Below are 288,358 nucleotides of genomic sequence, written 5' to 3'. Positions count from 1 at the left end.
ATTTTTCCTAAAGGATATCATGCGAGCAAGAAACAGTTACTTAGTGCATATGGCATGCCAGGATCTGGTATAAGGAGTGGAGATGCAACCTTGAATAAGAGAGAAAAGCCTCTGCCTTTGTAGAATTTACCATGTAGTCAGGAATACAGGCAAGTAAAGAAGACATTGTATTTACAATATACTAGAGTGTGTTAAGTATTCTGATATAAAAAGTGCAGAGTTCTAAAGGATCATATATGAGAAAAGCCTGAGTTTCCTGGATGATTGTATGTTTAGCAGTGGTTAGGAAAAGATGTTTGAAGAAAATGCCACCAAAGCTGAGATCTAAATGATAAGGAGGAGTTAGCCAAGACATAAAAGTGGGGAGCATGTTCCAAGCAAAGAAGCAGGGAGCAAAAGGCAAGAGAATGTGATTCATTCAGGGAACTGAAAGTCATTACATACTGGTAAATTTGAAGGCACAATTGCAGAAGAAGTGATCAGAGAGGAAACTGGGGATTTGAATAACCTCGGATCATATAGAGCCTTCAAATTCATATTAAATAATTTGAACCTTATTCTAAAGTCTTGGAGCTAAGGATATATGGTTAGATCATTCTGCCTGCAGTGTACTGAAAAGATTCAGAGGGGAGTAGAATGGAAGCGTGGTGACCAGTTAAGAGAGTCCTGCAGACATTTGATACGTGGCCAATAGTGGCCAGAATCATGACTATAGGTAATACAGTAGGTCAAATGATAACCCGTCAAAGATGTCCACCTCTTAATACCTGGAACCTGTGAATATATTATGTTACATGGTAAAGGCAATTGCAGTTACAGATGAACTTTAAAATAATCAGCTGACTTTAAAAGAAGAACATTATTCTGGATTATATGAGTAGGCCCAGCATAATCACAAGGGCTCTTTAAAGTAGAAGGGAGGCAGAGGAGGAAGTTTGAGTCAGAAACTTGAAGATGCCATACTACTTGCTTTGAAGATGTAGAAAAGGGGCTATGAGCAGAGAAATTTAGGAAGCCTTTAGAAGCTGGAAAAGGTAAGGAAATTATTTCTCCCTTAGAAACTTCAGAAGAAATGCAGTCATGTTGATACCTTGATTTTGGTCTAGTGAATCCCATTTTGGATCTCTGACCTTCAGAAATGGAAAGAATAAGTATGTATTGCTTTAAGGCACTAAGCTTGTAGTAATTTTCTATAGCAGCAGCAGGAAACTAAGAAGGGATGGAAAGAAGTAGAGAATGCTGAGAGATACTTAGGTGGTAGGAATGAGAGGGCTTAGTGTTCGATGTAACATGCAAGAGGAAAGTGAGCTAAGAGGGATCATCTTTTCAAAAAAGGTTTTTTGTTATATTAATCACGAGTAGAGAAGTCTTCATACCAATGTAACCTATAACATACCAATGTAACCTATAACAATACATTCAACTACTAGATTTGACTCAAAATAACAGTAAATAATATTACAGATATTAAAGGCAGAGATGGAAAAAAATTTATACAATGATCAGTGACTTGTTTCTCTGGGTATTTGATATCAATACTTCTCCATTAGACTGATAAAGGATTCATAAAGTTCAGATATCAATATTCAGCCAAATGTCACTTATAAGTAAATAAAATGAAATGTTGAATTTCAGACACATTATATAAATAACTGCTGCCATAAAGTTGTAACATGTTACATGTTCTAGAAAAGCCCAATATGCCTCTCAAGAGTGATGGATATAATTTAAATACTAAAATAAAACTTTTCGAGAAACTTGGTGAGATTTAATTACTAAATTGAAAAGAAGATAGAAAACATAATATGAAACACAGAAAGCAATGATTAGTATTATTTTAGAATTAGATAAGCATGACTGGCAGCTACACAACCCCAGAGTATTTGTCAGATCAATGGTCTTCTCTTCAAGTCTTTCATGCCCATCTTTTCTCTTTCCTCCCAAAATTACTCTTTGTCTTCTCTGTGGTTCAATGACATGTACCTCTATTATATCAGGTTTCATATTCTTCACTAGATTACAGCTATTTATACGTGTGTCCTTCCTTTTCACAAGCTTTCAAACACTTGAAGGCAGACAATCTTTTATTTTTGTTTCTTCTTCTAGCACAATGCCTTCTATGAAGAACCTAGTGAGTGATGAAGAAGGTAGATTCAGTAGAACTGGGTCCAGGATTTAACTTCATGCTTCACTAATTATCAATGTAAGCTTGGGAAACATCATTTCACATCTTGGCGCCTTAGTTTTCTATTTCAAAACTTCATGTCTCAAAATATAAGGCAGAACATTTTAAGTGACCAAATTGTTCAGATGAACTGAGTTATGTTACAACTGCGCTTAAAGTATTACTGTTCAGCTAATTACGAATGTTGATGTGCTGAGTTGTGGATACCACTGAACTGATGAAAAGAAGTTCTATAGGTTATAGAAGGAAAGAAAAAAGAAAGAAGGAGAAGGATGAAAAGACCAGAGGGAAGAGAAACATTGTGGGGGAAAATTGAGATATCTAAAGGAAATTGGATCAAATTTCTTACATGTGTTATGCTATGTAAATTTCCTCTGTCTCCCCATGCAGTTTCATTATTTTTCTTTTAATGCTTTGTGGAGTTGGATCTATCTTTAGAATACCTCAGAACTCTGACTGTGACCTGGAGGCAGGCCCTGGGCAAGAGTAAATGACAGCAGAAAACTGCTGTACACAGCCTAAAGAGGCAATAAATATATGAAACAATTACCCATTAATTGTTCTTGCATTTTTTAAAAATAAAATTTTATAACATCCTCCATTTCTTTTTTTGATGTTAGTCAAGACATTGGACTCCTGAGCGTTATTTCAGGCAAATTGTATATTCACGTCTTCAGGGTTTCCTACAGGGGAAAGCTACAAGGATCTGAATTTCAAACAGTGACACAATGAGGAGTGGTATTGACACACAGACATTGTGATATGGATTTTACTTAACTCTGTTGATAAGTAAGGTAAACACCAACTGTCTTGTTGTTAAATATAATTCCAACTTTCTATTTTAGTAAACTGGGCACATTTTTACAATGTGAGCACACATAGGTTCTCACAATGCAGATCAAGAGAAAGACATTAGTAGCATCTCAGATACCTAGCTAGTGACCTCTCTCAGGCATTACCTGCCCCCTTCCTCAAAGGTAACCATTATTCTGACTTCCACTCCCACCTGATTAGTTTTGCTTGTTTTTGAGCATTGCATGAAGTAACTCATTCCTATGAACTCTGGTGTTCGGCACACTTCATTCCTGAGATTTGTCCATGGTTTGCAGGTAATAGTAAGCCATTCATTTTTATGGTATCTTCTGTAATACAAATAGTATGCATAATATATGTATGCATTCTACTTCAAACGGCCATTTGGATTGTTATATATTTTAAAGCCATCTAGTTCGATGTATATAATTTTCGAATCTATGTTTCTACTGAATTGCCTTTTATAAATCTGAGAATATTCCTGTGTATCTTTAATATGTTTTTCCCTTCAATGATATTTGTCTATAAGTAGAATCTTTTCCCCTGGTATATCTTTTTCATTCCTTTACTTTCATTTCTTTATGTTTACTTATTTAAAATTGTATCTTGTAAATGGCATATGGTTGGTATAGGGAAGGAAAAAATAAGTTTTCCTCTACCCTTCCAAGTTCTCAGCTAGGGACCCTATATAATAAAAGACAGATTAATAAGATAAAAACAAACAGAAGTTTATTAACATGTATATTGCATAGATACTCGAGAGATACCTATGAGGAAATCTCAAAGAGGTGGCTTAAAAATTCAGCTTATAGATAGCATCTTCAACAAAAAACAATAAAATTTTAGAGAAGTGACAAGACAAAGGGAAAAGGCCTTGAGTCTTTATGGTGGCAAAATGTGGGAAGGCAAATATAGAAATAAACTAATGATAGATAAAGGCTAATTAGGACAGTTTTGTTATGTAGATTTCTGTGGTACCCCCTCAAGGCATATAAGGGTCTCTGGTGATTAATTTTTGTCCTTTCTGGTATAAGAGGGGAGGAGGGATACCTTTGTAAATTTATGTTCTGCTTTTTGGCAAACAGTGGGCAGAAACCTGCTTCCTCTCAATTGCTTTCAATTTAAAATGATCCTATGCCAAAGTGGCATATTTTGGTGTACCATATTCTGTTGTAATGAGCTAATATTTTATTGTTTAATTTTCTAATTGGAGTTCTTAGTTCATTTATTGTCATTATTGATTTATTTAAGTGTAACTGTAAAATCTATTTGTTTTCTATTTGTTCCATCTTTTGTTCTTTATTCCTCCTTTTTGCTTAATCTTCTATTGACCAAGTTGTTTTATTATTATACACATTCTCCTCTTATTAGGATTTTAGTTACAATTTTACAATTTTTGTATTTCTCTTTTTCTTTTCTTCTTTCTATTCTTTTCCTTTTCTTTTTTTTTTTTTTTTTTTGTTTTGAGACAGTGTCTAATTCTGCCACCCAGGCTGGAGTGCAGTGGTGTGATCATGGCTCACTGCAACCTCTACCTCCTAGGCTCAAGCGATCCTTCCACCTTAGCCTCCTGAGTATATTATCTCCCTAAAACTAGTACTTATACCATTGTCTAGCCGATATAAAAATTTACAACAGTCTAACTCATTCAATCCCCTTATTATTTTCATATTTGTACAACTACATGTTACCAATCTCACAAGATATTTTTATTATTGTTATTTTATCAAGTCATTAATAATTTATATTTGATCATTAAATTTACCATATCTGGTGCTCTTTATTTCTTCTTGAAGCTCTGTGCTTCCATCTGGGATCATTTTCCTACAAGCTTTACTATATATAGAAGGTCAAGTCTTTTGATAACAAATTCTTTTAGCTTTTGTTTTTCTTTGAAAACATCTTTATCTTCATTTTTGAAAAATATTTTACTAGGTATAGTACTATCACTCTTTTTTCCCCCTAAGGAATGCTCTAATTTTCACTGTGGCTTTTAGATATATTTACTGTAATCTGTTCATTCATCTCAACTATAAAATCAAGCAAACAAAAAGGAAGACAGCTTCTGTTAGCCCCCATAACTGAAACTTGAAGTAAGAGACTAAAAGAGAGCTAGTTATTTTTGATGAAACAAGAACAGGAAATAAAATGGAGAAAGCACAAATTTATTATCAGAAAAGCATGACAATATCACATTTTTGAATTTGGATGTGTGAAGTTAAGGAAGTATAATACAGAATAGCCTGTAAATGTCTCTAAATTAAGAGGCAAGTTATCTGCTTGAGAAATAGGAAAATAGTGGTGGAATAGAGAGTATCAGGTTATTAGTTTGGTTTAAAAATGGCAAATATGAGAAATTAGAGAGAGAACAGAACCAGGGACTTGAAAAAGAACTGCTTAGCTATGCTGAAAACCCATCTGGAGACCAAATAGTTGGCACTAATTCATACAATTGCTTTATTTTTTTCTAACAGAACTCAGAAGTCTGGGTACAGCAAATAATAAGATGGATGGTCAGACAGATATAAGACAGATGATCTGAAAAATGTTCATGATTTTTAGGTGAAGGAATGAGAGTGTTAGAATGGCAAGAAAGTTTCTGAAATGAACTATCAAGGTGTCAAGGAAAGGGAGAAAATAAAATAAAACTATGAGAGGGGTTATGTGCTGTGAGTAACTGGAGGGAAAGAGAATTCAAAATTCTCCATGAATAAAAGGAACAGGAGTGGAGGACCCAAAAGAGCAGAAGATTTGGTAGGATGATGAAATTTTGAATTTCAAAATTTCAGGCAAAAGAATTTGAGTGATGACTATTTCAGTATTTCTGTAGCAGTGGTTTGTAGGATTGAAATAAGATCAGAATGTTGACATTAAAGTCAAGTCACTTTGAGGCTATTTGTTGGAAAGGTCATCTACACACTGAAATAGCCCAATTGGTGATGGTTGATTTCACTGTAGGAGTAAAGAAGACTAAGAGCCATATTTCAAAGTCCACAGTGAATAAATGTGAGCAGTCAAGATTACAAAGGATGACATCAATAAAGAGCAGTACATAATGGCATACCCAGTTATGAATCTTAATGAAAGTGTGATTTTTGGTTTAGGATAAAAAAAAATATTTAGGACCTAAGAAATTGCCAATGCTATCTCTAGGCCATCAGATTCTTTAGGGTGAAAAAATAAAAAGCTTTGCACTCAATTAGAATATAAGGAAAGAGGTACTTTCAGGGAAGATCCATGTTTCAAATAAATAAGTAGCAGAAGTTTTCTGTGAAGAGATTAAGGATATAGAGCAGTGTGGTAAAAGTATGTGGGGTTCTAGCAGCCACTGAAAAGAGAAATTGAGAAAGCCAATTGTGAATGGAGGAACCAAGGGCATAATTATGCAATGTGATGCTAAGTGAGAAAACAAGAATTGACCAAAGGCTTTGAATTTGAGTTGGTGGCTAACCAAGAGATATATAGTTGAAGTTAATATCATCTAAGTTACTGATCTAATAAAAATAGTAGGCAGCAGCCTTTGTTGACTATTCATGTAGATTGACACTGGGCAGTTAGGTTTGAAGAGAATTTTCTCTGGACATGCAGAAAGGAAGAATGGTAGTAAAAATGTAATCTAGAAGTATTCCTAAAGCAGTATTGTCAGGCTTAGGAAATGGCTTTCAACAGAGCTCTCCCCAAGATATTTCAGGGGAATATAGATTGTATTTCCCAGAGCTCACACTATAATTGAGTTTGGAGCTAATTCTTACTAATTAGTCTATTTTTACAGCATTAACATGGAACATGTTGGCTGAGGTTAGGAGGCCTCCTTTGAGTTCAATATTCTACTAGCAATATGGAGGAGTATATGTATTAATATACTTATATCCTCATATTCACCTCTTAAAGGGTCTTGTTGAAGCAGAGTGACAAGAATTTCTGTCGCTGAATTGGACTGAAGAGTTTCTAAATGTCCACTCAAATCTGTTCTAGAAAGAGAAGCCAAGGATTTTTTTTTTTTCACCCTACACAATGCGTTCATCTCCCTGCATTAGTCATGACCAGTATGTAGCCTTTTAGGAAAAAAAAAAAAGTGCAATATTTTACTAAATTTGTTATGTAGGTAGTTAGTGAAACATGAGCAGGGCAGGAGATGGCCCTTCCTGCACCAGGAATGTCAGGCGACCAGCAGGTGATGACTAGGTGGTTGTTACAGTGTCTCTCTAAAATAATAATTGGTCACAGCCAGTGCCAGGAAAAGGCAGTCACCCAATAAATAAAAACACCAAAACTGGTAATCAGTAGCTTCCCGATAAGATCTCAGGAGTTGGGTGAGTAGGCTCACACATGTGCATTAAGAGGCAAAATGGTGGCATTTAACTGGTATATGACCTTCCTCTAGAAACACTCGACTGGTAAAGGAAAAATGCCTCAAGTGAGCATGCATATAACTCTAGTAAACACACTGCACATGTGGCCCTTTCCAAGTGTTGGCAAGCGACTGTGCACGCGGAATACCAGCATGTAAAAACCCAAGACAAAGGTTAAGCCATCTACTAGATCTCTCAAGTTGCTCACTTGGCCCTCTTCCAAGTGTACGTTACTTCCTTTCATTCCTCCTCTAAAGCTTTTTAATACACATTTACTCCTGCTCTAAAATATGCCTTGGTCTCTCACCCTGCCTTATGCCCCTTAGTTGAATTATTTCTTCCAAGCAGGCAAGAATTGAGGCTGCTATAGACCCATAAAGATTCACCACTGGTAACATACTTTGATGCCACGACTGGGATGTGTTCCCTAATGGTAAAAATTTGGCGAATGCAGCCCATTATGTCAAAATTTGGAGTCAAAATGTAATCACTCAATGGATTCTTCTTGCCTGCTCTTCAGATAGAGCTGGATTATCAAGACAGGAGAATTGCAGTAGAAAAAGTTTAATGGACACACAGCCAGCTACATGGGAGACTGGAGTTTTATAACTCTATTCAGTCTTGCAGAAAATTTGGAGACCGGAATTTTTCAAGGACAATTTGGCAGGTAGGGGATGAGGGAGAGGGAAGTAATGATTGGTCATGTCAGATATAAAATTGTAGGGGGTTGAAGTGGGTTCCTTTTGCTGTCTTCTCTTCCTTGGCAGAATTACAGAACTAGTTAAGACAGATTACCAGTCTAGGTGGCACCAACTAGTCCATTAGAATGCACGGTCTGAAAAATATCTTGAACACTAATCAGGTTTTACTATAGTGATGTTATCTATAGAGGTAATTTGGGAGGTTAGAAATCTTGTGGCCTCTACTTGACTCCTAACCCATAATTTCTAATCTTGTGGCTAATTTGTTAGTTTTACAAAGCTGGTCTGGTCCCCAAGCAAGGAGAGGGCTTGTTTCAGGAAAAGGCTGTTACTATTTTTGTTTTTAAGTTAAACTATAAACTAAACTCATCCTCTAGTTAGTTTGGCCTACATCCAGGAATAAACAAGGGCGGTTTCGAGGTTAAAGGCAAGTTGGAGTTGGTTAGGTCAGATCTCTTTCAGTGTCATAATTTTCTCACTGTTATAATTTTTGCAAAGGCAGTTTCAAAAACAAATTCTTCCCTTCTCAACCTCTTTAACTAGCATGCCTATCTAATCAAGCTTCTCCAAAACAATAGAAAGACAACACAGTATATATAGTAATTAATTTTTCCCAGTATGACTTTGTCACCAAATTCAGAATCAAGTTTTTGTAGCCAGTTTTGAGCTGATATAACAAACTGGATAATTTATAACAAATAGAAATCTATTCACTCACAGTTCTAGCGACTAGGAAGTCCAGTATCAAGGTGCTGGCATCTGGTGAGGGAATTCTTGCTGCATCATAGCACAATAGAAAACATCACATGGCAGAAGGCAAAGAGAGAAGGCAAAAGGGGGCTAAACTCATCCTTTTATAATGAAAAAAGTCAAAATATTTTATTCCAAAATATATTTCTTTGACATGTTTTGAAATAGCTGCAATAGGACCAGCTACCTGAGGTGGGGGAAATTTGCCTCTGTTGAGAATCTCTGTTAAGGAAGCCAGGCCTTCCCTTTCTAGGCTTTTACAAGATCCAGGAGAGGTTAACTGAATGTGACACCTTTAAAGGTCTGAAAAGAGATATTAGGGTCTATTCTGAGGACTGTTATGTATGAGGCTTCATCTGCATAACAAGATCACCTTTGCTGGCCAGGTCTCTTCCTTTCTCCCTCTCATATCCTGTCTTGCCACTAAACCTGATTTATCAACATAACCTGTTTTTGGCCATGCTCTGAGCCTGCATTCTTTCTACAACCTCAAGATGGTATCTAAGTTTCTGTACCTCACTGAGAGACTGGGTCCTTATTCTGAAGGCTCCTGTGTATACATGATAAATAAATTTGTATGCCTCTTCTCTGTCTTTTGTGAGTTGATTTTTCAGTGAAACTTCAGAGGGCCAATAAGGAGCCTAACACAACCCATGGGGATGGAGCCCTTATGGCCTAATTACCTCTTAAAGGACCCATCTCTTATTACTGCTATAATGACAAATTTTAACATGAATTTTAGAGGGGACAAACATTCAAGCCATAGCACAAATTAAATCAATCAAGAACACAATGACTTTAAACAAGAACAGATTCTTTCTACTTTTCAAAAAATCAGAGAATTCCTCAAACACTCAGGCATGCAGTGTAGCACAAAGGCCATTTTATTAAAAGGTATAAATGAAAATAAAAACAGATTAGAGACATGCACCTCACTAATAAGTATAAAGCCCATATTTGATACCACATTAAAGATCAGGAAAGAACAAATCATAGAAGACTATGTTTGGATTATTAATGAAGTCCTGGAAGATTAAAAAAACATTATGTTTTTACACATTGCTAACACATTTTTATCAATTTGCACATTTAATTTTTTGCCCTACTTTCTTAGAAAGATGAAAATATATTTATTATTTTAGACTGCAAAGTAAAATCCCATGAGGAAAAATGCAAATACAATCAGATTAGCAATGGTATTTGAACAAGGCGGCTATGACTAAATAGACCGTGGACTGTGTACAACCATGACTGTGTGAAACATGATTGTCACTTCGTTTAAAAGAGAGAGGAATATAAAGTACCTTTGTTTTTTAACTAAAACCAAATAATTCCCCTTTTTCTTCTGTTGACAAAGACTTGTGTGTATTTCAAAGGTCTTTCTTAAAACTCAAAGGAAAAAGCACAAGGGGAGTCACATGTATTATGTCTAAGAAATAATCTGATCTTTTAATGATCGCCATTCTAACTAGTGTGAGATGGTATCTCATTGTGGTTTTGATTTGCATTTCTCTGATGACCAGTGATGATGAGCATTTTTTCATGTGCCTGTTGGCTGCATAAATGTCTTCTTTTGAGAAGTGTCTGTTCATATCCTTTGCCCACTTTTTGATGGGGTTGTTTGATTTTTTCTTGTAAACTTGTTTTAAGTTCTTTGTAGATTCTGGATATTAGCCCTTTGTCAGATGAGTAGATTGCAAAAACTTTCTCCCATTCTGTAGGTTGCCTGTTGATGGGAGTGTAAACTAGTTCAACCATTGTGGAAGACAGTGTGGGGATTCCTCAAGGATCTAGAACTAGAAATACCATTTGACCCAGTGATCCCATTACTGGGTATATACCCAAAGGATTATAAATCATGTTACTATAAAGACACATGCACATGTATGTTTATTGCGGTGCTAATCACAATAGCAAAAACTTGGAACCAACCCAAATGTCCATCAATGATAGACTGGATTAAGAAAATGTGGCACATATACATCATAGAATACTATGCAGCCGTAAAAAAGGATGAGTTCCTGTCCTTTGTAGGGACGTGGATGAAGATGGAAACCATCATTCGGAGCAAACTATCCCAAGGACAGAAAACCAAACATCGCATGTTCTCACTCATAGTTGGGAATTGAACAATGAGAACACTTGGACACAGGGTGGTGAACATCACACACCAGAGCCTGGCATGGGGTGGGGGGTGGGGGAGGGATAGCATTAGGAGAAATACCTAATGTTAATGATGAGTTAATGGGTGCAGCAAATCAACATGGCACATGTATACCTACGTAACAAACCTGCATGTTGTGCACATGTACCCTAGAACTTAAAGTATAATAAAAAAAAAATAGAACTAAAAAAATCTGATCATTTAGAAGAGAAAAAAGGCAAGTTGAGAAGAAAAGACTCCAAAATAAAGCAAAAAATTGGAAGGAGATCATGAGTTTGTCACACACATCAGTGTGAAGAGACCACCAAACAGGCTTTGTGTGAGCAATAAAGATGTTTATTTCACCTTGGTGCAGGCAGGCTGAGCCCAAAAAAGGAGTCAGCAAAGGGAGTTGGGGGTGGGGTAGTTTTATAGGATTTGGGTAGGTAGTGGAAAATTACAGTCAAAGGGGGTTGTTCTCTTGCAGGCAGGGGCAGGGGTCACAAGGTACTTGGTAAGGAGCTCCGGAGACTTATTGTCTAGGAGAAGGAATGTCACAAGGTAATGTCATCAGTTAAGGCAAGAACCGGCCATTTTCACTTCTTTTGTGATTCTTCAGTTGCTTCAGGCCAGAGGCCTGACAGAGTTGTGACTCATTTAAGTTTTAGTTAATTGAAATCCCATGGTATTGCACAGAATTTCAAATAATTATTAGAAAATACTGCTAACATATGGAAATTAGTATGTAATATTGTAACTAGTCTTATAAAGATATATTATGAAAAATAAAAAACATTTCTAGACCGGGTGCGGTGGTTCACGCTTGTAATCCCAGCCCTTTGGGAGGCTGAGATGGGCAGATCACAAGATCAGGAGATCGAGACCAGCCTGACCAATATGGTGAAACCCCGTCTCTAATAAAAATACAAAAAAATTATCTGGGCGTGGCGGCACGCACCTGTAGTCCCAGCTACTTGGGATGCTGAGGCAGGAGAATCACTTGAACCTGGGTGGTGGAGATTGCAGTGAGCCGAGACAGAGCAAAAGAGTGAGACTCCTTCTCAAAAAAAAAAAAAATTCTTGTTTAGGAAGTTTTCTTATTTGGTACTCTTAAGAGAAGAAACAACAAAATCAAAGAGGTAATATAGTATGATGTAAAAATACCAAGTAACAGAGTAATGCAAGTGGCTTTGAATGGGATGTGTGTGAATTAAAAACTTAACAGTGCAATGGCTTTAATAATTCATTTCTTTTCTTTTCCATTGGGTATCTAGATAATTAGCTATTATTAAACTAATACATAGAAATTTTTCTTACTTTTTTTTGTCAGTTACATTAATTCACAACACAAACAAATGGAAAAAACCAAATTCCTCAGACTACTTACAAATTGAGAGATAAAAATAAGTCATGGTGTTGAGAAAGCAGGCAAGAAAATGTCACAGATACTTAATCTCTAACAATTTATGTCATCTTTCTTAGTTACCTTTACCTATAAAATAGGGAGAATCAAACCGACTTTTCTGGGTAACATGGGATAACATAGACAAATCACTTTACTTGTCTGCCTAGTACAGAGCTAACTCTTAACACTATACCTTGCCCTTTTTATGCTCTAATTCTATTTTTCCTCATGAAATCTGGGAAGAAGAAGATCTGTAAATACCTGGAGGGCCTCATTGAAGGCCATTCATAGATTCACTGAAGTGAGGAAGAGACAGAAGGCTTCACTGACTAGGAAACAAGTCAGTCAGGGCATAGAATGAATGAGTTTGAGTCACTGTGGAGTGTCCAACCAAGGAGAGAAGATAAACAGAAAGACGTAGAGATATGAGAGTAGCATTCCAGAAAGAGGAAGCAAGGTGACAGAAAATCCAATCTCAAACGGATGTTTTTTCATTTCAGCAAAACCAAATCTTGCTGGGCTTGAGGCAGACCTTTAGAAAATATAAATTATAGCAAACTAAATGACCACTGAAACTTTAGTCTAGAATGAGAACAGAGTTTTCAAGTATTCTATCTGGTAAGTCTTGATGAGTGGAGCTTGAAATTCTTGCCTTTGGGTCACTCGGTACTGTGAACAGTGGACTAAAGTGTGAATTCCTTCTAGCAATCCATGACCCAGGAAGTCACGTTTCTGGTCATATCTTATGGGAAAGCATAATGATTCTAGATTCCAGCTTTGGCCATGTCAAGCAGTTCACTTTCAACAATGTTCAAATACCATTAAAAATCTTTTTATTTTTTTAAGACTGTAGAAATTTTCAGTAAAATGGAAACAAATTGCTATAAGTAAACCATTTGTCACAGTCTGATTACTTTGCAGCCACTCTGGGAACACCAATTTGTCATGCTAGATCAAGATAACCACAGCCTGACTAGAGGAAATGGCTTTTTGCCTACTAGTTGTGATTTTTTAAAAAATGTTCACCCAGAGAGACGTGCTCCATGGAGTTTTCATGTTCACTCCAGCTGTGTGACTGAAGAGAAAAGCTAAGGCAGTCAGAACAAATTGTACCATCTAAAAGCATTTAAAGGCAAAATAATTAACTATGGTTAAATATAAAACACAAGGCTGGAAGAAAATACGCATGTAAAGTACAATATTTTATTATATATGTTTAAGTTATTTAAATGAGAAAAAGTTAAGAAACTATTACTCAGTTGGAAAAAGAAGGATGAAGAATAATCAAATGTTTTCGGCTACATTAATTTCTTAGCATAAAGTAGGCACTTAAGAAATGCTTGATAATTTGTTAGTTGCTTGATATGGAAGAAATCATCAGTTTGTCCTCCTATTTTTACTATATATTAAAGTTGAGAATATTTTGAAATAGACTGTTTAATCACCTATATTTCTGAGATGGTTTAAGTATAATTTAGCCTCAAAGAGAGGTCAATTGTTCAAGACTTTACCCCCTCCATTTTTTCCTTACATAACCACTCAGAATATAATAAAAATGACACTAGGTAACTAACACCTACCGCTTGCTGAAATAGCTAGCATAGGTCAGAAAGGTATATTATAGCCTATCTCTAGGATGAGTTTTGCAGACTAAAAAAGGAAAACTCTTATAATCTCTAATAGTCTTCACCATGACAAATGTCACATTTTCCCAAGAACATTGCTAGTTCACCAATCATATTATTATTGACCGCAGTTAACTTTAGAATAGTAAATATACTCATTGCTTTGTTAATCTTGTAAGAGATCAAAGTGTTAACAAAGAAAGCCATCTTTTTGCAGTATGTCATTTGTCATTGACATTTTATGACACAGATATGCAACTGGATATCTTGACTGCATCTTACCACTTTCAATGTATATATTTTAAAAGCATTTTTATAAGTGCAACCTGAATGAGTGGTCTATAATGTTAAGTATTAGTATCTTTTAATCCACTTATTCTTACTCAAATTTTCTTCCCTCTCTCCCTCCCTTCCCTCCCTCCTTCATTCCCTCCTTCCGTCCTTCCTTCCTTCCTTCCCTCCTTCCTACCTTCCTTCCTTCCTTTTTTCCAGAGTTTCACTCTGCTGCCCAGGCTGGAGTGAAGTAGTGTGATCACAGCTCACTGCAGCCTCTACCACCTGTGATCAAGTGATCCTCCTGCCTCAGCCTCCTGAGTAGCCAGGACTACAGACATGCACCGCTATATCCAGCTATTTTTATTATTATTATTATTATTATTTTTGGTAGGAATGGGGTCTCACTACGTCCGGGTTGGTCTCAAACTCCTGGCTTCAAGCAATTCTCCTGCCTCAGCCTCTCAAATTACTGTGATTACTGGCATGAGTCACCATGACCAGCTTCAGATTCTTAAGGCTTTTGTTACACTTTAATTCAGAAACATGTCTTTTTGACATAGGGTGTACTTTCAAATTGTTTGATCTTTTGCTGTTAAACTCAAATATTATCATTTTCTAAGAACACATACATTTTATTTCATCAAATCTTAGGAATCGGTCTTTCTGAGAATCATAATAGGAGTTAACTTCCAAACCCAAATGTCCTCTAAGCCTTACCAGTTCATGTACCTTTAGTCCTGGGTCTTGGAACTCAATAGGAATCCAGTGGATAGAGGGTGGTAATGGAAGGAGAGAGAGAAATTGCTTTACATGAGAATTACTGCTATTAGCTTTGCAAACCCTCTTCTCTAGTGTCCATTATGTCATTCTATGTATCATGGAAATACAGCCCATTCTACAAAATACAGGTAGAACATTACCTATGGCTAGGGGTTCTTTGCTGTCATTGTCAATAGCCTAGAAAATAAATATATTATTTGATATTATTTACAGTAGTAGTTTACTTTTGATATCTCTCTACCTAATATCAGGTATCTAATATCTGTCTAGCTATCTAATATTTATCTACCAATCTGTCTATCATCTATCTAAATTTTTTAAGTATAATTAATTTTAAGAACATTATCTACATATTAGGAATATAGGAGTATTTATAGGGTTTTCATAAAGATTTAAAAAGTTAATGTGTGCAGCGCTTAGAATTGTGCTTAATATGTAGCAAATCTTCAAAAAATGTTAGACATGATGTTGATAATGATGATGATGAAAATGTAGTAACTGAAAATGTGCTAAATATTTTAGACACTAATTCATGCAATTTTTTGAACCTTCAATAAAGGGCTTACACATGTCAACAGAAATTGATTACAGACTTATTCTTAAACTACTGGTGTTTTCAGTGGAAAAAATCAGTCATCAGTAAGTTTTCACAAGGTTTTAAAAGTTCTCCAGAAGATCTTTGTTGTATTATCTCAGGATACACCATATTTTCTAGTGAATGTGTTAAAACTGCTTGTTGTCAATACTTTCACCTTAAAAGGGAGTTGCCAAGAAAGACTAAATTTGTTTTTCTTCTGGAAGCTTCTCCAACATACTAGTACCTATTAAAACTCACTGATCTGTAAAGTCTTTATACATACAAGCAAGGAGAGGCTTGAGGGATTAGCAAAAGTTTTAGGTACAAATTTCAAAGACAACCCTTCCAGATCATCCCAGCTAAATAGAACTTGATTGATGTACAGGGGGTGGTTTCCTCCCTAGTCCCCTAAAAAATGAACAAAAACAAAAACATCTATATTCAAGCATATACACAGAAGAAAACCAATTCAGATCTTCAGTGTTTTAGGCCCTGAGGGATGTGCCAGAGGTCTTGTTAATAAAGATACTTAATTTTTAACAATGAAAGAAAATACATGGACATTGCTCCCAGTTAGAAGATGTGGAATAATAATACCAACTTCTGGAATGTAAATGGGTTTGGAAGTATATTTTGGAGAACAGTCAAGATGATTGACCTAGAATGTTATGGGTGTTTTAAGGAACACCTACGAATTTTCAGTTTGACATTCGAAAAAACTCCCAAATTCTTTGATGTCTTTCTCAGTCTGAACGCTAGGCTGGATGAAAAATGGTACTTACTTGGAATGATATTGTCTTTATTCTCATGTTATTTAAAATACTTTCAGTTTCTTAAATATCCTATTCTAACATTCTTGATTTGTCAATAATCTAGAAAATTGGCATTCTCCAATAGAATAGCAACTTAACAGCGATGCTACTTGAATAAAACACCTAAATAGAAGCACCACCGATCCCACAGAAATACAAACTACCATCAGAGAATACTATAAACACCTCTACACAAATAAACTAGAAAATCTAGAAGAAATGGATAAATTCCTCAACATATACACCCTCCCAAGACTAAACCAGGAAGATGTTGAATCTCTGAATAGACCAATAACACGCTCTGAAATTGAGGCAATAATTAATAGCTTACCAACCAAAAAAAGTCCAGGACCAGATGGATTCACAGCCAAATTCTACCAGAGGTACAAGGAGGAGCTGGTACCATTCCTTATGAAACTATTCCAATCAATAGAAAAAGAGGGAATCCTCCCTAACTCATTTTATGAGGCCAGCATCATCCTGATACCAAAGCCTGGCAGAGACACAACAAAAAAAGAGAATTTTAGACCAATATCCTTGATGAACATCGATGCAAAACTCCTCAATAAAATACTGGCAAACCAAATCCAACAGCACATCAAAAAGCTTATCCACCATGATCAAGTGGGCTTCATCCCTGGGATGCAAGGCTGGTTCAACATACACAAATCAATAAATGTAATCCAGCATATAAACAGAACCAAAGACAAAAGCCACATGATTATCTCAATAGATGCAGAAAAGGTCTTTGACAAAATTCAACAGCCCTTCATGCTAAAAACTCTCAATAAATTAGGTATTGATGGGACGTATCTCAAAATAAGAGCTATCTATGACAAACCCACAGCCAATATCATACTGAATGGGCAAAAACTGGAAGCATTCCCTTTGAAAACTGGCACAAGACAGGGATGCCCTCTCTCACCACTCCTATTCAACATAGTATTGGAAGTTCTGGCCAGGGCAATCAGGCAGGAGAAAGAAATAAAGGGTGTTCAATTAGGAAAAGAGGAAGTCAAATTGTCCCTGTTTGCAGATAACATGATTGTATATATAGAAAACCCCATTGTCTCAGCCTAAAATCTCCTTAAGCTGTTAAGCAACTTCAGGAAAGTCTCAGGATACAAAATCAATGTGCAAAAATCACAAGCATTCTTATACACCAATAACAGACAAACAGAGGGCCAAATCATGAGTGAACTCCCATTCACAATTGCTTCAAAGAGAATAAAATACCTAGGAATCCAACTTACAAGGGATGTGAAGGACCTCTTCAAGGAGAACTACAAACCACTGCTCAACAAAATAAAACAGGATACAAACAAATGGAAGAACATTCCATGCTCATGGATAGGAAGAATCAATATCATGAAAATGGCCATACTGCCCAAGGTAATTTACAGATTCAATGCCATCCCCATCAAGCTACCAATGACTTTCTTCACACAATTGGAAAAAACTACTTTAAAGTTCATATGGAACCAAAAAAGAGCCCTCATTGCCAAGTCAATCCTAAGCCAAAAGAGCAAAGCTGGAGGCATCATGCTACCTGACTTCAAACTATACTACAAGGCTACAGTAATCAAAACAGCATGGTACTGGTACCAAAACAGAGATATAGATCAACGGAACAGATCAGAGCCCTCAGAAATAATATCACACATCTACAACCATCTGATCTTTGACAAACCTGACAAAAACAAGAAATGGGGAAACGATTGCCTATTTAACAAATGGTGCTGGGAAAACTGGCTAGCCGTACGTAGAAAGCTGAAACTGGATCCCTTCCTTACACCTTATACAAAAATTAATTCAAGATGGATTAAAGACTTAAATGTTAGACCTAAAACCATAAAAACCCTAGAAGAAAACCTAGGCAATACCATTCAGGACATAGACATGGGCAAGGACTTCATGTCCAAAACACCAAAAGCAATGGCAACAAAAGCCAAAATTGACAAATGGGATCTAACAAACTTACAAGAAAAAAAAAAAAACAACCCCATGAAAAAGTGGCCAAAGGATATGAACAGACACTTCTCAAAAGAACACATTTATGCAGCCAAAAGACACGTGAAAAAATGCTTATTATCACTGGCCATCAGAGAAATGCAAATCAAAACCACAGTGAGATACCATCTCACACCAGTTAGAATGGCGATCATTAAAAAGTCAGGAAACAACAGATGCTGGAGAGGATGTGGAGAAATAGGAACACTTTTACACTGTTGGTGGGACTGTAAACTAGTTCAACCATTGTGGAAGTCAGTGTGGCGATTCCTCAGGGATCTAGAACTAGAAATACCATTTGACCCAGCCATCCCATTACTGGGTGTATACCCAAAGGACTATAAATCATGCTGCTATAAAGACACATGCACACGTTATGTTTACTGCGGCACTATTCACAATAGCAAAGACTTGGAACCAACCCAAATGTCCATCAATGATAGACTGGATAAAGAAAATGTGGCACATATACACCATGGAATACTATGCAGCCATAAAAAAGGATGAGTTCATGTCCTTTGTAGGGATGTGGATGAAGCTAGAAACCATCATTCTCAGCAAACTATGGCATGGACAAAAAACCAAACACCGCATGTTCTCACTCATAGTTGGGAATTGAACAATGAGAACACTTGGACACAGGAAGGGGAATATCACACACCAGGGCCTGTTATGGGGTGGGGAGAGGGGGGATGGATAGCATTAGGAGATATACCTAATGTAAATGACCAGTTAATGGGTGCAGCACACCAACATGGCCCATGTATACATATGTAACAAACCTGCACGTTGTGCACATGTACCCTAGAACTTAAAGTTAAAAAAAAAAAAAAAAAAGAAGCAAAGCAAAAAAAATCTATCTACCAATTTTTATAAAATAATGTTACTTCAACCCTTTGGAAATTAAGTCATGCTTTATTTTCCTTGAAGGAGATAACATACTGAATCCCCTAAATTAATGAACATACTAAATGAGTAGGAATGCCCAAGGAGAAAAGATACATCAAAAAGATATGAGAAATTCTCAGATTCAGTTCATTTCTACCTGACACTATTTCCTTGAAAAATATTTCTGTGATAGATTTTCAGTCTCTCAGAATTACTGACATTTATTTAATGTTCTAAAAGTCTTTTTAACAAACTAAATATCAACTTAAAAACAAAACTTTCAGTTGAAAATCAGAAAGTCATCATGGAGAAAAAAGGAGTTGATGATGAGATAAAGTGTAATTAGAATTATATTATAATGTAAAAGAGGAGAATTGTATTCTATACATATATACTTGCATATATTGGTGTGATAAAGTAAAATAACTGAAAAACATCTGTGTTCTTTAAGAAAAGATCAATTTAGGCATAGGCATGATACATTTTGCCAAAGGTTTAACAAAGATAATTTAAATGCTATGCTTATAATGCCAGTGTTTATTCTAATACAAAGTTGACCATAACGAGATTTTTAATTGGTGCTGTTTTAAAGTGTAACTATGTATGATCATTCCTCTAAAACTAAAAGCAAAAAAATCTAAATATTGGTTTAATTTATACTTTATTAAAATTAAAGGAAATAGTTACACATAAAAAAGTAGATAACTAATTTTGTCTTTTTTTGTTGTTAAGTTTGGGATAAATTCCCCAGACTTTTCATTTTTCTTGTAATTCTCAGTTATACTTCAAGCTCAAGAAGAACTTTGCTATATCTGAGATCATATGAAATATTTCCCATTTTGAACATTGCACGAGGCTGGCAAAAATGATGAAGTATTCTGAAATAGCATTTGGCTTTCAGTCTACTACATTTGGCTTTGCACAATATTGATCAGTGTACTTGCTGGGTTAGCAACAAAACTTAGGATCATTATTCAGCACTATTTAAATGTAGCAGAAGAAGCTCATTTTATTTCTTTTCCTGTTTTCTCTTTTCTTCCCTGATGAGTTGTGCTAGACTACTTTTAAATTAGACAGGACAGCAGGTGGGACATTATAATACATCCGTCTGCATTTTAAACTACATAACTTGGGTCACAGGTGCCTTTTGGAAAAAAAAATGTGTAATTCTTTCAAGCTACCTGTTGAAAGCTGAATTTTCAGAATATCACTGTAAGATTTTGTCTTCATAGTTATGGGCTTATCTCCCTCATAGCACTCCTGATAATAATTTGATAGACTCAGCAGCTGAATGCCCTTAGTTTGAGATAACATCTACTCTATTCATTTGGAGTCTGACTGCCAACTATGCAAAAAGTATTACTGATAAGCCTATTCAAATCTTTCCTACAAAATGCTATCTTCCTTAATAGTTTCTTTAATTAACAATACTATCACTACTCTCTGCTCCCTCCAAGATCAAAAATCAGGGCAATTTTAGAATGTCTCCAACTAAAAGTTGTCTACTGTCGATGTCTTTTGCAAAAACCATTTTAGACTTAAGGAAGAAAAAAATGTTTTTCAACATGCAGTTTTTCTCAAACCTAAAATTTGGTATCTATTCATATTTGACCTTTGGCCAAAATTGAGAATCACATCTTTATAACTTGAAGTTGGCCTGTAAATTAATCTTGAAGATTCCACATCTGTCTTAGAATACTTCTTGTGCCCTCTCCCACATCCCCGGAGTCCGGGGTTTCCTCCTGCCACTGCCTTGGCAGCCTGCTTAGTGCAGGTACAACTGGAGAGCTCCTCAATTCAATTGTACCGGGGATCTGTAGTTTTCCGCCTGGGTCTTCTCTGGTGCATGAGATTCTTGCAAGCACCTGCTGAGCACTCAGACATGTACAACCTGGGAGTGGGATGAAGTTAACAACCCTCCACCCATAGGGAGGGAGCCCATAGGTTGATATTTTCTGTGGATAATCCTATAATGCATCAAGAGAGGTTGTGGTAGAATTTAGTTTGTATCCAACTTGATAATGCATATTTGTTTTGACTTTTCTTCTACTTTCCACTCTCTCATTCCCTTCCTCCTTTTCCTTAAAGCCACATCCTAAATAAACCACCAGCCTGAAAGTCATTGCCTCAGAGCCTCAGACTCTGCTTTTGTAGTGAAGTAAAACTAACACAGCATCCAAATTTTATTTCAGGAGACACAAGTCTCAAATTTAAAAATCTTGAGATTGTGGTCTTTCTTGATACAAAAATATAGACAAAGAATTATCTACTCAGCATACAGGAAATTGATGTTGGAATCTTCTTGGACCTATCAGTTTTATTGAACTTTAAATCAAGCATTAATTTTTCAAAGAGCTTTAACATTAGACAAGTTACTAGGTCTAAAGAAATGCTCACTGAAACATAGATAAACACTCCTTGTGTTCATAAATTCCAGATGCTTTTCCAGGTCCCACCAGGCTGAGGACTTTAAATCAAGGAGCACTAACCAAAGAAAAGGCAAAACAGCAAAACCCTGTCACTCAAACACCCATCAGTGGACACACTGGACCCCTAACCTCCTCCAGGTGTCATCCGCCCTGTGCCATGGCTCAAGAATCCCTGCTATTGTTGTCCAAGTCTTTTATCCTGGACCCCTGGGCAGAACTAGTAGGGCCTTCAGTCATGACCACAGGGCATGTTTCTTCCCTCTCAGCATTATTTTTACCTTACCTTCTGTAGTGGCCACTTTCTCTGGAGCTATGGTCACAATATGCTAAATTCGTCTAAGCCCCACACTACTTTCTGCATATGGCCCCTTCCAACCACCAAGGTCTCCAGCTCTCAAAAACCCTGTGCTTGCTACCCCTGAGCTTCATACGTAGGCTATACCCAACAATGACAGGCTAGCTCAGAAATAAGCTGCTGTTTAGAGTCACGCACAGCCTGCTGTTGAGTAAAGAGTTCTTTCCTAGTGGTTTTCCCATGTGTTCCTTTTTAAAATCCAGGTGAGCCATTGGAAAGGCTCATCAGGCCTCCACTCCCATGAGAAGGGTCAGGCTTCTTTGCCCACCCAGGCACTCTCTCAGATTCTAGGAAGCTAATGTTTTTCCCATGGAAAACAAAAAGAGCCTGAATATTTTTCTGACTACGTTTCAGTTCTTCCTGCACCGTTAGGGTCATGACAGATCAAACATTTTCAATTCTGGAATTTTCATGCCTTGGTTTAGCTGCTAAGTTTAGTTTATAAGTGAACTAAAAAGCGCTGTACATTGTCCCTATTTTGTCTGTAGCTGGGCTGTTTGTAAGTGCTTAAGTCAGCTCATTTATTTTAATTGCTTCACAGCATTTTATTGTACCTACTGTGCAAATACTTATATATGCCAACATGAATAAATCTTGCACATATGAATTGAATGAAAAATAAAAAATGAAAAGATAAACACAGAGAGAGGCCATTTAGGTAAAAACATACAAAGCCACCAAGAACACAACACTATGTGCTATCATGGATGCAAATAGACATAGCTAAATTGTACAATAAAAACATACGCAGAAAGAATATCTACAGGTAATTGATTACCCCTGGGCAGGAAACATACATATTAGGATGGGCAAGAAGACACTCTAAGATTAGAAAACAAATGAAACAAACATAAATCCTAAGAAAGAAAAATATCTGAAGCTAATAGGACCAGGTATTGTTAAATCTGAGTGGGTGGTACCTGCATATTATCTATTTCCTTATTAACATTAGAGTATGTTTGAAGTCCTCAATATTTATTTCATAAAGGGTTAACATAAAGAAAATAATCAAATATTGCAGATATAATATCAAAATTTTTCAAAAACCTGCTTTACCAACAGACAATATTTTAACCTCAGAATTATACTTACTATAGATACCTGTTTTAGAAATCTATAAATTGAAAGGCATTGCATATTCTCCAAAGAGCTAATTATACAATTAAAAAAATCTAGTTTGCTTCTGCTTTGGGCTTTGGTGGAATAAAAAAAGTTAATAATATATTCTATATAATAATCCATTATAATCCGCAGTTTCTTTTTCACTCACCTCCTGCCTAAATTAATGATTATAGTACCTTTAAGCCAGGGATCATCAACTAGGAGATATTTCGTTTCCCCAAAGAATGTTTGGCAATGTCTTGAGACACTGTAGATTATTACAGCTGGGGAAGTGGGGGTGCTATTGGAAACTAGTAAGGAGAAGCCACAGATGCTGCTAAATATTTACAATTCATAGCTCCCAAAACAAATAATTATCTGGTCTAAAATGTCAATAAGGCTGAGGTTGAGAAAATCCTGTCTTAAGCTCTCTTATTTTCCAAATATTAAAGCATTAAAATCTGCATTCTTAATTATTCTCAAGTTCTCCATCTCTCAAAAACTGATCATGGCATTCTAACCTAATAAGAATCTAGGCCAGGCACAGGGGCTCACACCTGTAATCCCAGCACTTTGGGAGGTTGAGGTGGACGGATCACTCGTGGTCAGAAGTTTGAGACCATCCTGGCCAATATGATGAAATCTCATCTGTACTAACTATACAAAAATTAGCTGGGCGTGTTGGCACATGCCTGTAATTCCAGCTACTCAGGAGGCTGAGGCACAAGAATCGCTTGAACCCAGTAGGCGGAGGTTGCATTGAGTCAAGATCGCGTCACTGCACTGCAGCCTGGGTGGCAGAGCAAGACACTGTCTCAAAAAAAAAAAAAAAAAGAATCTAGCTTGCCCTTTGGAAGGAAATCCTTTCTATCTTATTTCTTCCCTTTTTATTTATCTTCCAGTGCTGACCACACTTTTTCAAAGTTGCCAAACTAGTTTGTTTACTTGGGTTCTTCTGTGATCCTGGGCTTAAGGCCATTTAAGGCCATTTATCTTCTTGCTAATATTTATTTGTTCATTTTCACTTATCAAATAATAAATAAGAATCTTTCATTAACTTTTTCTTTCTGTTTGCTTTTCTTTTCTTTTTTTTTTAGATGGAGTTTCACTCTTGTTGCCCAGGATGCAATGGCGCGATCTCGGCTCACTGCAACCTCTACCTCCCAGGTTCAAGCGATTCTCCTGCCTCAGCCTCCCTATTAGCTGGGATTACAGGCATGCACCACCATGCCCAGCTAATTTTGTATTTTTATGTTTCTCCATGTTGGTCAGGATGGTCTTGAACTCCCGACCTCAGGGGATCTGCCCACCTCAGCCTCCCAAAGTGTTGAGCTTACAGGCGTGAGCCACCACGCCCGGCCTCTGATATTTTTTATCAAAGTCAAAACATTGTCTTCATCTTCATTCTTCTATTTTTCAGCATCATCAAGCCTGTTAAGAAGAGAAGGCATTTGACATTCTATATTTTAATTGTAAACTTTGCTGTATATGTTTATCCTTTCTAATACGTTGGTCGTTTATACCAACTAAAAAATATTGTGTTTGGTTATAATGAAAAACAAATAAAAATGTAAATGTTTGTTTCCGCAGAAGTGTGTTCTATCCAGTAGGGTCCTTTAGCTATGTTCATTGAGATGCAGAGGGCAGTTCTAAGTTTCTGAAGTAAAGCATCAGATTCAGCAAAGAGATTTACCCAGAGGATGTTTACTTTTTACAGCATCTTAAGGAAAAGTTGGAAGATTCATGAAATATCCTCATCAAGGAAAGGAGCAACGAACCACACTTGTAAAATATATACTTTGCTTGTGTATGCATGTGTGTGTGTGTGTGTGTGTGTTTGTGTGTGTGAAATTCCACTTTCTAGACATGGAAGATAAAGCAGTGGAATCATTTAAAAATATTTTAAAGGTGTGATAGCTACATTTAGGGAGGTATCACCAAGTTTTATATAGGACCTTTGATGCAAAAACGTATTTAACCACATAATACATATCAGATGAGGGCATAGTTTGCTCACAGAGCAAAGGTTGAAGGCAGCACATTCCTGTGTGAAACAAAAACAACAGGCTTTGGTCTGATCAATTTGGAGAACATGGAATTCAATTTGATATTAAATTTTTAAAAATGAGATGCTCCCTTTGAGCCTTGCCATAAGGCAATGCTTAAAGCATTATTAGCAAAAATGACATCCAAACAAAACTCTCCTGTGTTAGGTTCAAGTATGCCTGTTACAGACTTACTTATATCTTATACAATCATATCTACTCTACTAAAGAAGTGCTTTATTTTATTTATTTTTTGTAGAGACAGGGTGTCACTGTGTTGCCCAAGCTGGTTTTGCATTCCTGGACTCAAGTGATCCTTCCACCTCAGCCTCCCAAAATGCTAAGATTACAGACTTAAGTCACCATGTCCAGCCAAAAAGTACTTTTACATTTTTTTCTTATTTATAACAATATCATAGAACTCTTCAATAAATAGTTTGTACCAAAGGCCCTAAAATTTAGTCTGAGTGCATATGTGTATATATATGTGTCTATGCATGTTACGTGTCAACCTCAAGGTATAAAATGGGAGACAGGGAAAGGAAGTAGTTTGACAAACATATTTTATTTTTATATTATCTTATTTTATAATTCTGGGATACATGTGCAGAATGTGCAGGTTTGTTACATAGGTATACATGTGCCATGGTGCTTTGCTGCACCTATCAACCCACGACCTAGGTTTTAAGCCCCACGTGCATTAGGTATTTGTCCTAATGCTCTCTCTCCCCCACCCCCCAACAGGCCCTGGTGTGTGATGTTCCCCTCCCTGTGTCCATGTGTTCTCATTGTTCAACTCCCACTTATGAGTGAGAACATGTGGTGTTTGGTTTTCTGTTCCCATTCCTGTTTGCTAAGAATGATGGTTTCCACCTTCATCCATGTCCCTGCAATGGACATGAACTCATTCTTTTTTATGGCTGCATAGTATTCCATGGTGTATATGTGCCACATTTTCTTTATCCAGTCTATCATTGATGGGCATTTGGGTTGGTTCCAAATCTTTGCTATAGTGAATAGTGCTGCAATAACCATATGTGTGCATGTGTCTTTATAGCAGAATGATTTATAATCCTCTGGATATGTACCCAGTAATGGGATTGCTGGGTCAAATGGTATTTCTGGTTGTAGATCCTTGAGGAATCACCACACTGTCTTCCACAATGGTTGAACTAATTTACACTCTCACCAACGGTGTAAAAGCTTTCCTATTTCTCCACATCCTCTCCAGCATCTGTTGTTTCCTGACTTTTTGAGAACCATCTGTAGTACTTTAAAACAAATCTTTAATTGAAAAACACATAAACTGAATAGAAGTGTAACCTTGAGTAAATTACTTAGGCTCCTTGCACTTAAATGTTACCTTCTATAAAATGAGATTAATAGTGTTATTTACGTCACAGGTTTTTGGAAAATTTAATACATATAAAGTACATAACAAAATCCCAATATTTGGAAGGTAAGAAAACCATGCTAACTATTATTATTAAAAAGAGTTCTCAAACATGGAGTCCCAGTGGAATGATATTTCAACAATAATATGTTAAAAGTAATAATTAAAGTACACTGAATTTTCTTAAATTTTTAATAAAATAAATTAGAGTGAGTTTAAAATGCTCACTAAAATAACACCCATTTAACTCATTGGCATTCTAATAAGATTTCCTGAGTGAGAGGCGTAAAGGTGATGTTATGAGTCATGTTCTGTAAATCGTGCTCTCTGTCTGTGTCAAAGGTTGTGCTTACAGAAGTGTGCCATGCCCATGAATATCAACTGTCATGGGTGTTGTTGGAGAAAAGTAAGTTGAAAGTCTTTTACGTATATTGTTTGTAAGGTGTGAGGAAAGATCAGTGGGAGATGAATGAGACAGGCTGTATAGCCAGTTGAAAAAGACCTTGAGGTCATGGTAATGAATTTGAATTACATTCTATAAGAAATGTGAAACCATTGATTTTTTTTTAAGCTGTGAAGAACAATCCTTTATCCATTCACTTAACAAACACTGATAGCTAGGCACGGTGACTCACACCTGTAATTCTAGTACTTTGTGAGGCCAAGGCAGGAGGATCACTTGAAGCCAGGAGTTCGAGACCAGCTTGGGCAACATAGTGAGATCATGTATCACATAAGAGAATAAAAAAAAAAATTGAACAAAAACCCAAACACTGATTGCCTTTAGAAGCTCAGGCAGTGCCAGCTGCTGAGGACTGAACTATCAGCAAGATAGACGTGGTCATTGCCAACCTAACCAGTAGGGACTTGGGACAATGAGTAAGTAGCAGCACTGTGCTGAAATAGGTTACAAAAGGGAAACATCAAGCCAGAAAAGTTTACTGTGAGGATAATAAAATGGAGAAATAAAGTAAATGTAAAGAATCAGAGTATAATCAACAGAATAACAAAAAATAAAATAAAATCAGTGTATAATCAACAGAACAACAAAAAATATATACATATATTGATAATACTCTGGTTCTGTTGATATATATACACACACACACATATATATATGTATATCATTGCTGGTTCACATCCTTGGAGATTATAAGGCATTCATTTTTATTGGTCATGACACATACATATTACACCCATGTTATATGATAATGCTCATGAAAATAAGGGTATCTGGTAGACATGCCTAACAGAATGAGAATGACTTCTATAACAATGCATGTTCAAAGTCTTGGACAGAATAACTACATAACTCAAGTATATCTAATGACTTTTTCAGAACTAATCTTTTGTTAAGATGGAAAACTACCAACTATTATGATTGCTTAAGAGTCTTACATTTAGCTGAATATGTTGCTAAAATATTAAACTCTTACAACTGGCATACAGAGAAAAAAAACAAAAGCAAACTATGAAAGATGTTTCACCAGCTGTAGTAGTTTTGACATTAATTTGTTGGGGGGAAAATAAAGAAACAAAATATGCAAAATGAAATCAATCCTGTCCCATACAAAAAATGAAGAACTGCCTTGATGGAAGTCCATTCTTTTTTTTTTTTTTTTTTTGAGACGGATTCTCGCTCTGTCGCCCAGGCTGGAGTGCGGTGGCACGATCTCGAATCACTGCAAGCTGCGCCTCCCAGGTTCACGCCATTCTCCTGCCTCAGTCTCCAGAGTAGCTGGGACTACAGGCGCCCGCCACCACGCCTGGCTAATTTTTTGTATTTTTTTGGTAGAGACGGAGTTTCACCGTGTTAGCCAGGATGGTCTCTCAAACACTTTTTAATATCTAAGAATAAATTCCACTGTTATGTGAGCAATTCCCATTTTAATATAACAAAGTTAGTAGAAGTAACTAAATTTACTTGATCTCACCAATTTCTTTTATAATAAAAGTACCTTCAGTGTAAATCATTACCAGCTAAACAGTTTTAGAACCTATGCCCAAATCTTATCCATTTATTTCAACATCTTTTCTCTTCCACAGTTGAAGTTATTGAAATTCATTTTACTAACCCAGAGGAGAACAATATTAACTTTCATTCTGAACACTGTATAAAAGGAGATTTTCCCCATTATTAAAAAAGAAAAAATTGTTTAGCATATCTAAATGAAGAATATACAGTTTATAACAGAGTACAATAGTAATCACGAAAACTACAAAATGGTATTATTCTCTTAAGACTTCCATCAAACCAGCCATAGAAAGTAAAATATGAAATCTAAGCAAAAGTGTTCAGACAGCCATGCATAGATGCATATTGTAAATCCTTCTATTCAGCTTATTAAATGTTCCTGTATTGTCTATCTGTAATTTGCAGTTGTTTCATCAGCAGAGAGCATTGTCTTTAAGCTATAGTGAGCATCACTTCTAAGAGTTGAAGGAAATGGAGAGTGTGAAAAGGCTATGAAAGCAAGCAGACTAATTTGTGGTAATATTGAACTGAATAAAGGGCTGATTTCATCAAAGGCAGATGGAAAGATATTTCTGGTTTTTCAAATGTTAATGAATAAATAGCATTTAATTTCATAAATTTTCAAACTTATTCTGAAGATAATTATTTCATAAAATTTTCTCATTTCCACTGCATGCAAGCAGCTGCATTGAAGACGTGTGCATGCAATTCTGGGCAGGAGGTAATAATTCATTAGCATAATTCAGAGGCTACTTCTACATACTATGAAAGTTACCAAGGAAGAAGGCATACTGATGAGAGCATATGATAATTTATGCTCTGCAGCAAAATTTAACCTGTTCTGCCAAAGGAATCTGTCACCCCAAAGAAACAACCCTAACTCTTCCTGACCTGGAATTAATCAATACAAATAATCTGATCTCGGATTGTGCATGAGAACATTCTTCCCCTATAGCACACTGGCTCCTACATCCAGGAACAAATGAGGAAAAAAAGAATACCAGATAGTATGAAAAACACCTGATAGCTCAGTTCTACAAAAGGAAGTAACAAAAAGCAGTTACATTAAGTGTTCAGTATGCTGAATTTAACCTTGGCTTGTGAATGAGAGAGATTTCTTTTATCCCTCCATCTTGTCTCTCTTTTCTTTACTCCCTAATTCTCCAATTGGTCTTGCATTATATTTATTCTACTACATTTGGAACCCTTTCCTTTGGCATTCAATATATGTTGGGTTAATAAATATTTCTACAATAATAAAAAAACAGCTGAAATAGATGTTTAAAAATTAATTAGATGTGAAGCTATGACCCAAAGAGACCACGTGCCTTGTCCAATGTTACTTGGGTAATTTGTGATTGAGATCAAATACATACACATATCTCTGGATTGTTTAGACTGTATCTGTGCTTTTTAGTGGAAAACCTAAGACCACATGAATTAGAGTAAGCTGAGGAGACACTTAAGATACGGATGCCTAGATCTCTTCCTATATCAGTGAATTGGAATCTCTGGGGTATGGTCTGGCAATTTGTATTATTAAAAAATCCCAGGTGATTCTTATGAATGTTAAAATTTTAGAAGAATTGTGGTGTGCCATAGTGACCGTCTTAGATTCAATGGGATATTGTTAAATTTTTCTTTTGGACCTTAGAATGCTCTGTTTCAGTTTCTGCCCTTGTTTCCATTTGGTATGGACAGATCTAAAGTTGTTTAAAAAGAGAGATGAATCCAAGGAACAGATAGCTGAGTAAGAAAAGAGAATGACAAACATTGTAACTGGAAGATACAAAACATGATAATGAAAATGTCTTTGGTGTGGCATCGCAGATTCATATTTTGGAGGAGAAATATATTCCTTCTTTATCAGAAATACGGAGGTTCAATGACTAGGATAGAAAATGTCACATGTATGGAGAGCTGGTGTGGATGATATTTTGATGATAATGATTTTTATCTTGTTGTCTACTGTGAACCTGGCCTGCTGAATCATGAAGGTAGGAAGAACGGGCTGGGTCAGGACCTGAATAATAGGTTATAATGGTTGACCTGAGACATGTGCAGTCTACTGGGAGGACAGGAAATTGGGGATGGTAGTATGAACCTCTGCTAGTTGTGGGGTGCATTGACATCTTGAGGCCTCTGTGTCTATTCCACAACATAAGTCTCTTCTGATCCATGGAGTGCCTTCTGAGCTTAGATTTGTAAGTTAAATCTCTATTATTTTTGTCTCTTTCTGTGAAGATCTTAATAAAAAATTTAGCTTTCAAGACTCAAGCTTCAAGTCAAAGAAACATCCTTAGGAATTGGAGGTGTAAGGCTCTATTCACTCTACAGAGAAAAGAAAGCTCCCTACACTCTATTTTCAGAGACATGAACAGGGAATGATGTACCTCCTTGCCACTTAACTCCTGCAGGTCAGCAGCAAAAGCATTACATCAGCTGTGAGCTTGTTAGGAATTTAGAATTTCAGCCCTCATCGGAGACCTACGGATTCAAATCTGCATTTTTAGCTACATCTTCAGGTGATTCATAGGAACATTAACATTTGAGAAGCAACTAACTTGGGTTGGATGAAGATGAACTTGGACTCCAGTTTCCTCCTTTCTAGTTTATACAATTCAAGAGTCCCAGGTTAATTTTCTCAATTTAAAATTATTTTCATGTCATATTTCTGATTAAAGAAAAATCTCTTCCGGAGGCCCAGGTGGGCGGATCACTTGAGATCAGGAGTTCAAGACCAGCCTGACCAACGTGGTGAAACCCCATCCCTACAAAAAATACAAAAAATTAGCTGGACGTGGTGGTTCGTGCCTGCAATCTCAGCTACTCAGGAGGCTGAGGCAGGAGAATCACTTGGATCCGAGAGGCAGAGGTTGCAGTGAGCTGAGATCATACCACTGCCCTCCAGCCTGGGTGACAGAGCAAGACTCTTCCTCAAAAAAATTAAAAAAATAGAAATAAATAAAAAAAGAAAGAAAAAGAAAAGAAAAAAAATCTTCCAGTGTTTTTTGTTAAATTAGAACTTACATTCTAAAACATTCTAAGTTCTCCACAGTCTGGTTTTATTCTGCTGATTATATCTTCTCCCATTCTTTAGTCTTTACCAAAACTTTAGTGCAGTTACACTGATTGTTAACAGTTTTGCAAATATATTGACAGTTTCTGGCCTCATCAGTCCTACTCTTACTGTTCCCTAAAATTTCAATGCTCATGTTCCTTCTCTACCTATAGCAATGAATCCTGCAATGGTCAATTTAACTATTACCTCTTCCTTGAAGGCTTCTCCAATGTCTCCATCTTCACCTTTTGATAGTCACACAACATCCTGTTCATACCTCTTTTATTATCTTCATTTTCTTCTCCTTAATATATTTATTAATAACTGTCAATTTGGGTGAGTCAGATCACCTCTTCCAGCCTCTGTTTACTCATCTGTAAAAGAAGGATTTTTTTTTTTTTTTTTTTTTTTTTTGAGACACAGTCTGTAGCTTTGTTGCCCAGGCAGGAGTGCAGTGGCGCGATCTGGGCTCACTGCAAGCTCCGCCTCCCAGGTTCACGCCATTCTCCTGCCTCAGCCTCCCGAGTAGCTGAGACCACAGGTGCCTGCCACCACGCCTGCCTAATTTTTTGTATATTTAGTAGAGATGGAGTTTCACTGTGTTAGCCAGGATGGTCTCGATCTCCTGACCTCGTGGTCCGCCCGCCTCAACCTCCCAAAGTGCTGGGAAAAGGAAGGATTTTTATGTAGCTATTAAACAAACTTAATGTGAAATAATTTATGAAACATCTCTGAAAAATATGTAGTTTCATGCAAGTTCATGCAAGTATAAGACGCTCATAGCATTTATAGTCTCTTCCCTGAAGTATAAAGTGACCCCTCATTATCCCTTGGGTATCATGTTCTATACTTTCCACAGATTATGTAAAGTAAAAGCACACAATAAATTTCACACTGAGAAATGTACACTTAAGTACACACTGTATTTCCATTTTCCTATGTTTTATATATGTAAACAAATTATACGCAGTTATATTACTTCATTTGTTTCCAAGGTCCTATGTATTTATGTATCTCCACAAAAGCTTCAGTTTTTATGTCTGGGTTTCTTGTATTTCTCTAAGCATTGTCTCTGCAAATACAGTCTCAATCACCTACATCAGTTAAGTTCAATCATACGTTATACTGCTTCCATTTCTACCACAATTTCCTCAGAGTTGGAAGTCTTTTAGTTTCCACCATTCCCAGCTTCTCAACGGGAAAGTTATTAAAAATGCTAGATCATTAATCTAAACGGAGTCATCTTAGAACATTAGTTTACTCTGTGTTTCTTATACCTTGCTTTTAAAAGAAAAGTATCAGAACTCAATTTGTGGTGTTGTTGAGGAATTAAACATGTCAACTCATGTAAACTGCTTAAAACAAGGCTAGTTACACAGTAAGCCTACGCTGATATTAGCTATGATTATGAAAATTATGAAGATAATGATAATGTGTGCTATTGTCTGTGAAAAATCTTTATAGCTTAGAAATAACTGCACCAATTTTAGAAATTTGTAGTATTGCTCAACCCAGAATATATTTCTTATAGGCAAATGAAAAGATTTATGTGAATTTATTTATGAGTTGAATTTTAAAGAAATCTAAATTTCCTTTCAGCTAATAAATATATAGATTTTATGCATTTTACAAAATGTCAAAAAATAGAACTGTTCTAATTTCCAAGAAAGAGAAAATGCATGAGAGACTTTTATGGGCACTGAAAGTCCATTTTTCATTCAGTTATGAATTGGGTAATACTGTTGTCATTGTAGAGAGTGCTGGTGGCATCTATTATTAAAGTTATAGAATCAATCATGATTCTGATTAATTTATGTGTTCATAAGGGACAGTGATATAGAAAGTATAGAATGAATTATTTTCCTCTCCAATTTACATCAATGTTTCCAATAAATGTGTTTATTAGAAGACTATATTTGGTCCTTATAATAAAACTAGCATGGAAACATTGGAATTAGCTAAATGTATCAAGAATTTGGAATTTATTTCAAAAACAAAACATTATATATAGGACTATATTTCTGATATATGGAAATACTATCATGTGCCTATTTTATTCTATTGTGAGAAAGAACTTGGAATTCAATGAAAAAGACCTATAAGGCAGAGATGTGGCATTTAAGATTTAGCCAGATCCAGGTATACATTTTTTTAAAAACAATCAGTTTTTTTTTTTTTTTTAAAGGTTCTGGCTGCAAAAGGCAGCTACTGTTTGAAATAAGATTTCTGCATTCTGGGGGGTGACTCCTGAGAATGGTGTAACTGTTTGAGACAGTAACATGAAATCTATAAGAAAAGAAAATGGACCAAGTGCACAGTCCCCAGGCATAACTGATCACTTTCCTTTGTTCTGAAATAGCTGGACCTAATTCAGTGAGTACTCTAGCTTCACAACTGTCCCTCTGGCATTTGAAAACTTAGTTGCCTTAGCAAAATGGTGGTAGTTTTTTTTTTTGTTTTTGTTTTTCCTTCACATGTTCTACTCACATTGTGATTTCCAAAGAGAACGTGTCATTCAACTGCTACCCTCTGAGGAAGTTTAAGGTGTAATAGGTGAGAAGTCAAAAATAATTAAGGGAAGAAATAGTCTCCCAGAAGACAAGGTAAATCTTTTTATAAATAACTCCCGTCAGACTTCCTAGAAATACTACATTTGCAGCATTGTGTGTTAGCATTCAACTTTTACTTTTTTAGTGACCAAAAAAAAAAAGTGAAGTAATTATCTTGGCTTGATTTCTTAGTAAATACACAGGATTTCTGTGAATAGTACTGTAAGTGCTTCTTTTTTTCCCCCATCTCAAGAATGATATCAGAGTTTAAAGAACAAACCTGTTTAAGATAGAATTAAATAAAAGGCATTCTCTGCAGTCAACACAAAGCAAACACTAATAATTTTAGGGCTCAATTTCCTTAAAAGATGAAATAATTTTAGGTTAATGTACAACAGTTTCTGTATAAAGATTTCACTTGCAATTTCCCTATGGGGAAGTATTCATCAGCTCTAACTGGTTTCTCAACAGAGAAATGTACTAGAAAAACTGACAAATGATATACTATGGCAAAGCAGGGGAAAGTATGTTTAATAATAGAGAAAGGTAACAATGCATATTGTAGACTCAACGTATTTTCTATTATCATCTATTCAGTTTGAGTTTCTCAGAAGACAGAGTATATGTGAATATTGGCAAGTACAATACAGTGACATTAGCCCATCATAGTTTGTCACACGGCCATCAGCTGCCACCATGTTTTAATAAGAGAAGCAGTTGCCACTCCCAGACCTCATACTTAGCTGCGGAGAGTCGCTACTTTAACCTTAACTCTAAGTAATACTTTGCCTCTGTCCTTCTGGCTCTGCAGAGTTGAATCTTAGGATGACAGTCACATTGCAGTTTTGCTCCACCTTAGTTACTGAAGCAAACATAGTATGCTTCCATTCAACATTGCCTGCTGGATACCACACTGGGGTACAAAGCAGAGTAAGCAAAGCAGATAGGAGCTCATAACTTAGCCAGAATAAACAAGTAATGATTGAATAAGGATACAAACATAATACTTAAATATGAAGGACAAATAAGCAAAGTAAAGAAAGCATTCTTCTTGAAACCTTATCTAGTCTGTGAGAGTCAGGGAAGCTTGTCTAACAAAGGGAAATGAAAAGAAATTTGCAGAAAAAGGAGTTAGCCAAGCGAAGGGGAAGTTGGGTGGGATTAAACAACACATGCAAAGGCAGGAAGAAGAATATTGAAAGAAACTGAAAGAAAAATAGTGTGACTGGAAACCAAGGTTCAAGAAGGAAAGTGATATGAAATGAGGTTGGCATGAAAAAGACAGGGACCAGATCACACATTCACACAGGGACTTGTAGATAGGATGAACAGATGACCCTCTTTGCTTGGGGGGTAGGCCTGGGTTATAGTTATTGTCCTGGTATGAGTAATAATTGTGCCCTCTTTAACTCGTAAAGTGTCCTGCTTTGAATGATAAATTCTATAATCATCTGCTTACACATAATATTATGCTTTTGTTTATTAAATAAATCACGAGTCACTAGATGGTTTAACCAAAGGAGTAACATAATCCGATTTGGATTTTGTAAAAATGTTTCTCTAACTGCAATGGGGAAAACACATTGAGAAGTAAAACTCATAGCAGAAGACTTAGCCCCAAGGCTCAGGACAGAATGGACTTCTCATCTCTCTGTAGCCTGGCAAGGGAACCCAGATTCACGTCATTTCCCAGTGAAATAATTCAGGATACCCTTCTTGCCTAGTGTTTTCACAGATGTTTTCACTAAAAGTCTTTCCCCCATCCATGGTTGACTTCGTTAGCCTATATAATAAGAAGAGCTGATATTTAATGTACAAGGAATAGTTCTGAGAACTGTATATGTAATCACTTACGTAAGTAACACTCACAACACCCCTGTGAGATAAGTACTATCATTATTCATGTTTTGCAAATAAAAAAACTAACTTGACTAAGGTAACTAACATAATAAGTGACCGAGTAAGAATTTGAACTATGAAATCTTATTCCAGATACTGGCCACTTAACCACTATCCTATAATACATGTGGCTCCTCCTTTTAATCACTAAGTAGGCATCATTTTCTGAACTCCAGCCATCTCATTTACAACTAAATACACTGATTGGCTTTTACCTCCTGCTTCCAATATTTTCCAATCATTGCTAGAGGCTTACTATGAATGTCAAATAAAAAATCACAGCCCAGCTCTGACTCCATGCTCACAGCCTGTCTCCAGGGACACAGGGGAATAACTCAAAGTGAAAGCAGGATGTTCCAGGAGAATGGGTTTCCCTATGCCTATGTATTGTCTTTATGAACCCCAGCAAAACATGATTTATCATAGGATACTCTATTCTAGACTATCTAGCTACGCTTACTGGATACCATTCATTAGGAACAAGTTTAATTCACCTACTTGTATGCATATGAGATATTCCTTTTTCCTCTAAATCCACTATTCACAATTGCATAATCCTATGTGGCCTCAGCAAACTGGGTCCTGAATTGTGCCTAAGGAAATCGAAAACTGATTTCTTCCCTTGAAAAATACTAAGACAACCACTCTAGGGGCCATATTAACAGAACATTAGTTGGATGTCTTCAATGTCTCCAGTTTTATCCTTACATCCCTCTTCCTAACAGGTGAAAACCCTTTACTCCCCCTACCAATCTCTACATTAAATGTTTATGAGGGGCCTTCCTATTCACTCATTGGGGTTTATCTTTCTGGGCATATCTTTCTTGTCCTACTTATTTTCTCCCACTGTTAATAAATACTTGTTGACCTTCTCACAATAAATAGGGTTTTCATTGGAATTAGGGTTGCTTTTATGCCTTCCCTAGTTATACAAAAGAGATCTGATTACTTGTTTTTCTGCCTGTGAACTAAGAAGTTCGCCATCCACTGGTATCTGCCACAGGAAAAACTCTAAACACCTTGCCAATATCAAGCAGTGGCATCAATCCACTTGCACGAGTTTAGTGAGACAGAATGCTCACACAAGTTAGGTGAAGCAGCTTTATAACTCACAGATAAGCAGCAAGGGACAACAAAAACCTAAGATTCATGGAAAGCTAGTTCCCAAAGGCTCATGAAAGCTGCCCAGGGAACAGGGAATTTCATCTGTGCATGTCTCATGTGGCACTGAAGCTGAGGGATCCTGAAAGTCAACTGCACTGGGTTTATACCCAGGGGCACAGTGATTTGCTGAGCTAAAGTCTTATAGGACATCTTTTTCTGGAGAGACTGAAACAGAGCTTCCTAGGCTGTCCCTGACAGTTTCTCCTTATCTCAGGTTGTTATATTTCCAGCTCATTCTACAGTTATTCTGAGAACTATAAGTAGGAAGACAGAGGAAGGCCTGAGTTGGCCAACGTGATCTACAAACCATCCAGCAAGGCTTATGTAACTCTTATTCTGCATTGCCTAATAGTTACATAGGATCATTGTAAAAATCAACACTTCACTTTGTCTTAATATATGCTATGTATGCTACTTTCTCTCTTCAATACCCCTCCCCTCCAATCCCTCAAATAAAATGTGGTATTATTTGATTTTAGTGTTTTTATGATCTATTGTAGTGGAAATGGGTGAAATAACCAACAATACTTTTTGTATCTACCTTCACACTTCTACTTGGTGCTCATGGGCACCAAGAATATAACATGAAAAGATAAAATGAGGTCTTTCAGGACAATTCTCCAAATTGTGATGGATCAAACAGCAGATTAGCTGTCAGGACTCTGGTCTCTGGTCTCTCCTACTCATGCCCCTTGCTGTTTGTCATGAGATGCTGATTGCTATAGTGATATGAGAAGAGACATAAATTGGAAGGGACCTATGACATGGTTCAGTTTCATAAAAGAGCCGAGTTCAGATTCTAGAGTCAGAGTGCCTTGGTTCAAGCACTGGTTCCATCTCTTTTTTTTTTTTTTTTTGAGACAGAGTCTCGCTCTGTCGCCCAGGCTGGAGTGCGGTGGCACGATCTCAAATCACTGCAAGCTCTGCCTCCCGGGTTCACGCCATTCTCCTGCCTCAGCCTCCCGAGTAGCTGGGACTGCAGGCGCCCGCCACCACGCCCAGCTAATTTTTTTGTATTTTTTAGTAGAGATGGGGTTTCACTGTGTTAGCCAGGATGGTCCCGATCTCCTGACCTTGTGATCCGCCCACCTCGGCCTCCCAAAGTGCTGGGATTACAGGCTGAGCCACCGTGCCCGGCCGGTTCCATCTCTTATTAGCTATAAGACCTTGAGCAACTTAAGCTCTGGGGTCTAAATTTCTACATGTATAAGATGGGAATGATAATGCCTACCTAATTGGAATTGTTGTGAAGCTTAAATAAAATAATTTATCAGAGAAAAAAATACTCTGTAAGCACTATTTTAGTTATTACAATTGTCCAGTTTTTTTTGACTTATACAGATTTTGCTCTAATTTTACCAATCTGAGCTAGGTTTGAAATTTTCATCGCCTGTTGCAATATGGCTTATGGTCACATGAGGTCACAAAGCATATTTTCTAACTTCTCTGGGTTAGCCATAATCTGAAAGGTTTGGCCTTTAAGAGGTGGTAAGAAAATTCTGTTATCAGAAGTTTTAAATGGGCAAAGCTTTAAATTCCATTCCACTTACATTTTAGTTGTTCTGAAAAATTTTTAAAACCCTTGACACCAGAATCAATCAAAATTGGCCAATATCCACTGTAGTTCCATTAATTTTTTTCTATGAGCTCTGTTTTCAATATTTATAGACAACTAGGGAATCTATTCTGGTTTATTCCTGTTTTAAGTTATATCCACATTTCATCTTTGGTAGCACAAGATCTAAAATAGTCTGCTAAGCTTTAAGTCAAATACCATAGATATCTTTAAACAAATATTCCTAAAAAGAATTTTTGTGTAGTCTTATCGAGGTTTACTCTGAGTCAAAAACTGTGTGTGTGTACTTTTCAAATATATAATAAAAGATAAAATAAAATGAAATATGACATATTGCAATAGACTGCCATCGATTAATCTGTTACTTCAACACTGTAAGCCTTCTTATGTATAGAATTCAGTTGTTGGATTATAGAATTTCTATGTTCTTTAAAAGTTTACATTTTAGACATTAAACATATTATATCATTGTATCACTGATACGGTTAGGCTTTGTGTCCCCACCCAAATCTCATCTTGAATTGTAATCCCCATAATCCTTATAATCCCCATGTGTCAAGGGAGAGGCTAGGAGGAGGTAATTGAATCATTGGGGCAGTTTCCCCAGTGCCATTTGCGTGATAGTGAGTTCTCACAAGATTTAATGGATTTATATGGGGCTCTTCCCCCTTCACTTGGCACTTCTCCTTCCTGCTGCCCTGTGAAGGAGATACCTTGTGCTTCCCCTTCACCTTCCACCATGATTTTAAATTTCCTGAGGCCTCCCCAGACATGCTAAACTGTGAGTCAATTAAACCTCTTTTTTTTTTTTTTTTTTTGCTCATTACTCAACTTTAATAATCATCATTTTAACAATCTTATCTTTCTCTACCTACACACTTTAAACACAGTTGTCTTAGCAAAATTTTCAAACAAATCTCAGATATCACGTAATTCCATCTGAAATAACATTTCCCCTGAAAATACCTTAGTAGTCATCTCTAATGGATAAGAACATCTATATTTATGCAGAACCAACATGCTTTTATCACATATGAATAAACCAACACAGAAATTCCTTATACGCTTGTGGTATTTTTATCATAAGAATCTTATATTTCATAAGTTCAATGTAGTTCTTTGAAAGTCTGTTTGGTTATGTTTTATAGTTTATTGTTTCTATTTCATATTTTCAAGTTTGCAATTTGTTTCTTTAATATTACACATAATTTTTTAATAGCCTGTGTCTGAAACTTCCATGACCTCTTTTCTTTATAAATTACCCAGTAATTTCCCACTCTCAGGCAGTTCTTTATGGCAGTATGAAATAGACTAATACAATAACCATAACACAGTGTTTAAAACAGACATTTTACTCTGTGTCCCTAGAAAGCAGGAGCCACAGACATTTATTGAATACCTATTATGTGCTAGATAATGTGCTAAACAATTTTACTAACATTATTTCCAGAATACTCATAGCAACTATATCTCAAAGATGGCAAAATGAGACTCAGAGCCATCGAGTCACTCACCAGGGTCACATATCTGGAAGGTAGCACAGCACACATCAGGTCTGTCTGATTCCAAAGTCAATGCTCTATCACAGAGTCCCCTGATACAAAAAATCTAAGTAGCCCAAAGTAAGCTGGCCTTCTCATCAATTAGAAAATTCTCTAGCTCAGTATAGCTCTTCTCATCCAATTTTGAATAGACTAGGATATCTTTCTGAAGGTCTGTATCACAAAAAGACTATTAAGTGGAAAATTAGTGCATAAGGAGGCTTTGGCAATATTCCTTTAATAAAATACTTTGCCTTAATTCCCCTGAGAGAAAGGATCCATAGGATGGTGATGCTTTTGACTGCACTCCATAATATTCTAGACATAAGGAGTAGCTAATGAATCTGAACGCTAAGAGACGGCTAACCAACAAGTATTCATCTATTCAGTAAATATATACTAGCCCCCATAGTGTGGGTCAGACATTGTATGTATAACAGTGACCAACCCCCATCCTTACACTGAAAAATAGATAGGCTCCTATGAGCTGGGAAAAGGATAGCAATTCAGGTGGTGCAATAATATGAAGAAAGCTTTAAGGAGCAGCAAGTCAACCACCATGGCCAATAAAAGAGTTTACGTAAAGAGTAAGAAGAGGTCAAAATCAAACGTACATTGCCACAAGATTATAAAGGTCCTTGAATGCCAGACTAAGGAGTTTGGGCAATTCCTTTAAGAAGATAAATGTGCAAATCATCCTTAGTTTTATTTCTAAATTCAATTCAAAACAAGAAAAATCAAGGATGATTAGCACAATCAAGCATCAATCGTCTAGTGCTATTTTTGAAAGATAGATAATAATTCTTCTACTTTGTCAATTTCTACTTTGGAAAATAAAATTTCCTGTCCTCTTTCTCTTCACATATTCAGCATGAATAGACATTTACTCTGTTGATTTACCCTAAGGGGATCATTTGCTCCAACATAGATTGGGATTCAAGTCAGCAGCATTCTACTTTTAATACTGTCCCCTACTGCTCTTTTACAACAGCTCCCACCTCCTGGTGTCATCTCCACAGGATCTTCTCCATGGGGATCTACATCATGACACCGGTGACATGGGAAAGCAGATGCTATTTTTCAAATAGGAAGGTTTTTACTGGAAATGAAGGGATTTGAGGACTTTATTGGTTAGAATCTAAAGTTGATTGTGAGGCTCTGCATTTTTAAAGAATGCAGGGTACCACACAATACCTAGCAGGATTGATACAGCAACAAATAAAAATAAAAATCAAACTCTAACAACATACCCTTTCTATACCTTCATATTCCAAGGTCATCTATGAGCTAAGATTATTTCATCACTGATTTTACTATTAACTTACAGACTCAGAACTACGCGTTATAAGGTCTCCATTTGGAAAACAGTGAGCAAGCCAGGTTATATTCTAGAAAACAGTGGTAACACTGTTGGAAAACAGTAGAAAGCTTAAAATGAAAAACAATAAAAGAGACAGGTAATAACACATTCTTAGAAGTTGTCCTCATTGCAGATAGTAAGAGAGATTCATTAGGTTTTTGGCTTATTTTTATCTATTTACTTATTTATTTTTGAGATGGGGTCCCACTGTTGCCCATGCTGGAGTGCAGTGGTGAAATCACAGCTCACTGCAGCCTTGACCTCCTCCAGCTCAAGCCTTTCTCCCATCTCAGCCTCCTGAGTAGCTGGGACTACAGGGATTGATCACTATGCCTGACTTTTTTTTTTTTTTTTTTTTTGTAGAGATGGCGTTTTGTCACGTTGCCCAGGCTGGTCTCCAACTCCTGGGCTCAAGCAATCCGCCTGCCTATCCACCCACCTCGGACTCCCAAAGTGCTGGGATTACAGGCATGAGCCACTGTGCTGAGCCTTATTTGTTTTTTTCTATGTAGGTTTATTTTTGATATACTCTAAAACCATCTGACCTTCTACTTAGAAGAAGGAACTCTCTTTGTCCCCATTGCCACCTGACAAAAAGTGGGATCTTGCTAGCAGGACACATTTGGAGAGTAATGTGCCTTCTACATGTGGGTGGATAATTTAGAAAAATTTAAAGGATTTTGGGATCCTTTAAATTTTGAATCATATTCTTTGACGTGAGAGAGACTGTTTATATTACAAATTTTAGTACAGCTTATTTCTTGTGCATTTGTTCATTTGTTTACTCATTCATTCATTAGGTAGCATAATATTATGAAAAGAACAAGGACCCTTGGATTAAATGATGCCCCTGTTGAAATTTAGACAAAATAAAATTATTTGCTTAATCAACACAGCAATGAAGAGAGGTATGCCTGAGAAATGTCCAGTAGTCTATTTTATAAATTTATCTTAAAGATCTATTTTAAGCTTGATGTATTATGGAAATAAACAAGTTTTAAAAATGAATTATAACATAGTGAAGCAAGTAGTTTAAATGTGATAAGAATGCACAAAGGGGAAAAGAGACATACTGGGCTACAGATTCTAACATGAGAACTTAAGGATGAGAAAGAATTAGATAAAAGGGACAAAGAGATGAGGGTGCTAGAAGGAGAATGTATGCCTAATCCAAGGAGAGCTGCAGTACAAGGTAGAGGGAGGGAAATGGTGCATTAGGCACTACGGTAGCTCAGTATGGAGGGCACTGAGAGTGTGAAAGAGACACACCATGGTCATCCCAGCAGCTATTTTCAGCAGAACACCAAAGCTTTTAATTTTCTTAAGTGGACCAATAAGGACAGAACACTCTCACAAAGATCTTAGAAAATCTTCCTGGGCAAGAACTGGTTATTACTCAATTTCAGCACTTCAAAGTCGTGTTCAGAATATCATTTTTTTTTTCCCACCCAGGAGGAAAAAAAAACAAACAAAACTTTTTATATTAAAAGGAATCTTCTTGACTATTTTAATTTATATAATTTTTGTGAGATTATGAAGTTGAGATCTTTCAGTTCAAACTGTATAGAATGCCCCAAGAAAGATATCAAGAAGATGTTTTAGGCATTTGCAACTTTTCAGTTTCCTAGTAATCACTAAATACGTAGTTAACAGACAAATACTTCTGATTTTATTTGTTTTCCTTCTTTTATATAATTAGAATAATTCTTCCTTGAATTTAAGAATATTTTGGCTATCTAGTTATCATTATTTTAATTTTTAAAAATTTTTTAATTGAAAACTTCCCGCACTTTGAGAGGCCGAGGCAGGCAGATCAAGAGGTCAGGAGATCAAGACCATCCTGGCCAACATGGCGAATCACCGTCTCTACTAAAATACAAAAATTTAGCCAGGTGTGGTGGCGTGTGCCTGTAATCCCAGCTACTCAGGAGGCTGAGGCAGGGGAATCCCTTGAACCCAGGAGGCGGAGGTTGCAGTGAGCCAAGATCGTGCCACTGCACTCCAGCCTGGTGACAGAGTGAGACTCCATCTCAAAAAAACAAAAACAAAAACAAAAACCCAAAAAAACTGTGCTACTTTTTTGGCAATTTTTAAACTGTTTTTAACATCATAAAATATACTTGACATAAAACTTACCATTTTAACTTTTTTTATTTTCAATTTTTTGTGGGTACGTAGTAGGTGTATATATTTATGAGTACAAGAGATATTTTGATACAGGCATGTAATATATAATAATCACATCAGGGTATAAGGGGTATCTATTACTTCAAGCATTTATAATTTCTTTGTGTTACAAGCATTCTCATTATACTCTTTAAGTTATTTAAAAATGCACAGTAAATTATTGTTGACTGTAGTCACCCAAGCGCTCTTCAGTCAGCAGGTGGTGAATCCAGCCAGGCTTGTGTTCTTCCTTTTAGGATGGTATGCTCTTCTTTGGTGCGGGGCAGGACCAAAAATCTGGGAGCCAGGACCTGGAGTTGGGAACCTTAGGAACGTGTCTGGTGCACTATTCTACTGTGGCTGAGCTGGCACTCAAGCTGCAAGACGAAGTCCTTTTCCCTCTTCCCTTCCTTTCCTCATGCAGAAGGAGTCTATTCTTGTGCCACCACCACGCAGGCCTGCGGCGAGTACTGCCTGGCTACTGCCAATGTTTACTCAAAGCCCGAGGTCTCTTCAGTCAGCTTGTGGTAAATACTGCCAGGCCTCTCCCTTCAGAGCAGTGGGCTCCCCTGTGGCCCAGGGCAGGTCCAGAAATGCTTTCCAGGAACCAAGGCCTGAAATCAAAGGCCCTAGGAGCCTCCTTGGTGCTCTACCTCAATCTGGTGACCAAGCTGCAAGACCAAGTTCCCTTTACTCTTCCCTCTCCTTGCCTTAAGCAAGACGAGTTTCTCCCTGTGGCCACCAGAACTGGGAATGTGCTGAGTGATACCTGAAGCCAGCATGGCTCAGGGTTTTACCCAAGGCTCATGGCATGTACTCTCTGGGTACTGCTGATATTTTTCAAAGCCCACAGGCTCTTTAGTCAGCATATGATGAATCCTGCCAGAACTGGACCCTTTCCTTCATGGCAGTAGTTTCCTATCTGGCTCAGGGTATGTCTAGAAATGTCATCTGAGATCTAGGGCCTGCAATCAGCCTTAGGGACTCTGCCTGGCACCAAATTTTACAGTGGCTGAGCTGGTATCCACATTGCAAAACAAAGTCCTCTTTACTCTCCCCTCTAGTGTCCTCAAGCAGGAGGAAGGAGTCTCTCCCAGAGTTGTGTGCTGTGCTACCTGGGGTTTGAGAAGGGATGATGCGAGCACTCCCTTGGCTGCCCCAGCTAGTGACTTACTGGGTCATGTGCTCAAGTACACCAGCTCTGAGCTGAGCACAGCACTGGGACTTGCCCAGGAATTGCAGTCCTTGTGGCCTAGACTGCCTTTCAGGTTTATTTAGTACCTTAGAGCACTTTAGCTCACGGTGGTGGGGCTAGCCAAAATTCAAATTCTAACTGCTGGGATGGGTGACTGCCCTCTGGCTTGGGCTAGTCTAAATGTTCCCTTTGTGGTGCTGGCTGAATTCCGCTGTGTTGCTTTCTGCTGTGACAGACAGCACTGAGTTCCAGTGGAAAGTCCACAATCACCAATCACTGTGCTCCCCCACCATCAAGCACAGAGATTCTGTCTGTGCCAGGTAGCTACTGCCGGGGCTTGGGGAGGGGTGGTCTCAGCAATTCAAGACTGTCTTTCCTTTGCTTTTCAGTGTCTGTTTCCCTGATATGTTGTTAAAATCAGGTACTGTGATGTCTCACCTGATTTTTAGTTCGTATGAAGGTGCTTTCTTGTGTGGATAGTCGTTTAATTTGGTGTTCCTCCGAGGGAGACAATGATCACTGAAGCAATTTAATCACCATCTTACTCCACTTCCTCCTCCATTTTACTATTTTTAAATTCACAATTCAGCGACAATATTTATATTCACAATGTTGTGCAATGATCAGCATCATCTATTTCCATAACGTTTTCATCACCCCAAGCAGAAACTCTAAACGTTAAGCACTAACTCCCCATTCTCCACTCTCTGGAGTTTCTGTTAACCTTTAATCTACCTTATGTTTCTATAAATTTTCCCGTATGGGATATTTGACACCAAAATCATGAACAACTAAAGAAAAATTAAGGTAGACTTCATCAACATTAATAACTTTTGTGTATCAAAGGACATTATCAAAGAATGAAAAGACAAACTATAGAATGAAATAATATATTTTGAAATTATATATCCGATAAGGGTTTAGTATCCAAAATATATAAAGAACTCCTACAACTCAACAACAAAAAGACAAATAATCAAATGAAAAAATGGGCAAAATACTTGAATAGACATTTCTCCAACAAAGATGTACAAATGGCCAATAAGCAAATGAAAAGATTTTGGTCATTTGGGAAACATAAGTGAAAACCACAAGGAGATAGCACTTCACACCTACTAGGATAGCTATAATCAACAAAAATGGAAAATAACAAGTATTGGTGAGAATGTGGAAAAAGTGGATCCCTAGAACTTTGCTGGTGGAAACGTAAAATGATATAGCAACTGTAGAAAACAGTTTGGCAGCTCCTTAAAAGGCAAAACATGGAATTACCATATAACCCAGCAATTCTACTCCTCAGAATATACCAGAAAAATTAAAAGGAGAACTCATACAGATACTTGTATGCAAAAGTTGACTGCAAAATTATTTGCAATAACCAAAAGATAGAAACAACTCAAGTGTCCATAAATAGATAAATGGATAATCCAAATGCAGTACCTACATACAATGAATTCAGCCATAAAAAGTAAAGGTCTGATAGATGCTACAACATGGCTGAATTTTGAAAACACTGTACCAAGTATAAGAAGCCAGATACAAAAGGACTTATTTTATAATCTTGCAGTTTGACACTATTTCCATTGTATCATTTCATAAAAAAAATTTATTACAGAGAATAGCAAATGTTGTGTGATAATGTATATTATATCCTACCACACTTAAAACACACACATAAACATACATATGTATACTGAAATGCTCCATATATCAAACTTTAATAAAATGGAGTTTCCGTAGAGATGATATATAATTTTAAGAAAAAACAGGGACCACTTTTGGTGCTATTATTTTACAAAAGAGATTATTTCAAGGAGAACTAGAAAGTTTGGGAAACTTGACAAAATTATCTAAGAAAGAACTACGACCTTAGCATGAAGGTTCGTATTCAGTTTACACATTTACATCTTTTAGTGCTGAAAGAGCAATTTTCTCTTTAGCTTTAAAAACTCCTGTCTTTACTATAAATAGCAAGTCATTTATTGTCAACTTGCAAAGTTTATTTTTGAATTAACATTTATTTTAATTTATTTACATGTTTTGCTTGATAAAATGCAGTATTAATATGTCATTGAAATTTTATTTTGCTCACACATCGAAACTTGTCAGGAAAATATAAACAAAAGGGCACTCAGATTTTAGAATCTCTCTTAAGTTTCTTTTACTAAACGAAAACTAAGTATTAAATATTGTGATGTGAATGTAGAATAGATATTTTTTCTATAATAAACGATTTAAGTATAAATTAGTATATTTATAGAGTTTTTCACACTTAGCACAAACCTTAACATCAAGTATAAAAGTCACATCCTATAATTATATTGAAGTTAATTAAAGTCAGGTCAAACCTGTGTATAATAAAGGCTATTTTGCATTGCATTTTACCAGCAAGAAAACTCTAGAATTCAGTATTTCTGATTTTTTTCTCTAACTAAAAATCTCCAGTCACAGAACCACAGCTGATGCCAAAGATAAATAGAATTGATTCAAAAGCAGCCCAACAGGCAACGTAAAAACCATTTCTGCCGAACACATTCTTTCTACTTTGGGAATTCAAAGCCTAATCTTGTTACATTTGAATGTGTAACCCCTGTCCTGTCACATTCTGATAAGCATCTTTTAGTGCTGGAAGAGCAATTTTCTCTTTAGCTTTAAAAACTCCTGTCTTTACTATAAATAGCAAGTGATTTATTGTCAACTTGCAAAGTTTATTTTTGAATTAACATTTATTTTCATCTGTATGAATATTTTTGGCTTTTGGAAAGATATTGAAATTTGTTGTTTGGATTTGCACATGTGGTCTTGCTCTTGTTTACCTCACTCACCCTTCCAACAATAATTTCCTTTATTTATGTGTCGTCCTTCAAAAGGATCCTGCCTTGGACTTTCTATTGGGAATTATTTGGAGCTATGCTCTTGAGAGATAAGGTAAAAAAGTGACCACAGGTAGATTATCCAGACACACTATGAATTAATTATTTATCAATGGAATATTTTAATTATCTTTTGGTGCACAAAACTTTTTTGGAATATCTATGTTGCTTATGTAATCATATTGCATTAACTTCTCAAACACTAAGTAAAACTTTGGAATATAAATCAAAATAAAAATTTCAGTTGCATTTAAAGTACAAATCTTGGCCATGCATAAATACAATTCTCAAATGTATCCATAGCTACCACCATTTTTAACTTCCCATTCTTATACCCATACCATATTCACATAATTCCTGAAAGAGTAAGTGCCCAGTAAATTTGAGTTGAATGAATGAGATTCAAGATTTGTGATATCACTTTGATTATTGTCCAGTTTAGGGGAAAACTCTTGTGCCTCATTCCTCATGTTTCTGTAGGAACTTCTACCAGAAGAAGAATTTACCTTCTTACAAGAAAGAATTTACCTCCTTTATGACTTTAGAAGAAGGAACTGGACATGTTAATGTCAGCTACTTCTTTTTTCTCCTTTTAATTGTAATTTCCTGCCGAAGTTTACACAGGCTTATGATCTTGCCTGTTGCTGTTAGGAGCCTGTCCCTTTAGGGAGAGGCCTATCCTCATCTAGCTATATCAGTAATTAGAGGGGTAGAGTAAATCTGCTAATTCATAGGAAATCCTCACCTGCCTCAGTTATAAGGCCAATTTATTAGTAATAAAGATGGTATTTTGGGTTTCTATCTCTCTGGTTCTTGAATATATCTCTTATTTGTTCCTGAAGTCACATGCAGCATGGATATGTTGCTATTGGTTTTCTAAAACTCTAGTGGTTTATAGGCTACGTAAGAGCTAGAAAGGCTTCTCATATGTTTGATGATATTCAGGAAGTCATTCTCAGGTTCCTTTCTACAGTGAAAAATATCCAGTTCAGTCTCTCCTTAGCAACTCTTGAGGAAACTAGCATAGCCAGAAAAATAATTTGATGCAATAAACCAGATGAAGAAATAAGTCTTTGATTACATTAGCATAAAATACAATCTCTTGAAGTCTTTAAAACACAGATTAGTGAGCCTTCTCTCCAAAGTTTCTGATTCAGCAGGTGTGAGGTGGAGCTGAGAATTTGTATTTCTAATACAAATTCTAACTTCTCAGGTGATGCCATGCTTCTGGTTCAGAAACCACATTTTGAGGGCCATTGTGCTAGACCAGTGATTCTTAGAACTTCTTGGTGGCAACTTAAAATTAGCTGAGGAACTTCTTTAAAAATATCAATGCTTGAGCTCTCCTCCAACATATGTGGTTTTCCTTTGGAAGGGGTTCAACTATTAGTATTCGCTTTTTATTTTTTTTCTCCTTTTTTAAATTTTTTATTTCCATCGGTTTTGGGGAGTAGGTGGTGTTTGGTTAGATGAAAAGTTCTTTAGTGGTGCTTTCTGAAATTTTGGTGCACCCATCATCCGAGGACTGTACACTGTACCCAATGTATAGTCTTATTCCTCACCCACCTTGCATCCTTTCCCCTGAGTCCCCAAAGTCCGTTGTATCATTCTTATGCCTCTGGGTTCTCATAGCTTAGTTCCCACTTATGAGAGAGAACATATGATGTTTGGTTTTCCATACTTGAGTTATTTCACTTAGAATAATGGTCTCTGATTACATCCAGGTTGCTGCAAATGACATTATTTCATTCCTTTTTATGGCTGAGTAGTATTCCATGGGTGTGTGTGTGTGTGTAGGTGTGTGTGTATATATATATATATATATATATACACACACACAATTCTTTATCCACTCATTGATTGATGGGCATTTGGGCTGGTTACTTGTTTTTGGAATTGCTAATTGTGCTGCTTAAACATGGGTGTGCAAGTATCTTTTTCGTATAATGACTTGTTTTCCTCTGGGTAGAAACCTAGTAGTGAGATTGCTGGATCAAATGGTAGTTCTACATTTAGTTCTTTAAGGAATCTCCACACTGTTTTCATAGTGGTTTTACTAGTTTACATTCCCACCCAACAGTGTAAAAGTGTTTCCTTTTCAACACATCCCTGCCAACATCTATTATTTTTTGATTTTTTGATAATGGACATTCTTGCAGGAGTAAGATGGTATCACATCGTGGTTTTATTTGCATTTCCTTGATCATTAGTGATGTTGAGCATTTTTTTCATATGTTTGTTGGCCATTTGTATATCTATGTTTGAAAATTGTCTATACATGTCCTTAGCTCACTGTTCGATGGGATTGTTTTTATTTTGCTGATATGTTTGAGTTCCTTGTAGATTCTAGATATTAGTCCTTTATCAGATGTACAGATGACAAAAATTTTCTCTCACTCATAGGTTGTCTGTTTACTGTGCTGATTGTTTCTTTTGCTATGCAGAAGCTTTTTAGTTTAATTAAGTCCCATTTATTTATCTTTGTTTTCATTGCATTTCCTTTTAGGTTTTTGGTCATGAAGTCTTTGCCTAAGCCAATATTTGGAAGGGTTTTCCAATAGTATCTTCTAGAATTTTTATGGTTTCAGGTATTAAATTTATGTCTTTGTTCCATCTTGAGTTGATTTTTGTATAAGTTGAGAGGCGAGGATCCAGCTTCATTCTCCTACCTGTTGCTTGCCAATTATCTCAGCACCATTTGTTGAATAGGGTGTCCTTTCCCCACTTTATGTTTTTGTTTGCTTTGTCAAAGATCAGTTGATTGTAAGTATTTGGCTTTATTCCTTGGTTCTCTATTCTGTTCCATTGGTCTATGTGCCTATTTTTATACCAGTACCATGCTGTTTTGGTGACTATGGCCTTATAGTATAGTTTTTAAATTTAGGTAATGTGATGCCTCCAAATTGTTCTTTTTGCATAGTCTTGCTTTCATTATGCAGGCTCTTGTTTGATTCCGTATGAATTTTAGGATTTTTTTTTCTAGTTCTGTGAAGAATGATGGTGGTATTTTGATGGGTATTGCATGGAATCTGTAGATTGCTTTTACAGTATGGTCATTTTTACAATATTGATTCTACCCATCCATGAACATGGAATGTGTTTCTATTTGTCTGTGTCATCTATGATTTCTTTCAGCAGTGTTTCGTAGTTTTCCTTGTAGAGGTCTTTCATCTCCTTGGCTAGGTGTATTTCTAAGCATTTTATTTTTTGTTTTTGCAGCTCTTGTAAAAAGAATTGTGTTCTTATCAACTTAATCGCTGTTGGTGTATAGCAGTGCTACTGATTTGGGTAGATGGATTTTGTATCCTGAAACGTTGCTGAATTCATTTATCGGTTCTAGGAACTTTTTGGAGGAGTCTTGAGGGTGTTCTAGGTATATGATCGTATCATCAGCAAACAGTGACAGTTTGACTTCCTCCTTACCGATTTGGATGCCCTTTATTTCTTTCTCTTGTCTGATCGTTCTGAGTAGGACTTCTGGTACTATGTTGAATAGAAGTGATGAAAGTATGTATCCTTGTCTTGTTCCAGTTCTCAGTGGGAATGCTTCTAACTTTTCCCCATTCAGCATAATGTTGGCTGTGGATTTGTCATAGATGGCTTTTATTACATTAAGCTATGTCCCTTCTATGTCAATTTTGCTGAGGATTTTAATCATAAAGGGATGCTGGGTTTTGTCAAATGCTTTTTCTGCATCTATTGAGATGATCATGTGATTTTCATTTTTAATCCTCTTTATGTGATGTATCACATTTATTGACTTGTGGATGTCAAACCATACCTACATCCCTGGTATGAAACCCACTTGATCATGGTGAATTATCTTTTTGATATGCTGTTGGATTCAGTTAGCTAGTATTTTGTTGGGGATTTTTGCATCTATGTTAATCAGAGGTACTGGTCTGTGGTTTTTTTCGTTATGTCCTTTCCTGGTTTTGGCATTAGGGTGATAGTGGTTAAAAGCTCCCTCTGGTGAGTGAAATGTGCAACAAGAGTTGTGAATTACAACCACATACTAAGTTTAGTAAATCAATTATTGTGTAGTAATTAAACGCAATGCAGGGTTGCTTTAGTTTGTGCCTCAAAGTGTTCTTGCCACGGTGGAGCATTCCATCATTCTACTTTGCTTATTCCATTCTCATCTGCCCACATCAAGTAAGTTGATTTGTTTTACTATTATATCTCCTCTTTTTTTTTTAGGTTACAGTTGGGAATATTACACTGAGTGGGATGCATGGTAAGAAATGATTGGCAAGCTGATCTTATCAGTAATTAAATATGTGTAATTCAATAAGGATCACGGAATTTGTCTTTGTGCTGCCTGAAAAAGACGCAAAATAAAGCACCATGTTTTGCGAGAGAGAAAATCTTAAATAAAAGATGACATTTTATAACCAATTACAAAGCATATCTTTATATTTATAATTCATCAAAGTACTATTGGAGCATAGAGCCATAAAGGAATAAAAAATAAAACTCTTCAGAATAAAGCCTAGGTATTAGCCCACATAGAAATAAAAACATTAATTAATAGGTATTTTTTTCTTTTTGCCAAAGCAACAGGAAGCAATGCTTTTAAGACTCAAAATGTGCAAGCTTGTGTGTTTATGCTATTTTAAAGAAAGATCTGAATTAATAGCATGTTCCACCCAATCTTGAAGAGGCTTAACTTATTTAATAAACAAATTTATTTTTAAATTTATAAAACAAACTTTCTTATTTTTATAATGATAGAAAAATAGCAATTATTTTAAATGACTATTTAAGTAAGAACTGTAAGAGAACAATAGCATATTCCTAAAGCTTATTCATAGTTTTGTATTCTGCCAGAGTGCAAATTTTCTGGATGAATAGAAAAAATCGTGCAAGCTATTATAGTTTCCTCTATTTGAAATCCTTGTGCTCAAGAACTTGAGGTCTTCTGTTCAAATCATAACTTACAGAAATGGATTCTGTAATGCACTATGCCCTCTTTTCTCAGCAAGCCATTGTGCAATGCTTGGTTTGACTTTATAACATTCCTGATTGACACAGGACACAAATAGTCAACTGAGGCAAACTTCTTTAAGGTGAAACCCAAGTGGAATGCAAGCCTTTGTCTTCTGTGGGCAGGATTCTGCAGAAATAAGTTCTCTGCTCTTGGAACTTCTTTCCTTACTTTTTTGAGGTCCTGTCACTTATGTATTACAATTTGCATGCAACTTTCAAATTTAACAAATATCCTTTCCATTTTCTTAGATCTCTTGTGATAAATAAAATGAAAATTGTATTCTTACCCTTGCTAACCAAGGCCACATTTTATTCAGAGAGCCTCAAATGGTCTGGGCTTCTTCGCCCTGGTAGTTCTCAACTAAAGTTCCTTCAAATTTAGTTTAAAGTTCATTTCCTCAACCAGCTTCAAAGGACTACTTCATTCAAATATCTGCTTTTGTGGAGATGATTCCTTTGCACAGCCTTGGCCCTAATTAAATGGAGCCATATTCTTTACCTTCTTCCAGGAAAATGTTCTCTCACAGGAATAAACCAGGAAAATGTAAACTAATGAAAACATTTCAAGCTAAACAAAGGTACTAATAAAGGGCAGCCAGCCATAACACATGCACAAACTACCATAGGCTAGGATCTTCAGAAAATTACTTCAGTGGTAAGAGGTTAAGAGATACGTGTAGTCATCTGAGTAACTAATGCTAATTGTCTGCTATCGGATGTGATCTCTATTATCTATGAACCCTCATAATACTTGCCTTGAACCACCTCTTTGTAATTATATGACTTTGAATTAACTATTTAATCTCTCTAAAGCTTAGTTTTTTACCTGTAAAATGGGGCTAAAATAATCACAAAGGACTGGTCTGCTGATTAAGTAAGACAATCAGCATCAAATTTTCAGTGTATACTGAAACTAATGGCATGGTTTCAAAGCAATTATTCATTTTATTCAAACTATTGGAGAAGTCACATATCCAAAAGATGACACGGAAACTTTAATTGTCAAACCTAAGTGTGTTGATCTGATCTTGAAGGAAACATCCTAGAAATTTTGCAGACTGAGCTCTTTCTTCAAAGTAATCTACCCACAGTACAAATGATTTTACTACTTAAAATGTGACATATTCATAGTTTTATTTGTTTGCAAATGAGAAGTTATTATGGTACTACTAGTTATTTAAGTTTGCATGTCTTACTTGGGAGCAGCAGGCATTTCCGTGTGCATTTGTTGTCTTTTTGGTTTTGGGAAAGACACAAGGAGGACTTTGGGGTGATAGTTTAGTTCTCAAGATGATAACCATATTGAGAATCAAACTGTCACCCCAAAGTCCTCCTTGTACCCAAATGAGTGACAGGCTTTACTTCTCAAGATGATAACCATATTGAGAACCAAACTATCACCCCAAAGTCCTCCTTGTACCTAAATAAGTGACAGGCTTTACTTAGTAAGACAGGATGGTTGTGGTGGAGGACAGAGGAAGTGTTACATCTTGAGGGGAAAAAATCAAAATTGGGCCAAAGTAATGTCACTATCCCTCTCCCAGGCCTCAGAGAAGGATAGATGGGCTACGAGGTAGCATAAGCTGGGATTTTATGATGTGGAGTTTGGGAACGTCTGGCTTTAAGTTAGGATTTTACAATGTGGAGTTTGTGAATGTCTGGCTTCAATACTCTATAAAGGTATGTATACAAGGAATACTCTTTTATAAAAACTGGTAACACAAAGTAGTTGCCACTAAAAGTTGGACTCACTGATAGTGTTATACCTTTGTCCTCATTTTTTTCTTGCTAAAAGTAATAATAGCTAACACTTACAACAAATAGATTTTTAAATTTGTTCCTTGCATCCACCTTGAGAGGTACTTCTATCAGACTTATTTTATAGAGACAGAAAGCGAATATAAGAGGCAAAATATTTTGCTCAAGATTACACAGCTAGTGGCTTACATGAGATTTACACCTACATATGTGCAACTCCAGAGTCCTAATAATAACACCAAACAGATACTAACTCAGTTCTTCCCATCTTGTGTGCTCAGCCACTACCTTAGTTAGACCAAAATGGTATCCAAATGAATAATTTAAAGGTAAATGTATTCAAAGCTCTAAATTTCCCTCTAACTACAGCTTAGCTGTGTCCCACAAATTTACCATACAGTATTTTACTTACTGTTCAGCTTTAAATAATTCTTAATTTCCCTTTAAATACAATGATTATTCAGTGAGCTATTATTCAGTTTCTATGTATTGGATTTTTGTTATTAATCTCTAATTTTACTGAATTATAAACAAAAACACAATATACATGATTTTTATATTTTAGAATGTACTGAGTTTTTAATGACCTGATATTGTCTAAAATTTTAATATGAAATTACTGAGGACATACTTCTCATTTTCCTTTGTATTAGCTTTTTCTTTTCCCTGAGACCACAGTTAGCTGACCAAGTCTTTGATTATTTTACTTTCCATAGTCTTTTGTAGCAACTCTTAAATTGCGAAACTTGTTTCTTTCTCCAAAAGCATATTCAGTGTGGGTCTTTGTACACTAAAACTTTTGAGGCTGTTATTTCTAACTCTATTGTCTAATCTTTTACACTTCATATATTTCTTTTACATTTTCTTTTTCTTTGCTGCTGCTTTCAGGGAAATTCTTCTGTCTGATAGTTTTATATTCTTCAGTTAGTATAAATCTTTTGATTTGTTCCACCTGTTTCCCAGGATAGAGGGTCCCAGGATGACAGAGCCCTTGTTCATTGTACCTATTTTCAACCACCTCTCCAGGCATAGTCTCCTCAAATTTTCTTGTTTTTTTCTTTTCAAAACAGCAGCCTAGGGAGAAGGCAGTCCCTTGAGATTTGTAATTCATCAGGCCTAAGGTTAAAAGAAGACAGTGGAAGAATCAATGCCAGAAGGTGGTCACTCCGTCCGTATCTATTTTCTTCTACTTCTCCCATGAGCAGGGCATTTCTATTTCTCTAGGATATCATGTAAAGGTCCTTGTAGTCTGACTGTTTCTGTCAATATTTGAGATGAAGGGGAAGGCATTGTTTGTCCAAAGACAACGATGGCATGGAGGACGGATGCTAGAGCATAAATTAAAACTCTTTTCTTCTACTCTTGCCTGTGGTTATCTTTCATCTTGCACCTTAGCCTTTGCATCTCACAAACATATCAGATTAAGGCAGCTTTGATTCTTTCCATGCATGTTATAATTTTTATTTTATTATTTTATCTTGCTAGTAAACTCCAAGATTCTTTTTTACTGCTATAGTTAAGAGTTGATGTTGCAGGATGAAGTTAGAAGCTGGACTATTTTGCCAACTTAAGAATCCTTAAACTTCTGTATTAGTAACTGCCTTAATTTCCCAATCTCTTTGGACAAACTGGATCCTTCCTGTTCATCAGGCTATGTGTACACACATGCACAATTGTATACACGGATCATGGAACCAGAGTCCCACCTTCAAATCCCAGACATGAGCTTGGATTTCCATTGTTGGCTAATGGCTTTGTGCATCTACCTGCTTGGATATTTGAATGTAACTGGTGTATTAGTTGTAATCCAGTCTGGAAATTTTTTCATTTAATATAAGGAATTGGTTACACAAGTATTGGAGGGCTTTAAAAGTAAAAAATATGGTCAAAGTAACACAGAGATAGCAACTCTATCTAAGGAATAGCTACCACAGCTTAAACTGGGGGAACAAAAGAATAAGATTGGGGTTACCAGAACATAGAATATTGGAGAAGGAACACTCTGGAGCACATCCTAAGGCTTCTGAAAAGGGGGTATCCCAACTGGGCTGATACTCTTGAGGGGTAAAATGAGGTTGCTACTGAGGATATAGAAAAGAAATTGGAAACTGGACCAGAGGTTGCAGCCGTGGTGATGTATGTTAGGGAAAATAAACAGGAAAGAGCAAGCAAACAGGAAAGAACAACTTCCTTTTCTCTCCTCCACTTAACAGTGTTCCTCTGACCTCCCTACTGGCAGAGCTTAACAGGGAGCCAGCTGGATAGAGAAGTGTGCTTTGCACAGTATTGGTTCCAGGATCACAATGCAGAGCAAAGAAGAGTGGATATGGAGTTGAACAGTAGGCTCATTACTAACTGCACCTCGATTTTCTATCAGCTTGGCTGGGCAACATTTATCTTTTACCTATCTGGACCTGTTCTGGTCACTGGCCTACTTGCCTAGGTATAATGAGCCCTAGCCATATTCCAGGTTAAACACTCAGCAGAAAAGAAATTGACTGTGGGGACTCTATTGAAAAGAGCTGTTAAGCTGTAACTGCCAGAGGCTTCCAAGAGTAGTAGCTGCCATCAGTTAGGTTCTCCACTTACAATAGCAGCTGCCAGTAGACCATGACTTTAAGACTATCTGATTAAAGTTAGCATCAGCAGATATTTTTGCCAGAATAAAGGATCTTTATTTCTACCCACCTCTGAGAGAAAACGGGAACAGAGCTTATTGTTAATTTCATATTTGGGTGGACTATTTTAAAAATCATACCTAGGCTATTAGACTTGATGCTCACGAATGCCAGAGCCATATCAAACACTTTTACTCCTGAGTTTTTTCTGTTACAATACAGTATCAATTCAGTTTCACTTTACTATAGATATAGAAGATACACACCTTTGTTTATACAGTTATATATGAACCTCTAATTTCTAGGAATTTGGCTCAAATTAGAATATCAATTCAGTTTCACTTTACTATAGAAATAGAGTATGCCAGGAGATAGAAGGTTGAGAAGGGCTCATTTCCTCTTTGTAAACAGTTTGTAATCTGAAAGAAAATAGAAGACATGTACATACATTAACTATAATCCAAGGTAGAAAAAGACATGCTCTCCTGAAGCAAGGTAAGTAGTAGGAGAAATTACTAATACTAGGAAAAAATAGAATCTTTCAAAGCCGCTCAAAATGGCTGCTTTAAATAGGCAAGCAGTGACATCATATCATTTGATGCAGGAACTTTCTATAATTTAACTAAAAATATAATAAGTTATAATTGTGAAAAATTCTTCTCTTTCATCAAGTGTCAGTTACCTAAAACTTCTATTCAAAATTATTTTTTAAAATGCTGTTTTCAGTACAAACAAGCAAAGACAAAAAGATGAACAGAACAACTACACAGCCAGGGGATGAGCTCTCAGTTTTTCAAAAATGGGAGGGAGCCTGCACCCACAAGAACTGTTATGAAAGTGCATTCGTGTTTATCTTGTGTTAAAAACAGCTATCAATTGAAAACACAACTTACAGCTCAAATGTGGAAGAACGCAAATCAACTCCAAATAGTTGAACACAAATAATTCTAAATAACATTGCCATTGAGGTAACACCAATATGGATCTTGAAGACATGAGACGAAATTTTTTATCTTAATCATTAGGCTATTTTGTTAATAGTATCTAATATTATAACCTGCAGTGATGAGACTGAAGATATAATATTATTATAGGAAGATGATGGTTTCATAATTGACAATAGTAAATGAAAATCAGGAGTCAGTCCCAGAGCAGTGTCTTTTGAGTTATTTTATTTTTTATTTATTTATTTTTTGCTTATTCGGTGAACTGATATTTGTTATTCCCAGAGTGCCAATAATATTGTAAAAATTCTGAAATGTTTCCACATTTTCTCTGCTGCCTTTAGGCAGGAATATACCGAAACCATTCAAGAAAAATGCCTACATACTCTGGACATTTGCTAAAACAATTAGAATCATAAAGTTCTTCTTTTAGCTAGACAATATACCTCAGAAATTGAAGCTTATTTTCTTTCTGGTAAATATAGACATTGATAATTCACCCATGTCTTTATTACTCATCCACACCAAAAAGTAGTTTTAAGTTTGCTTTGATTTATGTCAGGGCTGCTACTCCTCTGCACTACTAACATTTTAGAATGGGCACTTCTTTGTTCTGCAAGAAGGCTGTTCTGTGTTTTGTAAGATGTCTAACAGCATTCTTGGTCTCTGTCTATTAAACGTGTGTTGCATCCACCCCTTCAGTTGTGACAAACAAATATGCCTGAGACATTTAAAAAATGTCCATTGAGGGACATGGAGTCCCATGGTTGAGAACCACTGCTTTATCTTCTCCAAGCTTGTCTCTAACTCAAAACGATTGGTTAGATTGGTGTCTCATACTAATTAAATCTATTTAAGGCGGCCGGGCGCGGTGGCTAACGCTTGTAATCCCAGCACTTTGGGAGGCCAAGGCGGGCAGATCACGAGGTCAAGAGATCGAGACCAAGGTGAAACCCTGTCTCTACTAAAAATACAAAAATTAGCTGGGCGTGGTGGCGGGCGCCTGTAGTCCCGGCTACTCGGGAAGCTGAGGCGGGAGAATGGCGTGAACCCGAGAGGCGGAGCTTGCAGTGAGCCGAGATCATGCCACTGCACTCCAGCCTGGGCGACAGAGCAAGGCTCCATCTCAAAAAAAAAAAAAAAAAAAAAAAGATTTTTCTGTGGCTAGAACTGGTACTTGATTAGCAGAGAAAAAAGAGCTCTATAAGTGATATAGGTACGGCTTCTGAGGACCCTAAGAGTCTTGAGTATTAGAAGGGGCCTTGAACACTATAGGGTTTTTGGTAGGGAGTTACATATAAGGTACAAAGTAATGTCCATTATAGATCTTAAAGAAGAGAAATGAAGAGATGAGTTTAGGATCAGAAGACTAAACATTAAGGATATGTGCACTGATTGAAGATGGCCGAGCAAGCCTGCAGAATCTTCTGTAGTGTTAGGAATCTCACTAAACATGGAGTCAATGACACGGGACACCTTGTTGTGCTTGCTCTTCACAAAACACTGTTCTGGAAAGAGTTTCTTACACAATTGCTTTGAGTGTATGTTCTGAGTACAAGGTAAGCAAAAGGTAAATATGAAGTAAGTTCTGTGTTATTATATTCTTCTTGTAGCACACTGACAACCTCAGAAACTTCCTCAGCCTTTCCTGTGACTAGATCATCACGATTTTTTAATCATATATAGAGAAAATGTTTCTTTTCCCTCTTATTTAAAAAATATTTTTATGCAATCATGCGTTTGTGATTATTTTAATTAGTTTCATTGCCTCTCTGCATGAAGAAAGCTTTATGATAATAAATGATAGCTATTATTTCACCTGCAATAAGAGGTTTTATTTTTAAAAAGGAAATGAGAAATATCACCTAATTGAATGAGAAAATATGGGTTTCAAAGATATTGAAGGTACAAGTCAGCATTTGAAAACAACTGTGCCTGGAGGGTGAATTGCAGTTTAAATGTCATGTCTAAGAGTTATGTCAAAAAAAGAAAAAAAAAAACAAACCCTTACCAAACACAAAGGATTAAAACATTTATTGGATTTTCAAGTGTTTTTCTAAATATTCAAAAGAGGTAGTGAAATCTCTTTTCTGACTTCGGCCATTTTCCCCCACTTATTCTCACTACGCAGCATACTATACATCTGATGCATCAGATGTATGTTACCAACACTTGAATGACTTAAATTCCCAAAAAGGAAAATGCAATCCATCTTATATGTCTTTAGATGTTACTTTTATTGTCCAATGAATGTACCAACCTCAGTTTTGAATATATTTCTATATATTCTACATAGAAATATATAGTAGAAATATATTCTACATAGAACTATATACATAGTTTAGAATATATTTCTATATATTCTACATAGAAAATGGCAACTGAAAAATTTGTAGGCATATACCATTGGCCTGGAGAAACTGTGCTCACATCATGATATACCACTGCATTTCTTTGATAGTATCATACTATTTTTGAGACTCTTTTATCATACTAATTAGTGGCCATGCTATTTACATTTATGTTTGTCAGTTTCTGTTATTAGATTAGAAATAGCAAATTCCATTTTTGTAGCCCTTTGACCTTCCCTGTGTTGAATATATTCATCTCGTAAAAACTCAGAAACTATCTCATGCTTTCCTGTGACTAGATCATTCACTTTTTTTTCCTTGTACAAGAAAATATTTGTGTTTGTATATCTCTTGTTTATGGAGAAAGTACTAGGCAGATACTGCTAAGTATTCTTATTCGGAGTCTAGAAAGAGCCTCAGAATCCGTCTAAAAATGGCATTTCAGGCAGCCGTTAATAATTTTTCAGAGTGGGAATGAGCCTCTGTGATGGTAAGTTGTATGTATCCACTTAGCTTGGCTATACTACCCAATCATTCAATCAAATACTAATGTAGATGTTGCCGTGAAGGTATTTTGTGAATATGATTGACATTTATAACTCAATCAGTTGAATTTTTGTAACGGAGATTATTTTGGATAATCTGGATGGACATGAGCCAATCAGCTGAGAGACATTATGAATGGAATTAAGGTTTCCTTGAAGTAATTCCACTTTTGGAATTCAGCTCCTTCAAAGTTTCTGCTCTACCCTTCCTGATGACTCACCCTATGGACTTCAGATTTGTCTGGCCAGTTCTAAGCAAATTTCTTGAAATTATCTATCTATCTATCTGTCTGCCTATCTATCTATCTATCTATATATACATCTATCTATCTATCTAATCTACCTACCTATCTATCTTCTACAAGTTCTGTTTTACTGGCATATACATTTACATCATCATGAACAAATGTCACTTTTGAGCAAATATCAGAGAACACTATGAATTCATTGTGATGTATCTGCTAAAGAACAACAAAATAGTAACTGATAAACATTAAGAATTATAATGTCATGAAAAAATATCGCCTGCACTGTACTGAAGTCTTGTTTTCAAATCCAAGGACTTTCTTTTAAAAGAATTATGGTGAAATGGATCATGTGCAGAGAAGGGCAACTGGCTGATGATGAGAAATAAACCATACCATATAAGGAACTACTGGAACTATTTGGATTGTTAACCCGGACATGAGGCTGAGAAAGCAGAAGGGCTACTTTCTAGTTGACTGGGCAACTAGTTTGACAGAAATATATTTTATAGGAGTGACTCCTACTTACAAATGAATTAGTGATTAGTAGTTTGGACAGGTGAATTCTAGTTGTGTAGCTGTCAGTAGTTTGGACAGGTGAACTCTAGTTCCTATATACTCAAGCTGCCCATCCCTTTTCAGAGAAAGTTCCCCATTTTATAGTCCTCTGCTTGGGTGTCAAGCTCTTCCTGCCTGAGGCTTAGGACCTGCTAGTACTTGCCATAGAATGTGTCTGGAGTTCTACAGCCAGGAGAATGGCAGTCCACATTACTGCAGATAATCAGAGGATATTGTCATTCACAAATGGTTATATGATATTAACCTAGCTAATTATGAATAATAATAAAAACAATAACAAATATATTTATCAAGTATTTACTATTAGACACTGATCTAACATTTTACCTATGCTAACTCATTTGATTTTACCACAATTCTGGAAAGTTAAGTCCTATTTTTATTGCCATTTTATAGAACAGGAGAATAAGACAAAGTAAGTAAATCTTCAAAGTCATGGTTAATAAGCCTGTAAATTTCATTACTATTATGGGTTAACTTATATCGTCCCAAAATTCATATGCTGAAGTCCTAACCCTTAGTTTCTCAGAATGTGACTTTATTTGGAAACAGAGTCTTGGCAAATGATCATGTTAAAATGATGTCACTGTGCTGGGGCCTAGTACAAATATAACTGATATCCTTGTAAAAAGGAAAAATATGGACATAGGATGGACATACACACAAGGAGAACACCACGTGAACATGAAGGCAAAAATTGAGGTGATGAATCTATAAATCAAGGAATGACAAAGATTGCCAGCAAGCCACCAGAAGCTGGAGACCAACCTGGGAGAGATTCACCCTCACACCTTCAGAAGGAACTCACCCCGCTGACACCGTGACCTCAGACTTCTCATCTCAAAAACTGTGAGACAATTAATTTCTGTTGTTTAAGGACCCAGTTTGTTGAACTTAGTTATGGCAGCCCTAGCAGACAAATACAGTTCTTCTACTCTGGTTGTATGTCAATCAGTCCCCACTATAAACAATGATTCAGATACTCCGGCATGTCTTTGTTAAACAGTCAATGAAGTAAATAAAATAACCTGCATATGCAGCTTTACTTTGCAGCCCTTGTACGTCATTCTTTTCTTCTTTGGATCCAAATGGGACATTAGTGCTTGCTGGCTCTCCTGACCTACAGGAGAGACTTGATTCGAGTCGGATACCGAAAGCATAATTAGGACCAATGGGAAGGAGTTACACAGAAGCAAATTTTGGCACAATAAAAAGGAAAATCTTCCCACTAATTAAGACTGCCCAAAACTATAATGAGAGTTCTTGTGAAGCTGTGGGGTTCTCATCGTAATAGATATTTGTCATCTCAGGAGGGATCTAGGCCTCTGTAGGGGATAGATCCCTCTAATCTTTATGAAGCAATTCCTGTACTGTCTTGCTGTCTAGGAAAAAGCAGGTCAAAGTTGAAAATTAGTTTCTGATAAGAAAAAGGCTGTCTAGAATATATCTACTTTTAAGGAAGTTATGAAGAGGCCCCAGAGGCTGGGAGAAATGCATCCAAGAAGATTACTTTTATAAGCTGAAACACAGTTCAAGAAAACGATTATAGCAACAAGCACTGAGAAAGACATTTAAGGAAGGGCTTAACAATTACCTGATGCTCAGAAAGAAAGGGCTGGCAAGAAAGATATAATGATGAGTGTTGTCATTTACTGGTGGTGACAGGGATACACGGTAAAGAATATCACAGTTGCGGAGATCTAATCAAAACTGAGGTACCCATCATTTTTTAGGTCATTAAAAAAAAGGTGCTCAGCTACCCAGGACTATAGATACTCCATCCCTCAAAACATACAGAGACCAAGAGCTGTTTCTGCAGTTACATGTCTAAGGAGAATAGGCATGGCATAACTATCATTTAAGATCAGTTTTTTCTTCCAGAAAAAGAAAACATAGGCTAATGCAGCTGTGTGGCTTCAGTGGCTAAAAGTAAAATATGAAATCATCTGCTCTGGTTATTTTTAAATTAGAGCAGTGGTAGGGTGCTATCTGAAGAGCTTGTCTATGTGTATGGGTGGAAAGGAAATGAAAATTGAAAATGTGGCACCCAGAGTAAAACAGATTTTGTTTAGTTTTTGGTATGGAACCCATCTGAAACACCAGTTATTTTCCTGTGCCTACTTAGTAATTCTGGCCACAGTCCAGACATTAGACATGAAAGTTTTATGATGTTTTATAAAAGTACTTCATTCCCAAGTCTTATGCCATCTTAGTAGCCAAGAAAGGACTTCTAATTCAGCTCATTTCTATTTTGAATATAAGCAGTGAATTATCAAGAAATTATGAACATGTAAAATTTCATATCCAAATTGAGGGAGACAAAAGTTTGGAAAAGTGTTTGGAGAGGTTATTTTCTGCCCTTGTTGTTCTTTAATTTAAACTAAAAAAAAGTTTAAATTCACATTTTTTACAATAATTGATCAACTTTTTTTTCCTATAACAGACTGTTAGTACTAGAGTTGTCTACCTTGTGTCTTAGCTGAAAAAATGAAATAATTTTCCTTTTCTCAAAAGAGCAAGAGAATAAATAATATTAAAAATAATAAAACTGAGAATTCATTCATTTAATTTGGAGATTCTAAGGTTTATTCAGATAAAACTAAAACAACCCAAGATCCTTGAAGCCTACCTAATTCTTAACTGCATAATTTCCTCTGGTCTTTTGTAAAAACATTTTTGAGGAATCATATTTAAAAACAGTTAAATAATGTACCTCACCCTTTCATTCAAATAGGACTGTTTTTCTTTCCTTAATTTTTACCTCTACTATAAAGCTCAATTGGAGGCATTGAACTTTGGTTGCTTTAATATTATTATCAATAAACAGCCACACACATGCAAGTCACATGTGTTTATTTAATGATTCCTCACTTAAAAGTAGAAGCACAGTAAGACATAATGAATGTTTCTATGCCACTACTATTTCTAAAAATTTTTTCAAAAGTAAAGACACTCAAAATAGAACATTCTGTAGATTTTGGCTCGAAATTGCTATTTTGAGAATTTTATCAAGCAGAAAAATGAAATTTCTTATAAAATATACTTTTTCCTTTTTCACTCTGGATTCAGCTAAACCACTGGAAGCAAATTGAGTTCTTAGAGTGTTTTGATGATAAGAATAGAAATTCTTCAGAGTACCTAGGACTCAATCTTTGAGTCTCTGATTAAGATTCCCTGGAAGTCAACGAGCAATTACGCTTTTCCTTCTCTTTGTACCACATATTTTGAAGAAACAAGACTAGTGAGGGGATGGCAATAGCATTCTTCCAAGACATCAGTTTGTGTTTTCTTCATAGTTTCAAAAAATTGATTTTTACCTTCTCTAGATAAGTTTTTTTTTTTTTTCATATTTGTCTCCTTTTAGCTTTTTAGACTTGTCTGTCTTTTCTTCTCTGAAATAAACAAGCATTTTATAAACTTAGTAGTTTGGAGAAAGTGGTAGTTGTTAATGTTATTTGACTCCCGTGATATGCTGACACATTTTCCCTCAATAAAATTAAATACAAATCCAATAGATTTGAATTTGAATGCAATTATTGAATTAAATTATAAGTTCTTAGAGGGCAGAGGTGAATGTTTTATTCTTTTTATTTCATGACAATGTGCTCAGACATCAAAGGAAATTCATAATTAATCAGAATTTCTTTATCACTTAGTTTAAGCTTTCTTTGGCAACAAACCTAGAATAATCTATAAATAATTATAAAATATCTCAATTATAAGTATTTATGTGTGTTTGATCTTGAATTAACTTTATAATAAAATCAACAACTTTTCTTTGGATTAAACAGATATTTAAATATATATTGACTTATTGGTTAATTTCCCACAAAGTTAATTTCATATAATGATAGCTACCAATTATTGAGTGCCTAATTTGTACAGTTGCTGTGATAAGCACTTTAAAATAATTATTCTAATTTTACTGATGAGGAAATAGATTTTCTATTAGAGGCTTAACTAGATTTTCTAGAGTCACACATAATTTGTTTGAGTATTAAGAATTTGAATTCTTGTCAGAAAATCCAGATTCTGTGTTCTTTAAAATTGTGTTAAACAATTAGAAGGATTCTTGTGATATGATTGAGAAATAAAAGCACAAACACATTTATAACAGCCATCTTTCTTCAGAGAGAATAGTCATTCTAATTTTTATTTGGTTTATTTCAATGTATATTTATTATTTTCTCTTGAAAACCCTTGAATTGAGAACTCTGAGTAATGTGGAGATTGCAATGACATGGCCTAACTTCTAAAGCAACTCTGAAAACAGTGGGTTCATATAATATTTGTAGTAATATTACTTACGATGACCAGCATGTAAAGTGGTAATTTGGTTTGTTGTATGCACAGCAATATTTCTCAATCTTGCTTGTTCCCCAATACTTCTGAGAATAGGGTGCATTTCAAAACATTGAGTCGTAACAGTGGAATTCTCTTCTCTTCTTTCTCTTTCTTTCTTTCATAGAGTCCTGCTCTGTCATTGAGGCTGAAGCACGGTGACACAATCATGGCTCACTGAAACCTCAATCCCTTCAGAATATCTGGGACTACAGGCCTGTGTCACTGTACCTGGCTCCTTTTTTTTTTTTTTTTTTTTTTTTTTTTTGATTTTTAGTTGAGATGAGGTCTCACTATGTTGCCCAAGCTGGTCTCTAACTCCTGAGCTCAAGAGATCTTCTTACCTTGGCCTCTCAAAATTCTGGTATTACAGGCATGAGCCACTACACCTGGTCTGACAGTGGTATTTCGTGATCTGGGAGGTGTTATGTGTACTTCTTCTCTCTACCCACCATATGCCAATTACATTTCTGAGCAAAAAATAATCAAGAGAGGGAAGATCCTTGTGTACTTGTTGCTTATAGCCAAATGGACATCAGAGTCTTTAAGGGAGATTTTCTGTGTAGTTAGGAAATGCTGCCGACTGATCTAGATATTATCTTTCTCCATAGTCTGTTGAAAATCACTACTTTTAATATGTGTTTCTTGTTAATGAATAGAGTCACAATAAGCAATATTTACAGGTTTTAGAAGAAACATATTTATTTGTTCCCATATATTACAAGTAATGGAATTTTAAAGAGGGGAGGACCCATGAAACTGGAAATATTGCTGCACTGCTCATCATGAGAATAAGTATAAAAAGAGAGGGGCAAAGTTATTTCTTAGGACAGCAGAAAGAAAGAAAGTGAGTTTTTAGATGAATTTAGGGTAAAGGAAGTCAGCACTGGTCTTCCTGGTAGAATCCTTTTTGTATTTGCTAGAAAAGTAAACTTCAGGAACAATGAGAACACATGGACACAAGGAGGGGAACATCACACACCAGGGCCTGTTGGAAGGTGGGGGTCTAGGAGAGGGATAGCATTAGGAGAAATACATAACGTAGATGACGGCTTGATGGGTGCAGCAAACCACCATGGCACATGTATACCTACATAACAAAACTGCACGTTCTGCACATGTATACCAGAGCTTAAAGTATAATAATAATTAAAAAAAAGAGCAGAAACAAAAGTAAACTTCAGACAGTCTACATTGCCAGGTCTTTATTATTCTTAGTACTATTTCTGGCCTCCATGATTATTTGCAGTCTTTGAACACCCTTTTCTAGGCAGATCAAACTTGATTTTCTTAAAACTTTTTTCTGTCATGGTCCAGAAAAGTGAAAATAAATTTATTAGGCATTATAATTTCTTTCTGTATACTAACTAAATCCTAGGGATAAAATAATATATATGATTATGAGGCAAAACATAAAATTTCTTCTTCATATTGAGACCTATAGATTTTAATTTATTGAACCAGGAAACTATTGAGTAGCAAACTTTCATTGTTGTGTGGAGTGTGTGTGTGTCTGTGTGTCTGTGTGTGTGTGTGTGTGTTAAGGGAATAGGGTTTGGGGTGGAAGGAGAAGCCAACAAGAAAATGAGGGATGGCACTGAAAATATATTTGCTATGGTGAAATTACATAACTTTAAATTTAACCAAGATAACCTTAAATATCATCATCTGTAAATTCTTTTTGGGATAATTTATTCCCTAAGAGATAATTTTTTTAAAATTTCACCTTAAATTCTGGGATACATGTGCAGAACATGCAGGTTTGTTACGTAAGTATACATGTGCCATGGTGGTTTGCTGCACCTGTCAACCCATCATCTAGGTTTCAAGGTTTTAAGCCTCATACTCATTAGGTATTTGTCCTACTTGAAGTAACTTGTTCGTATATCTGTGGGAAATCTCTGTTTTGAATGGCTTTTCTCAGAATAACATACTCCCTGCCTTCTACAATGCCAAATTTATCAGACGCTCTTTCTTTCATCTGTTGGTGTTAATACAGTCTTGTAGAAGCCTCTATTACCCAGAAAATTCTACTGGAAGATACACAGTACTGTCAAATGATGGCACACAGAAAAAAATAATATATATCCATATTGCATGTTTCTTCTAAAGAACTCAGCCTATAGATAGTGGATATTTTTAATCTTGTGTTTATAGGAAACTCTAAAGAACTCAGATTTATTTTGTGGCCATAGAGAGATTTTGGCAGAACTACAAAATAAATTAGAATGTATCTTCCTTTATTTTTCTTTTTAAAATTTTCAGAATCTCAGAAGGCAAATGTGACTTTTTAAAAGTCCAAGAAAAGGAACTTGTTACTTAAAATCAGAAAACATAAAGTATATCTGGCAAGTGGATAAAGCCATTATTCAGAGCTCTCTAATAATTTAATTTTCAGTATAATTGCAGGTTTGTTATGACTTGTTCTGTGGAACAATCACTGATTAAAATCTTTTTGCTTTAGTTGCATCGTATAATGGCAATGACTTTTGTTCAATGTATGAGTATGTTTCAGGGTCCAATGCAGGTGAAAACTTTTTCCCAAATGCATTCTTAAGAATACTAAAGCTACAGCCTGTTTTCACCCAATTTCTTTACATCTATTCATTAAATGGGGCATGGGGGAGAAACTGAGAGAACAGAATACCTGCACTTGTATATTTCTCATAATTTTTGCAAAGAAAAACTCATGTGTATAGTTTTGTTCTAACTAATCCAGCATCTCCTACATCTACAATACTATCATTCTTCCTCCTCCAAGAAATGCATGGAGTGCTGGCAAAATGCCCTAGTAAGATAACAAAGCAATTTTCAGAATCACACTAGAAATAAAAATGTTTAGCATACAGATCCTGTACATGTTTTACTAAGTGGATACTTAAGTATTTTATTGTATTTAGAATTATTGTGTAAAGGAAAAATTATTCTGAGACTTGTGAAAATGGTGAGGAAGACTTTAAGACAACTACAGTAGAGGTTAATTCTATTGCAATAGGGGAAATATTTGAGTTCAATTCCAAATACACTAAGGACAAGTGGGAATTTATAGCCAACTGTCAGAAGAAGGAGATCAGTGGGTGGAAAATTACTCAGAGGAGATGTCACAGTAGGAAGATTCTTGCTAAAAGCAGGTGAAGGACTTACACATCAAGGGTGGGGAATGAGATACTTGATCAGATATAAAGGGGGATTAGTTATCAAAGGTAGAATGATTCTTGCAAATCTCACTTGGCAGGATTCTTTGCTTAAGGCAGGCCAGGATTGAGATCTAGTTGAGAAGAGGGCTCAGAGGAGCCTAACAAGTTTGGTCAAGGACACAGCCTTTGTCAACTGTAAATGGTATTGAGTTTTTAATTTTGGTTTCCACATGTTCATTGTTACCATAGGATTAATTTGTTCTAACTAATCCAGCATCTCCTCCATCTACAATACTATCATTCTTCCTCCTCCAGTAAATAAATAGGATTCATTTTCATGTGTTGATCTTGTATTCTGCAACTTGGCTGAACTTACTTAATAGTTCTAGAAAGTTTTCTTTTGTAGGTTACTTGGGTTTTTTTTTAAAATGTAGACAATTATGCCATCTGCAAATTGGGTAGTTTCTTTCTTTCATTCCAATCTTTATGTCTTTCATTATTTTTTCTTGTCTTATTTCAGTGGCTAGAACTGCCAGTACTCCATTGAACAGGGCTGATGAGAGTGACTACACTTGCCTCATTACCAATCTTATGAGGAAAGCATTTAGTCTTTCACAATGAAGTATGATTTCATAGTAGTATTAGATTTGTTGTAGATGCTCTTCATCAAGATGATAGAATTCCTGTGGAGAAAAACCAACTTAAACTGTTTTTTTTTTCCCCTCTGTTCTCACAATCGACTCACAAGACTTCTGTGACCAAATGTGTGGGGATTTCTTGCCACACACCAAGCAAGCAATTAGTTCTGCAGTGGACGCCAGCTAGGTGCCTCTAATTCAATTCAATTCTGATGCGATCTACCTGGAGCTAGCCTCAGACACCACAGGTTGAGGTGTCAGTCCCATAAGATTGTCCTTTCTTTCTCACCAGACACAAGTTCAGGCCTCCAAAACTTCTGATCAGCTGGCTTCAAGTTGGGGTATCCATAAACCCCTCTTTGGGTTTGATGAATTTTCTAGACTTGCTCACAAAATTCAGGAAAACACTTAAATTTACTGGTTACAGATCATTTTTATTTTATTTTATTTTAATTTATTTTTTCTTTCTTTTTTTTTTTTTTTTTTTTTTTTTTTGAGATAGTCTCACCCTGTTACCCAGGCTGGATTGTAGTGGCATGATCTTAGCTCACTGCAACCTCCGCTTCCCAGGTTCAAGCAATTCTCCTGCTGCAGCCTCCCGAGTAGCTGAGATTATAGGTGTGTGCCACCATGCCCAACTAATTTTTGTATTTTTAGTAGAGACAGGGTTTTGCCATGTTGCCCAGTCTGGTCTCAGACTCCTGGGCTCAAGCAATCCACGAACTTCGGCCTCCCAAAGTGCTGGGATTACAGGCATGAGCCACTGGACCTGACCCAAAGAATATTTCAAGGGATACAAATAAACAGCCAGATGAAGAGATACATAGGGTGAGGTCTAGAAAGATCCTGAGCATAAGAGCTTCTGTCCCCATAGAGTTGAAGTGTGCCACCTTCCTGGTACAAGGATGAATTTTTGTTCACCTGCTTGTAAGCCTCCACATGTTCAGCTCTCTGAACCTAGTCTTTTGGAGTGTTCATACAGGCTTAACCATGTAGGCATGATTTAGCCATCACCAATTGGTAATCAGTTTGACTTCAGCCCCTTTCCCCTCCCCATAGGTTGGAGGGTGTATCTGAAAGTCTCACCACTGTAATTATGCCTTGGTCTTTCTGATGAACAGGCCTCATTTGGAAGCTACCTAGGCACTGCCAGCCACCAGTCAACTCAGTAGCATATAAAAAGACATTTCTTTGGAGAGTCTAAGGATTTTAGGAGATGTATGTCAAGAAGTGGGCTGAAGATCAAATTTTTCAATATCACAATTCCTCTCTATTCATAACATGCTGAGAGTTTTTACTATGAATGGCTATGGAGTTTATCAAGTGCTTTTTCTGTACTGAGTAATATGATCCTATGATTTTTTCCATTATAGACTGTTGAGATGGTGAGTTACAGTGTTTGACTTTTGAATGTTAAACCAGTCTTACATAACTGGAATGAATCTCACATGGTTATGATGTATAATTATTTTTATATATTGTTTTGTTCAATTTGCTAATATAATATTTCCAGTTTTCTTTTATCCTTCTTTTTGGGGTGGTGGACACTGTCTGATTTTGGAATCAGTGTAAATCCGTCTTCATAAAATGAGTTAGAAAATGTTTCATCTTCTATTTTTTTGTAAGATTTTGTGTAAAATTAGTGTTAATTCTTCTGTAAATACTTATAGAGTTCCCCAGTGAAACAATCTGGGCCTGAGATTACTTTTGGAAAGATTTTTAATCCCAATTTAATTTTTGAAAACTATTATAGGGATATTTAGGCTATCTGTTTCATTTTGGTTGAGTGTTAGTAGTCTGTGGTTTTCAAGAAATTAGTCTATGTCTTCTACATTTAAATATATATGAGTATAAATTTATTTTCTATATTGCCTTATTATATTTTTACAGGCTGTGGGAGCAGTGGTGATATTTCTCTTTCATTCCTAATATTAGTTATATCTTTCTCATTTTTTGCCAGTTTTACTGGAAGATTATCATTCTGATTGATTTTTTTTCTGAAGAAAACTTTTTGCTTTATTGACTTTCTGTATTATTTCTTATTTTGAATTTCATTGATTTCTGCTGCTGTCTTTATTAAATTATTCCATTTTATGCTTTAGGTTTACTTTGCTCCACTATTGCTAGTTTCTTGAGGTAAGAAGTTAAACTATTAAGACTGTTCATCTTTTCCAATGTAAGCATTTATAAGCATATCAGCATTGTTCAGCTGCAAAATCATGGTTTTTTTTTACTATACTTTAAGTTTTAGGGTACATGTGCACAACTTGCAGGTTTGTTACATATGTATACATGTGCCATGTTGGTGTGCTGCACCCATTAACTCATCATTTACATTAGGTGTATCTCTTAATGCTATCCCTCCCCCCTCCCCATGACAGTCCCTGGTATGTGATGTTCCCCTTCCTGTGTCCATGTGTCCTCATTGTTCAATTTCCACCTATAAGTGAGAACATGCAGTGTTTGGTTTTTTGTCCTTGCGATAGTTTGCTGAGAATGATGGTTTCCAGCTTCATCCATGTCCCTACAAAGGAGGTGAACTCATCATTTTTTATGGTTGCATAGTATTCCATGGTGTATATGTGCCACATTTTCTTAATCCAGTCTATCATTGTTGGACATTTGGGTTGGTTCCAAGTCTTCGCTATTGTTAACAGTGCTGCAAAATTATGTGTTTTGATTAACTTTATTTCCATTTTCATTCAGTTCTATAGATATCTTGCTTCCTTTGAGACATCTTCTTTTACCGTTGAACTATTTAGAGGTGTGTTTCTAAATTTCTTAGAGAGTTTTACTCTTATCTTCCTGTTAATGATTTCTACTTTAATTTCATTATGGTCAGAAAACATATCCTGTATAATTTCAAGTAGTTTAAATTTGTTAGGGTTTGTTATGGCCAGGATATGGTCTATTTTGATAGATATTTCATGAATAATTGAAAAAATATGTATTCTGTTGTTATTGGCTGGAGTATTATGTCAATTAGTGTATATATGTTGATTAGATACTGTTGGTTAATGGGGTTATTTAGATCTTCTATATTCTTGCTGATTTTTTAATCAAATGTACTATAATTTATATTAAAGTTCACAATTAAAAATTGTGCACTTGTTAATTTCTCCTTTTATTTCTACCAATTTTTGCCTCACAAATTTTGAGGCTCTGTTTGTTGGTGGATACACATTTAGTTTCATTATAACTTCCTGGTGGATGAATCTTTTAGCGTCATATAATATCCCTCCTTGTTGCTACTAATTTTCTTCACTCTGAAGTCTATTGTAACTGATACTAATACAGCTATGCATGCACGCATCTTTTAAAAATCAATATTTGCACATGAAAACTAATTTTCATTCTTTTACTTTCAATTTACCTATTTCAATAAATTTCAAGTGAGTTTCTTATAAATTACATATATAGTCAATTCTCAATATTTGCAAGTCCATATTTTCCAATAGCCTACTTACTAAAATTTATTCATAACTCAAAATAAATATAGCATTTTTGCCATCATTCACAGACATATACAGAATGGCAAAACACCTGTCAACTAACATATACATTCTTAGCTGAAGTCAATCAAGGTGACACTTTCTCTTGCTTCAGTTCTTATGCTGGAAGCAAGTGTCCTTTATGTGATCTAGTTAATGCCATAGTTTCATATTTTTGTACTTTCAATTGGTGATTTCACTGTTTATTATGACCCCTAAGCATAGTGCTAAAGGGTTATCCAGTGTTCCTTAGCACAAGAAGGCCATCGTTTTTCTTATGAAGAAATTACATGTTAGATAAGCTTCATTCAGGCATGAGTTATGATATTGTTGGCCGTGAATTCAATGTTAATAAATTGCAATATGTATTAAATAAGTGTCTTTTAACGGAAACACATATAATATGTGGTTATACACTAATCAATCGATGAAAATGTTGTGACCAGAAGCTTGCAGGAACCTGACCCTGTATTTCTACTAGGAGCAATGAATTAGCATTTGTGTCAACTTTATAGAACATAGATACCATGAACAATAGGAATTGATTATAATTGATTCATGTCTTTTATAAAATCAACTCTACCGGCCAGGTACGGTGGCTCACACCTGTAATCCCAGCACTTTGGGAGGCCGAGGCAGGTGGATCATGAAGTCAGGAGATTGAGACCATCCTGGCTACCGTGAAACCCCATCTCTATTAAAAATACAAAAAATTAGCCAAGCGTAGTAGCGGGCACCTATAGTTCCAGCTACACGGGAGGCTGAGGCAGGAGAATGGCATGAACCTGGGAGGCGGAGCTTGCAGTGAGCAGAGATTGCACCACTGCACTCCAGCCTGAGCGACAGAGCGAGACTCCATCTCAAAAAAAAAAAGAAAAAAAAATCAACTCTACATTTTAATTGGTACGGATTACTTACATTTAAAGAAAATATTGATATATTAGGGTATGATATTATTTATTTTCTGTTTGCCTCCTCTTTCTCATTTTTTTTAAATTTTTATTTATTTATTTTTATTTATTATTATTATACTTTAGGTTTTAGGGTACATTTGCGCAATGTGCAGGTTAGTTACATATGTATACATGTGCCATGCTGGTGCGTTGCACCCACTAACTCGTCATCTAGCATTAGGTATATATCTCCCAGTGCTATCCTTGCCTCCTTGTGTTTTATTCCAACATGTTTTGAGATTTAGTGGAAGTAATATTCAACTTTTATCTTATTGTGATTATATTCACATTGTTCTCTTCTAAGCCATGTTTTATGATTACATTTTCTTTTTATAAAATTTCCTGCAGTTAATTATTGCCTTTCCATTTGCTTCATTTCCTATATGCCATTAGCAATTCTTCCCAAACCATCTAACAGAATTGTAAAATTACTCTAAACATACATAAAAATGTATGTTTTAATACATTTTAGCTTAATATAATATATAAATGCTAAAATAGATGAAATATCAAAACAGTGAAAAAAATCAAGTTTGCTCAAATGCTATAAGGTATTAGGATCACCCACTGCACTACACTGTCTAAACAGAACTCATAAAATGATAAGTTCAGCAAATTGAAGCTTTAATATAAAACAACTTTTAAAGAAAACATAGGTCTGATTTTTTACATTCAGTAAAACTCAATTCATTGGATTCTAGAAAACAACATATTCCTGAGTATATTTCATTTATAATTCAACATTTTATTTCCAAATAATTGTTTAGGCATCAATAATTTTATCCACAATTCTAAGTTTTGATTTCAAAGTTTGATACCAAAGGTATACTCCAGAAAGGCCAGGTTTGGCCAGTTGGAGTTCTCATCATTGATTAAGGCTTTAGCTTCTTCAGGTTAGGTTATCAAGGATGACCAGACTCAGGATGCTGATGTACCTGAACCAAACCATAACTGTAAAGGAGTATCACAAAAGAGATCTTTGTGGAGATAGAATAGTTCCATTTCTTGACTTCAGTGGTATTAACACAAATTAATACATGTAATAAAATGACACAGAACTGTGTGTGCACATTGTACCAATGTTAATTTCCTACCTTTGACAGTGTATTGTAATTAAATAAGATGTGACCATCAGGGTAAACTAGGTAAAGAGTACATGGAACATCTCACTGTCTTTGGACATTCTGCTGAATCTATAATTATTTCAAGGTAAAAAATTTTAAAATTTTGTAGCCATATTTTAATTTCTGGAGCACAAGTCATTACTGCTATTTTTTTCAGAACTCTTAGATTGTATCTGTATGAATTGTTTTGTCATGAACATTGCAATTATTTTATGTAGCCCTTGAAATGATAACAGATATCAATGGCATCGTATTACACTGACAGGTTATTTGAGGGAAAGAATCCAAAATTTAATAATATTTTCCTCCTATCCTTGTAGTTAACAGATGGAATGGACAATACCTCTAACCTCAGGGACTTCGTAACTTTAATGCTGTAAGCACAGAAGTCTGGCAGAGAAGATGTCTGCAACTCAATTCACTATGGAAAATGATATTTTCTTTCTGAAATTCTCTTTATTAATAGCAATGTTTTTGCAAAAATATACAATATTTCAGAGAAATAAATAGATTAAACATGTAGTATCTTTAAAGTTACAGCTTTTTGCTCTGTCTTTTATCTCTATCTCTATAATTCCTTATGTTCTAATTCTTAGACTTGTATTTTGGTTACTTATATATTTCGTCTCTTCTATAAGTCAATCATGGGATCTGAAATGTATAAGAAATTCACCTTGAGTTCAATTTTAGGCAATGAGCATATCACCCCTGATTAAAACTGTTTAGTGGTTAGAAAGAATTAAATCCACTCATTTTACTATGATTTATGATGTCCTCTGTAATCTAGCCCCTGCCTGTCTCACTGATCTTGATTTGTTCTTCCTTTCCTTCTGTAACTATTTGCTGACTACCAGCTGTATGCCAGACACTCTTCAATGTATACTGAGCATCCAAGAGTAAAAAGACAGGCACCATTATGTGCCTGTTCTCCTGGAGTCAACAGTACAGCAGGGAGCATTAGATTTATCAAATCTATGAATCCTTGCTTTTCTATGCATTTATAACTATGAAACATTATCAAAAATTTAAAAACCCCACTTACTTTGTTTCAAATTGATTACCAGTTCTTAACTGCAGTCTTGAATAAAACAATTAGAGGAGATTATAATCAGAGTATTATAATCAGGGTTAGAATAAAGTACATACAAATATTTTCACTTTTTATGTTACTACTTTCAAAGTGCAAGGGAATATCTTAGGTGCAACATTTTGCCACATGTCCACCACTTGGTCAGAGTTTGGGGCATCTTGATTGACTGTGTCACCAAGATTATTTCTATGGTGGAAAGAATATATTCCTACAGGAAAATCAGAGTGCTCTTTCTTCTATTGTTGTGGCTGTTATGACAACTAAAATACTCGACAATTAAAATATTGCTAACTTTATTCTGTGAAGAAGGCAGGACACACATTATGTTTTCAATTTTACAAGTGGAGAAACTGAAAACTTGGAAACATGAATGCACAAGTCCAAAGAGTAACATGGCTAAGACTTGAACCTATTTTAACTTCAAAACTAGTGTATATTTCACTATCAGGAATTAGTGAACTAAATCTCAGAAAGGAGCTTTAAGGTGTTTATAAATCTCTTGAAATAATATGCAAAATGTTGTTTATAAGTTTGGATGTGGATTTATTGATGGGAGCAATCTGTGGATATCATCAGATTTTTAAAAGGACTGTGAACAAAAAGTAAAACAAATAGATAAAGAAGGCTAATAACTACTGCATGCATATTGCATCTATTAGAAGGAAGAAAAGTATGAGTCCCCAGGCACTAAGCAGTGAACATGTTTCTCTTTCATGTTGGAAGAGCTACGAAAAAGTAAAACAAAGTTATAAATGGACACAGTATTCTACCATTTACCATTACTTTTGAGATTTACCCTTTCTGGGATGCAGTTCCTCAGGAGTATATCTGTAAAAGGAGGCTGCCTCTTTTGAGAGGGTACTGACAAGAATCTACTCATTTATTTCCACAGTTCCTTGAATCATCACATGAAATCACAAAGGACTCAAGTTTAGCCTCTACTCTTTTACTACTTGGCACAAGTGGGAGAAGAAGGTTGCCAATTTGTTCACTGCTGCATAGTGAGGGAGCTTGGACATGCTCATTTCCTAGCTCCTGTGCAGTTCCCTCAAGGGAGAGCTAAGTGCTAGAAAAGAGTAACCTTACAGTCTGTACTTAAGTAATTAGGCTGGAAAGAGGACTGGAGACATATCCCTCAATGAATATGCACTACTTTAGGAAATATAGTAAGTCAGGGATTCCCCAAGAAACCAAAACAAGGTTTTCTTGCTCAGCTCTAAAAGTAAAATTAAGTATAACAGACGTGAAAGTGCTTTGAAAGAGTAGATAAAACACTAGAAAAATGTGAAGGTTTATGATGGAAGCAATTCCTCCAACCCCCTCTCAAAATGCTGCATTACATTTTATGTGCATAAAGCAGGTAGCAACAAAATGCAATACTGAAGAATGCATAGGTGGGGATGATTTCAGAGTAATATGTAATATAATTAAGAATTAGCATATTTTGGTAGGATTACCTAAATTTATTTTCTCGATGATTTTTTTTTTTAATTTTAGGTACTTAGGAATTCAATTTTTCCCTTTGGAGAACAGAGATTAATATAGGTTAATTCTATTTACATCTGGTTGAGTGTTCTAACACTGCTCCTATGGGTTTAGAAATTAATCACAGATGAATTCACACAAGGCCTTTCCTTGCTGGCTCTATCTATTCATTTCTGACTTTTTACCCTTAGATAATAGTTAAAATTCAGTTTTCTCAGAAAAACAGAACAGCCCACTCTACCAGCTTCAGAATTCTTTTTTATTTTTGGCACCTGTTGGATGACTCAGGATAGTAGGATTTTTTCATATACTCTATTATTATTTCCTAAGTACATAATATATTATTAGTTTGAGGGATCCACATGTATAGGTCCTGAAACTGTCTTGTATGCCAAAATAATGATTCAGGAGCTAACATTAATACAATAATTGGAATTCACTTCTCTTTTTGCATGTATCAACTCACTCACAGGTATAACAACTACTACTTTTTATAGTCTTTCCCAAAAGCCATTTCTTACTATGTAGAATAACTGGGCCCCTTTTTCATTAGGTAAGAGTTTTTCTCGGAAGAGAAGCAAAGAGTGAGCAAATATAGACTCTCTTTTGCGGGAGGGAGCAGGAGAAGGGAAGGCTGTGATTATCACATTTTAACAATGTTTGTTGCATCCCAAGCATCTTTATTAAAGATTTCAAATAATTCCATCTGCAAGGGAGGCCCCAGTTGATCTTGCAGCAGGTAAAACATCCTATAGAAGTATTTGTCAAAATGTGGTTTCCAAACCAAAAGCAGCAGCATCACCTGATGACCTGCTAGAAATACAAATTTCTGGACCCCACTCCATATCTACTGAGGATGGGGCCCAGTAATCTCTGTTTTGACAAACTCTCTAGGTGATTTTCATGCTCACTAATGTTTGAGAACTTTTGCCAAGTAGTAAACTTAGTTTGCCAAGTAGCTACATTAACTTAATAGCTGACTGAGACATGGCAAGAGAAAAATAGAGTCATCTTCCTTTCCCTTTAAGATACCTGTACAAATGTTTTCATAAAATTAATTTAGTTTCATATATCCTTTAATTTCTAATATCATATGTCTTAGTGAAAGCAATATTCAACTTTTATCTTATTGTGATTATATTCACGTTGTTCTCTTCTAAGCCATGTTTTATGATTACACTTTCTTTTTATAAAATTTCCTAGAGTTAATTATTGCCTTTTCATTTGCTTTCTTTCCTGTGTGCCATTAGCAATTCTTCCAAAACCATCTAACAGAATTGTAAAATTAGTCTAAACACTATTTTGCTCTTGGTCAACTTCTGCCCCATGCATCCAAATGAAGATTTCCTGCTGGATCCTTTTTGCTTCTACTGGGTGGATTATTTTCTAAATCTTAGACCCTCTGTCCAGACTGGCCTTTATCCTCTCCTCTGTGTGGATCTCATTTCCCCTGCATCCACTCTCACTTTCTCATGATTAACTCCTTTCTACCTTCTTTCTCCTCCTTGATAAAAGATAAATGTAAGTTGATATTTTTGAAACTTGTTTACTGGAAATTCTTTTATTCTATTCTTACATATCAGAGTTGGTTTTTTTGTTTTTTTTTTATTTTTAAGACAAATCACTAAAAATAGAATGGAAACCCTGTATTTATAGTGGAACTTGTCCACTGATGGGTTTTACCAAGAGAGAATTACAACAAGCAGAAACCCATTGTGTTATTAGAGAGCCCTCCAAAATCAGTCTCTCTCTCTCTCTCACTACGTGTATATATTCTTGTGGAGTCTAAGGAGTAAAATGGTGATTTTATGTCTGACAACCATCATTACTAGAGCCAAGCAGAAGCAGGGATGAGGCATCTTTCCATTCAACATGTAGACTTTCACTTTCAATACTGAACCGTTCCCAGCCCTCTATTTTGTTGATTCCCTAAATCTCATTCTGCTGTGGTTCAGTACACCTTCAGAGGAAACTTTCAGGCTCCAGCTATTGTCTGGCTGTGCAGGATCCAAAGTTCCTTCTCTAGACAGTCAAAGAATCTCTGTTTTCATCCCATGCCTCACATGAAATGTCAGAGATGAATGGTACCTCCAATTCTTGAGAGTTTCTGAAATTCTGTATCATGATTAGGCTTGCTTCTCATTGGAGTCCTCCTTATAGTCACTTGGTATTCAGCTTCCTCTTCTCTGCGAACATTAACTTAATAGCTGACTAAGACATGGCATGAGAAGAATAGAGCCATGAGGCACTAATAGGGAAGGACTGACAGACTGTAATGACTGATTGGCAGGATGAAGGAATAAATATGTCAGGGATGAATACCAGTTTTCTGATTTGAGTAACGGAGTGTTTCCCAGCAGATGGTGATAAAATTTACTGAGTTAGGCAATGTAACAGAAAGAACGGGTTTGGTGAGTTAAAGAGTAATTATGCACTCACTTTATAATATGTTGGTTTTATGATGCCTATAGTTCTTTTGAGTGAATATATCTAGTTGTGAGCTGTATAGACAGTTCTGGTTGTCCAGAAAGTGATGTGAGATAGAGATAAAAATCTGGAAAATACTAACAGATAAATGCTATGTTGTATATATTGGAGTAACTAAAATGAATTACGATATGAAAGAAAAAGAACAGAGGCTAGAACCCTGGGAAACATCAACATTTAAGAGGCAGTTGAAGAAACTTCTACAAAGAAGACAGTGCTAGTTTGGGTCCTCCAAGACGCAGGTTGAATTAAAGGCTAAAGATGTTTGCTAAGGAAAACATCTGTAAAGGATAAAGGGGAAAGTGAGAAGTACTAGGAGGGAGAGACTTCATATGAAGATATGAATCTGACACCTATGAAAGAGAAGAGATAAGGAAGAGTTGGATAGGAAGAATCTCACACTGCAGTGCCCTTCTCAAAACTTTAGACCAGACTAATGGGAAGTCCCTGAGCACAGGTTACCCTTTGGATGTGTCATGTGCAGGCAGCAATGGGTGGTCACTGGTACCATGCTCAGTCATTAACTGGGAACAGTCCAGGGAAAGTGTGACCTTGGTGCAAATGCAGTCATGAATTCAAAGGGGCAGCAGCTAGGACTGTCCGTCATCTTTGCTTCCATAAGCAAGGTTTCTTGAAGACCTGACAGGCAAATCATAGAAACATGAGAGAAACTAGAAAGAATGGTGGTACCGAACCCACAGACAGTAAGTTCTATGTATTATGCCCATAATGTTTCTGTGAAGAGAAATGGAGGATAAATCATCCTAAAACTGCAAACGTGAACCTGAGACTTTACCTTGTAAAATCTGTAGTTAATAGTCATGTGCAAAAATGTGCATAATTGGAAGCAACATTAATACTGCAGGAAACATAGTTCTGGAAAAGATAATGGATTGGCTTTAAAGTTTAAAACCATTTATAATTTTCAAATATGCACTTAGAGTTGATTTGAAATATTTCATACTTGAGTTTCCTAATGGAGTTAATTAATCACAGCTGATTTCGTTGCAAGCACAGCATCAACCAGAAACAACACAGCCAAGGCATATCTGCAAATCAAGGCATATGACTCCTACACATTTAGTGATGAGGAAGGGATATTTTTTCACCAAGCCTTCATTCTTACTTTGTTAATGTTGTATTCCAATATAGTCAGAAACTCAGTTATGACCATAGACTCTTATAACCACAGCTTTTCAATTCTATCCTACTTTCTTTGAAAATTTTAAAGTTATCACATATTTTTATTACCCTTTGGACTTTGGAAACCAAAAAAGAAGGGTCCACATTTTGTAATCTCTACCTAGATGCATATAACTTTCAATCAATGGCCCAGAAGCAAGGGATTCATGTTAAGGCTTTTGGAATGTATTCATTACATATACACACAGTATAGAAACAGAATTGAAGAGAGGCAAGGAGAGAAAGGGGGAAAAAATCCCTATTTATTACAGCCCCTTTCCACATTCACAAAGCTTAGTGATGGCCTCCCTGATGACTTTCCACATGACTTTAGAGGATTGCTCTTCATTAAAAGGGAGATAGATTGTGGCTGTATGGGTAGAGTCCAGGAAGGAAACAGAGCTATGATGACTGAGTCTTGGAGTAGGAAAAGGAGAGGAGATAAGTGAGAATAAGACTATCAGTTCTGCAAGGATGGGCACCTTGTCTATTTTTGCTCTTTTTTCTGGTCTATTGGCATAAATAAAAAATTTGCAATTCTAATGTTCCTCTTAAATAAATACATTTAAATCTAATTTCTGCAATCAGCTCAGGTTGTAAAGTCTAGGAGAACACCCTTTTATTTAGTTTACCCCAGCAAATTTAGCCATGTCTTAGGCATGGTATGGGCGCTCAAGAGTTAACTGATGAATTGAACTGTTTAACAGTTTATACGTGAGGGTAAAATAAAAACTTTTTTTATTCGTAAAAAAATAGTTATTTAACCTCAGAGATGTTAAATTTCTATAATGTGATCACTAAAATCTCTCTTTGTCTCTGACTGTGGATGACAAAGATCCAGTTCTGACTTGGCGAGAAAGAATTCTATGTTTCCCAGTGTCTAATAGTTCGAATATTTTTCTTTACAATTTTAAATGAAAAGGGTATGCCTTTGTAGTATTTTATTAAAATCAAAACTTCTTCTTTATGTATTTGAGTGGACATTCCAGTCCAGCAGGCTTAACAGATTTTTACATGTGAAGTAGTTATACATTAAAAAAAATTCACAAACAGGATGAAAGTAGGTCTCCGCATCCACCATAATGAGATATCTGGTTGGCATCCACTCCTACAAGTTTAAACAGATCAACTCTTTAAATCACTGATTTAATAGAATCATATATATGGTTTAAAAATTCTAGAGTATATTGATTTTTTGAAACAGGAAAAAATTGTGTGACTAATAAGAGAATATCTTAAAAAGATAAGCTGACTCTCTGATATTTTCCACTTTTATTTCTCTAAGAAGAACTGAAAAATATACACTTACACACAAATGTATATATCTAATAAGGAAGCGCTATATGGTATATGTATTTGTATACAAATATATATAAATATGTTATGATGGTTAATTTTATGTGTCTGTAGGGTACCCATATATTTAGTTAAATATTATTCTTGGTGTATTTTTGAGGATGTTGTTGGAAGTGATTAACATCTGAATCCATAGACTAAGAAAGGATATTTCACTCCCCAATGTAAGTGGGCTTCATCTAATGTGTTGAAGGCCTGAATAGATCAAGAAGGGGAAAAGAGATAATCTCCTCTTTCTCTCTGCCTGACTGTAAGCTGGGACCATATGTCTTCTGTTTTTAGACTCAAACTCAAACTGGAACTCATATCATCAGCTATCCTGGCTGTCAGACATTGGATGTGGGCTGGAACTATACCATTGGCCTTCCTGGGTCTCCAGCTTGCTAGCTGCAGATCTTGGGACTTCCAGCAATCAGATTTCACATGAGCCAATTCATAGTGTTTCTGTTCCTCTAGAGAACCATGACTAACACACACATCACATACACACACATATATAGCATAAAATAGTAATAAATTGCTAACTACAGTGCAGAATTTTGAATCTCTTATAATATGGTTAAGCATGTAGATTGTCTTCAGCTTGTTTTTATTTTTTTGGTACTGTCAGAGCTTCAAAATGTTGAAGTTGAAAATAATTACTTTTGTTAAAGTTATGAAATTAGAATGCTTTTAATGACATATGTGATGATAAAAACAATTGAAGTCGTTAAGCTTCAGTGAGTTTAATAAAGTGTTTACTGATCAGGGTGATTTTGTTCTGAGCTGCATTCAGGTATATCTCTAGGGGTGGCATCAGTCATCCATCTGAATTTTCATTACTGCTCACATTGAAAAAAAGTCAGAAAATGGTAATTAAAATTATAATTAAACTGACACTGAGAAATGACTTGAGAAAGAAGTTTATAATTTTATTGAAAAGTTTTCTTTTCATAAAACCTTTCAGATTTTCAAAGACAAAATCATATTGTTCACATATTGTACATTTCCTTATAATGTCCACTTCCTGTAGACATTTCTAGTCATCAAATAGAACATTCAGGTTTGAGTTATTTCTAGACTTATGCTATGTTAAATGAAAAAGGGGAGCTGCAAAGTAGAGTTAGTAGTACAACCTGTTTTATGTAACAAAGATTGATACTGCTATTAATATAGATATATAGAAGTATATATTTATATGTACATGAATATGCTAAGAAATAAAACGTAAAAACTTAGTTAATAGTGGTTAACCCTGGGGTGGAGGCTTGTAGGTGGTGATGGAAACTCAAATTTCATGTTGTATCTTTCTAAACTCTAAATTTTTTGGCCACGTGTCTTATTGATTTCATTTACTAAAAAGTCATGGAGGACTCTAGGTCCTTCTTCGTTTTCATCTTTATAATATTTGTTTAAGATAGAGAAGAATGTTTTCTGGAACCATTTAAAAGAAACCCCTTCTTAAAATAATCTGTTTTCTTAAATCTTTTTGAATTGTTATTATTTCTCCCTTAAACTGGTTATAACACAGCTTATATGTAGGGGTTTTGCAAGACCTCTCATGAGGAAGATCAGGAGTAAGATTTGTGAAGGGCACACAAAAGAGAGGGCACTGACATATTTAGGGAGGTGGGACAGACGTACAAAGAGAGATGAATGCTTCTGGAAGAATGTGGCAAGTTCCTCCACCCTGAAAGCCTGTAGAGACTAAGATCATGCAACAGGTGAGTTGCTGACTCTAAGGAAAATCAGGGTGAACGATGCATCATATATTTTTCTCAGATGGGTGGCAACTGAGCTCTGGAGTGATGCTAGAGATTTGGCATATCAGAAAAAAACAGAACATCGAACCAAGCCTCTCCAAACAAGTGAGAAATTCAAACTGATACTTAGAGAAGGAAATATGTCTGGCTAAACACAGTGGATTGAATACTTAGATCTCTACTCTTCCTCAAGACACCATTAAAATGTCAGTAAAGTAAAAACAAGAAATAGAAATCCTTCAAATGAGGACATAAGAGCAGATAAGAGATGAAAACTAATTTGTAAAAGCCAGAAAGTGGATGGAGGTTTGCAGAGAAGAGAAAGGTGAATACCAAGTGAATGCAAAGAAAACTCGAATGAGAAGCAAGCCTATTCATGATGGAGTATCCCAAAAAGTCTTAAGAATTGGAGGCACCACTTAACCCTGACAGCCTGTGCGAAGGCTGTTTGTATGTCTGCATAAATAGAATATTCGATTCTGCTCATCTAGTGAACTATAGGGTCCCATAGGACATTTAAATCATACCAACATCCAGGCTCGATGTCCAGAAATTCTGATTTAACTTAGTCTGGATGGCACCAAGGTATATTACTTTGTAAAAGCTCCTGAGGTGATTCTGACATGTAGTCAGGGGTGAGAACTACTGCTCTCGTACATATTGACCATTGTTTAGAAAGGGAAGCGGGCTATGATTTAGTGACCTTACCCAAGATTTCCCATCTAATAAAACTGAGTTAGGATAAGAAGCAGTTCACTCCCCTTAGGATTTCTTTTCATTGGCCATCCTGCCTCCAGTCCTGCCAATTATAGGCAGTGGAACTTATTCTCAGCTAATCATGACACTGAGTCTCCAGGCAATTGAACCAGAACACTGGCAGAAAAGAATTTTGTAGGTCAGTGTTGGTTATATATTAAGGGAAAAAAAATCACTCCTACGCACTACTGAATTACTATCTTAAAAATATATTTTTTTTTCTGTTGTTTACACATACCTCTGTGCCCTATGAGAAAAACAGACAGTTCAAAAGAAAGAAACAGCAGTGTTGGTCAAAGAGTTAGATGCCCTTTGGTGTCGATTTTAACACCTAGATGACTGCATTTGAAATTAGGAATGCAGGGTTTTCATGCCATGCATTTCTATGTCATTATGTTTTCAAGCCACGAGAACAATTTTGATATAAAACAATATTGCTTTGAAAATAGAGTGCTGTCCCTTGGAATGAAGGCAAATGAGGATTTAGAATACTTGCAGGTTGTTCTGTCAGTACTAATTTGAGTGCTAAAGTTCTATTTGCAAACCTAAGTAAACAGGAATGTAGACAGCTTGAACAAGATGAAATTGTGATATCGCCCAGAGGAACAAGCTGATCAGGGAAAGCTCAGCATGCATTTGAATCAAGAGCATGTGCAACAACGGTAACTCTGCTTCACTTAGTCTGGTCTGGACTGGGACAAGGGAGGCTTAACCTATGACACCTGGTATTTGAGGGCAGCGAGCCATACACCAGTCATTCTGGTAGCCTCTCCAGATTTTTGCAGCACATGGGAGCTTGTGCTAAACAATGACTACATTCAGTTTTTCGGCAGCTGTCGATCACAGTGGGCTTCAGCAAATTCCAGTTCCTGAACTCATCAGCAGCAATAAATGTTTATTGCATGTTTAGTGAGCACATGGTAGCAAAGCTGAATTTGTAGTAGCGTATTAAAAAACCTTCTGATTTAGACAATGCATATTAAAGATACATGGCAGAATTCTTTCCTAAGGAAATGATAAACAGCTGCTTACATAATCAAAAACCTCAGAGCCTAATAGCATCCAGGGTCTTTGTGGTTGAAGAAAAACCTCTTGAAGCAACAGAAAGAAAGGTTTCCTTTTTATGTGAAGATCTTGATCTTCTGTAAATCCAGCAGCACTTTCCCAATTGACTAGGGCTCTCTGCTTGAGTAGATATCCTAACTAAGGTGGCAAAGTGATGTTATTTGGACTCATAAGGATTCAGCCTTATAGAAACCACCAGAGAACGGTGACTGAGTCAGGGGACATGGATAGAAGGAACAAATGTGCTTTCCTACGTGAGGAAGGTTTAGCTCCCAGGGATGTCAAACATTATTCCAACAAGCACTGATCCAGGACAGCTAATCAACGTGAAGAGTAGGATGTAGACTAAATATCCAAATCCCTGTGGGCAAGAGAAGCAAAACCTACATACACACATATAGGCAAGAGTTAAAAGAAAATTCTCTTCCCCCTTAAGGGATCTCAAGTCTCTTTCCTCTTAGGTTATAAAGAGTAGTCTGTGTCCAGAGCTGTGTAGAATACAAAATATTTTTTCCTGCTAACTAAAAATGACCTCTCACTGTTAGACTATGTTTGCTATGAAGAAAGAGAATTTGTTTTGGAAAATTTCTCTTTGTCATATCTTGATCATCAATAGCAAGTTGAAAATATGAACAAAGAAAGTACCGTCTCCCTAAGAATGAAAATGAGTTTGAAGGGAATGAATGAAAACTACTCCCAGAATAATGAGTTTTTAATTTTTAATTTCCAAAATCTCTCATTGTGCGTTGTTTATGTATATGCACAATAATTTGTATACATGTAAGATTTCTCTATGCCTGATTTACAAAAATAGTCAAATTAGAGGATCTAGTTGCAGGCCAGCAACTAACACAAGCTTGGTGGAAAAGGAGACCTTCTGGGCAAATAGGAAAGAAAAGTACTGTTTTTCTCCAGCTTAGTTACAGGGCTCTTGGTTTGCTGATTTCAATCCTCATCCATCTTCACCTCCACTGCTAAAAGATTTGTATAGAGTACAACTTGCATAATATTGCTTATTTACCACATTGAAGAGGAAAATGCAATATTGTCTTTTTATCTTCTTTAAATCATAAGGAAACAAAAAACAAAACAACAAAATTTTAAAAAGCTGCTTGATAAATATTTCTACTCAAAGGGGTGACATATTTAAATTAGGGCTTAATCCAGAGATTCTAAACCTAAACCTCCAAGAACCCTTTGAAATACAGTGTCTTTTGCATGCATACATCTACATTTTTCTGGGAATAGAGGGTTTGCAAATGTGTCTGTGACCTCAAATTATTAAACTAGCTTAAGGCCAAAGTATAGTGAAATTAATAATTTAGAAATATACACTAAAGAATAATATGACCCTCAAATATCCAAACAACTATCTAATAAAATGGTGATTCACTTTTGGTTGAGTATTTTTCCTCTTATCATATAAGAATCACAGAATTGGAAGATGTAAAAATATCTGCTATTTTTCTGCTGTATGCAATATTATATGACACTCAGCTGAATTTTCATTTTCCATTTTAAAGATAAATCAGTTAAAGGCTTTCTCTTTTTATACCATATAAATCTAAAAACTATATTCTGTAAGATTACATATTATTGATAACTAGTTATTCATACAATATATGCTATGATGTCTATATAGTTGTTTTAGAGCTCTTTAGTTTCCTCAAATATCATTATGTTTTTATTGTAACAGAACGTCATTCCTTTCAGTTCCAGTTTTATGATTTTTCAAAACGGGCTACTGCTGAAGTTAACCTGTATGCCTTTACAATACAATTTTAATTTTTTATTTGCTTAACAAACTTCATAGATGAAGAAAATATTTTCATAAGCATCTGTATATAAGACAAAATACAATTTTATTGAGTTTGATAAAACTGATTTTATATATTTGTTTCCCTGTTCTCTTTTGACTAATAAGCAAAATTGAGCTTTGTATTTTACCATCAAAATGAAAAGTAGTTTGCTTTACATATATATAGATATATATATGTAAAAAGCATATATGTATGCTTTACATATATAGAAAATATATCTATATATCTATATATATATATGTTCTCAGACACACATAGAAGGAAGTCCAAGTGTGGTACCCAATCATAGTTAAACAATTATTTATATATTATGAAGTAAACTTTTTAAAATAAAGCAGATCTTGAAACTAGGAGAAGTTATCTCCAGTCTTGATCTACTTGGTCTTCTATGATTCTCTCAAGGCAAATTCTCCTTTAGAATAGAAAAGCATATGAAATAAAACAGGGTAACATCGGTGTTAGGAATTAAATTAAATTGATCTTAGAAAACATAAACAAGAAATAGTCAAAGATAGAACCAGGCACCTCCATTTTTATAAAAATGAGTTTTGTTTTTTTTTTTTTCTTGAATTTGCTTTGCTTTTTTCTCCTTTCAGTATATATTAAACTTCCCATGGAAATTTTGAGCCTGGGGCTAGAATCTTCGACAGAATCATAGCAAGGAATATGGCAGTGGTGTACAAGGTGAGGAAAACCAAAGGAGATATCAAGCATGACATAGAGGGAAGAGCATGTGTTTTTAGGATCTGAATTTAGGACCTATATTCAAATTTATTGGCCCCCCGGCTGCATGCATGTTGGCAGATTTTATTTTCTTATTTTTTTATTTTTACTTTTAGCATCAGTATTTCTTTTACATAAAGTAATCCCTAGGGACAAACTCAAGAATAGTGTTGTGAGATTTCAGTGTTTGCTTCTTTCTGCATTTACAATAAGAAGGAAGTGACATTGATACCTGTTTGTTTTCATGGGGTATTGTGAGCAGGGCCAGATTATTTAAAAATATATAATTATCATTAATATTTAACCATAAGTTACTCATGGGTCAAAAGACTCAAGATTCAAAAGATACCTGTGACTTAATCTCTTTTTATTCTTATTTTGATCGATTATCTTAAAAATGCAGACTTTTTGACTTTCTGCTCAAAACACAAAAAAATTTTGTGCTTAAAAAAAGTATATAAACATTTTATGAAAATAGAATGTAAAGAGAACTTGTTAATTATAAAAATTACTGGACTGATTTGTATTACAATTGTTTAGTGACTCCATGCCACATCACACAATGATTCTGCGACTGGATTTTTAAGAAAGAAAATAAATATTTTTTCTGATAATTTACAGCTCAAAGAAAAAGCACAGAATACTAGGATACTATAGAATCAGGCATACCAAAATGAAAGGATTAATAACCACTTGTCTGATAAGTTTGACAAATCAGGTGCTTGCCATAACTAAAAATAATATATAAATATAAATATGTAATTTTAATCTATTTTAAAGGAAAATTCCTTTCATAATTCCTTTTTTAAAAAAATTATATCTTCCATAATAGCATCTTTATTGTGACAATTGCATTCATTTTTTCTGCTATTAGGAAAAGTGTTTGATATATGTAGGCACTTGGTTAGAAGAGCACACTACAAACTTTTCTTTGGGGTAAAATGTTTCTGATAGTTCTCTGTACTGGACATTTACAGAACAAACCATCTTCCCCTACTTTCCTAAAAAATGGTAAGTGATACATTTTTGAACTTCTATAAAGTTGGTCATTGCATTTCTCCTAAGAACTCTATTTCCTCAATGTTATTTCCTTTTTTTACATCAACATGGGTGCCTCTTACATTTCTAGAAAATATTGATCTTCTTTAGTAAAATAAGTTTCCCAGTGGTTACAAATGACTTGTGAATATGGTGAAAAAAAGTTCATTGATCTCAAATCCAATAATCTCATATATGCAGACAGAAATCTTTTATGAATCCTATTTATTTATAGGTTTCTATTAAGTGGCTCAGCTCATAGGACTCAAGGTACTGGTTTATCATTATGACTGTGCCTTTGAAACCAATCATAAAAATATCAACAGCAGATTATGAGTGAAATCAGTTTTACTTAGACCTATATTCACACACAACACTATCCCATTAAAATAATTGAGTCCTTCAAATTTCAATGCAACCTTGCTTCTGTGTTGTTTTCATCCATGGGATAAGTCATTTTTCCTGGAGCCTTGTTTCACCATACATTTATTTAAATTAGTCTCATATTATTCAATATCCAGTTTTTAAAATCCAAAATGAAACAAAATCTCGGAAAGATGCTCTTAGAGATAGTAACATCTGAAACTCTTTGAAGTGAAATATTCTTTTATGGAAATTTTCTAATAGCATTTGGATTGAGTAGCAGTTTATGTCTCTAATTAATTTAATATATGCCTTTTTAAAAAAGTTCACTGTCTACTTCATCTGTTTTTCATAATCTAAAATATTAGGTTCCACAGTATAGCTACCAAAAAGACCCATTAACAGTGAGTTCATTCCTCTAAAGATTCGACTGACTGGCAAATTAGAGACATGTTAAGAAAATAAATGACCCCCATTGTACCCTAATTGTCTATTAGTTATCTTGTCAATGAGGTCCAACTGTACTGTTCTTGGGGTGATTGAACATGACCTCTGGGGTATGTCTGTCAAGGCAAAGGAAAATTTCAACAAAAATAATTAATAGTCTGGGATTTCTCCCTACATCTTTTCCTTCTTTTCTGGCTCTGTCCTTTCAGATTTAACACTCAGATTGAATGCTTTCTCTTAAAATTGCTGCTTTGCTTATTTCTCTGTTGCCTTTCTTTGGCTGCCATAATTCTTCACCCATAGGGAGATAAAAGCAACACATTCAGACCCCTGTTGCAGCACTGACAATGAGGTGTATGTAATCTGTAGTTCAGGGGTCTATATTCACATGTGAATCTCAACTGAACTGCAAAAAGACATTTTTCTCAAAGATGTAACATGTTGCAATCAGCTGTTCTTCAGAGAGGGACATATTTATTTGAGTAATGTGTAATTTGAGTAATTTATGTGCTAACATGGAAAAGTTAATAGAATTGTTGTATATGAAATGCCTCAACCACTATGTAAATGTACAGAGTTTTAATAAACATAATTATAAATTCAGACAGCTCTACAAAAGTATATTGTCAAAATACAAAGAGACAGTATCATTAGATGAAAACCAAAAGATAGGCCCTGTGTTAATAAACACATATCATATCATGTTGAGCATAAACAGGATTTGAGACATAAAGAGAATTTATATCAAACTAATTTTGACTTAAGTATCACCTAACCAGTTCTTTGAGAAGGGCTGTATTGCCAAGTGAAACTTCTAGGTTGGTGTCAGCACGTATTTGGCAGGATCAGTTCCTAGTTCTGAGCTAATGGCAGACATGGCTAATCAGTCATAGCATTCTTGCTTGCTGAGTCCAGATTCAGCCTTAGGTATCATCGCAAGTGCCAAGTCTATTATATAATAGCTGCCTGAAGAATTGTGTTGCAAAAGATTTTATTTGCAATCCCAGTTTTGGGCAGCTCTTCTGGGTTACAAAACTTGAAGATCATGTATGTAAAACAAAATGGCTCATAAGATATAAAGGTAATTCAACTGAAGTAGTTTTTTCATTTAAAGGTAATAACTTGTACATTCCAATGCACCAATAATAATAGCTTTCAAAATTCCAACTACCAATGGTAACAAAACTAAAATTTCTTTATCATCACCTATTCCTCTTACCTTCTTTTCACAAACCTTCTAAACAAATTGCCAATATTTTTTGCTTATATCACCTCCAACCCCTTAACTTTCTCCCATTTGGCTTCCATCCCGACACTTTACTGAATCTTCTTCACTCATATTGACAATTATTTCTATGTGATTAAATCCAACAACTTTTAATCTTTATTTTTCTTGATTTCCAAGTATTCTTCAATACTGCTAATTGTTTCCTGTCTCAACCTTTTCTCCTCAATCTACCCTAACACACGCTTGGATTTCTTTTTCAGTCTTTGTTCTTCCATCTTTTTTTGCCCCTCCATCTTTTTTTGCCCCTTCCGAAATGTGCAACCAAATGTTTTAACTGTTGTTTTTTTATGTCTCTGAGCAAAGTTATTTTTTTCTTTTTCCTTTGTATGTTCTTCCCCGGGTGAACTCATTCCGTCCTATGTCTCAGATTACCATCTCTACTACTAAGACCTCTTAACTCTGTATTTGCAGCAAAAACATCTCTCCTGGGCTCCAGGTATATATTTCCAGATGCCCTCCTTGGCATCTCTACTTGGTTGTTGACTAATTGAATCAAGGTGCTTTACATTCCTTATATAACCCTTGATGTTTGTTTAGTATAAGTTATCTCAGCAAATGACCCTTACCCTCTACCCTGTTGCTCATGCCAGAAATGATGGTCTTTTGACTAGTTTCTTCCCACTTAGCCCCATCCATTTAATCTGTTCTGCTCATTCTGCCTTAACAGTATTTTTTAAATCAGCCCATTTATTTAGATTCCCATTGCCACTAGTTGAATTAATCTTCCTATTTGTACTCTTGTTCTAGACAAGCCATTCTTTATACTGATGCCATACTGATTGCTGTAAAATTTGTATGCCACATAACCATTTGGAAGCCTGTTATATTTCCTCTTTGTTACTGGCATGAAATTCAAAATCTTCACAGGATTCTCCTTAGCCTGGCTCCTCTATGGGTTCCTGGCTGCACAATTCAGTTTGTTTATTTGTTTGTTTGTGGGGTTTTTTTTGCACTATATCTACATTGGGCTTATCTCTGTTTAATAAAAGAACACTGTTGTCTTGTCTGAGCAACTTGACCCAATTTATTCCTTTACCTGGGTACACCCTTTACCCCTCCATTACTTAGGTGGCCCTTATTATCTTTCAGGATCCAGATCATATGTTTATTCTTCAAGGAGGCCTCTCTGAAAACCCACATTGAGTCAGTTACTCCTGTTATGTTTCTACAACACTTAACCACTTACCTTTTTGGAACTATTACATGCTTGTGCTTTTTATTAACTTCATAAAGGCAGGTTTCATATTTGTCCAGTTCTTGGCTGTATCCTCAGCACAGGCACTTCAGAAATACTTTGGAAATATTGGTAGTGCTGGGAGTTTTATAGAGGAATTTAAACTACATTTTTCCTTCTTAACAGCATCACTTTTCCTTTGGAGGAATTGTCTATTTTCCATGGGATACAGTTCAGTGGGACCTCAAGTCGGGGGCCCCACCCTTCCCCAGTCCAAGGTCAAGGATAAGATCAAATGTGGGTGATTGGTTGATCCCTCCCTGGAAATCGAATCTGGATCAGGGTGCCAAGAAAGCAGAGCTCTGGAGTTAGTTCCTTTCCAGCGGCCACACTATGACCACTCCTGAAGTTCCTGTCTCAGCCCCAGCGAGCTGCTTCAGTGCCTTCTCTTTCCCAACACTGCTACTCTCACCTGCTGTTACTTCTCTGGGCTCTTTATTTGTAATGAACTTTGCTTTCCTTAAATTAATCAATTTTCTTTTCTTTTGTTTCCAAAAAGTTACCCTCATAGACAGCTTTTACTTTTTTCTTTTCTTCTAACATGTCAAAAATACTTCATGATTTGCTTGGGATTCTGGATTAGAATCCTGGGTTTGGAGACTTTTTTGGTAGCTGTTATTTTAAATGGATATCTTCCACCTTATGTCTTTAATTCCTCTATGCTTAGCTGTTTTATGATTTTTAAGCAATTCTACTTCAGTCAATCCTATACTTAAGTATTCACTTACACGTTTTCTTTCATGAATGTTTATTTATCACTATGTATCAGATATTAGCTGGATACTACAAATACAAAAATCAAAACACATTCCTTTGTTTCAAATTACCAGTGATGAGATATATTAACATTTTTTTTCAATATCTTGGGATGTGAAAAATGCTACAAAAGAGATGACATACAAAGTAAGTAAGGTATTATGGACAATGGAGGACTAAGGTTCTGTGACAGTCTGCTGGTATAATGGAAGGCTTCTTGAAAGAGAGTCAATAAAGTCACAAATAAGAATGGAAGGAGCGTGTAATATTTATGAGGATATGTAGTGAGGTCATTAAGAGCACAGACTCTGAAGCCAGACTGGTTTCAAGCCCAGGATCTACACCTATGGCACAGTTTTTCAAACCAAACCAAGCCAACCGAAAACACAAAACAATAACAACAAAAACATACAAAACAGCAAATCGTATCAAGCCCCTAGACTTAATTTCCAGTTTACAGGGAGTACAAAGTGAAGGAGGACATATTAAATCAATCAGCAAAATCCAAAATTCTGAAAACTCCAGAGAACAAAATTTGCTTTTTGCAACAAAGAGGGAAAACAGAGAAAGAAGGAATTAAAAGGAACTTAAGAGACATGTCAATCGTATAGACTATGTGGATATGTTTGGATTCTGATTCAAACAAACCAATAGAAAAGTACGTTTATGAAAAACAAAAAAACATGAGAATTTAAAGACTGACTGGATTTTGAGAAATAATTATTAATTTGAGTTTGACAATTGTTTGTTGTTGTTATGTTTAAGGAAGTTCTCATATTTTAGAGATGCTTGCTGGAATACTTACAAATAAATAATAATAAGTCTGAAATTTGCTTCAAAATAATCCACTTGGGAAAGGAAGTGAAATGGTATTATATAAAAACAAGAGTAGACGTGAACTGTCAATTAATTAGCCTTGGATAGTTAAATGGTATCAAATTCATATTGAAAATTTAAAAAATAAAAGTAAATAAAAATCCTGGATCTGCCACTTACCCATATATCAGCTATGTGTGATTTTAGACAAATCACATACTATCTTTGTCTTAACCTCAATTTACATTATTCATAAAGTAGAAATGATAACAGCAAACTAATGTTTACTGTTAGGATTGTTGTTAAGATTAAACAAATTTGTTTATGTAAAAAGTTTGGAGCCATGCTGACTCAGAAGTATGCTATATAAATGTTGTTATAATTTTTAAATGGTATACCAAAAAGATAAATTACATGAGAAAGAAAGGCTGGAGAGAAAACTGAATATATGAGACATCCACAAGAGTGATGAAAGTTTAAAAGGTGAGAAATTAAGTTTTAAGAAAATCTAATGATGTCCTTAAGCATCAGTGAATATAATGACCAATTCCTATATAATGCACCTATGATTCCAGAGCTTGAACTCAGAATATAAGACAAAACAGATAAATAACTAATTTCATCTTGTTTGTCTTAATAATTACTGTGCTATAAGATCTCTAGAAACAGTCAATAACTGTTCTTTGCAATTAACATAGTCTGTCCAAAAGTCTGATAAAGCATTTTCAAGAAGAAGCAGTTTCATTATGATAAAATTTTCTGACACGATTGCCTTCATGAGAACCACATTTCATAGTCCACTACACATGATGTTTTGAATCTTCCAAGTTAATGGGTTTACCTAAATTCAGCCAGCCTGTGTAAATCATGGAAAACATATATGCATTTCCATGTGAAGTATGAGTTCTTATTTGATTATTATTAATATTATGATGATGACGATAACTCTCTGTTCAGAGCGCATTTTCAGTCTGGGATATTTTTATTTAATTGCTATGTTCTAAGTGATTATTTCAGAAAGTACCCTAGTTAGTATACCACCGATGAGCCTGTGTGTTATTGAAATGATTTTCCAGAGGTAATATGTTTCTGGCCTAGCCTGTCTGATTATTTTATTGAAAGTACGATAAATGTTAGAAACGGCAACACTTTAAATTAACAAAATGATCATTTATTGTCATGTGGGCATATTGAAGATAAAAAGCAACACAAATATGGCCACATGCCTAGAATAAGTATAAGGAATCTTGTTAACATGAAATATTGACTAATTTAGTGTGTACATAATGCATCTAATGGAGACTATGAAAGTGATATATAAGTGTTTTTAAAAGCGCTATTAATTTCATTTTTTAACACCTGGTGTTTTTTGCTTTAAAAGAATCTCTGTATGAATTTTGCTTTCCACTCTGAAAAACCAGGAGTCAACCTTTTATAAATATAGAAGTAAAATCTTTACAAATCAAATATTAAGTTGTCTCATATATTTAGGTATATTGCATAATATAAATTTCAATCAAATTCAAATTAAAGTCATTTATTTTAGGTTATGAACATTTGACAAATATATATAGAAATAAGAAGAAAAGAACACTTGGTATAATAATTAGTATTAATTATTACTGCTATAATTTATAAAGTGTTTTTGTTTCCCAGCATCATGCTGCAAACACAAACTGCACTGTGTGCATTATCTCATTATTCATCACTACAATCCTATTAGAACTGTATCTTAAAAAACAGTAAATAAAAAGTCTAAGTAAAAACAGTACGCTTTATAGCCTTAAGAGAATCCTCCATCTTCTTCTTCACTTCCATTAGATTGCCATACAAACCATTCTTCTGTGGAAAATCTCAAGCCACCATTGCCTATGATGTGGATACTATTAGCACACTCATTCTGGCAGAGTAGGAGGTCAGTTCTGAGAAGCGTAACTTTCCAAGGCCACGCAGGCAGTGAATGTCAGACACTATGACGTTGTCACTACTCAGTCACTTTCTCTACCAGGTCTTTCTTCCATTCACGCTCCTCTTCTCCCTTCTGCTTACCTGCTGCAGAAGTTAACTGTTGGCTCCAGTTTCATTTTGGTTAATTAAAGCATTAATTCATTTAGCTCTCCCTATTCTACAGAACAGTTTCTCCCTATGGTGCAATGTTTAAGTCTCAGCCTTCTTTTTCTCCACCTCCTTAGGAAACTGTCACAGTGGTCTGATCCTTCCTAGCCTCTTGAGTGGTTTCAAACTAGGATTTTTCAAGCATTTAGTTTGCCACATTCCTGAGAGCAGGTGACAGCTAACTGCTGAGGCACTATAGGAACTCCTAGCAATCATTAGAAGAAGGTTCAGTGAAGTGACTTCAGACAAAAACGCACTTTAAAATTTTTACTTTGTGTTTGTGTGTGTGTTTTCAGTTGAGATGTTTGTGTCTTCCCATATTTTAGTTAAACAGACTGTGAGATTGGACTGGCCAGACACCTGTAAGTTATAAATGCTTTAAAAACAAATTCCCTTTTCAGAATGAGACCTTATTTTCAGGGACTACTGTGTAGTACTTTATAGATCTAAAACATAACTCGTTTAAGTATTCTTTCAGAATTATGAGATTATTTTAATTCATTTAGATAACATAATCCTTTTAGTATTTATCAAACAGCATTCAGCCCTTCATTTATTTATTTATTTATTTATTTATTTTGAGATGGAATCTCGCTCTGTCCCCCTGGCTGGAGTCCAGTGGTGCGATCTCTGCTCACTGCAAGCTCCGCCTCCCGGGTTCCCGCCATTCTCCTGCCTCAGCCTCCCGAGTAGCTGGGACTACAGGCGCCCGCCACTACGCCTGGCTAATATTTGTATTTTTAGTAGAGACGGGGTTTCACCGTGTTAGCCAGGATGGTCTCGATCTCCTGACCTCATGATCCGCCCGCCTCGGCCTGCCAAGGTACTGGGATTACAGGCGTGAGCCACCGCTCCCGGCCCAGCCCTTCATTTTAAACAGTAATGCATTTTATATGATCTGGTTACCCCTCCAAAAAATAAGAAAAATAAAAGAAAATGAAGAATATTTAAAGAATGATGTTTTACCCTGCTCCAAAAACAGTGAATATGATCATTACATGTAAATAACATAATAGGAAAATGGTAAAGCAACATCTATTATATCAGTCAGGATTCAGCCAGAGAAATAGAACTCATAGGACAGATATATGTATTATTTATTACAAGGAATTGGCTAACAGGATATGGGGGTTGGCTAAGCCAGTCCAAAACCACAGGACAGGCAGGCAGGAAGGGGAGATAATGAGCAGAACAGACCTCTAGGAGAACAGGCAGATTTTTTTCTCTCTCTTTCTCCCAGGGAAACTTCAAACCTGCTTTTAAGGCCTTCCCACAGATTCAGTTAGGTTTGCCCAGATTACCTGAGGGAATATTGCTTTACTTTATGTCACCTGATTATGGGCTTTAAATACATCTACAAAATGCCTCCACAGCAACACCTAGATAAATGTTTGAGTAACTGGGGACTATATCCGAGCAGAGTTGCCACATCAATAAAGCCATCACATCTATGAATTTCCCAGACTCCTTAAGAACACATTGTCATATGTGAAGCTTTCTCAGAGCTCTTCCCTGCTCATGTCCTTCTACCTCTCTCAAAGAATCACAATACTGAACCACCATATTGAATTTAAAAATATATCCTCTTGCTTTTTTCTTTTATCTTGCCTTTGAGATTTAAAAAATGGTGGCACTGTATTTCTCTCAGGTATGCTTTTCTCACTTAACAGACATCAAATATGTATACATTTTGGTGTGAGTAGCTATTGTTATTTATTTTTACTTGTATGTACTATTGGATTGTTTGAACACACCAACATTCATTTATCTAGTCTCCTACTGATATTTTGTTTACAGTTATTTTCTATTCAATCAATAACTCTTTGAAACTTTTTGTACATGTCTACTGGGTCACATATTTGAGGATTTATCTGGGTCAGCATTTAAGATTAGAATCCCTGGGTCTTATATTGTAAATCTAGGTTTAATTTACAAGACAGTTACGCAGTAGTAATATCAATTCACTTTGCCTCCCTCGGTATAAAGATCTAGATTATTGCCAACACATGATATTATCAGACTGTATTTTTTAGTTTCCTATTGTTGCTGTAAACAGATTATCACAATTTGGTGGTTTAAAATAACACATATATATCCTCTTAGAATTCTGGAGGCTGTAATTCCAAAGTCAGTTTCACTGGGCTAAAGTCAAGATGCTAGTAGGGCTAATTTCTTCTGGAGGATTTTGGGGGGAAAATCAATGTTCTTATCTTTTTCAGCTTCTAGTGGCTGGCTGTAGTGCCTGGTGTATGGTTCCTTCCTCCACCACCTTCAAGTGCATCTTTCCAGTCTCGGCTTCTGTTATCTCACCTCCTTTTCTGTTGTAGTAAAATCTCTGTTTGTGTCACTCCTATAAGGACATTGTGATTGTATTTAGAGAACACTTGGATAACCCAGGATATGCTCTTCATCTCAAAGAATCACATCTCCAAATTTCCCCTTACCATATAAGGTGACATTCATAAATTGTGGAGATTAGGGTGTGGCAGGAGAGGGCATTATTTAGCCTATCACTCAGCCTTTTTGTACAAACTTTATACACATGATGCAATCTTACTGTGGTTTCTATCTGGATTTCCCTGAATAATAATCAATAAGGACATTTTCTTACATGCCAGGGACATTTGTGTTTCATCTCCTGTGAAATGATTATTTACGTTTTTAACCTTTAATTTTTATTGAAATTTTAAATATGCATGCTAGTTATTAATTCTTTATCAGTTAGGTGTATGACAAATGTCTTCTCCCATTTTATAATTTTTCTTTGAACTTTAATACAATCTTTTGATGAATACAAACTCTCAATTTTAATGTAATCAATTTTTTTATGCTTAAACATTTTTGTCTCATTTAAAAAATATTTTTCATCTAGAACTCATAAAGTTATCCTCCTTTATATATTCTTTAAAAATAGTTAAAGTCTTGTTTACTTGTTTGTATGTAATATACTTTGAATTGATTTTGTTTATGGTATAAGCAGAATCCAATTTCATCTTTCTTTTGATTTTTTGAAAATCAGCTATTCTGGTACCACTCATTCCACCCTCTTCTTTAAAATTCTACTTCCTTGTGAATCAAGCTTCAATATCAAAATGGCTCTGTTTCCAGATTATGTATCTTGTTCCATCAGCCCATTTGTCTACCACTGTAGTAGCACCACATGGTTTTAATGACCATAGACTTATGGTAGGTCTTAAACTCTACAACAGCGAATATTCATTTGGTTATCTTTTAGGAGTATTTTGTCCTTTTTTCTCCAAATAATTTTAGAAAAATATTTGCCAAGTTTTAGGAAAAACCCTGTTGACTTTTTATTGGAATTACATGGAATCCATCATTAATTTGAGTGAGGTGACATCTGTATGATATTTGATTTCACTGTGAATATTTGTTTCTGTAGAAATTCTTTAAATAATCTTTTAATAAGGTTGTAGAGTTTTCTCTACAAATATTTTACATGTATTTTCTTAGATTTATTGTTAGGTATTTTATATTTTTTGTTGCATCCTAAGTGGAATTTTAAAATTATCATCTCTTTATTGTTATTACAAAAAATACAATTGTATTTTACATATTGATTCTATATCCAACCTTAGCTCAACTCTTTTTTTTTTTTAAGAAATAGTGATTTTATTGTATGTTTTTTTTTTGCTTTTTTTCTTTTTTTTTTATTTATTATTATTATTATTATACTTTAGGTTTTATGGTACATGTGCGCAATGTGCAGGTAAGTTACATACATACGTATACATGTGCCATGCTGGTGCGCTGCACCCACTAACTCGTCATCTAGCATTAGGTATATCTCCCAATGCTATCCCTCCCCCCTCACCCCCACCCCACAACAGTCCCTGAAGTGTGATGTTCCCCTTCCTGTGTCCATGTGTTCTCATTGTTCAATTCCCACCTATGAGTGAGAATATGCGGTGTTTGGTTTTTTGTTCTTGCGATAGTTTGCTGAGAATGATGATTTCCAATTTCATCCATGTCCCTACAAATGACGTGAACTCATCATTTTTTATGGCTGCATAGTATTCCATGGTGTATATGTGCCACATTTTCTTAATCCAGTCTATCATTGTTGGACATTTGGGTTGGTTCCAAGTCTTTGCTATTGTGAATAATGCCGCAATAAACATACGTGTGCATGTGTCTTTATAGCAGCATGATTTATAGTCCTTTGGGTATATACCCAGTAATGGGATGGCTGGGTCGAATGGAATTTCTAGTTCTAGATCCCTGAGGAATCGCCACACTGACTTCCACAAGGGTTGAACTAGTTTACAGTCCCACCAACAGTGTAAAAGTGTTCCTATTTCTCCACATCCTCTCCAGCACCTGTTGTTTCCTGACTTTTTAATGATTGCCATTCTAACTGGTGTGAGATGGTATCTCATTGTGGTTTTGATTTGCATTTCTCTGATGGCCAGTGATGGTGAGCATTTTTTCATGTGTTTTTTGGCTGCATAAATGTCTTCTTTTCAGAAGTGTCTGTTCATGTCCTTCGCCCACTTTTTGATGGGGTTGTTTGTTTTTTTCTTGTAAATTTGTTTGAGTTCATTGTAGATTCTGGATATTAGCCCTTTGTCAGATGAGTAGGTTGTGAAATTTTCTCCCATTTTGTAGGTTGCCTGTTCACTCTGATGGTAGTTTCCCTTGCTGTGCAGAAGCTCTTTAGTTTAATTAGATGCCATTTGTCAATTTTGGCTTTTGTTGCCATTGCTTTTGATGTTTTAGACATGAAGTCCTTGCCCATGCCTATGTCCTGAATGGTAATGCCTAGGTTTTCTTCTAGGGTTTTTATGGTTTTAGGTCTAACATTTAAGTCTTTAATCCATCTTGAATTAATTTTTGTATAAGGTGTAAGGAAGGGATCCAGTTTCAGCTTTCTACATATGGCTAGCCAGTTTTCCCAGCACCATTTATTAAATAGGGAATCCTTTCCCCATTGCTTGTTTTTCTCAGGTTTGTGAAAGATCAGATAGTTGTAGATATGTGGCATTATTTCTGATGGCTCTGTTCTGTTCCATTGATCTATATCTCTGTTTTGGTACCAGTACCATGCTGTTTTGGTTACTGTAGACTTGTAGTATAGTTTGAAGTCAGGTAGTGTGATGCCTCCAGCTTTGTTCTTTTGGCTTAGAATTGACTTGGCGATGCGGGCTCTTTTTTGGTTCCATATGAACTTTGAAGTAGTTTTTTCCAATTCTGTGAAGAAAGTCATTGGTAGCTTGATGGGGATGGCATTGAATCTGTAAATTACCTTGGGAAGGATGGCCATTTTCACGATATTGATTCTTCCTACCCATGAGCATGGATGTTCTTCCATTTGTTTGTATCCTCTTTTATTTTCTTGAGCAGTGGTTTGTAGTTCTCCTTGAAGAGGTCCTTCACATCCCTTGTAAGTTGGATTCCTAGGTATTTTATTCTCTTTGAAGCAATTGTGAATGGGAGTTCACTCATGATTTGGCTCTCTGTTTGTCTGTTATTGATGTATAAGAATGCTTGTGATTTTTGTACATTGATTTTGTATCCTGAGACTTTGCTGAAGTTGCTTATCAGCTTAAGGAGATTTTGGGCTGAGACAATGGGGTTTTCTAGATATACAATCATGTCATCTGCAAACAGGGACAATTTGACTTCCTCTTTTCCTAATTGAAAACCCTTTATTTCCTTCTCCTGCCTAATTGCCCTGGCTAGAACTTCCAACACTATGTTGAATAGAAGTGGTGAGAGAGGGCATCCCTGTCTTGTGCCAGTTTTCAAAGGGAATGCTTCCAGTTTTTGCCCATTCAGTATGATATTGGCTGTGGGTTTGTCATAGATAGCTCTTATTATTTTGAGATACGTCCCATCGATACCTAATTTATTGAGAGTTTTTAGCATGAAGGGTTGTTGAATTTTGTCAAAGGCCTTTTCTGCATCTATTGAGATAATCATGTGGTTTTTGTCTTTGGTTCTGTTTATATGCTGGATTACATTTATTGACTTGCGTATGTTGAACCAGCCTTGCATCCCAGGGATGAAGCCCACTTGATCATGGTGGATAAGCTTTTTGATGTGCTGCTGGATTCTGTTTGCCAGTATTTTATTGAGGATTTTTGCATCAATGTTCGTCAAGGATATTGGTCTAAAATTCTCTTTTTTTGTTGTGTCTCTGCCAGGCTTTGGTATCAGGATGATGCTGGCCTCATAAAATGAGTTAGGGAGGATTCCCTCTTTTTCTGTTGATTGGAATAGTTTCAGAAAGAATGGTACCAGCTCCTCCTTGTACCTCTGGTAGAATTCGGCTGTGAACCCATCTGGTCCTGGACTGTTTTTGGTTGGTAAGCTATTGATTATTGCCACAATTTCAGCTCCTGTTATTGGTCTATTCAGAGACTCAACTTCTTCCTGGTTTAGTCTTGGGAGGGTGTATGTGTTGAGGAATTTATCCATTTCTTCTAGATTTTCTACTTTATTTGCCTAGAGGTGTTTGTAATATTCTCTGATGGTAGTTTGTATTTCTGTGGGATCGGTGGTGATATCCCCTTTATCATTTTTTATTGCATCTATTTGATTCTTCTCTCTTTTTATCTTTATTAATCTTGCTAGTGGTCTATCAATTTTGTTGATCCTTTCAAAAAACCAGCTCCTGGATTCATTGATTTTTTGAAGGGCTTTTTGTGTCTCTATTTCCTTCAGTTCTGCTCTGATTTTAGTTATTTCTTGCCTTTTACTAGCTTTTGAATGTGTTTGCTCTTGCTTTTCTAGTTCTTTTAATTGTGATGTTAGGGTGTCAATTTTGGATCTTTCCTGCTTTCTCTTGTGGGCATTTAGTGCTATAAATTTCCCTCTACACACTGCTTTGAATGCATCCCAGAGATTCTGGTATGTTGTGTCTTGGTTCTTGTTGGTTTCAAAGAACATCTTTATTTCTGCCTTCATTTCGTTATGTACCCAGTAGTCATTCAGGAGCAGGTTGTTCAGTTTCCATGTAGTTGAGTGGTTTTGAGGGAGATTCTTAATCCTGAGTTCTAGCTTGATTGCACTGTGATCTGAGAGATAGTTTGTTATAATTTCTGTTCTTTTACATTTACTGAGGAGAGCTTTACTTCCAAGTATGTGGTCAATTTTGGAATAGGTGTGGTGTGGTGCTGAAAAAAATGTATATTCTGTTGATTTGGGGTGGAGAGTTCTGTAGATGTCTATTAGGTCCGCTTGGTGCAGAGCTGAGTTCAATTCCTGGGTATCCTTGTTGACTTTCTGTCTCCTTGTTCTGTCTAATGTTGACAGTGGGGCGTTAAAGTCTCCCATTATTAATGTGTGGGAGTCTAAGTCTCTTTGTAGGTCTCTAAGGACTTGCTTTATGAATCTGGGTGCTCCTGTATTGGGTGCATATATATTTAGGATAGTTAGCTCTTCTTGTTGAATTGATCCCTTTACCATTATGTAATGGCCTTCTTTGTCTCTTTTGATCTTTGTTGGTTTAAAGTTTGTTTTATCAGAGACTAGGATTGCAACCCCTGCCTTTTTTTGTTTTCCATTTGCTTGGTAGATCTTCCTCCATCCTTTTATTTTGAGCCTATGTGTGTCCCTGCACGTGAGATGGGTTTCCTGAATACAGCACACTGATGGGTCTTGAGTCTTTATCCAATTTGCCAGTCTGTGTCTTTTAATTGGAGCATTTAGTCCGTTTACATTTAAAGTTAATATTGTTATGTGTGAATTTGATCCTGTCATTATGATGTTAGCTGGTTATTTTGCTCGTTAGTTGATGCGGTCTCTCCCTAGTCTCAATGGTCTTTACATTTTGGCATGATTTTGCAGTGGCTGGTACTGGTTGTGCCTTTCCATGTTTAGCGCTTCCTTCAGGAGCTCTTTTAGGGCAGGCCTGGTGGTGACAAAATCTCTCAGCATTTGCTTGTCTGTAAAGGATTTTATTTCTCCTTCACTTATGAAGCTTAGTATGGCTGGATATGAAATTCTGGGTTGAAAATTCTTTTCTTTAAGAATGTTGAATATTGGCCCCCACTCTCTTCTGGCTTGTAGGGTTTCTGCCGAGAGATCTGCTGTTAGTCTCATGGGCTTCCCTTTGATGGTAACCCAACCTTTCTCTCTGGCTGCCCTTAACATTTTTTCCTTCATTTCAACTTTGGTGAATCTGACAATTATGTTTCTTGGAGTTGCTCTTCTCGAGGAGTATCTTTGTGGCGTTCTCTGTATTTCCTGAATCTGAATGTTGGCCTGCCTTGCTAGATTGGGGAAGTTCTCCTGGATAATATCCTGCAGAGTGTTTTCCAACTTGTTTCCATTCTCCCCGTCACTTTCAGGTACACCAATCAGATGTAGATTTGGTCTTTTCACATAGTCCCACATTTCTTGGAGGCTTTGCTCGTTTCTTTTTATTCTTTTTTCTCTAAACTTCCCTTCTCGCTTCATTTCATTCATTTCATCTTCCGGGGCTGACACCCTTTCTTCCATTTGATCACATCGGCTCCTGAGGCTTCTGCATTCTTCACGTAGTTCTCGAGCCTTGGTTTTCAGCTCCATCAGCTCCTATAAGCACTTCTCTGTATTGGTTATTCTAGTTATACATTCTTCTAAATTTTTTTCAAAGTTTTCAACTTGTTTGCCTTTGGTTTGAATATCCTCCCATAGCTCGGAGTAATTTGATCGTCTGAAGCCTTCTTCTCTCAACTTGTCAAAGTCATTCTCCGTCCAGCTTTGTTCCGTTGCTGGTGAGGAACTGCGTTCCTTTGGAGGAGGAGAGGTACTCTGCTTTTTAGAGTTTCCAGTTTTTCTGCTCTGTTTTTTCCCCATCTTTGTGGTTTTATCTACTTTTGGTCTTTGATGATGGTGATGTACAGATGGGTTTTTGGTGTGGATGTCCTTTCTGTTAGTTTTCCTTCTAACAGACAGGACCTTCAGCTGCAGGTCTGTTGGAGTACCCGGCCAGCCGTGTGAGGTGTCAGTCTGCCCCTGCTGGGGGGTGCCTCCCAGTTAGGCTGCTCGGGGGTCAGGGGTCAAGGACCCACTTGAGGAGGCAGTCTGCCCGTTCTCAGATCTCCAGCTGCATGCTGGGAGAACCACTGCTCTCTTCAAAGCTGTTAGACAGGGACATTTAAGTCTGCAGAGGTTACTGCTGTCTTTTTGTTTGTCTGTGCCCTGCCCCCAGAGGTGAAGCCTACAGAGGCAGGCAGGCCTCCTTGAGCTGTGGTGGGCTCCACCCAGTTCGAGCTTCAGGGCTGCTTTGTTTACCTAAGCGAGCCTGGGCAATGGCGGGCGCCCCTCCCCCAGCCTCGCTGCCGACTTGCTGTTTGATCTCAGACTGCTGTGCTAGCAAACAGCGAGACTCCATGGGCATAGGACCCTCTGAGCCAGGTGCGGGCTATAATCTCCTGGGGCACCGTTTCCTAAGCCCGTCGGAAAAGCACAGTATTCGGGTGGGAGTGGCCCGATTTTCCAGGTGCCGTCTGTCACCCCTGGAAAGGGAACTCCCTGACCCCTTGCGCTTCCCGAGTGAGGCAATGCCTCGCCCCTGCTTCGGCTGGCGCACGGTGCACTCACCCACTGACCTGCGCCCACTGTCTGGCACTCCCTAGTGAGATGAACAGGGTACCTCAGATGGAAATGCAGAAATCACCCGTCTTCTGCGTCGCTCGCACTGGGAGCTGTAGACCGGAGCTGTTCCTATTCGGCCATCTTGGCTCCTCCTCCGCTCAACTCTTAATTCTAAAATTTTTTCTTTGTATTATTTTGGATTTAACATGTGTACTATAATACTATCTCTGAATAATTAGGGTTTTATTTCATTAAAATTTTGTAGTCTTTTTTGGTTTACTTCCTGTATTGTTAAGACTTTCAATATATTGTTGAGTAAAATTGTTGATAATGATCATACCTGTTTTGCCTCTCATTTTGGAGAATATTTCTAAATAGTCACCAATGAAATTGTTGATGCTTTCTACACATTTTGATAGATACTCCTTTAAGTTACAGAGTTCCTTTTTATTTACCATTCACAAAAATTGTTCTCAAGAACAAAGATGAATTTTATGGACTTTTAAAAATATGTATTAAAATAATCATAGTTTTCTACCTTTAACGCTTCATGAATTGTATAGGATCCCCTTGTAATTAGAGTTGCTAATATGAAATGAATTTCAACTTATACAAATTCAATGGAAGAATACAGTAATCTCCCACCACTCGGGCTCAACAACTATCAACAGTTTGCTATTCTTGCTTCATCTATACCTTTCCTTCCATGCCCCCTATTATTTTAATATTTTATATGATCTTCAAATACATTAAATTTCACAGATCCTAATTGTATAATTATGACAAATTGATATAGTATAATCTATTAAGATATAAAAACATTTTTATCATTCCAGAAAGTTATTTTTTGCCTCATTCGCATCCAGAGACAGCTGCTAAATTTTTTTCACCAAAAAATAATTTTGTCTGCTTTGAAACATCATATGAATGGAATCATACAGTAGGTACTCTAATGTGTTCATTTTCTTTAACTCAACATAATGTCTGTGCGATTCACCCATGATGTTGCCTATAGTTCATTCCTTTCTATTGCTAAGTAGAATTCCATTATATAATATAACATAATTTATCTACTCTCCTGTTGTTGGATATTTGTATTGTTTGTAGAGTTTTGCCTATTGTTAGTAAAGCTGCCATAAACATTTTGTGCAAATCTTTGGGTGGACATGTTTTCATCTGAGAGAGTAAATACTTAGGAGTGGAATTGCTGGTTCAAAGGGTAGGTATGTGTTTATATTTGTAAGATACTGCCAAATATTTCTCCAAAGCGGTCACATTTCCACTAGCAATCGATGTGAAAGAGTTTAAAGACTTTTAATTACAATTTTAATTTCTTCATAGTTATAGAATATTTAAGCTTTTCTTTCCTAAGTTGGTTTTAGTAAATTATTTCAGCCTTGAAATTATTTAATGTTATTGGCATACATTTTTCATAATTTCTTGTTAATATCTTCTATATCTGTACTTATGGTCCCCTTTATTTTCTAACTTATTTATAGTCTCTTTAATATTCTTAAGCCGTCTTTCCAGAGATATATCAAGTTTCTTGGTCATTTTAGAAAACTAACTTTCGGCTCCTCCTTCCCTCCCTTCCTTTCTCCCTTTTCCTCTATGTATCTATCCTTCCTTCCTTCCTTCCCTCCCTCCCTGCCTCCTTCCTTCCTCTCTCTCTCACGCACACGCACACGCACACATACACACACACACACACACACACATACACACGGTCTTGCTCTGTTACCTGGGCTGAAGTGCAGTGGTACCATCACAGTTCACTGCAGTCTCTACCTCCCAGGCTCAAGCAATTCTCTGCTCTCAGCTTCTCAAGCAGCTGGGTCCACATGCATAACTTTTGGCTTTTTAACACTCAATTTGTATTATCTAGGTTTATATTTCAATTTTTTTTGAAAATATATTATTTCACTTTAACAACATTTTTTAGATTTTTTTCTGAGCTCAAAAGTGTTTAGTACATTAATATTCAAAGTCTCTTTGTTTGCAAACAATACATTTTTAAAGCTACAAATTTTACTTCTGTACTATTTGGCTTATACTGGCAAATGCTGATATGTGGTATTTTCATTATGTTCAATTTTATATATTTCCAATTTTCATCATGATTTCTTCTTTGATGAAGGAATTCTTTAGACATTCTTAATTTTTAAGTGTATAGACTTTATAAATTAAATGTACTATAAACTCAGTAAATGAGGTCTACAGGCGACTTATTCTTTGAAACCTGTGAAATTTGTATATACCCTAAATGGCTAAATTTTGTTATACCCAGATATGCTTGTAATAAATGTCTTTCCAATTAGATCAATTTGCAAATTATGTTGTTTTAAACTTCTACATACTTGAAAATATTTTTGTTTCCTACTTTCATATTTTCTCCTGCCCCTCATCATCATGGGTTAGGAAGAGGCCTTAAGTAAGAAACCTAGACCCTACCCTCTCCCCTTCTCAGGGTCTCATCATCAATGGTGAAATGGGAGTCTTCAAAAGTCAGCTCTTCTTATAAACATGTGGTTAAATGTTTATAATTTAACCACAACTGTCTGACTTGGGTTTATCGGGACTAATCTCATTTTATTCTTAATTTATATTTATTTTGGTCATCCCCGAAAGCCCCACAGTCTGAGGCAATTTTTCTTCTCCTCCACTCAAATCCTTGTAAGGCTGTACCCAATCCCTATTGCCTCTCTCTCCCCTTCTTCTGAAACTTCTGAAATTCTTCCAGCTCTGTTTCCATTTTCTATATTATCTACAAAATCCATGCTATTTGTGATCAATCATCTTCATGAAACCCTTCTGTACTGATTATCTGTACCACTTATTTTGGAGACAATATGTGCTTCATTTTATTTCTTTTATTTGCTTATATTCTTGATTTACGTAATTTGGAGAAGGAACAAGAGGAATTTGGGAAGTATTTAGCACATCATGACACTTTTAAATATGTGAAATTGGAAATCATAGGGAGAAAACATTCAATACATCACCCCTAAATATTATTTAGCTGCAGGTTTTTTATAGGTGCTTTTTTTAGATTGAGAAAATCCATTCGTATTTCTAGAGTGGCAAGAGTTTGTTTCATTTTATTATGAATTGTTTTTGTCAAATGCCTTTTTTTGCGTTATTGAAATGATCATACGATATTTTCTCTTAGTATGTTAATGTGATAAATCACAATGAAATTAACCCAATGTTGTATTCTCAGGCTAAACTATACTTGGTCATAAATTATTACTCTTTAAATATTTTGATATATTTGATATGCTACTCTTTACTTAAGAAGAATGTTGTGTGTTTGTGTATGTGTGCGTGTGTGTCCTTTTGATCTAAATCTAAAAGCTAAAGGAGTAAAGCTCTGAAAAAAATAGGAAAATATATTTGCTACTTGGAGGCAGGCAAAAACTTTTTACAAAAGATGCAGAAAAAAATAACCATATTTGAAGAACATTAATTAGATTATATAAAGAACATTTCTGATTACCAAAAGATACCATTCAGAAAATGAATAGACTAGCCAAAAATTAGGGAAAAATATCTGCAAAACTTTATATGGCAAAGAATTGGTATCTAGCATATTTCAATAAGTCCTACAACTCGGCCATTAAAAAAACTCAACCCTTCAAAAATCACAAAAGTTTGAAGAGTCACTTCAAAAAGGAAGATATACAAATAGCAATACGTAATTATAATAGTGCCCTAAATGGTTCGTCTTCAGAAAAATGTAATTTAATATCCTATTCTCACGGATGGTACTGAGATACCAATAAACTCCCATCAGAACAGCTAAAATTAAAATGACAGACAACACTGTATGTTTGCAAAGATACGGAGCAATCAGGGGTCTCATACGGTACTTTGAGATTTTAAAATGATACAACTTTGGAAAACATTCTGGTAGTTTCTTATAAAACCAAACACACATTACCCCATAATCTTGAATTTTATTCCAAGAGATATGAAAAGTATGTAATTCCATAAAAAGATTTATATTCATAGCAGCTTTATAATATCTCAAAGTTAGAAACAGTCTAGATATTCATTGGTAGGAAAATAGATAAATTCTATTATATTTATACAGAGAAAACTACTCAGCAATAAGAAGGAATTAAGTACTGATTCATACAGCATGGATGGATCTCAAACATATTATGTTGGGTCAAAGAGGTCTCACACAAATGATTGACTACATACTGTATTATATTTCATTTGTGGCAAAAAAAATCAGAACAATGATTATCTCTGGGTAGTGAGGGGAAGGGTTAGAGATATACTGGGAAAGGATGTGAGGAAAATTCCTGGGAGACGGTGCTGTTTAGTATTTTGACAGAGGTTTCAGTTGCCTGAGCTTATGCATTTGTCATAACTCATTGAGTAATACATTTGAGATTTATGCATTTTATCGTGTATAATTTTTACCTCAAAATAAAAAAATCATAAGCAAACATTAAACTCCAGTTAACAATGATTAACTATGTGCAATGAAGTATTTGGGAGAAAGTGTACTAATGTCTACAACTTACTCTGAAATGTATAAAAACTAAGATGCATTGATGTATGAATAGAGAGACAGATGAAATATGGAGCAAGTAAGGTCAAAATATTGATTATAGAATCTGGGTGGTTAGTCCACAAGTTAAAAGTAAAATTCTTTCAACTTTTCTGCACTTTTGAAAATATTCATCATAAAATATTAGAAAATATAAGATTCATATTTCCACATAAAATACCTCCATGGAACAATTGGCAGTGTTTCAGGACTTTTGCGTGCTATTAATATGTGAAATTCACATTATAAGCATTACTTGCTTGCAAATTTTTAGTTTAACTTTGTAAGTTTATTATCCTTCCTTTGATTAATTTGAGCAAATTTGAATTTCAAAAATAAATATATTTGATCACGATTCCATTAAATATTTTAAAGTTATTTGGCACATTTTTATTGAATGAAGGTAGGATATGGGTAATGATTTTTTAATGTAGATGTAAATTACCACTTATTTTTAGTTAGTTGATATATTTCTAACATGCTGAGGGCATTATTATAGTTATAAGATTTTATATAATAATAATAAAGAATAAACTAAGGCTTAGTGACTATAGGTATTGCTGAGGGGAAGAGTATTATTATAACTCAAAGAAGCTGTGTTTTAAATCTGGATGCTCGCTAATAATTTTGCAAATGGATAGCTCTATTGGGAAAGCACCAATGTGATTGATCCTTCTTGGTTTTTTTTTTGTTTTTGTTTTTTTCACATATTGTCATTTGGAAAATCTACAGATCTGTTAGTGTTGTCAGCCCATGAAGCAATTTTTATGCTTTTATATAACATTTTTTGTAGTTAAGAGTTAAGACTTTACAGAATATAGACGTAGAAGTTAAATCTCATGTCTATCATTTACTGCATGTATGTTTGGAGGCAAATTTTAAACAATCTAAGCTTCATTTTACTTATTATTAAGAAAGAATAATTGATTTTACAGCTATTGTATTCATGCTGTTTATATTATAGTAAGCAATAGCTAAAGTAGTGAAAAATCAAGAATATTATATATATATTTATATATATGTATATATATGTGTATATATATGGCTTGTTGACTTATTTGGTTGTGTTTAAATTCATATTGATGAATACTAACTCTGAATAATTTTAACACAAAAAAATGAAGAGCCAATAATATAAGTCAATACAAACCAAGTATAAAAATTTATACTGACCTCTAAATAAACATACCGCCCACTAGGATATAAAGACTGACCTCTAAATAAATAAATATGAAGCCTGACCTCCAAATTAAAGCCGGACCTCTAAATAAATATACCGCCCACTAGGATATAAAACATTTGCAAATTATGTGTGGAAATTTGAAAGAGGTTCCCATGAAATTCTGAGAATAAAAATAGACTGTGGTTTTGAAAGAATGTCTACAAGTTTATATGTGTTGTTTTCATTCATTTTATGACTTAAGTTTTTGTACTTTCCTTTTAAAGCTCAGCTTGTTACAGGGAAATTGCACCTCTTCCTTAGTCACACACATCATCTCTAATTGTGCTCAAGAAAACAAACTCACTCTTGTCAGGGTCAGAAATAATTAGCAGGTTTTTCTATGTTTCTGATAAAGCCTCCAAAATCCACAGAAAGAACACTTTGAAATCATTTAAGATAGAGAAGCCTGATTGGAACTACCTAACATCATGAATTAATCGTCACAGTTGAGGATTTGGAAAATTAGTTCTTGTCGCTAATGCAAAGATAAATGCTAAAATAAACGTTCAGGTTCTATGACCATATACCCCAGTTCATTCTATTAGTATCCTATTTATCAAAATGTTTCAAAAGTACAATAGGCCATAAATAAAACCATTATATATGTTTTGTTTGGTATAAATACAGAGAACTTAAATTATTTTGCTGCATTTTTTTTTATAGAAACCCTGAAGGGCTAATCATTTATTTTTTAAATCAGACCATTTCAGCAAGCCAGGTGAAAATATAGGATTTAAATGTAGTAATCAGAAGCAAAATAAAAGTTACTTTTGCTCTCCGAGGATAACATAGCTCAAACAGCCTTAAAATCTAAATAATAAAGCAAGACGTTTACTTATCGGCTGAACCACATAGCACCAGTTCCAATTAAAGTTAGCTGTGTTACGATTTTTGAGAGCTGAGAGAATAAAATTTAATAGAGAACCCAACACCTATTTTCAATGAGGCCAGAATGAGACACATTTTATTTGTATGTTTTTTAATTCATTCAAAGCCACTGCAGTGGAAACTAGCACAGACTTTCGGGAGGTCAATTTGACAAGTTATATCAAGAATCTTCTATATGCTTAAACCCCTAATCTAATAATTCAACTTCTAAGTTTTTTTTTTTTTCTTGGAGAAACAATCAAGAATTTATTTAAAGCTGTGGATTTGTAGTTTTAATTATTATAATAGTCTAACTGGAAGATAATCTAAATATATATATCAATAGATTAATTAAATTATAGTGTTTTATACAATGTAATGCTATGAAGTATATATCTGAAGATTATTTAAAGTCTTTGGATTATACTTACAATATATTGGTGACAAAAATAAAAATGCTTTCAATAGGTCATATACAAGTTATATGTTATAAACGATGGCACAGAAACAGTCCTTAAGTCAAACTGTTATTGTGATACCAAGTTTTCTAAAAATTTTCTGCAAAACGTTGGTGGCAAGCACTTTTCAAAGAATGCTGATCTGAATCTGTTACACCGCTTCCCATTTTTTGTGACCTGGACAATGCAATATTTGGTTTAGGGAGGCCCTTCTTGCTAATGGACTTTAATTCTTATTATCACCAATTTCTGATATTAGTATTATTTAGAATATGGCAGAATGGTATAGGCTCAGTTGCACAACGTCTTTTCATCACGAAGATTTATGCTTTTTCTAGAAGCTGCATTAAATCACTTTGGGGAAAAAGCTAATGATAAAAGTAGTCTTTGTTGTTGCAGCTGGCAACTGAAGATAAAGGAAAGGGAGGATACTGTGCACGGCTCAACATTAAAATGTTAGAAAGCATAAAATTAGTAATACCCTGACCCTAGTAATGAAGGATTTTGAAACAGTAGAAATGTGGCACTTTTATTAAAATTTCAAATATGCACACTCAACACTGAATAAATCAATGATGGGTTTTTCTAGTTTTCATAGCCTGAAGGCCAGTGTTACCAACTATACAGGATTTGCTTTGATAGGGCAATAAACTAAGAATTCAAATTATATCAAACTCCCCAATTAACCAGTGAGATTCAGATATAGGCTGTTCTAGTTATGATGATTCCACTATAGACTAAAACTCCAAATCAGGTAAACCTTCAAAATTGTTCTATGAAGCTGAAAAAAATTTTTCTCTGATATTAAAATTAGTAAATATGAAAGACGGCATTCATCCTCTCAACAAACGGGGTTTGCTTAAGAGGTTTAGAATTGAGAGGCTAACAAGATTAGGATGTTTCTAAGTTCTAATCAAGAAAACCAGGGTTTCTCATAAATCAGGACTGTGTACCCTTGTACGTTATCCTAACTGCACATTCCTTTTGGTAGTCAAAGAACTTATTCCTACTCTTTCTTCAGATCAATTCAAATTCTTTATTCTCTAGAAATCTTTTTCCAAATATCAGCTATTTTGGGGTTTTGTTTTCTTCTCTTTGATTTTACTATACCTTTGTATATTAATGCCTATCTCAATTACCATTGGAAATTAGAAATGTTGTGTGCTTACTTTTCTTTTTCCTGAGCGGTATATTTTTTGAAAGTCAGAACTGGGTGTTTTTGTCTTGTCAAAGCCTATAACGGCTGGGAATATAAGTTTTTTTTAATGAAGCTTGAATGGGCCTACAGATCATTCCAAAGCATAGTCAAATTGTTGAGGGTATATCCTGAAGCCAACGGTATCCCCCCACCCCGTGCTAAAGAAAAAGCTGAATAATTTCACATATATCAAATATATAAATACACAGTAAATTTAAGTAGTAAGAGAAGGAGAGAAGTTATCTGCATGGCTTTGTATTTTGTTTTTAAAAAACAAATACAATATGAAAATATTTATTTAGTTCAGAAAAGGGAAAAGATGGCTAACTTTAAAAACTATTATCAATTACTTGGGTGACAATATCTTTTAAGCAGGAAAAAAGTAAGCTCAACTAGTTCTGAGTCATATATTGAAATATCCCTAAATATATGACCCTTTGTTCTAACCCAGTGCACACAGACTAACCTTCTAATCTCTTACTTGGTTGCCTTAGGTTGATTTACTTGAGGAGGGAGAATCTGGGGAAATAGCAGGTGCTAGTTATCCAGTTAGATGTCTCTGTCATTGTGAGTATATAAATCAGCATTCTTGTTTATCTGTCCCTTTCTTTTGTGATATTAGCCACTGAGAATCAGTTCTTCTGAGCATAGTCACATCTAAGAGGGCTGACAGCTTGAGGTCCTCAGGTTCCATACCTAAAGGCTGGAGATCAGACTGTAACAACACCATGTGTAAAGCCTTCCCTGAAGCAGTGGGCCAGCCAGGCATCCTTCATTTCTAGTAGTTCTTGATAGCAGAACTTTATAACTAATGTTCCAGTTTCTAATCAAAATGTATGCAACATAATTGCCCCCATCAAAATCTTTCCTTTTTCTTATGCCTACTGATGTTTGTAAATTGCCCTCAATGGTGATTTCTGACATTATAATTATTGCAATGAGCATCCTTGAATATATGTTCCTAAATATACATGTAAGAGAACATGGACCAAGAAGTGGACTTTTTGGATCATAGGAGTGACATCCAAAAGGTTTAATAGCCTCCACGACAGAGGTACTGTCAATCAAAGTAGTTGCCGCCAGGGGGCGATAGGGAGTATATTGCCTCAGTATTAGCCTTAGAAGTGTATGGTACTTTTACGAGAAATTACGAAGTCTTTGAAAGGAAGCTGTAACAATGTACTCTTTTCCAAATGTTGGAACTTTAGGGGTTTAAGTCTCCTTTGCATTTTGCTTATCCCAGTTCACAATATAATTTTTATTTATGACCATTATTTTTAAGATATTTAAGAAATATACTTAATTTGTATTTTCTAATGAAGAAAATGGAATAACCAAGGCAAATGTTTGTTGTAACTTCCTGTTCTAGTAACTGTCCTTTGAAATAACAAAATGTGACCTTTATAACCAGTGACTCTTTAAGCAAAACCAAAATTTAGGTGAAAAGATTAAGCTTATACTCTATGATTATTATATGTAATTTATTAACTATTATAAAATATAAACATAGTACTATGTTTTTAAAATATATACATATAACTAGAATGTAGTTCTAGAAGTAACTACCAATTTGTTCTTAATATTTTGACACAACTTAAGCAACGTGTATCTAGGTTAATGTTTCCGTTTTAGTAGTCCTGGTCAAGATTCTTGTCCTTTTATATTTTCAGTTTTTCTTAAACCTCAGTTCAGATGAGTCATCTCTGGGTCCTAAAGTTATTCCAAACAAGAGCATCATTTCCAAAGACTCAATGATACAGGGCTTAGATAAGTACAGAAGTTAAGAAACAGAGCCAGATCCCAAAGCCTAGAAAGTAGCCAGTTGATAAATTAGGTTAATAATATTGGGCATCAGATTCCACAAAAAAGGAAATGAAGGAAAAGAGCGAAGTACACATTAATTAATGCAATTTGTCTAGAACAAATATTGAAATCATCCATTGTGACTTTTAGTTGGGCATGAAAGGTGGTGCTGGACACACTTCTCATGGATGTGGATAAAGATACTCAGTGGCCTAAACTAAGAAGGACAAGTATTTCCACAATAATCAGTTGTTCATGAGAGCAGCGAGATTATTTGAAGTTGAGGTCATCCTTGCATGCTTCCAGACATATGTTTATTGCAAATATAACAAACAAAATAGTGTCCCACACACATAATCAAGGTATAATTTTTAAACTGCTGTACTCTATCTATTGTAATGTTCCATAGCTAATATCTTTCAAATCCCAAATTTATGAAGAAACAGAAACACTACTCTATATTATTCAGGTTAAGAAATTATTATATGTTTCTTACTAATCATATGTAAGACAATGATCAGAAACTTCCTAAAGGAGTTACATTGCAGCAATCCATATTAAAACTAATTCACCCAACTCTGGAATCGAATGCATGCTTGCTTACCTAAATATATTATTTCTAAAGGCATAATGGATTCAGTTATTCCTACTGAGTAATACAGTTAAATTTTTATTAAGTTTACCATGTTATTAATTAGTGCTGCTGGCATTCAAAAATGAAATTTTGATAAAATCAGCAACTAAAAACAATTACTTCTATGGAAAAAAGAAATCCAGGATAATATCATTGCTACATTTTAGTAGATGATTTCAACTGAAAAGTTAAAAAGCAATACAAAATTACTGAGTGAGATATGGAATCACATATTGAGATAAATATTGATTCAAGCGCTTTATTTTGATAAAGGAAGACAAAGTTCTTGGGTAAAATATCATTAGTCTATATTATTTTGCTGGATTTCTAAAGAATACAAATATCATACATTGGACATTATCCTAGGTGAAAATAGAATACATATTCCACTTTGGGGGCAGGCCCTGCTTTTCTGACTATTAAATTGGGTTTGTAGTATGAGTTAATTAGTAGAAGCAAGCCAGAAACAAACAAACAAATTCTTAATTTCCGGCCATCTTCTGGCAGAGATGTTAAAAATAACCAGGATTCATTTCTTTTTTTTTTTTTGAGACGGAGTCTCGCTCTGTCACCCAGGCTGGAGTGCAGTGCAGTGGCGCGATCTCGGCTCACTGCAAGCTCCGCCTTCTGGGTTCCTGCCATTCTCCGGCCTCAGCCTCTTGAGTAGCTGGGACTACAGGTGCCTGCCACCATGCCCGGCTTTTTTTTTTTTTTTTTGTATTTTTAGTAGAGACGGGGTTTCACCGTGTTAGCCAGGATGGTCTCGATCCCCTGACCTCGTGATCCGCCCGCCTCAGCCTCCCAAAGTGCTGGGATTACAGGCGTGAGCCACCGCGCCCGGCCCCATTTCTTAAATTACCTAAAAAATCATGTTAATTTTTTATTTGATGGAAACTCTTTTCCTGTTCTCACCTATGAAAGATCAATGAACTATGAGCTATAAATGAATTATGTTAGCACGTTTGATATATGCATAATAATTAAGTTTTAATTCAGATATTACCAAATTATCATACCATTACTTAGCTTTTAATAATATAAGCACAAATTCTTATAGTAACTCAAAACTAAATTTGAAGTGATTACTAAACAACAATTACATTTGAATAGAATCACCTCAGTGTAGGTCGCCTCAGTACATTTAAGCAGCTCTCATGATTTCTGCTTAAGAGAAGAAAATCTTCTCGGAAAATATTTATTTGTGCTTAAGGTCAAATAAAAAAAATTAATGAGAGGATCTAAGATGAATCTGAAAATTTTAGGTGCTATTATAGCAACCATTCTTTATTATTTGAAAATAAAAGATCTTTTCAGGGACCAAAACATATGAAAGAAAAATAAAAGACCAAGGAAAAATGGGATGGATGCAAAACCTATCAGTGGTGCATGGAATCACAATTGCCAAGTCTGCAAATCCTATTCCAATTTTCAATCCCATTCCCAGGTCAGTGTGTGGCAAGGGCTGTCTTTATCAAATTACTGTCAGTTTTCGTAAAAGTGTTCTGAATGAGCTGGAGAGTCATCATTTGTTTTTCCTAATAAACAAGTTATTTAAAAGCGTATGTTGTTTTGGAATGAGTATAATAAATACAGTTTTTCAAGTGGGACTCACCTGAATATTTCTCAAAACATTTACTTAGCCTTTGAAAGCATTAGGTTGCTTTTGAAATAATTTATATTTTGAATGTGTAATTATATTAAATGACTAACAACATATCTTTGAGTGAATAAATCTTCACTTTACAGGTACGCAACACAGGAGGCTGAGGCGGGCGGACTGCCTGAGCTCAGGAGTTGGCGACCAGCCTGGGCAACACAGAAACCCCGTCTCTACTAAAATACAAAAAATTAGCCGGGCGTGGCGATCTGTGCCTGTAGTCCCAGATACTTGGGAGGCTGAGGCAGGAGGAGAATTGCTTGAGCCCTGGAGGCGGAGGTTGCAGTGAGTCGAGACCGCGTCACTCCAGTTTGGGCAACAGAGCAAGACTCCGTCTCAAAAAAAGAAAGATAGAATAAAGAAAAGAAATTGTTGTTTGTATGAAGATATTCTACAGAGTAACTGCTACTTTCATTCCTCAAGTGCCTTGCTAATGCCTCTAGAGATGCTAGCTAGTATGCTTCTCTCTTATTCCCCGTGGTCATCCACACTATTCCCCCAAGTATTGTATGACTTTTAATTTCCAAAAATTATTTTTGAATTAAAAATTTAGAATTGAAAATTATTATGTTATAAAAGCACAGAAATTATTTAAATTTAACCTCAAATGCATAGTTCAGGCAAGAATATCAGAAACGACTATTCTTGAAGAAGTATGGAAACTGAGATTTGAGATATTTATCAAAAACATTGGTGGAGCCAGAAATGAAACTAAGTAATCATATCCTAAACATTTTCATTTCTTTAAAATTTAAAAATTTAAATTGCTTCAGGAAATAGAAAGTAGTTACGGACTTTAAAACAGAGGAACAATGGTTATACCTTACGTACTTTTGCTCCCAATGAATACACATACACACACACACACACACACACTCAACTTTCTCTTCCATTAGCACTATTATGTGACACATTTTGAGGTCAATTTTTGGTTTATGAATTATGTAATTCCGCTAATGCCTATTGAATGCCTATGCTATGCTAGGCGTAATTCTAGGCAATGAAGATACAACACAGATGATTTATAATCAGAAATTAAGTTCTCCAATATACTCAGTGCTTCAAAAAAACTATTTAAATAATAGTTTGTATATTTTTTATTATGACTTGGTTGGTTGAAAGTAACAGAAATCTAACTTAAAATGGTTCTTACATCCAGACAAGAGGAATAAGTTATAGTGTCCTGTACCACTGTAAGATGCCTACAGAACACTAATGTATTAGTTTAAAATTACTAAAAGGAGGCTACTGAACATTTCTAACACCAAGAAATAATAAATGTTTGAGACAGATATACTAATTACCCTGACCTAATCATTATACATTATATGTATCAAAACATCACTATGTGCCCCATAAACATATACAATTATTATTTGTCAATTAAAAAATAATAATAATTTTTAAAAGGGAGAATAATTTAGCTCATATGACTGAAAAGTCCAAAGATGGATCTGGTAGGTCATAGCTTAATTTTGAATACCGGCAGGTCATAGCTTAATGTTGAATATTGTTTTCAGAGTCTTTTCCATCTCCAGAATGGATGCTTTCCTCTTTGAATAGATTTCCTCTTTGCATAGGCTTATTCTGCATTGCAAAAAAGAAGGTCTCTGATAGCCTCAAGTCTATATTTCTATTGCTTTGTGAGCCAAGAATAAGATACATTTTCTCTTTCAGCACCATAAATCTTAGAGAAAGCTCTAATTTGTCCTGCTATGGACCGTCCCTCAACCAATCACTTGGGAAAGAAGTATCCGACTGGCTGTCACTGGGTTACACATCTATTGTTGTGGAGGGATTAAATGGGGAGAGAAGGCTGTGAGGCAGCCCTCTCAAACTGCACAAAATAGATTTGTCATAGGAAAAATGCTCCAGAAATAATTAAGAATTGAGGACGGTTTGCTGGGCATAAAAGCAATAGTCATTCTGTATTGTAATTTTTAGTACATTTGAGATACGGTTGTTTACTTCCCAGTTACTCATTTAAGAGTTAAGGTACATACCTCACTGTCTTTTCATCAAATGATATATGTGTTATTCTAATTATGCACTTTCCAAGATTAGCTATTGACTAGTGTTTTTCAAAAAACCTAATTCAAATTGCCACTGATATTACTAATAAAAGCTATATAACTTGATAGCTGTCAAATCAAATATATATCCTTTATCAAAACTAGCATAGAAATAACTGTAGACAGGAAATAATCTTTAGGCATAAGAATTAAGAGCAAAATGAGGAAAGAGTGGGAAAAATCATAATATTTTTAAGAGCAATTATTATATATGAGGTCCCACTCTAGGCAAATGTTTTACATTATCTCACCAATTTCTGACAATTACTCCATGAGAGATATACTATGTCTTCAATTTTCAAATACAAAACATAGACTCAGAGAGAGTCTTCTTTGAATAACTTGGACAAAGACAGACATGTAGTAACAAGTCAATATGACTCTGAATCTTATGTTTTTTTTTAAATACAAGAAAGTAAGTTTAGGAACATAAATATGTTTGCATTTGTGTGTGTGTTTGTGTGTGTGTGCATGAGAGGTGTGTGTGTGTGTGTGTGTGTGTGTGTGTGAGAGAGAGAGAGAGAGAGAGAAATACCAGCTCCAAAGTTCCCAGTGTAATCAGCTGAGTTCTCAGTTGACACTATTTAACAGTTTTATTTGTTCCTCTTTCTAATACTGTTTCCCTCACTTCCTCACAAGTGTTATTCCGAAGAACACCATTCAATATAACACTTGTGTGCAAATCTCTATCTCGGATCCTGTTTGCCAGGAAACCCAACTTATGATATTTGATACCAGGAGTATCCTACGATGTAGAATCTAAGAAGGATTCTGAAGTTATATCACCTTCTGTCTGGCGGACAGGGGAGGAACTATTACCAGTGGTAGATGGAGCACCAGCCCTTTGCACAAGGTCACAGTGCAACTGTTCAATCTTTTATTTGTGGTTAACTGGTATAGTCGTTAAAGGAAATGCACTGGAAGGTGCACTATCTCTGCTTTTTGAGAGATCAGAATGAAGTTATAATTATAAAAAAACTATGAAATTGGATGGCCCCTACTCTGAAAAATGGATGTATTGTTTAAGGGCAATGAAAGATTGAGGTAGGTTAATCGTCAATTTTTTTTTTTTTTTTTTTTTTGAGATGCAGTCTCACTCTGTGGCCAGGCTGGAGTGCAGTGGCACGATCTCAGCTCACTGCAACCTCCATCTCCCGGGTTCAAGCGATTCTCCTGCCTCAGCCTCTCGAGTAGCTGGGATTTCAGGCACCCACCACCACGCCCGGCTAATTTTTGTATTTTTAGTAGAGACAGGGTTTCACCATGTTGGTCACAATGGTCTCGATCTCTTGACGTAGTGATCCACCCACCTCGTCCTCCCAAAGTGCTGGGATTACAGGCGTGAGCCACTGCGCCTGGCCTGTTAATCATCATTTTAAGGATGAATATATTATGAAAACTAAGAAAGGATAAATGTGGGAGCATATAAATAGACTATCATGTCTGGCATCCAGAAGGCAAGAAAAGCTAAGGATCAGAACTAGAACTGAATGTAAATAACAGCAGAGCTTCAGAGAGGAAAAAATTATCAACACTAGAAAACTGGCTGTATCAGGACTATGTATTAAAGGAGATCTCTGATTGTTAGAGAGTGGGACTTAAAGACATGAGATGGGGGCATGCACTCAACATTTTTGGATTTCCAGGTCTCCTTGAACGCTTGAACATGTGGAGGTGTTTTTTCTCTTGGTACAAGGTGTGTGCTTATTTCTTTTTGTTTGGAGAGAATGTAGAGGACTCTGCTTTGCTAGAAAAAAATGAGCCCCCTCAGGATCTTTCTCCATTCCTGAACAATAGATAAACAAATGGTATTAAGTTCAAACATAATTTAGGAAGTGCTGTGTCTTCTAAGAGAGGAAGTAAACTATTCCAAGAAGACTCTCTAGGACCTAGCCAAAATACAGCAGGATGCATAAAGCCAAATTTATACAATTTTTTTTTTTGTTTAATAAAGGTCAATTTTCTATCCATCAGGTCTACTCTACTTTGTTTCTACTTTCCTGGAAGAGGAAGGTGTTCCAACAATGTTATCTCAGAGGGAATTGATTTGGAGAGACATACTAAAAGTTAAAGCCATCGAGGCTCAGAGAGGAAAAGATCTTCTTAAGCTGCTGCATCTTTTTCCTCTCCCATGGGAGTCATTTAGTAAATGATTACTGATCAATTCAACTTATTCTTGAACTAAGCTCAAAGTGATGGCTTTTTAGGACATATGATTATCAAATAGCTGGTATCTGGCAATCAATGTTCATAGGGAAAGTTGGTTTTAGGCAAGATGAGCTGTGTAAAAATCTCACATAACATGAATAAAAACTTTAAAGGCCACATTTGATAAAAATTTATAATACCTAAAGTAGTCATAAATTTTAGGGTCTTCTAAGTAGTTTCAGATTTATAGACATAAAAGGTACTCAGTCATGTTCATAGTTTTAGAGCTCCTCATATGCCATCAGTGTTGACTACCTGATGACTTTAATATTGTCTTGGCTGGGAGAAGATATTTGAAAGAGCATAATCATATATAAATAATTGCATTCCATTTTACAGACATGAAAATGAATACTTTGGTGCTGTGAGTTCCAGTAAGTACAATATTATAAACCTTTCAAATCATCCATAGTAAATAATTTAATTCAAATACAAGGAGAATGGCTTTAATTCTAATAGGCAAAGCGCTAGATGTTAACAAGCATCATTTAAGTATACCCGATGAGCTCACATTTTCTGAACAAAATTAAATCTTTGGTTAATTAAGATTCAAAATGATGCTCCTACATGACAGTCTTCTTTCTGCATCAAATGAATAGAGGGAAAGCGGTCTATATGAAGTTTTATAATGAGTAGATTTTCATTGAATGAAGGCAGATGCTGACCAGTTGGGCTCATTTTAAAAATCATACTTAAAAACAATAGGAGTAATGAAAGACAATATGTATCACCTCTCTAAGTAGATGAATACTGTTGACTCAGGCTTTTTCCGAAAGTCAAAAGTACCACAAATTTCACCTATCGAGTTCCATATTTATATTGAAAATGATGATGCAGGGTTTTTTTGCCTTCTCCACAGAAGTTTCTGTTACCCTAATCTTGCTTAAGAAAGCCAGCAAAATTCTTCATAGCTTTATAACTCTGAAATTCTATGCTTAAATTGTTCTTGTAGTTAATAATCCTTAGAATCAGTTGGATTATCACCCTTTCTTGCTGGATAAATAGAATATAAGAGTATTTTATCTACATCTCTAGAGGCCAATGACCTTAGCACATTAGACTTTGTCACTTTCCTCTGTCTCTCTAAAAAATAATTGTTTTTGTACATTACCTCACTAAAGTTTTCCTATTGCTTTAATTGGTTTCCAATTTTCTTTTTTTTTTTCTTTTTCTTTTTTTTTTTTTTTTTTTTGAGATGGAGCCTCACCCTGTTGCCCAGGCTGGAGTGCAGTGGCACAATCTTGTCTCACTGCAACCTCTGCCTCCCGGGTTCAAGCAATTCTCCTGCTTCAACCTCCTGAGTAGTTGGGATTACAGGCGGGCACCATCATGCCAGGCTAACTTTTTGTATCTTTTAGTAGAGATGGGGTTTCACCATACTGGCCAGGCTGGTCTTGAACTCCTGATCTCGTGGTCTGCCCACCTTAGCCTCCCAAACTCCTGGGATTACAGGTGTGAGCCACCGCGCCCGGCCCACCAAGTTTAAATTTTGTAAAAGAAACTATAGTATTGAATATGACAGTAGTGGAGTTCAATATCTTATGCCTTTTTATCCTGCCAATCAAGCAAAGCAAAATGGAAAACAAGAATTACAACTAACATACAAATACTATTTTTAGTGAAACTATAATGTTGATGACAGTGTAAATATATATATATATATATATATATATACTACTTCTGTGAATTTATTTTACTATTACTTGTATACATATAAATTATGGATGTATAAATTTGTCCATTTGAAGACATTTATAACAAAAGAATTGGAAGCACTCCAAGTGTTCATTAAAAGATTAAAAATTATGATAATCCCCTAAATTTGTAAAATGTGCCAGAAGTCTTTAAATGACAAAACAAGGATGAGAACATGTTAAAAAAAAAAGATTTTTACATGAAGAAACTCTAGACGCATACTCAGAATTAACAAAGGTAATTTTTTGAGGGGACTGTAAATTGGTGGGTGGGAAAGGTAAAACTAAATAAGGGCTCTTAATTAGAAGCAATATTGCCCTTGGGACATTTCACAATGTCTGGAGACAGTTTTGTTGATCACAAATCGGGAAAGAATGCTACTGGTATTTAGTTGGTTGAGGCCATTGGTGCTGCAAAACATATTAGAATGCAAAGGGTAGCTAGCCCCTCAACAAGAAAATGGCATCTAGACATAAATGTCAATAGTGCCAGGGTATGGAATGGTAGACTAGACCAAGAGTAAATATTTTTCCTTTATGGCTATTTATATGATTTTGTCTTTTTGTCTTTGAAAAATTTAATTTGAAAAGATGATACTATTCTAATCTTGAACTTCTTTCTAAGAGAATCTTTAATTAACATTCATGGATACAATAGCTAAATGAGGATTTGCGCACCATTGTCAATTTTGCAGACCTTTATTTGTAAGATAGTATCCTACTCTATGTGGCAAATGGGGGAGTGTAGGAGTCTCATTTTTTGATTTATTTAGGAAACCATCAAAAAAAAAAACACCAGTATCACTGAATTATATGTCAAACAATTATGAGAAAACCATGTTTATCAAAATTAGTGTTTAATATGTTCATTAATCTGTATATGTGATTGGGCTTACCATAAATTGTGTCCTCTTCAGTTTTTATTCTAAAGTAATATGCCATCGTAGTCTTAACTCGTTTTATATATTTATATATATCTTGCATAGCATACTGTCATATATATATATAATATATATATATCTTGCACAGTATACTGTCTCTTTAATAACACTTGACCTCTTCTTGGATAAAAGGAAGTAGTAAGAATGCTCATATTTTTCAAAAGATTGCTCAATATCATGTTTCCTATGAAGTATCTTCTTACGGACGCCAAGGCTGAGTATATCACTACAAGATCCTTACATAGAGAGTATTTTGATTCAGCTCTTTTAATATAGCTATAGGAACACTTTGGTGCTGTATGCAAAGTATTATTTATAACCAACTATTGTGTCCAATAGATGTTTGTCATCAGGAGTGAGATGAAAATCAGGCAGGTCCTATATGCAATTCAAATGTATCCTGGCCTTAACAGAATTTGGGTAAATATGAAGACTCTTATAACTCAATGTCCACATTATCATTGTTCCTAGGCTTTAAATGCATAACAACAAATTGTTTATTATCAACTTCATTGTCTGCTCTAGGTTTTTCAAGGTTCCTGGAAAGGATATCTTATTTGCATATACAAATCAACATATGCTGCCATTTGCTGATGACCTGACTCAGAACCACCATCATTACTTCCACTAACTTTGGTTTTATTTAAGGAACTATTACTACAGGTACCGATGATTTCAATTCTTAAAGTGATACATAAGTTTGGCAGTATCTTGGGAAGAAAATGAATGACTTCCTCCCCTGTATTTATTATTCACAGCTACTGGTGTGAGGAGGGATTCAGACTCCTAAAACATTTTAAACTTTAGTAAGACAGCTCCTTTTCTTTCAGGTGCCACATGCTACTTTATTTTCCAAATCACAAAGGATTTTGCCTGATAAAAGTCAGGCCTTACCCGGATCCAGTACTTTCACTGAAATATTTTATTCTCTGCATCAATTTAACTCATTATAACAGACCTTGTGCTCCACTTTTGATATATGGTCAATTTCTTCTCATAGGACTATTTCCATTCATAATTCACTTTCTCTGGGGCCTACCAAATACGTCTATTTATATATCCGTGGGTTCCAATGACAAAATAGAATTATTTGTACATTTGAGTGGAAGTTGTTTGTTATGGTCTGTTTCTTATGGCATGGATCAAGAACATAGCATGTGCTCAATAAGGATGTTTGAATAATTGGAATCTCTATTTCTAGCCTAAGTGATTAATTACTTTCAAATTTCAATTGCAGAGAAAAAATGCCAAACATTCTTTGAAATGAATCAACAGTCCTGAGCATGTCATTTTGTATTATTGTTGTACCCACCACTTCAGACACTGATAATTCACCTAAATTTCTGTTTTCCCCTCTAAGGGGACTTTATAATTAGAGAGAACCAATAATCTCAGTGAGTCTATCATGACAATAGATGTAGCATAACTTGAAATTACTCAACAAAAAGAGAATTTTGAGACATAGTAAAAATCTGCCCAAATTTGTGGAATTTAGAGGGGAGTTAAATCTAAAATTAGTTATACTGTATTCCAGTAGGCATTGGTATAACCTCAGTATTTTGTTTAATGATAATTCTATTTATTGTCTTTTGCATCTTTCTCCACCAAGAAATATCTTCCCAATTTCATAAATAAGAGAAGTAAAAAAATTTAGAAAAATGTCCAAAACCATGCAAAGGAATAGACTGTAAAAAACGAACCTCACTAATAATGACATGTAGTCCATTCTCTATACTTAGCTTTCTTTCCTTTGTAAATGTTCCAGTATGACTATAAAAATTATACTATTTATTAAATGTTCTTTATATTTCCATTATAGTTCTTCCTTTTATATGTGGAAGAGTAGCCCATTTTTTTCTATTATTAAGAAATATTTTTTAAATGTATGTTTAATTACAGTGGCAAGGTACTGAGATAAATGCTCCGTAGATAATTGTTTCTTTCAAAGAAACTGGAATATTGAAATAACTGAGAATAAATTAATGATTAAATTTGTACTATTGATTTGCTTTTAGTTTTAACACATAGAATTACTCATGTGTTTTATTGAGATAGATGAAAAATATTAATGATTATGATATGCAAGATAATCACTGATATTTAAAAAGTATGATGTTAACATGAAATGATAGAAGAATAAATCTATGTTGATTATCTAACAGCTGTTAGAAAGATAAAAATAATGACATCAATCATTAGAATATAACTATACAGGCTTTCATTCTTAATATATTATGACTTAATTTATAACACAAGACTAAAAAGATATCTATCTTAAGAAAGGAGACATTAATTCAACAACCATTTATTTAGCATTTACTATATATTAATCAGACACATGCTAGGTTAGGGATATATAACAATGAATACCATACCCTCTCTGCCTTCAGGAAATTTATTATCTCTCTAGAAAAGACAGATCTGTAAACAGATAAAAATATCAATGTGGAATGTTAGAAATCAATTTATTTTTATAATGTGATAGATTAGATATCCTAAAATATTCTCTTATAATAAGAACCTAGAAATACTACAACAGGCCTTCCAAATATTTTTTTGAATGTGTATCTCTGATATTTTAATAATATGGAAACAAATACATGAAAAGGTAACTGGAAACAACAGTGATTAGGATTAGTTTTCCAGGCATCTGCCTTGAGGACATTTGCTGATGTGAGTAACCCATGGGTATAGGCCAGGGATATGAGAACTATCTGTATTAGTTGCAAAGTAGAAACCAAGACCACTGAATATATCTGAATCTGTTAAAGAGCTCCTTTTAGTAAAAAGTTAAAAAAAATTAAACTTACTTGTTCTCCAAGAGGTGACCAGAAAACTTACTACCAAAATGACGAAGGATTTTTCTCAGTCACTTTGCCAGCCAGAGACATCTGTCTGGCAACGCCCCTGCCCAGGCAGATGACAGTGTGTTAACAGCTCTGTCAGTCCTGTTACCCTACTCTGGGCCACAGCTCTGGGGCTGGCTCGGTTCTGCCACTGCTTCCCATCACATAGGGCAGCTGCCCTCCACTGGGAGAGATCAGAGGGCCACAGTGTTACTACTTTCTTTGTATTCATGTTCAGTGGGTCTAGAATTCTAGTTCCACATCCGAGAAGAATGAGGATAGACTGACAATTGAAGGATGAGGAGAGCAGAGAAGAATTTCGTTGAACTCTCAGCAGAGAGGAGACATGAGGGTTGTCTACCACCTGAAGTCAATTGGTTTCTCCCCCCAGTGTGGCTGAGTCTGGGTCTTTTATGTGCTCAGAATGGGGGGTGTGTTCTGCTTGGTTTGTGAGTATGCAAAAAAGAAGGCTAAAACAAAGGCTCCACTCAAAGGTTGGCATGACAGTGTAACAAAACAATTAGGGAAGAGTAGGTATATGTAAAATAGGTGAAGGGTGGGTATCAATCAGAGGGAAGTGTGCCAAACAGGAAGAGAGGTTCTCAATCCAGTCCATGGATTTACCCCAGGACTTGAAGCTAGGCTTTCAACTGTCTTCAGCTTGATGGTGGGGTTTTACCAGGGACCTGTCCCTGTCTGCCTAGGATGTGTCTGCGTCCTGTCACTATCAAAAGCCTTGGCTCTAGATAACAGAAGTATTCTATCAGAATTTTTAAGCGATAGCGCTTTCTCCATGTAATAGTGGAATTCAGATTTACAGATGATTAATCTACGAAAACCTCAATTTAGAAGTAATTAAAGTTATCTCTGGTTAATAAACATCCCAAATTGTTTCTAAATGAAAGTATCCACAAATTAAAATTTGTAGCATTCTCACAAATAAAGCCAACCAAGAGTTAACAAATCACACACCATGTTTTCCTATGTTGAAATAAATATGAGTCAGCATATTTATCTGGCCAAAATATGAGTCAGCACAAACAACGGGAGGATTATTCTCATAAGAACTTTTAAATACAGATTTAAAAATGAGTATGTACAAAATATATTTTTAAATATAATACAGAATGGAGAATATAAGCAAAAAATAGGATATGATTAAAAAAGACAAGGCATATGTGGAAAAAGGCAAATAACTTTACATAAATAAATAAATACACAAAATTTTTAAATTACTGGATAGATTACTCAAGAAATTATACATAATTAGTGAGCTGGAAGATATCTGAAGAAATTACCCAGAATTTACCATAGAGAGACAAAGAGATAGAAAAGAAGTATAAGACCTGAAGGAACTAGAGAAACAAGAAAAAACTAAACCCAAGCCCAGCAGATGAAAAGAAATAACAAATATGAGAGCAGAACTAAATAAAATTGAAACAAAAAATACAAAAGATAAATGAAACACAAAGCTAGTTATTTGAAAAGATAAACAAACTTGATAGACCATTAGCAAGCTTAACCAAGAAAAGAGAGAAGATCTAAATAAGCTCAATTAGAAATAAAATGAGGGATATTACAACAAATACCACAAAAATACAAAACATCATTCAAAGCTACTATGAACACCTTTATGCACACAAATTAGAACATCTAGAAGAGATGGAAAATTACTGGAAATATACAACCTTACTAGATTAAATGAGGAAGAAAAAGAAACTCTTGTTATTGGTCAATAACAAGCAGCAAGATTGAATCAGTAGTAAAAAAAAAAAAAAATGCCAACAAAAGAAAGTCCAGGACCAGGAGGATTTACAGCTGAATTCTATCAGGCAGTCAAAGAAGAATGGTTACCAATCCTACTGAAATATTCCAAAAGATAGAGAAAGAGGGAATCCTTCATCTTTCTATGAAGCCAGTATAACCTAATAGCAAAATTGGAAAAGGACATAACTACGAAAGAAAACTAGAGACCAATATCCCTGATGAACATAGATGCAAAAATCCTCAACAAAATACTAGCTAACTGAATCTAACAGCATATCAAAAAAGATAACACATCATGATCAAGTGGGCTTCATAGCAGGGATCTTTTAACATATGCAAGTCAATAAATGTCATACATCACGTAAACAGAATTAAAAACAAAAATTATATGATCACCTCAATAGACAACAAAAAGCATTTGACAAAATCCAGCATCCCTTTATGATAAAAAACCTCCAAAAATTGGCACAGAAAGGAAACACCTCCAAGTAATAAAAGCCCTCTCTGGCAAACCCACAGCCAACATCATACTGAATGGGGAAAGGTTGAAAGCATTCCCTCTGAGAACTGGAACCAGACAAGTATGCCCACTTTCACCACATCTATTCAATATATTACTGGAAGTACTAACCAGAACAATCAGACAAGAGAAAGAAATAAAGGGCATCCAAAAAAGAAAGTTAAACTGTCACCATTTGCCAATTATATGATTGTATACCTAGAAAACCCTAAAGACTCATCCAAAAAGCTCCTAGATCTGATAAACAAATTCAGTAAAGTCTCAGGAATCAAAACCAATCTACACAAATCAGTTACACTGTTACACGACAACAACAACCAAGCTGAGAATCAAATCAAGAACTCAATCCCTTTTACAACAGCTGCAAAAAAATAAAATACTTAGGAATATATTTAATGAAGAAGGTGAAATATCTTAACAAAGAAAACTACAAAACACTGCTGAAAGAAATCATAGATGACAGAAATGGAAACATCTCATGCTCATGAATGGGTAGAATCGATATTGTGAAAAGGACCATACTGCCAAAAGCAATCTACAGAGTCAATGCAGTTCCCATCAAAATACCATCTTCATTCTTCACAGAACTAGAAAAAAAAAATCCTAAAATTCATCTGGAATGACAAAAGAGCCTGCATAGCCAGAGCAAGACTAAGCAAAAAGAACAAATCTGGAGGCATAACATTATCCAACTTCAAACTATACTACAAGGCTATAGTCACCAAAACAGCACAGTACTGGTATAATATAAAAATAGGCACATAGACTAATGGAACAGAATTGAGAACCCAGAAATAAAGCCAAATACTTAGAGCCAACTGATCTTCAACAAAGCAAACAAAAACACAAAGTGGGGAAAGGACACCCTATTCAATAAATAGTGCTGGGAAAACTGGCAAGCCACATGTAGAAGAATGAAAAGGGATCCTCTTCTCTCACCTTATACAAAAATCAACTCAAGATGGATCAAAGATGTAAATCTAAGACCTGAAACCATAACAATTCTAGAAGATACCATGGGAAAAACTTCTAGACATTTGGCTTCCAGACAAAGAATCCATGACTAAGAACCCAAAAGCAAATGCAACAAAAATAAAAACAAATAAATGCGATCTAATTAAACTAAAAAACTTCTGCACAGAAAAAAAGTCAGCAAAGTAAATAACCCTCAGAGTGGGAGAAATTTTTTGCAAACTATGCATTCGAACTAAATGACTAATATCCAGAATCTTCAAGGAACCCAAACAAATCAGCAAGAAAAATTAACCATATAATAATAGTAATAATAAAAAAGAGTGAACTCTAATAATAAGTCTATTAAATAAAATATAAAGGCAAAATATATCAAAGAATAAGTTTATGAGAATAAATGGGTAATTTCTTAGAAAAATATCCCTTATTGCTCAAAAAGAATTTAAAAACCTATATAAATCTATAACCATCAAAAGAAATTACATCCATCATTTAAAATCTATCCCCAAAAATGCATACCAGGTTATACAGCTTTAACAAATGATGAGAAAAGATAATTTTAGTCTTTATCTAAACTCTTTCAGAAGACAAAATTATATACAATATACAATATTGTAAGCTCAATGCAGCAAAAATATTATTATATACACTGATATAAATATATTACAATGTATGTTTATCTATTCATATATAATTTAAATTTGGTGTTCTTTAGGAATACAAGCATGTATTGAAATTATAATTTCTTAACATAATTGATCAGATTTAAAAAATAAACATATAAAACTATATGGTTACGTCAGTAAGTACAGGGAAAGCACCAACTAAAATCCAATGTGTAGGCTTTAGCTTCTGATTATGACACTGTAACATATTAAATTAATGCTTCTACCTAGAATAACTAGAAAAGCTAGAGGGCTTATCAGGCATCCAGGACTTGATAGACAAATATCCCCATAGAGCAAAGAAGCTTATTGAAGGTAGCTTTATTACTCAGGGTTCTCTAGAGAGACAGAGCTAATAGGAGATACATATATACATATGAGTTTATTAAGTGTGTGTATATATATGTATATACACACTTAATATCCATACATATATATGAATTTTTTATGTAGTATTAATTCACATAATCACAAGGTCCCATAAAAGGCTGTCTGCAAGCTGAGGAGCAAGGAAGCCAGTCCAAGTCCCAAAGTTGAAGAACTTGCAGTCTGATGTTTGAGGGCAGGAAGCATCCAGCATGGGAGAAAGAGATAGGCTAGGAGGCTGGGCCAGTCTAACCTTTTCATGTTTTTTTGCCTACTTTATACTTGCTGGCAGCTGATTAGATGGTGCCCACTCAGATTGAGGGTGGGTCTGCCTTCCCCAGCCCACTGACTCAAATGTTAGTCTCCTTTGGGAACACCCTTACAGACACACCTAGGATCAATACTTTGCATCCTTCAATCCAATCAAGTTGACACTCCATATTAACCATCATAAATCCATCCTTTGTCAACATGAACCCATACACATCTCCTGAGATCATACATAATCTTCAAATAAAGACAGTAATAAGGTCATAATTACAAATAACATAATACAACTATCCTTCGTACAACTGGAAACGCACGAGTCCCCAACCCAAATGCTATTACATAAAGCTAATGACAGTTAAAGGAAATAAAATGAAGATATTTTCTTAGTATAAGAGTATACATGCACAAACTTGTTTTTAACAAAAGAAGGAGGAAATACTCATGACAATTATAGTCCTTGTTTCTGCAGCTGGTCATGTTCTTGTAGCTTGTATTGATTACTACCTTCTTCTACTACCCATTCTGTATTCCCTTTGCCTTCAGCAAGTACCTCAGCAGATCATGGTTTTTTTCCTGGTGGGGTGACCCAAACCTTCATTCCTGAAGGGTCTGGGCCATTTGTAGTCCTGCCTGGATTGAGCTGTTATAGTTTCCCACTGACCTTAATCACAGGGCATGGTAATACTAAGCGACTCCCTAATAGATCTCCTGTATTCCATGCCTACTCTTCCTTACCTCTGTTGTGGAGTAGTAGACTAATTTCATCTTGATAGTCTGGGTCAATCACCCCAGCCAACACTATAACTCCCTTCTTAGTCTGTTGTCTTAAAGGTGGGAAGAATCCAAAGTGTCCAGGTGGCAATCTTAACTTTCAGTTTAATGAAAACATCGTTGCGTCTCCTGGTGGCAGCGTTCCTCCCTCTGGAACTAAGACTTCTAGGCCAGCAGAATGTAATGTCACAGAAACAGGAAGCAAAAATTTTGCTAGTGAATCACTAGGGGTGATGGTGAGTGCTGCCACTTCCACTTTCACCCCTTGATTACTGGACCCATGAATCCTGGCTATGGGAGAAACAGTACCATATATTGGACACTGATTCTGAGAATACACGGCCTTTTGAAGAACTTTGACCCAGCCCTGCAAAGTATTATTACCTAGTTGGCATTGTAATTGTGACTTCAAAAGGCCATTCCACCATTCTATCAATCCAGCTGCTTCAGGATAATGGGGAACATGGTAAGACCAGTGAATTCCATGAGCATGAGCCCACTGCTGCACTTCTTTAGCCATAAAGTGAGTGCCTTGGACAGCGGCAAAGCTTTGTAGAATACCGTGATGGTGGATAAGGCATTTCTTGAGTCCATGGATGGTAGTCATGGCAGAAGCATAGAGTACAAGATAGGCAAACAACCCATATTCAGAGTAAGTGTCTATTCCAGTGATGACAAACCTCTGCCCTTTCCATGATGGAAGAGGTCCCATATAATCAACCTGCCACCAGGTAGCTGGCTGATCACCCTGAGGAATGGTGCCATATCGAGGGCTCAGTGTTGGTCTCTGCTGCTGGCAAATAGGGCACACAGCAGTGGCTGTAGCCAGGTCAGCCTTGGTGAGTGAAAGTCCATGTTGCCGAGCCCATGCATAACCTCCATCCCTGCTGCCATGAGAGGGGTGGCTGGGGAATGAGGCTGAGTGGTATCCACAGAACAGGTCATCCTATCCACTTGATTATTAATATCCTCCTCTGCTAAGGTCACTCATTGGTGAGCACTCATAGGGGATACAAATATCTTCACAGTGTTTGACCAAAGAGGTCCATCCACATACCTCTTTCCCAAATTACTTTGTCACCAATTTTCCAATCATGCTTCTTCCAAGTTCCTGACAATCCAGCCAAACCATTGGCTACAGTTCATGAATCAGTATGTAATCACACATCTGGCCATTTCTCCTTCCATGCAAAGTGCACAACCAGGTGCACTGCTGGAAGCTCTGCCCACTGGGAAGATTTCCCTTCACCACTGTCCTTCAGGGATGTCCTAGAAAGGGACTGTAGTGCTGCAGCTGTCCATTTTCGGGTGGTGCTGGCATATCGTGCAGAACCATCTGTGAACCAGGCCATAGTCTTCTCTTCCTCTGTCCACTGATCATAGGAAACTCCCCATGAGGCTGTCAGTGCAGGCTGTGGGAGAGAAAGCAGGGTAGCAGGAGTGGAGAACATGGGCATTTGCCCCACTTCCTCATGTAACTTACTTGTGCCTTCAGGACCTGCTTGAGCCCAATTGTGTATGTACCACTTCCATTTGATGATGAAGCCTGCTGTGCATGACCCACTCTATGGCTAGATGGGTCAGAAAGCACCCAGTTCAGGTTGCATGGTGACTTGATGATCTATAGTCAAACGTTCAGTTTTCACCAAAGCTCAGTAACAGGCCAAGAGCTGTCTCTCAAAAGGAAAGTAGTTATCTGCAGAAGATGGCAGGGCCTTGCTCCAAAATCCTAGAGGCCTCTGCTGTGATTCACATATGCAGGCCTGCCAAAGGCTCCCAACAGCATCCCTGTCTGCCACTGACACCTGAAGCACCATTGGATCTGCTGGGTCATATGGCCCAAATGTCAGAGCAGCTTGCACAGCAGCCTGGACCTTTCAGAGACTTATCTTGTTCTTGACCCCACTCAAAACTGGCAGCCTTTCAGGTCACTCGATAAATGGGCCAGAGTAACACACCCAAATAAGGAATATGTTGCCTCCAAAATCCAAATAGGCTTACTAGATGTTGTGCCTCTTTCTTGGTTGTAGGATGGGCCAAATGCAACAACTTATCCTTCACCTTGGAAGGAATATCTTGACAGGCCCCACACCGGTAAACCCCTAGAAATTTTACTGAGGTAGAAGATCCCTGAGTTTTAGTCAAATTTATTTCCCATCCTCTGGCATGCTAATGTCTCACCAATAAGTCCAATGTGTTTGCTACTTCTTGCTCACTGGATCCAATCAGCATAATGTCATTAATGTAATGGACCAGTGTGATATCTTATGGAAGTGAAAAGCAATCAAAGACTCTCCAAATAAGAATATGACAGAAAGCCAGAAAGTTGATACACCCCTGAGGTAGGACAGTAAAGATATATTGCTGGCCTTGCCAGCTGAAGGCAAATTGCTTCTGTGGGCCTTTTGGACAGGAATGGAGAAAAAGGCATTTGCCAAGTCAATGACTGTATACCAGTTACCAGGAGATGTGTTAATTTGCTCAAGCAATGAAACCACATCTAGTACAATAGCTTCAATTGCAGGCACAACTTGGTTAAGCTTACAATAATCCACTGTCATTCTCCAAGATCCACCTGTCTTCTGCGCAGACCAAATAGGAGAGTTGAACAGGGATGTGGTTGGAATCACCACCCCTGCATCTTTCAAGTCCTTGATGGTGGCACTAATTTCTGCAGCCCCTACAGGGATGTGATATTGTTTCTGCTTTACTGTTTTTCTAGGCAGAGGCAGCTCTAATGGCTTCCATTTGGCCCTTCCCACCATAATAGCCCTCATCCTATGAGTCAGGGAGCCAATGTGGGAGTTCTGCCACCTAAGTATGTCTATGTCAATTATGCATTTAGGCACTGTGAAAATGACCACAGGGTCAGTCCAGGGACCCACTGGACCCACTGTAATTTGAACCTGAGCTAAAACTCCATTAATTAGCTGACCTCCATAAGCCCCTACTTTAATTGGAGGATCACAATGATGTTTTGGGTCCCCTGGAATCAATGTCAGCTCAAGGCCAGTGTCCACTAGTCCTTGAAATGTCTGATCATTTCTCTTTCCCCAGTGCACAGTTACTCTGGTAAAAGGCTGGATGTCTCATTGGGGAAGGATGGGATAAAGATTAGCAGCATAAATTGTTGGTAGTGTACTGGGGTCCTTCCTCCAGGGGACCCAGCCTCCCCTTCATTCAAGGGTTCTGGGTCTGTAAACCGGCTCAATTCTGGAAATTGATTAAGGGGCCATGATTCTCTGTTCTTACAATTCAAATTGGTCTTTTGTCCATTAGACCCAGAAGTTTTCTGCTTTATAAAATAAAGTAGGAATGCAGTAGGCTTCCTATCAATATCACTTCTAGGAACACTGTGATTATTTAACCAATGCCAGAGTTCTACATGAGTCAGATTATTCTGATTGCTGCTTTGCCTCTGCTGTCCATTACAGTAGCTATGTCTACCTCGCTTTTGACAGTTGAGTGCTACCACTTGGCCCCTGCCACCTCAGAATCCAATTATTCCCACCATATTTAAATGTTGTAGTTGAGTGACTGCAGTTTCCACTGTTAGATCTGACATACAGAAAAGAGAAATTATAGAGTTCTTAAAAAATACAGGTGCTACCCTCACAAATCTATTTTACAAAGCATTGGTCAAGGGTATATCTTCTGGACCCTCCCAGCTAGGATGAGTAGGTCCAAGGTGACTAATCTACTTCACTATCCCTATCTTCTTAAGGTCTTTGATCCTTTCTTCTACATTAACCCAAGGGAGATCAGGCATTTCCAGGTTGGTCACAGTGGGCCATCTTTAAATCTATATTTCAGCTAATGAAGCAAATATATTATTAGAACCTTTTTTAATTTCCCAAGCTGCAACATTAAATGCAGAATCCCTACTTAGTGGGTCTAAATCAATAAATTCAGCCTGACCCAACTTTATGTTTCTCCCACCATTATCTCACATCCTTAATATCCATTCCCATGCCTGTTCTCCAGATTTCTGTTTCTATAAATTAGAACATTCAAGCAGTTCTTTTCGAATGTAGCTCACCTTCTCAAAGGTCACACTCTGAAACTTGCCTCTAGGGGCCCGCTGGGACTTTAGTATATTTACAGGTCTAGAAGCAAATAGGGGTGTTGTGGGTGGCTCCTGAGGAGAATCAACATTATCTTGCCTGGCAAGTGCCTCAGGGGAGGCCATAACTGTTGCCTCAGGCAGCGAGGGTTTATCTCCTCAGACAAAGGTGGAAAGGCTGATGGCAGTGTGGGTTGTGGGTCACATATATATATTATGTATATAACATATCGTATACATATGTTATATATTATATATGACATATCGTATACATATGTTATATATTATATATGACATATCGTATACATATGTTATATATTATATATGACATATCGTATACATATGTTATATATTATATATGACATATCGTATACATATGTTATATATTATATATGACATATCGTATACATATGTTATATATTATATATGACATATCGTATACATATGTTATATATTATATATGACATATCGTATACATATGTTATATATTATATATGACATTATATATAATATATTATCTATTATATATAATATATAACATATAATATATATTTTATATATAATATATAACATATAATGTATATTTATACATAATATATAACATATAATGTATACTTATACATAATATACCACATAATGTATACTTCTACATAATATACCACATATAGTGTATACTTCTACATAATATACCACATATAGTGTATACTTCTACATAATATACCACATATAGTGTATACTTCTACATAATATACCACATATAGTGTATACTTCTACATAATATACCACATATAGTGTATACTTCTACATAATATACCACATATAGTGTATACTTCTACATAATATACCACATATAGTGTATACTTCTACATAATATACCACATATAGTGTATACTTCTACATAATATACCACATATAGTGTATACTTCTACATAATATACCACATATAGTGTATACTTCTACATAATATACCACATATAGTGTATACTTCTACATAATATACCACATATAGTGTATACTTCTACATAATATACCACATATAGTGTATACTTCTACATAATATACCACATATAGTGTATACTTCTACATAATATACCACATATAGTGTATACTTCTACATAATATACCACATATAGTGTATACTTCTACATAATATACCACATATAGTGTATACTTCTACATAATATACCACATATAGTGTATACTTCTACATAATATACCACATATAGTGTATACTTCTACATAATATACCACATATAGTGTATACTTCTACATAATATACCACATATAGTGTATACTTCTACATAATATACCACATATAGTGTATACTTCTACATAATATACCACATATAGTGTATACTTCTACATAATATACCACATATAGTGTATACTTCTACATAATATACCACATATAGTGTATACTTCTACATAATATACCACATATAGTGTATACTTCTACATAATATACCACATATAGTGTATACTTCTACATAATATACCACATATAGTGTATACTTCTACATAATATACCACATATAGTGTATACTTCTACATAATATACCACATATAGTGTATACTTCTACATAATATACCACATATAGTGTATACTTCTACATAATATACCACATATAGTGTATACTTCTACATAATATACCACATATAGTGTATACTTCTACATAATATACCACATATAGTGTATACTTCTACATAATATACCACATATAGTGTATATTTATACATAATATACCACATATAGTGTATATTTATACATAGTATACGACATATAGTGTATATTTATACATAGTATACGACATATAGTGTATATTTATACATAGTATACGACATATAGTGTATATTTATATAGTATACGACATATTGTGTATATTTATATATAGTATATGACATATTGTGTATATTTATATATAGTATATGACATATTGTGTATATTTATATATAGTATATGACATATTGTGTATATTTATATATAGTATATGACATATTGTGTATATTTATATATAGTATATGACATATTGTGTATATTTATATATAGTATATGACATATTGTGTATATTTATATATAATATATGACATATTGTGTATATTTATATATAATATATGACATATTGTGTATATTTATATATATGACATATTGTGTATATTTATACATAATATATGACATATTGTGTATATTTATACATAATATGTGACATATTGTGTATATTTATACATAATATGTGACATATTGTGTATATTTATACATAATATGTGACATATTGTGTATATTTATACATAATATGTGACATATTGTGTATATTTATACATAATATGTGACATATTGTGTATATTTATACATAATATGTGACATATTGTGTATATTTATACATAATATGTGACATATTGTGTATATTTATACATAATATGTGACATATTGTGTATATTTATACATAATATGTGACATATTGTGTATATTTATACATAATATGTGACATATTGTGTATATTTATACATAATATGTGACATATTGTGTATATTTATATATAATATATGACATATTGTGTATATTTATATATAATATATGACATATTGTGTATATTTATATATAATATATAAGATATTATATATATTCATATAATATATAAGATATTATATATATTCATATAATATATAAGATATTATATATATTTATATAATATATAAGATATTATATATATTTATATAATATATAAGATATTATATATATTTATATAATATATAACATATTATATATATATTTATATAATATATAACATATTATATATATATTTATATAATATATAACATTATATATTATATAATATATATATTATATGATATATAACATAATATATATTTTATATAATATATATCTTATTTTATATATAAATTATATATAATATTTATCTTATTTTATATATATCAAAAGATATACATATATAACAATATATAATATATATTATATATGAAATATATATTAATATATATTATATATATCTTATTAGTTCTGTCCCTCTAGAGAACCCTTTATATGTAAACTCCCCTTTATATAAATATAATATATAAAGGGGATATAAATATAAATATAAAGGGGAGTTTATTAAGTAGTATTAACTCACAACATTACAACATCACACAATAGGCCAGCTGCAAGCTGAGGAACAAGGAAGCCAGTCCAAGTCCCAAAGCTGAAGAACTTGGAGTCCCATGTTTGAGGGCAGGAAGCATGCAGCATGGGAAAAAAAAAACAAAATGTAGACTGGGATTATCCTCGCCTCTTCACATTTTTTTCTGCCTGCTTTATATTTGCTGGCAGTTGATTAGATGGTGCCCATCCACATTAAGGGTGAGTCTGCCTTTCCTAACCCACTGACTCAAATGTTAATCTCCTTTGGCAATACTCTCACAGACACACCCAGGAGTAATACTTTGCATATTTCAATCCAATCAAGTTGACACTCAATATTAACCATCACAGTAGCCAAAAAGCAAAATATCGACATTTTCAGAAAAATGAGATAATTTGAAGTAGGAGACTTCCAATATAAACAATACCAAGGGGAATGCAGTCCTTTACTTGAAAAGGAAAATAGAACTATATAGAAAAAATAAGAAATGGAGAAAGAATAAAAAGCCATAGAAAGTACCAATATGTAGACACATTTAAGTAAATCTTGACCATAAAACAAAATAATATCTTATGGGATTAAATTATAGGTAGAATTAAATGTATGACAAAAATAATATCAAAGGAAGAAGAATTTAAAAAGATGGAACTCTACTAAGAGTCTGACATTATCTGGAAAATTGTAAATATGCTCTATTATAAGGAAAAAATATGCTGTGATTTCTAGGTTAATAGTTAAAGGAAGAGTAAAAAATGTAAATACAAGCTAATAAAGGAAACATTTGTGATAACTGAAAATAATTGATTAATCCACAAGAAGTCTCAAAAGTAAAGAAAAAGAAGACTAGAACAGGCGGAAACAATGGAGAGCAAATAGTGAGATGGTAGATATAAACAGATACATCCATGGTTATAATAAATGTACACTGTAAGAACATTTCAATTAAGATAAAAAGGTTTTCAGGCTGGAGTTCAAAAGACGGATTCAACTATACGCTACTTCCAAATAGACATCCCTTAATGTAAGGACATAGAAATCTTGAATGTAAAACATTAGAAAAAGATATACCTTGTAAACACAAACCAAAAACAATCTGGAGGTGCTGTACTAATATAAAAACACATCAATTTTAAGGCAAGAAACACTTCTAAGAAATATATTTGTATGTTCTATTTAATCTAGCCTCAAAATATATAAAGCAAAAACTGATAGATCTAAAATGACAAATTGTTATACACAAACATAGAATGTCATTTTAATACACCTCTTCCTGTGACTGATGAGATAAACAGATAAAACAATCAGTAAGGATATGAAGACACGAATAGCACAATTAACTTGACCTGTATGAAATGTCTAAAATGCTATGACTAACATCATAGGAATATGCACTCTTTCCAAGATCACATAAAACATTTACCAGAATTGTCTATTAAAATATTTGACCACAAAAACTTAAGTTATTCAAAGTACTTTCCCTGACCCCAGGAAAGCTAAGCTAGGAATTGATTCTAAAATATATAACTGAAAATTATTAAATATTTACCAGGTATGTAGTATATTTCCACACTTCTACATAATTCATGTGTCAAAAGTAATCACAATGGAAGATTACAAATATCTTTATTAAAACATAATAAAAATGTAACATCATAACTTGTGGTATGCTGTTAGAGCTATGTTTAATGGGAAATTTAGAGTTCTAAATCTTTAATTTAGGCAAGTGTACCAAACTATATATTGTCCAAAAGACAATGGGAGCACTAAGAAAAAGATCATTCTGCTCACAAAACGCAGCTTGGGAAGTATTTTATGCAGAAACTGTTCTTTGTCGAAGTTGTATTGTCTTGGTGACCAGCGTAGATGAGTGGAGAAAGTCACAGGGAATGAGTCTGGAAATGCATGGTGAGATAGTTTGAGCAAGCTAAGGAGTTTGGAATTTTTCTCACTGGCCAAGGATTTAATGTGAATTATCAATGTTATTTAATTAGGAAAAAGAAGTGATATAAGCAATCTGAAATAAACAGAAATCTATTTCTGTTTTACAGCAATTAAGGATGGATTTAAAGGATAGACTATAGAGGATGTCCTTAAGGTAACATACTTGAAATAATGAGGGAGAAAATTAATTTAGTGGTTATTAAATGCAGAACAGAATACAAATTCAGGTGCTATTTCTTGGGTTGAATAAACAATACTTGATGACTTATAGAATCCTGGGGAAGTGGTAAAGAAAGATAGAGACAATTTTCTACTTAATTTACTAGGTAAGTATTGACTATTCCATTAGAATAAAAGAGAATAAAAGGAGAAGAGGCTCTGAGAAAGAACATAATGGACCCAATTCTAGACACATGAACTTAGGATACCTGTGATAGTTGGAAGTAGCTAATAGAATTTAAAACATTGGTCAATACTTGAGAGACAGGGTTGTGATATATATATGGGAGATATCAGTTGAACAAAGAGGAGTAGATGAGAATGCCCAAAGATAATGCAAATCAGGAAGAAAAAGAGGGGTATCATGGATACAATTTCAGTGAACATTGAAATTCAAGATTCAGGGAGAGAAAGAGGACATAGACCAGATGCTATAGAGAAGAGATTCAGGGAAACACACATTAGGTATCAGCAAAGTTTTTAAAAGGAGAATAAATCTATTTTCTCAATGTTGTAAGACTATTGTCATCTCCTCCATATGCTTAAATGCTAAATAAATGTAATACTAGGGAGCCATGAGTGCCATACCCTTCTATTTATTTATTTTTCAAAGAATAAGGTTTGGAACACAGATAGCAAATACATGAAATCTTTATCAATAATGCTACAACTAGGCCAGATTGACTGGTAGTTGAATGAAACAGCTAGCTAACAGAGAAATTGATGCAAAAAAGTTGCCTGGAAAACAAATGGAAAATCAGTTAATGTTAACATTATTCAACATTTATCAGTCAGTGAACATCAAGTAGCCATGGATGTAAAATGGTGTCCTATTACATATTAGTATCTCTGGTTCAGACATTACCTTTAACAAACACAGAGGCATACACAAGTTTAAAACTTGAAGTCTAAAATCTAAAATCCCAAGTGTAAGCCATTTCTCCTCTTTTAAAAATTGCTCTGACAGGAAAGATTTACCTATTGAAATATTGTTAACATCATTTCCATTGTAACTAATTATAACAATGATACCTATTTGGAAATATTATACCACATGCTTGTGTAGAAATTACGCATATGGGGAGAGAATAATAATAAAAATATCCTTAATTTGTTTATATACCAATTAGCCCTAGAGAAAAAATAAAGCTTAACTGAAAATGCCTGCAAATTTTCTTTCTAGAAATGTTCTGGAAAATGTTAATCATACCCACCTTCATCCAAAAAAAAAAAAAAAAAAAAAAGGGACTCTTTAAAGAACAATACTTCAGGGACAAGAAAATAATTAAAAATTAAAGTATATTGGAAAGCAAGACAATACCTCTTTCTAGTAAACAATGTGATCTCTTGGCTTTGGGTGGTTCAGTAGCAAATAATTAAAATACTGATGCTAATATACAATCGGTTTATTAAAAATTCTACTTCAGAGATTTATTGTGCCCCTCTGGATTTGAAGTGAACTTTCCACTCTTCATTGTTATGCAGACTACCAGGCATTTGGGGATAATCAGTTCATTAACTGGGCTTAGGAAATGACCCTCACATCACCTTCTCTGTTTGGTTTTGCAAAGGCCACCATGCAAATGTGCACGCTTTGCACTCAGACAAGCTCAGAGAAATGGCCTGAAATCTGACATGTTTTGTGACTCTGTGACAAGTTCTGACCCTTCTTTTACAAAGAAAGCCCTGAAGTTAGAGAGGTACACACACTGAGGGTACTAAAAACTGTAAACAGAGCAAGTCAGGGCAGCACCTGAGAAACAAACACAGTTAGATGGAAATAACAGATCACTTTTCCATATTAATAAGACATTATAAATCACAATTTAATACAAAAAAATACACTTAAAATATCCACTGTCTGCACAGATTTTTCATAAATATTCAAAACATGACCCATTTATCTTAGCCCACAGGAAAAATTTAACTGAAGTAATCTCTGTCATCAGAAAACATAACCTATTATATGGCTTCTCAGTTGACGAGAGCAGATGAACAGATAAAAACAGTGAAATGAAAATGAAAACTACATCCTCCTAAACTAGTGATATCATTGTTTTGATCTATAATGGCAAAGTAAAATGCAGTTATTGCATTTATTTTGAAAATTCAGGCCCCCAAACCTCAAATCACTACTTTCCTCCAAAATTATCTGTAAAAAGGAAAAACGTGCACTCCTATATTATAATTTTATATAATACAGATATTATATAATATAGATTATAATATATTATAATATAGATTATATAATATAGATTATGATATATAATATATATTATATATAATCGATATTATACAGAATTATAATTATAATTTTAATATAAATATATATTAATATAAACCTTAAAGTCTAAAATCTAAAATCCCAAGTGTAAGCCATTTATATATTAATTATAATTATAAATATTTTATAACATATAGATATTATAATTATATCCAGTATAATTCTGTAACTTGTCTTCTTTTAATTTCACTATATCAAAATAAAGAAATTTTCTTGATAGTCAACAAGAAATATACTTACACAAGTGTACTAATACATTTATGTCAAAAGTCATCAAATGGGTTCAGAAGTAGCTGAAACCATGAGTAAACAAATGGATTCAATCAGAGCAAAAAAATGAATGATTGGAACAAATATTTTGAAAAAGATTTACTATCTTCATTTTTTAAAACTCCTGAAACTTTTGGAAAAATGAAATAGGGAAAGGGGGTTTGAGAGAGTATGAGATTTTTTAAATTATTATAAAATATTTCAGACACTCAAAATTGTATAAATGTTGTGACAAAATCCATGTACTAATCCTCAGTCCAGCTTGAGAAATAAAACTTTATGAAAGTTGAAAATCCTTCTCCCTAATCACATCTCCTTTTCTACTACATCCCATCCTAAATCAAACACTATTCTGAATTTTGCATATTTTATTTCACTGGTGGATTTTCATACTTTACCCTATTGCATTGTTTAACTGTGAACATTTAAAACCAACAGTAACAATGACAGACATACATATTTTAGTTTTTATACGTTAAATATTTTCAGTAAATTGGGTAGACAATTTATGTGTTTAAGTTCATAGTATTATATGAACACACCTCATATTTAAAAAGGATACGTTTCCATACATTCAATTTTATATAAGTTTGCTGACTTTTGTAATATGAGACTTTGTGAGAGTAGCGTTAAGTAGGGTGAATGATGATTGATTAAAACATACCAACAAATACAAGAAAGTCACACAAGTACTTTTAACGTAAGAAAAACAGATAAGCATTTAACTCTGAACATGACTGTAGAAAACAAGAGATAGAGCTGTATTCTTGGAGAGGGACAAGCATCATTAGCTAAGTCCCTACAGAGCATCCCATGATGCATATGGACTTGGTGAAGACCCCTTCAAGTCCTCTTTACCATTCTCTCTGCTTTTTTGTCATTAATACCCTCCTGACTTCTCTGATTTTGAGATTCCTTTAGTCTCTGCATGCTCACACTGGTAATAGCTCCAGCACATTCCTCAAGGCTTACTAATAGATCAGGCGAAGTTGGATCAGTTTCTCAGGGTCAATTACCAAGGGCATGTTTCCCTACTGTTCCCTGCCTGATATATATGTCTGCTAGGCCAAAAATTATAATCGTATACATGTTTTGATAATTATATGTTCTAATATCTTAGGCTCTATGCAGGTAAAAGAGAAAACTATGTTATACAGGGTGAATATTGCAAAAGATATTAAATCTCAATAGATTTTATTATGAATTGATTATATTAAATTGTATAAATATACAGATGCCTATTTTAGCAAAAAAAAAATGAATCTATTTTGTTATTTCACTCTTAAAAGCTTGTGTTTTGAGTGAATTCCAAGTATTTTGCTTTCTTATTGAACTGATAATTTTTGGGGTCTTTTTAAAAAGAATAAATCAAACTATCAATCTAAAATGAACCCCAATGAATTGTACGAAGAAAAATGTTTATCTGATAATAATACTATTGAAAAATAATTAGGAATTAATTTCATTGAGAAAAATTCAGAACTTTCTAATGTTCTACCCTTAATCATACATCATCGCTATCATTTTGTTCTTGGATAAGAGTGTGAATATGAAAGAAAGAGCATGTAAGAGGAGTGGACTGAAGGAAGAATTGGTTATTAGTTAACAGGAAGCTAGATTTTGTTGCTTAACAAATCGCTCACAAATCTCTATGTCTTAAAGTAGCAAAAATTCATCTTTCTGGGAGTGTGTTTCAGGTCCGGGCAGTTCTCCAGTATAGCTGACCTGCAATGTGATAGCTCAGCTCTGTATCTCCATATCAAACTATGCTTCCACTATCATTGCAGCTGGCAAGAGAGATACAATGAAGGCCAGCACACCAACTTTTAAATGCATTCACTCATAGGTAATATTTCTCACTTGTGCTCACATATCTTTAGCCGAAGCAAGTCACATGGCTGCTTCTAACTTTGAGTGAATTAGTACACTCTTAGTTTATGCATGGGAGGAGATGAATTGGAAATAATGGTGAGCAGTCTTAGTGTCTACAATACCGGACTTCGGCACCCTAGCTATCAACAAAGTCCTTTTTTTTTTTTTTTTTTTTTTTTTTTCCCCAAGACAGTCTTACTCTGTCACCCAAGCTGGAGTGCAGTGGCGCAAACTTGGCTCACTGCAACCTCTGCCTCCTGGGTTCAAGGATTCTCCTGCCTCAGCCTCCTGAGTAGCTGGGATCACAGGCACCTGCCACCACACCCAGCTAATTTTTGTATTTTTAGTAGAGACGGGGTTTCACCATGTTGGCCAGGCTGGTCTTGAACTCCTGACCTTGTGATCTGCCTTCCTCAGCCTCCCAAAGTGCTGGGATTACAGGCTTGAGGCACTGTGCCCGGCCTTCAATAAAGTCTTTAGATAGGATTGGAGCTGAACAAAACAGAGAGAAGGAACAGGTCAAAGCACTGGGCAGCATTCTGAAGATCAAATTCAAATGTCACCTATTGGTGATTTCCTGACCTACCTGGGATGATTTTGTTTTCTGTCCCTACAGCACATTGTTAAAATAGCACTCACCATCTTGCTGATATCTTGCTTTCCCCTATATGACTATGAGAGAGAGAGAAAATGCCTTTTTCAATTCTGAACTTTAGTGCATAGGACAATCTCTGACACATAGAAGCTGCTAAAAGAATGAAATACAGGAAATGAGTTGGAGGAAGAGAGAGGAAAAAGGAGGGAGGAAGGAAGGCAACAAGGAAGAAAAGCAGCCCCATTTAGCAATGAAAAAAATGTTCACTGGTGTGCTCCTACGTCTTTGAATATCCTATATATAGTAATTTTGAAAGCACTCTAAAGCAATGCTAGAGTGTATGGCAGAGGCTGCTAATTGAATACCAATACCCATTCTTCCCTTCTTTAGTATTAGAAATTCTAATTTTAGAATTTCCCAGTCTTTTCCAGTCTTTCTTGTAGCTAGATGTGGTCAAATGATTAACTTCTTGTTAATGGGAGGGAAGAGTAAATGATATGAACAACTTCTTGGCCATACTTTTAAAGGGAAATTTTGTGCTCTCCACTGACCCTTTTTTCTTCTTGCTGTTACTGCTTAGAGAAGCCATTTTAATCACAAAATGGAAGTTGCATGTTGAGGATGGCAGAACAAGAGAAAAAGAACCTAGGTCACCAGCATTGCAGCTACCAAACCAGCTATGCACTGCTTCAGTTTGGACAGTTACTGAAAGAGAAATGTATTTCTATCTTATCCATAGCAGTTATTCTAGTTATCATCTTAGCAGTGGACTAACTCGGCAAACTTAACACTACAGTATTTAACATGTTTACACACACACACGTGATCTTTTTTGTTCTAATGCTAAGGCAGAAACTACAAAATAAAAATACAGTGATAGGCAAGTTTAGATGCAACTACTCTGATTGTAGATAAATGTTTCAGAAAGCACAATATAACACGGACACCAGTGTTAATTTCACCATAATGCCACAACAACTATAGAAATGTAGAAAGGTTTGTTAATTAAATCAGAGCCCCAGAGATATAAGCATTCTAAAACCTTTGTGAAACACATTTAAAATTGGAATTGTTTGCTTAAAGGTATTCATAATTCATTCCAAATAAAAAGTAATAAAATGTCAGGGTTTTGATTATATGAACTTCTGTTTTTATGTGAAACTGAATCAGTGCTATAGGATCATTCCCTTCACTGACTTGTCCACATAGATTATTAAAATACATTGTATCTTTCCCAGTTTTGCCCTTTAGTAGCAGCTGTACAATTTCATTGAGGGCATTTACCACATTAATAGTCCCACATGTGTCAAAATTTGCATGAAATAAGCAGTTATGAGCAATTATGATTTTGCCAAGAAACATTCTTTAAACTCTCTTCAAAGCCAATGACAGATGTATGTTTCCTGATTTTAGGATCTAATGGACTTCAACACTGTGCAGCAGCGTTCAAAAAATTTATTGTATATCTTAAAAATCAGTTCACCTAGGTGTACTAAAAGGAGGGCTTACCGAAAGGATAAATTCAAAAAATAAATCCAATGTTCTTATTCAACAAGTGTGAAAATGATAAACTTCAATTTCTCTCTAAGGCTGAAAGACGATCCCCACTCCCAAGAAAACCCCATAAGAACCAAAAACAACCAAAAGCATGCAGTGCACCTAAATGTTTGAGTTTCTTTTTCAATAAATAGGAAGACCCAGAGAGAAGCCAAAACATAAAGAGTGGCTGCCTTGAAACATCACTTACAACATGTTGCATATTTATCATAGACAACATGCCCAAACTGTATTCATTTTCAGATAAAAATGAGCTCAGGGAGAGAAATGACTTTGAATGGCTACGGCCCAAATCTGTAATTTTTCTTCAGTGGGATTCTGAATGTCTTTGGGTACTGCTAATGTTTGTTTCCTTTCATGGTTAAGAAAGTCCAAGTAATCCTTTCTGATTATTTGTCAGGAGTAAATGTAGCATAATCAGATTGTGCAGAACATTTTTTTGAGGGGGTTAAATAAAAAAGGAATAAAGAAGATTCACACACATTAAAGCAGAACACTAGCAGACGAAACAGCATGCTGTTAGCACTGATTCTGCGTATACTTTGAAATTGACAAAATCTCAATTTTTCAATTCCTCTATTATATTATCTAGAAGGTGAAGAGAATATAAAGAACATGAATATTCTCACTGCATTATTGAGAGAATTGTGCAATAATAATAATTTTAAAGTTTTCTTTAAATATGAATTTATTTTAAAAATGAGAACAAAATGGAATCATTTTCTGGTATCTAATGTCACTTATTGGCAGGAATTTAAATTTGAAGCAATCTGCAGAGCAAATTTCAATAAGAGGATATTTTAAACAAACCTCTTTTGACCCCAATCTTTCACTTGCCTAATACATGCAAGTGAGAGCTGCTCATATAAAACATATTCTGACCCAGCAACTCATATTTACCATGGAGTGGGAAAAGGAGGTTAAGAGTATTTATAGTAGCAAAAATAGCTTTTGCCTCTTCTTCATTTATGCTAAACCAATGAATGAGCATATCATAGGGCTAAAGAGGGGTAGAAGTAAGACTCTAGTGATTTCTCAGTCCTATGTACACAAAGACACTGAACTATTTCACAGCTAAGTAGGAGTCACAATGATTAACAGATATTTTATTTGGCAGTCAGAATAAAAGCCCTTCTAAGATTGACATATCTTAATTTTGGGAACCTATAAATGTATTACTTTACATGGAAAAAAGGACTTCGTGGATATGATCAAAAATTATGAAATGGGGAGATTATGCTTAATTATCCGGGTGGGACTGCTATGGTTTGAATGTGTGTGTTCCTCCATAATTTACATGTTGTAACTTTAACCTCCAACATGGTGGTATTAAGAGGTGGGGCCCTGAGGAGGTGATTGGGTCATGAGAGCTTCACCCTCATGGATGGATTAGTGGTGTTCTAAAGGACCTTGAGAGATAGATTTCATCCCTTTTTTGCCTTTCTGCCTCTTCCATCATGTGAGGACACAGCAAGAAAGCGTCATCTTGGAAGCAGAGAGCAGCCTTCACCAGACACTGAGTCTGCTGGTACCTTGATATTGCACTTCCCAGCCTCCAGAATAATAATTTCTATTATTTATAAATTACCCAGTCTAAGGTGTTTTTTTGTTGTTGTTGTTGTTGTTGTTGACAGCAACAACAAAAAACAAATGGACAAATGGACCATTGTAATCACAAGGATTTTTATAAGAGGGAGACAAGAGGGCAAAGTCAGAGACAGAAGATATGATGCCAGAAGCAGCATTTAGACAATAAAAGGAGGAGCTGTATGCCAAGGAATACAGGCAGCCTCTAGAAATTGGAAAAGGCAAGGAAACAGAGTGTCCCTTAGCAGTTCCAGAAGGGACACAGCTCTGTGGACACCTTGGTTTTACCCCAGAATATCAATTTCAGACTTCTGACATCCAGAACTGTAAAATAATAATTTTATGGTGTTTTTCCTACTAGTTACAACAACAATAAAAAACTATAAAGTTTATAAAAGAAGAGAAGGAAGACCTCATTTTTTTTTATTAATGAGGCAATTTGTTTTTATACTCCTAAGGGTAAAGATTCATTTAAAACTTGCATGTGTTATAGACAATGCCTGGTTCCCTTTAACTGCCTTAACGTAGGACCTTACCCTTGCATGTCTGACAATACCGTAGGCCCAGAGTGTGCCTGATGCATGCCTAACCTTCTCCAAAGTAGCCTCCACTGCTACATTCAGAGATGCAAATATGATTCTACAGACCCTCTTTAAAATTCTTAGGTATCTTCCCCATAATATTCAGGATGGAATGCATACAGTTTAGCTCAATACATAAGTCCCCTTCTAAAAATCCTCTCCTACTTCTTTCACTCCCCTCCTCTCGAGCATGCTTGCCTCTCCTCACACTAAACACACACCCAGGCACACATACATACACACACACAAACACCAAACACACCCACATGCACACGTGCACATACACACGTATTTGTGTATATTAAATCTAACATAAAAGTACTTGTAGAAGGATTTTACTTTCTCAGATTTATTTTATCTAACTAACATCTAATTCCTCAAAATTGAGAAAATAGTCACTTTCTCAAGAAGCCTTGCTTCCCTGATTCCTTATTATAACTATTATGATGTAAAGCTCCATTTTTTGTTCCCATTGAACACTTTACATCATTATTATAGGACTTATCTACCAGTGCTGTGAAGATGCACATTATGTTTTTCATTAGACAATTAATTATCTGGTAGCCATGACTGTTTTCAATTTTTTTATTGAGCATCCCACATGGTGTTAATACACTAGGTGGTCAATAAATACTGAACACATGAGTGAATGTGGTCACGATGTTGGGAAGGGTGCTGCTCTTTGAGAGTAGTAATTATTCGTGAGGATTTTTTTTTTATCAGTGGTAATAATGGTCACAGCCATCCTTAATCTTTCCTTAATTCTCCTTGTAATAAAAAGCTACTTCCCAAGGCAGCATTCTGTCCAAAAATTTAGACCATGGGGACCCTCTAGATATTTTGTGCCTATAAACCAGCAACACCAACTTAACATGAGGATTCTCCACTCTGGCAATATTTGAGTCAATCATTTATTTGTTTATAAGAAAGCAACATATAGCTCTTAGAAAGAGCCCATTAACATATATTAATGCTCAAATTTATTACTGCAAATGCAAATGATTAGAAAATATGGAGCAAAGACAAATGCTCAGAACAGACTAATACAAACTTAGGAAACTTCTTTTTAAAGAAGTTAGTTGTCAGGAAAACATTAAAAATTTTATTTGACCTAATTTTATGTAAAATGGAAAGGATATTGGAGAGATGGTATAATCATACGTTCTTAAGTTGCAAGGATCCTGGAAAGTTATTAGTCACTTCTATAAAGAGAACTCTGTCTAGAGGAAGCAAGATGCATAAATATTCAGTGAAAGATTGGATCTAGCTAGACTGAAAGAACTGAATGGGGAACCTGAAATAAATGGACCAATTTCTTGCTTATCATTGTATATTAAAAATTTAACTGTTTGGAGCTTAGAAACAATATTACTAATATGATATGTACATATCCCATATGCTTCATGACATTATTTTATCCCAATTGAGAATAAAATTATTTTTAATTTAGTAATAAAATATCAGTATATCTCTTTTGTAAAAGATGAAAAACAATTTAGTAATACCATAAAACTTCTCCTTAGAGTATCTGTCCCATATTCTCTATGTTAAAATAAAAGGGGTCTTTTTTGTTTACACAAATAGACTATGGAAAGTAGTATAATCAAAATCTTATTTTTATTCTCTATGGGGGCAATTGCTGCTCCTCTATTTGGAGGCAGATAGATAATATTCCCTTTATCCGAATGCACCTTCATTCCATTTCAGATTTGTTGCGGTACAAATGAGACTAGGAGAATTCCCTGAATGTCTATGGTAAGATTATTCCCATCAACCTGTAAACATGCTGAAATGTCTCCCATCTGAATCATAATTATTCACCCCTCAATCTCCATTCACCTCCAACATCCTACCACACTTATCTGCTCCACAAAAAGCAAAACTTCTAAAAAAGAATTTATTCTAAGTAACTTATTTTTTCAGTCATTTTCACATTAAGTCAGTATATTCGTGTTTCTATTTTACAACTGTACTAAAGGCTGGGGACAAGGTTGCCAACAACTTCCTTCTTAATCAATCCAATGTTCATTTATTAATTTCCATCCAACAAACATGATTATTCTTTCATTTTAACAACACTTTTCCTTGGCCTGTAGAACATCACACACTCCTGGGTTCTCCTCTAACTGCACTGGACAATCTTTCTGAGTCTCCTTTGCTAACTCTTTCTCCTCTTTCCGACCTGGAAGGATATCCCAGGGCTCTGTTTCTGGTGTTTTTCTTTGCCCTATATGTGCTCACATATGGGCTTATCTGGCCTCATGGCTTTATATCCTATCTATAGCTTTAATTCTGGCTTATCAATGAGTTCCACACTCACATAACAAACTACATTTCTACTAGAATGATAACAATAAATGCTTACAATGTGCTGGAAAGTATTCTAAGATTTTTATATGGATAAACTAATTTGATCCTCACAATTTTTATATGGATTAACTAATTTGATCCTCATGACAACCTTAGGAGGTAGATCTTATTATTATAATTCTACTTAGTAGAGGATATAAATGAGATACAAAAATGTCACGTTGCTTACTCAGCCAGAAAGAAATAGCCCAAACTTAGACCCCCAATCTTACTTATCACAGGGCTCTGAAGTTTAGTGGGTTCAAAATACAACTGTTGAACTTTATTCTTTAAACTTGATCCCCTCCTGTCTTCTCCATTTCTTTAAAAAGATCCTAGTTGATCATCCTTGACTCATCTCTTTCTTCCACAATCAACATTGAGTCTGTTGGTCAAGACTAGTTTATTCTCTTTTTTGAAAAAATTAACAACTTGACTCCTTTAAACCGCCTCCACTGCTTCTGCCCTATTTTAAGCCATTAGCATCTCTTTCCTGGACAATACTTGGCCCCCACTCCTAACTTATCCCTCTATTCAAGTGTTGCTCCCCTCCCCTTTCATTTTCTCCTCACAGCCAGAATATTCTTTAAAAAGTCATAAAATGACATGGATCAGATTATGTCACTCCTTTTCTCAATACCTCCAATAACTCATTAGACATTTTCATACCCTGAAAGGCAGTAATTAATCTAGATGCCCCTTACCTCTCTAACTCCCTTTTATCCCAACTATACTGGCCTTCTTCATGTTCTTCAAATATCCTTTGCATGGTTAAAATTAACTGTCTTTTTATTTGCTGATTCCTTAAAATGGAAAGCTGCTTCCTCTGATATTACATGATTAGTATATTGCAGGGAGGCAGTTTGTCACAAACTTAAATTTTATTTAAAATAATATAGTTGGTCAATGTTAATCAGTTCATCCATTGACTCATTCATTCATTCAGTGAAGAGTATTACTTACTTATGCTAGTAGCTATAAAGTTACGAAGGGCTACAAAGTAAACATATTCCAACTATGCTTTCTATAATTAACATTCATTTACAACTCCCCTCTAGATTTCTAACAATTTCTCAATCATAATTGATGAATTTTTTCCTGAATAATAATTTTGAGACAATTATTTTGGTCACATATTAGAACAGGATTCAAGATAATACCAGAGAACAACTTCAAATTTTAGAGATCCAAGTGACACCCATGAAAGTGGACAGAACATAAATGCTTGCATGTAGACTGATGGATATGGCTCCGTTTACAGCTAATAACCAAAACTACATGTAGAAAATTTACCAAAGAATATGATAGAAGTCTTTACAGAGATACCAGAAAGAAGAGTATGACACTGTCTATATAGCAGTATTTTTTTTTACTCAATGACTTTGCTACATTCCCTAATACGCATATAGTTTGTGGCTATAATTTTCATGTTTTAGAAACATTTTTATTTTTGATTTTTTTCATAGAAAGAGAAGATGGTAGTAAGGAGTAACTCCATAGTAAAATATTTGATTATAACAAATGATTTTAATTCACATAACTTAGTCTTTCACATTTAGCCTATACATTTACTAACTAGAATCTTTCTTGTAAGAGCAAAAAAAACCCTAAAATTGGAACTCCCCCCCAATTATTTCAGTCTTTGAGTTAGCAATACTGTCTCATCATACCTCTAATCTCTCTCTCTTTTTCCCTCTCTCTTTCCATATATGTGTGTGTGTGTGTGTGTGTGTGTTCATTCATTTTCTGTTGCTTATAACAGAATACTTGAAACTGGGTAACACACAAAGAAAAAAATATTATTTCTTACATTCTGGAGGATAGAAAGTCTAAGATTGAGGAGCGTCATCTGATGGCATGGACTCTCTACAGAGTCCCAAAAGAGCTCAGGTTATCTTATGGAGAGGGGGTTGAGTGTACTAACTCAGGTCTCTCTTCCTTTTCTTATGAAGCCACCTGTCCCACTCCATGCTAACTCACTAATCTATTAATCTATTAATTCGTTAATCCATGAATGTATTAACTCACTCATGAGGGCAGAACCCTCATGGTTTAATCACCTCTTAAGGGTTCTATCTCTCAACACTGTCACGTAGAGGATTAAATTTCAACATGAGTTTTGAAAAAGACACTCAAATCATAGCACAAATATAATGTTTACTGTTAAAATTGAGATCAATATAGCCAAGAATGATTGGGAACGGGGAACGAAATCAAATATATTCTGAAAGAAGTCTTTTTACAAGCAGACATTTAAACATCTAAAACTTCAGTCATCTGGGCAGTGTTAGATGTTCCCAGTGTTTTCCAGAGGATACAACACATAGTTGAAAAATATTGATATGATTAACATGTGGTTTTTAAGGTCAGTAGCAGTAGCATAGGTAGCAGCAACAGTCATAGCAAGTGAATATAAGACATTGTTAATAATATTCCAATGTAGCCATAGATTACACAGTTTATTAGGATATTTATATTAATGGGAGTTCATCATTTATGGTGTTATCTTACATATTTATAGATTAGTGATGCTACAGAAAAAATATATAAAGCTTTTGCTTTTATAAAGAGAGTTGTACTTAGACAAAGAAAGAGAAACTCCTTTTCTCATTTGGAAAAAAATATTATCAGTGGCAATCATAATAATTTGTGACTCCTTTTATGTGTTACGTACTGTAAAGTACTTCAACTTAACCAGAGTGGAAGTTGACTGAGATGTATGATTGACCTTAGCCAAGACCAGAGGATCTTATTAGCTGAGTCCATCTAAAGTTGCCAACCTTCAGAATCATTAAGAGAGGTGTGTTGTGCAATAAAAGCTAACTGATACAGAAAGTGGAGCTCAAAATACATTTATGAGTCTATTTAGATGACGGACTGAAAAGTGCCACTGAAATATCAGAGAGAGAGAAGTGTGCATACATGAGAACAAATCTAGATATGGGATATATGCATATCTAAAAAGGTAAAAAGAAAAGACACCCGGCAAAATAGAAAAAAAAAGTGAGCAACATTCTTTGAATACATTCTAATTTTTTCAGCATGTTGTATACATGGTCTGAATATATGTATTTTTCCTTCAAGTAAGCTTACCACAACATTTATCTAAAGACCCATTCTTACTTTACTATCATTCCATTTACCTTGGGTCCGTAGGGTTGCAAACATACCTGCCCAGTTGAGTATCACATTCCTCCGGACATTATGAATGATTAAAGGTTGAACAAATGGTCCAATCATGGCCAATGAGACATACATAGAGAGATATCCCTTCTTTTTCATTGCATTTGAACCTGACAGAGAGATTGATCTAGTGTTGTTGGCAGCTGCCTTATTAGTATAGGAAAAATGAGAATGACGACAACATAGAAGAGAGCAGAGTCAAGAGAAATAAGAGATAATAGGGTTGAGGGAAAATGCTGAAGCTCCTGCAATAAGTCACGCCTGAAGCCAGTACTTCCCTTGAACGTATCAGCTTGATGAAATAATGAAGGCTGTTTTTCTTAAGCCATTTGAATGGAATTTTTCTGTCTTTTTTCAAACAAAAGGATCCTAACAAGAAAAAAGAAACATACTTCAAGACCATTTGGACCATTTGCTTCCTGTATCTCTGATTAATACAAAATAAATATTAATCAGGTTTTAAAAAATATTTTCTGTGATCTTTATCAGTGGTGACAACAACCACCTTCACGCACTAGGCATTCTGGTATGTACTTTATATAAACAGATATAACACATCGCATTTAAGCTTTAAAACAGACTTGCAAGTTAGCTATTATTATTTTAATTTTAAAGATGAAGAAAAAGAGATATAGACAGTAATGGCTTAGTATTCTATTTATAAATTAAATCTAATAACTAGTTTTATATGTAATCTAATTAAGAGAAACAAAATATCAGAATTTAGGAAGTCATATTTTAAATAGAAGCCACACTTAGCCTTCAATTATAACAACATTATAAAATTAAAGTATTATAGTTACATTTCATATATAAGAAGGGGTTTTGAATTCTCAGAATGAAAAAATAAAAATATCGTATGCTCAAAATCAGCTCAACTAGCTAAGGCTATACGTGCTCACATAATGAGCTTTGTCATTGTTACCAATCTGTCAGATTATGTGAAAATATAGATAAGATTGACAATTTGCATGAAGTTACAGTCCAGACAACAAAACATGCATTTACTAGATGAGATAACCATAGAAATGTAGGTCCTCTCATTTTATTCCTATTTCAAGTGGTTAAGATGCTTTGATAATTGAAAAATCTAGGATAGTGATTACCTATTTTTGCGCACACCTTTATTGACAAGCCATGGTTTATCACAGAACATTTATTCAACATATCCTTCAAGAGTACAATATTTTATCCCATAAGCATTTCTTGATTGCAGACTATTTAGAAATACATTAGAATATTCAAAGACTTCCTGTGGCTTTGGCAGAATATTATAAATATTACACTAATCAGCTATTAAATAAATACCACTATGACTATAGACTCAATTACCAAGAAAAATATTACTTTTTGAACCCTTGGATAAATAATGACATAATTTATATTTTATGTCAATCAAGATAATTTCTTATGCATTCCTTTTTCCTAAATCAATATGATTCTCTTCCTTATTCCCCAAATAAAATTTAAAATCCTAAGCCTGTCATTATTTTAAATAGGTGTTATTTTCAAAGAACACATTTGGGAACTTAAAATGAAATCATACATAATTACGGGAGGATGAGACTCTAGAACAACTGCAGCACTGTGTGATAAAATATCATTAATATCCAGGTGACCCAAGTGCAGTAAAATGTGAATCACTCCAAGTCCTTCCCCCAAAGTATTCACAAGTTTCTCTCTGATGTGCATGTATTTGTATGAGGTTGGTTTGGTTGCGATGAACAAGCAGAGGCTTTTTACTCTCACAATGAGAGCTATCAGTCTCCTGCTTCTGGATTCAGGTTAAAATTTTCAGAAAAATATTTCATGTTTACAAAAATGCAAAGTTATGTATTACCTTTCCAAAAGTGGGTTGTAGTATTCAATTTGCCTAATCTATTGGCACATATTTCTACATGTGGCTGTAAAAAGAAACCGAGTCACAAACATCCATAATAGGAATATTATTTTGGCAATGAAGAGCCAACCCAAATGTGATTTATAGTCAGAAGACTGCCCTTTAAAGTAGACATTGACAGTTTTCTAGGTTTCTTTTTTCACTATATATATATATATATATATATATACACACACACATAATGTGCATATATATATACATACACATTATTTGTACCCCAAGGAATTTAAATCTCCACTCGCCAGCCTCCACCTTAAAAATATTTGATAAGTAGAATGTATTAGAGAAATGTGGATTCTTAATTCATGTAATAGGACAGATTCTTCAAACTGAATTATTTAAATTGTAAATATAAACAGTATGAAGTTCATATTTAAGGCGACTGTGGATATTCAAAAAGGCATCAAGAATAAGTGAGGCAAAAATAATACTTTTTGTTTCCCAGCTGGCAACAGTTGAAGGGAATCAAGCCATAATAATCTAATGATAGCAAAAGACAAGGGAGAAGCCAAATCATTCAGGAAGAATTGCCATATGGCCAGAGCTGGGAACAAATGTGGGTGTGACTTACACATTCAGTTATGCAGAAGGGGAACCATCAATAATTGCAGTCACTACATCTGAGATCTGTAGATTCTCTCCAAATGCTCTTCTTTTGGGTTTATTCTTTCAAGAAGTACTTATTATGAGATTAAAAAATGTGATTTATGTATAAACAATTGATCGCATCACATACTTTCAGATCGTAATTTTCAGCCAAGTGTACTACATTTTTAACAACTGCATTTTACCATTTATGAATCAATTGGGTCTCTTAACGTAATACAAGTATTCTAAGAATTCCAAATCTGATTCATTTTGACAAAGTACCACAACTTAAGCAAATTCAAACATCACCAATAGCTCTATAGTTAACTAAATTTTCACTTTTAAAATAAATTACATTGATCTTGTTTGACTGTCATCTGGGATTTCAAACCCACACTTTGGGAATTAAGAGATAGAGATATTTTAAAAATAGTTTATCTGATGAAGTGTTTTATTTTATATACAGCTATGTGTGTATGTCTCAAGCTGTTTTACCCCAAAGTGAAAGGATACTTGTATGAGAAAATAAGTTTATAATTTAATGCAATACATAAATATGGACAAAAAGCCTTCTCATTTTTTAAAAATAATTTTTAACTTCTTAGAAAGATATTTATTAGTGAATAATGCCATGAGAAAAAATATATATGTATAAAATCATAAAATTAGATGTGAATTTTATTGCTTATAAAGGTGATTAAAAATTAACAATTAAAAAAATGACATAAAGGAAACATTAGTTTCAGTTTCCTGGAAAGCTCCCAAACAAATAAACTCTATTTATTTTGTCTGTGGCTTATTTGTGAAAGCTGAGTTTGGGTAGATAATCTTTCCAGTTTCTTGTCATCTCTAATAGAATATTTTGACACATTTTTCCCTAACACCAGCCTTGCCCAGGAAAGAAGAATATACATTTTATAATGTAATGGATGAAAATAAAATGATTGGAAAGTAACAATGATAGTGCGCATAATAGCAACTCACATTTATTGAGTACTTACGTGTCATGCACTTTTCTAAATATGTTTGGTGAAAAACTTCACTTAGCCTTCCCAAAGGTCCTGTAAGATGGGTACCATTATAATGATGATCGGACATAGGAGAAAATTGAGGCATAGAGAAGTTAAATAACTTTGCCAGGGTGATATTACTTATAAGCTTGAGAACCTGGAACACAAAGCCCATGTTCTTGAGGACTAACAATACTGCCTTTTCCATGGTAGTATAATACACTTGCTGATTAAACAAGCTGAAATAGATATGCTTCTCAGTCTTAGCACAGCTTGAGTTTATGGTAAAATAAACAGGCTTGGCATTTATGATCATGCAGTCAGTATTTTTGGTAACATTTACTTCCATTCAACATAATTATGACTTAGTTTTAGAAACTAAGGAGGAAAATTAAAATATGGCAAATTTACAGCATTGGGTACCAATTTCCTATTTTCTTAAGGAGAGCATGTAGATAATAATGTTGAATCCCCATGAAATGAATACTCTTGGAAAAAAAAAAAAAAAACCTTCTTGTCTTTTGGGGGAGGAATGTAAGCCAAGAAAACAAAGCCAAGACTAGTGGGTAAACTATGTTTCCCTTATTGGGCTGCACACAGAAGCAGATTTTTCACCCCCAAAAATGAGATGCTTTTGAAAATCCTCCAAAAAGCCATTGAACTTATGCCAGCAAATATCCCCTAACCCTCTGGAATAAACAAGAGCATCTGGCACTACTCCATGTGAGCTGTCACCTTTACTCTGCCTGTTCATAGACTTTCTGGAAAAGAAAGTAGTGCTTCCATCTGGTCACAGCAGCAAAGAAAGCAGAAATCACTAAAGTGCTTCCACTGAAAATCTGAGAATAATCCAGCAACTTTGAAACTCAAGCAGGGGGGAAATACAGAATATGATTTTCTTCATAATGAATAGTCCTCAGTACAATGCTTAGGCATGGACTACTGGAGGAATTACAGAAGATTACTAACAATTTTCTCACTTTTACTTTGGCTCAGATTATACAACCATTTGTGTTTCCTTAGTAGTAACAAAAAGACGTTTGAAATGTTCTGAAGATGTCCAAGCAAACAGAAGGTTTATTAACTTTATTTGGACCACTGAAACTTTAGGATTTCCTTTCTAAAATGAATTGCAGACAAGCAAATAAAATTAAGTAATTAATCAATAAGTAAATAAGAGAGAAAAAAGGAAGGTTGGTTTATACTAGAGAATAAAGTGAATTTAACCTTAAGATTGAACTCTATTTTGAGGGAAGGTGAGTCAGAGGAAATTTGAAACTTGGGATCACTTGATGTAGCTTCTAGAGATAACATACTGAAAGGGTTTACTTTATCTGAGGGAAAATAATCCAATTTGCACCTAGGTACTTGCTGACACAGAAGCGTAACCACGTTTCTTAGAAGAGTAGGCATATGTTAGGCACTGCTTTTTTCTGTTCCACTTCCATCCACTTCCTTTAGTCCAAGCATTTAACCTTAGAACTTTGGGCTACCTGAACTTCTTGCATTATGTTTTTTATTCAAGGAGATACTCATCTGTCACTTTTTCAGATTTCAGCTTCACTGTCACTATCATAAATTCTAAAATAAGTTATCTATGCCAATAGTCATTTTTTATTGTATTTAAACACTTTGTAAAAAAGAGGATCAGGAAAAATAACTAATGGGTACTAGGCTTAATACCTGGGTAATAAAATAATCTGTACAACAAAACCCATGACATGGGTTTCCCTATGTAACAAACCCAAATGTGTACCCCTGTAAAAGTTAAAAATAAAAACCTGTTGTGTTCTACTTAAATGTTTCATAGAAATCCTGAATATTTATTCTGACATCTATGTATTTAACACCTGATCAGACATTCTGCAAGCAAATTAAAATATGAATAATTCTCATTTGGGTTGAATATTTTACCAGCAGTCAAATGATAATATTTAAGTTAGCTTCTTCCTTTTAGAGGAAATAGAGTTTTAAAAACATACTTTTATTAATATTCAACTGAAGTTCTAATCTTATTTTACATATAATATTGTTGACAGTAACTGTAATGGGTTTAAAACTGCCACAAATTATGACAATCTCCTCTATCAAGATACGGAATATATTTTCCTACCCCTTGAATCTGAGCTTATTTTAAATGATCAATAAAATTAAACAAAAGTGAAGTTATGTTGTATCAAAACATCCACTTAAGTTCTTTGATTTGTACCATTCCTTCAAATAAATTTGGTACTTCCCCCAAAAATAAAAAAATAAATTAAGTAACTACAATTTAGGAACACCCACAGTTCTCAGCTATTTGCCAAGCAGAGCTGACTGATACCTCCCGTGTCTAATGAGGAATCCAGCTATCTGGGCCCAGGTTACCTAGAAAGAGGTCACAAGACTTCTGAGCAAAACCCAAAACCTTTCAGTTTTTACTTTTTCCTTCTAGGATGCTGCCTTCTTCACCTGAAGAGTCATTCCGGCTATTCTCACTTATTCCTGCTGATTCTCTCAACATATGAATGAGGTCATTCAGGACTACCAGCTATCAGATTTTCTGTCTCCTCACTGAAGCTATATAGGTAACCCAGGAGAGTTCTGCCAAAGAATCACACACTGGAGCCCAGACTGAAATGAAGAACCTATGTGCAAATAAATTGTTTTTAACTACTAATTTTTGGGGTGATCTGTTACGCAGCAATAGAAAACTGATCATCGATATGGCTTTGACAAGAAAATAACATTATTATGATTTTCATTTAAAAGTGGATATTTTAGTAATTCTCTAAAATATATCCAAAAAAGACTAAGAGGAACTATCTATGTGTACCAGAAGAGGAATGTTGGGATTAAGGATAGTTTTTGCATTATTTTGACATTTTAAAAATGTCTATGTATACTATGAACAAATTAAATAAAAACCAATTAGTTTAAAATCAGAATAGGTAAATCTTTTTCAGATTAAAAATAAACTTTTATAAATGCACATCCATTCTTTTGACTTATTTAGTCTCTCTAAATCTTATGATAGATGGAGGTATGGGTATTTTAATGTGGAAATCGCATTTGGTATGGTTGCGTGAATTGGAAATAGGTTTGACAAACAACTCTAGAAACTCAATTGGCATCAAAAAGTAAAAAGCTATGTTATTCCAAATGAAAATGGTAAACAGGAAGGAAAAGGTTACCATAATTCTATAACAAAGATTCATATACATTCATACTACTGATGTAAAGATAGTTGCTGGACTGATGGTAACCCACTTACCAAGTTATATGTTTTAATTTCCTTAACTTCACAAAATGGCAAATTGATGGCACAGTCAGACTTTAAATATTATAGTACCAAATAATAGTGGATAACCTTATTTATATGTCTTCTATTAAAAAATACAAAAAGAAAGGGAAGAATATTAAAAGTACTTCTTTTTACTTCTTACTATAATGTTAAGAGGAGACCACTCAATTGCTGCTTATCTTGCTTCCTGAAGCCTCACTTCATGTTACCTGAGATTCAGTCTATCATTGCTTTGTTCTCTTGTCAAGGAAGGCCAAGAATTTTATAAAAAGAACTTCAAATGCTCTTCTATTTTGAACATAAATGAAGTTCACTGGGTTTAAACACATGCTACAATGCTGAATAGATAGGGTGTTGGTTACTAAGGCGGCAAGTGTCCAATGATGGAAAGACCACATCTGAAGAGCAGTAGCTTGGTGTTCAAGGACAACTTTAGCAAACGGGACAAGGTTGATAGCTTTCTTTTCTAATTGAAGAAGACAGATAATTGATCATCAGAGTTATTAGAGATGCTGCAACAATGAAAATGCATATCTATATCTGGAAGGGGATTTTATACACAATAGCAGTGCTTAAAGGGACAGCATATTGTATCCACACTGATTTTTATAAACATAAATATAGCCAATGTGGTATGTTTCATGCTTTTAACCTCCTGATAGCAAACATTTTGGTGAGATTTCCTGAAGTTATTATCATTCAGGTTCACATTCAATGCAAAGCAACCATCCTAGTTGTAGACCATGGAAATTGCATGTGTACAGAAGCTATTTTTTTTTTTTTTTTTTTTTTTTGAGACAGAGTCTTGCTCTGTCACCCAGGCTAGACTGCAGTGGCATGATCTCTGCTCACTGCAACCTCTGCCTCCTGGGTTCAAGCAATTCTCCTGCCTCAGCCTCCCGAGTAGGTGGGATTACAGGTGCCCGCCACCCCACCCGGCTAATTTTTGTATTTTTCATAGAGAAGGGGTTTCACCATGTTGACCAGGATGGTCTCGATCTCCTGACCTCGTGATCCACCCGCCTCGGCCTCCCAAAGTGCTAGGATTACAGGCGTGAGCCACCAAGCCCAGCCGCTCTCTTTAAATCAACTCTACAAGTCTATATTACTTTCTTCCTGCATAACTGATGAAAGGAGACCACGCACACAACATAGCTTTGGCTCTTAGTCCTCCACTCTCTGCTTGCGTAACTTCCAAATTGTCTCATATTTTATCTCAGGTAATATTAAATATTACTGCTGAACTTTATGTGCTTTTATTTGAGGCATTTGTCTTACTTTTCCTTGACATGGTTCTCTCATTACTTGTAAATAATGCAAATTGAGTATATTCTTGTATTTTTGATAAGGGAAGAAAAAGTAACTGGTAGATAAGATTATTGCCTACCAAATTAAAGAATATTATTTCATTGATAGAGTCTTAATAGTGTCTGGAGGTAGGGAGGGAACAAAGACAAAATATGAGATTTTGGGTGTCTGGCTTAATGTAGTTCATTCATTGTGAAAGCCTGTTTGTACTGAAGAAAAAAAAATGACATAATAATATAGGACTGTGGACAGAGTGATGCCAGGGTTCCCTGTGTTGAAAAGTAAATAGCCATTTGATGAGCCTGGTTGAGCTAGCTGAGGTCCTGAGTCCTTTCATGAAGGCTGGCTAAGTAGTCTAATGCTCAGAAAAATGGACTTTCATAAAGGTCTTAAACAACCAGTGTAAGTTATTTGAAATTTCATCTTCCTGGACAAGACAATCTTAGAATGATCAAGTCAAGTTGTAGATGGTTAGATGACTGATTAGATTATTTCTCTTCTTACTTACAGAGGTCAGGAAGAATCTATCTCCAAACTTTAGAGATAAAAGTTGAAAATAGTTAAAAGCTTGGTCAAAGATATTACATAAAGTTTATTCCCTTTGGAATTTTTGGATGAGCCCAGAAAGGGTTTAAATTTAACTTAGTATCAAAAACAACAGCAGCAAAAATCACAATATCAAGAGTGAAAAGAAAAAGCCACTAAGCCATGAAACCTCTTCGAAGGCATCATTTGTTCACTGAGCACTCAAGGCTATATAGCATTATTCGTCACTGATTCTGAAGACAAGGAAAAGATAACAAAATGTTTTCTGAGAAGGCAGTTTGTTCCAAGGTAAAATTGAGTTTAATAACCAACATTGTTCTTGGCCAAAATGCCAAAAGGTTTGTCTTCCTCTTCTCTGTAATTGAACTTGTACTGAGCACACAAAGATTAAGAAAAGACTTTGGAAACAAACACACATTTTGAATAAAATTTATCTTAAAAATACTATTTTGAGAATCACAATTCATTAAGAGAAGCCTCATTATAAATATAATCAATGATAATATAGACTTCATTGAACACAGCTTCTTTCCTAATATATTTAATTATTGAAACTATTAAAAGTATGTTATGGTAATAAAGTCTAATTGCAATATCATCATACAAAATAATTCTAAGTATAATATTATACTAAGTTTACATAGTTCTATTGTTACTACTGAGATCCTTCAAGATACGTATTGAAAAAAACAATAGAGTGTCTACATTCTGCTTAATTAATTTTTTTTTCCTTTTTTTAAATGGGGGTGTTCAAACTGAGGAGAAATGCTACAACGGGAAAGAGAAGGAATTATAGTCTGGTGGAAGAAGAAAATAATGAGAGGTATACTACTATTGGTTGACAGTAGGAATCTTGAGAGAGTGGGGATGATAGGAGAAGAGAATAGAAAGGTTAAAGAGGTTGTAGGCAGCCTACAGAATGTTCTCAAATGATCTCCAACTCCTGGTATTGACACACCTGTGTAAATCTCCTTCCCTTGAAAGTGGGCTCATTTAGTGACTCACTTCTAACAGACTACAATAAGTGATGTGACACCACTTCCAAGATTAGGTTATGGAAAGACTGTGGCTTTCATTTTGAGGGCCTCTCTCTCTCTCCTCTTGGACTTAGGGAATCCAGTTGCATGCTGTAAATAGGCCTATAAAGAGACCTACATGGCACAGAAATGATGTATCTGGACAGTGGTTAGTGAGAACTTGCCGACAACCACATGACTGAACTTGGAAGCAGATCCTTCTTGATATAATTTGAATATTTGTCCCTGCCCATATCTCATGTAGAATTGTAATCCCCAATGCTGGAGGTGGGGTCTAATGTAAGGTGTTTGAGTTATGGGGGTAGAACCCTCCATGGCTTGGGGCTGTCTTTGCAATAGTAAATTATCTCAAGATCTGGTTATTTGAAAGTGTGTGGCACCTGCCCGCTACTCTCTGTCTCCTGCTTTTGCCATGTGACCTGCCTGTTCCAACTTCACCTTCTGTCATGACTGAAAGCTCCCTGAGGCTTCACTAGAAGTCGAGCAGATGCCAGCACCATACTTCCTGTACAGCCTGCAGAACCAGAAGCCAATTAATCCTCTTTTTTTTTTTTAATAAATTACCCAGTCTCAGGTATTTCTTTATAGCAATGCAAGAACAGCCTAACACACTTCCCTAGTTGAGCATTGAGATTACTCTATCTCAGTCAACATCTTTATTCTAGCCTTATAAGAGACCATAAAACAAAGGCATCACACTAAGCCATATCCAGATTCCTGACTCATAAAAACTACGAGAAAATAAAAGTTAGTTATTTAAGTTAATAGGGTTTTGGAGAAATTTGTTACACAGCAATAAATAATTAATGCATAAGTATTTGGTTGAGCATATCAATGTAGTATTTGATGTGAACTCTCTTTTCCACTTCCTACAACTATCAAAATTTAAGTAAAATATCCATCTCTCATTAATTATTTCAGGGAATGTAGTGAACACTTAATTGCTCTGGATGAGTGAGAGTCTCAGGAGATCCGGGATACACGTTTCTAACTGGTTGTTATAAAGCCCAAAGAGATCTTTTTAGGGACACAAAGAAGGACAAGGTAGGTAGGTAGGTAGCAATGTCACTTTTAAAGGAGCTGGCAAGTAAGACGTGGTCTTATCTTGCATAAATCTACATCTGACCTTTTAAGTTCTAAAGTTTAATCACTGCTTTACAGAGGGGCATTTACTCTTACTAAATAGAGCAAATCACTAGGACAGCAGTGATTTTTTTAAAACTTATCTCTCAAGCTTGTAAGCAATGCTCATAGAATGTCATAAACCTAAAGGGAAAGATGACTGGCATCCTGAATTTTCAGAATACAGTAACTGAATTTTATATTGGGTAAATAAATTATAAGCATGTATTTAGAGAAGAATACAGAAAGTTTTGCTATCATTTTGAAAATAATATATAAACTTTGAATTTTGTTTAGAAAATTCTCACAGTGTAGAACTGTATGAGAGAAAAAGGTAAAAAAAGGAAACAACCACCCATTCCCTAGGGGTAACTAGTGGACACTAAAGACTGTATCCTAAACACATTCTATGCCAAAGACAGTGACTGCCATAAGGAAGGCACTCAATAAGTATTTGTTAAATTAGCACAAAATATATTTGCTGGACTTTAATTGAGAGTTTTAGTTTATATGTGACTATTATCTGAATTCTAACACCTATAGGAGCAGTAATTTCACATGCCTAGGAAAAGTTCTGGAAAATCTTCAGGACATGCAATAAATGTTCCCCAGTTCATATCTAGAGGCTTTGGGGTACAGAGGAGCAAGAGAATCGCCTACTTTTTATTAGGAAGGGCTGTGCCATTGCCCCTTTCATTCCTTGGAGAGAGGAGGGACCTGCTTTCCAACACCCACCACCTCACCTTCTATAGCTCCCAGCCTCCAACCTCATCTCAAGCCCAGAGAACTCCAATAAAATCTTAAGTGAAACAAGAGGGTTTTTTTTTTTTTTTTGCCAAAGGAGAACTTAGTTCTTGATGAGCCTCTTGGCTGGATAGTTGCTAAGCTGCAGGCAATGGAATCAGAGCAGAAGTTTTCAGACTTCTTGGCAGAATTTGAACAATGTACCCTGGAACTTAGGGATCGCAGTGGATGGACTCACATGGCTCACTTCGGGAAAGTCTGATGGAAAGAGACTAAAGGGAGCTGCTTTGATAGCAAGAAGAGGGCAAGAAAGTTGTTGTGGGAAAGGCTGGGCTTTCAGAACATGGTAGAGACACTTTTCTCACAACACTATGGAAGAGAGCTGGGTTGGAGTCATCTTAAAGCACTAGCCTGTTAGGATGACTGAGTGACATTTTGTTTCCATTCTTTAGTTTACACTTTGTAAACCTAGGGTAGTTATTCTTCCCGCTCCCCCATTGCCATCAGGGAAGGGCATCTTCATTAAGCTGGTGCAGACTTTGTGCATTTGAGGAGCCTGGTACTGCAGGGGCAGGCAGTGAAGATAGAGGGTCAAGTCTACATGCATACAGCAGGCCACTGAGCAAGGCCATGTACAGGCCAGAGAAGCACATGGGGTGCGGTAAGAAGTAAGCAGTTTGTGGAAGGTGAGGCAGATGCTCTCAAACTGAGAATCTAACAGAGCCTTGCTAATGCTTCTCAGCTCCTGCCTCTCCTTCCTCTATGCAGCCAGCACCTGCTGGGACTCTGCACCTGGGTGGGTCTGCATGAGCCTGGCAGGTGGGTGGGTGAATATCTACAGCCTGGTCAGCAACTGCAGGGACCACTGGGTGTCGATGATGCAGATTTCATGCAGCCCGACATCTGCTGGGTCACAGTAGTGATGGTCTCCAAAGAGAGTAGAGAATGGGGAGAAGGGTGCCATTTCCTCTGGTGCAGGAAGTCTAGCATGATTTCCTGTCTATCTACAGGTGGTGCCCTTTTCCAGGCAGGTGATGCGGTCCCTTATTGAATTTTCTGAAAGACTTGGGGTGGTCAGTGAAAAAGTTGGGCTTGTCCTCCTTGATGATAACCACATTTGCAGAGCTGGTGCCAATCAGAGCCCACCACATGCCACACCCTTTTGTCCCTGAAGCTGAGAGCACTGCCATGATGAGGAACAGCTGTTTCATGGGGGCCACCAGGCGGCTCTGACAATTAATGTCTTTTTCTCTCTTAGGATATATTTCTCCAGGTTCTGTGAGATCCACCAGTACAGGAGGCTTTTGAGAGATAACCAAGGTGTATTTATTGGCTAAAATACTTTAGAAACATCCTTAATAATTCAGATAAAATAGTCAATGAAACTCTTCATTTATTCTAGGGATCATTCTCAAGGCTTTATTCCTAAATAGTTCTGTGTCCAACCATTAGTTTAGGAAGGTTTCTAGTTGTCTTATGCTCACTATATGATTGACAGAAACCTACTTCTTGAATGTTATTTTGTCTGCCATGAATACACCATTTTAGGAAGTTGCTTTTAGGAATACTTAAAAGTTCAGAGAGCTGGACCATCATTGAACTTTCAGAGAATCTTGTAAGAATTATTTTGTGTTGCCTGCTTCTGAATATTTGCTTAATAAATATCTGTGTGCAGTAGAATTTTTCTGTGACTTATTTTCCATAAAATCTGACAGCAAGGGTACAGTAAAATAGAGGTAGGTATAGCAGAGCAGGATACAGCAGAGACATTTCTCACATTTCTTTGGGGGATGCACCCATCGTTTACCAAAAATAACTTAAATATTGTGTATGACCACACTGGCTTGTTTAACACTCCCTAATATGATGTCCTGCCAGGAAGAGGTCAACCAGAAGGCAGAGGCTGCAGAGGTGTCAGAGCAGAGGCTAAAGTCGGGGGTTACACAGGACAACTAGTGAGGGCTTATGTCAAAGAACAGTGATATATGATTCACAATGGGTAACTCTTTGAAAAAGCCACATGATCATTTGATGAGGAAAAGAGCCAGCATTTGGACGTAGGCCAGCATTTGGAACACTGACACCAAAGTACAACAGAATCAGCCATGGTGATTTTTTAAATTTCTTTCCATTCCCTGCCCATGCTGGAGGAGCCAAAGCAGCAGCTAGCTGTGGGGCAGAGAGAGAGAAAAAAATAGAAAAGGCAGAACGTGCCTCCCTGAGCAGCTGAGTACTGAGGAACAGGAGCAACTTTTAATTCGGTGTGAGATGAAAGTTCTGACTTGGATCACACTGAATATTTTAACACCCCCAAATCAGACTATTCTGATACTTCAATAGTATAGTAGCATTGACCAAAATAATTTTTTCATGATTGAACTCTGTCAAGTTCAACTAAGTAATTAAACCACACGTAGATACACACTAAAAGAATTTATTATAAATGCTATATCATCATGAGCTTTGTTCACCAAAAATATCTTGGAGATATTTCAATGTCAAAACATGTAGGATTTACCATTTTCTCTCCAACGGCTTTGTAGTACTCCATACTACACACATCATACTCAGCAAACCATATTTTATTTGATCAATAATTACTCGTTAGCCAAGTTTATTCAACGTTTTACTATTGCACACAATGCTTCAATAAACTTTGTGTATTAATTCAACATAATACTATGTTCAATTATAGGGAATATTAGGAAAGGTCTATTTCTTGTGAACAAGAGTTTGTTATCTGATATTGAAATCGTCATTATATACTCATGTCATTATCCTGGAATAGTTTATATAAACTTAATGTCTCCAATTTTTCTTTCTCATTCTCTCTTAAAACCACTCCAATCAGATTTTCAATCAAACTACTCCACCTGAAGTGTTATCATGAATATCTTCCACATTGCAAAATCTAATAGCCAGCTCCTCATTTTTCTTGCTTATCAGAAGCATTTGACACAGTTGACTCTTCTCTCTTCCTTGAAATATTTTCTCCATTTGGCTTCTGGGACACTAAACTCCCTGGGCTTTATTCATATTCTTCTTGCCTTTTCTTATCAGTCTCCTCTTTATGTCTACTGCCTCTCAGTGTTTTAATGTTTCGAGATGCAATACTTGGACCTACTCTTTCTACCTACTCTTCTTCTCTTAGTGATTTCATCCTGTATCATAGCTTTAACATAACCTACTTTCTATATATTGATGATTCCCAAATTTGTAGCACCAGCAGAGATATTTTCATTCGAATCCAAACATATATTTCATCTCCATTCAACTTCCACTCAATCCATTTGCATTTCTAATAGGGAATTCAATATTCCAGAATCAAACTTCTGACTTTTTTAGCTACTATCTGTAGTCTCAATATAAGTCCAGTCATATGTCAAATGACATTTTGGTGAATGATAGACCACATATATGAAAGTGGTCCTGTAAGATTATAATACCATATTTTTACCATATCTTTTCTATGTTTAGATACACAAATACTTAGTGTTGTGTTGAAATTGCCCACAGTATTAAGTACAGTCGTAAATATATTGAACAAATGAAAATAATTCATTTATTTCTTGCAAGTGCAATGTGCAAGGGTAATTTGTGATAAATTAACACAAATAGCTGTGGCTTAAGGCAATGTTAATACCTTTTTTTTTTCTTTTTTGAGGATAATTTTAGTCATGGTTATAAATTGTATGCTGCTGTATGCCTGAGATTGTCTAGTCTAAAAAATATTTACTGTATCATGATACTTCTAGTTGTTTGTATTGAAGAGATAGACATTACAAACAAAAATAAAAAAAAAAGAAAGAAAGAAAGCAAAACATGATACCTTGGGCTCTTAAACAAAAAGAAATTAAACTTTGATGAAGAAACAGGTGGAAGAGAACCTTGCAAAAAATGCTTGTGGGAAGAAGCATAGTTGAAGATGTGCAACTAAATTTATAGCAGTTACATCATAGAATCTAATATATTCATTCCAAGTTTACTCGACCTTCTTTCTCAGCAAGTTAATGATAGAATGCCATTGTTGTATTTTAGCACTAACTGGCTTTTTTTGTTGTGAATTATAGTAGTTCTCCCATATTTTCAGGAAATACATTCTAAGACCTCCAGTGGGTACTTGAAACCACAGATAGTCCTAAGCCCTTTATATAATTTTTTCCTATACATACATATAATAAACTTTAATTTATAAATTATGACCAGCAATAGAAAAATGGCAATAATAATAAAATAGTAGAACAATATACCATAATCAAATAGGACGCAATATGTGTGCTGGAGTAGACCTGATTGACTTTTAATAAATAAAAAGTTGGTTCATTTTTGAAATGGGTAATATATGCACATAGTACACAATTCAAATATGGTAAGTGATATTCAGTGTAAAAACATTTCCTCTCCCATCCTGTCTCCCAATCAGTCCCTTATCTATGCAGGGAAGTAAAACAGTTCCTTATGCAAATACAGAGATATTCTATGTACAAGCAAATGTATATGTGTGTGTATAATCATGTAATCCAGAATATATGTTGCCACTGACTCTGCAAACAACTTATTTTTCTTCATTATATACCTAGAATTAGAGTAGCTGGGTCATAATGTAGATATATGTTTAATGTTTTTTAGAAACTGCCCAATGATATTCTAAAGTAGTTGTAACATTTTATTTTTCCACAATTTGTGATATAAGAGTTTCAATTCTTCCACATCCTCATCAACACTTGGTATGGTCAATCTTTTTAATTTTACCCATTTTCACAGATGTATAGTGGTACCTCATTGTAATTTTAGTTTTGCATTTTCCTACTAATAGCATTGCATATCTATTAATATGCTCATTTGCTATCCAAACATCTTTGAGCCATTTTGATGGGTGTTTAGTAGTATATTATGCTTTTAATTAATATATTCCTGATTAATTTTATTAAGCACATTTTCATATGTTTATTATCCATTGGGATATTCTCTTTTGGCCATTTTTGGTCTTTTTTCGTATTATAAGTTTAATATATATTACGTGTGCTGTTCTTTGTCCAATATGTATTTTCCCCAGTCTGATGCTTACATTTTTACTTTCTTAATGGTATCTTTTGATGATAAAATGTACAAGTTGGGTAAATTACAATTTACCAGGTTATTTTTTCTTTTCACAGCTAGGGATTTTGTTGCTTTGTATAAGAAATCTTTGTCAATCTAATTCCATGAAGATATTCTCTTATGTTTTATGCTAAAATTATAGTTTTAACTACAATTAAGTCAACTTAATTTTGCTGTGTAATGTGAAGGAGCATACAGGGTTTATTTATTTATAATTTTTTATGAATATCCCATGGCTCCAATACCATTTATTTTGAAGATATTTATTTTCCCTTTGAAGTGCATTGGTGCTTCTGGTGTAAATCAAGAGGTTGTGTATGTGAGGTCCATTTCTGCACTCTCTTCTGTTTCTTTCATATATCTTTTCTCCTTACAAAAATATAAGACATTTGTTATAAGAGGTTAGGTTGTAGCCTTTCTGTGTCTTTTATCTTCTCATATAACTTTTGGAATTGTCTTAAATACTTTAACAAAAAATCTGCTGGGATTACATGGACTTTATTTGAAGAAAATTTACATCTATGATATGGTTGGGCTTTATGTCTCCACCCAAATCTCATCTCAAATTGTGATCCTCATGTGTCAAGGGAGAAAGGTGATTGGATCATAGGGGCAGTTTCCCTCATGCTGTTCTCATGATAGGGAGTGAGTTCTCACGAGATCTGATGGTTTTATAAGGTGCTCTTCCCACTTAGTTTTCTCTTCTCTCACCTACCACCATGTAAGACGTGCCTGCTTCCCCTTATTCCATGATTTTAAGTTTCCTTAGGCCTCCCCAGGCATATAACACTGTGAGTTAATTAAATCTCTTTTCTTTATAAATTACCCAGTCTCGGGTATTTCTTAATGGCAGTATGAGAACAGACTAATACAATCTAGCAGTTTAGAGTCTTTTATTCTATGAACATGGCATATTTTTCTATTTATTTAGATTTATGATTTATTTCATCAATGTTCATTTTGTCTATAGTTTGTGGAAAATTCAAATCATTTATTAATTTTATTCTTAGATATTTTATGGTTTCAGTGAAATTATAAATACTATTTAAAAATCTTGTATTGTATAATTGTTTGTTGCTAGTTTATAAAAATACAATTGATCTCGTATCCTGTGACCTGGCTGAATTCCCTTATTAGTTCTTGTAGTTTGTAAATTTCTTCGTATTTTTTAAATTCACAATCATGTTGTCAGTGTATAATGGCAGTTATACTTCATCTTTTCACTTCCTCCACTTTAACAATGGCCAGAGTAACCATCTATCTGCTCCACAGCCAACATAGAATAACTCTCCAGAAGGTAATTGTTATGGAGTATAACCCTGAACTCATTTCTCAGCAATACTCTAGAAAAATGATGGTTTTGGAGGGGTACTTGAATGTTAGTAGCCTGCCCATTCCTCTAAATACAGGCATACCTCAGAGATATTGGAAGTTCAGTTCCAGGCCACTGCAATAAAGCAAATATCTCAACAGAGTGAGTCACACAAATTTTTTGGGTTGTTTATGAATAGAGGACCTGTGTTCTCTAACAGTCAAGGCAATCCTAAGCAAAAAGAACAAAGCTGGATGCATCACATTACCCAAATTCAAATTACACTCTAAGGCTGCAGTAACCAAAAAAGCATGGTACTGGTACAAAAACAGACTCATACACCAATGACACAGAATAGAGAGACCAGAAATAGTGCTGTACACCTACAACAATCTGATCTTCAACAAATCTGATAAAAATAAGCAAACGGGAAAGGAACAATTTAATAAATTGTGCTGGGATAACTGGCTAGCAATATGCAGAAGACTGAAACTGGACTCCTACCTTACACCATATACAGAAATCAACTCAAGATGGATTAAAGATTTAAATGTAAAACCTAAAACTACAAAAACCCTGGAAGAAAACCCAGGAAATACCATTCTGGACGTAGGCCCTGGCAAAGATTTCATGACAAAGATGCCAAAAGCAATTACAACAAAAACATAAATGGACAAATAGGACCTAATTACACTAAAGAGTTTCTGCACAACAAAAGAAACTATCAACAGAGTAAACAGACAACCTAGAGAATGGGAGAAAATATTTGCAAAGTATGGATCTGACAAAGGTCTAATATCAAGAATCTATAAGAAACAAACAAATCAACAAAAATGAAACAAACAACCCCATTAAAAAGTGGGCAAAGGGCTCAAAAAGACACTTTTCCAAAGACGACATACATGTGGCCAATAATCATATGAAAAAATGCTCAAGGTCACTAATCATTAGAGAAATACAAATCAAAACCACAATGAGATACCACCTCATACTAGTCAGAATGGATATTATTAAAAAATAAAAAAATAAAATAACAGATGCTAGTGAGGTTTCAGAGAAAAGGGAACGTTTATACACTGCTAGTGGGAATGTAAATTTGTTCAGTCATTGTGGAAAGCAGTATGGTGATTTCTCAAATAACTCAAATCAGAAATACAACTCAACCCAGCAATCCCATTATTGGACATATACTCAAAGGAATATAAATCATTCTGCCATAAAGACACATGCATGCATATGTTCATTGCAGGACTACTCACAATAGCAAAAACATGGATTCAACCTAAATGCCATCAATAGTAGACTGGATCAAAAAAAGGTGGTACATACACACCATGGAATACTACACAGCTATAATAAAAAACGAGATCACATCCTTTGCAGCAACATGGATGGAGCTGGAGGCCATTAACCTAAGCGAACTAACACAAGAACAGGAAACCAGGTACTGCATTTTCTCACTTATAAATGGGAGTTAAACACTGAATACATATGGACACAAAGAAGGGAAAAACAGACACTGGGACTTACTTGTGGGTGGAGGGAGGGAGGGAGGAGGATGAGGATTGAAAAACTACCTATCAGGTACTATACTTATCACCCAGGTGATGAAATAATATGTACACCAAACTTCCATGACATGAAATTTACCTATATAATAAACCTGCAAAAGTACCCCTGAACCTAAAAGTTCAAATAAAGTAAAAAGCTATGTTTACATTATACGGTAGTATATGAAGTGTGCAATAGCATTAAATCTGTAAAAACAATGTACATACATTAATTTAAATATGCTAACAGTCATCCGAGCCTTCAGTTATTCATAACGGTTTTGCTTAAGGGTCCTACCTTCAATGGCTGGCTGCTCACCCCCAGGGTGGTGGTTGCTAAAGGTTGCAGTGGCTGTGGCAATTTCTGAAAATAAGGTAACAATAAAGTTTAGTGAATCAATTGACTCCTCTTTTCACAAAAGATTTCTCTATAGCATGCATTGTTGTTTGATAGCATTTTACTGACAGTAGAATTTCTTTCCAAATTGACGTCACTCCTCTCAAACCCTTGTGCTTCTGTGTCAACTAAGTTTATGCAACACTTTAAAATCTTTTGTTGTCAGTTAGGAGTGGTAGCTCATGGCTGTAATCCCAGCACTTTGAAAGGCCAAGGTGGGTGGCTCACTTGAGGTCAGGAGTTCGAAACCAGCCTGGCCAACATGGTGAAACCCCGTCTCTAGTAAAAATACAAAAATTAGCCATGCGTAGTGGCAGACACCTGTAATCCCAGATACTAGGGAGGCTGAGGCAGGAGAATTGCTTGAACCTGGGAGGCGGAGGTTGCAGTGAGCCGAGACCACACCACCGCACTCCAGTCTGAGCAACAGAGTGAGGCTCCATCTCAAAAAAAAAAAAATAATTAAAATCTTTTGTTGTCATTTCAACAATGTGATGTTCACAGCATATTCCCTACAAAAGTTTCTATCTCAATAAATAAACCATTTATTTTTTGCTCATCAACAATGTGATGTTCACAGCATCTTCCCTACAAAAGTTTCTATCTCAATAAATAAACCATTTATTTTTTGCTCATCAATAAGAAGCAACTCATTTATTCAAGTTTTATCACGAGATTGTAGCAAGTTAGTTACATCATCAGGCTCCATCTCTAACTCTGGTTCTCTTACTGTTTCCACCACCTCTGCAGTCTGAAGTCTTGAACCCATCAAAAAGTTATTCATGAAGGTTGAAATCAACTTCTTTCAAACTCCTGTTAATGTTGATATTTTGACTTCATGATTCTTTCATGAATCATGAATGTTAGTGGCACCTAGACTGGTGAATCTTTCCTGCAAGGTTTTTAATTTACTTTGCCCCAATCCATCAGAGGAATTACCTATGGCAGCTATAGCCTTATGAAATGCATTTCTTAAATAGTAAGACTTAAAGTTAAAAATTCTCCTTGATCCATGGGCTGCAGAACGAATATTGTGTTAACAGGCAGGAAAACAGCATTAATCTTCTTGTACATCTCCATCAGAAATCTTGAGTGACTAGCGCATTGTCAATGAGAAGTAATATTTTTTCTGAGATGTAGGTCTCAACAGTAGGCTTAAAATATTCAGTAAACCATAGAATAAATGCATGTGATGTCAACCAGGTTTGTTGTTCTACTTGTAGAGCACAGGGAGTGTAGATTTAGCATAATTCTGAAGGTCTCTAGGATTTTCAAATTGTAAATGAGCACTGTCTTCAACTTAAAGGCACCAGCTGCATCAGCCCCTAACAACAAAGTCAGCCTGTCCTTTGAAGCTTTGAAGCCAGGCTTTGATTTCTCCCTTCTAGCCATGAAAGTTCCAGATGGCATCTCCTTCTGATAAAAGGCTGTTTTATCTAAATTGAAAATCTGTTTAGTGTGCCACATTCATCAATTATCTTAGCTAGATCTTCTGTATAACTTGCTTCAGCTTCTATACCAGTTCTTGCAGCTTCTCCTTGCCCTTTTATGTTATGGAGACATCTTTCCTTAAACCCTGAACCAACTTCTGCTGGCTGCAAACTTTTCTTTTGTAGCTTCTTCACTTATCTCATCCTTCATAGAATTGAAGAGTCTTGCTGTGGATTAGGTTTTGGCTTACGTAAATATTGTGGCTGGTTTGATCTTTTATCCAGACCACTAAAACTATCTCCACATCAGCAAAAAGGCTGTTTTGTTTTCTTATCATTCATGTGTTCACTGGAGTAATACTTTTAATTTTCTTCAAGAGCTTTTCCTTTGGATTCACAACTTGGCTATTTGGCACAAGCAGGCTAGCTTTCAGCCCATCTTGGCTTTCAACGTGTCTTCCTCACAAGACTAATTATTTCTAGCTTTTGATTTAAAATGAGAGACAAGTTACTTTTTTTTCCTTGAACACTTAGAGGTCAGTAGGCTCATTAATTGGCCTAATTTCAATATTGTTGTGTCTCAGGGATTAGGGAGGCCCAAGAAGAGGAAGAGAGATGAAGAAATGGCTGGTTAATGGAGCAATCACAACACCCACACCATTTATTAAGTTAGCTGTGTGGGCATGGTTCATGGCATCCCAAAACAATTACAATAGTAATCTCAAAGATCACTGGTCACAGATAACCACAACAGGTATAATAATCACAAAAGAGCTTGAAATACTGCGAAGATTACTAAAATATGACACAGATATACTAACTGGGCACATTATTGGAAAAATGGTGCTGATAGACTTGATTAACAAAGGGTTGCCACAAAACTTTGATTTGTGAAAAAAACTACAATTTCTGCAAAGCACAATACAGTGTAAAAACCCCAAGATATGCCGTATTTAAAATCTCTCCATGAATAAAATGCAAGACCCAGAGGATTACATACTGAGGTCATATCATTTTTGTCCCCACCAGAACTGCTTCCAGTGAATGTTACTTTGGCACGATGCTATTGACTTACATTGAGGAATATTATTAAAAACAGCCAAGTGAATCAAGCTGTAGTATTTCCTCTAGCGGTGCCTTTCCAGATACTATTTGCTGCATTATGTACAGTTACAACATGAGAGCACAATAACTATATTTTTTTTCTGTAGACTCAGTATAGGAGTAATTGTAAGTCATTTTTATCTTGAGAATCCTCATATGTATGCAACTGACCGTGTTTTCTTATTGCACAGACTTCCAGAAAGTTCTTAGTTGATGTACATTATTTACATATTTATGGCATAAATTTTGTATAGTAACAATTCCCACCTGTATGCTATCTTTTTTGTTTCAATTTTTTCTATTTTATTACAAGATTTTAAAAAGCAATGGAATTTTCTCTGCCACAAGAAACTAAAAGCATTTCTGCTCTATGTACATACTGTACATTAAATTCAATAAAATTATCTAATACAAAGTTATTTTTTCCAGATCTTGGATTTATTTTTAATACCCACATCTACATATTTCGAATAGATTAAAGCAGGTGAATGTATTAATGATTAGAGATGATTATATTAATTTGGATTCTTAATTGTGATAGGAATTTAATCTAGTCAACTTTGAAAAGAAAAGTAAGGGTAGTGGCAGTTGACAATCATGTAATCTAAAGGAAGGTTGTTGTTATTTGAAAATTGACAAACTAAACCAGCAATGAAACAGGATCGACAATAGTGATTTTTATACCAAACAGTCTGCCATTGAATCACATGATTTTCAAATTGGATTTCCATCTCTTGCTCAAATTTCAAAGCTCTAGAGGAAAGCATTTGACTGGCCAATCTTGAGTCACCTGTTCACTCCTTAGCTGTACTAGGGTGGTGGACTGAAGTATTCTGCCACTTCAGCTTCAGTAGTAGGAGGCAAACCCTGGTTTCAACATTTCACTGAGACCACACACAGAAAAAGAGTGGAAATCTTCTGGAAAGAAGTGGATATGCTAGTAAGAAGGAGGAGTAGATGCTAGGAAGACTGAAAAAAAGAAGACAAATGTTTTTCCTCCCTTCCATCATGAGAGTCAGCAGTGGAGGTTGAAAGGACAAGAGCAAAAGAGAAAAGAATGCTATGTTCTCCTCTCTGCAAAACAGGGACTTTTTATGCTAGAAAATTGTATTTATGGAAGCAGAGAGATGACGTGGGAAAAGCATGCAGCTTGGAGTCAGAAGCTATAGATTTAAATTCTGGCTCTGCCTTTTGTAAAATATGTGACTTGGAGGTAGCTATTTATTCTTTCTGACCCTCAGCTCCAAAATGTACAGAATGGAAACAATATTCACTTTACAGGCTTGTTGTAAGCATTCAATAAAATTATGTAAACAAAATAAACATAAGCTGCTTTCATTCCCTGCCACACATTTGACATTTATTTTTGCTCGAGATGGAAATTCATACACACACACACACACACACACACACACACAGATTGTCCTTTGCTTATGAACTTTGAACTTATCAATGTTCACAAATAAGTGGCAGAATTAAAACCTGTGCAACCTGCCTATCACCAATAGAGGGCATTAGCAATCACACGTGGTCACTTTTGATGTTTGCTATTTCTAGTGTATAGTTTTATTCTTATTTTTGATATTTTACAAAAAAGTATTAATTTCATTATGTTCAATGAGTGTAAAACTGTGAAGACCAAATTGTTGATACCTATAGAGTATGACAGGAAATCCTATCTCCATCTTTTCTTAGTTGAAATTCTCCAAAATTATCTGTAAATATAATATTTAGATAACACTTATACTTCTTCTAGCCTCCTACCTAAAAGTGGAGATTTTATTCTTTAAAACTGTTGGATCCCAGTTTCAGTTTCACCACTTCAGGGATTCGATATATGCTGGATTCTCTGTTGTCAATTTGTCCTGATCGCCAGCTTCTTCTTAGATATTTCTGCATATCAAGGGAGAAGCTGGGAACTACATTTTCCAGATTCCCCTTCTCCACCTGGTTTCAAGTTAGAGTCAGCTAATGAGAGACACTTGCATGAAATCTAGAAAGCGAAAGACAAGGATAGACCATTAATTCACAGAAACAGATTTGGACAGATAAGTGTGCTGGTGTCAGAGGTAACAATTGAAGCAAATTTCAGGTTAATTTCTTAAGAACTAGCTGCTTAGGTGCTGCAGGATAGGGTTGCTGGTAATAGCTTTCCTAATCTTTGTTCCCTGGGTGCTTCCAGTAATGACAAAATTCTTTATTTCTTCTAATTTTACATTCAAATATAAACCTGTATATTTGAAATACATGGAGGTTTTTCTTGATGCCTCTCTGACTGCAAAGAAATTTTCCCATTCAATTAAATGGAGGAGCTGACTGTTGATCTGAGTCTGTTGTATAATTTCACAAGTGAAAAACCATACTAAACAAAAAAGAAACAAGCAAACAAAAATTGCTGCCAAACCTAACTATATCAACCTCTGCTCCAATTCTGTTTCTGATGTATTAAGTCAGGGTGGGACCTAAGAATATGCATTTTACTCATCCCCCCCAGATGATTCTGCTGTAAGTGGCCTAAGATTACAACTTAAGCAAAAACAATGTAAGGCTTCGGGCTCTATTAAAATTCAACTATTTCCATAATATTTTATGCATTTTCATTCATTTATTCCTACGAGTGACTGAAGTGGGTCCTTTGAACAGGTTAACAAGAGACTGCAAGGAGGAGGCACATGTGCTGGGGAACTTTGGTGGGAAGATACATTTTAGAAGAAGCTGAGAATTCCAAATACAGACTTGACTCTTTAATCATTCTTTTTCTGTGGCAAACTGGGAGGAAAAGAAGTTGGAAAAGAAGTTGGAAAACTAGTTTCAAGAAACATGAAACGAATATAAATAACAGCTTGGGAACTTCTAGAAGTCTTTGAATTAAACTCAGGGAAAGTAGATGTCTCAACCTACTGCCATATATCAGTGCCCATTGGTTCATTGGAAAGAGACACTTCCAATTACAAAAAATACTCTGGCGTGACAACCACAAAACCTTGATGGCATACAACAATAAAGATTAATTTTAGCTCATGGGTCCACACATGGGCTAGGAGGTTCTGCTGATTTAAGCAAAACTCAACTGATCTTGGCTGGCCAGGCTTATGCATCTGGGTCAGCTGGTGGATTGGCTCGGGGTTGGCTGGTCAAGGAGGATCTCAGCTCTCTGGGCTCTGCTCCTCATGGCTTCTCATCCTCCAGGGCTTATTTTCTTTGTTGAGGTAGGGGTCTGAGGGAGAGTGGTAGTACACAGAAACTTCAGAGGGCTCTGATCAGAATTGGCACACCAGCATTTCTGTCACATTCTTTAAGCCAAATCAAGTCACTAAACCAGCTCAGATTATAGGGTGAGAAAATACCCTCCTTGTTGGGAGATGTTGCAAAGACCTTACAAAAAGGCATGGATACAGGGAAGAATTGGGGTTATTTTTGCAATCAATATACCATAGTCCAGATGGGATCACATCCTGGCAGGTGAAAGAATGTCTTGTCTATACTATTGTCCTTCTCTGCTTTTCATATTACATTTCACTGCCAGTAATCTAGAAAAAAATAAATTTTACCAGGTGTGTGACCACAATTCAATAAAGTGATTTTCCTGTTCAGATAATAAAGAGATGAGAGAGAGCTATATAATGGCACTCCAAGTCCTCTGCAATATCTAGGGAAAGAAAAAGCATCATCACACTTCCCACATAGGTATAAGCGTCAAGTGGGCAATAGCTACAAATACTATCCTCTGCCAAAAATTCATGTCAGGTTCTTGGTATCTGTAGTGTTCCTTATCAACACCTAACAGGAAAGAGAACAAGCTTTGTTTTGTTTTTCCCTAAGTTTCAACTTAAAAGGCAAACCTTATTGTCTCACATAAAATACAAGGGTAAAAAAAAAAAAAAAAAAAAGGAAAGAAAAAGGAAAGAAGAGTAGGAGTGAACGCCTCCCCAGATTGATGAAAAGGAAACTTATGATTATGCCCAAGTTAGTGGGTTCTTGTTCATATGACAGGTTGGCCTTTAAAATCATTTGCAGGCCCCTATGAGCCAAGTTAATTTTTTTTTTATTTCAAGGAAATGAAAAGAAAGTAGGTGATCTAGTAATGATAGCTGTGCAATGCCTAGTCAGGAGTCAAGCACATGATTCCTAACTGCCAGATGATAGTTAGATCCCCAACCTACGGTAAATTTTATAAACAAGTTTAGTGAAACGTTCTTGCCTTCTAAAGCATCAAGAAAGTCTTCAAAGTTCTTGGCTTATACAGCCAAGTGTTACTAACAAGGCTCACATGTTGCTCTTTCAGCTTTAGTCTTTTTCTACATAATACAAATTCAGTTCGTATTTTCTTTAAAAAAATTTTTGTAATGAACTTTCTCCTCTCCTAAACTTTAGCATTAATCTGGAAATATAATGCACACTAAACTAACTCAGGATTTATTTTTTAAATCATGACAATATCCATAACTAGGTTGTGTATACCCAATGTCCATAGCAGCAAAACATTTAAAAATATTAGTCTCTGCTACTACCAATGGTAAATCCTTCCACTTACTCAGTCTTCCTCTTTTATTATGACTTTTATTATATCCTCCTATGTATGGTATTATTGACTTGTTCTTTTAACTTGGTAAATTAAACAAAGGAAGATATTGACTAGCATGTAATGAGCCACGGTAACAGAAATTACATCTTCGATTCTTCTTTTTACACTATTTCTCTCTGTCTCTGGATTCCTTCACACTCATCCCAAGTTCTCGGTCTATTCTTCATCCTGATATTTTTGCTTCTTATAAGATTTAAAAATAATATTAAGAAGAAAAAAGCATCACACAAAGTGACATGTAATTGATAAAGCTTAATAAATGCCATCTATACTGACTGTTTATATGCTAAGAGTACAAAAAATCTTTGTAGAAAAAAAATAGTAAAATTGCTATTATTCAGAAAAGCCTTGCCAGGTTTTTAGCCACTTTCATATGGTGCCATGTTTTAAAAATATGAAAAATGTTTATGTTACCCCCTCTTCCACATTGCTAGCCACCCTCAATATTTGATTATTTGACATAAAATACATAGAGAGATTAATAGTCACTTTATGTGGTTCCTTTCTTGTCCTCCCCTATCCCTACCTGCAGAGAAGAATAGAATAAGAGGAATTGGTCCAGTTTTCATTTAGCTATGTCATATTTCAAACTAATAAACATCCTACTTCATGGATCCAAAGCAGTTCATAAAATAAAGGTGTATCTCATAATCAATGACGTTAGATTCAATAAAATATATAGTACTAAGCATATCATTTCCCATTCTCTTTTGTCTCCACGAGTATTCCCCCAGTGATGTGAACTGTGAAGCAAGATTTCTCATATCAGACCAATGGGCTATGTAAACAGATTGTGTGCACTGACTTAAAAAGAATGTATGGTTAAAAAAAAGATACAGGACCATTTAAGTTATGTATAAATAAACAAGTTAGCTTTTATTTAAATAATAAATTTGCTTGGAATCTAACATGTGATTCTTTAATAAGACTGAGCTCGGTTAAGACATAGTCTTGGAATGTTTCTCTGAGTTATATATTTATAAGAGGCACTGGAACAGCAATTCAGCCTGCACCTCCAATACAGTGTTACTTCCCTAATATTTGGAGAACTTCAGGGTAAAAGATGAATTATCCTGGGTAATAATGTCCCATAAATATTATTGTAGTATCAGCTACAAGTAAACAGATTTTGGATCCATATCCATATAAAACATTCCACCTCAGTATAGAGTAATCTTGTGAAACTCTGTGTGGTCCTTATCCCTGCAGGCATTTGAAGCAGAAGCTGTCTGTACTTCTGTCAGCATTATAATAAGCTGATTCTTAATTGGGTGATAAAGGAAGGACTCTGAAAAAACTGTCCCTTCCAAACTTGGAGTCAAAGATCTTATGGCATGATGGTACAGAAGGCTCATACACTCTATATTTAGAAAGCCAGTCCTAGCTATGAAAACTATGTATTTGTCATTTCATGAAAACCAAGAAAACACAATGAACATTCCTTTCTAATATCTATGATATTACTCTACTTTCTATTCAAAAGTGGCCTTATTTTTCCCTCTTTCAACCCATGCCTTGTACTCTGTTTTAAAAAGTTGACTATCGAAGACGAATCTAAACACAGCTTTAGGTTACTCTTTGGAAACTGCTGACTTCACTAAAACAAAAATAAAAGTAAAAACTATAAGTCCTGAAATAGTAGCAACTATTGTTCAGAATACTGCCTTCATATCATTGGAGAAAAATTTAAAGTGCGTATTACTCTGAAAAGAACCTGGTAATATCGAAATACAGAAGAGTGTAACTCTAGTGGGTAATAAAATTCTTCCAAATCCTGACATGCATTACTGCCTTATTCACAGTTTTCCTATTTCATTTTATGCAATATAACACATGAATGGAGCTCTTATAAATCCTTCTTTTTTGGCTTCTATCCTGTTTTGTAATCTCACAGACTCCTTCCCCTGACTCCATGCCTTTAGTTCCTTGTTTACTGTATTTATCAATTGTACAGAAATACAAACCTCTGAAACCAAATTTGCTCTCAAGAATTCTGTCATATCGAACACACTGATTGCTACACATTCAGTTTTTGACCTGACATATTTAAATAGAAACCCAATCCTGTGCAGTATGGGAGAAAGTCACTGGACAAAGAACTGCTGATCATGTCCACGCCTCAAAGTGTCTTCCCCCAGAAATTAAGGGGATATGCAAATCTGAATAGGAGAACTGAATCATACTGGCCAACCTTGGGCAAGACTAGTGTATATGCTCTAGTGTGACTGTATGTATGTTGTCATACATAGGTGTAACCTAAATCCCTGCAAAACAGGCTACGGCATACTGTTCCCTAGAGAATGACCAAAAGGACAAAATGTCTATTTGGCATGTTTTTGCTTATTTGTTTTTGACAGACTATATAACAAATCTATAATAAATCAACAAACCTATAATATAGGTATAACAAACCTGTAACAAATGAATCAGCTTATTTCATGAATCTCTAGGTCCACTTTACTTGCCTCCTTTTTTCCCAGACTTTTTACTGCTTTTCCAACATCCACATTGAATCTGATTAATTACAGGGTTCTTTCTAGGCCATCTAAGCTTAAATTTCTCTAATTGCAGAAAAAAGCAGTGAAGTCCATCAACAAGCAGATGCAAACAGCCGAATTCAACTAAATTCCACCCCCCAACTCCTACACCAACCACCAATTAGTTCATCCTAAAACTAACTTCTCTACCTTTAAAACAAGTTCTTTAGAATCAGAATGATTTTTCATCAGCCTTGAACCACAGGTACGTACAGGAGCGTTTATAAACCTGTCTTGAAAATCAAACATAGGATACCTACTTGCTTCTGAGTACCTTTAGGAAGTTATCAGATGACTATAAAGCCAAATAAAACATAACAGAAGTCCTAATTCAGCTAAAATCATGACTCTGATAGGCCCAAGCTAAGGAATTGGAAGGTGTTCTGTCTTCCAAAGTCTTTTTATTGTCTCTGATTGAATTAAGGACTGAAACAAAACAAAAACAAAGTAATGACTGTCTCTAACAGAAGAGGAACCTGGGTTTCCACTAGGATTGAACTATGGCAAATAAAGCTCTTTAAGTACAGCTGTAAATATTACCCTGTACATACATCTCCTGTACATGCAACTCTCCTGGACTATTCAGGGAGATCTTCAGGAAAGAGTTTGCTTCAGGGATAAAGGATCACAGCACAGGAATCCCACTCAGCAACAGGGTCTACTGACTGGAGACCAGTGTGAATTGTGGAGTGTGGGAGTTGAATATAAAACTTTCCCCACCCTGTTATCCTTCAGCTCGTGTGGAGTTGCCAGACTTCAAGGTAGTGTGTTGCTTGAATAATGAGAATATCATTGGTGGCAGTGACAGCATAAAGACTGAAAGCATTTTTCTCAACACTCTATACTTTCACATTTTTCTGTGAGTCTAGGAGTAAGTGCTAGGAGTAAGTGCTAGCCTCCAATGACTAGTATTGCCATCCCTGACCAGCTGTTGACATGTTGACCCAAAGTCTACTATAATGTGACTTAAAAGATAAATAAATGTAGCATTGATTATGTTGTAAGGTTGAGAAATAAGACTCTTGTTACGGTTCTAATACTCTGAGGTCAAGGAATTCTCCTATGAAACTCTCTTAACCATGCATCATAAAGGAAAGGAATATTACTCTCTTGAATTTGCATTGAAATGTTCTGAGTCCTGAAAAAATAGTAATAGTTTTTTTAGAGAAGTTAGCAGACTATGGCCCTTAGGCCATACCCAGCCTTCCACCTGTTTTTGTAACAAACAAACAAAACAAAAAAAAACAAAAATCCTCAAGTTTTATTGGAACACAGCCTCACTCGTTTGTTTACTGACTGCGTATAGATGCTCTGGTGCTACAACAGCAGAGCTGAGTAGTGACAGAGATGGTATGGCCCATAATCTAAAATATTTACTCTGAAGCTCTTTCCAGAAAATTTTACCAACTTCTGTTCTAAAAGTAGGGCACACAACTCAAACCCCTAGAAGCAAGTGGGTGACAAAGAAGCAGCTGCCAGCCAGCAGAGCTGTCTGAGTCTGCAGCTTAAGAGTCTAGGTTTGGCGAGCATCAGTCCCAACAACAGCAGACAGTCTTGTCCAGATATAGCATCTATTTGCACTCTGATCATTTGTCACTCTCCATCAGCTATACCCTGTATTGCAGCATCATGTGTTCCCCCTTGTCAGTTCCTATGTCAGCTGGCTTCCAGTTGAATAAAGACAATAAAAAGTATGTGGGGGAAAAATGGAAGAAGAGAAAGAGATCTAAGTATTTATCGACCTTTTCTCTGCTTTTGGCAGCTTCTTGTGCATAGATTGTACCTCTTCCATGAATCCATTCCCTGATAGATTCGCCTTCTGCGGTTCCAACCTCCACCTTATAACCATGATTCCAAATTCTGATTATATCATTTCCTCCTTGTCCTTCCAGTTTAGGGGCACACTGACTTGCTGCTATTGCTAATCTTAAGGGTTGTTCAGGATCCCCTGTTGGAATTCTCAGTACTTATATCACTTAAGTTACTACCTCCCTACGTTAAATTCCCTTTGTTGTAAATAATTGAGGTGATTTCTACTTTTCTAGTACGCAAAGGTCACTGGTATCTCAGATGAGAGGAAGCAAAGCAGTTCTGCTTAAATGGCCCCTTTGTGCTATAGGGGCTACTAGCAGCTTCAAGGATCAGGCTCCGCTACCAGGGATTGTGAACAATAACCAGGCTTAGTTAGGAATGCAGTTAAATCACATCTTGAGGATTCTCTGAAGCACTTATGTAGTAATAAAGTTCTTACAGGAGCAGGTGAGAGCTTGGCATCAGTGAAATTCAGGCACAGATGTTAATGTGACTTCAGTTATAATTGAGGAGTGGTAAGGAATAGGACATTCAAGTTCCAAAAAGGATTCCATTTTTAACTATAGTGCTATTGATTTGTCATTGTGTGTAATGCCATTCAACATTTTCCTTAAACACTAATTGACAGTTACAATTTCTTCTAACAAAAGAAGAAATTGATGAGATTTCAATCTGATGGTTTTAATTACTGTCATTAAAGATACACATGAGCTTTCAGACTTAAATGCCCTCTCCCAGTTCTACTCTGGTAAATTCTTTGGGAGTTATAGAAGCCACTATAATTCAGACTCATAGTTTGATAGGAAAAGTCAGCCCCAGTTAAATGCCATCAATAGCTAATGCAATTTGGACAGTTTAATTATGTACTTGTCTGAACACTTGTCATACTTCTGGTGACTTCAAAGCGCAGTCTTCAGTACTAAAATTTGCAGTGTTTTATAATCAATTTTATTAGTGCTTCTTCACATTACAAGACTATATGAGATATGAAGAGGTTAAGTAACTTGACCAAGACTATCCTGAACTGATAAGAAAAAATCGAGAGCTGAAACAATTAGCTAAGTGGTTCAAGCAAGATTAACAACCCATCTTTTTTTAGGGGGTGCTAGGAGTTTAAATTACTAAACTAAGTATCTGATAATTACTTAAACTCTCAGATCTCAGATTAAAATCACGGTCCAAATTCAGCATCACAATACTTAGTGCATTTCTTAGTGCTGTGTTTTTTATAGAAATTATGAACCCTTTGTTTCATATTTAAAAATTCTGTCACTGTTTTTGAAGTGTTACATATTTATATCGCCACCTGGTGGATTGATTTGTAATGAAGGCAGGCATATGGCTTGGGGTGGAAAAGGTGAGAACAAATCATCCTGGAGCCGTTCATCCTTTTAAAGACACCTTTTCTCTCAGGTGCCTCACCTGTAACGCTGTACTTGAAAATTTTGTTCTGAATATAAACAGCCAGAGAAGGAAATTCAGAATCATGTTATTAACAGAGATGTTTTGCCTCCTCAAGGAGAAACAGATAAATGAAGTTCCCAGTGGCCAGGAAAACATGAACATATGTTAAAGTCATTAATGGCTGTGTTGCTTCTGTTTAGCAGCAAGGTATAATGACACAACTGATTTGCTTTTTCCTCATTATGTGGTGTTAACAAGGAGAATAATTATGACAGGGAAGATAGGGATGGCTGTATTTTTTAAATTAAAAGTAATGGATAAATTTAGTATAAGATTTATCTTTTTCTAGAAATAATAAATTTTGTAGAAAATTGGACAGTTCTCTTATGAGATATATCTGCTATGCCCTTAGAGATTAATTGGGACTCTGTTTTTGTGTATTTATTCTCATCTATAACCACTTTAGGACAGAGCTGCCTTTACTTAAACAAGTTACTTGTGTTGGTCTGTTTTCACATTAAGACAATTTTCCAGGGTCATTTATGTAGGATTTTTTTTGAAATGTAATATTCCTTGTATGTCCAGGGTACTAAGAGTTCATGCCTTTGTCTTTGAAGACAATGGTGTCCTTGCAACTGACAAAGCTTCTTTAAAAGGAATAAGATTATTTCTGTTGAATCAGCCTCTTTACTTCTATACAACTCCTTTAGGTTTGTGATAAGAATGACTAGCAGAAAGAATAACTGAAGACATCCTATATATCATTTAAACTTTTTTCTAGCATTTATGAAAACTAATAAGGAACCAAATCCTCAACATTTACTTTATAATTGTTGGAATATTCTGGTTATTAAATAATTTTATCTCAAAAATGAATTAATATTCATAAGATATTTTACTTCATTAAACTGGTATTTTACATAAAATTTTTTCTTACAGTTTTTACTCATTTTCTAATTATTATTAATTGGTTAAGCAAATTAAGAAGTCAAGAAGTACCCAGTGATTACAAATTATACAAAATATTAAATATTTAAAATTAGTTTCGACCCTAGGCAAACATTTCAGACCCAGTATATTTTCTTCATTGTCTTAGCATAAAACAAATACAAAAAGTGTCTATTTGTATTTGCAACTACTGGATAGGTGAATGACACTTTAAAACTCTAGGGGTCTGACAATGAATGCACTGATACACACCAAATAAGATATATTATAAATTTTGGTCTCATCCATGAAGACATACATTGGATAATCCAACACTTATTATTCAGAGTAAAAGCAGTACTTTGGAACTTTTAAAAGTGTGCGTGCACACACATATGCATACACACAAAAACACACACACATTATCTGTTATGTAGGATTTGGGGCATTTAAAAGAAGCTTTGTGTACATAAAAATTCATTACTCTTTCTGGTCTTTTCAGTTGGCTTTAGAATATATATGTATATGTATGTGTCTCTCTATATTATTCAATGCTTACATAGTTATAGATATTACTAGTAAGTATTTTAGCTCAGTATCCAATACTATATTTGGCATCCTGTTAGTTGCACTCTGGTGATATTGTTGTCCCTTTGCATCTTTGATCCTTTCCTTTAATTTTACCCTACATGTTACAAGAAATTATAGATCTGTGTAATTTGGAAGGTCAAAAATTTCAAAAAGGTTTTCTTTTAAACAAAAAATAACAGTCCACACTTTCTTTCCCCTATTTCCCAGCCCTCAGAAACAACTACTTTGATCTTTTGCCGATGATTATTTTACTTGTTACATTAATGCCTTTAAATAAGGTGAAGTGCATATCCCACTATGGAAGTGAGAAATCTGTTTTCTTTCCTTTCCTCACTTTATCTACAGCCTGAACTTCCTTTCTATATCTCTTCAGAGAGAGATTACTGATTGCCTTATTTTTTTATTAGCTTAGTTTTCCATTCTTTTTAAAAACATATTCAACCTCAATGCTTTTACCTCATTGCCTATATATTCTCTCAAAACATCCAAAGACTGCAGGTATTCTACCAGTGAATCTTCCTGAAGAATTCTCTCCTGGAAGCTTCTGATCTGCTTCAGTCTGAACTTGTTGTCCTCTGCGCTGGGTATAGAGCTGGCATCTTTATGATCTTTGTTGGTTTTATCATCTTTGTGGGTTTGGATCTTGTACTTTCTCTAATTCGTGCTCACTTCTCTTCTGGATCACTCTTTTATACGGTGGAGCATGTTCTGAGAAAGGGTATAAGGAGGTAACATTTTGAGACCTTGCCTGATGAAATATCTTTATTGTCCTTTCATTCTTGATTAATAGTTTGGTTACATAGATAATTCAAGTTAGGAAATTACTTCCCCTCAGAATATTGAGAGCCTTCCTCCACTGCTTTCTAGTTTCCACTGTTCTTGTTGAGGGGTTCAAAGATATTATGATTCTTACTCTTTCGTAAGTAACTATTTTGTTTTTCTTTCTATAAACTTGTAGGGAGCTTGTCTTGAACTCTCTGGATTTATATGACAATAGGCTTTGTTGCATGTCTATTTTAATCTATTTGGTGGATATTCACTGAGCTCTTTCAATCTGAAAACTTACTTCTCTTCTGAAAAACTTTTCTGGAATGAGTTCATTGATTTCCCTCCTCACCTGCCTTTTCTCTCTCTTTTTTTTGTTTGTTTGAGACGGAGTCTCACTCTGTCACCCAGGCTAGAGTACAGTGGCACAATCTTGGCTCACTGCAACCTCCGACTCCCGGGTTCAGGCGATTCTCATGCCTCAGTCTCCTGAGTAGCTGGGATTACAGGTGCACACCACCATGCCTGGCTAATTTTTGTATTTTTAGTAGAGACGGGGTTTCACCATGTTGGCCAGGCTGGTTTCAAACTCCTGACCTCAAGTGATCCACCTGCCTCAGCCTCCCAAAATGCTAGGATTATAGGCATGAGCCACGTGCCTGGCCCCCATTTTCTCTAAAATTCTTATGCCTTGATGTTAGACTTCCTGGATTGATAGGTTAATTTATGTTTCCTCTCCCAAGTACATTTGAGACAAGCTTTTAAAAAATGTTGTCTTTCCCTGCATACTTCCCATTTTCTTTTCTTTTTCTTTTCCTCTATTTTTAATGTTAAAGGATTTCCTCGAGTACCCAGTAGTCATGGGTTTTCTGCTTATATTTAACACCCAGACACTAACAATTGATTCGAAGTTCATAACTGGATCTTGCAAATGTATACTTTGCTGTAGGATGCCTTGGGTGAGCCTTTTAGCTGAGGAAGTTTGATGTCAAAACATGGCTGATTTCCCAAAAAGGTATCTTCAGTTCTTTTGCCCAGAGGGTAGACTGGTACCTGTGTTCTGTGGGTTAAGGGGAAAGGAGGACTGGGGGACTATTAGCACCCAGTATTCATACGTTTCCTAATGCCTAGTTTCCCTTTCATACTTTTGATCTCAACTCCATCAGGTGTTTTGCAGACACAGGAACAGGCATTTTACTCTTTCCAGAGAATAAACCGCAGTCTTTCATTGCAGTAAAGGAGGAACAATATCCTACTGTAAGAAAAAATGGAAGGGTATCTTATTTGTCTTTTAATGCAATTCCCTCATTTTCACTTTTGGAAATACTGATAGAGCAATCCTCTCATTGAGAGATGAAGCTTCTGTTCTTCCTTCTGAATCTGAGTGAATTTGCGACTGATTTTTACCAATAGAATACAGCAGATCTCATGGTATGTGATATCAAAAGTTAGGTCATAAAGGGCCAGGCAACTTCCATTTTGCTGGCTGGGAATACTCACTCTTGGTGTCCAGAATCATCATAGAAAAAGCTCAACTGCCTTGAACACCCTAGTTACTCTAGTCAACAATCCATGATGAACCTGTTTTTTGTCTAATCTAGCCCAGTCATTAGACTGTAAGTGGAGAAGTAATCCTTAAAGTAGTTTCACCAGCTGTCTTAATCTGTTTGGGCTATTTTAACAAAAATATAGACTGGGTGCATTATAAACAATAGAAATTTATTTCTCACACTTCTGGAGACTAGGAAGTCCAACATTGAGGTGGTGACAGGTATAGTGTCTGATGAGGCCCCACTTTATAGATCACAGATGGCCATCTTGTGTTTTTACCTATCAGGAGGAGGCAAACGGAGCTTTTGGGGCCATCTTTTATCAGACACTAATCCCTTTTATTAGGGCTCCACCGTCATGATCTAATAACTTCCCCAAAGTCATACCTCCAAATACTATCACACTGGAGAATAGGTTTTAGAATATGAATTTCCAGAGGTATGATAACATTCAGCCTATTGCACCAGCCCTTGCTCTTCTAACCCCCTGCCATTCATTTCAACCCCATTTTGCTCCTAGACATCATAACACAGAGAACAGCAACCCTCATTGTACACTTTTTGAATTACCAATCTACAGAATTTGTGAACGTAATAAAATGGTTATTTATTTTTTTTTACACTACTAGTTTTGGGATAGTTTGCTATGCAGCAATAGATAACCTGTACACCTGATAATGCTGATTTAGGATTCTGATTTAAGTCAGGTTAGTTCTGGGATTTCTTCTCCACAGGCTTAAGATTGTTTATTCCAATCCTTTGTTGGATTGGAAACTAGTCCTTTGTTACTAGTAAAACTATGGTTTCTATAATCTCTTTTCCTGCATTCCCAGTTTTTCTACATGTAGGCCTTAGACAAATAAATCCCTTTCATTTCACATTCAAGGAATGCATAGTAGGTGTCAGGGCTCTGAGCCCAAGCCAAGCCATCGCATCCCTTGTGACGTGCACATATACATCCAGATGGCCTGAAGTAACTGAAGATCCACAAAAGAAGTAAAAATAGCCTTAACTGATGACATTCCAACATTGTGATTTTTTCCTGCCCCACCCTAACTGATCAATGTACTTTGTAATCTCCCCCACCCTTAAGAAGGTTCTTTGTAATTCTCCCCACCCTTGAGAATGTACTTTGTGAGATCCGCCCCTGCCCACAAAACACTGCTCTTAACTTCACCGCCTATCCCAAAACCTATAAGAACTAATGATAATCCACCACCCTTTGCTGGCTCTCTTTTCAGACTCAGCCCGCCTGCACCCAGGTGAAATAAACAGCCATGTTGCTCACACAAAGCCTGTTTGGTGGTCTCTTCACACAGACGCGCATGAAAATAGGTACATACATTCAAGCCACCTTTACCTGAAAGCCTATTGTTATTTGTAAACATCTAATCTTGTACATATATACTCCATTGAACTCCATATAGAATGATTGTCATCAGGTGAGGTTTATTATGTTTTGTTAGTGGTGTTGAACACATCCGGGCTAAAGAAACTTTCCACATTCCTGGTAGGTATTGCTGCTGGCGATCCTGATATTCCTTTGTTTACTGCTGGGAATAGCCTGGGATTTCTTCATTTGAACTGTGTCTGATATTTGGAGGTTTTTTTTTTTTTTTTTTTTGCCTCACAGAACTATTTCTAAATAACCCACTGAAAAATGTAACCAATAACAATGTCATTGAAGTATGTGCCTCTGCAGCAACTCTTTTTCTGTAAGAAGTTAAAACACCTCAAGTGGTGTGCATACTGATTTCATTTTAGCAGTCGTGTAAAGGGAAAACTTGAAAGCAGTGTGGAGATGCCACCACTCCAATGTTTAGAACTTCCATGAGACCTTGTTCCCTTGGATAAGTCTTAACACTTCAGCCTAATAGCTAAGCCCTCCTTCAGCTAAGCCCACTCATCAGATTTGACCTTAAATTTTATTTACTTCTTACTGGTCTGATGGTGTCTTTTCAACAGTGCCTCATGTAAGATAGTCTTTTGATCATCTTTTGAATTCAGCTCAAGTTTTATTTCTTCAAAGAAACCTTATACAGTGGAATGAAAAGAGAGCTGTACTCATCTCAGAAGAGCTACATTCATATACAAGCTCCTTCTCTAAAGTCTTGGTTTGTTTCCTCAGAAGTTTGCGGTAATTTGTTATAATCTCTAAATACAGTGTTCCTCATCTCTCATCTATAAATGAAAATAATAATACTTTCTCAGTGTTTTCCTGGGACTGTTAGAAAAGGTAAGGATGTTAAAATATTTGTACACAATTGTAATGAGCTAATGAAAGCAATAAACCACAGGGACAATTTCCAACAGCAACTGTCTAGAGTCTTGTACTTCACATATCTAATGCGTATCTGGCTCAATTTTATGTTTTCACCTTTGTTTTACTTTCTTGCTCAATGAATTCACATGAACATGCTTTATGTGTTTCTGGAAGAGTTTTGATTACATACAAATATAAATTTAAAATATATTAATGAAAGATGTTTAGCCTACATATTATGCTTTGAATTCTATTTATTAATATTTATGTTTCTAGACCATATCATGTTAGGTCATACATCATACGAGTATTATATTGCCAAATTAACTATGATCAACTGAAAGATAGGTGACTTGTATCATGTATTCTTTTGTGTCTTTCTTCCAAATTCAACTGGTTTCAGATGGGCAATAAGTGATTTCTAAATGCACGCAGAATATATTTGACAAAACAGTTTCCAGTACAATGCCAGGCAGGGATTTGGAGGTTAAAAAAAAAAAAAGTAGTTTATCTTACAGATCTAGGATTTATGACTCAATTTTGTACCAACCAATGGCTTCCTCATTTGCATTTATGCAATTTTTCCAACCTTCCTACTAAAATATATTTTTTCCTAAATATATTCTAGTTTTGTACTCAAATATTTATTCTTACCCCTAATGACTCACTTTCAACTGGTTTTAAGTTGTCTGAAACATTTCCTTGTTTATTGCAAAACAACATTCCACACAACTACCTGATTTTGTCCATATTTGTTTCATTAAACCTTGAACATTGGTATTGGTCTGTAATTTTAAAACAAAATTGTAGCTGGTAGAAGTTTGTAAATAAACCACAAAGTACTAGACAAAGAGTGATCCTATGTCTCAGAAGAGTTAACATCTGGCCTTATTAACTTAATGACACAAATTATCTAGATAGCTTAAAGTAGACTATGGTGAATAATGCATCTATTGAAATTATATTTTACTGAACAGTTTCCCTGGAGCCAATTCACACAGTTGACATGAAATGCTTGTATAATCTTTATTTGTAGAGAAAATAAACCTCTACAATCTAAATCATCACAGATTCTTAACATATGATGGGCACATTAGTTCGCCTTCTGTTGGGTAGCCCTAAAATTGTTTTCCTCTCACAAACGTATTTTTTCTGTTCCAACATCCAGAATGGAAAGATTCAAACTTTCCTCAATGGAAAGGCTGCCTGGAAGAATATCTCCAGCAACTATGTGCCCTATGAATGGCCTTATCTACCTGTATTGTAGGAATCCATTTTCAGTATTCCCAGGCTTTTTGGCAATAGGTGATATGCAAATGAGAAGCACAAAATCATGGCAAACGTCTATTATTAGTGCTCTGCTGCACCACTCATCTTCACTGTGCAGGCCTCTAGGCTTAAGTGAATAATACAATAATCTAATTCAATTAAGAGTACATCTAGAGAACCATGTAAATTTATAGTTAGTGTTGATAACATGTTTTGTAGCTTTTAATATTTACTATCATGTACTATTCATAACCATCTTTGTAGCCTCTCTCTCTCAACAGTTTCCTGGTGTTTCTTACCCTAGCCATTCAATTTAAAATTTTAGCCAAAGTGTTTATTTCATGTTTGTGGTATTGAATGTGAATAAAACAAATGACACACCTACCTTGTTACACAGATTAACTATAAGCTTCTTCCAGAACAATCCTTTTGTGAGATTAATATCTCATTAGTGAGTGGTATGAATATCTATCAATATTTAACACAAAAGATTCTGACTTTGAATTCTATTCACCAATAATTAACACCCATACTGATGTTGTAAATGAAAGGATTTTGCATTCATTTTGTTGGCAGAATGATTTGAGACCAAGGAGGAAATGCCGTTTGACAACCTCTGCACATTCTTCATTCTAGGGAGAAATGTATTCTGCTGGCTGTCCAATCAATTATGCAGACAAAATGAATTTCACCATAATTCTGTCAACAAAATGCTAACTTGGTTAAATTATTCTCTCCACAAAATGAATTAACTTAAAAATCCTTTTGTCCACAAAATAGATTTAAGCATTTAGTGAAGCCTTGTAAATACTATTGTCTGTTAGTTTAGTATGTGTAATGCAAATATGTGGATTGCCTATGTCAGCATATTTGGTTCTTCAGAGGTTATGGACCTGTCTGGTGCAGCTTCCCTTTTTCATTTACAGTCAAGTGGAGAGCAAGGTCGATTATCTAGAGAACAGTGTTTGGTAGATAAATGTGGCATTGTCCGAAAGTACTGTAAGTTGGATCCGTTTGAACAACGTGCACTTTTATAAAGTATAATTTAATAGGCTTGCCATCTAAATCTTTAATTACGGCTTCAAATTCAACAAGTCATTTTAGAGATAATTTTTTGTAAAGAAAAGAGACTGTTGGTGTAACTTCTTGACAAGTTGCTGCCAAAGGAAAACTCTTTAAACATACACTGTATCATTTAAAAAGTATCCATGACCACCTTCTAGAATATTATTCTCCTATTTGATCATATTAGTGTTTTTAAATAAATGGTAAATGCATGAATGGTGAATTATGTAATAATCTAAAAAAATTAATTGGACCAAGTTTAGCTTACTTCATAGCATCCTTTTCAAAGGATTGTTCAACAACCTGATATCCAGAAACATACTGTTTGATATTCACTTATTGACTTTACTTGTTTATTAAAATATGAAATAGCAGTTTAAGGGTAATATTTTTCCTTTTGATTACTATATTTGTTCAATCCTGTAGACTGGCATGTGTCACCAAACCTAAATCCAACTAGAGAGTTTTTAAAGTATTAAATATCATCTTTTCTTTCTATACTTTATTGGCTTTATTTAATAGGCTTGCCTATTAAATATTAACTTCTCTTATTCCAGTAGTTGTCAAATTTTTTGATGTGAAAGATGATCATGTTTCATATCACACCTTCACAGGATTTTTTTTTTGTTCAACTGGAATAGAATAGGCAGAAAAAGAGAGTTAATAGGATATTAATTAGATAGCTTTTGTAGAAAATGTTTATGATTGAGAAGCATAAAGTTTAGGGGAATTCCAGTAATGGTAACAATACGAAAAAGAGGTGCCTTTCCAAAACATTGCCTAAAAACCAATAAATATATACTGTTGGGGTTTAAAAAATTAAAATGTTGACAATTCTGTATCACTTAAAAAAATAATGTCTTGAACATACACATGCATGTATCCTTTTGGTAGAATGACTGATTTTTCTTTGCGCATATACCCAGTAATGGAATTCTTGGGTCTAATTGTAGTTCAACTCTTAGTTCTTTGGGAAATCTCCAAACTGTTGTCCATAGTGGATAGACTAATATACATTCCCACCAATAATGTATATGTATTCCTGTTCCTCTGCAGCCTCACCAACATCTGCTATTTTTCGACTTTTTAACAAAAGCCATTCTGACTGGTGTGAGATGGTATCTCATTGTGGTTTTGATTTGCATTTCTCTAATGATTAGTAATGATGAGTATTTTTCATATATTCGTTGACTGTGTGTATTATCCTATTTTGGAAGTGTCATTCCATGTCCTTGCCTACTTTTTAATGGGGTTGTTTTTCGCTTGTTGATTTAAGTCTCTTATAGATTCTGGATATTAGGCCTTTGTTGGATGCATAGTATGCAAATATTTTCTCCCATTCAATAGGTTGTCTATTTCCTTGATAGTTTCTCTTGCTGTGCAGAAGCTCTTTAATTAGGCCTCACTTTCAATTTTTGTTTCTGTTACAATTGCTTTTGAGGACTTGGCCATAAATTCAAGTCCAATATTGAGAAGGGTATGTCTTGGGTTTTCTTCTAGCACTATCCACAATAGCAAAAACATGGAATAAAACCAGATGCCCATCAACAGTTGATATGGTTTGGCTGTTTTCCTGCCCGAATCTCATCTTGAATTGTAGCTCCTATGATCCCCACATGTCATGGGAGGGACCCAGTGGGAGGTAATTTAATCATGGGGGCAGTTACCCTCATGCTGTTCTCAGGATAGTGAGTGAGTTCTTATGAGATCTGATGGTTTTATAAGGGGCTTTTCCCCCTTTTGCTTGGCACTTCTCCTTCCTTCCATCATGTGAAGAAAGACATGTTTCCTTCCCCTTCTGCTACAATTATAAGTTTCGTAAGGCCTCCCCAGCCATGTGGAACTGTGTGTCAATTATACCTCTTTACAAATTATCCAGTCTCGAGCAGTTCTTGTAGCAACATGAAAACAAACTAATACAACAGTGGACTAGATAAAGAAAATATGGTATATATACACCATGGAATATTACACAGCCACAAAAAAGAATGAAATCATGTCCTGGAGGCCATTATCTTAAAAGAAAGAATGCAGAAACAGAAAACCATATATCAAATGTCATCACTCATAAGTAGGAGCTAAACATTAAGTACACATGGACATAAAGATGGGAACAATAGACACTGAGGACTACTAGAGGTGAAAGAAATGGAAGGGCAAAGGGCTGAAAAATCACCTACTGGCGACTATGCTCCCTAAAAGGGTGATGGGTTCAGTCGTACCCCAAACCTCATCATCATTCACATTGATGTATTTGTAATACACCTGCCCATGTACTGCCTGATTCTAAAAAGTTGAAAAAGAAAAATAACAAGAATAACAAACAATGTCTCCAATGGTTTTACTGTCAGAGTGAAATAAACATATCAATAAATGTACAGATCAGCAGATTTTCTTTCTGGATACGAAAAAGATGCAATAAAACCATTTAAGTGTATGTGTGAACTGAATTTTACCACTGGGTTTAGACTTGAAATAAAATGAGAATCAATAATAAAGTTCAGAATTATTTTTTCTTTTTGTTTAGTTTTGTTTCTAATAACTCCATTGCTATATTCCTAACATGAGAGCAGAGACTGGCAGCACTTAGCAGATTTTCAACAAACATTGGTTGAATGATCAAATGAACAATCATAAATTCTCCTTCTCTGAAAGTACACCATATTTCCTGTAACTTAACCAAGATATACAACATTTCGCTTTCTCCCTAAAAATGTTAATCTTCTGTCATAAATAACAGCAATGGTTGAAGAAAAGCGGCAAGTAAAAAACATTTCTAGACTAGTCTACTTTGGACAACAGAGGTAAAATTCTCATTTGCAGAAATAAAAACTAGAGTTCTAATGAGATTTGCTCCTGTTTGGGCCAAATATATGCATAAGAATTGGGTTCCCATTTTTTTTCCATAAGATCATTTTCTAATCTGTTATATATGAAAGACACAAACTGTAAAAACTATTGTATTTAAGAGAGTTCCAGATAATATAATCCAAGCCATACTACTAATAATAACAAAGTTAAGGACAGAGGTGACTAAAAATGGGATGGTTAAGTCCTATGACATACTTCAAAAATTCTAGAAACAAGAATGACTAGCTGGAAGCTTGTAGATGACTAAATGCACATGGATTATCATTCTCAAATTTTGAATACTTGAAAACATTGTAATCCAATGCTATTATCATGAGTCTCAAAATCTCTGCTAGAGTGACATTTTCTTTTACAATTTTATAGTCACAAATTAAGACTGGCATATATATACATGTATTTATATATGTGTGTATATATTTGTTTATACATATGCCTACATTTACCTACATATATTTGTGTAATTCTATATCTAAGTCCTGTTTTATGTTAGGATATAAGCAAAATTATATATATATTATTGACATCATATATCACATATATATCACAAAGACAGCACTAATGATTAAATGGTGGTCACGTAGTCCATAGGCTGATTCAAAACAGATTATATACAATGCACACTATTTATTAATTATGTTAATTTTATACTATAGATGTTTGGCAATATAAAAATGATTATATGATAATAGCAATTATCTCTGCTTCCTTTTTATATTTTACTTTTTTTGCTTTTTTCAACCATAGAACATATTGCTTTTTAATAAAAAAGCATTTAAAAATAAAATATATTTTTGTAAACTCAGCTTAAATATATATATAAATAATATCATAAGGCTGGGCACAGTGGCTCATGCCTGTAATCCCAGCACTTTAGGAGGCTGAGGTGGGTAGATCACTTGACCCCAGGAGTTCAAGACCAGCCTGGCCAACAGGACAAAACCCTGTCCCCACAAAAAATACACAAATTTGCTAGGCGTGGTAGTGCACACCTGTAATCCTAGCTACTTGGGAGGCTGAGGTACAAGAACTGCTTGAACCCAGGAGGCAGAGGTTGCAGTGAGCTGAGATTGCACCACTGCACTTCAGCCTGGGTGACAGCGAGACTCTACCTCAATAAATAAAAAATAAAAATAAATAATACATATTTTAATACACTACATTAACAATAACTTTTAGGCTAATATTATATAGTATACGTGAGTGTGTATGGGTATGTTTGTGAATGTGGTGTGGCAAAGGGAATAAGGAAACATACCCTCGTATTATGTCATACTAAATACCGATTACCACTTTGTGTAGAAATAATACCAAAATGGGCCGGGCATGGTGGCTTACGCCTGTAATCCCAGCACTTTGGGAGACCGAGGCGGGCAGATCACGAGGTCAGGAGATCAAGACCATCCTGGCTAACAAGGTGAAACCCCGTCTCTACTAAAAATACAAAAATTAGCCGGGTGTGGTGGCGGGCGCCTGTAGTCCCAGCTATTCGGGAGGCTGAGGCAGGAGAATGGCGTGAACCCAGGAGGCGGAGCTTGCAGTGAGCCGAGATCATGCCACTGCACTCCAGCCTGGGCGACAGAGCGAGACTCCGTCTCAAAAAAAAAAAAAAGAATACCAAAATGCTTGTAAACTTTAGGGGTCATGTATGCAGTCTTGCCCAATTCTACAGTGTAGAGCCAAGTTTGACCAAGAAAACTCCTTTATAACATGACACCATACTTATACTCCCACACCAATCAGTCACTGGAGATGTACCTCCCAGGGAAGGGACATAATCATGAGCAAGCAGGCTTTCTGAACTTGAGGCAATCCTTGAAGGGGCTGTCTGCTGACAATATTCGCAGCAGCTGGAGAAAGAAGACTTTCATCAATTAGGGATGTGAAGGGAACATCACAAAATTCACAATGAACCTTTTGCACCAATCCAATCCTTCAGCTCCAATAACCCATAACAGTACATTTTCTAAGGATCAAGTTGTTTAAAATGACACATACAGTTGTGTGTTTATGTGCGTAGAAGAAAGTATGAAAAGTAAGAGACAGGGATCTTTAGACATGCAATCCTGATCAGGCTCGGGCACTCCAAGGTCCCATCTTGTGTAAAGCTTCCTTGCCAAGTTTGAGGTGAAAAAGTTTCTGTTCATTTTTCCTGGACTTCTGAGTTATAATTAGTGGATCCATGATACCGTCACATATTCATAGAAACAGTAAAGTCTAAATCCATACTGAGGAAGGAAAATATTTTTCCTAATTGCAATATTAGCTACACAGATTTCTGGCCAAAAATAATGCAATTTATAGTACTGCACTGATCAGGATTGGTCCATTTTATTTACTCTTCTTCTTTCAGACTGTATCTTAGACCTGAGGCAGAGGAAATTGTCTTCTTACCTTTATTTGCCTGGAGAAATTATATTCTTTTTTCAGCATTAAGCATAGGTGCTATGTTCTCCAGTGAGCTTTTCCTAATTCTCAGTATGAATTGAAACGCTCTCCTTTGTGTTCATATAGTATTCAATGAACAACTCCAATTATGTATCTTATCATACTAAAATTACCTTTATTTATAGAACTCTTATCCACTGAAATGAAAATTCCTTAGACTTCAGGGCTGTTTCTTAAAATGTATTTTTGTCTTAGCAGTAATGAAACCACTAGCTGTCACATAGAAGACATTTGCTATGGAATAGGAAAATGGCAGATTCTGCACAACCTCATTCCTGGATAAAAAGTGTGCTCCCAAATAGAGGGTTGGGGCAAAAAATGAATTGATTAGTGTCTAGTTTCCATTAATTGAAAGCCCATTGTATGCCGGGCTGGGAAATAGGCAGTGTTAACTTTATCACTTTGCATCTACATGTTGATTCCATTATAGAGCTATACAACAGATATAGAAACTGAGGCTTAAAGAAGTAAACAAAAAAAAAACATGTTATGGGTAACACTGTTAGTGAAGGATAGACATGAGAACCAAGTGATCAGATAGTTTTTTTTTTTGTTTTTTGTTTTTTGTTTTTTTTAAACATAGACCTCCATAGAACTCAGCTGCCCAAATTTGGTGAAGTTGGTGAAATGCATTAATTTTTTAGCCAATAGGGTCAAATGAAATATTGTGTGGAAAAGTGGTTAGCAAGTGACAATTTAGTTTTTAAAACTCCTGATTGTCATAATAATATTTGTTGCTATTTTGTGAAGCTTTTGTGCTTCCAGTTTTTTTTTATTATTATTAAAAAGGCTCACATAACTAATGTCCTGTTCCACAGGGAAGGCTAATCTTGGTTAGAAAGCTTATTTCTATTATACTTTCTGTCAGCACCAGAAAAAGAAAGAAAAAGTGCTTCTATACTGATATTTTCTATTTTGTATTATAATTACTATCTATTCCAGCAATTGCATTTTTGAAAGAAATATTACAAAAGAAGCAGGTTATGGTAAGCAAAGAAGCATATTGGTGATAACTTCATGTGAATAGTGACAGTCTTTTGAGTTGCCAGCATCACACAATAAACCATGTGGGAACTAAAATAACTTGAGATTGGCTAAATTGTATCGCTAAATACCATTTCTCATCTACATCTTCTTGTACAGGCTGAGAAGTTAACGTTTAGCAGAAGTGAAAGTGAACAATAACAGGAGCAAAATGTTGCATTAATATTTAATGTAATACTTTTTGAGAGTATAAAGGGAATAAAACCATTCAAATGCAAATGTAGTCTGTAAGGATGATGTTTTACTGAGAATACCTTTATTTTGCTGAAGTTTTCCTTGTGAGAAATAAGAACACTGTAAATAACTGTAAGCTTAGCTTCTAACATTTTTATATGAGTCTGTGATGGTCTTCTCACTTTTTGTATAGTTCTCTAAAACAGTAGTTCCTAAACTTTGGAATTTCACACATCAGTAAATAAGGATATTTTCTTTTAAAACTACCATATAATGTTAACCGTTATTTAATAAAAGTAATTTTAACCCAATAATTACAAAATAAATGATAGTCCTATAATTGAACATATTTGGTTTTATGAAATACTGTGTAAATAGTTCTTTTCTCTTCCTTCCTTCGCATTCAAACACACTAAATCTTGCTTGGCATACAAAAATAATTCTCATTTTCATCTCAATTGAAAAAATATACAGAGATAGTCCTTGGATTCAAAGTGGTGTTTTTTTGTTTGTTTTTGAGATGGAGTCTCCCTCTCTTGCCAGGCTGGAATGCAGGGGAACGATCTCAGCTCACTATAACCTCTGCCTCCCAGATTCAAGCGATTCCCCTGCCTCAGCCTCCCAAGTACCTGGGACTACAGGCGCGTGCTACCATGCCCAGTTAATTTTTGTATTTTTAATAGAGACAGGGTTTCACCATGTTGGCCAAGATGGTCTCGATCTCTTTTTAAATGAGTATTATATGTTTATTGTGGCAATTTTACAGTAACTGAAACTAACAGAAACCACAAAAGGAGATTAATCAAATTATAGTACTTTATACAATAGAATGCTGCACATCTGTAAAAATAATGTAAAGAAATTTTTTGCATCATGAGAAAGTCTTTTCAATACAATGTTAAGTGGAAAAAAAGTCTACAAATGAGTACATATATATGTATATATATAATGAGTACATATACAAATGATGGTATACAAATATATATTACAAATATATACAAATATGTACAAATATATACAATTGTGTATATATACAAATGAGAACATATATAATGAAGCTTTTTTTAAATTTTATTATTATTATAGTTTAAGTTTTAGGGTACATGTGCACAATGTGCAGGTTTGTTACATATGTATACATGTGCCATGTTGGTGTGCTGCACCCATTAACTCGTCATTTAGCATTAGGTATATCTCCTAATGCTGTCCCTCCCCGCTCCCCCTACCCCACAACAGGCCCCAGAGTGTGATGTTCCCCTTCCTGTGTCCATGTGTTCTCATTGTTCAATTCCCACCTATGAGTGAGAATATGCGGTGTTTGGTTTTTTGTCCTTGCGATAGTTTGCTGAGAATGATGGTTTCCAGTTTCATCCATGTCCCTACAAAGGACATGAACTCATCATTTTTTATGGCTGCATAGTATTCCATGGTGTATATGTGCCACATTTTCTTAATCCAGTCTATCGTTGTTGGACGTTAGGTTGGTTCCAAGTCTTTGCTATTGTGAATAGTGCCACTATAAACATACGTGTGCATGTGTCTTTATAGCAGCATGATTTATAATCTTTGGGTAATGGGATGGCTGGGTCAAATGGTATTTCTAGTTCTAGATCCCTGAGGAATCGCCACACTGACTTCCACAATGGTTGAACTAGTTTACAGTTCCACCAACAGTGTAAAAGTGTTCCTATTTCTCCACATCCTCTCCAGCACCTGTTGTTTCCTGACTTTTTAATGATTGCCATTCTAACTGGTGTGAGATGGTATCTCATTCTGGTTTTGATTTGCATTTCTCTGATGGCCAGTGATGATGAGCATTTTTTCATGTGTCTTTTGGCTGCATAAATGTCTTCTTTTGAGAAGTGTCTGTTCATATCCTTCGCCCAGTTGTTGATAGGGTTGTTTTTTTTCTTGTAAATTTGTTTGAGTTCATTGTAGATTCTGGATATTAGCCCTTTGTCAGATGAGTAGGTTGCAAAAATTTTCTCCCATTCTGTAGGTTGCCTGTTCACTCTGATGATAGTTTCTTTTGCTGTGCAGAAGCTCTTTAGTTTAATTAGATCCCATTTGTCAATTTTGGCTTTTGTTGCCATTGCTTTTGGTGTTTTAGACATGAAGTCCTTGCCCATGCCTAGGTCCTCGATCTCTTGTCCTCGTGATCTGCCTGCCTCAGCCTCCCAAAGTGTTGGGATTACCAGCCTGAGCCACTGCCCCCGGCCCGGGTGTGTTTTTATAAACTAATTCACTTCTTATTTAACCTTATTCGATTTCAATGAAAAAGTCAAATACCTGAGAAGGTTCACTCTGCTTGGTGTGCGCAGAATTTACTAAATCAGAATATATTCTAGGCCTCAGTTTACATGATTGCACATTTCAAAAAGTAGATTCATATTGAAATGCTAAATTTCAATAAGAAACAAATGTTCTGTAAAAGAAATCAATAGAACATTTTATAACTTAGAAAAATTGACTATTCTTCTAAGAGATTTGGACCAGAGAGTGTTTCTTTAATGATAAAATCATTTTATCTTTTTCTTGTTATTTACAGAACAGAATGAAAAAGGCAGCCTAATTCCCTAAGCTATTATATCACAACATCTGAATTTATGCATATGTTCAAAATGGCTTCACAAGCTTGCAGGGAAGGACATTAATGTCAGTGGGAGATATGATTCACTACTTTAATAAGCTCTGTTTATGGATTTCAAGACAAATAAAACATATATGATCTCCAGTAAGCAAGTGGGTAAATAACAGTTGAAATAAATTGGTTAAGAGAGAATTTCTCCCTAATCCCTATGATTCTGATAAACTCATTTCAGGAAACTGTATTCATTCCAAGGAAAATAAAGAATAAATAAGAAAGAATTTTAGAGCTGAACAAAAATAATTAAGGATTTTTGTGTGAAAAAAATAAATCACTTGGCTAAATAGCAACCAAATAAAGGTTTACATTAAGCAACTATGAATACTCACCAGGCATAAATACAAAAGCAACAAATTATTTGGCAGACTGCATGGAAACATAAGAACAGCTAATACCAAATGATTTTCTCAAAGAAATCTTAGATAAATAATTTTCAGAGATAGAAGAAGTAGACTGTTCAATTCTGAATTGAGCATTTTTAAATTCCAAAACACTATGCTTTCTCATTATTCATATAACTCCAAAGAAAAAGAACACTTGAGTAGTTCCTATCAAAAGTTTTACACTTCAGTGTTCATATATTTACCTACAGGTTGTGTGCAAGACAACTCTGGTGAGACCGTGTATCCAGAAACTCCTCAGGGCAGCCCCCATCCCTGCTGTCTTATTCCAGACCATGCTATGCTAATTAAGTATAGTCAGTAACAGGACTAAACTCTCTTTCCAAGAATGGCTGGGATCCAGAAAGAAGACAGCTGAAGGAACTTGTCTGAAGGATCAGGTATTAGGAGGGTATCAAGACGGCAAGTCATAAAGAAAGGAAGTTGTGTTTGTGTGTGTGTGTGTGTGTGTGTGTGTGTGTGTGTGTGTGATGACTCGCAGATAATGGCAGAACAATGTTAAATGAGCAGAGTGCAGGATTGTGAGTTTTAGGTCAAAGCAGAAGAGCTGGCATCAGTGAAAAATGAGATTCCAATAAGGACACCCAATTTTTTCAGAGTATAAGAAAGACCCTGAAACTAGAGGAGCTGAGGCAGTTAATACGGAATCAAATCAGGGAATTGGGCACATGAATATAGATTGAAACTCCATTGACAGGGATACAGGGAAGAAAACAGGGGCTTAGTCATAGGAGAACAATGAAAACTCCAAAACTCAGAGTACTAAAAGTACAACAAATGCCACAATGACAGTAAAAGACAAGGCTGATTCATAAGCTTTTAAGATATTCAGAGTTTTATTACTTGAAAGCCTTCTTATAATATGAACAGAGTCCAGATCTGTGGCAAAAATGAAGCAGAAAATAAGACTTAATTTGGCAGTCCTTAAATATTCTAATCTTTTTTTTATGAGACAGAATCTCACTCTGTCGTCCAGGCTGGAGTGTAGTGGTGCAATCTCTGCTCACTGCCATCTCCACTACCTGGGTTCAAGTGATTCTCCTGTTTCAGCCCCTCGAGTAGCTGGGACTACAGGCGCCCACCACCACGTCCAGCTAATTTTTATAGTTTCAGTGGAGAAGGAGTTTTGCCACGTTGGCCAGGCTGATCTCCAACTCCCGATCTCAGGGAAAGATTCTAATCTTTGTGACAGGATCCCCAAAGATCTGTACATTTCCTCAGTTATAGTAACAGCAGTCTTTCAGCTTTCAAGTTATCTCACAACTAAGTCAGCTAGGCATTATACAATTCTTCCCAAGGATCTGTTGGATGAAGAGAAGCTGGTCACAGGAAGTACTAGTAGTATGAGGATCGAAAGTACAGTATAAGTAGTATTAGTTTCTAAGTCTTCTGTACTGGCATCCAGTGACATACTGCCACAACTTGCCTAGCAAGTTACTGTTTATCTTGTAAGTTTATTTACCTCAGAGGAAAATGTTAGAGTTCAAATCAATTTAACTCGTTTTATTCCATTCACAATTATTTATTGGTTATTATCATGTGGCAGGCATTGTACTAGGGCTTAGAAATACAGACATGAATAAAATTATTGTTTTCAAAACCCAAAGTAGTCTAGCAAAGAAATACACATAAACGTCACATACATCTCACAGTAAATTTTTATGACTCCTTTATAAATGCAGCAATAGGACCATGCGTAGAGTAACAAACTCATTAACAAAGACAAAAGCACAGAGTGTGAGTGATTAACTCTGAGGACCTTTTTTTTCTCTTTTGAGACAGGTCTCACTCTGTCGCCCAGGTGGTGTGATCACAGCTCAATGAAGCCTCCACCTCCTGGGCTGTTAGAGGGCTATTGGAAAAGGTCAATGATGAACTCCCCACTGACATTAAAATTTGTCTAATCTCTTCAAAACACAAAATCGGGTTGTGTCATAATTGGGTTGTTACCAGTTTTTTATGGGGTGCAGAGGAGTCTGGGAAAGAATAAGTTGAATTATTTTGTCAAGTTTTAAATGTTAAGAATGGTTTACCAGGCCGGGTGTGGTGGCTCACGCCTGTAATGCCAGCACTTTGGGAGGCCGAGGTGGGTGGATCCCCTGAGATCAGGAGTTCGAGACCAGCCTGGCCAACATGGGGTGAAACCCCATCTCTACTAAAATACAAAAATTAGCCAGGGGTGGTGGCAGGTGCCTATAATCTCAGCTAGTCGGGAGGCTGAGGGAGGAGAATTTCTTGAACCCAGGAGGCAGAGGTTGCAGTGAGCCAAGATCATGCCATTGCACTCCAGCCTGGGAAATGAGAGTGAAACTCCACCTCAAAAAAAAAAAAAAAAAAGAAAAAGAAAAAGAAGAATGGTTTACCAGCACTTCCAGACTTGCCTTCTTATTCCCTTTTCCACCTGCTTTGGTGTCACAAGTCATAATACCATCTTATTCAGAGCAAAAGCACAAAGCGTCATAGTGAATTTGTAGTGTCCAATGATAGCCCTCAGCTGTAGGATAAGAAGTTTTAGGAACTGAAAGAGCCATTACATACACAAAGACAATAAAGTAGGAGAGGGAATCCTAAAATCCCTCAATTCTTAAGCCAACAAAAACAAAAACAAAAACAAAAACATAACAAAACCAAACCAAAAAAACCCAAAAACTGACTTGAAGACTGTAAGGCAAAAATGTGATTTTTTCCTTTTTGTAGTATGTTCAATTAAAAACTTCATATATAAGTGATTTAACTTTCTAATAATTTTTAAACTATAGATCTACAAACCTAACTAGAGCCAAGTGCAGTATTTAAATATTCATTGAATAAAGTAATGGATGAGTTGGAGAGAGAATTACACTATATAACACTACAAATTGAGATCAAAAGGATTATCTTAATATTCCTAACCTATCCTAATGGGATTATTTTTGACCTTGGAAAGGGAATCAAAGTGGTCTCTGACTATAGCATTTTTACAGCAAGAGATAACCTTATCTAATTCAGGGAGGTAGTACAGCTGATTATGCTGATCAAACTGTACAAATGAGGAGTGCTGAATTACAGTCTTCAACATGCTGCTACATTGCTTTGTGACCTTGTGCAAATCACTTAATCCTGGTTTCTGCATTGGGAAAAGTACATAGAATTTACAGGCAGGTTAAAAATTTGGGTAACTTTAGACCACAAGTCTTTGCAATAATAATAATAATAATGTCAGAGTTTAAGAACCTTCGATAAAAAATTTAATCATGACTAGTTATATTTATTCATTATCATTTTTAGTTGTAAATATGGACTTTCTTTATAAAGCTAATAGGAATGTGAAACAGTCTCAACAGAATTGGTTTTACCATTTTTGAAATTTTCCTCCACAGAAACTTTAAGGATTCTAACATTCCTAAATTGGTGCAGAGTGGTCTCATTTCAACTCAAAAATACTGACCTTTTTTGGGATTCTGATTGAACTCTGGAGTGAAAAAAGCAAAATTAAGTTACACTGATTACAGATGGGCATTAAAAGGTTATTCGTACTTTCTGCAAAGGGACAGTTATAGGCAAAGCATGTGTTCAACTGAAGCTGCAGTGTCTGATTGCGTGATCAGGCACAGCAATTCTAATCTCATCTTGCACACTGCTGTTGATTGCTGTTCTTTGTGTTATGGCTACAAAATCCCAGAATAGCAGTTACAGGATGAAGATGCCATCAGAGATTATAAAAATGAATTTGATTTTATATAGCATCTTTCATGTGCCTTGTGTTTTAAAAATGGAAAAGAAAACTCATGAAAGATATCTGAATGACAGAAACGGAAATGAACATCACTATTTTCAGAACAGACATAATCCAGTCCAATGGCAATGGAAACTTTTCCCACAAGAACAAGTGAAACACAGTCTACTCTAGAGGCATTTGCAGGCATTGAAGGACCTGTGTCTCTATAAATAGAGCTTTTGGCTACATTCTGAAACTGCTAATAAGAATACTGAGACCACTTCGGTTTTATTTTTATGTGGGAAAAATTCCATAGAATTGTTTATAAAACTCTGTCTTACTGTCTTTCTTATCTTTAACCAGTAGATGAAAATAATATCAAAGCTGGTGTTTCTAGTATTTACAACATGAGAACAAAAAGAATATGGCAGGACTCAGTCTAACTAATTCCAATAGCATTCTTAAGGAGTAAAATTTAATTGCTCACCATTGAGCCGATCATATTTTATAATGCCAAACCAAAACATATTTAATGCCTCAGCAATCTAGAGAGGGGGTTGGAAAATTCCAATGTAACGTCATTTCTCTTGTTCTTGTCTTATAATTAAGCACTTGTTATCAAACCTATCTCAGGAGGTATTTGGGGAACAAAGAAAAACATGATTAGATGCAAAATGCCTCATGCTAAAACTGGTGAGATAATAAGATAATATTCACTTACTCAGATGTATATTCTTTAGGAAAATCTTCCCTAACCACTGCCATCCCTCCTATGAGATCAGGACACCTGCTGTATGTTCTCATAATGCTGTACTTCTCCTTCATGGTAGTTGAAATGATTACAATACTACCTCTGATTAGAATCTGTCTTGCTGCTAGACCATAACCTTCAAGTATTGTTTGCCATCATTGTCAGTAATTAGCACAAAGTATATTCAGTTAATACTTATTGAAATGAATAATTTCAGAAAGAAGCAATCTTATCTCTTACAAACCACTATCATCTAACTCCTATTCCTAAATATACCCATTTCAAAAGGGCATTGTCTTCGTTATAGATTCCAGAGTTTAACGTTGTTAATTGGAGCAAATAAAGCAAACAAAAGTATCTAAAGCGTTAAGAGACAGAATTTTCAGTCAGCTCACCTTCTTTTCCTGTAAAATCTTTATTGGCAATTTCTGCATACCCAACTCAGAAAGGTCAAGTGCTCCTAATCCAGCTGCTTCCTAATGGGAGATACTCTGCTTTACTGAGAGACCATTTTCGGCTCATTTAAAACACTTCTGGACAGAAAGGGAAGAAGCAGTGTAACCAGGGGGATTCACCTATTAAAAGATTTCCCTGTCAGTAACAAAAATTTTAGGACAAAACTATGGTAATAATATTTTAAAGATGTAATTATATAGTGCTTTTCTGCCTAGGGATTCAAGACATTATTACATTTGTCCTCCCAAGTAGCTTTCTAAAAATTACAAATGGCTCATCACACAAAAGCCAAGACAAAAAGCACAATATTAACATTCAGGGGCCATTTTCTTTGTTCAAGTAGATTATTTATTCTCCCATTAAACCTTCATCGTTCAAAAGATACTGACTGAAAAATCACAATTATGCCTGTTTCTTAAATAAAAATAATCAGAATCTATAGCTCTTTTATCCTAATAGTGATTTTATATCATTTTTATCATAGTCTAAGAATCCTGGCCAAAAAAGGAAAAAAAGAGATACTCATAAAAATTATCTGGGGATTTAAGTGTATATATGTTTATATTTTTACTAATAGAAAAACTAGATTGAAATAGGTAGGTAGATAGATGTAGATATGACTAACAGATCTTTTAGAATTCAACTTTAAGGAAACTCCATGCCATAAGACTTAGAGCAGGACAACAGGACTTCATTTTTAATACAGTCCTTTACAGTATGGCCACTGAGAAAAGATGATAGAGAAACTCAGGGGTGTTGTTTCAATTTTCAAATGAAAAAAATTAAGACTTTAAACTTCTTTTGGATCATTCAAAAAGAACTTTTTCAACACAGGTAGTACGACCCAGTCCATCTTATTTGATCTGAAATCTTCATCGCTTTTTCAAAGTCAACAGTGTTCTTTGATTGTGTCACAAAAGAGATTTCAAGGAATCCTCTGTTCCTGCATCTTGGCCTGTTGTCCCACTCTTCTACTTCTAGAGACCCTAAATATTTTATTCAAATTTTTTTTCAGAAAATTTTACTTTTCTCTTTGAAATAAGGAGAGAAAAGATATTGGTCAGGGCAGAATTAGAAATATTTTGACTTATTACTCTCCAGGTGGAAATATTCAGTTTATTTCAGTCCTCACAATAAAGCCCTGTGCCAAGATTTAAAAATTAATATATTGGCTCTTGAAGTCATTTTTCTCTCCACAAAATTTATAACCATTCACAGTTTTTTTTTATTACTCAAATCATCAATGCACAAAGCATCTTGTTCTTGCACAAATGAAGGAGCAAGAACATGTGGCCAAAATTGAAAAGTAAGCAAAGTTCATCTTTGTTTCCACAAGATGTGAATTCAGCTGTCTTCTTCTATTCTTTGGAATTCCCATCAAATATTCCTAATTATGTCCTAGTGAGCTAACATTTTCTCTACCATTAATACAGAGAAGTATATAAAATATGTCATCTTCTTTTGATTAAAATGTAGTCAAATGTATTCAAAATTTTAATATTTAGTTGTGTGAGCAAAGCAAGGAGATAATCAAGAATTAGAATAAATGGATGTTTCATTTAACACTGACAAAAAGAGCAATGTCTAAGTGACAGCCACTGTGTTATGAACTTGGTGTCCATAATACTGCATACTTAACCATAACCATATGTGATAGGACGATTATCTGTACTTTGCAGATGAGAAAAATGTAATTCAGTGAAGGTAACTCAATTGCCCAAGATTACACTGCTAGCAAATGGTGGGGTATGGTATAGTTTGATGGAAACCTAGTGTCTTGATTTCAAAGCCTTTTAGTCACTGTGTTACACTAGATGACCCAGAGAAAGCAAGACTGCTTGTTGTCGGTTTAGCTGCTGCATTTTCAGTTAAAAAGAGATCTCTTCAGAGTATAAAGGTCAGAACTATATTAGTACTAAAGAATTAAAGTGCAAAACCAGAGAATAAATCTCCAGAGAGCAGTATTTCTTGAAATGGGCTTGTTCTCCTAGGTCCAGACTATTTACGTTTTTAGGAAACCAAATTTAGAATTCCAGCCATGATTACTGAACTGCCTTTTATAATAATGGAAAATCTAGGATAATGAGAGAAGCCTAAAAAAAGACTGGAGATAGACAAATACCCTTTAATTTTTAAAAAGTGCTGAAAGTTTTTTCGTTCTGTTTTGTTTTTTGTTTTTTTTTTTTACAACCTATAGCCTAGTGAACTGGACTTTCATCGTAGGCAAGATTCTCAAACACTAATAAAAACATGGTTTGTGAACAGCAAAGAGAGAAAAATCAGTAATTACCAGGATATAGCAGGAGTCAAATTCACGTCAAACTTCCCTCTCGTTTTAAAACACACAAATTGTTAGGCCTAGAACAATATGGTGGGGGAAGGTATATTTGGAACTCAGCTAGATACTTGATAAAATATGTAATGTCATTTCAGCCAAGATGGAGTGATAGAGGCTGTTTGAGGGAAAAAATCATTAGATAAATACCTCTGTGAGATAATAATTGCATGTCATTTGAAATAGTGTCCTATGGCTTGTCAGTCATATGGCTCTCAATGGGCATTGCTGTAATAAAAATTATTTGGGTTTTCATTGAAGCAACTTATGATTTGTATATACATAACATTTATAGATAATGCTGAGATGGTTAGAAAATTAGTTGAAGGAAACATTTTTTTCAGACTGAACTAATTAAAGGATTTCAATCAAATGAGAATAAAAAGAATAAAATTGAGGCCAGTCCACAATGTATACATATTTCAAAACAACAAATATACACATTTTATTTGTTAAATAAAAATCTATTAAAAAGAATAAAATTAGGTCCAAAAACTGAACTCTACAAACATGAGACTGTAGAAGTGTGGCTTAGTAGTAGGACATGTGGGAAAAAGAGCAACTCAAGGATCTTTGTCTATATTAAGCACATCATAAATAAAGAATAAGGTGGGAGGAATATAAAAATGGATAAAATAATTAAAAGAAGCATTAAAGGTAGTCAGATAACTAGAATGATCCAAGTGAGAATTTTACTCTTTTCTACGTAATTTCAGATTCACCTGGAATATTTGGTTTAATTCAGGGCACTACGCTTTAAGTAGCATTTACATAAATCGGTAAGTCTTAGGAAGAGGCAAAGTAGAATGACAGGAGCCAAATACAATTATGAAAAATAATGATTGTTTAGTTGGGAATAAAGATGATTTACATAGGAATATACAAGCTATCTTTGTATGATGATGAGATGTCATGTAGAATTAATGCACAATTAGGAAGCCATGTAGACAAAGATTTGTAGTTAATGCAGGTGGGAAAGAAAAATGCTGGAGTTTATTAAACTCATGTGCATCTGACTCTGTGCTTTCCACTCTGCAGTTGTACCTCACTCTGATCATCAGAGCTCTCAAAGGAAGGAACGAGCTTGGAATTAGCACGCCCTCCATCAGAAGGAGTGCTTAGGCCTAGGTCTACAACCTAGAAGGCCACTCTATGGCACTTCAATATAGAGAACTTAAGTATAAAGATGGGTTAGGAATACCTAAGCATTTTTCAACTGGAGTGTTATTGGATTTGTGCAAGAAGTCTTCATTGTACAGGACTTTGTTACACATTGCAACATATTTAGCACGCTTAGCTCCTAGGGCATTAAATGCTAGTAGTATCCTTCAGTCATTGTGCTTGAGCAAAACTGACAATACTCATTTCCAAGTGTGCCCTGCTTGAGCACTTCTCTTATGCTTAAGAACCACTATACTACTAACATTGAAAGACCTTTTTGATTTCAAATTTGATTGTAATCAGATCATCTGTTGAGATATTAAATTTGTACATTGCTATGAATGCTTCAGACTACCATGACTTTGTGTGTCTGAGTTTTGGCCTTCTTTCCATTCCTCCCTTCCTTCAGATATTTACTGAGTAGCTTATATGTGAAGTCACTGTCCTTGATACTGCAGACACAAGAGTGAACAAAAAAAATGGAGAAAATAAAAACTGTCTAATGGAATGTGCATTCTAGTTGCTGGTGAGGTAGTACTTCTCCCCACATTCCTATGCCACCAATGCCGAAAACTTTGCTTTGAAAGGTTAAACCTACCAAAATATTAATCTGGCTTCCTGGAAGAGAAGAGTTGAAGATGGTGCAGGTTGTTTGGTTTGAGAGAATATGACTGGATCCCAGGAAACTGAAAGTCAGGGGCAGCTTTTCTAGAATGACACACATTGAGGTATGCTCCAATTATGAATTAGTGAAAAGAACTGCAGGCATAGAAATGAGTGTATGGAGACTCTAAACTAATTCTGGGGATCTGGAGCTGTAGGGCTCCCTTGAGTTTAGCACAGAGGTAGCTAGCACTGTCTGGGAGATACCTGTTTTCAAATGGAACATGCAAGTATGAACCAAGTGAGAGAATATAAAGAAGTTGCCTAATAACAGAAGACTGGAAGACCTGCTCACTTTCTTCAACTACATATGCTTTCAGTTTGCTTCCCCAAGAATTTGAGGGGAGGCCTGCCAAATGATGTTGGGCTACCCTCTAAAGGGAAGGAATAAAAATTAAGCCATATTTTATTTAGATTTTTTTAAATGATGCTATTGTGTCAGATTATCTGGAATATATGGACTATCATTTTAACAGATAACTTTAAGTATGTTTTGCTTCCTATTACATGAATTTTATGTTTAAGGTAGAACAATTTAAAGGGAGATATAGTAAACAAAAGAATATTCTCTTTGCCTTTAAATCTTGTAATTATTCAAAATGAACCTGACAATTAACTTTTTAAAATTAATTTGGGTGCCTGGGATGGAGCTGATGAGGGCATTGAAAGACTGAATGACTTCCAAAATGTCTCTATTTTCTCACAAAGAGTATGTATTTGTGGGGAGGTGAGTGAAGATTCACTCTTTATAATGTTATCTTCCTTAAAGATTATACATAAAAATGTAAATAACTATGTATTTGAGATAGTTCCTATGTCAGTAAGAAAAACTATATATATATATATATATAAAATGCAGAAACAGTCACAACAGAAATTCTGACTTAAATAATTACTATGATTAAACACTAAATTTAGCTCTGCATTCTCTGAAAGTGAAGGTAGGAAGACAACGAAAATGTAGACGCCAGTTCAACAAAGAAATTTTTTTGTTTTTCCTTGGCATTATGTAAGTGTTGAGTAAGTGTGTCAACAAGAGAGGGATATATATATATGATAAATGATAAATATATATTCTATATATATTCTATATATTTGATATGTATATCAAATAGAAGTTTAATGTATGGACAAATCTTATATGGAGCTTCCTAATTCAATCTTTAGTAAAATTATCCTACATAAGATGATAAATAGTATAATATTTAGATGTTATTTTTTGTCATATCTTTCTCTTAAAAATCCCATATTGATTGTTATTGATTTAATCTTCTCAGATAAGAACTTGAATATTTTACTTGTACTGGATTCCCAAATTTAGCCATACACATCTCTTTTACTCTTCAATCTGATCTCTATACTTCAGTGAATATGTCTGAATTTTTAAAATTGTATTATAAATGATACTCAATATTTAATATCACCATTAAATATCTTATAAATAGCTAAGTCAATTATTTTTTATCTCTAAAAATAGTTTTGTTTCTTCCTCTGCCATGTTTATTTTCAAATTTTGACATACTTCTTTTAAATCTATTATACCTCCTTCATAACTAGGTTCAAAACTGCCTCTACATGTAAGCTTTCTTGATGTGCCATATATCATTTACCTTTATAAATTTTTAGCTCTTGTGTACTTGTTCTCATCATAAATAGTTTTGCATGTTTGATAAAAAGTAAGTTTCTAAAAATGAAAATCATATATGACATCTCTTTTGAACCTTATTTCCCATTCCCCCTCTTTCCTGAAGACATCCCATAAATGTTTGTTGATTAAAATTTAGATCAAGCAATTTTAACTTGCAGTAGAATAGTAGAACCCACGTTTTTACTTCATGAGATTCTCCATTAGGAATGCTAAACTTGCTTCCCCATATAATTAAATGCTTTTCTTTTCAAAGAGGCAGAGAAATAATTACTGGTAAGTAGAAAAAAGGTTACTGACACAAAGACAAAATTAGTTTCAGAGTGGTCCTCTATCCAGTCAGGCAGCAAGTTGCCTTGGCATGAAGATTAAAAAAAAGCCTATGAAGTAAGAGTATTGAATAATCCATCAATTAAATTTCTAAAGTTATCAATTTTTAAGTTAAGTATTGAATAAATTATAGAAATAAAATTAACAGTTACTAAACAGTTATTGAATTCGAACTTGTACTCAACTGTATTTTGCCACTCTAATGGTTAGCAACCCTGAATTCAAGTTTATCATTTTTTAAGACATAAGAAATACAGTAAGTAATACTTTTGGTATGGACTTTATTGATTTTTTTTTTTAAGGATTGGATATCAACCTAACTCCTTCCTAAATGTTATTGGGATAGAAGAGAATTACAGTGCTTGATATCAAGAGTGCATCAATTTTTGGAGAAGCAAGATTTTCATAAAGTCGTTGCATAGAAAACAAATAGAACACATTGATAAAGATGATATAAAGCAAGTTTTGGCAAAATTTAAGATGGGTGATGTAAAGCAGTTGCAAAGGGAGTTAGGTACAATCACAGAAGTGAGGTGTCGTAACAATGACAACACTGTACATAAGGCTCTGTTTTGTTAAGTGTTGAAAAAGAAGATGAAAGTGGGTATGTTAGAACTAGGATAATTCCATGAGCAAAGTACAAGGATCTGAGTGATTGTGGTTGTCTGGGAAAGAGCAAGGAGTCTGGACTAGCTGCTGGAGTAGTGGTTTACCAAGGTGGGTCAGACCACAGGGTCAGAATACGAGGTAGGGAATCATTGCTGTGGTCCATGAGCTTCACAGGGGGCAACATGATGCAAATGGAAATATTAAACACGCCCATCCCCCATCTCAACACCTACTTTACACGTATATTTACAAAAACTGCCATCAAAGCTTTAGCTGGATATGTATGTAGCAAAAAGAGCAGCCATAAAGACACATATGGTTTGGAGTCACATATTTTTCTTTTTCCGAAGAGATCTGAAGGGGGGAGGTAAGTTGAGAGTGATCATGGGAAAGTAACTGTTCCTGCTATAATGATGTAAAATACTAACATAAATTGTTTAAGAGATAGCTTTAAGCATAATGAAACAATTAAGATAAGGTTTCTGTTTTTTATTGAAAGTTTCCATGCTGTGTTTAAGAATTGGATTTTGCCCTAGTGAGGTGTGTGTTTATGTGTATGCATGTGTTTGTGGGTGTGCAGATAGAGATGAAAAATGGAGAGTAATTTTGGAAACTGAGCTATGTACTAAGAAAGATGATGAAAGTTATTTCTCTCAGTGTCATGCTAGAGCCGACTCCTATTAGCTGGCCAAAAAGCCCATTGTACACATCTTTTCCCAATTCTGTATCTAGTGATAGCACATCAGCAGAATAAAATTGGTCATGTTAAGAGTACTCACACCAACCCTTACAAATCTGGGTTTATTTGGAAACCTATTTGTTAAACGCTTACTATTATAACACTGTTTAATGGGTACTTTTCACTTGGACTAGGCTGAGAAGAGTCATATTTAATAGATAAATGTAAAACGATTCCCTTGAATATTGTAATACTGTCATTTTCCTTAACATTCTGTAATATCTAATACCACTGCACAACTGAAAGGCTGTGCTGTGACTAGAAATGGGGGAAAGGGCAATGAAGGGACATGAAGCTCTTGGTAACCAATAATAAGAGACTAAAGGAAACTGTTCATGTATCATATTCATTCTGGTGTATTATCTGCATGCTTCAATGCTGGCATGACTAAATAAACCCTAAGGCAAGCTGCAGAGAGTCCTATACTCCCATGCCTGTTCTCCCACCAGCTATCAGTGTCTGCTGTTTCAGGGTACAGAAGGAAAGAGACACATATGAAAAAGAAATATAACATTTTTCTGCTCCTTAGAGTTCTTGGTCATGAAAACCAAGACAGTCATTTTGTGCTCCACTGCGTATTTCTGGCTCTTCACCACATCATTTCATGTTGGGATTGTATTTACCTGTCCCCATGTGATTAGGGGTAAGCAAAGCACCCCTCATGTGACTACTTCTGGCCAATGAGTTGTAAACATAATGGCATGTTTTATTTCTACGTTAGTGCATGTAATTTTTAGGATGGTACTCTCCAGAGATTCCTATTCATCTGACAATGTTCAAGATGGTGGATGCTCTATTTCTCTGGATCCCAGAGGCGCTATGATGTGTGGGGTCCCTCTGCAGGGCTGCAGTGGACATGAAGTATGAGTAAGAAGTGAAACGTAATGTTACTGAGATTTCATGATACTTTATTACTGCCCCATAATCTATCTTATTTAGACTGATGCTATTACCTGGATGTTTACTGCATATGAGAAGATACTTAGTTCAAATACCGTACTCCAGTCCTGTTTAGGGGAAAAATGCTCAGCCCATGACAAAAAAAAAAAAAAAAAAAAAAAAAAGATTAGCAAAGATAATCTTCTGATAGATACAATTATGTCTCCTGCTTCCTGACGTATGAAACTTTAAACTTTTATTTCATAGAAACTTGGTATTCTATTGTGAAATATCTCTCTAGTACTTTTAAAATTTAAAAAGTTCCAATATTTTGTACAGATAAAATGTAATAGATCATTTGACCATAAAGTTAAATATACAGAAATAGCTTTAAGATAAATAACTGAAACAGAGTATCACTGCCCCTCCCCTTCCTCCTCCCTCTCACCAACCCACCACTCACCAAATAGAACTATAGAATGTAATTTTGGTTTCAATTTCACTACCCATGCTCTGACCATTCCATTTCTTATAGGTAAATATGAAATAATACAAAATAAGTGGAAATTTGTGGGGAAATTAACAACTATGCTCAAAAGAAAAAGTGAAGAGATATCATTATTCACTATAATGAATGTAAAATCATAATTATTAATTTTATGAGAACATTTATTTCCTGGGTTGCTTTGGTAATAAATTATTACAGGCACTGAATTGGAAGTATCTCGATAAAATACTAGACTTTTAAAAAATATAACCTCAGCAGTTAACTAATTTTAATTATATATAAAAATATTTGGACTTGGCAAATTTTCTAAAAGTCAGAATACTCAGTTTTGTGCACTGTGCTGGAGACAAAGAAACAAGATTGATCTGATTGCATTTAACAGATATAGGGGCATAGAAATTTATACAAGCCTAATGCATTTTTTTAAAGTGAATTTCTTTTCAAGAGCTTTATAAAAACATAAACCTGTTCAGTTGTCTTTAAATTACGCAGTTTATAGCTGATATCTGAGACAGCACATAAAAGTTGTTTCACCAGCCTCAAATATCACAGTATAAAAATCACAGGTTAATACGGGTTAATAACAGATTCTTTAGAGTAAGAAAGACATATAGAATACATACAAAGGAAAAGGAATTTAAGGACCCATGGCTATGGCTCTCACAACTGACAAAAATTAAATGAATTGTAAGTCTTATAATAATAACTCTTGTTTCTGTCAGACCACTGGCTTCAGGGAGTTCCCAGAATTTGACAGAATTTTTAGTTAAAAAATCTATGAGTGATAGAAAGGACACTTACTTTGTCTTGTAAAAAAAATCGATGCATTTGGTAAAACTACATATGTTATGTGTGCATGTATAAATACAAGAATATTGTGGTTAAAAAAATAACAAATGTATATAGCATAAGAAATATAAGCTTTCCTTCAATTACACAGTCCCACAGCCACTGAGGCAGTAATTCCTGTTAGCAGTTTGGTATGGAACATTTCCTACTATTATTGTGCCTTTAAAAACACATATAGAGACATATGCTTTTTGTTTTTATACATGTTTAATACATATTTTTATACATTTTATATAAACTACACATTTTACATATTTTCTGCAACATATTTTAACCTATTTTGAAATAATCATAGAGCCAGGAAGTTGCAAATAACTTGCTTTTAAACTTAGTATGATTGGACATTTTTTCATAAAAATATGTAAGATTCCATCATGTCCTTGTAACAGCTCAACACTGGTTAGTATTCATAAAATGAAGTCATAGTATGACTTGGCTACAATTTATTCAAACTTTTCCTTTTTGGTGCTTATTTAGATTGTTTTCAATTTGTCACGTAAGAAAGATCTGAGAAACAGCATTCCAGGTAGAACAAAACATAAATGCAACACATTAGAGTATCTTGCACTGGGGAAGTGTGTAGAGCACTCTAGGAGCAACAGAAGGCCAGTGGGGCTGCAGAATAAAATGTGATGGACAGAGGGGTGTAAGAGGAGATGGGGACAGAACACGGAAGGCCTTGGAGACGGTGGGAACCCATTTAGGTATTATTCAAAGGGCAATGAGGGCCCATAAACAAATCTTAAGCACATCATGAACACCATCTCCTACAAATTTGTTAAAACATAGATATGTTTCAAGTATGGACAGTGGACTTAGGGACAGGCAAAAGTAAAAAAGGGAAAAAGAAGCTCTTATTGTCTAAGCAATAGATAAAGGCTTGGACTCATGTGGTCAGGTAGTGCCAAGAAAGACATGAACAGATTGCACATTTATTTTTTGAAGCTGTAGCTGGCATAAATACATGAAATACGAAGGGCTAGGGAAAGAGAAATGTCGAGAATTAATCCTAAACTTCTAACCTTCGTAATGGGTGGTGATGGTGCCATTTATTTGAAATATAGAAACATTGGGAATACATTGTGTAGAGTGTGAATGGAATGGATGGGTTTTGTTTTCAACATGCAAATTTGGAAATTCATCTGAAACATTCAAATAGGAAAGTTGGACATATAAATTTAGAGCTCCGAAAAGAAGTCTGAGTGAGAAATATAAATCTGTGAGTCACTGTAATATAAATGAGACTTTGAAAGTCATAGAAATGAATGAGATCACTAGGCAGAGGTAGAGTAAGTAAAGAAAAGTCAGCCCAGGACTGAGCTTAGAAGAACTTTAACATGAATAGTTATGAAGATAAGAATATAGCAAACGAAAATACAAAGAAATAAAGTGGTAAGTAAAGAAGAGCATGCTGTTCCTGAAGCAGAGAGAGGAAAGTGTTTCAAGGAGAAAATGGCCATCTGTGTGAGTCATTGTTGAAAACCCAGTAAGGGAATATCAGAAAAACATCCATCATATTTGTCCACAAGTAGGCAATTGATTAACAAAGATTTTAGTTGAGATATGGTTTGGAAACCAATATTGCAGTAGGTTGAGATAAATTGGGAAACTGAGTAGAAATTGTGTGTGTGTGTGTGTGTGTGTGTGTGTGTGTGTGTGTGTGTAGTATGCATACTTTATGTGTGGGTGTTTAAAATTATGTGTGTATATATTTATATATACAAATATATAATTATATGTAATTATATATAAAATATAGATATACTTTATATATAATTTTATATAGTATGTACATAATTTATGTAATTCCATTTCTAGATTTTCTTTAAAATTATATATGCACAATATATTATTCATTATAGTTTATCTACAATATATAAAATGTTATAAATACATTTTATATATTATATATGTTATATATACTATAGTATTAAATTATACATACAATATATATTACTTATATGTATATATTATATATTAAGTATACATTATATGCTATATATCAATATTTATATATTTGTATTTATAAACATTAATATATAAATATACTATAGAATATATAATATACACTATAGAATGTTATATAGTGTAATACATAGTGTAATATATACTGTAATGTTATATAGTGTAATATATTGTGTAATGTTATATAGTGTAATAGTGTAATATACTATATAAAGTAATGTATAGATTATATAGTATATAATTAATCCCATTTCTAGATTTTCTTTAAAATTATACATATACACTATATATGTATATAATTATACATATACATATACTATATATGTATAAAATTATACATATATACTATATATATTTATACTATATATTATATATACTATATAATATACTATATATATACTATATATATATTATATAGTATACTATATTATATAGTATATATAGTATTATATAATATATAATATATAGTATATTATATAGTATATATAATATATAGTATAAATATATAGTATATATACTATATATTATAGTATATTATATTATATATTATATTATACAATATATTATATAGTATATACTATATTATATATACTATATAGTATATACTATAATATATATACTATATAGTAGATATACTATATATACTATATAGTATATAGAATATATACTCTATAGATTATATTATATAGAATATATATGATATATACTATATATTATATAGTATAAATATATAGACATAATTTATATATTTATCTAATGATTTATATAATTATACATAATATATATCTATATATTATATAGCATATATTATATAAATTATATTAGATACATAAATTATTAGAAAGGAGAATTAGTAGAAAGGAAAAGATATATATGCATATCAATTTAGGACACTTGCATAACATATGCTCCATGATATATATAATATATTGTGTGTGTGTGTGTATACATATATATATATATATATATATATATATATATATATACACAATTTTAAAGAAAATCTAGAAATGGGATTAGATTGTACCTGGCAGGGTGGAAAAGGCATAGGAGGATTTTTTTTAAACCAGGAAATGTATTATAGCATGTGTTTATGATGATAGGAATGATATAGGGAGGAGGGGTAGGGATTGATGTTGGAGGAAAGAATGAGGCTATCTGGGGAAGTAAAGTCTGTTAGTAGTTAAGAAGGAATCATATTAAATAGGATGACCATACTTTCTATTTTCCCTTTAATAGTCTCAGTTTCCACATACTGAATTGTTATTATTAATAACCTCTCCCCTATTCTCACATACACCTGGAGAGATCAGTTTCTCTAGTATACAGGAGGGAAAAAGGAGAAAATGGGTGCAGAAGCAGGTAAGAACATCGTTTTCATGGTGGGAAGATGAGAATGTCTCAATCATAAGACATATAACAAAAGCCAAATTTAAAATTCCATGACTAAGATCTCTTCACAACATCCCACCCTATGGAATCCCATGGACTCTATGGGTTCAGTTTGAAAACCAGTGTAAGCATGGAAAACATAGTCTACTAAATTCAGTGGTTGTGGTGACCAGAGGAAAATGATAATTGTCTGTATTCTCTGGCCATGATGAAGCTTCAGCACAGTGTGGCAGGAAAAGCCAAATGCTTCTAGGAAAATAGGTACCCCAATGATTCTGTTGTATTGTCGTCTCCCAGGAGTAAAGTGCTGATCAAATCTCTACCCCGGAGTTTGAATAAGTTTTACCAGCATATCAATTCATCACAGTGGTTTTTACTATTAAGTCATCATATGTCCTTGAATCTACCATTAGGGCATATATTTAAACCCACATGAGCTCTTTTAATATATCTCTATTGAGGTATAGACAGCATAGCAGGTACTTGTATTTATTTTACCCTCTTGGCAAGAATTCCTGGCATATGTTATAGAAATATAATTTTCTCAATAGATGCTGCTTTAATTTTTGTAATATGAAGTGACACAGTATACTGAGTAAAGCCTTTTCAGCTCATTACAAATAATGTGATTTTGGGGATATACTATTGGGCCACTCCACAGGAAATGCTATCTACAAAACTTTCTCTCAACACTTAACATAATCCAAAAGATCTCCAAATTGCAATGTTGAATATGGGGTACAACTCTTTGTTATAAACAGCATTGTCTTTTTTAGGCTGTTGCTTCGATTTGTGAAAAGCAAATCTCTAAAACATAACTAGGGACTTAGAAAAGTAGAATTTCAAAATTGTCAAATGTCTCCTGGTTGCCTTAAGGTAGAAAGGAAAAGGAAGATATAACAAGTTATGACACTGGATAACATATGTTCCAGTTGTCTATTGCTGTGTAACAAAACCACCACAGAACATAGTGAATTAAAGTGATAATACACTATTATCTCTCATTGTTCTGAGGGTTGACTGAAGTGGTTCTCACTTTTGGTTTCTGATGCAGTAGCTACCGGATAGCACCCAGGTCTGGAGCTAACTGAGAGCTTGACTGAGCAGTCAGTCCTGGATAGCTAATTCACATAGTGTACCAGTTATCAATGTATTGACTAAGCTCCAAATTCTCTCTTTTTGCCTGCTTGTGAAATGCATTTAGGTTTTTAAAGTGTTTTTTCTGTTTGCCAGATGGCATTGGAGTTTGGTCAATAGAAGTCATTGGAGAGCTATTACAGGAGAAAAGGGTTTTGCTTTCTAGTTGCAGTGTTGCTCACTCAGTAGTTTTCTACATCAGTGCAGCTTCTCCAGCACCTGATTCCTGCAGTGCATGCTGATCTGCAGCACCCAGCAGCAGCAGCTTTGCCCAGCACACTTCTTGGGCAGCTTTGTAGTACAGCACCTCTGGTGAGACATCTCCCTGTGAACAGCTTTCCCTGACTCCTTAGTATCAGATTTCTGACAATTTACAGACATTTTCTGTCATTCAGTAGCTATGCTTTATTCAACAAGGACTGGATCTCAGACCAGCCCAGGTTCAGGGGGCAGGAGGTCTTGGGGGGGCTTGTTGGGGGTGTGGAAGCGGAGATCCAGCTCTATTTTTGACACTGTATCTCAATACCAGTGGTAATGATTGTTCTAGATTATACTATATAATATGTGCTATTGTATTTTATATTGTATCGCTATTCCTATATCTTTATATTTTGTTTCATACTAGTCAATCCCTTACTACTTCAATACTGTGAAACTTTCCAGGTTCAAATAATTGCAGGATTTCTCTTTCCTGATTGAACTCATCCTGATACACATGTCCAGAAATTGATGCTGGCTTTCAGCTGGCGGCTAAGCTAGGGCCAAAAAGAGAGCCAGTACGTGGTTTATCCATGTGGTTGGAGCTTTCCATGGCACGGCGGCTGGGCTTTAAGAGAGCCAGGTAGGATATTCAAGGCTTCTTATGACCTAGCTTGAGAAATCCAAGAATATCACTTCAGTATCCAATTGGTCCAGTAAATCACTCATGGTACAAAATTTCAAAAGGAGAGAGGTAGCAAAGAATTTGACATCACATTAATTGCAGCTACCATAACATACAAGATTATGTATGGTAGATATTTGTATATAAAGATATCAATTTAATAAAATTGTTCATCCTCTGATTGATTTATTCTTTCAATAAACATTACCAACTATCTTCTCTGTGCCACATCTGTGGAAATTCATCCTGAAATATGAATGCGTTACAAGACCCAATTTATTTCCACTGAGTTCTCAACATTGTTGGGAAGTAAAATTCCTGCATATTTAGAGATAAATATAAAGTGTACCCCAAAGTGTTAAATTGAATATAATAAATTGCCAAAATGCATAAAATTGCAGTGAAGCCAAGAGCAAATCCCAGAGGTCCTGATTTGCAGTCCAGTCTTTGATTTACCAAAAACAAACAAACAAAATACAGTATCTAATTGAAAATAAAAGGTCTGGTTGTAGAAATATTTTAGAATAGGCATCCATCATTTTGCATGTCACGACTATGTCAAGAAGTCCCAAGAGAAATTATTTCTGTGAAAACATTGATTTTCTTTTCTTTGTTAAAAATTGTGTTACCATCTCCATCAAAAAATAAGAAAAATGTGATTAGAAGTTTCTCTTGTATATAACTGGCATCCCAACCATGTCCATTTTTGGCAGAGCCATATTTAAATGACTTTGTCATCTTCAACTCAAGAGCCTGAAGAAACTAAGATTACTCCAGTGGGTATCAGCAGTTTTGGATGTGTCGGAAAAACAAACTGCATTGCATACCTAAAGACAGAATGCCAAGCAACAACAAGCATATTTTTAGTAAAAAAACTAGAACTAAAACTGACCAAAACAAGGCTATTTAGCTTTGCAGAAGCCATTATTTTCTTTACATCTATTCTAGAGAGTAATTCAATTCTAAGCAGCATTAGAGTTCTTTCTCACATCATTGATAAAAAGACTTGGGAAAAGTCCTATCATGTGATCTACTTCTAAGTAAGGAAATAAAAGGAAATTGTAAAATGAGAGTCTCACCTGAGACTCCTGCTAGAAATGAAACTTCTCTGAATGAAGATCACGAAATCATCTTCTAAGGAAGCAACCTGAATTCCACTCAGGGAATTTGCTCCAGGAAACCGTTGTAAGGAAGGTGAATTAGCATTTAAAGAAGCCCTTTTGAGTCAGAGTGTGGAATGTCACTAAGGAATTATTAAATTCTTCTGCTGTGAGCCTTGGTTATGAAGAAGAGTGTTTTCCAATAAAATAGGGTAACACATTGAGCTCCCCAAATGCATCCTGAAACATTGGCTAACATCACATTGCTGTAAATGTCACTGTTCTTTCCTTCTCTCTCTTTTTTCATCTCTAAACACTCTCTACCTCTAGAATGTCTTAAAATATCAAATTCATTTTGAATCATTACAATACTCATTTATTATGTATTTCCCTTCATCATTAAGGATGGCACTATTTTCAGAAATAAAGCCTGAATGTTGGCTTCAAATAAGCATTCATTCAAATTCTAATTAAATTACTTTGCTGAAACCTATTTGAAACAATTAGTTATTGGAGCCAGCAGTAATCAGAGATTACACACACACCAAATATTTGTGCAGTCCAGAATTTTGAATAGGTTATACATAAAAATATAATAAAGATGACTACTTAGGAGGTATTAAAACAAGGAATGTTTCCACTTTAAAATGGCATTTATAGTGAATGTAACTTCAAATGTGTCCAAATCTCCTGGGGGTTGTGTGTGTGTGTGTGTGTGTTGAACATAAGTGGAAAAGGTGTGAATGGGAAGTAAAAAATGGGTAAGTAGACTATGTGATATGCTTTTGGGAGCATGGTATATTGAAAGAAAGAATGTGATGGTGGTATAATGGCACTTGTCAAGAGAAAGTCCCTGAAGCAGAAAAGTGTCCCCATGCTCCCATCACGATTTAACCAGGCATCTCATTCCATTTTTTTAGAGTCATTCAAGTTCCATATTATGATGGTTGCAGAAGTGAATTGATGATTCATTTTTATTCTAATGTTGATGTTGAAGAAGCTTATCAATTCCTTCCTTCATTCTTTGGGCTCTCCAATTTTTGTCTAGCCCTATTTTCTTAGCTATATTAGTTAATACAATATAGGCCAACTGGCTGTTTAAATACTGAGAACATTAGAAATCATTTTCTTAATATGATTTTAAATGTGCAAATCTTTCTGGCAAGAATGAGATTTTGAGCTAGATAATTGAAGAATAGAGAAACACTGACAAAAAATTAAGAGGACATTTTCAGGAAGGACATTAAATATGAGTGAAGATGCAAATCACAAGTTTTTTTACCAAACTTGTTATGATGTAATTAGCTCATTTATAAAATACTTCGTGGTTTTATTTTCAAATATTTTCTCTTCTCTTCTAGATCTAACCTTTTGTTAGTAGAATAACCCACACAGAATTTGCTTGCATCTTTAATGCTTAACAACCACATTAGAAAATATCTTCTCTTCTTGCTTCTGTTTATTGCCTATATGTTTGTCTACCATTGGACCATTTCCTATAGCACTGTAAGCCTCTGAAATTGTCCAGATGGATGTATATATCTAATTGAGATCAATTCTGGGTCACTTATTATGGCCTTCAATAATATTCCATAAGAATTGAGTGTCATAATGTGAAATTTTATCATAAAAATTTCTTTTACTTCTTCTCACAGTTTTATAAAAATCCTATACATTAGCTAGTTTGTATTTTATCCATTCTCTTTTTCCATTAAAAGAGTAGAGGAGCATAGATAAAATTAAGAGGATATTTTCAGGAAGACATAAAATATGACTGAAGATGCCAAACACAGATCTTTTGCCAAAGTATTGTGATATAATTAGCTCTTTTATAAAAGACTTTATATATATATGTGTGTGTGTATATACATATATATATCAACATATATATTTAGGAGAGAAAGAACAACTCTCTCTTACATATACAAGAATTCCTTGAGTTAGTTTCCATGAAATGCATTTCTATACATTTTTCATCATGGTTGTCATGTTGCCTGTGTAATACCTGACCTATCTTACCAAGTGGTCAAGGACTTCGCTCTACCAAGTGCTTTTCCTTAAGTAAATATCAAAAACATTTTTAATTTAAATACAGTTAGCCGTGATGAATTTGGGGGTTTTTCTACCTCATTTCCCTGAATTATTCTTCAGTTATAGTCACTCATGGACTTTCTGAGAATTGCCCTTTCTGAACAGGACAACTGTAAACTGAAATCTCCTATCGAAACTTCTGCCTACAAAGCAAATTTACCAATGGTGCAAACTACTACTCCAAAGTTCACAGATAATGTGTGATTAGAGTGATTTATGTGAATGTCTCACACATCCAAACTCTGTTGCAAGTCCAGAAAATGGTGGAGACAGTGATTTGAGGGGATGTGGTGATACCTTCAATACAGCTATTTTCACTCATAACCAAATCAATGACCGTCACCATTTTGTCTCCTCATTAAATGGTTGCCACTTTCCTTCTTTTAGGCTCACAAGCTAGAATGAAAGCTGATTTAAAAATCAGACTGTTCAAAGCTCAACATTATAAAAATGCACTGAGTCAGCAATTAGTAAACAGATTATGTAAATAGAACTCCTGAACCAAGTGCTGACATTTAAGTACCAAAGTTTACCTAGCCTCAGGCTCTTCAATTTATTGCAGCAAACTGAAAGGTAGACTGCTAAATCATTTTTTTTCAGGTTGTATCACGGGTTTATCAGAAACTATATTAGTTTGTCCATGAAAACAATTTTGTCACTATCATGTTGCCAGAACAACAACAACAACAAAACAGGGAAAAGGAAAAGAAAAAGAAAAAGAAAAAAAGAAGAAAGATCTTTCAAACATTAAAATCAGCAGCTCTCTGTAGACACAGTATAAAAAGCAGCAGGCTGCAATGTAAAGGTGAGCTGTTCTTAAAACATTTTTTGCACATTTCATACGGATTTCAAGTTCTGCGACCTCAGGAGTTACTTTTTCTGTGGTTATAGTATTCAGCTGTGTCTATGTGTCATCTGGAGCATATACATTCTTTTCCTTAAATTTATTTTGGTTCATGAAAAACTATAAATCATCTATCATGAGCCTGCATCATAAAGGGGAAAAAAAAGACATTTTACACCATTGACTCCCCTCACTCCTTTTCTTTCCTTAAAACCCTAAAACAATCTATATTAACAGTGGGAAATGTATTCTTTAGCTAGAGAGGAAATGCCTGTTTAACAAATGATGATTTATCATTTTAGAATGGAAAGCTGCATTAGCAAACCAATGAAAATGGCTAAAAGTGTAACCACTTTGCCTGGCAATTATATGTGTGACAGATTCATTTATCTACCTGTGTGGAGCCTTAATTTGCACTAGCACTTAACAGTTAATTGTTGAAGGACACTTTTCTGCAATAAAAGTGGGCTTTTTTCAGAGTACCCTGAAACAGAAAACACTTCTAAATAAACACCTATGCCATTAATTATCCGATCAAAACAATAATGAAAAATGCCAGAGAAAAGAGATAACAGCATAAAAGTAAAATACCATTTGTGTAAATAAATTAAAACATCAATTACTGAATGATTAAATGATATCATGTTATTTTTGGACCAATGGATGAAGTTTACAAGAAGCTCTTGCAATAAACTTTCTAAAAACCCTTCACAGAAAGTTATAATTATACTTGTTTATACTTAAGAATTGAAATCTTATTAAAATACAACCCAAACCTTACCATTGTTTGGAATATTCAATATTCTTCTCTTCTTCAGTTTTCTGTCTTATGTATATTTATTGTCATACTTTTCTATATATTTTGGGATTTCTTTAACTATTACTTGATGAAGCTCTCCAACATAAATAAATTAGTGATAAGAAGAGGGCTTGAAATTTCATTGTCATTAGCAGCTTTCATAAAAAGTTGGGGCAAGAATTTCATAAATTCTAAAATTGTTTATATATCAAGTCAATAAAATCATAATTAGAAGAATTTGGGTAAGATAAATTTATATTTTGAAGTTTCATTATATTTTATCAAGATTATTCAAGATTGGGCTTTATATCACAAGCTTCTTCCTAGTTTTTACGAACACCCCTAGCACCTTGCATTTTAAATAGCACTTTTCCTAAGTATTTAGTTAGTGACTACCTTAGGGGAAGAGGAGGAATTGTCAAGGTATAAAGGGATAGTTTGGTAAAAACAAAAGACAATAACAACAATAAAAAACCGAAGGCCATACAATTTGAACATGAATGCTCACTTCAAATGATGTTCTGAATAATCATAGGTAAATAACTTCTACAAGGCTCGATGTCTTCAACTTTAAAAAGAGGATAATGCTGCTTCCTCAGAGGATGTGTGTGTGTGTGTGTGTATGTGTGTTTGTGTGTTTGTGTGTGGTGAAAAATGAACTGATATTGCAAACCACCCAGCACAGTTAGTTCCTGGTCTCTAACTATTGCTCAATACATGCGATTATCATGGCTTTCCTCTAACTCTATGTAACTTCCTCAGATTTCCCTCTAAGATTTTCCAAATTCAACCATCAGATAAAGAATGGTTCCTATGAGCCAGGAATTTATTAAGTTTTACAAAGATTAATAAACCATCACCACTGTATGCTAAAGACTGTCAAATTGTCCTTCTACCTGTCTGCTTTCTTCCCCGCCTTTCTTCCTACTACTTCCAAGTGTATTTTCTTAGATCTTTCCAGGAACTGCCAATTATCTCCTACAGTTTTGCCTGTCAGTGAGTAAGAAGTAGCCTCACTGATTTCTCATATATTCTAGGTCCTCTTCTCTTGATCCAGTGCTTTACAAGAGCGGTCTCAACTCTACCATTCAGTTGTTGCCCTTTGTGAGTCATGCTTAGCTCTGATCCCTCCTCCTCTGGGGCAGATAGATGTACCAGGTGCTCCAACGATCAGAGATGGATTTTTCTTGCCCAGAGCCATTACATCAAAAGCAGAATCCAAAGTCATATCTAAGGAACATAGGGGAAGGCTGTGAATGTCCACTTGAGGATTTTAAAAAGCACTACATTTTTCTGCTATTGAGATATCTTTTCCTCAAAAGCAAGCTATTACTGTAAGTCCTCAAAATGCAGTAGGTTTGTGTTTCCATTCATTTGAGCTTTCTTATTGATTTTACTCTACCACTTCTTGATTAGTAATATGTGTATTTACTAAACTGTGCTTTATTTTAAAAAACAAGATATTCTGACTGGTTAAAACCTAGAACATCATCTAGAATAAGATACCCATTTTGTAGTTCTAATTTTACTATGAAGAAATTGAAGACCAGAGAGACAAGTGAGAAATAAAGTATGATTTATGAAATATCTAATTTGTACAAGACAATAGACATTTGTCCTATAGAAATCATGACTTTTCAGATGAGGAAGCTGAGGCTCATAGTGTTTCTGGAACCTCTTTAAAGTCATAAAACTTGACAAACTACTAAACGAAAGAATTTCAGCAAGGTTCCAACATTAAACCATTTTTGACATCATCTTTTGTTATAGAAAAATATCTTTTACTTAGAGAGATGAATTGTCTTCAAATATTCCAACTAGTTAGAACAAGAGGTAACATTTTTTTTTTTTTTAAACTTTGAATAGTTTTTTTTTTTCACTTTTGTACAGCATTGTTTATTGTCTTGCATTTACATGATTTACTTTCTTCATACACTTTATAAATTTTTATTTTACAATAATTTGTATTCATTTATTCATTCATTTTATAACCTGCTTATTCCAGTTCAGGGTCAAGGATGACTGGGCCCATTCTGGCAGCTCAGGGCACAAGGCGGGAACCAGCCCTGGGACGGGATGTCATCCCATCACAGGGTGCACTCACACATACACACCCATGCACATGCAGAGCGGGAACACCTAGACATACCAATTAAGCCAACGTGCACAGCTTTAAGATGTGGGAGGAAACCCAAGTACTAGAGAAAACCTATGCAAACACGGGGAGAACATGCAAACTCCACTGTGAAAAGAAAATAAATCTTGGGGTCCCCAAATCACTAAGCTAAAGAGAAAAGTCAAGCTGGGACTGCTTAGGGCCAACCTGCTTCCCATTCTATTCAAAGTTACCCCTCTGCTCACTGAGATAAATGCGTATCTGATCAATCTACTGCTTATACCACCATGCCCAAAATGCCTAAAACTTTTAATCCTGAGATAATTCAAAAGTTACAACCACTATATAACATATTCTAATTTCTTTTGATTATTACTCTTTTTGGAAAAGTTATTTTAAATCTTAAAAGGATACATCTATAGAAAAAATGTAAGCATGTTCCTTCTGTCTCTCATTCAGCTGGATATTTTACTAGGTTACAAATAAATAAAAGTAGTACATCTTGAAAAATATTTTAAATACAAAAATGAACAAAGAGTGAAATGTAATTCCACACACATATACTTATCCACTTATACAATAGTATTTTTAGACAATCATAATAATGAACACATATCAATCATTTTCTATGGGCCAAGCACTATTCTTTGCACTTAATATAAAATATATAATCTTTATGACAATTCTGTGAAATATTTACTGTTATTACTTTATTGATGCCAAACTGAGTCAAAGAGAGGTCATGATATATAAATAAGCTTCTGAAAATTGTTCTTTATATTTTAAAATCATTCTTTCAAGTAATACACTAATGGCTACTTTATTTACAGTATGTTCAGCAGAGACCATCAGCTTCTTACCAGTATCTGTTATCACTTTGTCTAAAGCGATACAATTTTTAGTTGGTCAAATGACCATCTAGAATAAAGACTACATCCTTGCTGTTAAGCTTGGCCATGTGACTACATTGTGACAAATACCATGTAAACAGACATTTTTTCTGCAGCCTTTAGATCAGGGTTGTACAATCTTTTGGCTTCTGTGGGACACATCAGAAGAAGAATTGTCTTGGGTAGGCCACACATTAAATGATCTAACACTAATGATAGCTGATGAGATAAAAAATAGCAAAAAAGAAAATCTCATAATGTTTTAAGAAAGTTTACAAATTGTGTTGGGTCACACTCAAAGCTGTCCTGGACCACATGCAGCCCACTCCCATGAGCTGGACAAGCTTGCTCTAGATCTTTTTTTAAGAAATACTAAGACCCCCTTGCCCCTTTTTCTGCTTCGTACATTGTTCCATTCTGCATCTTGAATGTGGTTACTTCCCAGCTGGACCTTGAAAATGAGGAGCCATACCATATAGATGGTGGGCGGTGAAACGGACAGTCTGGGTCCCTGAGGGCTTCGTGAAATAGAGATGGCATACCGACACTCACATTCACATGAGAGAGAAATATTCTTCTATTTTTGTATTATTTAATTTGTGTGTATGTGCTTCCTTATAGTTAAATTCAATTTTAATTAAACAGTATGGATGAAGGAAATCTTCCCCAAATATTCCGCTAATCCTGAATATGTAAATTTATCTTCAGGTTTTGTCCTTCCGCTAAAAAAATACGTTGCAGTGACTATCCTCATTTTTATACTAATATCATAGTATTCTAGTATTCTGCTGTTATAATAGTATTCCTAAAAGAGGTTCCCAGAAGCACAACTGCTAGGTTAAACAGCAGGCAACTTTTAAATTTTAATAGTTCTGCCCTTCAGAAGATGGTACCAAGTTCCAACAGTACGTGAGATTAAGCTACTTCCTACAGGCTTTCTAATACTGCATGTATCTCTTTTTAATTTGCTTTCATTCATATGCCTCTGACAGACAAAAATTCATTCCATTTGTTGTTTTAAATGTATTTGTCTAATCACTTGTAAAATCCAACACATTTCTTATGTTTGGATATTTCTACTTCTTAATCTGTGAATTACCTATTGACCTCTTTGGCTGCTTTTATATGAAGTTGATAAGAGCTTTTTTATTGACAGAAAGCTATTTAATTTTTACTAATGTGAGCAATGTTTATGTTTTTTAACTTTATTTCTTACAGTGTTAATTACTTGAATTTGTATTTACATCTTTTTCTTTATAGCTTCTTGTCAAGCTTAGTTAGAAGAGAATTACAAATGATGTTCTCCTATATTATTTCTGAGTAAATTAAATTTTGTTTGCAAACAGACACAAATATATAATTGTTTTTGGCATAAAGAGTAAGACAGTGTTCTAGTTTTTTTTGAACATATAGACATTTGTTCCATCAAAATTTACTGACCACTACATCTTTTCCTACAGATTTAAAATCCTACCTATAATACATTTCAATGTCTAGTAGAAAAAGTTCCGTGTGCATTTGTGTTTCAATTTTTTCTAGGCTATGCTTGAATAATAATAAAATTTAAATATATTAATTATTTTACATTCTTATCTAAATGTCTTCCTTTTATTTAAAAAACTCACACTAACAAATACCTTATTAAAATCTATTGACTTTTACAAGAATGGCCTTGAAAAATGAAGCAAATGCTTATGTAATAAGTGGTTAAAGTTAGTTGTTTTATACAAAATAGGCATTCTTGAGACAGCTACCATAAGGACCTCTTTTTAAAAAAAAACATATATATATATATCTACTTTAAGTTCTAGGGTACATGTGCACAACGTGTAGGTTTGTTACATAGGTATACGTGTGCCATGTTGGTTTGCTGTACCCATCAACTCATCATTTACATTAGATATTTCTCCAATGCTATTCCTGCCCCCGCCCCCCTACCTGACAGGCCCTGGTGTGTGATGTTCCCTTGCCCTGTGTCCAAGTGTTCTCATTGTTCAATTCCCATCTATGAGTGAGAACATACAATGTTTGGTTTTCCGTCCTTATGATACTTTGCTGAGAATGATTTCCAGCTTCATCCATGTCCCTGCATAGTATTCCATGGTGTACATATGCCACTTTCTTAATCTAGTCTATCATTGACGGACATTTGGGTTGGTTCCAAGTCTTTGCTATTGTGAATAGTGCCACAATAAACATACGTGTGCATGTGTCTTTATAGTAGCATGATTTATAATCCTTTGGGTATATACCCAGTAATGGGATGGCTGGGTCAAATAGCATTTCTAGTTCTAGATCCTTGAGGATTTGCCACACTGTCTTCCACAATGATTGAACTAATTTACACTCCCATCGACAGTGTAAAAGTGTACCTATTTCTCCATATCCTCACCAGCATCTGTTTTTTCCTGGCTTTTTAATGATCGCCATTCTAACTGGCGTGAGATGGTATCTCATTGTGGTTTTGATTTGCATTTCTGTGATGGCCAGTGATGATGAGCATTTTTTCATGTGTCTGTTGGCTTCATAAATGTCTTCTTTTGAGAAGTGTCCATTCATATCCTTTGCCCACTTTTTGATGGGGTTGTTTTTTTCTTGTAAATTTAAGTTCTTTGTAGATTCTGGATATTAGCCCTTTGCCAGATGGGTAGATTGCAAAAATTTTCTCCCATTCTGCAGGTTGCCTGTTCATTCTGATGGTAGTTTCTTTTGCCATGCAGAAACTCTTTAGTTTAATTGGATCCCATTTGTCTATTTTGGATTTTGTTGCCATTGCTTTTGCTGTTTTAGTCATAAAGTCTTTGCCCATACCTATGTCCTGAATGGTATTGCCTAGGTTTTTCCTATTAAATAGGGAATCCTTTCCCTATTTCTTGTTTTTGTCAGGTTTATCAAAGATCAGATGGTTGTAGATGTGTGGTGTTATTTCTGAGGCTCTATTCTGTTCCATTGGTCTATATATCTGTTTTGGTACCAGTACCATGGGCCTCTTATAAGGGCCTCTTTAAAAAAAAAAAAAATTCATCTAATTCATCATTTTACCAGAGTCTAGGGATTATTCCTCAGTTTTAAACTGTTAATCTTGTTATTTCCCATCATTTGTGGGTACATTTTCTAGATATGCCAAAATATTTGTAAGGGAATCCTTGCAGTTTAAGTATTGATTGGTCTATGGTAGTTCTTTTAAGTGGGACTATATGTTTAATAAGGAAGCATTTGATCAGAGATTCCCCTTTGCTGTGGCCTCTTTCCTCAGTTTCCAGCTTCACTACCCTTATATAGAGTCTCCACCCAGAAAAAGGGTGGTGGGCAACTTCTCTGAAGAAAACTGCAGCTTTATATGGACACCCCATTTCCACAGTGTGTATAAGCCTGATCCTCTAATGCCTCCTTTCAGCCCGTAGCAGAATAGGTAGCTTTTTCACACTACCTTTCATATTGAAAAGAGTAATATCTGGGTTTGATTCCTTGTTCTGTTATTTACTAGCTGAGTGAACTTGAAAATATTTGTGACTCCTTTACAATTTCAGTTTACACATCAATAAAATGGGGATGACAATGTCTACTTTGCCAGGCTGTTGAGAGTATTAAATAAAACAAAACCACACATGCCTCCTATAGTGCCTGACATAGATGACACCCCTAACAGATAGCACATGTTCTTATCACTGTTGATTATACATCTTCCAAATCATCTCTCTTATCACAAATTTGGCCATAGCCTCCCAGTATTAGTCTCCAGAAAAAATAAGCTAAACCATTCTATTAATACAATAACTAAAATACACATAAATAAGGTATAAACAAAATTTTGAGCTTTCAGTAATTTATCTTTGAGTCAAAATTGTTTAATTTTTATAAAGTTTTCAAATACTCAAATTTTATACCAATGTAAACATCTTAAATTCAATAACTAGTCATATCAAGTAAACCTTACTCACTTCTATAACATGCTACTGATATTATACCAAATTTTACAAAGAAAAAGTAAAACATATACTTCTTATTTTGATGGCAGAGTGTACTTTTGCCAGAAACTTGTATTGATTTGGAAACAGCATGAGATCCTAAATCGAAAAATGTAGCTTCAAATAAAAAGGTACAAGTTAGAGAATTTGGAGCTGAGTCATTTTGAGATTTTAAAAGATGCTTTTGAACAATGTATTTTAATCATACAAAATGATTCTCCTAAGATTTAAATATAGGAAATTTGGAACTTCTAGTTAAATATGTACTTGCAAGTGACTACTGAGTTATTCCAATTCCGTTGTGCACATTGAATAGATAATATACACTTGAATAGATCATAATACTCTATGCAAGTTCACCAGAAACTAAATCAAGTACCAGATGAAGCACTTCAAGCATTTCTTAAAAATAAAGAATATTGGAAATATACCATAGGGACAAGAAAAGAAAGGATAAAACACATTTAGTCCTTAAAGATATAAGTGGAAGGTTTTTTGTATGTGAGTAGTACAAACAACTTGGGTTTCCAGATTTTCACAGGAAAAGAAAAAAATTACCCACAAACAAGACAACCTTGAGAGAAAAGTACCAAAGCTTGTATTTTTCTTTCAGATATTGCATACTAAAATAATTAGCATATTTCTGAGGAAATGGGATTTTGTTTCTTCTTGTTTTATCCTGTACAATTTCCTTAGTTGAACAAAAAGCCTTAAAAAATCTTTTCATTTTAACTACTTACAAAACTTATAATCACCTATAATTTTTGCCCCTGTTCTTCTCATAAGGTTAAGTTCAGTTCAAACTACTTACATAAGCCAAGTCAGTATTTCATTGTCCAGCTTTTGCCTATAAAATCGACCTGTGTGAGTCCCTTTTGTAATGCATGTCAGAAGAAAAATACTATGCCCAAGTTTGTACTTTAAATAAGCACACTGTTTAAAAAACATCTTCATTTTGCTTTGCAAAACTTCAGTTTGTATTTAAAGTATTTCTATTTGAAGGAAAAATTACCATATTAACATGTGCTTATTTGATCCTAAAACTCCCTTGAGTATTCTCTATCCCTCTACCCTCCACATCTTGGTAAAGCCATTGCCTGGACTGTGCAATGGACACCAAGAGGATTGATTGCCATGGATGTTGCCTACTCCCTTCTCTTTCCAGCCTTACCCCCAAGCCCTCCCCCTCACCCCCACCCACTGCTGCCAGATCTTTTTTTTTTTGAGATGGAGTTTTGCTGTTGCCCAGGATGAAGTGCATTGGCACCATCTTGGCTCACTGCAACCTTTGTCTCCCAGGTTCAAGTGATTCTCCTGCCTCACCCTACCGAATAGCTGGGATTACAGGCCCGCTACCAAAATTACCAATTATCTGGCTAATTTTGTATTTTTAGTGGAGATGGGGTTTCACCATTTTGGCCAGGCTGGTCTCAAACTCCTGATCTCAAATAATCCAACTGCCTCAGCCTCCCAAAGTGCTGGGATTACAGGCATTAGCCACTGCACTTGGCCAATCTTGAACCCAGTTCAAACCTTCTCATTGCTGTGGAGTTTTAAAACTCCTGATTCTTTTACCTCCCCTGCTGACACACACATACACACACACTGCCTAAAGGATGGAGTAAAAACTTCTTAGCATGGCACAAAATGTACTTTTCGCCACATTTCCTATTACTACCTTAGAGACAAGTCTATGCTCAAACTGATCTGCTTATTCTTCCCCAAATACAGCTGGAATTTTCATATAATGTCTTTATCTGTTTACATTTCCTGAAAGGTCCTTTTTAATATATGCACATAGCTTTCTCTCTGAAAGTTTCACAACCACCAGGAGGCAGTATAGTGTGCCCTTTCCTATCATCTCTAATTGCATTTGCTGATAATATCCTTGTATTGGTCATACACCATAGATGTTTTTATATCAAAACATTTGCTGCATCTCCCTGATGAGATGGTTCTGGAAAGACTTCCTATTCTAGTGATGACAGGTTGGGCCATGAGATCTGCTTTATCTGACAAAATGAAACTGGCATGGGCACTTAACACTTCCAATCAGAAGATCTGGCAGAAGGCAAAGGTATTTTTCTAGTTCTCAATTTCCCCATCAGTAACATAGGACAAATAATAAAATAAAACTGAATGGCTTGACATAGTTCTTAGAATGTTGTAGATGCTTAGTAAGCTTTTAAGTATTTTGTTACTTGTAAAAATAATCATTTTCCAAGTTTATTAGAATACAAAAGCATAAGAGCATTATATTCAAAGATTAAGTAGAGTAATAATTCCCTGTGATTGAGTACTCATTATTTTCAAAGCAAATTTAGTGCTTCTAATAATTTTTAGTTAGGTGATCTCATCAGACTTTATAGGAAAATTTGCAGGATGAATAGTGGACTGGATCGCTAATAAAATAAATTCTGTAAAACAGCAGCACAGAAAAACTGAATTATTCCCTAACACTGCACTAGTGTTCTATATGTGAGGATATATGAGATGAGCCATCCTTGAGAGACAACACAATTTGGTTGGCATTTACCTTTACATTAGTTAGTGACATTCATTCACTAAATGCTAACTTTTAAGGTTGAAAAAGGAGACCAAGCCAAGTTGATCAGCTCTGAAATCCACTATTCAAAATAATTTTCAGCTTTAAGACTGGCAGTGTGTTCACACAATGATATCATATGCATTCAACATCTTCCAGAGAGCATGCATTATCTAATCTTTGTAGAGCCAAAGAATGATGAAAAGGAGATAAAAAACAAACTTCTTTGGCTCTATAATAGAATTCATCAACTGAACCAAGGTCATGCTAAGCAAGAACAATCCTTGTCCAGAAAACAATAAAGCCAACTCATGAAAAATGTTCTTGAGTTCCAGCATACAATGAACTGTAAATCACTATTTATGAAGTATCCAATTTACACTGATATTCTATATGATGATCACAGTCAATAACAAATCAAATAGTTTGAGAAAACTTATTTAAGTTTTTAGCACTAAGACACATAATTCCTATTTTAAAATGGAAGAGTCACTGATGGAGTTTTTATATATGTAACTCATTTACAAGATGCATATACATATTTTTGTTTTGTCATATAATAAATTGAAATTTCATGCCATCAAACATGCGTTTAGAACTGATTGGAACCTGGATTCAAAAATTTTGGGTGACATTTGTTTTTCTCCAAATAGAATGAAAATGCTTACTGGTTATAACAATAAATTTACTGAAAAATCTATTAATCTATACTCCAAATTCAATAGAGCATATTACAATTACAAAAATATTCCCTCTTTCATTCTTCCTATATACAGAAGCAACAAATAGTATTTTATTTGTGTATATTTTTTATCTTCACTGTTCTTGACTGAAAGACTAAGGACAAGGATTAATCCAGAAGTATTTCTATTATCTTGAAAGGACATGGGTGGAAAAATTAAGCTATCTGAGCCGAGTTTAGGAGAGAAAATGAGATTGTGGTGGTTGTGTCTGTGATAAGAGAACCCTCTTAATGATATTACTCTGAGATTTACTCAGAGAATGACACTAGAATAGGATTACCCTGGATACGATAACACACATTACATCATTAGCATTCACTCTCTGCCCTCTGGTGGTAGATATTACAGCTGACTAGGATGGGATTAAGGTTCTAAATCAATCAGCAATATTGATGATGTATAATGTTTCTATCACAGTGTTTATTAAAATGAACGTATATCAATATTAAAATATTTCATTTTCTTTTAGTGATACTTTAATTTTGCAATTGTATTATTCAAACCACTAGCATAAAATTGCTTGGTTGGAAATAAACCAGAAGATCTAATTACAGTCCCCAGATGCAGAAACAGTCTTCGACTTCCTAGTAATCTGTTCACTGTAATCAGGTGGTTTGTTGTGCTTATCTAGAAATACAAAGAATTTGAGAAAATCAGTACGTTACATAATTGCAGCATTTATCTACATTTATCTGTTGTATTCTGAACTACTTAATGCCGGACAATTCTGCTTTGAGGCATTGATTTATTTTTCAGACATTGCGTTTGTTCAAGCATTAATTCAATGTCTACATTGCTTTGTGTACCACACATATAATTAGTAGCACTTTGCCACCCCCCTTTAATAAGGAAGGCCTCTTATGAGAGCTTTGTGAAGCTTCTCATGTGATATCATTAGAGGATGGATCAAAACTGTATTTTACAAGCTCCTGTCAAAAAACACCTTTCTTACTGTTTTGTTGATGAGTGAAATGCCACATTGTAGATTAATTTCCCTGATTTACCCCCAACATTTTGGTGGGTATATATCTATATATATATATATGCATATGGCTAGGAAGAATGTGAACAAAATCACACATTTTCTTTTTCTCATGTTCTTTTGCTCTCATCCTCCTTTTGCCTTGTCCCTCAAAACGATGTATGATTCCCTTTGTACACACAATCTGTGCATGAAATGAGTCCTCTTTACAATAGACAGGACAGCCTAAGGGCTGTGAATGTCTGTGAAGTTTTCTGCAGCCAGAGGCTAAAGAAGCAGCATCTTAATGGGGCATAGAATAACTAACGATGCTTGGAATATATCAAACACAGATACAATTAATATCAGATTTATTGATTTTTACTACTAATAAAGATTTCTAGCTTAAAGTCGGTGATTTTATTTATTCTTCTTAGTTCTTCTGTATTTCCAATCAAGCACTTTAGTGCTAGTGGTTTGAATAATATAATCGCAAACAGGAGAATACAGGCATATAATCAAAGATATAATACAGAGATTTAAGTGTATGAAAGTACAAATGGAATGTCTCTGTCTCAGAATGGAAGAGTTTAGAAAGGTTCCAAAAAGGTAATATTTGTATCGAAGTGCAGAGATGAGCGATTATTTCATTAAGAGTAAAGGCATGTTCAAATTGGCTATCCTGTTTCTATTCACTTGGTTTTAGTCAGGAGAAACCAGGATAGGATAGAGTATGCTGTGCTAACAAAGAACTCCAAAATCTCACCTTAAAATAGCAATGATTTCTTTCTCAGCACATGTCCATTTTGTGTCTGTTAATCACAGTTATCCAGGTAGAAGGAGGGGCCTCCTCCTCTATCATTGCCAATGCCAGGATAAAAGAAATCCATGAAGAATCCCATTCTGGCAATTACATGCTCTGGCCTAGAAGCATCATAAAAAAGTTCAGTTCAAAACTCTTTGGCCAAAATTACTTGATGCCTAGGAAATACAGTCCTTTCACATGCCTGGCGGGAAACAACCTAGAGATAGATGATAAACAATATTAATGACTACCAGACATGCTTTCTCCAAAAGTACCTCCCTATTGTGGGGGACAATGGCTATGGTTTGCTGCACTTACTAGAATCCTTTAGCACGCTGTATTTTTCTACATCCTTTTCTTTGTTTTCTTCTAATGTATCTAATTTGCCACTGAGTTCATGTTCTTTCTTCAATTCCTTTGTATTTCTATTACCACCTGCTTTCAAGCAGCTAACATTTTTACAGGAGAATATGTGCATATAGGCAAAAATGTAATGCAGAGATTTAAGTGCATAAAAGTAAAGATGAAACGTCTCTATTTCAGAATGGTGGAGTTTAAAAAGCTTCCCAAAAGGTAATATTTGCATTGAAGTGCGGAGATGAGAGATTTCATTAAGAATAAAAACATGCTCAATGCAAAGAGACATGATTAATGCACAGACATGCTAATTGTTTAACATAGCCACCTAAAATTCAGATTCTAGGGAAGTCTCTGGTTGATCTATCTTATGTCATGTGTTCATGGCTTGGCTAAGAAAAGAACATTGTGATTGACAGCAACATCAATATTATTGCAATTATGAAGGATGCATATCTGAGAGAGATAGAATGAAGAATGAGAAGTAATGCTGGAACAGAAAAAAATAAAATAAAATATAGTTTTTAGTAAAGTCATACCAAAATGACTAAGGTCTTGTATGTCATATCAGTTGTGTGGCTTTAATTGTCAAATTGATGTAGAACCAACTAAGGGAATTTAAGAATTGAGTGACAGGTGCAGACTGCAATTTAGAAAAATCTCTCTTTTTCCCACAGTGTCATAGAGGATGGACTCATTAGAACTTGAAGCAGGGACTTCTTTGGGGAGTTATTGCTATAATTTAGTTGAAATATGAGGAAGCCACAATAAAAATCAGCAGTCGAGGTTGAGACAAGGAGAGCAGCACTCCCAGATATGTAGAGAACGTATAATAAAGCAGTGTGTAGGGATCAATAGGGTGATAGATGTGAGTACAAAGGAGAAATGCAAGCTGACTTAGGAGTCCTGCCTTTGGTGGATGAGTGGATGGTGGTGCCAGTGATTAGCGGGCAGAGGAAGGGAAAGCAGGTTTCCATGAAATGGTGAAGGTGGCAGTGAGCTCAGTCCTCAGCCAGCCAGAGCTCTCTCCACTATCTTTGTGTCCTGAAGCAATATTTCAAAAAGCAAAACCATTTTTTCATTAGAAATACCTGACAAACCGACTACCACCCAGGGTCACATCATTCCTAGGAGTGAGGTCATTATTGTATATTTAATTTGAGTTAAATCAGTTTTAAAAGAGTGTACAGTTAACACACATTGTAAGATTTAACAGGGTATTTTCAAATAAATGTTGGAAATAGCATAATATCACAAAATTATTGAATAATGATATATAAAATTGATAGATAAAAAGCATTTTTTTTAAAAACAGAAAAGAAGATTTTTTTCATCCAAGCACCTACCATTAAAGGTAGAGCCATGGTTCAACTGCCACAGTATACACCAAGAGTACCTTCAGGCTCCTCTAGTTTCAAACATTTTATTTTTCCTCTTAACTAATTTCCATAAGTTATCATAAATCCCAAGCTACATGGGATTCCTAGATTTCATAACCAATTTCCACCTTTCTATTTTACTTGTTTGGCTCAACACTAAAACTGTATTTAGCTCTGTCTGTGCTGAGAGTCACTACATAGCATTTTACATTTTCCTATATGCCATGTCCATATAGCTAATTCTCATAGTCACTTTAAATCCATTTTAAGGCACTGTAGGATATTCAGAAATAAATAATCATTTTAACAAATTCAAATATAATTACACCTTGTTTTGAATTTAACTTTGAATTGTGATGATTTAAGCTGACATAGGAAAAAATGCAAATTGTTTATTCATTTATTTACTCATGCATGCTTCAGTTTGGGAAGCACTAAGACCTGTATATGTGCAAGACATTAGAAAATGAAAATATGAATAAGTAAAGATAAAGCATACATTCGAGTAACAGTAATATGAGATAAAATGTGAACTGAGTAACAATTTGAGATAAAATAATAAATTCTATTATGTTACTCCTCAAAAAGAGCAAATCACTCCTTCAACTGCTTACTGATAAGCACCATGCATTCAGATTGGTTTTTGATGTTGGAAAAAATAAAAGAATGGTAGAGGAAATGAGAAACTAACCAAGGTAAGGCCTTTTAGGAAATAAATGTAAAATCTTAACAAATGATTTACATGAAAATGAGTATTACTTGAGTTTTTCTTTTTCAATTAAGCTTAATTTTTAATAACTTTGCACAGGAGAATGTTTTGAATTGAATTTTAAGATTAAAATTGAGAAAATATCAGATAAGTCATGTCTCTAAAACTGGTTATTATTTCACTTTTAGCAATTTTCTATACAATCCCATTTAATAGATGACAAGCACAATTCTGTCAGTTCTGTACTCAGGAAGTCAAGTCAATGTAAATTCCCAAAAGAGAAAAATAAAAATAAATTCCATCTAGTCTTAATATGGAATATGCAAAAGTCTTTAGGGGTCAAGAGAGCTTTGGTTAGATGGGATATAATTTAATCACATCACTCTGTATACCACAAATCATTTTTCATAAATTTTTATTTTAATGTAATTTCAAATTCATAGAAAAATTTCAAGAATATAAGGAACTTCCATATACACTTCACCCACATTCACTAATTGTTTAAATGTTCTCCTATTTGTGTTCTCTCTCTCCGACAGATGCACAAACCTATACAACTTCCCTCTTTAGATAGCTAGATGGATGAAAGGATACACACACACACGGACATAGCTTTTTTTAAATCCATTTAGGAAAGTTGGAAATATTGTGGCTCTTAATTCCTAAGAACTTCCATATATATTTTTCAAAACTAGACATTTTCTTAATTAACCATAGTACAATGATCAAAATCAGAATATTTTTGATATAATATCTAATCCATACTCCTTATTTGTTTTTAAATTATTCCAATAATGTCCTATACTATTTTGTTTGCTGGTCAAGGATCCACTTCAGATTTATTTGCATTTATTTGTCATGTTTCATTAGTTCTTTAATATGGAACATTTCCCCAGTCTTTGTCTTTCTGGACATGGTTTTTTTTAGGGGTACAGTGTAATTATCTCAGTGATTGGCAGGCATGTCATAGAAGTGATGTTGTATCCATTTTGGTTCATTGTATCAGGAGGCAGATTCTATGAATTTGTCTGAATATTAATAACTCTCATCACTTGGTTAAAATGGCCTCGACCTGATTTCTGCCCAATATATTTTTTTACATTCTTCTTCTTTTTTTGAAATGGAGTCTCACTCTGTCGCCCAGGCTGGAGTAGTACAGTGGCGCTATCTCGGCTCACTGCAACCTCCGCCTCCCAGGTTCAAGCGATTTTCCTGTCTCAGCCTCCTGAGTAGCTGGGATTACAGGCACGTGCTACCACGCCTGGCTAATTTCTGTATTTTTAGTAGAGATGGGGTTTTGCCATGTTGGTCAGGCTGGTCTCAAATTCCTGACCTCGTGATCCACCCGGCTCAGCCTCCCAAAGTGCTGGGATTACAGGCCTGAGTCACCAAATATATATTAAGGTGATTTCCAAGGATGAATTGTTGAAGATTGTTTCTGATTTCCAGACATTTTTAAAAATTTATTTCCACAAAAAATCTGCACATGTATGTTTACAGTGGCTTTATTCATAATTACCAAAACTTGGAAGCAATCAAGATGTTCTTCAGTAGCCGAATGGATAAGCTGTGAAATATCCAGACAATAAAATACTATTCAATGCTAAAAAAGAAATGAACTATCAAGCCATGAAAAGACAAAGAGGAATCTTAAATACATATTACTAAGTGAAAGAAGTCAATCCGAAAAGGCTACATATCGTTTAACTATATGACATTCTGGAAAGGGCAAAACTGTGGAGACAATAAAAGAATAAGTGATTGACAGGGGTGGGGGATTGGGAGATGGAGGAATAGGAAGAGCACAAAGGATTTTTAGGGCAGTGAACATATTCCCTATGGTGCTGTAAAGGTGGTTACATGCCACTATACATTTGCCTAAACCCATACAATGTACAACACCAAGAGTGAACTCTAACATAAACTATGGACTTTGGGCAGTTACGATGTGATAACATAGATTCATCAATCGTAACAAATGTACCCCTCTGGTGGAGGATGTTGTTAATGGGGAAGGTTATGCATGTGTTGGAGTAGTGGGTATATGGGAAATCATTGTACCTTTCTCTCCATTTTGCTTTGAACCTAAAACTACTATAAAAATACTCTTTAAATATTCTTTACACTAAATAATCTACAGTTGTGACCTTAAGACACATTCTAACAATGAGACAAAGTAGTCAAAATTAGACCATTTTATGTAGCTCAATTCAATTACACAAATATTTATCTGTGGGAAATAATACCAAGTAAAAGACACCTTGAACAAGTTACGATTTAGTAGGGAGCCAATCAGGTTAATGCACATCTATTCTGCCTCGTATAAGCATCCAGTACCTCAGGAAGTATCCAGACAAACTATAGATAATATACAGATTATACAGATAATATATAGATAATATATTATTATAGATAATAAGAAACATATGTAATCAGGTTAGAACAAATTAAGTCATTAAAATATGGAGTGTAGGAAGAAGGTATTTTCTATTTTTTTTTTTTCTGTTGCCCATGCTGGAGTGCAGTGGCACCAACAAGGTTCACTGCAACCTTGACCTCCTGGGGTCAAGAAATCCTCCTGCCTCAGCTTCCTGAGTAGCTGGGACCCCAGGCACATGGCATCATGCCTAGATAATTAAAAAAAAAAAAAATTGTAGAGACTCAAAGATGTGAATGAAATAATCCCTGACCTCAAGGAGTTAGAACTGGAGAAGATCAGAAAATAAATACATCAAAACCCACAAGACTATTTGATAACAAGGTTGTTGCTGAGGCTGGTCTCAAACTCCTGGGCTCAAGCAATCCCCCATCGTCAGCCTTCCAAAGTGTTGGGATTACAGGCATGAGCCACTCACCATGCCCGACCAGAAATTATTTTCAATATAATAAAATGCAAAAGCAGGAAAAATAAATGAGTAATTATGTAGAATATAGATTTTTTTTTAAGTCTTGAAAATATTTAGGAAAGAGGTAATCCTGTTTGAGAAGCACATAAGTTACATGTTTAATAATAAATCTGGAAAGATAAGTTGGATAGAGATAGGTAGAGAACTTTGACTACTACAAGTAGAAATCTATACTTTTTTAAATCAAGTAATGGAAAATCATTGAAAGCATTTGGACAGACCAGAACTATGATAAGTGTTGTAATTAGAGATAGGAATGGGCAGGTGGATAGAGAAAAATGGCAGATAGGAGGCAGGACTAAATTACAGCTCCCATTCAGTTGGACAGAGCAGTGTGTGGAGACTCACATTATAAGCCTTTGCTCCAAGAACTACTGCAGGAACATACCAGGAAAGTCAAGAGAATCCACAGACCCTTTGAAGGAAGCAGATTGCTCCTGCGGGCCCCAGGAGACAGCCCCAAAACTGAGTGCCAAAGGTGTGAAAGTGTGAAAGTGTGAAAGTGTGAAACGGGGATTCTCCGTCCCCAAACACACACCTTCACTGGGGGACCTGAAGGTCCAGATCACAGGAGAAGGATCTGACCTTAGCTGGAGCTGAGACAAATTTAGATAGCCAAGAAAAATACAGGGGTAGAAGAAGCAGTGGGAAGAGTCCTGTAGGCTCTCTCAGTCCCCAGGGAAGGCATTTCTGACTTTGTCTCACAGGGGTCCTTGAGGAGGGTTGCCAGAGGAACTTGGAAAAGACCACAGGGAGAAGGAAACTTCCAGCTGAACTTTGTAACAATTTCCACCTAACACGAAGTTTCCTGGACAAAACTCAGGGAAGGGAGGTGAATCCAGAGCGCAGACACAGCACAGAAGCCCCACAGCAGGTAGGGAGGCACAAAACCTGAAAGTCCTGCTTGCTTTCACATCTGGGAAGCTGGTAGCCTGGGGCAAGTTCTCAGCCCTGCTTACCTGCTGCCTGGAAACAACTTTAGTGCTGTTGGGGTGGGTGGGCACAGTGGGAGTGAGACCAGACTTTTGGGCTGCATGGGAGCTCGGTGAGGCCTGTACCTGCCAGCTTTCCCCCACTTCACTGGTGACCCGCATGACATAGCAGAGGATGCTGTAGCCCATAATCCCCCAGGAATATAACTTCATTGGCCTGAGAACCATACCCCTAACCCCCACAGCAGCCACAGCAAGCCCCACTCAAGGAGAGTCTGAGCTAAGACACACCCAACCCTGCCCTCACCTGATGGTCTTTCTGTACCCACCCTGGTAGCTAAAGACAAAGGACACATTCTCCTGGGAGCTCTAGGGCCCTGCCCACTGATACTACCACAGATGATGCTCTTTTGAAAGTGCCACCTCCTGGCAGGAGGCCAACCAGCACAAAACTAAACCAATAAACAAAATTACAACTAAGGATACTCATGGGAAGTCAGGGACCAAACAGAGGGACTGGCTGAAGCCACGGCAGAAGAACATAAAATTGTGAAGGTCTCATGGACATTTATTAGTTCCCCAAATTAATACTTTTATAATTTGTTATGCCTGTCTTTACTGCAATCTCTGAACATAAATTGTGAAGATTTCATGGACATTTATCACTTCCCCAATCAATACTCTTGTGATTTCCTATGCCTGTCTTTAATCTCTTAATCCCATCATCTTCATAAGCTGAGGATGTATGTTGCCTCAGGACCCTGTGATGATTGGGTTAACTGCACAAATTGTCTGTAAAGCATGTGTGTTTAAACAATATGAAATCTGGGCAGCTTGAAAAAAGAACAGGATGACAGCGATGTTCAGGGAACAAGAGAGATAACCATTAGGTCTGGCTGCCTGAGAGTCGGGCAGAACAGAGCCATATTTCTCTTCTTTCAAAAGCAAATAGGAGAAATATCGCTGAATTCTTTTTCTTAGCAAGGAACAGCCCTGAGAAAGACAATGCATTCCTAGGGAGAGATCTCTAAAATGGCCGCTCTAGGAATGTCTGTCTTTTACAGTTGTAGATAAGGGATGCAATAAGCCCCGGTCTCCCGTAGCACTCCCAGGCCTACTAGGACAAAGAAATTCCCTCCTAGTAAATTTTAGTCAGACTGGTTGTCTGCTCTCAAACCCTGTCTCCTGGTAAGATGTTATCAATGACAATGCGTGCCCAAAACTTCATTAGCAATTTTAATTTCACCCCAGTCCCGTGATCTCACCCTGCCTCCATTTGCCTTGTAATATTTCATTACCTTGTGAAGCATGTGATCTCTGTGACCACACCCTATTTGTACACTCCCTGTGCTTTGAAAATCACTAATAAAAACTTGCTGATTTTGCGGCTTGGGGGGCATCACAGAACCTGCCGACATGTGATGTCTTCCCTGGATACCCAGCTTTAAAATTTCTCTCTTTTGTACTCTTTCCCTTTATTTCTCAGACTGGCCAACACTTAGGGAAATAGAAAAGAACCTACATGAAATAACGTTGAATTATTGGGGGTGGGTTCCCCCAATATACTCACAGAGTCCATTCCACTCCCCTGCCACTTCCACCAGAGCAGGTGCTAGTATCCACAGCTGAGAGACCTGAAGACATTTCATGTCACAGGACTCTGTGCAGATACCTTCCAGTACCAGCCTGGAGCACAGTAGCTCCTCTGGGTGGCTAGATCCATATGAGAAATAACAATTACTGCAGCTCAGCTCTCAAAAAGTCATGTAACTAGGAAAAGGGAGAGAGCACTACATCAAGAGAACACCCCATGGGGCAGAAGGTTCTAATAGCAGCTCTTGAGCCCCAGATCTTCCCTCTGACAAAGACTACACAAATGAGAAGGATTCAGAAAAACAATTCTAGCAATATGACAAAACAAGTTTCTTTAACACCACCAAATGATCACGCTAGCTCACCAGCAATGGATCCAAACAAAGAAGAAATCATGAATTGCTGGAAAAAGAATTCAAAAGTTTAATTATCAAGTTAATCAAGGAGGCACCAGAGAAAGGTGAAGTCCAACTTAATGAAATAAAAAACAAAAATGATACAAAATATGAGAGAAAAATCTTCAATGAAATAGCATAAATAAAAGACAACCACAACTTCTGGAAAGGAAGAACTTACTTAGAGAAATGTAAAATGCACTTGAAAGTCTCAGCAATAGAATCAAATAAGTAGAAGAAATAATTGCAGAGCTTGAAGACAAAGCTTTCAAATTAACCCAATCCAAAAAGAAAAATAAAAATAATTTAAAAAAAATTAACAAAGGCTCCAAGAAGTTTGGGGTTATGTTAAACAACCATACCTAAGAATAATTGGTGTACCTGAGGAAGAAAATAAATCTAAAGTTTGGAAGACATACTTGAGGGAATAATTGAGGAAAACTTCCCTGGCCTTGCTAGCGATCTAGACATCCAAATATATGAAGCTCAAAGAACACCGGGGAAGTTCATTATAAAAAGATCGTTGCCTAGGCACACAGTCATCAGGTTATCTAAAGTCAAGACGAAGGAAATAATCTTAAGAACTGTGAGGCAACAGCACCAGGTAACCTATAAAGGAAAACCCATCAAATTAAACAGGAGATTTCTCAGCAGAAACACTGCAAGCTAGATGGGATTGGGGCCTTATCTTCAGCCTCTTTAAAGAAAACAATTATCAGCCAAGAATTTTGTTTCCAGCAAAACTAAGCTTCATAAATAAAAGGAAGATAGTCTTTTACAGATAAACAAATGGTGAGATAATTTGCCACTAACAAGCTAGCACTACAAGAACTGCTAAAAGTGGCTCTAAATCTTGAAACAAATCCTCAAAACACACCAAAATAGAACCTCCTTAGAGCATAAATTCACAGGACCTATAAAACAAAAACACAATAAATAATTTTTTAAAATAAGGTAGTCAGGCAACAAATAGCACGAAGAATAGAATAGTAGTACATCATATTCCAATAATAACATTGAATGTAAATGGCCTAAGTACTCCACTTAAAAGATACAGAATAGTAGAATGGATAAGAATTCATTAACCAAGTATCTGCTGTCTTCAAGAGACTCACCTAACATATAAGGAATCACAAAAACTTAAGGTAAAGGGGTGGAAAAATACATTTCATGAAAATGGACACCAAAACTGAGCAGCGTTGGCTATTCTTATATCAGACAAAACAAACTTTAAAGCAACAGCACTTAAAGACAAAGAGGAACATTATATTATGATAAAAGGATTGTCCAACAGGAAAATATCACAATCCTAAATATATATGCACCTAACAATGAAGCTCCCAAATTTATAAACAATTAATATTAGAACTAAGAAATGAGATGGACAGAAACACAATAATAGTGAAGGACTACAATACTCCACTGACAGCACTAGACAGCTAATCAAGACAGAAAGTCAACAAATAAACTATACCCTAGAACAAATGGACTTAACAGATATTTACAGAACATTCTACCCAACAACTGCAGAATATACATTCTGTTCATCAGCACATGGAACATTCTCCCAGGTAGACCATATAATAGGCCACACGACAAGTCTCAATACATTTTTAAAAACTGAAATCATATCAAGTATTATCAGTGGAATAAAATTGGAAAGAAACTCCAAAAGAAACCCTCAAAACCATGAAAATTAAATAACCTGCTCCTGAATTATCACTGGGTCAACAATGAAATCAAGATGGAAATTTAAAAAAACTTTGAACTGAATGATAATACTGACACAACCAATCAAAACCTCTGGGATACATCAAATGCAGTGCTAAGAGGAAAGTTCATAGCCTTGAATGTCTACATCAAAAAGTTTGAAAGAGAACAAATAGACAATCTAAGGTCACACCTCAGGGAACTAGAGAAACAAATCAAACCCAAACCCAGCAGAAGAAAATAAATAACAAAGATCAGAATAGAACTAAGTGAAATTGAAACAAACAAAAAATACAGAATATAAATAAAACGGTGACTTTTTGAAAAGATAGATAAAATTGATAAACCATAAGCAAGATTAACCGAGAAGAGAGAATATTCAAATAATCTCAATTAGAAACAAAATGGGAGATATTACAATGGATACCATAGAAATACAAAAGATCATTCAATGCTACTATGAACACCTTTACACACATAAACTAGAAAACCTAGAGGAGATGGATAAATTCCTGGAAATATACAATCCTCCAATAACAAGCAGTGAGACTGAAATGGCAATTTAAAAAATGCCAACCAAAAAAAGTCCAGGACCAAATGGATTCACAGCTAAATTCTATCAGACATTCAAAGAAGAATTGGTACCAATCCTATTGACACTATTCCAGAAGACAAATAAAGAAGACATCCCCTCTAAATTAGTCTATGAAGCCAGTATTACCCTAATACACAAACCAGGAAAGGACATAACAACAAACAAACAAAACAACAACAACAAAACCACCAAACAAAAAAACCACTACAGACCAATATCCCTGATAAATATAGATGCAAAAATTCTCAACAAAATACTAGCTAATTAAATCCAACAGCATATCAAAAAGATATTCCATTATGATTAAGTCAGTTTCATACCAGGGATTCAGGGATGGTTTAACATCTGTAAGTCAAACAGAAGTAAAAACAAAAATCATGGCCAGGCATGGTAGCTGAATGCCTGTAATCCCAACAGTTTGGGAGGCTGAGGCAGGCAGATCACAAGGTCAAAAGAATGAGACCATCCTGGCCAACATGGTGAAACCTCGTCTCAACTAAAAATACAAAATTTAGCTGGGCATGGTGGCACACACCTGTAGTCCCAGTTACTCAGGAGGCTGAGGCAGAAGAATCGCTTGAACCCGGGAGGTGGATGTTGCAGTTAGCCGAGATGACACCACTGCACTCCAGCCTGGTGACAGAGCAAGACTCCATCTCAAATAAAACAAAATGAAACAGAACAAAAATCATGCGATCATCTCAATAGATGCAGGAAAAGCATTTGATAAAATCCAGCATCCCTTTATGATTAAAACCCTTAGTCAACTTGGCATTAAGGGACATACCTTAATGTAATAAAAGCCATCTATGACAAAACCACAGCCAACATAATATTGAATGGGGAAAAGTTGAAAGCATTCACCCTGAGAACTTGAACAAGACAAGGATGCCCATTCTCACCACTTCTATTCAACATAGTACTAAAAGTCCTAGGCAGAGCCATCAGACAAGAGAAAGAAATAAAGTGCATCCAATTTGGTAACAAGAACGTCAAACTGTCACTGTTTGCTATTGATATGATTATATATCTAGAAAACCTAGAAAACACTCATCCAAAAAGCTCCAAGAACTGATAATTCACCAAACTTTCAGGATACAAAATTAATGTACAGAAATCAGTAGCTCTGCTATACACCAAACAGCAACAAAGATGAGAATCAAATCAAGAACCAACCCCTTATAATAGCTGCAAAAAAGTAAAATACTTAGGAATATACTTAACAAAAGAGGTGAAAGACTTCTACAAGGAAAGCTACAAAACATGGCTGAAAGAAACTATAGATGACACAAATAAATGGAAATACATTCCATGCTCATGGAGGGGTAGAATCAGTATTGTGACAATGACGATACTGCCAAAAGCAATCTACAAATTCCATGCAATATCCATCAAAATACCACCATCATTCTTCACAGAACTAGAAAAAACAATCCTAAAACCCACATGGAACTAAAAAAGGGCCTGAATAGCCAAAGTAAGACAAAGCAAAAAGAACAAATCTAAAGGCACCACATTACCTGACTTGAAACTGTACTATAAGGCCATAGTCACCAAAACAGCATGGTACTGGTATAAAACTAGGCACATATACCAATGGAACAGAACAGAGAACCGAGAAATAAAGCCAAATACTTACAGCCAACTGATCTTTGACAAAGCAAACAGAAACAAAGTGAGGAAAGGACACCCTGTTCAACAAATAGTGCTGGGATAACTGGCAAGCCACATGTAGAAGAATGAAACCAGATTCTCACCTCTTACCTCATACAAAAATCAACTCACAATTGATCAAGGACTTAAATCTAAGACCTGAAACAATAGACATTCTAGAAGACAACATCAGAGAAATCCTTTTAGTCATTGGCTTAGGCCAAGACTTCATGACCAAGAACCCAAAAGCAAATGTAACAAAAACAAAAATAAATACATGGGACTTAAACTAAAAAGCTTCTACATAGTAAAAGAAACAATCAGCAGAGTAAACAAACAATCTACAGAGTGGGAGAAAATCCTTACAATCTATACATCTGACAAACGACTAATGTCCAGAATCTACAAGGAACTCAAATAAATAAGCAAGAAAAAAAAAACTCATCAAAAAGTGGGCTAAATAGACTATTCTCAAAGGAAGATATGCAAATGGCAAACAAACATATGAAAAATGCTCAACATCACTAGGAAATGCAAATCAAAACAATAATGTGATACCACCTTATTCCTGCAAGAATGGCCATAATCAAAAAAATTTAAAAAACATAGATGTTGATGGGGGTGTGGAGAAAAGGGAGCACTTTTACACTGCTGGTGGGAATGTAAACTAGTACAACCACTATGGTAAACAGTGTGGAGATTCCTTAAAGAACTAAATGTAGAACTACCATTTGAATCAGCAATCCCACTACTGGGTTTCTACCCAAAGGAAAAGAAGCCATTACACAAAAAGATACTTGCACACACGTTTATGGTGGCACAATTTGCAATTGCAAAATAATGGAACTAGCCCAAATGTCCATAAATCAATGAGTGGATAAACAAATTTATATGTGTATATATATATACACACACACACACACACCATGGAATGCTACTCAGCCATAAAAAGGAACAAAATAATGGCATTTGCAGTGACCTGGTATGAATTGGAGACCATTATTCTAAGTGAAGTAACTCAAGAATGGAAAACCAAACATTGTATATTCTCACTCATAAGTGGGAGCTAAGCTATGAGGACACAAAGGCATAAGAATGATACAATGAACTTTGGGGACTTGGGATGAAAGACTACAAATTGGTTGTACTGTATACTCCTTGGTTGATGGGTACACCAAAATCTCAGAAATCACCACTAAAGAAATTATTCATGTAACCAAACACTTCCTGTTCCCCCCAAACCTATGAAAATAAAAAATCAAAACAACAACAACAACAAAAACTATACTATAGGGCACAGTAACCAAAACAGCATTGTACTAGTATAAAAACAGACACATAGACGAATGGAAAAGAATAGAGAATCCAGAAATAAGGCTGCACACCTACAACCATCTGATCTTGGACATACCTGACAAAAAAAAAGCAATGGGGAAAGGATTCTCTATTTGATAAATGGTGCTGGGATAACTGGCTACCCATATGTAGAAGATTGAAACTGGATCCCTTTGTTGCACCACATACAAAAATCAACTCAAGATGGATCAAGGCTTTAATATAAAACCCAAAACTATAAAAACCCTGGAAGATGTTCTAGGCAGTAGCATTCAGGACATAAGAATGGGCAAAAATTTCACGATGAAGACACCAAAGCGGTTGCAACAAAAGCAAAAATAGACAAATGGGATCTAATTGAACTAAAGAGTTTCTGCAAAGCAAAGGCCTATCAACAGAGTGAACAGAACCTACAGAATGGGAAAAGTTTTTGCAAACTATGCATCTGATAAGGGTTCAATATCTAGCATCTATATTTAACTTAAATTTACAAGATAAAAACAAATAACGCCATTAAAAAGTGGGCCAAGAATATGAAAAGACACTTCTCAAAAGACCTACATGCAGCCAGCAAACATGAAAACAAGCTCAACATCACTGGTCGTTAGAGAAATGCAGATCAAAATCACAATGAGATACCATCTCACACCAATCATAATGGCTATTATCAAAATGTCAAAAAGTAACATGCTGGCAAGGTTGGAGAGACAAAGGAACTCTTGTACAATGTTGATGGGAGTGTAAATTATCTCAACCATCATGGAAGACAGGGTGGCAATTCCTCAAAGACCTAAAAGCAGAAATACCATTCCATCCAGGAATCCATTACTCAAAGGAATACAAATTGTTGTATTATAAAGATGCATGCATGTATATGTTCATTGCAGCACTGTTCACAATAGGAAAGACATGGAATCAACCTAAATGCCCACCAGTGATAGATTACATAAAGAAAATGTAGTACATATACACAATGGAATACCATGCAGCTATAAAAGTAAATGAGATCATGTCCTTTGCAGGAACGTGGACAAAGGTGAAAACCATTATCTTCAGCAAACTAAGGCTGGAACAATAAAACAAATATGACATGTTCTCTCTTTTAAATGGGAGCTAAATGATGAGAACACATGGACACATGGAGGGAAACAACACACACCTGGGCCTATCGTAGGGTGGAGGAAAGGACAAGGGACAAGATAAGGAAAAATAACTAGTGGGTACTAGGCTTAATACCCAAGTGATGAAATAATCTGTGCAACAAACCCCCATGTCCTAAGTTTACCTATATAACAAACTTGCACATATACCCATGAACTTAAAAGTTAAAAAACAGAAATGGATTTAGAAGATTCAGTGTAGAGAGCAATTAGTGTGGTAAAATACAAGCCCACGTGACATATAATAAAAGTCATTACTATGGTGGTAGCAGTGAGAATGATACATTTCATGTCTATCATGGAAGTAGACAATTGAGAAAGGATAAGTGTATATGTGGTTGCAGCAGACATTGTGGTGCTCATCCATATTACATTTATGTGACCAGTACACACACCCGTCAGCTACCATGAGCATTATCTCCTAAAGGCTCAAAGCTGCCTCATGTCACAGGAAATTTGCCTTCCACTGAATTGAGTGAACTAGCATGGGAAGTTACCCACCCCATCTTTAAAGGTGCCTATAGTCAGTTAATAGTTAATAAGGCACAAATGACTTTAACTTTAACAGTCTTGTGTTAAAGGGAAAACAATTCTATGGTTTAGTTTATGCTCCAAAACCATATTCCTTCCTCCTCTTTACCTAGTATCACATTCTTACTAGACTCCTTTCCTTTCTCTTACATCTTTACAGGTATTTCCTGACAAGCTCTCCTCCAGTAAGTCACAATATCAAATTCCTGGCTCAGCCTTTGCTTCTCAGAAGCCTAATCCAATACAGCAGGTATGTATTGTTTGGGGGTTGAGGGGCTGATATCTTGGGCATGAGACATTCAAATAGTATCTGTTTTTAATAGAACTATAAGGAAGATAAGCTAGTTTTAAAAGGAAAAACATTAGTTTAGTGAGGATATTTTGCTTTGGAAGTACCCATTTGACATTTAAAAATACTTGAGAAACAAAAGACCTAGATCTTGTAAGGGGGGATTAAAAATACAGAGAGGTGGTTAAAATAAAGAAGCAGGGAGAGAGAAAAGAGCCAGAGGTAGAGAAAGGAAAAGAGGCAGGGGTAGGAGAGAAGAGAAAAGAGAGAGAGATCTGAAGAACAAGACTACAAAAAGAAAAGAGTAGGCCCATGGACCTACAATTTGGAAATGTCAAGATGAAGAGGAGCCCATGGAGGTAATTCAGAAGAATCAGTCTCCAAAGGCAGTGAGATTTTCAGAAAGAAACAACATAGTATATCTTCAAGAGGAGTAGAAAAGAACTTAAAAAAAAAAAAAAAAGCAGAGGATGTTGAGTTGGCTGAGTTATTTCTGTGTGTTTGTGGAGAAAGAAACCAAGGCTTCATAGAATCGCATGCATTATCAAGATGTAAGTTAGTGATCACTTTCACCAGAAATATACTAGGTTGCACGGTGCAGAAAACGCTGCTGTGTGTCTCTAGAATTCTCAGTATAGGAGAACTTGAAGTTAAGCAGCATATGAGCTGTTGATAGAAATACTGGAAAGCTCATACTGATTCATTCTCTGGGGCTTCAGAGAAAAGCTTTCTGAATCATTTTGCTCCGAAGGGTTTGCCTTTCTGATTTATTTTTACCATTCTCATTCCCATAGTCTGCTCTTAATTTTCTTTTGTTTTTGACTGAACAAAACTGTCTTAGCTCAGGCTGCTAGAACCGAATATCATAAACTAAGTAGCTTATAAACAATAGAAATTTATTTTTCATAGTTCGAAAGGCTGGAAAGTTCTTGATCAAAGCACCAAATCAAAGCATATTTTCTCTGGGGCTTTTTTTAAAAAAGGGCACTAATCCCATTCATGAGGGCTCTGCCTTCATGACCCGATAACCTCTCAAAGGCCTCACCTGTAAATACCCTTATATTGAGGATTCCGTTTTAACATATAAATTTGAAGAGGTGGGGCGGGGGAAGCAAACATTTGGTCTATAGCAAGAACCAAAAAGAAGACACTGTAAAATCTCGCCTTGTTAGTCATTTCCCATATCCTTCATGTATAAGAAATTCATACATTCTCATTTTGTTCTTCGAAGTCCCCAATACTCATAACTTAAGATTAACTGACCAAAAATGGTCCATTTTAAAGTAATCTATAACACAAACTTGAAACATTAATATATAGTAATAAAATAATATTAAAGCATTAGTCCCTCTTAACCAGTGTATTTTCAAAAAGTCAAAGCAGAGATAGTAACATGTTAAATTATCAGCAACACAAAGGATTTCCCAGATGGACACTTATGAAAAATATCCAAAACATTTGCATATGGTATATAAGTAAATTAATTTGCCTCAACATTCTATTTTTAAATGCACACTCTCCTTTGTCTCTTCTCTAACATTAATAGCTTTACCCTATGACCCAGGATTTTTACAGCATCAGTACAGCTTTTAAATAATGGTTAAACACATTCCAAACTGCCCAAGCCTTCAGCAAAACCATTTTTTGTTGTTGTTTTAATAATTGTGGTAGTAATATAAGCAAAATCCCATCTTCATTTTTAAGAGTAAATGGTGAAGTACCAGAGTGCACTGAAGTGGCAAGTGCCATAACAGGACCTTACTCAGACCAGGATTTCACTACATATTTCTACTGAGAAGGCATAATAGAGAAAAAATACAATGTGAATCTGAATACCTGGGTTTGTTCACCTTTAAAAACTGATAGTTATAGATAAAAAAAAAAAAAAACTTCTCTTTCACTCTATAAACAAGAGCAGTTTTACTCCCCCAGGATCCATATCAATCATGCTGTATAACTAACCCAGAGCCCTTGGTAACAAGGAGGAGATAGTGAATTCAATTTTATTTTTGTGACAGAGGTGCAAATAAATATGTTCTGAAGAAAAATTTTTTTAAAGAATCCAATTTTTAGGCAATACTATGATGGGAACTCATTTATAAACATCACTTTCAATATTTATACACAGGTATTGCATGGGTCTAGTTAACGTTAAAACGTAATACTTATCACGGTCAAATATAACTTCTCACTCTTGAGACTTATCACTCTATCTGGCATATTATTCCAAAACATGTTTCTATTGCCTTAGCGTGTGTAGGAGAATATCTGAGTTTTGAAAGGTTAAAGGGCTGCAGGATTTCTTCGTGAAAACAGCAAGGTCACATGTAATTGGCAGACACAGTAGAGAGAACAATAGGGAAGCGGTAGAGGTGGAAGGAAATAAAATGCAATTTAATAAGACAAGTCCAGTTGGAGGAGAACACAGGGTGAGCGCCAAATTGATTTTACAAAAGAGCATAGGTCAGCTCCCAGTACACACTTTTGGTACAATGGACTCAGTGTTTATTGTTTTCCTTTCCACGTGGAATGTAGGAAGACACACTCATTAAACTGTGTGAGCTTTCAGGAAAGTGTCAGTCACACAGTGTCAGCCAGCAAACTTTGAGCACTGTATGACTTGCAGAATTTCCCTTCCGTTTGATGTTTAATAGGTACATTCAAATTTTATTACTCTTTAATACAAATTGTACTTAAACTTATATTTACCTAATGAGTCTTTCTTCAAGATACAAATAAAAATTGAGAATAAATCATCTCCTGGCCTCATTGTCCTCAAAGCAGTAAATCACAAACCTTTTCAGTTTTTCATCTAGACCTTAAGGGTCCACATCCATTTACAGTTTTAATCTCCTTTGGTGTCACCACTTGGTCATTTAAAAGCTCTTACCTTTTACTTTGTTTCAATAGGCTCAACTGGTTTCAACTCTCTCCTATCTAGGTGTCTCCTCTGTGAGGTCCTCTAAAATCGCATTAAAACTAACTTTTGGTTTTTTTTGCATTTACAGATTATAGGGGATGATTGGAAAAAAATAAAGCGTTATACATTTTAGTATTTCCTGTTGTGTTTCAGATACTGGTCCTGGATTTTTTAGGAGGAAATTATTTGCCTTGTGAATGAGTGTCGGGGTAGGGATGAGAAATGGGAAAATCTATCGCGGGGAAAACAGATCAGTTGAAAGCAATTGTGCAAAAGGTTCGCCACAGCATTCGGGACCAAGAGCAATGGTAATCACCTGCTTGAAGTTGCTTCAGCACCGTCCATATTACCTTTAATGCTAGCCTAAAGTTGAGCCCTTACTAACTTGTCTAGAAATGTAGAAGCATAGAATTTTAGAACCAGAGTGAATACAATGATATTGAGATAAGGAGGTTCATTAAAATCTCAATAACAAGATTCATAATGAGATATTAACAATATAATGAAATTCATAGAAAATTAGAGAAAACAGAAGAAATTTCTAGGGAAGAGAAAGATATTGCTTACTCTTAAAATACTGGCATCATTTATGAATATTTTGAAAAATAAGCCAGTCAAATTTGGTTTAGAAAATGTCATCTTGTTTTGCATGAAGAACTCTTGTTTTATGTGTTCCAGAGCTTTATATAAATTTATCATTTATATGACATAAGCACAAATAATGGCCACAACACAACTAAGCATATTGATTTTTTTAATATTGACCCTGCTGTTTTTTGGAAAGATCCCCTGAATTAAGGTTATCAGATGTATTCAATCTGAATGACAATCTAGGTTGAATTCATATCCCATGCAAATCCCTGCCCCACATGTGTACCTTATCACATCAAAATGAAAAGAGAAATTATGTTCATTCTGCTCTATTCACTAAGACAAGAAAGTAGATGTATGAATTTTGTGAAGATTGTCAACAATAAGGAATAAAATAAAAGAGCTTTCTGATTTATTCTGATTTAACTAGAAAATAAGCTTAATCAGAGCACCTGTTCCACAAGCAGTCTAGTTAATTCATGTTTTACTCGATTACCTGAGATTTCAGTAGTTACTCAGTGTATAGAAGAGATACTAAAGACAGGTAATTCTAGAAGGAAAGCAAAGCTTGCAGATTAGGTACTTGTTTCAAAGAGAAATATACAAATAAATGAGTTCACCTTTGAATTTTACAATATTTTGCTTTTGTTACACAATAAGTCTATTTTTTATCTTGCAAAACTATACAAAGCCCCTAACAATAGATAAATTGATTGCAAAGATCACTAATGACCAATAACCATGCTTTAATAAACTAAATGGAATTAGCTCACACACTTCTGTTCCCTAAAGCTACTTCTGACTATCCTGTTCTTAAAATCGGGTTATTTAGCAATACACTAACTATATTAGTCCATTTTCACACTGCTATAAAGAAATACCTGAGACTGGGTGATTTATAAAGGAAAGAGGCTTAATTCACTTACAGTTCTGTTGAGACAGTTGGGGAGGCCTCAGGAAACTTTAAATCATAGTGGAAACGGGAGGAAACACATCTCTCTTCACAAGGAGGCAAGAGAAAGAAGCGCAAAGCAAAGGGGGAAGAGCCCCTTATAAAACTATCAGATCTCGTGAGAACTCACTCACTAGCACAAGAAGAGCATGGGGAACCACCCCCATGATCCAATCACCTCCCAAGAGGTTCCTCCCCCAGCACGTGGGGATTACAATTCAAGAGGAGACTCGGGTGGAGACACAGAGCCAGATGATATCACTAATGTAAATTTCCTAAGTATGCAAAGTTGGCAATCTTCCACACTCAGTATTTGATTTATCTATAACCGGGCCTAATCTCTTTATTGCCATTCTTACCATGTCAGTTCAAGAGTAAATCGTTTATTTCTGGATTATCAAAATGTCTTCTGTTTATTTTTATTATGTTTATTCTTTCTCCAACTCCAGTTTATCTATATAAACTAAATATTTTCCAGGCTCCCTCTTGATCTCTCTGAATAAAGTCATTCACATCTGAAGAAGCACGGCTCATAGCAGAAATCACTTTAACAATCATTTCAGTTGAGTATGTACTCCTTTTCTCTCTTTTCCAAAATCTTGCATCCCAAAACTCTTCCTCCAATTTCTTTTCAGCATACAGCTTCATTACCCTGTCTCTCTGAAATCTTTATTATGTTTATATCTCCAACATCTATTTAAGTTCCCTTTCTCTTCTGCTGTAGGAGTTTTCTATTGCTACCAAAACAAATTAACAAAAACTTCTTGGCTTATAATAACATGCATTTATTATCTTTCAGTTCTGTCAGTCAGATGTCCATGCTGAGCTCAATGGGTCCTTTGCTTGGGGTTTTAGAAAGATGAAATGAAGGTGTCAGCCAGATGGGAACTTACAGGTATGCTCTGGAAGAAAATCCACCTCCAAACTTACTTAGCTGGCTGGTTAAATCCCATTTCTTGCTGTTGTAAGACTGAATTCTCTCGTTTTCTTTGTGGCTGTGAACCAGGGATCATTCTCAGTTTTAGAGGCTATTAGCATTCTTTGGATTGTGGCCCCTTTATCATCAAAGCCAACAAAGATAGACTCTTGCTTATGGAACAAGGGAAGGAAAATGTAAGCTCCCTGAATCATTTTCATGTTTTGAATTCTGAATTCTTCTGCTTCATCCACATGGCAGATTTATCAGGCTTTTAAAGGCTCATGTAATTACATTGGGCCCACGCTGGTAATCCATGATAGTCTTCCTATATTGAGAGCACCTGATTACTAACACCTGCAATTACACCTGCAAAGTCCCTTTTGTATGCAACCTTATATAACCATGCATGTGTAACAGAATGCAAAGGTCATGAGGACCAAAAATCTGCCTCCCATATCTTCCATTGCTAGAAAATATCACAAAAGAGGATTGAGTCAGCAAAGACAGTTTTTCCTTTTCTTTTTGTCTCTATAGTTCTTTCTCTCTCTCTAGTTCTTTTTCTCTCTGCCCATTCTTTTAATTCTGATCACCAAATGCGTAGGACCAGGACTGCTTAGAGAATGAGGAAAAGCAGATGTAAATTGGTAATTACATATTTCACCATAGATGCTGGAGACCTAGGAAACAAGAATCTCTTTTGTTAACATTCATATATTGTTCATTTTTTCACAATAACTATGCTAGCATTATTTTCCTAAACTATTTTTTTCTCTCCTTCTAACATTAGTGTTTTTCGATCATGACAATTACCTATTCATAAAGCTCTGCCTATGAATTAAAATCCAATCCAACTCTGTCTGCACCAGATTGTCAAGTGACCTTGTCTTCACTGAAAGTGACAAATTTATCTCTGTCATAATTTAAGACTCATGCGTCAGGCAATATGGTACCCTTGTAGCAGCATAAGGCAGATAGGACATGGAAAGGAATCAAAACCTGGACAGAGACCCATCAGCAGAGCAAAACAGTAGTGAAAAAAAATCTCATTAAATGGCAAACAAGTAGCTTCATCATTATATATGGGACATAGTAGTAATCAATAAGTGTTTAATAAATAAAAGTGAGAAAAAGAATATAACTATAAATATTAGTCTGAAATTTCCACAGATAAGAAAAACTCATCTGGAGGCCATGGAAAGTTTAGCAATAAATATTTGAGAGGCCAGGGTGAACAGCAAAAAGATGACAGAGTTTTGAGTCTGAGTCTCCAGATCTACCTTACCCAAATGACTTATTTTCTGCACATCTGACTTTTTTGACTTGCAAAATGAAAATAACTGCATTAGTCAGATGTCTATTGCAATGATGCATTTTAGGAAACAATGCAAAAATCTCAATGGCTTTCTATAATAAGTGTACATTTCTCAGTCTGCAGGTCCTCTTGGGTAGTCTTTCAGCTGTGGATTATGCTCAGGAGTGTTCTGTGTCTCATATTCTGAGATGATGTTTTGAGGGGCATCAACTAATGGGGTATTTTTTTTTCTTATAGTGGACGACAGAAGCTCTACAATGGGCCATTAGAAAAATGTGACATCTTTTAACTCCTAAGAACTGGTACACCAACATACACTTCGCCAGAGAAAGTCACATGGCAAACACAGCATTCATGGAGTCCTAATGAATACTTCTCCCTTGGAGATTGAAGGAGAAAGTCATTAGTTGCTGAACAGTAATCTAATCACTGTAAACACTGACCTTGAAAGTTTGTTAACAAAGACAGCCCTTACATTTAATCAAGTAAGTACAAAACATCAGTCTCCAATATGTTCCCTTTCTAAGGAATTTTCACAAATACTTATAACAATATAATTTCTACTTTATGTGATGACTTCAGAGCCAATATAAAATCCAAGGCTAGTATGCAGTTCCTATCCCATTCAGAACATCAATTATATGTAACTTACTCACCATCTTCATCACTACCACTGTAGCTAAGTCTTCTATAATCTCCTTCTCAACAACCAAAAAAACCAGAAATTCTGTTGGCTCTACCTCCAGATTGTATCAAATTCACCTCCAACATAGGATATCCAAGTCCCTAATCTTTTGCCAAGCCCAGGCTACTGAAAGGGCCTTCTTCCTGGTCTACCACTTCCATCATTTTTCTCCTAAAAATCTTCTTAACACACCAACTGAGGATCACTTTTTAATAAAATCTCTTTTCACCTTAAGATACTCCAATAGGTCCCAATTTTAGTAGAATAAATTCCTTACAATGGGCTATAAAGCCCATTTCATAGGGCTAGCCTATGTCTAGCCCTAGGTCACCTCTCTGATTGTTTCCTGCTCTTTTCCACTCACTTGCTCTGCTCCAAACACACAGTATTCAGTTGTTCAGTTGTTCTTTGCATGTACCAGAGATGCTTCTCCTTTAAGAGACTTTGTGTCTCTTTCTAGAGGTTTGTTAACATTATTAGTGTTTTCAAAGAAAAAATAACTTTGTTTTAATCCTCTTTATTAGTTTTTGCCTATTAATGTAACTTTCTTTATCTTACTTTATTTGATTCTATAAATTATTATTTCCTAACTTCTTATATGGATGCTTAGCTCACCTACTTTAATCTTTTCTTCTTTTCCAATTCATGAATAGGGCTATAAATTCTTTCTAAGAGCTACTTTGTTATATTCCATAATTTTGCTGAAAGGTATTTTCATTATCATTCAATTCTAAGGGTAATTACCATTGAGAATTTTTTCTTCAGCCTATTAGGTATTTAGAGGATTTTTTGTTTTTCTTTTTAGTATGAGGTATATAGTTTTAAAAATACCCTTTCTGGTATTGATTTCTAAATGAATAGCATCGTGCTCAGAGAATGTGTCCATATCATACGGGGTCATGAAAAATTTTTGAAACGTGATTTATGGCTAGAATATGATCAATTTTTGAAATGTTCCATAAGTGCTTGAAAAGCTGTTGGGTGGTAATGTTAGATATCTTATTTGAATAAGCTTGTTATATGCATTGTTCAAATCTTCTATTTATCATTGATTTATTTTGTCTGCTTGATTTATCAATAAGAGAAATGTATTAAAAATCATTTTTTTTGCAGTTTCTTCTTTTAAATTCTTCAATTTTACTTGATCTATTTAAAAACTATATTAGGGTCTTTCTAGTGCCTAGAATGCTACCTTGCAGTGAGTACAGGTTTGATACCTATTTGCTGAATGAATGCGTGAATGGTTATGGTTCCTTTGGATTTATTTTTGCCCTGTCTTTTTTTATGCAGAGAGAATGGTATTTGGTAGTTAAGAGCTTATGTTCTGGAGCCTGACTGCATGGCTTCAAATTTCACCTTTGATACTCAAAGTCCTATGATTCTGTGCAACTTTCTTAGTCTTTCTGTGTCTCATTATTTAATTTGATAACAGGGATGACAGCAATACTCTCTCCCTAAGGTTGTTGTGAGGACTAAATAAAACACAGAAAGCATTTAGAACAGTATATTGCACATAGTAAGTATCATATAAGCACTCTTATTCCCCCTTTTCCACCTCTCATTAAATTAGAAGTTTTACTCTTTGTAGATATTATAAAATTTTAATTTACCCTACTTAACTACACAAAGTCTAAAATTAATGCCAAAGAATCATGAAACACTTGAGCTCTTATTACCATCTCTTGCTATATCTGCAGTTTAGGCCAAGATTATACATTTAATATTTTTAACCTTAATTAGACATAATAGCTGATGATTTATACTGCTACTGCTTACTTATATATGAACTTATTTTTGTTAATTTTAAAAATGCATCTTTCTCTCTTTTTCTTCTCTCTCCAATTTTTTTCTGAAAATTCTTTTAATTATTTTGTTCTTAAATTTTTTACTTGATGAATCTAAGTATAAGTTTCTTTTTAATGTTTTTATGGTTGGCTTTCATTGTGCCTCTTGAATGTGAAGATTCATGTCTTTCTCTTGCTTTGGAAAATTCTGAGTTATTATTCTAGATATTGTCTTTCTTTCTCTTTATTCTCACCCAAGACACCAATTAATTTCATGTTTTACATTTCCTACTCAATCTCTGAAGTTTATTTACCCATATTTAATATATACTTTCTTCTTGTATGTCTGTGCAACCTCATTAAATCTTTCTCTGAGTTCACTATTACTCTTAATGCTCTATTCAGCTATTTTCAACGTGTTCACTTATTTTTTTTATTTTTATTTCTGAGAATCTGTTTCCTTTTAAATCTATGTATTTGTCTTTTTTTATGTTTCTTGTTCCTTCTTTATACGTTTTAAATTCTCTTTTACTTCTGTAATAAAATAGGCAAGTGTCCTCACAACTTTATAATTTTTAAATTCTCTTTTACTTCTGTAATAAAACAGGCAAGTGTCCTCACAACTTTATAATTTTTAAATTCTCTTTTACTTCTGTAATAAAACAGGCAAGTGTCCTACTGCAGAGTAGTGCTCTTCTCATGGCCCCCACCCCTAGTTTACTCAAGAAAAGTATTTATTGTCTTTTAGTATAAAGGATGTCTCTAATTCAGCTCAATCCTCTGCCTCTGGGCCCATGGTCCTGGTCTCTGCACCCAAGGGTCTGCCCTCAGAGTAATTTCTCTTTTTTCTTTAAAGATAACAGATGTTTGCAACTGAATAACTCTATCAGCCTTTTTCCTGCATGTAGAATTTTGGGAATCTGATAACTTTGTCTCATTTCATTCAGTCTTAGTCCCTTTCAGCTAATCTGACAGCATTTTTGCTGGTATAACATTTCGCAAAAACCTTGTGGGGTTCCCATGTATGTCATAAGTATCTCCATCGTTAGACAAGAGGCTTCACCACAGATTTTTCCTGGATAATCTCATCTCTATTTATGGCTTCAGCTGCGACGGTTGAATGGATATATGAGTCTCATACCTCATCTCCACAGCAACATATTGTCCGGTCACAACCTAGGACCCCTCTCTAGGGTACACTTTCCCAACAGATAGTATCTTCATTTTAGCATTCTTAGAAACCAAGATAGGCTGAGAAGCTTCCAAACCATCAAGTGCTGGTTCTTTTTTGCTTAATAGTTACTTCTTCAATTTGTTTCCTTCCTCTCTCATCTTACTATAAGCAGCAAGGAGAAAGCTGGCTGTATCTTCAACACTTTGCTTGTAAAGACCCTCAGCTAAATATCCACGTTTATCACTTACACATTCAACTTTTTACCCAATAGTAGAATGTGATTTAGCTAAGTTTTCTGCCACTATATAACAAAGGTTGTCTTTCCTCCAGTTTCCTATAACATGTTCCTCATTTCCTTCTGAGATCTCACCAGAAACACCTTTAATGTTTATATTTCTATGAATATTCTACTCATGATTATATATATATATATTCTTTAAAATGATAGATGTTTTTTCTGTCATGTTATTTCCTTGTAAACCTACACCAGAATAAACTTTAATTTCTACATTTCTACCAAAAGTCACTTCATGGCAATCCAGACTTTTTCTATCACATGCCTCAAAGTTCTTCCAGCATCAGCATCTACCCATCATGCAATTCCAAGCCATTTCCACATTTAGATATTTCTTACAGCAGCACCTCAATGTTCAGTATCAAAATTTGTATGAATTTCCTGTGTCTGCCATAGCAAATAACTAAAACATGATGGCAGGAAACAACTAAAATTTATCTTATCATTCTGGAGCCAAAAGTCTGAAATCGAGGTATTGGCAGCACCACAGTATCTGAAATTTTAAAGAAGCCTCCTTCTTTGTGTCTTCCACTGCTGGTTGCTCTAGGTGTTGTTTAGCTTGTGGTAGCATAATGCCAATCTCTGCCTCTATTGTCATATGGCAGTCTTGCCTGTGTCTCTGTATTGTCCTTTTCATTGTGTTACAAAGACATCCTGGATTGTATTTAGGTCACACCCTCATCCAGAATGACTTCATCTTGAAATTCTTACTTTACTTTTGTCTGCAAGGGCTATTATCCCAAATGAGGTCATATTCTGAGACTCTGGGTGGATATAGCTTCTGGGTGACACCATTCAACGCATCTTAAATATTTTTAAATAATGCACCTATTTTAGATAGACATAAACTCATTGTTATTGAAATAATTAAAGTCAAATCTATCTACAACGTTTGTTTCTTATCTTTCCCTCTAAGAGTATAAGAAGAAGATCAAGGATTAAAATTTAATAACAAACAATACATAAAAATCCAGGTCTGAAAATTGAAACTAAATAAAATAAAAGGTGAGGGGCTTTTATGATTTTTGTTTTCTTTCTTATGTTGCAATAACATTTTAAATTACATTCCCAAGGGCACAAATATAAAAGTATCCTAACGATATAACAAGGCATGGTAAACACAGATGATTAAGGTATAATAGTGTGACCACTTGAGGACACTGAACACAACAAATCCTACGTCACCTATTCACACTGAGGTACAACATTCTTTAAAGTAACTTATAGCAACAAGCTGCTGCTGCTTCAAAGTACTCAAAAGGATTTCACAGCCAAGATACAAAGGATTTTGTTGGTTGTCTTTTCCTTGAAATAATGAAAAATTAAATGGAACTCCCTTTTACTACCATTTCAGTGCTATGCTATGTGAATATAAAATGGCCATCATAATGTATTCAATATTATAAACTCTTAAAGCTTTATCTGGCATGTGTCCATGAAATTCTTGCATTGTTGATGGGGAATCCCTAATGGGAATTAACTATGTTGTGGCTGATTCAAGGAGAACACAAAAAGTTAGGAGGGCAGGAGAACTTGTCTATGAATTGATTATTTTCATCCTCATTAGCAGCTTTGAAACACAGCAAAAGAATCATGCAAAAAATAAATCAGGATAGACGTTTGTCAATAATGATAACTGCCAGCTGTAATGACCTAAAGACACATATCTAATTTTGACCACAACAATGCATGGATGATAAAATCAGAACCAGTTCTAGGAAAATGAAGAGTTTGTCTTTGATATTCAATAATAGGTAATGGCCTCCTTTCCCCATTTTATGTCTATTTTACAGAATTGATTACACCAACCCAATTTTTTCATGCTATTCTACAATAATCCATGGCTACTAGTATAATAGTCTAACAAATATTCTTCTTATTTGACTTCTATTATTATTATTGTCTCCCATTATAGGCTTCTCTTTTGTCTCCTTGATATAGAGAAATCTTATGTCTACTATCAATGTCCAATGACTAATTTGCCATAAAAATAATAAATACTTGCTAATTTGATAATTTTATAGTCAAAAGCACAGTTTTCCTTGTTGTTTTGTTTGATTTTGTTTTAAATAGGAGAAAGGAATTATCATGAGGTACAAGTACACTTCAGGGGAATGACAAATATGTTCACAATCTTGATTGTGGTAATGGTTTCACTAATGTAGACATATGTTCAAACTTATATAAAAAATTAATCTTTAGAAGCTAGAGACTAATTTTACCTTGATATCATGCAGAACTTCGGAGCACAAATTGTTCCATAGTATTAGCCTTATCTTGAAACAAGGTGTCAACCATTTATTGGTTGTAGGCTGTCCCAGCTAAGGGCCTCTGGCACACCTAAGGAAAATCCTTCATCTAAGAGAGCAGTTGTGAGCATTAGGAACCAATATGTACAGCAACTGAGGAACAGGTACAAAGGTGTATTTGAGGAGATCTGAGTGGGACACCAACAGGATCCATGACATCAATCTTACCATAGTGTTATCAATTTTATTAGCATTTTCAAAAAACAACTTTTGGCTTCACAGATTATTTTTTATTGTGTGTTTGTTTTCTACTTTTTTTGTTGTCTGTTCTTTTAAAATTAATTTATAATTGATAAATAAAATTGTATATGTTTGTGGTATACAATGTGATAGTCTATAATATGTATTCATTGTGAAATGGTTAAATCAAGCTAATTAACATTTTCAAAAACCAACTTCTGGCTTCACAGATTATTTTTTATTGTGTGTTTGTTTTCTACTTTTTTTGTTGTCTGTTCTTTTAAAATTAATTTATAATTGATAAAATTGTATATGTTTGTGGTATACAATGTGATATTCTATAATATGTATTCATTGTGAAATGGTTAAATCAAGCTAATTAACATGTCTTTCATCTCAAACACTTATCTTTCTTGTGGTGAGAAGATTGTAGATCTACTCTCTTAGCAATCTTCAAGCATTATTCCCTGTTCTTTATTATTTTTGTCTACATTTGTAAGGTTTAATTGGCTATACCATTTCTAGATTGTTAAGGCAGACACTTAGGTATTTTTAGCCTTTTAAATATATATATGTTTAAAATATAAAAAGCCATATATCTATAATTTCCTTTAAATATTACTCTTTTTGTATTCCACAAGTTTAATATATCCTATTTTTATCATTTCATTCAAAATATTTTCTAATTTCCATTGTATTTTCTTCTTTGAAAATATGGCATTTAAAAATCTATTTTTTAACTTCAAAATATTTAATTTTAAAAAATATTTATTTTGGATATTTTATCTTTACCTTTCTTATTGTCAATTTCTGGTTTAATTCCACTATGATCAGTGACCACATTTTATGTAACTTAAATCCTTTGAAAGTAGTTTATTTTTGCTTTATGGCCTAGCATAGAGTCAATGGTAATAAATGTTCTATGAGTATTTTAAAAGAATGCATATTCTACAGTGGTTGGAGGTAGTGTTCTTTTTAATGCCAATTAAGACAAAATTTCATTTAAAACTTCTATATCCTTACTGACTTTATTTTCTATTTGTTCTACTTCTACACTGATCAATGACAAAGATATCTTAATGTGTTTCAACATTTGTATATTTGTGTATATTTCCTTTCAGTTGTGTTAATTTTTTCTTTATTCTATTGAGGCTATAGTATTAAGTGCATCCATATTTAGAATTTTTTTATCTTACTGGTAAATTGACATTTTTATTGTTATAAAGTGTCCTACTCTAACTTTATTTCAAGTAATTCTTATTATATTAATACTTACCTTGTTTGACACTAATATAGTGACATCAGCTTTCTTTAGGGTGGCTTTTGCATGATATATATTTTTTCACTCCTTCTATTTAAACCACTTTGTTTCTTTTAGATCAGGATGGATCTCTTACAAGCCATGTATATTTGGTTTAATGATGATTATTCAGTCCGATAACCCTTTTAATATTCTGATCTGCAGTTCTGATAGTGACTCGAATACTGTCATAATGAGGTGTGATAAAGGAATGAAATTATTCTAATAATATTTTTTTGAAAACATTTTCCTGATGTTATTGTAAAAGGACACTGACAGACACATTCTCAAAAATTCAAAATTTTAAGAAATATCTTCTTTAAAATATTTTAATGTAAGATATTAAATATTTTAAAACCCCCTTCAGGAAACAATAGCTCCATCTTAGTATCAAATCAGAAGAATTTCTCTAAAGTTTAGAACTTCTAACTCAGAATGAGTGATGACAAACTAGTGGATAATATATTTTGGGTTTGTTGTGAAAGTCCCAAAAAACCTTATAGGCACATGTGATCATGTAATGAAATCAGATATAAACATCAACACAGAAATATAGCCTCAATTATATTTCAGAGTAGTGTTCATAGTCACGTTTACAAGGCAATGGTCAAACATTTTTGAAAAATAAATTATAAGACAATACAGTAATGTAAATGAAAGCAAATATACTACAATAGTTTAAATAATTTACTTGTTTCTATTTTGGATAACTAATTGGGAATGAAGAGAGGAACAAACAACTTTTATTTTTAAAGAACAGAGCTTTGTTTGTTTTACTGGGTTGATATATCCATCCTAGAAGAAACTTTCACATTACAAATCTTGAATAAGTTCTGCATTTGAGATCTGCTACCTGTCTTTAAAATAACTTTATACTAAATTTTCTAAAATGTCCAGTAAAATGCCTCAAGAAGGAGCTTAAATGCAGACTGGGGCAATGGCAAAAGCACAAATAACAGCATTTTTAGTAGAAACGCGGCATGATCTGAACTATACTTTACGGACAATTGGTTTGACCATAGTGTAGAATAAATGGAAGTGAGTTTAGACCAATGGTGGGAAAACAGCTGAGAAGTTGTTACAAATATCTAGATGAAATTTAACAGATACGTGGATTATAATAATAAGTCTATAAATGGGACAAAGTGGTAGAAACAGGAAACTTGGAGAAATAAAATCCATGCAACTTGCTGGGTTTGGCAACAAACTGGGGAAAAAGGTAAATTCAAAAGTGGAGTTTCAAGCCTGGGGAAAGAGAAATCAAAAGGAAGATACTATATAGAGAAGAAAATCATGAGTTTTCCCCTACATATGTTAAATATAACATTTTTATTATTTTATTCAGAGATATATGTTCTACCGCAGCTAGAATTGTGAAAAAGGACAAAAAGAAAGGCCATGATTATTGGAATGAGTTATGAAGGCATTAAAATCCAATTAAATACATATGTAGTATAGAGAAGGAAGTGAATGGAAACAAAGCAGAAATTTTTGGCACTTCCATTATTAGGGTAGAAGATAGAAGAAGAACCAGAAAAGGAGACGAAGAACACAGCTCACATAGAAAGTAAAACTCCATGTCTCAGAATACCTGAATGTAATTATAAGAACAAGTGAAACAGCTTTTGTCTTCCAGTATCGGTTTTAATAGAGTGAAAAGATTGTGAGCCAGATTTTAGGGGTTAATAAGAGGGTGTATAGAAGTGGAGGCCGATAGCAGAGATTTCTTTTTAAATACTTTTGGCTGAAGATTTAGAAAGCATCAGGTCAAATCAAAGTGTTTTGATGCACTAAGGTAGACCTGAGTGCATTTTTACATATTAAAAAAACTAATTTTCAACAAATGATGCAGGAACAATTGGACATCCACATGCAACAAATAAATAAATCTTAAACACTGATCTTACCTTTGCCACAAAAATTAACTCAAAATGATTCATAGACCTAAATGTTAGATGCAAAACTATAAAACTCCTAGAATAACATAGGAGAAAATCTAGGTCACTTCATATTTGGTGTTGATTTCTTAGCTATCAAAGGGACAATGTATGTAAAAATTAATTGATAAGTTGGACTTCACTAATATTAAAAACTTTTGACTCAAAAGACACTGCTGAAGAGAATGAGATAAGCCACTGACTGGGAAATATATTTTCAGAAGACACATTTAACACGGTACTGTTATCCAAAATATACAAATAACTCTTAAAACTCAACACTAAAAAAAAAGCAACCAGATTTAAAAAATGGGCAAAAGACCTGGACAGACACCTCACCAAAGAAGATGTGCAGGTGACAAATGAGCATATTAGAAGATACTTAACATCATATGTCATTAGGGAATTGCAAATAAAACACTGAGTTACTACTGCACATCTCTTAGAATGGCCAAAATCCTAAACTCTGACAACATCGAATGCTATTGAGGATGTATCATAATAATAAATCACGATTATTGTTGGTGAGATTGCAAAATGGTCACTTTGGAAGACAGTTCAGCAATTTCTTTCAAAACTAACAATGCAAACATACAACTCAACTATTAGACTTCTTGGTATTTGTCCAAATGAATCAAAAATTTATATCCACACAAAAACCTGAATTCAGACGATTATAGCAGCTTTATTCACAATTGCCAAAACTTAGAAGCAACAGAGATGTCTTTCATCAGATGAATGGATAAACTGTGGTACATTCAGACAACTGAATTACTGATAAATAAAAATAAATGAGCTGTTAAGCCATAAAAAGACATGGAGGAATCTTAAATGAATATTACTAAGTGAAAAAAGCCAATCTACAAAGGTGCATGCTGTGTGATTCCAACTATACGACATTCTAAAGAAACCAAAACTATGGAAGTAGTGAAAAGATCAACAATTGACAGGGGTTTGCTGGGTGGGGGGATGAATAGGTGAAACGAGAATTTTTTAGGGCAGTTAAACTATTCTGTATGATACTATAACGGTTAATATATAGCATTATAAGTTTGCCAGACCTATAGACTGTGTAACACCAAGAGCTAACCCTAATGTAAACTGTGGACTTGGGGTGATTGTGTGTCAATGTAGGTTCATCAGAACATACCACTCTGATGCATTATGTTAATAGTATGAGAGGCTGTGCATGTGACAGGGCAGGGGGTATATGGGAACTGTATTTTCTGCTCACTTTTGCTGTGAGTGTAAAATTGCTCTAACTGTAAAGTCTATTTTTAAAAAAGAGGGAAGAAGAAAGGCAGACAGATACAAGATATTAAAAAGATACAAGGAAGAAAGTAAGTAAAGTAATTGGTAGAACAAGAGATAAACTGTATGCATGAAAACAACTACAATAAGGTTTGGCATATGGTAGTACCAAAAGATACACTTTAAAAATACCATATATATCTATATAATGAGAGCTACTATAAATGCATATTTAATTACTTTTAGAGGAGCTAACAAAACGTATAAGATACAGTTTCTCCAATAAGAACTCAAAATCTAGCTGACGTAGGCAGAAATATATGGAAAGTTCTATAATAATGTTGGTGTTAAAAGTAATTTTAGAATATGTGTACATCTTGCCATAAGGCAGGGTATGATTATGATCAAAACAAGCATATGACAAATACTACACAATTTTTAAATGCAAATAATTCCAGACATTCATGACAAATGACTGACCCCTTAATTTCTGCCCTGCGCATTTCCTAGTATACCTTAATGTGTGAAGCAAAGCCAAAACTTGAATCCTAGATGGACACTGTATTTCACTGACACAAAATGTTTTTTTTAATAATGGAACAAGCATTAAAGTAACCTAATTTTCTAGATGGATATTTTACCTTATAAAATATTAACTCAGGTTCAAATATTGGACTTATAATGGAAAAGATATGGGAAGCAGAGAGACCAATGTCACAAAAGAGAGCAATGGTATCAAAATAATCTTTTCATGGGGAAAGTTTCAGAAATCTTTATCATAGGATTTAGCCATTTAGGATTAAAAATCAGACTGTTATAGTCGGTATATAATATGCACTGTGATAAAAAAGCATCAAGTTTGAAATCAACGAACTAATCACATCCTTGTAGGATTATCCCCCAGTATTTTAACCATTCAATTCGGATTCAATGGTCGCTGTACTATAATTTCAATTATATTTAAAATGTGGGTAACTATAGGTGAAATAATAACGTCTTGGATTTGCATGAAATTAATACACAAACTGCTTTCACATATTCTTTCTTACATTCTTAGTAAAAAAAAAAAAAAAGCCTTTTGTTCAGTTCATTTTCCCATCTTTTGCTCCCTTCTACTTCCCCATTCCTCCTTGTTTTCTTTTCTCCCTTGCTCTCTCTCATATACTCCTGTTCACACACACTTACATAGACATATAGTACATAAAGACACAGTCTGAAACAATTCTTTTCATATCTATGGTTCTAAAATAGCTTCCTCACATGGGATTTCCTTTTTGGTTGTTGATTTAAGAATGATTGCATTACTTATAATTGGGAAATGTTTGTTTTGGTAAGGTAAACCAGAGACATAGTTTGCTATCTGGAGGACTTCAGAAGAAACAAAACATCTGCTGTATTTACTCATTTATCTATAAATAATTCAACTAGCATTTATTAGGTATATATGATGACCCTAGAACTATACATTTTTCCCATTTGCACAAAGAAAAGAGAGTGATGGATTTTGACATCAAAAATTTCATAATCTTAGTCTATAAAAGCACAAACATTACTATAGTGGGCCAAAGTAAACACTAAGTTAGGGATACTGTATTTCTTATTGTCACCAATTACTGTTCTATGGAATCTAATAGTACATATATGAAATACTTTTATAATGTTAAAGGACAATATATGTGTAAACAAACATTTAAAAATGTTATATGTTCCTTTATTATAAAATCCTTAACATATAGAAGTGATTTAATGATAACTTTAATAAAAATATATATATATAGAAACTCCTTGGTTGTTAATGAACCTGTTGGTTAAAGGGGCATTTAATTAACAATGGAAAAAATAGCAGCAGCAGAAGAAACAGGAATAATTAATAATGAATGAATTACATTAGTTACTAGATAACCATAATGCATGTATTATTGTATTTAGAGAAAAAGCCAATAAATTTTAGCTTTAATAATTTTGCTTTTAATTTTTGGTAATTTATTAGCTAAATCAGATACAGATAAATAGATAATCTGTATCTATAGAAACAGGTAAATAGATAATTTGTAAAAATGAATCTGGGAGAGAACACCCATGATCAGAGATGTTTTGAACATAAATACATAAAAAATAGGCTTATTACATTAAATAAATTCTTGATTCAAACTTATATATGAATTTATCTTTGAACACAATGAAGAAACAGGGAATGTATTTACCCTCAGTCTTAAATAACTAAGAAAAACTAGATAAAACTAATAAAATAATGACCTTCAGGCATTGTACAACAGGCAACATAGGGCAACGTCTCCAGAGAAAATAAAGTGAGTCATATAGTTGAACCAATTTATGGTATACAGATATTTTCCAAGACACAAAGTAGGAGAAGAAACCCAAACAGATCCCAGCAGTTAATGCTGAGCATTTGAAGAAGTCAAGAGAGGTAGCATTCACAACACAGGGCACTGGAGTAAAGAGTTTCACAAATAGAGGGCTCTGGACATCTTCAGAGGGTCCCACTTTAGACTTCACTGAATCTCTTTTTAACATTTTTTATCAATACATAATATTTGTACATTTTATGGGGTATTTGTGATATTTTGCTATAGCCATAGAATGTGTAATGATCAAGTCAGGGTATTTAAAGATATCTATCACTTCAAGCACTTATTATTTCTATGTGTTGGGAACATTTCAAATCCCTACTTACAGTTATTTTGAAATATACAATACATTGTTTTTAACTATAGTCACCCTACTCTGCTATCAAACATTAGAACTTATTTCTTCTATCTAGCTGTATTGATTAGTGCATGCATAAAAAAAGCCTGAGGCCAGGGAACAATAAACAAAGTACCATGCAAAACAATTCCTAGTTCTAACACAGGGATAGGAATATTTTATGCTTTAATGGTCAGAGAGGAAAAGATTCATAAGAGGGCATTTGATTGAGTAATAAGTGTACTGCTACGGTGATAAGACTAAATTTATACTAGAATAAAGGCTGTTCTTGCTCAACATAACAAAAACTAAAAGCAAGCCTGAAAAGTTAAAGCTGTCTTCAAATAATTTTACTGTGTCTGAGATCAAAGGTGAAAACATCCAAATAAATATAAAATTCCAGTCCAACTATATAAAATTTATAATGTCTAATATCATTCAAAAATTAGTAGGTATGCAATAAATAGTAAAATATGACTGACACTGAGGAGACAAAATTAATGAAAGACCCAGAAATGTCAGAGACAATACAACTATTAGAAAAAGATATTAAGACAGCCATTGTTTAATTTATATATATATATGTGTATATTTATTTCTTTCAATAATGTAGATAAAAACATGAGCTCATTAAAGATACATGGGAGACATAAAAAAGTCAAAAATTAAACTTCTGGATATAAAGACATTCAATGTCTAAAGTAAAAATACACTGGATAGGATTAACAGTATCTGAGATTGTACAGAAAAAAGATTATTGAGTTTAAAGAGAACTATGGTCACTATGTGAAAGAAAACACAGGGAAAAAACAACTCAACTATGTGAACTGATGAGTGTAAGAAAACTTTATGTGGCCTCAGATATATATAATTGAAGTTACAGAAAGAGTAGAGAGTGGTAAACAAAAGATAAATTATGAAATAATTATGGAAAGTTTTAAAATTTGATGAACACTATACCCATACTAAAAATAAGCAGAATGACCTTCAAGCAGAGACAACAATGCACAGCATAATCAAATGACAAAAATCCAATAATAGAGAAAATATTAAAAGCAGCAAAGGAAAAGATACATTACCTAGAAAGGCATAATGAGAGAGATGACCACAGACTTCTCATAGGAAACAATGAAACCAGAAGACAGTGTAACAGCATTTTAAAAAGCCTGAATGAAAAAACAAATCAATCTAGAATTTTATAACTAATGAAAATATCGTTCAGACATAAAGGCTAATATTTTCAGCACTAGTAGAACAAAACCATAAGAAATACTAAAGAAATTTCTTCAAACAGAAGGAAAATGATGCCAGAGTAATATCTGGATGCAATAAAAAAATAAAGAGTACCAGAAATCGTTTATATAGAGACAAATACATAAGATATTTTTCTTATTTGAAAAGCACCTTTAAAAAACAATTGACAGTTTAATGCAATAGTAATAATATATTGTGACATTTATAACAGACAGAAGTAAAATGCATGTCAATAGGAGAAAGTTTTAAGGAGGGAAAAATGGAAGTATATTGTAAAATTTTCATACTATATGTAAAGTTGTATATTATTTGAAGGGAGACTTTAAATGTGTATACTATAAACTCAAAATTATAATAATAACCAGAAAACAAAACTAGCAACAAGAACAAAAAATATAGAGCAATAAGAAAAATACATGAGACAAAATGAAATTATAAAAATAATCCAAAAGTAGGCAGAAAAAGAGGAAAAGGAACAGAGAAGACAAATAGAAATATGATGGATTCAAACCTATGTCAATAATCACATTAAATATAAATGGCCTAAACACCCTAATTAAAAAGCAGAGATCATCAGATTAGGAAAACAAAAAGAAGATCCAAATACATACTGTCTACAGAATCCAACCTTAACTATGAAGGCACAAATACATTTAAAGTAAAAGGGAGTAATAAGAAAATACTATGCTAGTTCTAATTAAAAAAAACTGGATTGACTATATTAATCTCACAGAAAATAGTCTTCAGACCAAAGAACATTAGCAGGTATAAACAGGGTAATGTTATAACAACATTATAATGACAGAGGTAAACTTACCAAAAAGATATATAATTTCAAATGGTTATGTTTCTGATAATAAAGTTTCCAAACAAATAAAGCAAATCTGATAGAACTAAAAGGAGAAAAAGATAAATCCACAAGTATAATTTAAAGTATGTTTAAAGTTAAAAGATGGAACAAGATATACTATAATTGTGGATTTGCCTCTTCCTTTATTTTTCAGTCTCTCTCAATAATTGATGAAGCAAGTTGAGAAAAATTCATTAATTAGATAAAAGTCTTAAACAACTTTATCAGTAAACTTTACATTACTGACATTTACAGAATACTTTTCCCACAAACAGTAGAAAGTACATTCTTTTCAAGTGCACCCATAATATTTATTTTTATCGATCATATTCTAGGGCATAATATATATTTTCATAAACTTAAAGGGATTAAAACTATACAACATATGATCTGTCACCACAGAGAATAACACTGAAAAATCAGCAACAGAATGTCATCTAGAAATCCTCAAGTATTTGAAAACTAAACACACTTCTCAGATGTCAGAGTAACCCATGGGACAGATAAATTATCACAAGAGAAAGTAGAAAGTTTTTTTATTAATGAATGAAAATAAAAATGCAACATACCAAAATTTGTGTAGAACCGAAGCAGGACATGTATAGAATTAAACACCTATTAGAAAAGAAAAAAGTTCTAATTTAAATTATCTAAGCTCCAATCCTAGGAAACTAGAAAAGGAAAAGCAAATTAAAGTCCAAGTAAGCAAAAGAAAGAGAATAATAAATATTAGAGTAGAAATCAACGAAACAGAAAAATAATTGGGAATATCAATTAACCCCAAAACTGGGTCTTTGGGATGTAAAAATGAAGGCACAAATATGTTTAATGTAAAAGGAAGCAACAAGATATACTATGCTGGGACTTTATTTAAAAAGATGACTGAAATGACTATATTAATATCACACAAAATAGGTTTCAGGGCGAAGTACATTACCTCTAGCCAGACTAATCCAGAAAAAAGGAAAGAAGACACAAATTACTAATCACAGGAATGAGAGAGGAATGTTGCTATGGATTCTCACATATACAAAATTTTCTTAGTAGTAACATCATATAAATCTGATTTTGCAATTCAGTTTCAGTTGCTAGTCAGAAAGGAAAATTTAGAGGAAAAAAAGAAGATGGGAAGCAATTCTGTGGGTTTTGTTTCTGTGAAGAGATGAAAGAAAGCAGCCAAGTATTTTTTCTTCTTTCTTTCTTCTTCTCTTACATTTTTAAACAACAGCAATGAGTTGTGACATATAGTTGCTGAGAGAAAGGACATTTGTTTTCCTGACTCAGTGCCTCTTCTGCAATCCTACTCATTGATAAATATCTGAACAGAGTGAACCAGAACATTGTATATAAACTTACAATTTTTTCATGGATCCAGTACTGCATAAGCTCCAATGCCAGACTAGACTAATCTCTGCTGGTGCCTTGTTTCAGCCAGTAACTACTGCCAAAGACTTCAAAAAGATAACTATCCTTGCCTGTTCTGGATCAAATTGTCCCACACTTTGACATTCTGGAAAGAATCTCTGTTTTCAGATAGTGACAAATACATATAAGGTTCTATACCCATGTTAATTGATACTTTGACACTATAGAATTATTTTTTCATCTGCGATATTATAAACATATTTTCTGTTCTTAATAAAAGTCAAACAACTATTTTTATGACTTTTAAAAATGCATTTCTCTAACATGTTGAAATTTTAAATATAAAGTTTGTGGATGAGAGAAAAAAAGTAATGGAATCTAAGGAAGAATGGCAAAATCATTCCCTTGAATCACTAATGTAACAATAACACTTGTTTTGACTAAGTACTTACTACATTCCAGGAAATAAGTCAACCACTTTACATGTAATATTTTATTTAATCTTCAAACAATAACCCATTGAGGAAGTTATTATTCTAATTTTGCTTGTAAAAACATATTAGGCTTTGTGAGATTAAGCTACTTGCCGATAGCTGCACAGCAAATAGCAGTCTGTTTGGCTCTACAGGCATGGCTCTTAACCATTAGACTGTACTGCCTTTTTAAGAGGACACCTAATCCATGTGCATTGAGCATTAAAAATACAAATGTTTAAGACAAAGGCAAGTTAGCATGACTGAGGACACACAAGGCTATAAATGATTGCAAATAAAATGATCCTGACTAATGAATAACTTACATATTTTTCCTATCACATCCAGACTAAAAATTAATCATCACTTAAAGTAAATTATAAACAATTAATTTATAAAAATGACATTATAAGATTCTTAAGGTTCTACTATATTGTTTCTTATTACTTACACATTATTCATTGTATGACTTCTACTCTAAACATTTCTATTAACTTCCTAAAATACCACCTAATTTATTCACCTAAAAGTTTAGTACAACTTCAGATTCCATGAAAGTTTGCAGATAATTTAAATAGAAATTTTCTTTGGGCAACATTCCACACTTTTCTGTGTCAAATTAACTAATTTCCAAGATTTCTTGTTTCATTATATCTCTTTTTTTTTAAATTGCCTCTGGTGAGTGTATGTGTGTATTATAGAGATCTTATCTTTAATATAAACAACTCAGGAATGAACTCTTGTTAGAACTCTGTTCCATTCTGAATATATGTACAAGTAATTTATTTTACTACAATCATATTTGATATAAAAATATTATTATAATATCTAAAAGCATTTCTGTTTGGCGGCACCAAATAGAAATGTATGGGTTGTAAGCAAATAACTATTTTTTATCTCAGGAAGCAAGATTCCTGTGGATTGGCAGACAGTAATGCTCAACGGTGCCATTGAGAAAACAAGCTGCTTCTAGCTTGCTACTCTCCATCCTTAGCACCAACACCTGGATGTCTAAGAATTGCATTTGTTTTAGGGAAGAAGGAGTAAGCTTTAGAAACAGCACAAAGTAGTTCCATCTTATGGGCCAAAAATAAGTAATACAGCTATGACCACACCCAGCTGCAATGGAGACTGAGATATTTAGTTTCTATTTTGTTTTGCTTAGCTTATCAGTTTTCAAGTAGAGAGAAGCAAGCAAGAAGGGAGAAAAAACGGATGTTGAACGAACAAATCTACATCATTTGCTTGATTTTTATAGCAATATAATTGCAGGTAGTTGAGGAAAAGTACTATCCCAGCTGGATAAGACGTCTCACCTGTTGAAGTTTTTATGACAGTAGCTGCTGTGATTGAAATGCTAGTTTCTCTCAAAGTGATTTCATAAAAGGGTTTAAAATATAAACATCAATGACAACTAAGTTATAATTGGTGTTATTGCTATACTCTTATAGTTAACTTAAAACAGAAAATAATATGTTGATTGGTTTATCATTCACCTCAATTCAGACCTTAAGCATGCATCCATGTATTTTTTCTATTACATGATTTTGGGGATATATTTAAAGTAATCATTGGGTCCTTCAAATATCCAGTATAGGGCTTCACATTTTCTCTTTTTTATTTTTTTTTTTTGGAGATGGAGTCTCGCTCTGTCGCCCAGGCTGGAGTGCAGTGGCACAATCTCAGCTCACCTCAAGCTCCGCCTCCTGGGTTCACACCATTCTCCTGCCTCAACCTCCCGAGTAGCTGGGACTTACAGGCGCCCGCTGCCACGCCCAGCTAATTTTTTGTATTTTTAAGTAGAGACGGGGTTTCCCCGTGTTAGCCAGGATGGTCTCAATCTCCTGACCTTGTCATCCACCCACCTCAGCCTCCCAAAGTGCTGGGATTACAGGCGTGAGCCACCGCGCCCGGCCAGCTTCACATATTTTCTAAGGGAATATTTTTTGAAATATTTAAAATGACATTACTGGCCAGGCATGGTGGCTTATGCCTGTAATCCTAGTGCTTTGGGAGGCTGAGGCGGGCAAATCACTTGAAGTCAGGAGTCTGAGACCAGCCTGGCCAACATGGTGAAACCCTGTCTCTACTGAAAAAATACAAAAATTAACTGGGCATGGTGGCAGTTAATTTGTAATCCCAGCTACTCAAGAAGCTGAGACAGGAGAATCAGTTGAACTCTGGATGCTGGAGATTGCAGTAAGCCAAGATTGGGCCATTGCACTCCAACCTGGGTGACAGAGCAAGACTCCATATAACTATAACTATAAACTACATTACTCATGTGCGATAATTTCAAATGAACTAAAACGCTTATTTTTAGTTCTAAAATAAGAACTAAAATAAAACTAAATGATCTTTAGTAACTACTAGTAACTAGTAACTATATAACTGAATTAATAAGAAGAACTAAAATAAAACTAAACTATCTTTAGTAACTAGTAATACCTGGGCCACTGCTTCAGAGAGGCAAGCCCCAAGTTTTGGTTTTTGAGCCATGGCTGGGGCTGGAGCAGCCAGGATAGGTGTAGCAGTGTCCAAAGGCTGCACAGAGCAGTGGGGCCCTGGTTCTGGCCCATGAAACCAGTCTTCCCTCCTAGGACTCCAGGCCTGAGATGGGAGGGGCTGCCATGAAGGTCTCTGAAATGCCTTTGAGGCCTTTTTCCCATTTTCTTGGCTATCAGCATTTGCCTTGCTTTTAGTTATGCAAATTTATGCAGCCTTCTTGAATTCCTCCCCTGAAAATGGGCTTTTCTACCACATGGCC

This window comes from Pongo abelii, chromosome 11 (assembly GCF_028885655.2).
Source record: "Pongo abelii isolate AG06213 chromosome 11, NHGRI_mPonAbe1-v2.0_pri, whole genome shotgun sequence".
Lineage (NCBI taxonomy): Eukaryota > Metazoa > Chordata > Mammalia > Primates > Hominidae > Pongo > Pongo abelii.
The sequence above is the reverse complement of the archived record's forward strand: the minus strand, read 5'-3'. Positions refer to the sequence as shown.